This window comes from Pelecanus crispus, chromosome 1 (genome assembly GCF_030463565.1).
Source record: "Pelecanus crispus isolate bPelCri1 chromosome 1, bPelCri1.pri, whole genome shotgun sequence".
Taxonomy (NCBI): Eukaryota; Metazoa; Chordata; class Aves; order Pelecaniformes; family Pelecanidae; genus Pelecanus; species Pelecanus crispus.
The window spans coordinates 28,617,479-28,870,017 of record NC_134643.1 but is presented as its reverse complement, the minus strand read 5'-3'; the positions used below and the strand labels follow the sequence as shown (position 1 = coordinate 28,870,017).

General features: G+C 42.8%; 3 protein-coding genes across 6 annotated transcripts; 1 reads left to right on the top strand and 2 right to left on the bottom strand.

The window, feature by feature from the left end:
- Positions 1-13,573: 13,573 nt before the first annotated feature.
- ST7 (suppression of tumorigenicity 7) lies at positions 13,574-173,348 on the top strand. Of its 4 annotated transcripts, XM_075727864.1 has the most exons (15): positions 13,574-13,724; positions 98,052-98,134; positions 108,288-108,447; positions 113,049-113,103; positions 113,682-113,797; positions 114,967-115,042; positions 120,072-120,226; positions 123,503-123,600; positions 135,866-135,980; positions 146,364-146,436; positions 147,983-148,085; positions 158,919-159,069; positions 163,435-163,527; positions 166,593-166,732; positions 173,063-173,348. In XM_075727864.1, the coding sequence occupies exons 1-15, from the start codon at positions 13,574-13,576 to the stop codon at positions 173,156-173,158; spliced, it is 1,665 nt and encodes a 554-aa protein (XP_075583979.1). In that variant the 3' UTR covers positions 173,159-173,348. The 4 variants fall into 4 exon arrangements, with proteins under 4 accessions (XP_075583979.1, XP_075583980.1, XP_075583981.1 ...); XM_075727865.1 differs by lacking the exon at positions 163,435-163,527; XM_075727867.1 differs by lacking the exon at positions 108,288-108,447 and having other exon boundaries at positions 13,596-13,724.
- A 7,226-nt stretch (positions 173,349-180,574) lies between these two features.
- WNT2 (Wnt family member 2) lies at positions 180,575-198,966 on the bottom strand. The gene is made up of 5 exons (XM_075707385.1): positions 198,842-198,966; positions 196,776-196,999; positions 192,906-193,183; positions 189,735-189,999; positions 180,575-180,804 (listed from the first exon to the last, which is right to left on the bottom strand). Exons 1-5 carry the CDS (start codon positions 198,919-198,921, stop codon positions 180,575-180,577), a joined length of 1,077 nt encoding a protein of 358 aa, XP_075563500.1. The 5' UTR covers positions 198,922-198,966.
- Positions 198,967-207,949: 8,983 nt separating this feature from the next.
- On the bottom strand, positions 207,950-252,230 carry ASZ1 (ankyrin repeat, SAM and basic leucine zipper domain containing 1). The gene is made up of 13 exons (XM_075727559.1): positions 252,120-252,230; positions 250,418-250,514; positions 244,429-244,551; positions 241,158-241,269; positions 229,499-229,610; positions 229,100-229,234; positions 226,550-226,662; positions 221,927-222,002; positions 221,497-221,553; positions 215,719-215,831; positions 210,478-210,583; positions 209,942-210,055; positions 207,950-208,096 (listed from the first exon to the last, which is right to left on the bottom strand). Exons 1-13 carry the CDS (start codon positions 252,228-252,230, stop codon positions 207,950-207,952), a joined length of 1,416 nt encoding a protein of 471 aa, XP_075583674.1.
- Between the last annotated feature and the right edge of the window lie 309 nt (positions 252,231-252,539).

The following is a 252,539-nucleotide window of genomic DNA, read 5'->3' as shown; positions in this document are numbered from 1 at the left end:
ATATTTTTTCCTGTTGTGTTAATTTTTAGTCTGTGAGTGAATTTTACACCTTGAACATCAAATTTATTAAGTTATAGCTTCAATAAAGCAATTTATAAGTAAATCAACTATTCTGTTACTTTTTCGAAATCATAAGCTGTATCATATTTAGGGGTAATGACTCCCCAGATGAAGCTGACCTGAGTATCAGCTGAGACATGTGGCACATTCATATTTCTTGATTTCTCTCAAAATTTTGGATGTCACTTGCCCTCTTTTGTTTCTACCCCTAATCTTTTTAAATTGGAGAACTTTAGAGCTTGCTTTGTAGGCTTTAGGGTATTTTGTGTAGGTAAAGCACTTCTCAGAGAAATTTTGCTGTGGCAATTGTCTTAATGTGAATTACTATTTGTTTATATTCTATTTTTAAAATATAAAGACAAGCTTTGTATTGTGGAATGTTGATGTACTAGGCATTATGGCTTGTAACATGGACTTGTAAAATCCTTGCATTTATGAAGTGTGTTACATTTTATGCATCTCAGTGCTCCTTTGTATAAAGGAATTTTTAACTTATGCAAGTAAGCAATTGTTCTTTCTGAACATCTGCAACAGGAGTGACAATTCTACTTTCAGTTTCTTGTGAGTAGCCCCTTTTTTGTATGTCTGTCTGAATTCATACTGCAGGTAGAATGAAACTTCAAAATCATTGTAATTTTGGTTACATCCCTAATGCTTCTTGTGCTTTACATGCTGAAAGCAATTCTGCTGGCTGGTTCAGTTGGGAACACTGCAACACAGTTCATTAGGAAATGGTCATTCAGCCCAGGGTTAAAACTGTTGTATGAGACTGGACATCCCAATAGCTGTGTTCTCTTTGGGGGATGACTCTGGCCGCATCTACGGCAGTGATCTAATTTGTGCAGTTTGGGAGTAAATCATAGAATCATAGAATCGTTTAGGTTGGAAAAGACCTTTAAGATCATCCAGTCCAACCATTAACCTAACATTACCAAGTCCACACTGAATCAATTAAGAGTAGACTAGACTAAACTATGTCCCAAAGTGCCACATCTACCTGTTTTTTGAACACTTCCAGGGATGGGGACTCCACCACTTCTCTGGGCAGCCTGTTCCAATGCTTGACCACCCTTTCTGTAAAGAAATTTTTCCTAATATCTAATTTAAACCTCCCCTGGCACAGCTTGAGCCCATTTCCTCTTGTCCTATTGCTAACTACATGGGAGAAGAGACCAACACCCACCTCACTACAGCCTCCTTTCAGGGAGTTGCAGAGAGCGATAAGGTCTCCCCTCGGCCTCCTCTTCTCCAGGCTAAACAACCCCAGTTCCGTCAGCCGCTCCTCATAAGGCCTGTGCTCCAGACCCTTCACCAGCTTCGTTGCCCTTCTCTGGACACGCTCCAGCACCTCAATGTCCTTCTTGTACTGAGGGGCCCAAAACTGGACACAGTATTCCAGGTGCGGCCTCACCAGCGCCGAGTACAGGGGCACAATCACCTCCCTGCTCCTGCTGGCCACACTATTCCTGATACAAGCCAGGATGCTGTTGGCCTTCTTGGCCACCTGGGCACACTGCTGGCTCATGTTCAGCTGGCTGTCTACCAACACCCCCAGGTCCTTTTCGGCCGGGCAGCTTTCCAGCCACTCTCCCCCAAGCCTGTAGCGCTGCATGGGGTTGTTGTGACTGAAGTGCAGGACCTGGCACTTGGCCTTGTTGATCCTCATCCAGTTGGCCTCGGCCCATCAGTCCAGCCTGTCCAGGTCCCTCTGCAGGGCCATCCTACCCTCCAGCAGATCGACACTCTCTGCTTCTCTCACCCCACTTGCCACGTACTGGTTTGGCTGACAAAGCAGTTTTGGTGCTCTTGAGCTCACTTCCTTTTGGAGGAACCTGAACTGGGCTCTGGGGGTGCGCCAAATGCCCTCCAGCTTCTAATGGTGACATGAGCCCATAGCAGTGGTTTCCTTCAGGTAGCTTGAAACTACCTATGCGTTGAGGATGTCTGGAGGATCAGACTAAACCTGGCCTTCAAATTTCCAGACACTATATACTGTAGGTGTAGAGGTTGAACATCAACTGTTTGATTCTATGGATTCACTCCTATCGTACTGAACTATTTGCTGAGACAGACATAGCTTCTGTTGCATTCGTTTACTGGAAAGACTGAAACTGTTCTTCCTCTGATGCAACTGTAAACTAGGTTTAGATTAAACTTTGTTTACAAGCTTGAAGAAGTGTCAATTTTTGTGTGACTGTCAACTCTGAATTCTTTTTGTTGTTGTTGTTGAAAGGGAAAAATTTGCATCAGATTTAAACAAAGAAGTCATCTCCCACCCCACCCCCAGCTAAAGGAGAGGAACTGTGAATATGTACTTTATTATTTCTGTGAAAATGAATGCTTAATACGTGGTAGGTTTTTTATTAGCAATATTTTTCTCTGCTACTGTGATTTGCTTACCTGTAACAGGTATTGCTCAGCATGATATTATCCATGTGCTCATCACACGAGAGGATTAAGAGTGGTAATCATTGCCTTAAAGGATATATTCTGCCAACATGTTTAGACTTTTCTGTGCATCTTTTCCTTGCAAATCAATAAAGTCGTGCAGGGGCAAATCTGTTCTTTTTTTTTCTTAAGAGGACCATGTAGGGACTTATGCCTGAGTAGTTGTAGTTTGAAATAACTTCAGATCGCTTACAGGCTTGTAAATCTTACCTGGAAATAAAGCTCCCGAAACCAAAAATGGTTTTGAAAGGAGATGTTGGTTTATTCTGCGCAGGGTGCAAGGTGGAAGAATTCCACAAATCAAGCACACCAAGGTCGGATTCTGTTCCCTTATTTATACACTGAATATACAATTTCCACACCTTTCTAATACATAATCATTAACCTGTCTTCGTGTGCTCATCTTCACTGGTTAACAGTTTACTCTCATAGTCTTTAAAGCTATAGTGTCTTTTTAATTCACTGTGCTTGCTCAGGAGGAGTGGGGGGGTGTACTTGCTTCAGTCCTTAATCGGGTTGGTGGTCATGATCTCCCCCTGTCCAAATTACCTCTTACCCAGTTTCTCCTGTTTTGTGCATGCCCTTTTGTTTTACCGTCCCCTTATCTTTGAAGGTCAGCAACTAGCCGCTTAGCCATCCTCATCCTCCCTTCCTCCTTCAGTGTAGCAAAATATGCATTACTTCACTACTACTCAAGGACTGTATTTCATTAGTATAACGAGATCTACTGTTTAAAGGCAACATAAATGTGCCTGCTAAAGTAGTATTTGGTTGGTTGGTGTGGGGGGCCACCACCACATGCTAATAATGACTTGTGCTTAATATTTTTCAATGTCAAGTGTATACTGAGTACAGCTACTGTAGGCATCAATGAAAGAATTGAGAGTATTTCCTTTAAGAAGTTTCCCTGTGTGCATTTCAAAGTTTGAGTTACCCTTCAAGATTATTTCAGAAATTACTTAGGAATGATAACGTCGAAGGCTGAGCTACAGCTTTGGCACAACACTATGAATGCAAGACAAGCAGCGTTGTGAGGAGGGGTTCAGAAAAACATGCTCACAATCTTTTTCTTGGCAAGTAAAAACATCCTCAGAGGGATTGCCAGTTACGTTGCAACAGCCTGCTAAGGCAAAAGTTACCTCTCATGGTACATCTGGAACCTAGGCTACTTTCCTTAGACGTAGAGAAGAGCGTTTTGGTCCCATGAGGTAAAGAAGGGACTTGGTCTCCCTGGAGTAAATGTTGTTACAACTGCCTAAAAGAAAACCAGGCTATCTCCTATCTTACAAATAAAGCGTTTACGAACCTAACTGAAAAATCACAGCCACAGCTCTCGAGTGCAGGAAAAATACTTGCCTCATTCTCTTGGGCTGCAGTGGATTTAAAATGTTTTCCTTCCGCCTGCTTGAGCTGCCCTTCGGTACACAGTGCCCTGCGCAGCTGCAGCCCAGCTGCCCGCCGTCTGGGTCCGCGTCCTGCTCCCCAACCGGTGCCTCGCCAGTGGCAACGGCATGCTTCGAGTATTGCTGGGCCCAGCGCAGTCTGTCTTAACCCAGGCAAAACTCCTGAGGGTGCTGCTCCAAATGCCTCTGTGACCCTTCTGTGAATAACCTGCTATTTGTATAGTGACTGAGCACCTGTTTCTCTTGTCTGTTGGTCTAACTGTGCAGTAATAACTTCCACATAATTTGGAAATTAGGGAGGCTTGGAAAAGGAGTAAGCTAATTGCAAAATAAATCAAGATTAAAAAGATAGATTTTTTTTTTTTTAATACGTTTTCAGCTTTGCTGTGACATTTGAGGCTCATACCGGCACAAGTAACTGGAACAGAAATCTGAGCTTTCAAGAGCCGTTAGCAGTTTTAAACTAAATAGCAGGAAGAAAAATTTGCTTCCTTCTTTCATGTGATGCTGCATTGTTAAACCAGCTTTCAGATACTCTACAGCTGGTAAGCTTTGCAAGTCTTTCACTTCATTGTAAAAATAGGAACAAGAGGTAGCAAAACATGATTGGCCAAAAACCAGTTGTGGTTAAGGACTCCAAAATTCAGGTATTCAGTTGGAAGATTTCTGAATAATAATGGTGTTAGAAATCTTGAAATCCTTGAATGGAAAGTAAAAGCTCATCTTGTTTTTCATTCCACGGTGTGGCAGGATCAGCTGCATCTCAACTGTACGTGGCAGGACAGAGACTTGTCTGCTCTGAAAGAAGTTGCTAATGACAAGATTATCCTTCCTCTCCAAGTTCTTGTAGGGCTTTGGTATTACTAGTGTTAAGGTGGATATTAGGAAAAGTTAAATCTTCCTTGCTGGATCTAAACCTCTTTTTATCTTAGCTGTGGGCATTCAGAACGGCTTGTTCACATTTTGTTTGCAACACATTTTATGTATTTGAAGAGCATCTCCAGACTGGGTAGCCTGTCGGCTAAAGACTGAATTCTGCAACTCTAATTTCTACATTAAATCCGATACTTTAAGTCATTTCCCTACATCCTGCTTTTTGGTTTCTGTTCTTTTTGAGAAGCTTGTTTTTCTCTGCGTATTGTTCATTTTGGTCCTCGTGATATGGCAGGCTATCACGATATTAACGTAGTACTTGGATTTCTTTTTGCTAGAAACTGGCCTTGAAGGCTGTAATATTCTCTAGCATCATCTTCATCAGCAGTTAGAAGATTTCTGTTACAGGTTTAAAGCCCATGCTAAATTAACGAGGGAAAAAAACCCAATCAACCACTGCTAGGTGTGTGTGCCTGATGTTATCCTTCTCTACTGACGAAGTAGGCACTGGGAGCGTGCAAAAATGAGACCGTTCTGTAATGACGTGGACCAGCCAGCAAGTGGCTTCTGAGCTAAGAGCATCCTGGAATGAAGAAGGTGATGACTGCCAGTAATTTCTGACAGGGAAAGTCACTTCGCTTTGAGCTTACCAACACTAGCAGGTGTGAGAAGGAAGAGAATCTTCTCAGACCAGGTGGGCCTCCGTCGCATTACTCTTTTGCATTCTTCACAATCAGGCTGAAATATTAAAATGTTATATAAAAGCATATCTATAATGTAGAATTCACCTAGGTCAGAGTTTGGCTAAAGAGCACACAACCTATTATAACAATGTAGAATAATGTAGAAGAAGAGAGATGAACTATTCAGATTAATATTAATTAAATATTCAGATTATATTAAGAGGGGAAGGAAGGCCTACTGTGAAATTAATGAAATTTCTTCTTGAAACATGGTTCAGGTAACAAATGTGAGCATCCCGCTTCAAGGCAAGGCAGGAGGTTGGCACCCAACAATTAACACCGAGCTTTGTTTTAGGATGTTGGGTACCGCAGGTGTCTGTTCCAGCAGCAAGCTTCAGTCTGTCTTTCCTGGACCCATCGCCTGCCCACGCAGGGCCTGAGACAGGCTGCAGGGTCTGTCAGCTCCTCCTAGCTGAACAAGAAATGTTTTCTAGACAAGGGCTGCCTTTCCCAGCCACCTCGGAAGTGAGAGACACTGCCCATGGGGTTATTCTGCTGCTTCATGAGCATTAACGGGTAGATGTGGCACTTCGGGACATGGTTTAGTCTAGTTTACCCTTGATTGGCTTAGAGTGGACTTGGTAGTGTAGGTTAATGGTTGGACTGGATGATCTTAAAGGTCTTTTCCAACCTAAACGATTCTATGATTCTATGATTTAGAGAGTGGATTAGCTTAAGTCTTAGGCCAGGCTTACTCTGAAATTTCACTTTTGCAGCCAGGCCACTTTTACGCAAGAAATGGCCATCGTGGTAACCTAAATAGAGTGAGGCAAATGTAATTGGGGATAGTGATTGCATCATTACTAAAAGGGGAGGCAGGATGGACTGAATGAAAGGATGCTGTGAGAAAGGAATTTGGATGTGAAAAGCGACTGCTGGGTGCAGAAGAGAGAATGCCGTGAGCCAGCAAGAATAGAGATCAAGCAAAACAGACTGAAGAGCGAAGGAGGGAAGGAGGTAGGGTATGATGAAGCTAAAATGCAAGACGGACAATTGTTCTGTAGCCCAAATTTAAAGACGAGCTCATGGAGATCTTCATCTATGGAGAGGGGAAGCAGATGGGGGCTCCATGCTCTGCAGAGAGATGTTTTCTCAGCAGTGATGTACTGGATGGATGTGAAGAGGCAAGACAAGCAGGCCGAGGAGGAAAGGATGGCATCAGGCAAGGCAAAAGGATATTTTGGTGCTTGATTTTGCAAAGGTTTGACGAGATTTGGCTCAGGAGCCAAGTCTAGCTGTGATACAAGGAAAGTGTTGTGCCATTTGGATGCTACCTGCTTCTGTGGCAGAGGCTGTGCTGCTTGCTCCATCCCCGCCTGCCTACAGAGCTGTTCTTACCCTCCGTTATAGCTGCCAGCCTCAAGCAGCAATGATTATCTGTACGTGACCCAGCGCTGTGACTGCTCAATTGCCTCCACCTGCATTTCTGGAAATTAAGTAAAATGTAACTGTCAGCGGATTTCTGTGTTTCTACCAATACATAGCTGGTGAAGATGCTGTGTTGAGAAATGATAGGGGAAAAATAAACTATGCTCTGCTAATTGAGATTTCAGAGGAGAGGAGTTGAGACCTTTTTCTCTCTTAAAAAGGTTTGCTTATTAAATATAGTATCAGCACTCAGCAAATTAAAGACCACTCTCAACATCTTTTTTCTTAAGAAAAAAAAAGACAATATACTGAACAGTGAAAAAATTCCATGTCCTGTCCTCCTCCTGTACCCACAAATGCATCTCCTTAATAAAAAAAAAAAAAAAAAAAAAAGAAAAAGGCAGCTTTACTGTTTGGTTGCAGGCCAAGGCATGGATGTGTGGAGCTGAGCTCTTGTCCTTTTCCTCAACCTAAATGGGGGAGGGAGAAACCAGGGCTGGTTCCCTCCGGGCTTTTTGCCATCTGTCTCTGCCTCCCCGTTTCTCCCACAGCCTTGCTTGCCTCCCGTGACGTACAGAACGTGTGGATGCAGCTGCCAGACTCTGACTTGCTGACAGCTCTTTTTTGACCAGGGGCCAACCTCGCAGCTCGCATGATCCTTTACGAATCCTAAGCACGTACTATCTTGTACGAGTACTGACACATCTTGGTCCACCACCTGATTTTTATAAAGGATCGTCATAAAATGCCTCAATGAATGTGTGTGTCCACCTACTTCATAAAAATATGTAAGTGCTACTGGGGGATATTTCCATGGATTAAAAAAAAAAATTTCAATGTTTCAATGTGCTTTAGTAAATGGGGGGGGGGGGGGGGATGGGGCACCCTGCTCTGCACGGACACCTAAGTGTGCTGATCGTCAGGGTGGAATTCCCATCTCATTTTTAGGGAGAAAAGTCAGTTGTTAGGCAAAAAAGGAAAAGAAGAAAACAGGTTTAGGGGTGGGGGCTTGGGGGGGTTTGGGTTTTTTTTCTAGTTAAGGTTTATTTTGAACACTACCTGAAAATACTGAAACAGTGCTCTGAGTTGCACCAACTATTTGGTAACACCTTTCTTTGCGTTGACACCTGATTTTTAACTGAGCCAGTTCTAACTCAGTTTTTGTGACTTGCCTTGCAATTAAGGCAGCTTGTTGGTTGATTTTCTTGTCAGTAAAGATCTTAAAATGACTTTGAGGCGGTCTTTCCTCCTTCCCCTACAACTGCGCAGACACATTCTACATCACCCTGTTTTCTGGCGGAGTCCCCGTGGCCATGGACAACCCCGTGGGTTTAGGGGGGGTTTGCCTTCTCAGCGTTTCCTCCATCTTCCTTCAGTTTAAGCAGCTCTGTGGGAATTCGAAGATTCAGCTCCCTCAAACTCAGCTCCCCTGTTTTCTGAACCAATAAAACAGGAGGAGCTTCATCCCCATGTTCCCACCTTCATACTGCTTTGGCAGTAATAAGGAAGACCATTTTATTAAGCTTTTTGACAAGTGGTGCTCGAAGCATGTGAATGCTTATTTGACTTTTCCTCATTAGTAATGGTGGCACTGCCTCCCTTTAAGCTGAAGAATATTCCTGTAATACTGTAATAGCTCACTTTTAAGATGGGGAACAGAAACTTCAGCCTGGGCACACTGTTCAGAAGTCTGTAGTTGCATACTTTTGAAATATCTTTTTTAATGAAAATACATTGATGAAATTGTAAATTAAGCATGAATTTTTATTTCAGTCTTTCTTAGCATATTTTCAGTTCTCCGGACTGTGACTACGGACCGTGTGCTTTAGCTGAAAACAGATTTTTCGTATGTGTTTCAGTCATTTTATTCAGACTTTGGTATGGAAATGTCTGGAAAGTGCTGGGTATGGAATCCCATGAACTCTCCTCCAGTGCTTTCACTCACATTGGCATGCTGTTTCCCACCATCCCTGATTTCAGTTTACACTGCCATCTCCAGTTCATCCCTGATATTGCTTAATATGCATCTGATACATTTAATAGGTGCACTAGATGCATATGTATTTATGTGTATATAGATACACATGTAGATATATGCGTGCATGCATATATATATATGTTGTTGTTTAATATGTATCTAGATTATAAAGGTGTTGGGCACAACACTGCTTAGCTGGATTCAGCTGCTAAACAGGCATGAGCTGTAGGTCGGGGGGCTGTCTGGCTCCTTTGAACCAAGCTGACAACGTTTCCCAGTGATCACAGATGTCTGGAGCCAACGTGGGTCTTGTTCATGCCCTTTCTGAACGTCCTCGACAAACGTGCCTGGCCATCTCTCAGCTGCCAAGAAACCTGATGCAATCTTATTTTATAGCCGGGCTCCAAGGAGATTGTACATCGTGGGCCTAGAAAAAGTTATTGATCTCTGAAACGTTCAGACAGAAGATATTTTAAGGTTTATTAAAAAAAAAACCAAAGAAAAAAACCCCAAACAAATCATTAAAACCCCTACTACTTTGGATCTTGACCCATAAAAATATTGGGTGGGCAGAATTTTCAAACTAGACTTTTGCTGCATAGTGGTCCCATCTATTCTGTCTTACTTGCCAGGACCCAAGTTCAAGAGCGTTTCTTTTTTCTGGAAAAAACCAATAACTTCACTGTACCTCATGTTTAGTAACTGTCATTGCTTCTACTTCCTGATTTCATTTCGCAAAGTCATCAACAGTCGTATGAGAAAGTAGGAACCCTGAACTCGGTTTATGGCAAACAATTAGTAGTGTTTGCACTTATAGGTATCATTTTGAGGTAGGAACTGGGGTACTTGAGGGGTTGTGTGAGAAAACACTTAAACGAGTGGGGTAGTTGAGTGGAAAATCTTAGCAGAAGGGTAAAAGACTCTTTTCAAAATTATTTTTGTCCAGTGATCACTTCAGCTGTATTCTGTTATGTCTTGACTTAGCAAATGAGTGCCTGGAGTCAGATGACAGTTAATAAAATCATGTCTCTTCATAGTACTGAATAGTTTGCTGCTTTGGCTTGTGAAATGCATGTTTTATGGCTTTGTATTAACAATTGGCACTCCTTTCAAACAGAATTGAAAGAGGAGAGAAAATTTGTGTTAAACAGAGCCTGAACCATGAACTTGTCTTGACTGTCAGCTTAGGTGCTTCTTTAATAGGGACAACAGAAATGTCATTTGTCATATGAGTGCCCCAAGCTAGTCATGAGTCAAGATACCCAAATGGGTAATTGCTCTTCACCTCATGCAAATATTATATTTGGGTTTGGACACATGCTTTTTCTTTCTTTTTTTTATTTTTAAATAATTATTGTTATTATTGCTATTATTATTAACTTTCATGTGTAGCACCCAATGGGAAATCCACTGGAGCGTGCCACTGGGAGCCTGAAGAGCTGGACTCTGTTGACAGCTTAGTTTTTAAATACTTTATGCTCCCTGGAAAACCATTGGAGATCCAGGAGTGAAATGCATAAAATTACTGCAAAATATGAATAACTGCTGTAATTCCAGGGGAAGAAGATACAGTGGTGCTTAAAGGAAGAAAGGCATAAAATTAATAACTGTGCTTTAAATGGGCACAGTTCACAGTGTTTTGATCTAGTAATACAGGCGATATAAAGAAAGCATAGCTGAAGAAACCAACCCAGTCCACTCCAGTCTTGCAATAAAAGACAGCTTAACAGAATGACAAGGAAAAGTAGTTTAAAAAAATAAATTTTAAAAAAGCCCCATAAACCACCTCTGTCTTTCCTACATAAAAGGAATGGATCATAATTAGTTTTATAATATAAACAATAATAGTCTGAAAATTAAAACATATAGAGGAAAATTTATAAAAGTGAAAAAATTGCCTAGTGTTTTGGGGTTTTTACTACTACATAATAGAATGTGAGATGAATATTTTGATTTATAAATAACTGCATGATGCAATAACATTGACTTTTTTTCAGATGTGACTTAAGTGTTAAGTATTTCTTGCCTTCATAGCTGGAAGGGGAAGCTGAAATATTTGAAATGTGGTTTTCTTTGGTATGTAATTAAACTATAAACGGCTTTTCCGTAGTTAAAGGCCATCCATATATTCTAACTTTAAAAGTTTTGTGATGTATTAGCAGGAAAAACTTCTGTCATTCTTGCACCAATATTCCGATATAGGGACCACGGTCCCTTAACCAGCAGATCCTGCCATTTTTGAATGCACAAGCCACAGCCAGTTTCAAGTTTCCCCTTCCAGCTTCAAGTCCCATAGCACAGTCTGGAAGAAAAAATTTGTGAATCTTGGTGATTTGCCACTATATGAGAAGGTATCCATTCGTACAACTACAGATTTATTTTGGTTTAATGTCTGTAGATACTGTAAACATTCTGGAAAAGCTACTATGTTTTATTCCATGATGACTTTTTCATTGGCAGACTAGAAAATCCCAGGACAGAGTGGCTATTATGAGTTGGAAAAAATCTCCAGGACTTTTTCTTCTTTTCGTACTGCTTAAGAAATACTTACTACCTGTTTCTTAAGATGCTGGAAAGTATTATCCCACTCTGAACAGATTGTGGAAACACAGGAGAGAGAGGCAAACAAACTGCAATATAGAGTGCATGTCTGCTTAGATGTTTGTAACTCGTGTAACATCAAAAAAAGTAGGGATCAGTTGTGTTAACTGGCCTCTGAATTTTTGTCACATTCTGTTTAATATCTTTATCGATGATCTGGACAAGGGGATCAAGTGCACCCTCAGTAAGTTTGCAGATGACACCAAGCTGGGCGGGAGTGTCGATCTGCTGGGGGGTAGAAGGGGTCTACAGAGGGACCTGGACAGGCTGGACCGATGGGCCGAGGCCAACTGGATGAGGATCAACAAGGCCAAGTGCCGGGTCCTGCACTTCGGGCACAACAACCCCATGCAACGCTACAGGCTTGGGGAAGAGTGGCTGGAAAGCTGCCCGGCCAAAAAGGACCTGGGGGTGTTGGTAGACAGCTGGCTGAACATGAGCCAGCAGTGTGCCCAGGTGGCCAAGAAGGCCAACAGCATCCTGGCTTGTATCAGGAATAGTGTGGCCAGCAGGAGCAGGGAGGTGATTGTCCCCCTGTACTCAGCACTAGTGAGGCCGCACCTGGAATACTGTGTCCAGTTTTGGGCCCCTCAATACAAGAAAGACATTGAGGTGCTGGAGCGTGTTCAGAGAAGGGCAACGAAGCTGGTGAAGGGTCTGGAGCACAGGCCTTATGAGGAGCGGCTGAGGGAACTGGGGTTGTTTAGCCTGGAGAAGAGGAGGCTGAGGGGAGACCTTATCGCTCTCTACAACTCCCTGAAAGGAGGCTGTAGTGAGGTGGGGGTTGGTCTCTTCTCCCATGTAGTTAGTGATAGGATGAGAGGAAATGGGCTCAAGCTGCGCCAGGGGAGGTTTAGGTTGCAAATTAGGAGAAATTTCTTTACGGAAAGGGTGGTCAAGCATTGGAATGGGCTGTCCAGAGAGGTGGTGGAGTCACCATCCCTGGAGGTATTTAAAAGATGTGTAGATGTGGTGCTTAGGGACATGCTGGTGGACTTGGCAGCCTTAGGTTTACGGTTGGATTCGATGTGTGGATTTGCTATCAAAGGTCTTTTCCAACCTAAATGATTCTATGATTCTGCTGACAAATCTTGTTTCATGAAGAAATACCTCATTGAGAGAGTCACGGAAGAAGAAAAATGCATTTCACAAAAGTGCAATTTTGTGACTTGATGATTATGGGTTGTCTACACTATTTTAATCAGACACATTTATTTCTTGTGCTGTATAGTGTCTTCCAAGTTCTACAGTTCAGGACTCTACCGGGCACTGGACACACAAATACACACAAGCAAAACTGTAGTTTTACGCCTCTGATATTCTCCTAGCAAGACGCTTAGGCAAGTCAGCTGCAACAAAAATAAGCCTACATGAGCCCTTTTTAGGCTTAAAGTCCTGTTGCATGGTGAAAATACCGCCTGAAATTCTTGTTCAAAAGGTTAAAGAGGTGAAAAAAGTTGCAGGGTTTTTTTTTTTCCCCCTTTTTTCTCCCCTCCCCCCCCGCCCCCCCCCCCCCCTCTCCCCTGCAGCTTCTCGCTGTTTCCCCGCATTTCATCATGCAGCTGCAGCCAGCGCCGGGAGCCGCCACTGCAGCACGTCCCGTGTGTCCCCCCCCCCCCCCGCCGTGTGTCCGTCCCCCCCCAAACTCGGGTTTGGGGACAGCCGGACGCGGTTTTTGGGCTCCCCTCTGCCTTTCCCCGCCCCTCCGGGGCAAGGGCGAGTTGCAAGGGAGGTAGCTTTGCCTAAAAACCCACCCGCGCAGCGGCGAAGGGGGAGCTCGGAGGAGTCCATTTTAGCGGGCCAGCCCTCGCCCCGCTCGCCCCGCGGGTGGGTGCGTGGGGAGAAGCGGCAGCACCCGGGGAAAAGGCGGGGGGGGAAGGGGGGGGACCCGGAGAGGCCGGGCGGCGCCCGGCGGGGGTGGGGGGGGAGCCAAATCTGGGAGGCGTGAATCATCCCACAAATACACGCTGAGAGCTTGTGGCAGCAGAGAGCAGGGTTTGGGTTGGGTGGTGTGTGTGTGTGGTGGTTTGGTGGGTTGTTTTTGTTCCCCCCCCCCCCCTTTTTTTTTTTTTTTTCTTTTTTTCCCCTCCTCCAAAAACATGGCTGAAGCCGGGACGGGTTTTTTAGAGCAGCTGAAGTCTTGCATCGTCTGGTCTTGGACTTATCTCTGGACGCTGTGGTTCTTCATCATGCTTTTCCTGGTCTACATCTTAAGGGTGCCCCTGAAGATCAACGACAATTTAACCACAGGTAGGGGTGCGATCATCCCCCCGCTGCTCCCCCCACCCCCCCGGGGCTGCTCCCCGTCCCAGGACGGGGAGCAGCCCCGGGGGGGTGGGGGGAGCCCCTCCATGCCCCCCTCGAATGCCAGGGCGGCCATGCAGCACGTCCGAAGCAGCCGAGGGTCCCCTGGACCTTCCCCCCCAGCCCCATTCCTTGCTGCTAGGGGTGGGTTTTTATCAGGCAGTTTTTATCTTCTGCTTCTTGACTTGGTCCAGCTGACCCAAGGGGAGGGTTTGTAGGTTTTCCTCCTGGACCTGGGGAGCTTTTGAAGGAGTTGGAAGCTGCGGAGATCCCAGAGGGTGCTTTGTGGTGCGCAGGGAGAGCTGCTGGTGGGTCATCCCCTCTCTCCCGCCTCGCTTTTTTGGCTGGAGCAGAGGGATGCTGCCAAACACCCCGCTTGGTCCCTGTGCCAGCGGTCCTGCTTCTGCCCGCCCGGGTGTAAGGGCCGTAGTAGCGCTGGAGGAGCTTCTCCATCTCCTCCTCCCTGCTGTGAGTAGAGGTAAAGAAGTCCAGATGACTTCCAGGAGTCCATGGCAAACTGTGGCCGTGCCCTAGCTGAAGTTCGGGAGGTGTACTTCACATGGATTTTCACTAAAGGAGGCGACATACCGATTTTTTTTTGACTTAGAAGGCTCTTCGAGAGAAAAAAAAAATCCCATATTTGATTTTCAAGTAGTGGCTTAAGCTATTCATACCGGTCTTAAATAGCAGCACTGCTGTTCCCCCCCCCCCCCAATGTCATGCTTTTTCTGTACTTTTGAGAATAACTCCCGAATTTCAGGGGCTCGAGCAAAAATGCGCAGCTCGTTCGATTCACAAGCCTAAGTCAGGATCGACCAAAAGTAATTTACATCTCATATGCACCTGGTCTCAATTCATTTCCATAACAGGCTTATCTTCGGTGTCGACCAAGCAAATATGAAAATACAGACCCATCTTTAGCTGCAGGGCAGTTCATTCTTTTCGGGAGCTTTCTTAGGAGCAGGTGGCATATGCGTGTATGAGGGATTCCAAAGGAAAATGAAATTTTTGGAAAATTCTTGGTTTCTTTGAAGGATAAAAAAGGACTTATGATGGGGAATATGCTTGGATTCAGGCAGTATGTGGAGTGGAATTAATATCTTTTCCTGTATGGTTTATATTATACTGAAGCACTTTTTAACAGGATTAAAACTTTTATTATGTTTCTGATAAAAATTAGATATCAGCTTACTCTTCTGGGTGATAATAAATAATACGCGTGCAGGTTTGCTGGAAGATTATCACTGTTGCGATGGACTTTGCTTTGACTGTTAAGACTCGCTAAGGCAGTATGCCACTACTACGCTGAATCCGCAGTAACTTATGTAGTGTTAGCCAGTCTGAACCGGGCAGTAATGTCTTTATCTTGAAATTGCTTATTTTTCCTTCCTATCTGCCGTGATCTTTTAATTTTTTTCCCCACGCACCGAGGAAGGCTATTTGTTTTGGGGGCAGACGAGGTGTAACCCATGCAACATCGCTGCTCATGGGAAACCGAATGTTATCTGAGCGCTCTTCAGGGTCTTTCTGGCCTGTTCTCATTTGATAAGCCTTTGGCAAATCCAGCGTCAAAGAAGACTTAAAAAAAAACCCAAAAGATTGGCATACTGCAGTTTTCACTTTAAGCGTAGACAGTAAACACAATTAAAACCCGCTTTTAAATACAGTTTTGGTCAAACTTTCTCAATATGTCTTTGAACAAGTACCTGCTTCTTTTGACATTGCTGCACACTGCTTAGAACAGGATGTAATTCTTGTTGCTTGATTCTTAATGATTTATGTAATACGTAAGTCCCAGGTAAACATTGCAGGCCACGGTTGTCAAGCAACAATGTCAGAATGCTGAGTTACGATCACTTCCACTATTGAAAAAAAAATTGCAGGCGTCCACCTGAGACCTAATAAAACCCCTCTGATTTTTTTCCTGAGTTTGAACGAACTAATTCTTGATGCACTTCCTCATTTGAAATGTTACTCCAGCCGTCTTCAGCTGAGTCATTTTGATTTTTGTTGAAATGTCCCAAAATGCACGTGAAGTGGCAGTATGAAATCTGCAAATCGGAGAGGTTTTCACACCTGTGTGTTTTAAAGCATTGAAGAGGTTAAAAAGGCTGAAGAAATTACCAGCATGTCCCAAAGTGCATGGGGAAAATGAGTTACCAGGGACGAACACGAAGCACGATACGGCCTTTATACATCGCCCGCTCCTAAATGGGGTTTATTAAAAAATCAGCACTGGCAATAACATGAGGTTGGTTTGGTTTGGTTTGGTTTGGTTTGGTTTTCAAAGCTTTTGTGAACGGATTAAAAACAATCTGATTTATTGTGGGTTTCTTTTTTCCCCCACTTGATCACAATGGGATACTGTCAGTGGGTAAAAGTTGCTCATAAAGTACCACGGCAACTGGCCCCAGATGTGATACTAATCAAATGGATCTCAGTGACATGAAAATAAAAGTATAAACGTTGCTACTAAAACTTCTGCATGATGTAAAGAAATAATGAGGTGATTAAAACCAGTGACTGGGCATTTTCCCAGAACAAGCCGGATCTGTTGGTGAGTTGAGGTCGAACGAACTGGTTTTCAGTACCACCCGACGCAGGCTTAGACAGCCGGTAAGAGAAATGCAGCTCTGCAGGTACGATTTGCACCTCACGAAATAGTGATTTTAAAAGGTTTTAGCTACTTGGATCAAACATCTTAACCCGAGTCCACAGTGGGCTGCTGTGATACGAGACACTAGTGTGGCATGTAAGGGAGAGTGCCTGCCAGAGGCACTGGAGCTTCGTACTGTTGTGTGATTTTGTTTTTCCATGCCTGATGTCAATATTTTTAAAAGGAAGTTGAAAAGCTGGAGAAGATAGTGGAAAAATTATTTAAAGGCTGGAGAGAAGCATCAGAGTAAGAGATTTTGCTTGGGAGGTGACTAGATTACAGTAAAGAGGGGTTGTCATGGGGGACAAATAAAGGGCAGAGATTTTGCTTGGGAGGTGACTGGAGTACGGTAAAGAGGGATTGTCATGGGGGAGAAATAAAGGGCCTTTTAATCACAAAAAGAGTAATAAGAATTGATGACTGGAAGCAGAGGGCAAACTCAATGCAGTCATAATCAAGCATTAATTTTTAACGAACCGTGGATCAGCTGCTAAAGGAACCTTTGGGTTGCCCATGTCTGAAAGTCTTCAAATCAGATGGCGAAATACGAGTCACTGGCGTTCATACAGCCTGAAATCGGTTTTCAGCGAGGGCTTGGGCAGCGGGCTGTGCAACGGCGGCCGTCAGAGTAATTAGGGGTGGTTTCACCAAATAGTCCAGCGGTCACTTCTAGCTGTAAGTTTTATTAAGATGAAGCGTGGAGCCTTTTTTTGCCTCTTTTGATGTCGTACAGATGTGCACGCCCCGAGCATTTGGTAGCTCTGCTAGTGCAAGTCAGTCATTCTGTGTGTTTCTTTGGGCTTCCAGGCTTGAAAGTCCTCGCAGTTTGGGGCAAGCGTAATTTCAGTGTCCTCAGCGGAGTAGATTGCTGTGATATAATCAAAGGGAAATCTGGTCTGTCATATAAAAATACTCATGGTAAACCTTATTGTGGTGTTTCATGGTTTTTTGCATTTTATTGAAGCTTGATGTACAAATCAAATCATAAAATCCTTTATGAATACAAGTGTTTAAACTGTTACAACTGTACCATATACCGTAGACAGGAAGCAAGAGAGGAGATTTAATATGCCAGGCTAAAATATTAAATACAGAATAAGTAGTTGAGGAAGCGAATGTTATCATCTTATTCCGAAATAATTAAAATAGACATGGTTATTTTATACAGCATGCTGTATTTTCCTCCCATGTTGGCATTTGCAGGATTTCTGAATGCCACATTAATCTGAACTAAGACACACCTCTTCCAAAAATGTGCGGCCCTGCTTGTTTTTCCTGACATAACGGTTTGGCTTTCTAGTCATATCCTAAGAAGGAGAAAGTCCCAGAAGTTAAAGAGTTTCTGACCATTTTATTTATCCTTTTGAAGCGCAACAGGAAGATGGATTTAATAACCGGAGCATTAAGCGCAACTGGCTTGTGACGAGGCGGACAGGAGAAAACCTTTGGGTTGCTGAGGGTAGAGGAATCAGAAAACTCGATTTCCTGAAAGTGTGAATAATAAATATACGGGTGTGAGCGCTGGGTTGAATCTAGCTCTGTCAGCGTCTGCAGAGATACTGTGGGCTTTCAGCGGGGCATCGCGCTTCAGCTGCGCCGGGCAGGGCCCCGTACTGTTCCCAGCTGGAGGTCTGGAGAAGGGAGGGCTGGAAGCCCACCGCGTGAAGGACATGTAACGCTGTCCTGCCGGCCGCCGAGGGTCGGCGGGCCCGGGACAACCGCGGCGGGAGGACGCAGGCCGCGTCGCCTCGCCGAGGAGCTGGCGGCTCTGACAAAGCTGTGTTCTGGGGAACGGGGCGGTTTTCTTCATGATGATTTTTTTTTTTTTTATGCCTGTTCAGACGTTCCTGCTGAAATAATTGCCTAGAATTGTAATTAACGTGGGATTTGTGACCATGTAGTAGGCCTCTCTTAGGGGCCAGAGCCTGCAGCACGGGGCGCGGGAGAGGGGAGGAAGGAGGCCGGTGCGCGGCAGCGCCGGCAGGCCCGGCCAGCGCCGGGTTACGCAGGCACAGCCGGGGTCTGTGCGTGCGCGGGCAGGAGGGTGGGCAGACGTGCTCCAGGTGTCCTCTCTGTTCCCCCTAAGGTTAGGAGAACACCGCTTTCTCTTCATCCAAGGGTCTTTCTGAAGACACAAAGCAGAGAGAATTTTAGGCAGCCAGATGCTACGGTGATCAAGGACGTGGACCTGTTGGAGCGGGTCTGTAGGAGGGCCACCAAAATGATCCGAGGGCTGGAGCACCTCTCCTACGAGGCCAGGCTGAGAGAGTTGGGGTTGTTCAGCCTGGAGAAGAGAAGGCTGCAGGGAGACCTTATTGCGGCCTTTCAGTACTTGAAGGGGGCCTACAGGAAGGATGGGGAGAATCTTGTTAGCAAGGCCTGTTGTGACAGGACAAGGAATAATGGCTTTAAACTAAAGAAGAATAGATTTAGACTGGATATAAGGAAGAAATTTTTTACAATGAGTGTGGTGAAGCACTGGAATGGGTTGCCCAGAGAGGTGGTGGAGGCCCCATCCCTGGCAACATTCCAGGTCAGGTTGGACGGGGCTCTGAGCAACCTGATCTGGTTAAAGCTGTCCCTGCTCACTGCAGGGGGGTTGGGATAGATGACCTCTAAAGGTCCCTTCCAACCCAAAGCATTCTGTGCTTCTGTGATTCTATATCTGGTCCACCTCCAGTGCATTCACTGATGAGTGCATTGCACAGGCTTCGAGAGGAAATGGGCTTAAGCTGCGCCAGGGGAGGTTTAGGTTGGAAATTAGGAAAAATTTCTTTACGGAAAGGTTGGTCAAGAATTGGAACAGGCTGCCCAGAGAGGTGGTGGAGTCCCCATCCTTGGAAGTGTTCAAAAAACGGGTAGATGTGGCACTTCGGGACATGGTTTAGTCTAGCCTACCCTTGATTGGCTTAGAGTAGACTTGGTAGTGTAGGTTAATGGTTGGACTGGATGATCTTAAAGGTCTTTTCCAACCTAAACGATTCTATGATTCTATGATTCTAAATAAAGCCAAGACCACTCCTGTCTCCTTGAACCCTCATTTTACAAAAACTATCCAGTATTTAACCAAGCAATAAAGCTGGGTATGATTCTGTAAGCAGAAATACTGCAGGAAATCAAGAGATGGAGCACCCCGCTCAGCTTTAGGCTATGCTGTCTTAGGGTGGTGGTTGCTGTCAGTGAAGCTCATCTCATCTTTCTGATCTTCCCTTTCCGGGCTTCCCAACCTTGCAGATCCATGCTTGGTACCGGTGCAGCGTGCTCCAATAGGTTGCAATGTGAGAAATAAGTAACTTTTCATTCCCATGGTCTCAAATTCAAGCAGCAGCAGAAAACATTTGCCTGTTAGTAAAATTTAGCTACTGGTCACTTTTTTTCCTGCTGGTGATATTTGGCCACCCGGATTTGCATGTGCACAGGCCTACGGTGCTAAACCACCCTTAGGGCAGAAGGTTTTTTGTTAGCCAGGGACCTGCCCTCCCTGGGCCAGGGAGCATGGCCGTGGGCGCTGGTGCTGGGGCTGCCGGTGCCTGTGCGGTGTGCTTGGTCACGGTAGCCACCGTGCGTGTTCATGGTGTGTTTGCTGTGATAGCATCTTGACAGCACAGTCAGGAGGTATAGTTACCCCTCATAAATTTAAGGCCGGGAAGGTAATCATGAGGGTTGGCAAACATTAACCTGACGAAGGCCAGGGAATTTCAAATGGATTGAAAACAAGTGAGCAGCTGCTTTTGAGAAGAACCAAAGGACAGTTATTTTATATTCGCGGGCTTGCTGGTAGTTGCTTGGCCTTCTTTCAAAGTCATCTGCCACCGTTGTGATGGGTTTCCCTGGAAGCGTCTGCTGTGTGAACTACAGAAGCGAGTGTGGTGGTGTGACCACAGAAAATCTGGAGCAAAATTCCTATGCCACCAAAAGGAGATGGAGAAACTCATAACTCCCTGCAAGTGCAGTGTTGAGGGTTGGGGTTTTTTTCTGTATGAGCTAGGCTGTTGAAAGTAAAATTTTAAATACATGGCCACTTCTGGCAAGGTCAGCATTAATTCCACATATGGATTTCACAGAATAAACCATATCAGTTACATATAGGTAGTTTGCCCACTGACCCCAAATCACTTGTCTTTGGATTTTCACGTTTCTGAGGATGTAAATGAAGTCTTTCCTAAATGCTGATCTTATTTTTCTGCAGTCCTAATGGAATTAAACAGTGTTTTGTTTACTGTTAAACTCCATCTCCAGTTGTATCAGTTACAGCACTGTGAAGCATTCATAGTGGCTGCTGAGCCTCCAGGCAGGGTTTGGATGTTAGAGGTTTCTTTGGTCCGCCTTTTTGCGTTTTGCCAAAAATTAGTTGTTAGCTGGATATAGGCTAATATTTAAGAGGCTATTATAAAACAGATTTTAACCGTTTTAAGCACGTGTATTTTCAGCATGGTACGCTTGGAAACTCTCCCTCTAATTTTTATGGAAAAGAATACAATGTGCATGAAAGTAGTGTGTTATTTTTGTCAAAAGTCTTTAGAGATGAAACTTGGGATTCCTGTGGGGGGAAAAGCCCTAACAAAACTTGTTAGATCAGTTCCTGATGGATGCAGCGTACCATGATACTTGTTTTCGACAAATTTTGGTATTTCTTCACAAGTTTTGATTTTTTTGATGGAGCTTAATTTTTCAATCAGCATCACATGCAGGAAACTGAGTGCAGTTTGTAGCAAATGCAAGGTTTTCAGAAAATACTTCTTTAAGAAATTGACTTTCATACTACAAAAGCTCTAGAAGATTTGCAGCCAGTATTTCAGGGGAAATGTGTAAGCCAGAGCCTTCAAAATAATACTTGATAAAATCTTGAGTGAGCTTACTGTAACACTGGCTGATATGCAACCATGGAGTTGTACTGCCAGCTTCTAACTAAATTTAAATGTCCTCTGTGTGCTGATGGAAAATCTTCAGAAGTGTTCCTAAAACTACGTGTATGTAGTGGGATTTTCCCAAAGCGTCCGCTGAGTGCCCGGATAAAGTTAGCCTGAAAGAACGTAAGCCCTGTTGTTTTCACAGAGGTAGTAGCTCCTAATTGCCTGAGCAGCTGCGAAAATACTACGATTCTAAATTAAAGGAAAAATATAAAATAGATTTTTTTTGGTGGTTATTTTGTAAGCAAAGCAAATGTAAAAATCTAGATCGTAAATTTACATTTGTGAAAGACGCAAGGAATGCTAAGTGGTGTCAGTGCCTAAAGGACTGAAAAGATGGAGAAATACATAATTCTGTGCCAAAGCTCTACATTAAGTGAAAGACAGAAGGACGTGATGCCTGCCTTGAGAGCAACGCCTAACAGGAATTAGGAGGCTGATGCTGGATAAAACAGGGGGTTTGTGGGGAATGGTACGCCTATGTTTTAAAATGGATTCTGAAAACTGCAGCATCTCTGAGGGGAACGATGCAGAGTCTAGCAAAAACACATGGCTAGCATAAAGAAGCTCAAAGTGTTTATCTAATCACAGAGAAGCTGCAGAAGCAACTTGAATGGTAGCTAAGGAGGAGCAAGAGCTTTAATCTAGTTGACAAACGTACAGTAAGCTTCCTAGATATTTGGAGTTAAAATGCATGTGCTACACTTGGCAGAATTGGGGCCAAATCATCTGTGGTCCTGAAGAAGCAGCCTGGCTGTGAGACGTGCTGCTGGCAATGCTCTCACTTTAATAGAAACAAAGAACTGAGAGGTGGTTGCTTACACTGTAAACTATATGGTGGGAAGAAAATAGCAGGTACTGAAGTAACCTTTAATATAAGGGAGACAAATCTTACAAAAACGGATGGCTGCAAGCCGAATCCAGAGGAATTCACATGCAAAGTATGTTTTTAAAGGAGATTTTTGAAGATGTGTGTGTTTGGACCCAGCTGCCAGGGCAAGCAATGCTATAGCTTTGGCAGCTTTGGCTGTCGTGGTATTAAGACCGTCAGTGTGATGAGGATTGCCAAACTCAACAGAGTGGGAACGGGAGCGAAATCTAATGGCCTATGACAAACAGGAGAGCTGACTCGTAAAAATGCTATCATGTTGAGATTAAAAAACCCCAACAAGCAGCTGGAAGCGATTGCTGGTGGCGTGCAGGTATGTTGTGCAAGCACAGAGGCTCTGGAAGTCCCCAGATGTGCCAGGATGTTTGTGGATGTGCCAGACTGCCGTCCCCACGGAGTCCAGGGTTTCTGTGCGCAGCTCGGTCAGCTGGCAAGCTCTGTGCTTAAGGGAGAGTTATTTGTCTTGTTGGCAAGGGGTAAAGCAAATAAAACCACCTAAGTGGTGACTTACATTGGACGACCGAGCAGTTTCTTCTGGACTTAAATCTACAGAAATGAACATCACTGTCAGAAAATGGTGAAGATAGTGTCTTCTGTGCAGCGATCACAAGTCAGGATTCAGCTTTTTTATAACAAGGCTAGCTGTTTAAGAAGGTATTTTATACATCCAGATATCTGTTGGTATGTTGAATACGACTGAGAGTTATGTTAAACTGTATGGGGAGAACCAAGGCACAGGGAAGTGAGACCCCGATCCTGCGAATCTTTAATGGCGTGATTTGTTCTCCAAGCATAGGTCCAGGGGTTTACTGCAAAGTTAATTAATGGGCATGAATTCTTAACGACTGGGGCGTAAATGGTTTGCCATGGTACTGCAGGAAGCCTGTAGCAAAACTGGGGATAGAGCCCCCCGTTTCTTGAGTCCAAAGGCAGTTTTCCCTCTTGTAGTTTGATGGTCACATCTAAGTTTTACCTTTTTTACTGGGGCTACTTCAGGAACATATTTAGGTCATTTGTCAAAGATTTTAAGATAAAACCTAGCATGGTCCCGTGGCCAGACTGTGGGGTGCTTGTGGGGACGTGGCTCCTGCGTTGGCTGTTAAAGGGGGTGTCTGAAGGCCCCTTCCACCTGTTTTTAAATTAGCTCTTTGTGGCACGGGAGGCATCTATTGAAAGATTGTATTATAAACTCCTGCTTGTCCTCGTGTCTGTGAAGTGTCATGTGGACCGGTGATGCTGAGTAAATACTAATGAGTGAAAGTTGCTTTGTAAACTCCCAGCACAGGCTAATTGGATCTTTTTTTGTGTTTCTTAGTTGGGCATTGCAGAAGGGCAACCAATTTTAACACCAAGAACACTAAGCTTAAGCAACGATAATGCATTTAAAGACAAGAGTTAATGTCGTGCTTTCAGCAGACAGAACAAACAACTTGTTACTGTTAAGCCTGAGGAAAGGACCTAAATTCAAAGTCCAAATCAAAACTCGCCAGCTGCTGTGAGAAGACAAAGATTTATTATTGTGGAGTCTAAACTGGAGATTTATCACTGCGGTAGATTCAATGCTTAAGCGATTAAGTGCACTTAAATATACCAATTAGAAGGATAAAAGCTATAGGGCAAAAATGAAATGCAGTCATCATAAGAGTCTTCTTCTGCAGTGTGCCAACTACAACCATGAGATATAATTTCCAGCTCACTTTCTAGAAATAAACTTGGCTTATTAAATGTCAAGCCTGTTAGGTTGATATGTTAGGTCTTGTGCTCAGCGGCAGGACACTCAGAGATCAGATTTAAAGCATGAGAAATGTTACCGTCGTCGTCATTTTATTTTGTAAGGCTGCCATTTATTTCTCAAGAAGATGTGCTTGTAACCTGCGAGTGCCGTAGATGTTCATCTTCACGTACCTAAATGTTTTGACGGCGCTGCCTGTATGTTTTATGCTGGGGACTGAAAATTGTTTACAGCGTGGCTTGGTCTGGAGCAAGGTTATATGATCTACTAATGCACTTAATCTTCCATGTGAAATTTCTCTTGCTATTTTTAATTCTGAAGTGAACTTGATAGCAGCGTACCCAGCCTGGTATATTTTACACAAAGCTCAGCCTGGAGTCCCAGACTAGCCATTTCCTCAGTTTTTGGAGACAAGGTTAAACCAGACCCCGTTAGGAGAGGGCGTGCAGCTGGCCTGTCGTACCCTGCGCAGGGGACGAGGGGACGGAGGGTCCTTGGGTGCCACTCAAGCCGCTTCTCCAGCAGAAGCCGACCTTGCGCAGCAGCGGGATGCTGCAGCCGAGCTGAGGAGCCTTCCCTGCTGAGGGAAGGAGCTGAGGAGGTCTCGTGCAGTGCTGCACTGATGCAGAACTACTGCTTTTAGGAGCCAGAAGCATCTCCTCAATAGCGCTTGACTTCATGGATTTAGCTGCCCACTCAGAGTAGGCTCCTGTACCGTGCTGCGCCGGGTGGTATAGGAGTGCCTTCTGGTCCCTCTGTCCATCCGTTCAGCTCTTTGGGTTAGGACAAAGGAGGAGTGATACAAGCACAGGAGAATCTCCTATAGTAAATATTGTCCTACATCGTCCTAACTTGGATCTCCCTCCAGAAATCCTTGTCAAGAGTCTATGGTTTTAAAGTGCTGATCGCAGCTGTGTTGTCAGCAGCCCCAAAAGCTGGGTAGTCTTGGGGGGATGCACAAGCCATGAGGAGCTCTCATTAGCTCCAGGACTTCTGAAGATGCCCAGACTGCAGGATTTGCCTAGACCTGGCGAGTAAGGGTTTGGCCTGTGTTACAGTCGGGGATGTTTTGTCAGTGGCTCCGCAGGAGCCAGGGTTTCCACCCTTGATGTCCTAGCGTAGCTCCCCTGCCTCCTGTGAGGAGTAGGTAGGAGCTGTGCCGTGTGGGACGAGAGAGGCGGACGGGGCTCTCAGGGTCCCTGGCTCCAGTCCTCAGCCATATTTTACATTATCTTCCCATAAATCACTGCATTGAAAGATATTTCTGGAACTTGATAGCTCTGATGGTTAGAAACCTTGGTCTTACTCCATCCCAAATGTATTCATGGCTGGTTTGCACGCGTTTGTCCTCATGACAGCTCTCTTCTTTACCTTCAGAAACCGCACCACCGCCATGAGGACCGGTTCCCAATGCATTTGTATTGGGTTTTCCCTCCTCATCCTCCCCTTGTGAGGTTGGGTCAGTTAGACTGTCCTAGCCTGCTCTCCTAAAATGGCTGGATGTCCTTGATCATACTAGTAATACTCTACTCTTTAATTTTCTCATCCATTTCATAATGGGGTAACCAGCGTTGTACATCGTACGCCAAGGTAAGGCTTTGTTAACTGCCTTATGTAGCGTAGTAATCTTCCTTGCCTTCCACTGGAAATATTTTGCCGTGTAGGCATATGGTTAAAATTGCCTTTTTTTGTGGCGGTATCTCCTTGGTGGATCGTAGCAGTATGTGGCCATGTAGTAGGTGTGGACCCGTCACGCCAGCTGACCAGCTGCGAGCAGAAACCCTTGCTGGTCCCTTGCCCTTTGCACCATTAACTTTGATCCAGCTTCTCTGGCAGCTCATAGCAGCCTCCTTCTGCACCCTTCTGGTTTTGGTAATGAAAATACTCAGTAAGGTTCGGCTGACAGCTCCATGGGCTCTCCCCATGGCCCAGTGCTCCCAGGCAAGCTGCAGGTTTCTCAGTCTCTTCCAGTTCCTCCCTCCTCCCCATGTCTCCTGTTGTAACTAACTTCCTATGGCGCTGTCAAATACTTTAGTGAAATCTAGGCGGTTTAGAGCTACTCATTTTTCTTGGCTGGAAAACAAGCTATTTTTAATAAAGAGACACATCTGGTTGGTCTGGCATGATTTATTTATTTTGCGTTTTATCCAATTTTTCATTTACCTCCATTGCTTAATTTATTGTTATCTTTAAAATTCTGAAGTTTCACATAGTGCTGCTCTGTCAGTAGTGCAGCAGCTTGGGTCTGCATATTAAATATAGAAACATGAGGTATTCTGGCATAGTTTGGGGAGTTTAATCAGTTTATTAAAAGTGTCTTGATGCTGGGCTTGATTTTTCAAATGCCACTTCTTTCAGTAAGATGATTTATGTATATTCCCTTCATCTCACACTCAGCCATGTCTTGAACGTGTTAAGCTCTTTGAATTATGTGTCTGTTTCTCCTGTCACAATATCTCTTTCCTTGCACACACTTTTATTATTTTTTTACTCCACATTCAATGGTTTTGTTCCCATTCGAAAGTGAAGTAAGCATTCACTTTGTTTTGGGGACTACTGTATCCTATTTCTTACCTTGCTGTCTCATGATTTATTTTTTTTAAGTAATCTTACTGGGTTGCTGGGTTTATTTTGATATATATTATGTGTTTTTATACAACTCCTAAGGTATAACTCAGTCAGACTTTTAGTAGATACAAGTTTATTTCTATGCCTTTTGTCCTCACCAAAGCAGAGGGGAATCTTTGAACATTGCAGGTCTTGTGGGTGTTACCTGTACGGGGCTGGTGTTGCTTTATTTTAAAGCCTTGGCTGATAGATTGGTGTCTATGACGTAGAAATGGAATTTAACTTTCCATGATTATTTTGAGAAAGTCTGTGTTGCAGTTCTGGCCTCCTTGAAGCGGCTGGCAAAGCTCCTTCTGACCCTGATGAAATGACTGCATTGCCCCAAGAGTTTTTTGCTGTTAGGTCCTGGTAGAAGAGGGTATTTAGCATGGATGACTCCCAAACATCCCCCCAGCAATTTGAAATAAGTCTGCACATTCACTGCCTTCCTGTGTTTGGAACTTCATAGGTCTCAAGAAACTGAGAACTGATAGCAGTGCAGGTTAGACAGTATGAAATAAAGATATTTTGTGAGTATTAGGTGTTAAAAAAAGCTGACTCTCTAAACCTAAACTGTGAAGTTTCTCGGGTGCTTTTATGTTTAAAGCTTTAATCAGTTAATCTTCCCACACATTTTTTGAAGTTCTTGACGTTGCAAGATAAATTTTCAGTTGTACAAGGTATTGTAATCTTTCTGACAATATGACAAATTTTACATGACACAAGCCAAACCCAGTAATTATCAAATCACTCGGCTGAAAATTTTGGGTGCTTCAAGTACTATTCTGCTGTCTTCTGTAACTCAGGTAGATCTAAAATTCCCAATTTTTCTGCAGGGCACATTCAAGCTGGCAGTGACTGATTATGGAACAACATCCTTATTAGGCAACTGGTTTTATTTAGGTTTCTGAATAATTATCTATTGCTGTCCCCCTTGTGTTTGAGGGTCTAGGTCTATAAATACACAGCTCTACAAGTGCTCCGTCAGTTGGGATGCAGAGTCAGCGATGTGCAGGACCCGTGAGCATCATTTGCTACTTTCCTTAGGTGAGCTAGTAGTGCAGGCTTGGAGTAAATATCCTATAGGATCTTCACGACAAGTCTGTTCTTCCCTAGGTACGGTGGAGTTCCTCTTACTGGATGGCAGAAATGCGTGGGTCTGTCCACCCCTATACTCTCCACTTTACTGCAGGGCTGTTAGGGGCCATTTTGTCTGTTGGTGCCAATGAGACGGGCTGCCGGTCGGTTATTGTAAGATGGCTCCGTTGCTGTAAGCGCTGACCCAGCTTGCTTCATCGGGAGGGCAGCTGCCGCCCGGGGATCACCCAAGATGGTGGCATCTCAGATCGTCCTGAGTTGTGACCCCTTTGCATCTTTGCACTGGACCTTTAGAGCTACAGAGGAGTCTTTGGTTTAGCCCAGGGTGAACACTGGACACTTTCTTAGTTTCTTTTAAAAAAAAAAAAACCCACCCGAAAAGCAGGCACAGAGAGAATCCACAGAGAGCTTCTCTGGCCGTTGAGCTCCCTTACATACACAGCCCCCTGTAAACTGCAGTCGTCCTCTCTCCGACGTGCACGCACGTGACCCTTCTGCACAGCCACAAAAATCAATAATAAACAGTAAATGAATAACGAAAGGCCTGCCAACCAAAATCTCTCTTGTTTAATTTTGCATTTCTTCTCCTTTTCTAATCTAATGTGACAGAGAGGTGTTTAAGGGAGCAGGATGCCGGGAGCAGTGCAATTCTATGAAGCCTTTTCTGAGAAACGCCTTTGTTTTAGGAGCGAAGGGGCTGGTGGTGTCCGGGGGGGCCGACATCCCCTCGCAGGGCCTCGCACAACATTGCGGGGGGTCCTGGGCTCAGCCCTTCGAAAACTTTCTCCTTGCATAAGCACCAGAAACTCATCACGTTGACGGAGCAGGTAGTGATGTGTCTTGTGCAGGATGGGCTCTGCAGTTCTCTGGACGTATATTTATTTGTATACGGAAGCTGTACCGTATAGCTGTGCCCTCACCGGCTGTACCCCGTCCCGCCCCTTAAATAAGGGCTTTGTCCCCTTCCTTTCCCCGTCCCTCCTTAAATTTTTACTTGCCATTGGTCTTTAAGGTGAAAATAAATTGGTATTAAAAGTACCTTCTCTGTTTCAGTTTATAGCGTTAGTTTATTTGGGGTATGTATTTTAAATGCGCAGACTGGAATTATCTCTACAGGGCAATGTTTTCAGAAGCACCTGTGGTATTTCATCACCTAGATGCTTTAGTCAGCCGTTAGTTTACTTATTAACATGTACTTGTTTATATGCGCTTTATAATAAGTGTAGTAATAAACCAGAAAGTGCTTTGCTAACTATAAGAAAATCATTAAATATCTGATATACAATATAATATGTGCATCTATAATAGCACAATATCCTTTTACTGGTACGCTAGTGTAACTCTGTACTGGGCATCATAGCCGTTGATTTTGCAGGAAGTTACGCTGTCAGTTTGGAATAAAAGTTAATGAGAGATGTCAGAACACCGTAAAAATAATAATAAACCACAAATACATGCCAGTTCAAACAAATTTAGTTACGGTGTGTTTGGTCTCTGTGAATGCTGTAGTTCAGCAAGGGGAATGTTGGCTGACCTGGGTCCTCAACATTGTTCTTAAAATATGTGTCTCTGTGGTTGGGGGGTCGCAACACTGCATGGCAGTAGATGGGAATGGGAATGGTCTGAAGTTTGAATTCTGTTCTTAATTTATAGTGAACAAAATAAACTGTGTATTTATTTACAGAGATCGTTAACGATACCATTTGGCATCTTGCAGTGTAAGTTTGGTAGAAGGGATTCACTGAGTTTGTTTATGAAGGAGATAAAATTGTATTTTGGATTCAGCAGATGTTTATCATGCAGAAGACTAACTGGAAGCCAATGCACTTGCATTTGAGTCACTTCCATTTCCTAGTGGTTGCTATTCAGATGGGAACAGTGAGATTAGACTTTAATTCTACACCATTGGTTTGTAGGTATTTTTTTCCACTTGTCTTTGCTAATTCCCTTCTGGCCCTTTCCTTAGCGCTTGAGCTGGGCCCTGCAGCATGCCTTGCCTAGGCTGCCTTAAACGGATTTTGCGTTTGCTACGCAGTAATGTGGGCAGAAGTGGAAAAGTCCACGTTCAGTTTACGCACTAGAGGGCATCCTGTTAAAGACGCAGGAGGCCTCCAGGGACAAGGAGAGGTGGCTGCGACCTGTGGGAAGCGTAGTCTGAAAAATCCTTAGGTCCGATTGTGTGTCAGAGACCTAATGAAGGGTCGCCATCGGTTTCCGATAGCGGATGCATGCACACACAGACACAGCCCCATGCAGCAAACTTGTGAATGTGGTGGAGCCCCTTCACACACAAGCAGAGATCCATAACAGTTATTATATTGCATCAAATTATCCGCAGAGGGAAAGTATTAAGCTGAACACAGTCACGTGATAGGTAAGAAATACAGTTGTAAGGCCATCCTACAACTGGTGTAGCTGTAAGGCAGAGTCACGTCCCACCCTTGACCTTCAGAGGTCTGCCTGTGAGGTGGTCCTCTAGATTGCTTTTACAAGGTCGGATGAAAGATGAGGTCCTGCACTTCGGTAAATTGAAGCAACAATGGTGCCTGCAGTAAAGCCAGACTATCTTAAGTAGGACAAAAAGTGGAAAATGCAGGACTAAAAGACTGATTGTTGACTTAGGATGTCTCATATTTGTCTTCCTGAAGCAATTAGTGCAAAATAAGCTAGACTTTTCCCAGCTGCTTTATGTTCTTTCTCTGGACTGCCACTGATATTTTGTTTATGCACAATAGCATCATTTAAAAATATGAGTATGTAGGTGGTTGCAGCTGCTCAGAGAGTTAAAAAGACTATTCAACATCCGGTGCCTCTGGAATACCACACGTCTGCTTCACTGGGGTTTTATCCATGAGTTTATTCAGGGAGTTTCAACTAGACTGGGGCTCTGGTGACTTGTCTTTGTACAGCTGTGTATTAAATGCTAGCTCTCACCTTTATGTGATCTATCCAGATAAATGTAAGCGGCAAAAGATGAAAAATAGCATTGCAGGTATGGTTTAGAATAGGTTGCAAAGTGCCAAGCAGGTCTCTGTGTTTTGTAATGCCAGGTCCCCAACTGCTTTGTGGTTATTAAATTCATTTCTGTGTGTGGCTTGTTTTAAGTGAAGGACTACCTCAGCTAAGGAGACTTATATGAGGCATACTAGGTAGAAGCAATTTGAATACTTAAAATTTTTGTCTGTAAAGTATTTTTGGAAGAGCAGTCTCAGCTGTGATGTGTTTTTATGACAGATACTCATAAATGGAACAAAAGTAGTTTCTGGTGTCTATCAAGGCAGCAGCTTAACTGAGATTTTCAAGAGATTTCAAACAGAGGATACAAGAAAACAGATTTCTGTGGTGACCAGCAACTCACATTGAATGTCAAGGGCATAGGGATAGGTGTTCTGTTCCAGTGAGTCATCCCCTACATCTCTTCACATAATATATTATTTCAGCCTTGTCCTCTCTTGCATTTAACATGGTATAAAATAGCATGTTAACTGAAAGAGCAGTGACTTCTAAAGAATAGCTGCCTTGGTAGACAAGCCCTTGGCCCTTCCTTAGCTTACCACGTTTTCTAATGCCAAACAACAATGGCAAGGTCAGAAGAATTAAAAGAAGTTTTTATGTTAAGTTGCTTCTTTGGAAGTACTTTGAAAAGCTAAATTTGTCCAATTGTATTGTAACATCTGAAGCTGAGAACATACAAGTGAATGTGAAATACGAGTGGGGCTTACTGTATATTTTGCATGAAAAACAATTCTTCATATATAAAGCAAAGACCAAATAATGCCCGATGTGTGGATTTATTTGTCAAGTGTTACCCAATATCATTTTAGCGTCAAGTTCTCATTTGCTCTCCAGATCTGAAATGAATGATAACTTCCCCACTCCGTCTCCGCCTGTGTTTGAATTTAGTTTTCTCTTGTTTCAGCCATGTCCCCACGGCCCCTTCCCAAATTGTGCACCACGTGGAGGAACACGGACAATGATATGGAAAGGATTCAAGATCCATGTTTCACTTTCTTTTTACAATTTTAAACCCAAATTTAGGTGAAAAGCTTTTAACATCTAGTTCTGTGGGGAGAGTGAGAACATAAAGCTTCCTTTCCATACTTGCATCCTTTGTGAAACCCTTGAGGAGCCATCGCAGATAACGCTAGCATCTTTGCTAGCATACGTTTCAATTTCTTCTACTCATGCTTGGAACTACGTTGTCTGCTTTCCTGGGAAAGGTCCTTTGAAAATAAATAGTCAGGAAGGATGGGGTTTAATTGTCAGGAAAGTTCACTTCTAGTGATCAGACGTATGAGGTCAGTGTGTTGTAGGGGAGAGTGGGAAATGATGCTTAATAAGCTGGAGACTGGCGTCCAGAGATTGCTGAGAAGCAGTGCCTTCATTACCAAACCAGTGATTTTTCTCTGTTTCTCCCTCATGTGATATAATGAACACCTGTTTGCAGAACTGCTCTAAAATCTTAGTGGAGGCAAAATCTTGACATTTTTTCTCCAAAGGCAAATGAATCCCTGGCTGTTACATAGCCCTGACCTGGGAGTATCGAGAGTAAAGACCGACTGAATCATGGTTAGATTTCATTCAGCGTGAAAGCCAATGCACTTGAAGCTTCCTATGGGAAACACCTCATCGCTGTTGCCCACCTGACTTTTGCTGCAAACCAGATATACATCTGGACAGATGTGGCAAGACAAAGTGGTCTTGGTTAGCTCAAGCACTTTTTCGATAGGGTGGTTTTGCTTGGTTCTGGTTGTGGCCTCCGTCCCTCAGGCAGGGCTGGCGCGTGGGTTGGCTGCTGTGCTGTTACACCAGCAGACCGTTGGGGGTTACCCCAGGTAGGGACAGCGGTGATGACAGGCGTGCGCAGTGAAAAAGCACTTAATGCCTGACCTGCAGCCAGAAATACCTGTTGGACCACAGCCGTAGTCTTGCTTTTGCTTTTTCAGAGTGTCACGTAGCTGGAGAAGGCGTGACAGATTACGCTGCTAACTTGGCAAAACAGTCTCCTCTTCAAGCATAATATAATGGATGCTGAAAGCTTCTTCCAAGTTAGTCTGGAAATCATCAAACAGTTTCCTGTTATCTGTAAAGCAGGGGTTTTAATGTGTTCTTGATATTTTTGAGCAGTGTTGGGGTTTTTGTGGGTGCTAGTAGGCTGTGCTCCAGAAACTGTGCAGAACATTGAAACCTCTGTGGTTTCAGAGCATTTCTAGTGTTGACTTAGGGGAGGTGGGAGGTTGGTTATTTTTTGGGGAGGTGTATTTTTTTTCCCTGAGAATAGGTAATACCAGATGCAGCTGACAATGTAAAGTAACTCTTCATGAGCAGGTGCCAATCGTAATCTGCCTCTCCTTCTTCATCTGTAATTTACTTTCACATGCACGTTTGCCACTTGGCTTTCCTTTTGTTACTCTTCTGGATAGTGTTATTGTAATTCCAACTTTTGAGTTTTGCTAGTTCATGACTTCAGCATCTTTTTGTAGTGACCGTTGCAAGTAAATTACGTGTTTAGTGAAAACCTGTTTTCTTGTACAGTTCTCAATTTGTCCCTTATTTTATTGAATGGCTGCTTTTTTGCAACTCTGCTTCTTTATTCTACATGAACTTACAGTACCCCTTCTCCTTTAACTCTTATGTGACCTAAATGATACTGAAACAATACTGATTTTTTTAATCTTACAATTTTTATTGCCACTGCTACATGTCCCTCTACGTTTGTTTTTTGGATAGAGTGGTAGTATTCATAAAGTATAGGAGATCTACAATATATAAAAGAGATTATATATTTCATATTCTTTGCCATTTCTAACATTGTGTTGGTTGGCTAGTTTGGAATTTTTTTTTGTTTTGGGTTTTTTTTTCTGGCTGTGGCTGCAGCTGTTCATGGAGGGAGGGGATTCTGTTGAGCCATGTACAGCAGCGCTCAGATTTTCTGCTCAGTCTGTTGCTCTGTATGAGGAAAGAAGAAAATGTAGTCGTTGTGTTTTAAATTTAGTAACTTCTAGTAATTTTGATGATTACTAAGATCACTTTTCCGATTATAAATAAACCACATTGTTTAAAAATATTTTTTACTAGACTGAATTCTGTCCCAAAATTGGAACAGGCTGAGGAGAGTTTGGGAAAGAAATTATGGTCAAGTTTTTGCATTCTTAACTGTAAATGGAAACAGAAGGGCATTGACTGACCAGAAGCTTTAATTTTGTAGCTCTTGTAGTTAATGGAAAACATTACTTACTAAAAATGCTGTCAGATTTAGTTTGTCATGCTTCGGAGGTTCCTCTGGAGCTCTGTAGGTGGTTGAAGCCTCCTGTCTGATGCTCCTTGGGCAGCCTGGGGATTGCTGAAAGCTGGATGTGAATACGTGTTAGGTGTCCTCTGGTGCGAGAGAAAGAGGTAACCCAGCGTCTTTGTCACTGGGAGAGTAAGGCCAAGCTGGCAGACACTTGAGAATAACCATGGGTTGTTGCAAAGCCAATTACAAGTCATTGAAAGCAAAGTCTGAGGAATTCAATGTCTTTCTTGTCCAAATTGCTAGGAAAAGGCTGTAAAGTTTGACGAAGGAGCAAGGTGGTTAGCTGAGCTGAAGGAGAGCTTGCCAGGAAAAAAACTCAAATCTGGTCACTGCTTCTGTAGCTGTCCTGAATCCACTTACTTCCATGGACTGAATTTGCTGTACAGTTTATTTACACTACTTGAGAATCGTCCTTCTTTTTACATAATTTTGCCAAGATTTATGAATTGAGGAGAGAGAGAGTATGTGGCAGACAGGAAGGCTATTGAGGTGAAGTTACTGATGTAGCTGAACATGAGCAGACTGGTGGTTTGATGCTCTGGGCCATATCTGCCCTGGAAGAGACTCACTGTTTGCTCTCCTCTGTGCACCATGTGGCATCTCTCTGTCTGTGCACGCTACATGGGTCTTACACCTGGGAGATGGAAATGAATCTTCTTCCAGTGACTGGTCATTAAAGACAATGTATGTGTTGGGGTGTCACTTCTGAGCTCTCATCCGAGGGCCAGAACACCTCTCCTGTGAAGACAGGCTGAGAGGGTTGGGGTTGTTTAGCCTGGAGAAGACACCAGGGAGACCTTTCATTATATAAAGGGGGCCTATAAGAAAGACAGAGAGACAGTTTTTACCAAGGCCTGTAGTGACAGGACAAGGGGCAGTGGTTTTACATTGAAAGAGAGTAGGTTTAGATTGGGCATAAGGAAAAAATTGTTTACAATGAGGGTGGTGAGACCCTGGAACAGGTTGCCTGAGAAGTTGTGAATGTCCCATCATGGGAAGTGTTCAAGGCCAGGTTGGGTGTGGCTTTGAGCAACCTGATCTAGTGAAAGATGTCTCTGCCCATGGCAGGGAGGTTGGACTAGATGATCTTTAAAGGTCCCTTCCAACCCAAACCATTTCATGGTTCTATGATCCTGAAATCATCCTCTTTGAAAAATGTTTACAACACGATGCCAAAGTGTTTTACAGTGTTGGGTAATTACAGATAATTGTGGATGTTAAAAGTTTGACATTGTAAAGTCATACACAGGAATGTTTCACCCATAAGGTCTTGACTGTATGTTGTGGTTTTGACTGTTTAATTTGTGTGACGTAGACATTTGATGAATTTTTCCATTACTAATTTTCTCTAAAGCCAAGATTAAAGACCGTTTATGCACTACTTGCTATTTCTTTTATGGACTTGGAAGAGTCCATAATCTTGGAAAAAAATTCCAAACAGTAGGTGTGTTGTTTGAAAAATCGCGCTCCTCTTATCTCAAATCAGTATGTAGGGCTCTCTTTTAGATTACCACATATTTGCGTTCTTTCTGCTGTTGGTTTGTTAACAGTTTTTCATCTTCAGCATTAACCAGAAACAGAAACTTAAGGAATCACTGTTACATTTTAACTAGTAAGTGAGAAGCTCAGGAGCTTTTAGGCATGTTTGTAAGCATGTGTGAAATACCCCTGTATAAAGTTATGAATTCCATTCTGGTGTGTGAAAACCATTGGTAGTTGTGTTCTGGTTCACAGCATTTCTGTCTCAGCACAGATGTGATACTTCATGGACAGTCAGGGCCAGAGGAGATTTTCTGGCACAGCAAGGTACAGTGTGAACTCAACAGCTTTTCCGTACAACTGCAGCAGTTTTCTGCCAGCAAGGCCCCTGACTTCAGAAGGTCTCCCTTTGCAATTAGGCAGAAACCAACCACACTGGTGAGCCAAGATGGATTTCTGCTCTGTGAACTGCATGGACAGCAAGAGAAAAGCCTTTGACGAAAGGAGATCCCATAGGAATAGAGGCCTTTTACCCTAACAGACAAAAATCAGAAGAGGCAAGAAGGTTTGTTGGGATCTGGGGTTTTGGGTAAACCCAGGGCTTTAGGATGGGATAAGCTCCAACTGGTAGGGTGTGTTTGATTTATATTGTTTTTCAAGGTAAGACATTTGTGACTAAAAATTTTGTTTTGTTTAGCCAGTTTCTTTGGATAGATTTTCCCATGTAAGTACAAGTAGGGCAGTGGGACATCCATACCCCTTCTCTGGGAGACATCCGCCTTAAATACCTGGGGGCTCCAGGAGGCTGTGTCTTGAGCCCTGGGTCTGTGACCACTGGAACCTGCCAGGAATGTGAGGTGAGAGCCTGTTTATTAGTGACGACAAATAAGTTTTCTGACGGAATCTAACTGCAGAAATAACCATGGAGGCGCAATTGCTTTTCTTATTTAATATCCTCTTAATACTGCCTTGGAAGGTAGATAACCTTGGGAGCTCCATGGCCATGGAGATGAATGTCCTCTCCTCCTCAGAGTACAGCAGGTACTCGAACAGGGTGTGGTCTGTGGATGTGTAAGGTCTAGACAAAGGCACAGATACTGTTTTCTGCAAATACTTTCTGTCAGGTGCAGCGTATTTGCTAAGAGAAATCCTGTTCTTTCCACTCAGCAAACCGTGGTGTCAGCGGGGTAGCAAATGCTGTAGCTTGGGAACATCAGACATGGTCCATGATTCTGCCCATGTTGCCTCTGTTAAGCCGATTTTAGAAAACGGTATATTTATAACTGTCTTCAACCTTTTAATGGAGTTGAGAGATACAGGTCATACCATTGTATGTTTTGATTACCACTTGTTTTTTTACACAACTTATTTAATTCCAGGGTGACATTATCCTGTTACATTTTTTTCTGAATGGTCTGACCTGCTCACAGTGGTGTCAGTAGCTGATTTCTCACTGGCTTCTATAGGTAAAAGTTCATGGCAACATGAATAAAAGTATGTTTTCGTGTTCGGTCATGAATTTGTGGTTTGTACCTAAGTTGCATGTGTTTTTGAATAATTTTGTATGAAAAATAGCAGCATAACTTTTATTATTTCACATACAGCCTATTCCTACTTTTTTAGTAGAAAGAACTTAAAAAAAAAACATGACAGTGAGCAAAGCCAAAGTAATAATTCAGTGGAAGGAAAGAAGAAATATAGCAATTTAATGGAAATTTATTTGCAATAGTATTTCCTATTTTTTCCTCTAGCTGCACACAGTAAGATACATTTAGTCAATACGGTATCTTATTACCTACAAGATCCTTAAGTGCAGTGGAGAGATTCATCTGCTTTTACATGATATGGCAGGAGCACTTTTTTACCAAAGTGTAATGCAGTAAGCAGGGAAGCAAGGAATAATTCCTGGTTGTGACCGAAATTGCCTGCCCAGACTCATGGGGTAACATGGCCTTGGCACTTACGAAAGCTTAATTTACAAAACTTTAAAATTTGAACCTGACACTTCAAACCTGACATCTACCCTTCCTCACTACAAAACACATGTACCTTTACTTACCAGTGCTATGGGGAAAAAGAAGGAGGAATGGACTAGTTTGTGCAGAGGCATTTAACCTCAATTTCTATACATGTATGACGTGCTTTTAAGAAGTAACAGGGAATTATAGTATAGGAGCCCTCCTGTTTCCTCATCTGGGATAGAAAACTTTCCTTAGGAGAACAGGCCAGTTGGGATCAATGAGAATTTTTTTGAGGAAGGCGATCTAGTTTTTGGCCTGTATTATCTCCTGTTAAATATTAAACTTTACTTATTTGAAGACTGAAAAGGCCTGTCATGCTCCTAACATGGACAATGTAATTTAAGTGTTTGTTTCAGCAGCTGACCAACTATGTGCCGCTGAAATACAGTGTACCTTTCAGACAGATCTCCAGTTGTTCATTAATGCTATTGCAAAGAGTCAGTCTTTATCCAAGTTTTTATTGCGGCAGTTTTTTATTATTGCTGAGATTTGAAATGAAGAGCTGTGGACACTTGCTAATAGAAAACTGTTGGGTTTTATTCTGTTGCTGTTCTGAATCATATTTCCTGTGAAGGGGTTGAAATATTATGGAAATGATGACTAAGAACATTTGTTTTAAAATATATTATGCTGCATTCTTAGCCATGGATTTAAAAATAAATTGTCTACTGAGAAAAAAATGTTGGGCATGTTCCAGTTTCACAGCAAAAAGGGAGGGGGGTGGGGTCAGATACTCTGTGCTTGGGCTGAAAAGGAAAAGTGCAGAGAGGTTGGGTAAAAGGCATTTCATGGAGAGCCAAAAGAGAAGTCCAGCTGCACGTCTTGCATAAGGGAAAAAAAAGACTTTCTCAGTATTTCTGTAAGTTGGTGCAACTCTCTACATATAATCAGAAAAGGAGAGTCAATAGATTAAGGTGGCAAGAACTCTATCACCAGATTAATTCTACTTTTCTTTTAACTTTTCTTTTTTAATGTTGCTCTTTTGAGTCTTAGTTATTTTGCATACTGGGGTTGTGATACAGAGAATGGAGTTAGTCTGAGGGTAGGAAGCCATGATTTGGTATGTTCCATGTCTAGTGTCACATAGGAAGAAACTCTTCTGCGAGTGTTGCAGAAGATTCTTTAGTACAAAATGCTTCTAGCTTTTGGACGTCATCCTTCAGCCTCTGGTTTTAATCCTAGACCTTCATAGTTTGTATGATTTAAACAGGTGTGAACACACAGACGTCACTGGCCTCTGCAGCATTCACTTGAACATCAATGATAAGAGACTTTGGTAACAAATGATATGGGTATGGATCAGTGGTACAGGTGAGCTACTGGACTGGTTAATGTCTCCAAAATGAAGTTGTTCTGAATTTCCTTCCACGTCGTCACGTATGTAAATCCTATTTTCAAAAGTGATGTGACTTTTAGGAAAGCCAATGGTACTTGAATAAAGGTGTTCCTAATTAACTTTTGAAAAAGACACTTGGGTTCTAAGAGTTTCAGTCACACAGCTGAACCAATATTTAAATATGTACACGTAGGTAAGGCGTGAAGTATTTCTCGAAACAATAAGAACAGGACAATAAATCATGAAAGGATGAATGACAGAAAAATAGATCTACCACATGCAGAGCACATGGTATAGTGATTTTGATAGCACTGGACATTGCTCCTTTCAGAGCCGTAATTTCTTTGTCTGCAATATGGGCTTTTCCCCCCACCCCCTAAGAAAAATCCAGTGGCAGTAGATAGGATGAAACTAAGATATGTATAAAGGGCCTACTGAAATGAAAAAAGCTTTGAGTGGTGTTTTGGACTTCTGCACACCCGAACAAAACACCAGGAAACGAAGCAAGAAGACATGAGGGACCTTTGGGCTGCGGATGGTGGTGGCTGCATCTCAGGACATGGGTGCCCTGCTTCACATCTCTGCCTAGCCTGGCCTCGGCTCAGCTGAATTGGTCAGAGCAGGGTCTTGTGGGGCAAGAAGCTTCGATCAAAGCCTGACTCACAGTGATCTGAGGTGAAAAAAAGTAGATTGAGTGCATCTGCTCATCAAATAGGGTCAAGTCTGGTCTGTCTTACCCCAGGCCAGTGCTCTGACCAGGGGGGCTCTGAGAGGTCCTCCTTGCTCCTCCTAGCCTGCAAGCCTGTCTGGTCTTCCCTGACAAACTGTCATTGAAATTCATGCGATTCCATGAGATATGTTGATACAGTTGAAAATGCTGCCAGCAGAAAATTCCCTCCTTGCTCTTCTAGGGAGACAGTGAATAGGAGGCTCCTGAGAGATATTTATTAGAATTAGTCTCATAAACCTGTCATAGCGTAATTTATGCTTTCCTCTCTGGGTAGGCTACAGCTTTCCTGCTGTAAGGATTGTGAGAAAGCATAGAGTGGTCCCGGACCGAAAGAAAAACACAGTGGCTGTGAAAGCCTGTTCTCATATGAATGCCGAGAAAGATTACTTGAAAAATGTGTAGGAAGAAAAATAACAGTGACCATTACAGATAAGAAGAAAAGTCTAACTCTTAAGAGGACATAAGCTTTGCTGCATGTTAGGGAAACTTAAAAAATTAAGAGCCCTGAAAAAAATCATTGGAAATATTAGGGATTTTTCTTCAACAGTGAAGTCCACAGTGTTGTCTCTGTCACCATCAGCATGTTCTCTTCCCACTGACAGATCTGTGAGATTGTACAGGTAGAGAAAGCACTTCAAGTTCTTCAGTGTTTCTGTTTCTTGTTTATTCTGTTTTTTCTTAATTTTTAAACTTTTTTTTTTCCTTTTGGTCATACACATCCACACGGTTCAGACACTTGCTTTTGTCTAATGCCTGGGGGTTTCTGGCCTTTTTCAGCTTTCCCATGAATTCGCAGGTAAGGTCAAGCTTGGTTGTTTAATCATCAGCCTTTCCAGGTTTATTAAGATCTAGTTTCTGTTCTTCACTTGAGTTCATGTCACTGTGCTTGGCCAGCATGTGTTGTGGTCAACATGTCAAATACCTGCCATGCTGTAGCGCAGCCAAAAGAGCATTGCTCCTCATCGCTTCAGCCGCTTCTCAGAGTTTGCTCATGGCTGAGGTTGGATGTTTTTTCTTCTGTCTGCTCGAATCCTGGGGACATTACAATGCAATATTGTTCCTGGCGCGGAGCGATGAATGCGATTCTTACTGTGGGAAAATTCCTCCGACAGCAGTGCTGGTTCAGAGGAGGTTTATTGTTGATGCTCTCTTCGGTCTCAGGATGTGGCTCTTGCAGCCGTGATTGCACAGAGAGGGATGGATGACGCTCCCTGCCGTGTTACTCTGTAAACTTTCTCCCGTCTCCTGCCATTCATTCATCTTCTCCTGTGCTCGCACCTCAGTCTCTCCTGACTGTCAGTCACTTCTCTGGGGCCTGTTTTGATTACTCTGGCTTTTCAGCAGAGCCTGGTCCCTGAAGCGTGGCTGCCCATTGCAGTCCCATGAGGATTTTAGATAAAATGGCGTTGCAAATGCAAGTGCATCCCTGTAGCAGCAAAAGCCTTGGCTGACCTATAAAATAACCCTGGTCTGTTGTGTGGATCGCTGCCATGCAGCACTCCAGCAATATTTAGCTTGGGTCCTTCACTGTTTGCTGGAAAGATCTCTGCATTGCACTGCTGTGGCCACACTGGACACAGTGTGAGATTGTACAGGTAGAGAAAGCACTTCAAGTTCTTCAGTGTTTCTGTTTCTTGTTTATTCTTTTTTTCTTCATTTTTTAACTTTTTTTTTTTTTTTTTTTCCCTTTTGGTCATACACATCCACATGGTTCAGACACTTGCTTTTGTCTAATGCCTGGGGGTTTCTGGCCTTTTTCAGCTTTCCCTGAGTGCTTTCATTAGCCTCTTATTTCTCAGACATTTTCTCAGCTTTTGCTGCCCTTTGAGTCCTGAAGGTGGCTTTTGATAAGAACAACTTACGGATAAGGTTTTTTTAGCTCCCTGCTGAAGCAAAATCAGGGATTTGGAAGAACTGGGGTAGTCAGGTCCGCTGCGGGGCAGTGGAGGTGGGCTCTGAGGCATGCGAGGAGGCTCACTGTGTGAGTGATTTTTGGGGGGATAGGGTGAGCGATGGTGGTTGGTGGGGAATCTCTGGACCCTGGCAGCGTGGGCGCTTGTCCCCCGTTCCTTGAGTGGTCACCAGTTCCTTTTCTCAGTCAGAGGAAGGCTGTGTCTGGACTAGAAATCAGTGAGGAACAGGAGCACAAGGAGGAAGACTTCTCTGCAAAGCTTCAGTCGTGTCTGTGTAAAGGGCACGTGCTTGCCACACAGGAGAGCTAATATTTATTACTGCAGAAATGCATCTGAGTACTGTGTAGAGAGCATGGATTTGCAATTTGGCAACCCAGCTCCTTCTGGCAGGGTCCTGAAGTTTTTAAATAGAAACTGTACTGAAGCTCCTGGGAAGCAATTACCCAGGATCAGGGCCTGGAGGTAGGGGAGGCACTAGGAGGGTCACTGCACTCTGCTGTCAGCGTTTTCCTATCAGTTGTGCAGGTCGTAGAAGGAACTCTTGAGAGTTGTGGCTGCTGCAGAAGCGATAAAATTACACCACAGCATTGCCAGAAGAAGCGTGTATTTCTTTGATTGGGAAAGAAAATTAAACAACCCAGTTTTCAATATTCACCCTGAGCTAAAATGATGCATCTTAAGAGGATGAAAAGTTTTGTTCATTGCCAACAGTATTATTTATCTATCAATTGGAAGGAAAAAATAAAGACTTGATTGAGAAGGTTATACTTTTCTTTGAGGTCAGTGATGCCTCAAATCAAGGAAATTCAGAAACTCTCAATTGTTTCATGGCAAAGGCAAGTAAGTAAATCACTTGTGTGATTATTTTCAAGAAACAATAAAAAGCATTGTAACTTTCAAAAAATATAAACCATTATTTGTTTCTGAACTACTGTCTAGCCTATGTACTGTGCAATATCCCAAAGTACGTTATGGACAGGTCCTTCATTTGGGATGATATGAAATCAAAGGCTCTAAAGAACTTTCTGTATCTGCAGAAACTTCAGAACTGCCTGACACAATCTGTTTCATTGGGCTTGATGACATGGAAATGTTTAGTCCTGTCTTCACGGCATGGTTTTTCTCTTAGGCTGCAAGTAAAAGAGCTACTTCTATACTATGAGGTCTGCGAAACAGTCCTGTTAATATTGCAATTTCGGTTTGGTTTTTTTTTTTTTTAAATGCTGAAAAGGGGAAAGCAAAGACACACTTTCTGTGGCTTATAACTAGTGTTTATTAATGTACTAAAATCTAGTATACACTCAAGTGTAGCTCAATCTAATCATTAGCATTATGGGGGACTTAATTTGGCAAAAGTCATGGATTGTTTGTCAAAGTTTTCACTATAAAATATTCCTCACAGGCATCTATGTTTATGCTTCAGTTGCTCTGCATTAGGAGAAGGCATGATGTTGTGGGTTTGGATCGAGGCTTCCTGCTCCTGAAAACTTGCTGACTTTCTTGTATGTCTTTTTACCTTAAATGCAGTGATAGACAGAATACTTTTCTTGCATGAATAGACTTGGGCAGATCACAGAAGTCTGAAAAATGAAATTCAAGTGTTAAGGCTGAGTTTCAGTTTGAGGTTAATTCCAAAGGCATGTGCAAAAAACGTGATTTTTTGATTGCAGAAAAAGAAAGGAAAAAACAGTTATAGGGGCATCTGCTTTAAGTGACCTTATTTAAACAAACTGTGCATGTCTCCATATTTTTATCAAAGGGACCTCTGGCTGAGATGGAAGGGTATTTTGATAGGGAGATTGCAAGGGATGGTGGAGTCTGGGCCAGGAGCTGCTGCAGCCTTTGAGGTGGACTGGATGCACAGATTGGATTCTCAGTGGGGCCCAGTGGCAGGACGAGAGGCAACGGGCACACACTGAAACACAGGAAATTTCGTCTGACCAAGAGAAAACACTTCTTTACTCTGTGGGTGGTCAGACACTGGAGCAGGTTGCCCAGAGAGGCCGTGGAGTCTCCGTCCTTGGGGACATTCAAAACCCAGGTGGACGTGACCATGAGCAGCCAGCTGCAGCTGGCTCTGCTTGAGCAGGGGGCTCAGACCAGATGGTCCTCAGAGGTCCCTTCCAACCTGTGCTTCTGTGCGGTGATTTAGGAGAGGCTTACAGCAGAGGCTATGGAGCAAGGAAGGTTTTTCCATGGGCTGAAGAGGAGGGACTCGGCTGTGGATTGGGAAGGGCTGGGTGCTCCCCAAGGGGAGGGACGAACACTGGTACAGCAGAGCTCTGGGTTAGGAAGTGCAGGGCAGGTGTGGAGTAGGTTTGGGAAGAGGAGGGATGGGACCTGAGCTTGGCTGTGGCCAGGTAGGTGGAACAAGTAGTCGCCTTGCTATAGCCATTTCATCTAACTTGAATAAAGATCTATGGATGTGACTGCCTTGCTCTGTTTCAGCCATCCTCTGAGAGTGATTTACCACTTTGTCGTGATTTTTTGCAAGGGATCTGTCCGCTCTATCCATCACCTGGTCCTGTAGGCTTTTATTTGATTTGTTCTTGCTTTGTGTTTACTGCTGGAGATGTAGTAGTCCTTGTCTGTTATAAACTAGTGAAGCACTCTGTTTTAAATAGGTGATATTAATAACAACAGAAAACAAGAGCAAATCAAAAGACAGATTTTAAAGAAAATAAATGCTTTAACTGCAGCTTGCTAACTAGGAAACTAGCCCTTCAGAAAGCTCCTGCCCTGGAGACATCTCCTGGCTCTGTAGTTTAGTGCATGTAGAGCTACTGCACTTTGCAGCAGAGCCGAACTCGGACTGTGGCTATTGCAAGTAAAATATTCCAGTTCCCTTTTGGCTTCCACAGTGAGTGTGAAGCGTGTGTCTGCTGCCTGCATTAGCGAAGGACGCGTAGGGCACATTTCAGCAAGTGGTTTTTTTAAATCCTTTATGTTATGCAAAAAAAAAAGTTATTGGCATTTCTTTAAGCAACTGTTATCTAACTAACTGCATTTAAATTGATGTTAATTCAAGCTAGTAAATGACAATGAAAAGTTGGTGAAGGGTTAGTTTGCTGATGAAACACAAATTTCATGTATGTGTTGCTTTCATTTGCATCTGTAATGCAGGGCTGAAGTTGAACCAAGTGAACTATTTTTTTTGTGGAATATATTCTGTAAAAATAATTGCTCTGGTAAGGACCAATTATTGCATATAATGAAAACAATGTTCCAGAAGAGTCTTAACTTTCTCTGCACAGACACAAGAAAGATATTTGCAATAAAAGACACGTTGAACACATGATTAAGACATAGTGGGACTTTCCACTGAGGTCTTTTATCTGAGACCTGACACTGCATGCCAGGGGTGAATGTATGTTTATAGTTGGACACTTGATATCACATACCCGTTATTAAAGTACTTAACCCTTTGCTTTTCCCTACCTGTAATTGTACCAATTTCAGTCAAACACACAATTAGCAACAAGAAAAGCAATGAAGCCTGAAAGTCGGTTTTTACCAGTTTATAAAGAGGTGCGAGGGTTGAGATGAGGGAAGGTGCCATACCAGACCGTGTTCATCCGGTGCAGACTTTCCAGTGATGTTTGGTTTGAGCTGGAGAAAGGCACAATAGTCTGTATCATTTTGGAATGCGTTTTCTTGAGAATTTTGATAAAGAAAGATGAAACTATTTGCACAAGATATATTTCTCATGCTGTTTGACTGAAGTTATTTAAAGGACCCATGAGCCTCTGCCCTCGGGGTGCCCACGGGGGTCCTGCAGCCTGGCCGCAGTGGTGCGGAGCCAGCCTTAATCAACCCTAGGCAGGAGGCGAGTCGCTCCTTGTGCTTGAGGTTGTGTTTTGGCCAACCACCAAACCATCTTCTTCGAAGGATAAGTGGTGTCAAACACTACTTGCCTGTAGTGTAAACAGGACCGGAGGCTAAAGTGGGTAAATAACATTGACTGTCAACAAATAAAGCTAAGCAGAGCCCGTAGCTAAGCACGAACCCATCTGAAGGCGGATGGGTTTCATGAAGCATCAACGAGGGATGCTCGGAGGCGATCTGCCTACCCTGCAGGCTGAGCAGAGCTGTACGCACATGCTCTCCTACAAGCTGAAGCTCTTCAGTCTGGTTTGACAACTGATTAGGTGGCGTTAAGTAAACAAATCAGGTACGTCAAAAGGGCCACAGACCCTTCGACTTGAAGAAAGGAATGTGTCCCCATGCTTAAATTTGTTAAGAGGGATGTCTCCGATGTTGGGGGAGACTTGCTCTTTGGCGAAGTGACGCCTGCTGATTTTATCTGCTTTGTGTATCTGCAAACGCAGTGCTCAGCATGACCTTCCTGCCTGGGCTGATGAAGTTGATAAACTCTGTGCCATCTAGTACTGGACACAAGCCCTTGAATCTTTCATGATATTGAAGCCAAAGAAGTGGCACAGTGCTTCCAAGTATTAACATGCTGTTAAATCACTGGTGTAATGGAGATTTATTCAGCTGCAGGGGGAAAAGGGTGTCTCTTTCAGCTAAACACCTGCTCTTTGGGTGAGTTGATCATGCTGAAGCCTGGGACCTGTTCAAGGGGAACTTGCGCCCATAGCAGAGGTCACAGGTCAGGGTAGGTTTGGAGTGCGGGGATCTACTTTTCCTTCCTTGAAGTATGGGGCCCCTGACCCCAGCATAGCCCTCTCCTTTTCCTGTGCTTCCCCTAAAACTCCCAGACACACAGGAGGCACTTCTACGCATATGTAGGTGTCTGCATCTGAGCTGCTCAAGCCTGACTCTGTGAACTCTCTGTAGTCAGCGGAGAGAAATGGGCACTGCTGGGGTTGGCAACTGCTGAACCGACAACAATATTCAGAAGATCAGTGCTCTCTAATCATGCTGACGAGGGCTTTCCTGGGATGGGTGCTGTGGAGGTTGGGAGCTGCAGCCTCCACGTCTCCATCCTCTCCTTGGACTGCTGGAATACAGCAGCTCTGTGGGTACCACCACCCACCTCCCCATGGGAGAGGCCAGGAAGGGGGGTACAAGCACCCTGGTCCTGGGCAGTGTGGTCTGCTCGGAGGGAGGCCCACAACCAGCATCAAGTTTCTGAGAAACCTGAACAGTGTTAATGTCTGATCATTTAATTGCCACTAAGTTGCCATGCCACTTATTATCGTGCCGATCTGGAATCATGGTTCTACCATGGTGTTCATACATTGACCATCACTGGGCAGAAGGCGTAAGCCATAGTTACTGAGGTTTCTTTGTGTTTTGGCAGCATGGTGGTTTGCTGTGAGAGGAACCGTGTGAACCAGTAAGTGCCATGAGCTCCTAGTAAAGGTCTGCTATACGTCCTAAGTTGAGTTCCTACATGGAGTTGAACACGGGAGTCTCTGCAGTTTTGCTTTGTGACTCGTGCCTGGTGGGAAGGATGTTGGCGCAGTTGAATCTGCTGTGAGGAGGGCAGATGCCACCACCCTTTCCAATCTTATTTTCTTCTACCTGCATAGGTAAGCCTTCTGTTATCATGACTAAATGCCTGAAGTTTTCTCTGGTGCTTTGTTTAGGAGAACATTTCCAAGGTGTCTGTCAAGTTTAAGAGCCTGCTTCTCCTAAAATGCAGCAGGACTATGCTTAAGTGCTTTGGTGGAGCTTCCTCTTCACCATACATTTGTTCCTCAGGCTGCCCCTTATCCAGATAAGCCTTCTTTTAATTTGGAGAATGTTGCATTTCCAGAAGAGGTTTTACTCTTCTGCTGTTGAGTGTTCAGCAAATGAGGCTGTTGTGTCTAGGCTTGCTGCCTGAAGCCTGCAGCCTGAGCCTCCTCGATGGATGTCGGCGCCTGCAGCAACCTAACACCGATCAAGCTGCAGGTTCAGGAGGGCCTCTTGCTTGGATTGTTTTCTCAACTCTTAGAAGGTCTTCTTTCTCAAGAAAAGATATTATAATCAAGTTATCCAAACATTTACTAAATTTTGTGGTGAATTTTTTTTGTTCTCAGAGAGAAATTTTACATCTCTAGTCTGCTGGGCTGGCACCGTATGGAAGCTGGCTGGAATCCATAGAAAGAGGGGCTGGGACACCACCGAAACGCTGCGTCTTGGGAAAACTTACACCCTTAAATGACTACAGTTTTGTCCAGTGGAACTAGTGAAACAGTTTCAAGTGGACTTGGTTTCCCTACTGACCCACAACTGTATTATATTTACAGCTATAGTGGCAGCTCATCCATTGTTACGCACATGAGTATCCACATAGGAAAATAAAAATAAAACTTTCGTTTGATGTTTTTCCCATGGTTATATTATGGATTCTTTTATGGCTCCTAGGGAGCGTGCTCAACACGGCACTCACTCATCCAGCAGGGACCATCCTAAGTTATCTGTTCCCTGTCTAATTCCTTGCTGTCACACGGGATAACTTTGTTTCTCCTATCCCTTCGCTAAGTTGGGTTGAAACGGCTGACTGGTTCCTGAGTTACTAAGCAGGGGCACAGGGAGCATGTTCATGGGAACAGCTAAATTTCTTGGATACCTTCTTACACTTTTGTGGGTATTCCCTTGTAGGCTTAAAAGTCCTTCTTAATTTTTCCCGTATGTGCGATGAAATAATTGCTATTTATAATGTCAGATTTAGCATTCTTACTATGTTTTCAGACTGAGAAGTAATTTAAATTTGATCTTCCTCTCTCAACAATCAAACTTACTCCTAACCATGAAGTTTTGGCATTAGATCAGACATTATTAATGTGGATCATAATGCAATGTTGGCAATGTTTAGTACTGTTCTAAATCTCTCTGACTTATTTTTTATGCATATAAATCGGATATTTGTGTTTTTTCTGGGGCACACATGTTCCCTCTGATGCCAATTTGCACGCAGTTTATTATGAGTCGGCCTTAATCCCAATCTGTGGTCCCTCGGAGTTGCATAAAAAAGGATAATAGCTTGTTTATAATCTGTCTTTTAATTTGTTACTCACCTCTGTTCACTCTGACATTTGAGGCTTTCATGGGTACCAGGTGCAGTCCTGTGGCGTAGATCCTTGGAAATGACCCTGACATTAGGATACAAAAAAGCCAAAGCAAAATACTTCAGGTATTTCCCTCAGTGTAGAAAAGACACACTTTTTTCCTTCTTCTCATATTTTGTTCTTTTAAAAAAGCATTTAAATAGGTGGTTATTTAAATGTATTTAATTAAACCACAGTGCTGACTGGTTGCTTCCTTTGTTTTTAAGTCCTCCTTAGATCATATCAAAAGGTAGTGTGTTCTGCTGGTATATTTTTCAGATACAGTAGTGGCCCCGTTTCATCAGACAATTGCATGCATTTGGGACAGAAACTGCTCTCAGAATTTAACGAAGCCATTACACACGCTCTGTTGAGCCATGGGGCTTGATGTTATTGAAAAACTAACACATTTAATTTGTATTCGATATGTCATTTGCACACAGTGAGTAGATTGTCACACTGTGTTGGTAATGGTCTTAGATATTTGTGGATAAACAGTTTTATCTTTAAAATGAGACCAACCAAACTGAAAATCAAACCAACAAAAGTGAAATAAAGAGGTGAATCATCATCCTGATCTTTTGACAGTACTATACAGAAGGTCAGCTATACTCTGCCACTTATAAAATAATATTGCCTTATTTTCCAGTCTTAAGCTGAATATTGGAAGGGAAGTGGTTGTTGAAAGTGGCAGATTTATTCTGTATCGTCTGTTGTGGGGAATGGGAATATCTTTCTGTTCTGGTGCTCCCTGTTACTTAGACCCCAGGTGTTCGAGTAGAGTCCAGGGGCTACTACCAGAGAAGTAGACGCTGTATAGCTTAGTATCTCAAAGGTCTGTCACCTGCAGAAGTTTCTGGTTCCTATGAGAAGACAGGAGCCCAAGATTTGGGGTTTGTTCAAGATCATGAGGCTAACAAGGAGCAAACACCCAGCCCTCTGAAGAGAGCTAGACACCTGCCTGGGATCCGCAATCCCTGCCTTACCATAGAATTAAGTCCTTAAGCTTGGCTAATCCTTTCTTATTTTCATTCTTGTACACAATATTCTTTACATATAGCTTTCTGTGTGTAATACTCTACCGTTTCATAACTGGAGCTTCATGTCCATTAGATGTGTCCCAGAAAGCTGGCCTGGGAGAGGCAGAACATATAGAACTTCCTCTGCTGTAAGTGGCAGAGTATAGCTCCTCAGAGCTGCCTCTCGATGCCCGTAGTGAATGGCTTGCAGTAATTATCTACAGAGCAGTGCTGAAGCTAAGATCTTTGTTAAAATTGAGGTTGAAAGACATTGCAGTAATGTAATGATTGGCTATTATGGTTCATTGTATCTCTTTTTTAAAAAAGCAATCTGTCTTTTGAACTTCATCTCTCAGATAAGGACCAACACAGGCATAAAAAGATTTTTTGGTGGCAAAATTAAGTACTTGTTCTTCAGGCTTTCTTGTCATTTGTGTATGTGTGTGCATGTGTCGGTTTACTCAAAAACCTTCGTTGTTCTAGGCATTAATTGGCTAAAAATGCTGCAGAAAAAGAATTTTTTACATGAAGTGGGTTGCATAAATGCAATGTGGACTACACAGGAATATTTGAAAAATCAGTGCAAGAGCAAATAATAATAAAAGGAAAAAAAAAACCATCCCTGCAGTCAGTAAATCAGTCTGTTCTAAAATCCTTCTTTGTATGTTGAACACAACAAAGACCTTGACTTTTTTCTGCTGGCAGGCTCCTTTCTTTCTGTGCCAATGCAGTAAGGGAATGGCAAGTTGCAAAGAGGGAATGCGGGTGGAAAACCTCGAACAAAAGGTGATAAGAGCAGGCTATGAGGGAGGTAGGAGCCTGTTTGGAAAAATACCCTGCAGATGGGTAAACATTCACACCTCTGTGTCCGGGACTCGGTTGTGGCATCAGCACAAGCTGTTTGGTTTGGTTGTTTGGGGGTTTGTTTGTACCTGGATGACATGATCCCGGGAGATGAGAAGCTGAAGTTGTACCGTCATGGTAGGTTCTCCCTGGTGTAATTGTGATGTCAACTTTTTTCACCAGAAACATTTGTTAAAGTTAATTAAGGGTCAGTGAAGTTGAGCACAACAAGGCCAGAGAAAGTGTAAAGCCAAGGAGCTGTAGCTCAGCGATATGTGCTGCTATTTGGCTTCATTTTTCTCTAGAGCCTGAACAAACACCTTTTTCTTGGTGTGGTGTCGATCAGTAATTGGTGTGGCAGCTGTTGGCAGAGCCGACAAAAACTGCAGAAGCTGGAGGTTGCCACAGCGTAGGTGGCTGGGGGTCTCGCTGGGCTTTTAAGAGGGAGCTAATGTTCCTAGAGGCAAAATAAATTCCTTTGGGGGGTTTGCTGAATAGCGTGGATTAACTACACAGTCGCTCAGAGATTTCCAGTAGCACCTTAAATGCATTAAAATTTTTAATGCCTTAAAAAACTTTTCAGTGCCCTTAGGGAACTTGAAAAGTGAAGTTTAACTGACTTAATAAAAATCCTTACCCATCTTTGAGGACAGTGAAGATTATCCTCTACTTTCCCTGTAGAGGGGACCTTTTCCCTTTTCGAGGGGGAGAGAGGTGAGACCTCCCCTGCTGAGGGGAGCTGCTCGGGGCAGTAGGACAGGAGAATCTCACAGACGGGATGGATTCGTTTCCCATTCCCAGAGTTTCTCCTGTGGGAAAGGAGGTTAAGCTCAAAATGAAATGTTTCTCTAGTGACAAGAGAGAATAAAGATTTCTAGTTTAGTGGATCAGCATAAGGCACGTGTACTAATCTACTTCTGTTGGTAACTCACAATTTCCTGCTTGTGCTGTTTTTCTTCAGAGAAATTACTCAAAAGCAGAAATTTACATCTGTATAAAAATTTAACGTTTCATTATCCAGCTTCTTCATTAAAATGCAAACTCTGCTTTAGGTTTTAGACTCATGCCCTTACAAAACAAAGTAAAATACATGTATTATTTTTCTGCGGTAATAAATTGAAGAATAAAGAATATCCGCTCAAGATTGGCAATGGCTGAGGAGCACATCCCTTTCTCTGGAAAATATGAATGTATAGCAGAGAGCTTTGAATAGCAAATATATTTGCTGCTTTAAGTATTTCATGCTGGCTTGTGGAGAAATGTATGGAAGTTACACTGTAAATCAATCTAATGCTTTAACAAGGTCTTGAGCCCATTGTAAGCAAATCACAGCAATTGCAGGAGATTTCATTTGATGTTCTCTGTACGCTAATTTACATTATCTTCACCGCTGTGTAAGAGAGAGAAGCTTTCTCACAGGAAGAGATTAAATTTGTTGACCCTTCTTTGCAGAATAAACCAACAGCAAAACTCAGGGTAGGAACCAGAAATTCGTAATTCTGCTAGCCAGCTGCCCTAACTATAAGGTTATGGTCTTAGAAGAGCAGTAGATGAGAAACAGATTTTAATACTTTCTCTAGGTCATTTTACGAAGTGTTTTAGGTAGACTTGAAAGAATTTCAGAGAAAGTCTTTCAGTGGCCTGTCAAGAGTCACCTTCCCCATAACGCAAAGCACTGACCTGGCAAGCCTAATGCTAATGAAATAGATTATTATGAAATCCTTGCACAGATAGTGCATGGGTTGTTTAGGCTTTTCGACTGCGTGCGTGCGTCAATGTGATGAGAACTTGGCAGAGGGCCTGGGCTCTGTGACACCTTCAAGGATGTCATTGGAAAGCCCTGAGGTTTTGCATCTTCCTTGGAAACAATGCTGTGGGAAGTTAGACCTGCTCATCAGAGCAAAACTTACTCTTCAGCCATTGCACGTGAACATTAGGGGTTTTGTTCCAGAGGTTTGTGTTTAAAGGTGCTGGGAGACTTACTGGTACATAGTAGACACGTTTGCTTTGTGAACGAGCTCACCTCAGTTGCTGGAAGGCCAAGCGAGAACACTGGCTTTGCTCCCCACACTGCAGCTTCTTGTCAAGCTGTTATGACTGAAGGCGGTGTTATCAGCTCTAAATAGTCAAAATAACTAGTTCAGTTCCAGGAACAGCAAAACTAAGGTCCTTGTCAGAGGGTTTGTGCCACTGTTGGTATAGCATTGTGGTCAAAACCAATTTGGATGTGTCTTCCTGGTGCTGAGCAGCCATGCACATGACTGCAAATATTCATTACGATTGAACAGCCAGGGCATTAATTCAGGTGCGAAAGTACAGACTTGAGGACGTCTGCTTAGTCATTGCCTAAGGGTTGATTTGAGTCGCCATGCGCCCGTGTCCTGCCTGCCAATGGAGAGAATAAAAGTTGCCTGTTAGCGTGTTGTGAGATGTCTCACCCCAGGGTATGGCCTCTCCTGTGGCTTTCTTCCAGAGATGAAATACAGTTAAATGCTCCCAAACGCCTGCTGGTCCTAAGTATTCTCGTGGTGCGTGCAGAACACAAAGAGCCTGTTCAGCGTGTGGGGTGGAAGGCAGGGAAACAGCTGAAGAGCGTTTTGTGCCAACAGAGGTTCCCAGGAGAGGAGCGCGGTGTGCCTTGCAGGTGCCCCCCTCCCTCTGCGCCGCGACGGGGAGGACAAGGAGCTCGGGCTCCGTACAGCCTCTTGATCTTTCTCCTTCCTCGCCCTACCTGTGGGCCAGGGTTGTTGAGGGTCCACACGGACGTTGGCGGGCACACACGTGGGATGAGCTTGGGACTGCGTTCCCGCTCCCCAGGAGCGGAGGGGTTGGCGTGGCGGTGGATGGTCGTGGCTCCGACCCGTGCGTTGCTTTCCAGTCTGCTCTTAGGGCAGCGGTGGCCCCAGCCAACACCTGCTTGGCTCCCTAATGATTTAAGCACATTGAGATGTGCTTAAATCATTAAGTGGCAGGTCCTGCCAGCCTTCAGCATTACTTGCTTTCCCAGCCTGCTGCTCGCGGTGGCATTGCGTATTCTGCAAACAGCACAAACCCCCTTAGCACACGGAGCAGCAGGAGCGTTTGGGAACGGTTAACCCACAAAAACTCAGAAATGGGGGTGGGGGGTGGGGTGGCGTTTTTCTTTAAGCGCTTCACTTGATGGACTTGCATCTACCTCCTTTCTCCTCATCCACCAGCAGTGCCTTTCAGTCTTTGCCATCTTTGGAGCTGCATACACTCGTTCAGTGAGACTTCCCAAAAACGTTCTCGGTTTTGCCCCCTCCGGACAGCCATGCCTATGGATGGCCCCCAGTGTCTGGTAGCTTCCCACCATCAGCTTACTGCTTGGCTGCTCTCACCAGCACAAGCCAGGCAAATTCCTTTTGTCTGTGGGAGGATCGGCAGGAGCCAGCTTAGGGCTTTGTTTCTACGTTTGAACATTTTTAAATTACTGAGCGTCAGAAAAAAATACGCTCAGTGCACTCAGAAATGCACTTGCAGAGGCTGAGAAACACTCAATCTAGATGGTTTAGAAGAATAAAGAAGAAATAAGGAAAATATTTCTTTGGTTGCTAGGATGCCTTTTTATCACTCAGTGTGGTTTGGGGTTGTTCTTTTTGTTTAAATGTGTGACTGACTGACTATGGTTAGAGCATTGCTACAGTATATTCTGACAATAGATTTAAGTAAATGAGACAGTTGGCTGGCACTTTGATGTGAAAATTAGGTTCAAAGTGTAGATTGGCCCAGGATTTTAATTTTTCTTTGAAGGAAAAATAATGAAGAGAGTTAGTGACAGAAATTCATGGTTATTCTTTACTGAAAATGCCGTAAGTGGCATTTACTTGGGCATTTGTCCCCGAAATTTGTTCTGCGTGATGTGTTTGCACAGAAACACTTTGCATCTGGTGCAGCTGAGAAAAGGAGCGTGAATACAGCACGGATATTTTCCTGCTAGCCTTACAGCCCCGGGTGGGGATTTTATCATCACGGAGGGAAATATATGTCTGGTTCTTTGTCTTCTGCTTTTTGTGACAAAGGAATTCCCATTTGAATTGCTCTGCTCCGATCAAGCCCCCTCCGAGCCTCTGGGTTAGCAGCAGTCGGTCTTTGCAGTGTCCTGACGTCATCCAGTGTATGCATAAGCCCTGCTATTGTCTTACGGCGAGCAGGGAGCGGGGATTGCAGTATCTGGTGGCTGCTACCTATTTATGCTTGCCGGTGTCGCGGAAGGGACGCTGGCCTGCCCTTATCTCTTGGATTTAAAGCACAAGCTCCTGCTTCTCGCTTCCTGAAGAAGGACCTTTGGTGCAGTTGCAAGGAAAAGCCGTCTGCGGTGTGGAGCAGAGGAGGAGAGGAGAGAGGAGAGGAGAATCTGGCAGCTTGGATAGCCTGGACTGCATTGTCTGGCTTCATGACCCCTGCTGTGTAGCACTCATCCCTACGCTCATACACTCCCTCTGTCTTCCACTCTTTTTTCTTCTTGCCTTTTTAAAACAGCAGCATCTGGGGCCAGCCATGTTTGGCACTGAATCTTCATGTAAGTAAACGCATCCCACTTACATCCTTTTTCTGTTGAGAATAACAGCGCTTGTTTTATCCTCGCTGTCCCCACCGTGCTTGCATTCCCTTTGCTGTAGGTCGTTGGCTAAAAGCTGCGGTCCTCGCCTGTTTTCAAAGGGCCGAAAGATGCCGGAGGGGAAGCATCTGCCTCCTAACTGTGGGTGCATCCTCGGTGCCGGCAGCAAGGCAGCGTAGGGCTGTCAGCGCTGCTGAATTCAGGCCACTGAAAGATGGGGAGAAAAAGGCAGTTTTGCTTGAATGTCTTAATTGATAAGATCGCATCGGGCAATGATCGGGAGTTGCAAACGCTCTAATGAACGCGCTACTCGGATGATATGTTTGGGGACTGGGAATGCTGCCGCATTAGATAGGCGAGAGCTGAGGGAGAGTGATTTAATCAGCAGGAAAAGACTATCTCTCATTTGCTTCATTTTTGTTTCTGGGAGAAAGGAGGCTTGCGTGGGATCCCTCCTGTAACTGGAGAATCCCAAATTAAATTACGCGGAATGCTACATATGAGGTACAAAATGCAAAATAACAGGATCGTTTATTTGTTTCTTCCTAATCTCTGCGCTGGAAAATCTTAACTGAGGCAGTCTGCTGTATAATAGCAGTGCAGACGCATGTCATTGAAAGCAAGCCAGTTTTGCTTCAACGGGAACAACAATTACCTACCTGGCAAATCTGGCCGCGGAGGAAGGCTGGGGGTTTATTTATAAATAATGTTGCTGGTGACGGTGCGGCTGTGTGGAGACCAGTCTGATCCAGTGATTATCAGGTGACTGAAAAATGGAAACCAGTCGGTTTACGCTGTATTTTGTGCACAAGTAGTATTGCATGTTGAAAACGTGTCTGATTTGAATATGAAGCGGTGGCTTTTTTAGAGCGTTATAACGTGCAGCGTGGGGTAATGTCTCCGTGCTGTTAGGCTGGGACCCGTTCTGCGGCTCGGCAGTTCCTGAGAAGTAACAGCATCGGGATATCTCCTGATCACGTCCTCCTGGCTGTCAAATCCCCATGCTCCCAAAGGGTTAATCGGTCCTGTTGCCTGGCTCTGCCAGCTCCCCACCTCCTCTGCCACAACACCTGGTCAAGGTCAGGCGGCACAAAAACCAAAATTTACCTTTAGATTTCTTTTGTTTGGGGACTCATTTTTCATGCATGGTTGTAAACACGTTTGCAGCTCTGGGTCAGTGGAGCGTGAGCAGAGGCGCCGAATGCTGTAGCTGCATCTGTTTGTACCCTGCCAGATCTGTAAGCCCCAGCCTGTGTGCCCGTGGGGTCTGCCTCTGCAAAATGCGTATTAATGTGCTCTGAGAGAAAATCAGCGGCGTACCTGCCCTCTTGCAGAAAGCGTGTACTGCATACTTGGGAAGTCGGATTATTCAGCCTTGTTCGTTTTCGTGGTCCTCTCTTGTTTTAGGAGGTGCATTAATAAACGGCTTGCTTGTCACATCAGGCTTTTGGCTAAAGTCACTGGGCTGTACCACCAGTTGTGGCTGCTTTTGTTTCCATGGGTCCCACAATTCAGAAAAGGGCGATGGGATCTTCCGTAACGGCCGCTACCTGTTTCCCAGAGGGGTCTCGTGGCGTTACGCGCCTTTAAAAAAGGGGTTAAACGCGACATGGCTAGTTGCCATCGCTCCGAGCAGAGGCTGCGGCCAGTCCCTGCCTGCACCCCCGGGCCAGACGAAGACGAAGGCAGCGTGATGGCCTCGCCTTTCTTCAGACCCCCTCCCCTGCGCCTCTGCTCGGGCCTGGACCTCGTACCCAAGGGGCCAGCTGGGACGCTGGAGATCCTCTTCGGGCTGGTCCTGTTGCCTACGGCTGCCGGGAGCTGGCACACGGGAGGGGAGCGGGGTTCCAGGCGATGCCCCCCCCCCCGCACGCCTGCCTGCGCAGGGCAGCCCTCGCGTAAGCAGCCCTGCCCGCGCCGCTGCCGGAGGAACGGCGGGTTCGCTTTCAAAGGAAGAAAGTTGTATCAAAATTAATTTAATCAAAATGCAGTCGCGGCTAGGGGTTCTTGGTCGTGCCTCTCCTCCTGTCTTCTTTGTATTTTTTTAGTCTAGTCTACCCTTGATTGGCTTAGAGTAGACTTGGTAGTGTAGGTTAATGGTTGGACTGGATGATCTGAAAGGTCTTTTCCAACCTAAACGATTCTATGATTCTATGATTCTGTTTCCAAGCTGTCAAATGACAACAGTGCGACTAATTGTTAATATTTCTGTCTGGCTAGAATATAAATAAAATAAAATAATAAGACTCAGCATCATCTGGTCCTTGAAAACATGACAGAAGCCATTGCTGCTGTTGTCCATAAAGCATGAACTCAGCAGATTACATTTTTTTTAATCCTGCTCTTTATACTTAGTATTTAAGCTTTTCTTTCCCTTCTCTCTGATAAAAAAAACCCAGAAAAATGGTCAGAAGCAAATCCTGGTTTAGAACCTTTATTCTGTCACGTGGTGTCAAAATATTTATATGTCAAATCAACTCTCATGCAGCAATCCTGGTTTTTCTTTTTGCTAACAGCAGTCAGAAGGGCAATAAAAGATAGTCCGAGGGCCGTTGTAGAAACAGAGGCATCTGCTTATCGCCTCCTGGATGCAGAGAAAGACAAACAGCAGGCGACGCCGGCCCGTGAAGGGGATAAGGCAGCAGGCGATGCACAGACAGCTGCTGACGCTCCGGCGCGGGACGAGCGAGGAAAGCATAGGCAAAGCAAAAACTCCGTGAAGTGTCCGTGTGAAGGCTTGCACGCTGTGGAAGGGTGGTTGCCGTACGGTCATGCTCGGTATTTTCCATCAGTCATGTGTCCTCTTTATAATCCCCACGGGAAACATATGCGCCGGAGACCCTTCATCTTTGGTGCTTGTGTGCTGATCCACTTGCAGCCGCGCCGCTGGGCTGCATGCATGGGGTGGGCAGCTCTCCGTCCCACGCCGCCTCTCCGGCTGACCTGACAGATTTATCTGCTCGCCGTTAATTGTTTCACACTCTGTAGGGGTTAGATAAAACGTGGTTTGAGAAAGCATTGCACTGAGGGTGAAGTCTTTTGGAAAGTGAAATGATGCTGCAGCGCTGCACCGAAGCGGGGAAGCGGTGGGGCTCTGAGCAAGTGACGAGCTGGTCCCCGTGAGAAGGACACCCTCCGCTCAGGGAGAAGAGGTGACCCCACACCTAGGGGAAATCGCCAGCAAACATCCCTTGTCTAACTTGTAATACTGGCAGTTGCAGGCCTACAGGAGAGACAGCACAGGCACAAATTCAAGCGAAATGTGAGAGCAACCACAGTTAGAACCATAGAATCATAGAATCGTTTAGGTTGGAAAAGACCTCTAAGATCATCCAGTCCAACCATTAACCTACACTACCAAGTCCACACTAAACCAATCAAGGGTAGACTAGACTAAACCATGTCCCAAAGTGCCACATCTACCCGTTTTTTGAACACTTCCAGGGATGGGGACTCCACCACCTCTCTGGGCAGCCTGTTCCAATTCTTGACCACCCTTTCCGTAAAGAAATTTTTCCTAATTTCCAGTCTAAACCTCCCCTGGCGCAGCTTGAGCCCATTTCCTCTCGTCCTATCACTACCTACTTGGGAGAAGAGACCAACACCCACCTCACTACAACCTCCTTTCAGGGAGTTGTAGAGAGCGATAAGGTCTCCCCTCAGCCTCCTCTTCTCCAGGCTAAACAACCCCAGTTCCCTCAGCCGCTCCTCATAAGGCCTGTGCTCCAGACCCTTCACCAGCTTTGTTGCCCTTCTCTGAACACGCTCCAGCACCTCAATGTCTTTCTTGTATTGAGGGGCCCAAAACTGGACACAGTATTCCAGGTGCCAAGCACAGGGGCACAATCACCTCCCTGCTCCTGCTGGCCACACTATTCCTGATACAAGCCAGGATGCTGTTGGCCTTCTTGGCCACCTGGGCACACTGCTGGCTCATGTTCAGCTGGCTGTCGACCAGCACCCCCAGGTCCTTTTCGGCCAGGCAGTCGGTGGGGCTCACCAATGCTGGGGGAGGTCGGGGTGACACAGCTCCACCAAATCTGTCTGTGTAATGGGAAGAAATGGAGCAGGGTGTGGTTCAGAGCCTGCAAAGTGAGCAAAGAGGCACTCAGACAGACAGACATTTCATGCGTGTCTGAGAAAGTGCACCATGTGTGCTTCAGATAGCCCAGACAGAGTAACTCAGTAGGAAGCTGTGAGGAGGGAGTCACACACACACGTACACTGCTCGCTCCAACAGTGTTGAAAGGACCCAGATGCGTGCTGCAAAAATCTGAGGGGATGTTCTCAGTACGGCTGCATTTGTTCATGCCAGGGGATTTTAACCTAGCAGCAACGCTAAACTGCGAGGGTTATATGGGAGGTTGTGTGGAAGGTGCTCTTCCAGCCTGGGCTGTTCAGGGAGGTGCTCGTGGTGGTCCCTGTCTGGCAGATCAGCAGCTGGGCTCTGGAAAGCAGAGAGACTCTGCACCAAAGGAGAGCTGACCAAAGGGCAGGAGGAATGCAAAACCAAAGTGGAGCTTTCCTCTGTCACGAGGCCAGTGCTGGAAGGCTGGACCCCACGGAGAGGCTGGGGAATGTCGTGGAGAAGGGGAGACCTTGGCCACTTAAGTGTGCCAGGGAAAGCTGCTGTGCTTGTCCCAGGCTCACTGTACTGTCTTCTGCTCTGTCCATTCAGAAAGTGCTTTTGGTCCTGGGCATTTTTTTTCCCCAACTCTCTTCCAGGCAGAATGAAATAAATGGGAAAGGTTGCACCAAGATAATTGATTTTACGGCATCAGGAAAGTAGTCTTATAAACCCCTGCAAAACAGCAGCAGCCAACAGTGGAGAAATGAGAGATCTTAGCATCAGATATTACAAGCAAGGACAATCCGATTGGCATGGGTGCTGCCGTCCTGGGCTGGTGTGCCTGCCTCCTCCTTTGCCCAGTGAGGGGGTTCTCACCCCAACGTGTGGGAGAGCCAGCCAAAACCTGGCCACTTCTGCGCAGGTAGTCCCAGGCTGGTTCATGGGGTGATGAAATGAGCAGCGGCACACGGGAGGGTGGGGCACGGCTGTTGGAACTCTGGTGGGATGGCAGCCTTGGTGAGAGTGGGCTCCGCTGAACCAGCAGATGACCAAAAACCTCCTTTTTTTGAGCATAAATAGCCCACTGGCATCCTGGATTGCCAAGACCAGTAACAACAGTAAGCACAGGTACCTGGCGTCAGCTGACGGCCACGACGTCACAATGATGTTACGCTGGTTTCTCAGGCAACTGTATGTCAAAGACAGGTTACAGGAACCTACCGGAAGCTGTAACTTTAAACCAATATCTTTGGCTGCTGAGGTTCCCGCTGTTGCCCATAGAGTCAGGACTGTTGAACAAATTGCAGAAGCAGGTCAAAGAGAGCCTTGGCTACAGCAGCATCAAATGCCAGAGTAAACCTGCATTATGAAAGGGATTGAGATTGCAGGAGCTGTAATAAGCTTGACAAATTCAGCAGTGAAACTTCAAGACATTTGGAGGGAAAATGTAGTCTCACCTCCTACTTTACAGTAGATTTTGAGGATTTAATGAGTGCTATTACTGTTATTTTTTTAAATAAATGGTTTTTTTTAAAAATAAAAACATGAGATAAGAGAGGGTTCTGCAGGTTCTGTAAACTCTTTTGGCTGTATTACTTTGGCTGATGCTTGAGGTGATGTCTCCAAGGGCTTGGCTGTATGCCTGCTCAGGAGGACGGGGTTGAAGCTCAGCCCTCCTCCTCAGTCAGCACAAGGGCAGTTTGAATTCCCGGTGTTGAGCTGTTAACAAGCAGGCAGCTGTTGGGAAAGTTTAAGTGCACCTTGCCCTTTTCTTCCTCCCCAAGGAAAAAGTGAACGGAGACATCTCGCAGGAGAGATTTGACTCACACATTTGACAAGTCTTAGATGATTTGGCTCTTGCAGCCCTGGATCGCCTTTCCTGTCTCATTGGTTTAGAGGTTGCAAGGATCTGATGTAAAGTTACTGCCACAGTGCTGGTCTCCAGTGTAGCTGTGTCCGCACACGAGCTTCTGCAACAGGGAAGAAATCTCAAGGTGCATGCAATGAATAGGGTAATCTTTTCTTTGCAGGTTATCAAATTGGTTGGTCCTTGCCATAGCTAAAAGAATGAGCTGTATAATTAGTGGAGGGGTCTGTGATTGGTCAAAGGTGACAAAGGATCTTTCAGATTTAAGACAAAAATCATAGAATAATTTAGGTTGAAGGGACCAATCCCTCCCTCAAAGCAAGACCGATCTGCAAGTTACAGCCAGTGAAAGATACCATCTCAGTCCATCTGCATGTTTGCAAAACGGTATGAGATCAAAACAAGCTTCAGCTTTGACCGGTTTAATTTACAGGACCAGAAATAGGGATAAATCTTTATGCCCAAGGACGACTGAAAGATTATTAGAGTCCCTTTGGGCCGTGTGACCCAGATAGGAAGTGCAGTACATGCAGCGAGGACTGTGTCGTTACTATTTGAGCTGGTGTAGAAGCAGTAGAGTTTCATGTAATTTGGGGGTAATTAATGGGTATGCCCAGAAAAAAACCTTTATTTGCAGAAAAATGCAAGTCGTCGTTTTTTGTCTTAGCTAGAATACCCTGCTTGATCCCTGAAGCACCAGGAAAATGTGTGTAAAGTGCTACAAAAAGAGCATGTGGGATTCAGGGAGCTAGAGTATTCCAGGTTTCAAGATTAATGGATATCTTGGTTGTTTGGTGAAAATACTGATGTCACATCACTGTTTAGACCCTTTTATATAGAGGTCACTATCTATAATGAGAGATTACAGAATCTTAGAAATGCCATTATGTTCCCTATTGTAAAGGATAGGATGCAGAGGCTCTATGTTAGGGAAATAAGTGGTACAACTACCGAGAAAAACACTTGCTACCCAGAATCCAGTATAGCTCAGTGGAAAATTGGCTGGCTTTGCTGTATTTGATCAAGATGAAGCTTATGCTTATGAGAGATCAACTTAAGATGCTCAGAAACCAGGAGTGCAAGTAAATCCATATTCTGCCTAGACCAAGAAATGTGCCAATTGCTTCCCAGCGTTAGATGGAAAGTATTTTAGGAGTTCTGGGGCTCACTATGGATTTCATTTGGAGATGGCATCTTTAGGTATATCAAGTGTTTTGATCAGTACATGGGAAGTAGAAGGGAAATTCGTGTGAGACTACAAGGCAGTGATACAAAATTAAAGTCTGATATGTTTGACCTCTTTTGAGAAATCCAGTGGCTGGGAAGATCTTTCCTTGGTGCAGTGAAACGAAGGATGCTGAGGTGACCCTCAAGGCATGCTAGGTAGTGTTTCAGCCTAAAGCAGGAGCCTAAAGTGAAAACGATACAAAGTTGGTGAGCTTTTCCGAGAAAGTGTGTAGCTATAGCGGGGACTTTTCACGTTTGTATAGCTCTTATGTAGATTTTGTAAAGGTTTGACTTAACAGGGAAGAAGGATGAGAGAGTGGTGGGAATGAGCTCTGGAAGAAGTTGCCTTGTGCTCAAAAGGCCTGTAGCCTAAGGAGCCATGAGGAGGTTTTGAAGACGCCAATGGAAGGATTATCCATGTCCCTTGGTCTCTCATGTTTAACGTGCCTCTCATTAGTCCAGCGATTTTGCTATCTACATGACGATATGATTTCATACATGTCATCACTCCAGCAGATACCTTTTAGTGCTAGGAATGAGTCTTGGAAAGCTGTTGTGAATTTGGATTTCCTGCTGTACTCGCCTGAGTGTGGAAGCACCCATCTTCTTGTGCATGAACAAGTTTTAAGAGGATATGGTCTTGACGTTGATGAGTTGTGGTGGTGCAAGTGCAGCAAAAGGAAAATGTACTCAATTACATATTTTAAAAGTTCCTGGATGGGAGTAGAAAAAGGAAATTCAGTATTTTTCACTTTATGAGTTTGCTGCATTTTTTGAAAGTAGTAAGGGATCGTATGATGAGGACACCACTAGAAAGCAAATTCTGAGGGGAAGGTCATATATTACAGCTCCATTACAGCTCCAAAAATGGCAGCTGACTCCACTTCTAAGATCTCTGCTACAAGAAAAGGAAAAACTGCTGTAAGAAGGTAGCATCCCAAGCAGAACCTGAACTGCATAAATCACTGGCTTACCGATACTTATGAGTCACACTGACTCTGGACTGACTGAGCACAAGGAAGATACTGCTGGTCACAAATATTAAAAAAAAAAGAAAGCATCGTAATTAGCAATACTGAAAGATGCTAAAAAGGTATATTTAACATTCAGGAAAAGAGCTGAATGTGGAAAATATTAGCACCACTAACCTTCTTTCCTGTCAGCTGCATTCATTACTGGCATTAGTAAGGTATCTAAGACTGTCGCAGTGGTAGTAAATTGTGCCACCGTATTTGCATAGAATTAATAACCAGTCACTCAACCCATGCATGTGCTGATAAAATACTCTCAAGCTTTGGTTTACATTATCAAAGAGAATACGCTAGATCAGAAATGTGAAATTGGCTGGTAAAGAAACGTGTGGAGTTGTGTATGAAGATCCCATGCTGTGCTTTGTCATCCACAAAGACATGAGCCCAAACAATCCAACTAAAAAGCCCTGGAAATTTTGGAGGCAGTGAGTGGAGGCAAAGGTCTGTTAGAGGGTTAACTAAGCTGGGGGAAGTGTTCTTGTAACTTAGCAATGTATATCAATCAGCCTGGTTGTCCTCTGTGTCCTCTGCTGCTTGCGTGGTCCATGGTGGTAACTCCAGATAAGCTGTTATTACTGTGTACAGAGCTCGTATCAGGCTGCCTGTGCAGGTGGATGGAGAAAAGCTCCGAATGGTGGAAAAGAGCAGCTAGATAAAAAGCAGCAAGATCTGAGCTCTAAGCATTGCACTCACGAGTAGAAGTTCCTCCAAGAAACCACCCAAGTGCGAGAGGCGTAATGCAGGTTGTACGGGAGGAAAGGGTGTCCTTTGCCACAGGGCAGAAGAGAAGCTCTGTGGCAGTGCAAGTGGGAGCAGATTCCTTTATGACCGCTGACCGCTACTGATGTCCTTCTGAGGCTTCAGCTGGAATGTTACAACATCACAAGGAGATGGCACTGGGATGAAGGAGATGGCACTGGGATGAAGGATTTCTCAAGTGTGTTAAATAAGACATAGTATATCCTCTTTAATATCATTTACACATGCTATAGCGGGATGATTGGGTGTTGCCCCAGCCCATAGGGATACAAGAGATACGATGACCAAGAGATTAAGTTGCCTACCCAGGATAAAGCGCTGGTGGTCCGTCACGGCAGAGTGGGGCCGCACAAAGAACTGGCATTCTTTACAGGGGACCTTTTCTAGAGTTATCTTCACAGGTATAACTATTTCCATGACTGGGGTTCTCGCTGTGCGAGGATACACCTCCATGCCACGGAAGATGGCATTGCTGCGGGCATTGCGCGTCACAGCCTGCAGTGACCCGTCTGGATGCGAAGAGACATCAGCTTGGTTGCTCTGGGGCATTGCATGTATGCTAATGACTTAGAGTCTCTGCGGGTCTTGGCTGCGTGTCAGAGAGGAATGAAGCTGTCGACTGAAAACCGGTGCCCTGTACTGCAGGAGTTCAGTGAGCTACGTGCCTGGCATTTAGTTAGGTTATGTCTTGTTTGTGTGTCTGTAGTGACATTCCAATAATTCTTCCATAAAATAAAGCATAGCTAAATACTTACACAAATTATGCAAAGAGACAAGAAGAAAAGGCTCATGTTTGGACTTGCCATCCTTAATATTATCCCCTTAAACACAGAGGCTTCCCTGGGGGAACAAAGCAATGTGGCTCTCTAATCGGGAACATCAGCGCAGCCACCGTCACTGTAGAGCGAGGCACCGCAGGCAGCAGCTGCTGCCTGCAGTCTGGCAGTAAATACGTGGTGTCTGCATTTTCAGTTATTCTCCTTTAGTTCACTCATTTGTATGTACTCCAAATCTGTTTTGGTTTACACTTGGAAGAAAGAGGTGTCTTTATGTCATTGAACAATCTAATTATGGACGAAGGAGTTAAAAGAACCTCCCAGTTTTTATTTATATATACATATATTTTTTACTTTTTTTTCTTACTTTGACAGCTGTTGTGAGTTAAAACTATAACTGCCTTGTTTTTACTAGGACTGTAAAACAGACTAGTTGACCAAAGTTAAAGCAGATTTTTCCTAGTGAAGGAAGAGCCTGAAGATGTCTCCCATATAGTGGCAATGCTGGTGTGAAGCCGTGGTCGTACTGCTGCTCTCCAGGAACTGGGAATTGAGTACCATGGCAGCTAGGAACTCTTGTTGTTCTCCTGTGTGGGGAGTCCAAAAGTTTCTATACATCTGGAAATCGAAGTACCCTCTCATCTCCAGAAGCATTACAGACATACTGACAGAAGAGGGTGGAGGTATATCACGGGCGGCATGGCCAGGTCTGCATTGCAGCTGACTCATGTACTGCCTTACGTATAGGTAAGGGAGGATTATGCTGCCAAGCTGGCTTCCAGTCACTGGAATTTAATCTCTGAAAATCAGCTGCTGGAGGTTATTGATTGCTTTGCTGTTTTGGTTTTTGGTGGTGGGTTTTTTTTTTTTTTTTTTTTTTTGTATAGGCTAAATTCTGGTTATTAGTCCTGTCTTTATTTCAGAAGTTCAGTCTAGAAATATCTTTCAAAGGGAAAGATGTGCAACTATTAACTCCTAAGCTTGAATCATAGTTGTTGGGCTGTGCTTCTGCTTTCTAGCATCCGAACTCACAGAACTGGTCAGATTAAATAATTGTGAAGAAGAAAATGAGGACAGCCAGTCAAATAATAGCAAAAGTTATCAGTGGCTATAGTCAGAATGAAATCGAATCAAAATAAACGTGTGATCAGCAATCTGAAACACTAAACTATAAAATAATTGGTGAATGAGATAATCATGATATGACAAGAAATATTTTAGAACATTTTAAAAAATCCCCTTGTTTTCCAACATTTCATTTGCTTTCATTCTTTGTAAGAAGAATGGAGCACTAGTTATGAGCAGAAGTAGAGGTAACTTCCTTTTCTCTTTATAAAGTTGCTTTTTCCAGGGGCTCACACATGAGCCCAAGGCAAAACATGGCCTTCATGGACTCAAGTTTTATCTGATTGCCTCTGTGCAAGTGATTTCACACCAGCTACTACAGGATGCTAATGTCCAAAAATAAGCCAACAGCAGTTGACTTACAGTAGGAGTCACTGGAATAGAGTTTGAGTATTGGCCATTTGCAGCTGGTCACCTTTTCTTTGGGAACAGGGTGTCAAGATGGTTTTGAGCAATGAAGGACTTGTCCTAAATAGGTGTTGAAAACCTTTGTGCTGGGTTCTTAAGAGCTTAGGCTGATTGATGAGGTCCGTCTTTTCTGTGATTGCTATTCTAAATAGCACATGATCTCTTACAAGGTTTGTCTGTATGTGTCCTTACTTAGGTTTAAATAAAAGTGTGATTTTTTTTTTTTTTAAACAAGGTTAATTAAGCTGGTACAAAAAACCCTGCACAGATTCTCAGTTAGGACTATATTGAGTTAACAAGGTTTAAGATTAATTGAAATAAACTTTCTTATCTGAATGTGAGAATGCCCAGGAACTATACTGAGTCAAAATGTGAGTGCAGACAGGTCAAAGTACTGTAATATTCATGTAAAAATGTCAACATGGTTTATTGTTTCTGTTTTTAATGTCTTTGATAACACTTTTTGTAGTTTTCAGAAACTCAAAATGAAATACCTGCTTGTTTGCTGTGCTCTCAGATTTCTTAACAAGCATGAATGACCTTTGATAAAGGGTTTGAAGTTCACATCTGTCAAAGATGAACTACAGTTTCTAAGTATAACAAATGAATAACTTTGTTTTCTTTGATCTTGCTGCCATGCAGTTGGCCCTTTGGTGATGTTTCTGCAAAGCTAATGCTATATATTTGGAGGACACCAAGAAAATGGATACTAGGGTAGTGTTAATTGCCCTACGCACAGATATGGCCATGCTTCCCCGAGGCGCTTGCTTGGGGGAAGGCCTAGAGACATTTCCATTGATCCACAGTGGTAGAGCATCAACAATTCTGAGAGCACAAGGTGAGAAGGGCCTTCTTAAATTTATGAGGGCATTATCTGTTCAGCACTTAAGCCATTGTCCAAGGTGGTATACAAGTTAGTCTTTACACCAAACAGCCTACTGTTTATGTTCTGTTCTTGATCTAAATACTAAACTTGAGCTGGTTTTAAAACTTTTGAGATTCTGACAAAACCAGGAATCGAGCACAAAATATATTTTGCAAGCTGTTGCAAAATACAGTATGGGCTAGATGGCTGATCTGTGGAGACTGAAATAAGCTGAAGAATAAGAACAGTTGGAAACCTGAGGGAGGAGGTCAGATCATCTTCATTCTCTAGCAACAAGAAAATTGAGGGGGTGTGATGAGCTAGAAGAGAGGAGCAAGTCTGCAACATGGAAGATCCTGGAATAGTAAATTCTCCAGTTGTGGGGGATTTGGAAAGTGTAAGAGCTAAAATCTCATATGCCAAATAGGCAGCCAGAGCATGTATGGGTAAGAGAGGGGGGAGGATGAGAGAAGCGGTAGGAGAGGCAGAACAGGTTTGATGGTGGAATGCTTAATCCTGCCCACCCTTCCTTCATGAAGACCTGCTGCCATTCCCATGAAGAAATCAAGAGACATCCTTAAGACGTAAAACGGGAATGGTGGAAAATGCTGGAAATGCTACTGAAGTGATTTTACTAAATGAGGCCATTTTAGAAATGAAAATCAAGACATCGGTCTCCCTTTACTGCAGTATCTAGATGAGAAGGTGGATAGTAGATCGTTTGCCATACTAAATGTTATCACACAGTCCTTGACTGCTGTGTGAACAAGAGTTTTATCATGTCACGGAGCCAGTCCCCCTGCTCCTGCATGGAGTGGGAAAATAGGGCATTGTCTCTAGGACTGGGGTGGCAAAGCCGCAACAACCAAGGTGATCCAGGATTGAGGGGGTTGACAGAAACCCTACTTCATTTCCAAATCTTTTCAGAGTTTGGAGCGGAGGCAGGCTCCTTTTTCCTTCCCTCACTTTCCGATGGCTGCTTTTGTGATTTTCTCCTGGTCTGTCAATCCCGACTGTACCCTGTTTTACTGAAAGCACCAATTAAGTAGCCTAGCATTTGCTCTTCCTCCCAGATGGTTCCCTCTTCAATACGGGAAGCAATCTGTGCTGTAACAAAACGGGCAGGAGCCCAAGCTGTAATCTTGTGCACAGATCGGTGCAGCCTGCCGTTTGAAACGGAATTAATGGTGGGATGTGAGTTAACGGTGTAGTTAGCAGGAAAGAGCAGAACCGGCGCTGGGTGGGAGCGGGGGAGTGGAGAAACTGCCTGGTGCTGCTTTGTTTGAGCCTGGCTTGCTCCTAATCCTGCTAGCCATTCAGCCTTGATGGTAGCAATAAGCCTGAGTACCAGCTGTGCCTTCCCATGGGCTGCCGTGTTATTTTCAGCTCCTGTGAAAATGAGGCATTTCCATTTAATTTGCATCTTTTTTCCCCTTCCCTTTCTCTAATGAACAAGTGAGTACAGCAAATGCATTTATGCCCTCTTTAGTGATGCCTCCCCCCCTTTCAGCTGCATCTACTGTAAGATCCCTTTCAATCCATTGCTTGCTTTAGATCTAGCATCTTGTAGTTCAGAGAAAATAACTGAAAGTCTCTGCTTATTGATGAGATCTCCTGCAGCTTCCAGCTGCTCCGCGGGCACTTCTGTTCAGAACTCGGATATCTGAGCGTAGGCCTGTTCACCCATTCAGTGTCACCAGCATGGCCCCACGGAGATTTTCCTGTTGGATAGTTTCCCTTTACTCTGAAAAATCTTGTATTTTCAGAATATGTATTGGGAACTTACTGGAAGAGCTACCTCAGTTTTCCTCCCTATTTTTCAGAACTCTAAAGGTGACAGTGGAGAAAATCACTGAACATGCCACTGTTCCGTGTGCTGTATGATTACTTCCAACAGTGTTTCAGGTTCTCCCTGGAAGCTCGGTCTTTACAGTCCTCAGCTATAACAAGGACGATGCTCTCCTTTCTGTTACAGCCCATACAGCATGCCAGGTAGGTTGCCTAAGCATAAAAAGGTGCACTCAATTAATTCAGTAAATCTAAAAAAAAGACATTTCTCAGTCTGGTAGACAGATCAGGTTTAGAGAGCTTGGTCTACAGAGAGGGCTTAGCTAGGTCTCTGGCATGAACAAGGCAAAGTGTCCAAAGTATAGGTAGCCAAAAGATGCATATGTATTTTCAATTAACAGATAGGCATTGAGTATTTTGAAGGTGGTTACAAATCTGTTCTAAAGCCAAAAGACTTACTCTTTTTTGATAGAATCCCTGAAACAGTAAGGAAAGTGAGATGAAAACAAGCCTGTCCTCCAGCAGAAGGAAAGCAAGCAGACATCTAGAGAGAATAGCTATTGTTATCTATGACACGGCCTTCAGTTATTTGGCTTGGAGCAGTCTCTCATATTTTTATCTTGAACCTGTCACGTTTTTATTTGTTGCTAGTGACTGACTCCCAGTACTGGCTGATCAGGCTCAGTGTGATGCACAGTGCATCTCAGACACCAGAGTTACTCATTTTGTCCACTATGAACACATCTGGCTGGTCTTCAGGCTCCAGCCCTTGCCATGGCTACCCTGTGCCTTGTGTATTTACAGTACATGACATCTTCTAGGAAATTGTTTGGTGGATTATTTTGTTAAGCACCTAATTTTGAGAGGAGACTTTTCACCAAGTCCTGTTAGGTTGTTAAATTTTCTGCTCAGTGGGACTTTCTTGTCTCTGAGTGGACAGACAAGGGTCGTCTTTAACAAGTAAGGAAGAGAATTTGGCTCTTCAGCTACAGCTTCGCTGCTGGAAGCACTTTCACCCCAGTAATCTCTGCACAATGCAATGTTTCTTCCAATTCCAGTCACTAATTCCATCTGCTTTGAGCAAGATTTAAAAGCTGTTCAGCAGCAAGTGCCTGTGGTGAGTGGAAGGTAGCTGCCATGCTTTCAGAGCAGCACTTGCTTGAAGCAATGGCAGAATTTTATGTTGTAGTTACTTATAGCCCTATTTTTGTGTTCTCTGGTTGTGTTTGTGGCAGTTACTGGGTGAAAGAATAAGAGCACATGTATGTTTATGTAATAAACAAGCTATACGTTACCTTTTCACATTACATCCTCCATATAACACACACAGTGCTTCAGGGAGAAGGCTAGCTGTCAGCTGTGGGTTTGGGGGTTTCTGTTGTCAGCTTTAGTGTTGGTGTAAATAAAGAGAGGAACTGAGTCAAGGCTATGAAATGTAGTAAATTTGGAACTGAAACCAGCACCTTTAAATGTAGTAATTTCCCAAGCAAAGACATCTTAGTCATATTCCAATCGAATTTTATAGCTGATCAGCCAGTGGATGTTTCCATTGCTGAATTCTACTTTGATTCTTCGTATCATTTCAGATTGAAGGAAGACAGTGGTTTTATGATTAATTCGATCCTATTATTTGAAGTAAAACAGCAATTCACAAAAAGAATCAGTTTCAAAATTGGCTGATTGTTTTAAATAATTACTTTTTAACAATTCTTTTTAATTCCTTACTATTTCAGCTGGGCATTAATGTGAAATCAGTCTAGGTTGAGGTACTGCTTGTACACTTCGATTACAGCTTTTCATCCCACCTTAAGTTTTATTCTATTACCATTAGGCAGAATCCTGGAAAACATCAATGTCAGAGAGCTGAGCTAGGGAAAAAGATGTATCTTCTGAATAAAGGTAGCCAGGTGCCTCCTGAAAAGCCACAAATGATATAACAAACGTCTATCAAAGCATTCAGGTAATGACATCTTCTCCTGTGGGCTAGTAGTGCTGAGGTTGACCAACTAGATTTATCCTTGAAATAACGTTGCGGGTGTCGATGGCCCAGGCTGGGGTCATTTTGCCCCACTTACCTATATGACCTCTAGGCTTGTTTTGTCACTGCATTGTCCTTCTCCAGCAACAGGATGCTCTGGGGTAGGGGCCCGACTATATGGAGTCTTGAAGCGTTATCCTTTAGCATCTTCTGTCATTTGCCCGAACCACATCTGTCTTCAGGCTTGAGCATTATGTTTCCGAGATGATTCTCTGGGGTGGGAGTCTTCAATAGCTGCTTGTATACAGAAGGAATACTACATCTTCAGGCTTTGTGAGTGATTTAAGATGTGCTCCCACATGTACACAGCGTATATATTTGTACTTTTATATAGGTGCTTTTTAATAGCAATACTAACCCATTTTTATTGGTGGGTGATGCAGCTGAAGAATGCAAGACATGAAGGGGTTGTTTGGGGCTCAGGTCAGTTGCCTAAATGAGGCATCCAGAGCCATAAGGAATAAGGAAAGCTTGGATGGATGACTTGGCATGCTTAGAGCATTTGACTTCATAATTGGGCAGACATTTTTTTCTCACAATCTGTATTGAGACATATAGTGCCCTGGCGTGGTCTTAGACAATACTGTATTATTGAAGGTGGTGTTTTTCAAATCATGCATAACAGATGTCCTTTTCTTTTGAGGTCACTTGAAAGATGTGTAGATGTAGCACTTAGGGACATGGTTTAGTGGGACTTGGCAGTGTTAGGTTTATGGTTGGACTTGATGATCTTAAAGATCTTTTCCAACCTGATTCTATGATTCTATGATTCTATGATTTCAGATGCCCTAGGATTTATTTCACCTGGCCTCCAGCTGTTGGAGCGTGGGGGTGTTCTCTCTGTGCCTTGTATCAGTGTATCAGCTACCCTGTGCATCTCAAACAGTTTTGGATGCATATGCTTAGACATCCGAATCAAGCTCTCTTTGTCATCAGGGGTTGTCATTTATGTAATCCTAGCGATCTGGCTGTGTTAAGTAATGTGGGAATCTCAGATTCCTGAGTAACTGCAGGGTTTTCCAGGTTTTTTTTTATTTTATTTTGTTTTGAGCAGTACAGAGTAAAAGTCACAATGATGGTGATAAACTCGGACTCTGGCAAGGCACGCGTGTCAACTGTTGCTGTGATTAACACCGGCTGCTCAGCAGCACAGGCGCGGGGGTCAGGGAACACGCTGTACCAAATTATCTGGCTTAGAAATGCCCTCCACTTGCCATTTGCGAGCAGAGACAGACAGAAGACAAACATTTCTTCCCCTAAATATGGGACTTGTTATAGCTTAGTTGCTTGGCAATCCACTTGGCTGTAAAATAAGCAGACTATTAAGCAATGCTACTGGTTTCCTTCCTTCTATGGTTTTGCGGGATATTCTGTGATCTTTGTACCGTTACAGCCTTCGCAACCATCTGCTTAACTGCAGTGGGAGATACGCACTGCTGCCACGGGTCTCTCTTTGGGGGAGAGAAAGTCACTGCGTTTTCAGGTGTCCCTCCTGTTGTTTTTTTCCATATGACACTGCATTTCTATTCCTAGCACTTCCCTTCTCCTTTTAAGCTTATTGGCAACATCTGTTGCTGCTATCTATAATTACACTCAGCACTAGGAGAAGGGGAGACACTGAGTGCAGCAACTGCCTGTGCTTTCCCCATAGGTATTCAAAGTCATGTATTAATATACTGACACTTCTAGACTCCTTCATCATTTATTTCCCCCCGATCCAAAACGTATTCTTCTCTCTCAACCCTGTATGGACTGAACCAGAACTCTGCCTCCTCCATTGGTGGGGAAAACCAGGGCCAGCTACTGTCAGGAAAACCCGTCAGTTTCCATATCGGATTATACTTATATAGCATATAAATATATAATTTAAAAAAATATTCAATTATATTTATATTTATTTATGTGGCTGTCCTGTGGTTGAAGTAGTGTCATCCACATGCAAAAACCCTGACAACTCCCTGAAAGATGCAGGTGTATTTTTGATCCCGAGTAGATGGCTGTACTTCCTGTGACCAAAATAATAGTGGTAATTAATAATAATTATTGATAGATATTGCTACTAATAATAGTTCTGAATAATACAAACAAATAAAAGATTCCAGATTGTGAGCAAGGTTTGCTTCAGGGCCATTGGAAGAAAGCTCTTTTGAAAATCTGGGTTTATATTTGTAGAAATTATTTCAGGTTCTGGTATACTTTATGTTGATATGCCCTTTTCCTACTGTTCAGTAGAGTAAGTGACCAGAGCGTAATAGTTTAACCGATAGCTATAAGGAAAAGGAGTAGAATAGAAAGGACAATTTCTATATGTAGCTAACTATAGGATAAAGAATGACAATCTCATTTGGTGCCAATTCACAGTACATTCTTGCGTATTTGACATTTAGACCTGAAAACTTGCTTTAATCTTATTCTTTTCATATCATGTCATTTGACTTTTCCTAGCCAGTGGGCCCTGAAATGTAATTACGCTTACCACAGGAAGTACTAAATGAAAGAGCGTTCAGATATGGGCATTAGTAGAACTGTGGTTAGCTAATGACTGCAGTACATTTGGTAAAGCAAGACGTGCAAATCTGAGTGGGGCAACATCTGGAATCTCTCTCGTAGTAGTGGGGAAAAAACCCCAATTCGTCATTCTTTGGTACTCAGCCTGCCGATGAGTACGCACAGAAATCCAGGCTGTCTGTCGGCTGATGTTGTGGTCCCGCGGGGTGTGGGAGCAGGCTGCTGCGGTTGCATTTCAGGACAGACAGCTGAGGAGCCTCGAAGGTATAGATCGGGGCAGGGGGTTCTGAACAGCAGAGCACCTTTGCAGGTTTTAAGCCAGGTCTGTGAAACCAGCAGCAACATAGACACTAGTTAACTCCATTAAATACAAAATCCATATAGTTCACACACACACACATATTGTGAAATATGTATTGCGTACATTAAATTTACATTAAAAATTAGCGTTCTTTCTACTTGCTTCAATGTATTGCTCTTTAATACCAGAAACAGATTTCCTCTCAGAAAAGGGGGAAACTATAGGCATGCTCACTGTCTACACCTATGAAATGCACAGAGGGAGTCCTACATTAAACAGAATTATAGATACCACTTTTCAAAGAAACCTGATTTTAATGAAATCTGTCAGATGCCAATCATACAAACATGCTTTGATGCCTTTAAAATGATAGATCATTATTTTTCCAGAGGGGAAAAGCATATACAGAACACAAATTTTAATTATGCCTGAGAACACTGGAATTTTTTAACATTTCAAATAAATATGGATGTGACATTTTATCTGAGTTCCTAAAAGAACTTTGGATTTTGGATACAGGCCTCATTAGATTGAGCTGCTGCTTACAGCATTCGGCATACAGCAGTATATTTAGCTCCAAAAAGCTGAAGATAGGAATTTAATATAAAGGTTGAGGGACAAACTGAGTCAGCAGGGGGTTTTGTCGCTGAATAAATGGAGCTAAGCTTTTCCTGTGAAGAGTGTGTCTATATTGTGCGGCGGAGAGAGCTTCAAGTGAGCTAGTGGAGTAATACCAAAGCAATATTGTTCTTCAACACTGTACCCCAGCTAATTAGTCTGTCAAGCTGTTTAATGGGGTTTTACTGCTGTCTTGGATGAAAATGAGAATCTTCACATGGCATCGTCCTGCGGCACCACACGGGGTTTCTGAAGCAGTCAGCGGTCGTTCAGGGCGCTCTGTAACACACCTTGCTGTAGCGGTTAGATGTTCTCTCCATCTTTTACAGTGTCACGTTTGTTCAGATGCATGCTAAATTTATGTTGAAGGATTTTTTTGTATGAACAAAACCCCCTGCTTTTCTTCTAAACCAGCTCTCAGTGATATTTTCTAAATCCCGTTTTATTGGGCGCTTTATCTAAGACCTTCCAAAGGATCCTACTGAAGATTACTGAAGATACTTCCTCAAATTAGAAGTTTTTAAAGCGTCTTAATTTAAAACTCTAAAATTATAAAGTATTTTCAAAAATCTTGATCTACGTTTGATTCTTACTGTCTGTCTGAGAAACATTTTATCATCAAAATGTGCTGATACTTTGCTTATTTAACTAGTTGGGTTTCTTCTAATTTGCGTAAGTTTAGATTGCCGCACAGTTACAAATGAAATAAGCGTTAGAAAATATTGGACAAACCTGCTTTTTATCGTTCCTTCCACGGAAAAAAATCTGCTTATATCAGTACATTGAGTGAGGAATCAGACCTCTCAAATTCTAACAGTTGGTCTTAATTTAACATTTCATATTTTTGGTTACTGTTATTGCTCATGCTTGTAGTTCACCCAAAATCAATATACTTCTCAGTAGTAGGCAGAGCCATTATTTGGGGACAGACTTTTTAGTAGGGCCTGTAGTGATAGGACAAGGGGTAATGGTTTTAAACTAAAAGAGGGTAGATGTAAACTGGATATAAGGAAGAAATTTTTTATGATGAGGGTGGTGGAACACTGGAACAGGTTGCCCAGAGAGGCTGTAGATGCCCCATCCCTTGAAGCATTCAAGGTCAGGTTGGACGGGGCTCTGAGCAACCTGATCTGGTTAAAGCTGTCCCTGCTCACTGCAGGGCGGTTGGGCTAGATGACCTTTAAATTCTATGATTCTGTGATTCTATGATTATTTTTAATTAAAAGAGGTATAACCTTCAAATATGTTCAGGTAGGGCCAAGAAAGTCTCCAGATTATTTCATCTGTATCTCTCAGACCCCCTCTACAAATGTGTGGAAAACCAGGCCATTCTTAATAGGAGGAAATTTCTGTAAAGGAAAATAGGCTTTACAAAACCAGAAGCTCTGATCAGCCTGGAGAAGCATTGTTGTATTTCTCAAGTGTCTCTTCTGAAGAAGGTGTGAGGGTGTTTGTTCTCTAGTCGCCCAGGCTGTTTTCCAGGAAGATGCAAGAAGACATGAAATTAAGTTCTGAAGGTGAAAAACAGTCTGGGGAAATAAAATAAATGTCTCCAATCTATTTGTAGTGCTAACATCCCGTATGGAGATTGGCAGGAAGATTCTGGCTTGCAGTAAGGGGAGGATTGGAGGAAAATACTGGGAGATAAACCTGTCAGATGTGGTTACAGTGCTACAGTTGCAGGTCTTGGTGAAATAGATTGGCTTTCTAAGCTTTTTTGCCAAGGCATCTTGATGTATTATTTTCCAGCAAGTGCTACATAAAGCAACAGCTAAATAAATAAACAAATGCATCTCAGGCTTTCTGTGTTATAAATAAAGGCATCTCTCTCCTGCATGCCCATTAAAGATCACATATCAGAGGACTGCTTTTCCTAGTTTCTTTGCTCAGATAAAAGATGTCTAAGTGATCTTAAAAGCTTGTCTGTAAACTTACACAGAAGACAGCTGTTTGAGTGTCTCCCAAGGACTTTTTCTGATGCCCTACCTAGAGTGGAGAGGGGCATTTCCATGGGAGCTTCATCCCAAAGCAAAGCTTCTGTGGGCTGCCCTGTGAGCCCTGGGACATCCCTGTGGGATGCTGGATTTGGACCTATACGGCTATCCAAATTGCACCGGGAAGTAGGAAATTCCCTCTTCAGCAGAACTGGGAAGGCTTGAAGCAATCGTAACACACACCTTTGGCTTTATATTCTGTATTGCTCTTAAAGGAAAGTGAATCAACAAGACTTCAGGTAGTATCAGGTATGAGGCTCCAGGATATGCAGTGAAGCAGATAGCTTTTTGTTAGTTGTTGTGAATCACTTGTGGATTCTTACTAGCATACAAATGCAGTAAGCAATATGTGATGCTTTCCTAATATGTTACAGAGACGGTACATGAATGACTGTACAGGATACCTGGCCTCATTTCTTCTTCCAGTCCTAGCTGTTGGCATTACCGTACTACTAACAGACCGAAACCTAAACACCACATTCTTTGACCCGTCTGGAAGAGGAGATCCAGTCCTACATTAGCATCTATTCTGATTCTTTGGCCACCCAGAAGTATACATCCTGATCCTCCCTGGTTTCGGGATCATCTCACATCCCAACTGTCCTTAGCCAGCAGCAAACGTCAGAGTTGAAGAGGATGAAGGCTCCATCCCCTGAGGGATGCTAAGCAGCCCTCCTTTCACTAAAGCATTATTGTAGACAGTCAATATCAAGAGAGCCTTGTCCCCAGTGGGTTGGACAATGTCAAGAAGGTACATGATGAAAATGGAAGGCAAAGTGAAAATGACCATCAAAGCTGTAAATAAAAAACTAAACCAACCCCAGAACACACCCAAACAAACAAGGAACCTGCGGCTGTCCCATTTTTGTCTTTGTCATTCCCTCCACTGGGGCATGCACGCGCTTACATTCACACATCAATTGTACAATAAAAATCTATATAAAAATTGCATAACAATTGTATAGGGAAAAAAAAGAATGCCCAAACGGGAGTAGAAGAATGGTCTTCTCCTGGTGGCATGAGAGGACTCTAAACAAGGAGCTGTCGTATTTCAGTAAGGTTCTTTGGAAAGGTCCCTGCAGTGACGGGCTTGATCCCTATCTGCAGTGTGACAGATATCCAGAAGAGGCAGCAACAGAGAGAACAGTAGTCAATCAAGCAAATTATTATTCTTTAACAACTATTTCATTAGTAAAAGATTCTTGTGAAGCAGAGTGTATTAACACCAAATGAAATGAACTGAGCAGATGTACAAAATAATGAAATCGGCTCAGAAACAGATGGGTTTTGTCTATCGGGTCTATCTTTCTGGGTGCTCTAAGATCATTATTGCCTGGAAGTAGGGCCCGGGTGATGCTTTCTTCTGTTGGATGTATATGACTGTTAATCATAACCAATGTGCAAGGGAAAAAGTATTGCCCAAGAACTCCGCCTTCTGCTGCAACCACTTAATTATGCCCCTGCATAGCTTACTGTTATAACAATGACAGCCTTCTGGAGACAAAATTAGCAAAATGGCTTTACCTGGATGAGATTTTTGCGAAGGTGTTAACCCTACCTGGGAAAGGGCAGAGGCATCAGATTGCTAGGGTGAAATCCTGGTCCAGCTAACATCAGTAGCAAAACTTCCCCTGGCTTCAAGGTGGGTAGATGGATGTCCCCTGTGATTCCCTTCTGAGATCAGCCACTGACTCAGTGTTTACAAGTGCTTCTCCGTATCTAAGTTTCCTCTTCTGACATGTGAATTTGATGCATACTCTGTTTAGCAATGCAGTTCGAGATCTACGATGGAAAGGACACTGAAGTGCTAAATAAATTTCTTAGAAGGGATAATCTCCTCAGACCAATTGCTACAGTTCAAAAAAAACAAATAAGCTTCCAGGCACACAAGCCTTTCTGAAGCAGAAGTTGTGTCACTTATTCTGGCTCCTTTTTCCTTTGAGTTACGGAGGCTTTTCTTTTGGACATCCAATTTTGGTATCTTCCATGGCTGTGGTAGCAGAGCTTTTATGGTTGCGATGGCCTGAAGACAGAAATGAGGTTGAGGTCTGGAAGAATTAGTAATCTCATGGAAGGATGGTAGAAAATACAGTAAGAGACCCGAACTTAATTGGAAAAAGCCATTTGGAAGGGATTACAGTCACATAACTAATTCTTTACTAAATGTCATTCAGTCCGTTCAGATACTGAGATCTGTTTACATTTTTCCTGGATTTGTCCATTTTACTTGGGCACAATAACATACCAGATATGGAAATATGATGGCAAATTGCAAAGGGTTATAAACGTGCTTAGTATGAGCAAAATGAGTAATTAGGCAAACACTGGGAGGTTTTGGTTGGCAAGAGCTGGTGAGTTCTATTCAGTTCTTTCTATACCTGCTTTTATTCCTATCTCGTGATGGACATGCACAATCCATGTACTACAGATGCAGGCAACGTACCCTGCATGCTGTTTTTTCATCAGTATTTCATGTTGTATTGTGAAGTGACCAAGAAACAACAGCAACAAGTGGAGTGCTCTGGCCATTCCCTGGAGTCCCAGATTTCCTTGCAAGGGACGTGGTTCTGCACATGTAACTTCATTAGTAAAGTCCCTTTTATTAGATATCCGGAAGTTATTCTCCTATTAGTTTTATGTTAGAAAGCACCATTATTATGCTACACTATAGCAGCTGCAATTAATCCCACTTTAGACTAAAGTGGCTTCAGACCAGAATAGAAACATAAAAACAGAACATCAGGATGAACGCAAGAAAAGAAGAACCAGAGTTGTGGGGTACACCTCTCAGTCCCTTTAGCTCTGATCATGTCAGTTTAAAAATTGGCATAGTATTACGCTATTTTTGCAGGATTAGGAACAGTCTTAATTTCTATTTGCTAGGTACTTTGAGCATTGAGACAAAAGATGCAAGTGCAAAAGCTGATGTTTATTAGCATTTTATAAAATCCTCATCAAAATGATGACTATACTCCTTTGCTTCAGGTTTTCACAATGTTGTAACTTACAAATTGAAACAATATCTATGTGAAAATGGGTAATAGAAATCTAGTTTATTGGAAGATTTTTTCTTTTATTATTGCGTGAAGCATCAAAACAGAGAAAGTGTCTGGCTGAAAGCATTCATCCAGAAGAGATTCCAGGCAAACAGACTGGGAAAAAAATAGCATCAGTAAGGTAGGTTATCTTCTTCATTTAACATCAGAAGTTCTCAACACAATCTTTTTCTGTTCACTGGGAAGAAAAAAAAAAAAGTGCCTGTTAAGGAATGATTTTAGGCTGACAATGTCCCTTTACCTTGAAAGAAGACAGTAAATGATTCCATTTTTGTGGTTCAGAAAAAGAGGGGGGAAATGCTCCCCAAGGACGTGAGCCTATAAACCACTGAGCAGCTGCACTCAATAACTTGCATGCATTACCGGGTGTAAAGCTGTCCTGAAGGTTTCGCTGCTGGAGCAAACAGCTTTAGAGCGGTTCTTGAGCTGAATCAAACCACCAAACTCTTATGAGACCCCTCAGCTTAAATAGTAGTGTGGGTAAGTGCTTGATGCTATGCACGAAGGCTTAGCGGCTGAGCTGCTGGTGCTGTTAACTGGAGATGAAAAGCTAAATCCCTGGGCCGGGAATCTGCTCCTTGGAGTCCATCTTAAGCATAGGTTAGTTGGGAAACTGCCTGGAGAGCCTGTGGCTCAGCACCACATGAAAGTGAGCAGTGGGGGAAGGGGAGGGAGAGCTGGAGGAGGAAGAAAAAAAATACAAGAAGTGAATTTTGTTTGTTCTGATATATATTGTAGGAGGTGCTCTTTTCTGGCATGAGAAGAGCGGGGTTATAATAAATTCTACTGTTTTACTCTTTGAATCGTGAGTCAGAAATGAAGTTACATGAGGCGCAGCACGTGTGGTTGGTGACATGACCCCTCGCCGTGCCGTTGTGTTTGCTGGGAGCAGCGAGCGCTGGTGCCTGCAGCTGTGGCGCAGAGCACCTCCGTCCCCGGCAGACCCCCCCGAACGAAAGGCGCTGTGCCCGGGGCACGGTGCTGCGCGGCGCGCGATAAGGGAGCAGAGGGAGACCTTGAGCCCTTCGGCACCGCGCTGGTTTTAACCTCTTTCTTAGCTCTTCTTTCTAATGGAAGAAGGAACGCCATGGCTCTCTGGTAGTGCACCGGAGGAGCCGAGTCTGGCAGGATGGGTGTCCTGGTTTCAGCTGGCATAGAGTTAATTTTCTTCCTAGTAGCAGGCACAGTGCTGTGTTTTGGATTTAGTAGGAGAAGAATGTTGATAACACGCTGATGTTTTCAGTTGTTGCTAAGTACTGCTTATGCTAGTCAAGGACTTTTCAGCTTCCCATGCTCTGCCAGGTGCACAAGAAACTGGGAGGGGGCACAGCCAGAAGAGTTGATCCAAACTGACCAAAGGGCTATTCCATACCATATGACGTCACGCTCAGTATAGAAACTGGGGGGGGTTGGCTGGGGAGCAGCGATCGCTGCTCGGGAGCTGTCTGGGTATCGGTCTGCAGGTGGTGAGCAATTGCATTGTGCATCACTTGCTTTGTATATTATTATTATTATAGTGTTACTATTATCATTACTATTTTACTTTATTTCAATTACTAAACTTATCTTATTGTTCTTATCTCAACCCAGGAGTGTTTCTCACTCTTACTCCTCCGATTCTCTCCCCCATCCCATCGGGGCAGGGGGAGTGAGCGAGCGGCTGCGTGGTGCTTAGTTGCTGGCTGGGGCTAAACCACGACAATGGGGTAGGAAATGGCAGTAGCCGTAGGAATTTAACACGCATTTGGAAAATCAAGGAAGAGCAGGCAAAAATAAGGCACGTGCTTTTTAAAACGTATGGAGAGAAGTGAAGGTAAACAGGAGGTAAACTCGGATTTCTGCGTCGGCGGGGTTTGGGAGCCAGGGCACCGTAACCCATCGCCACGAGGCCGGGCATCCCCATGTCCCTCCTCCTGCCGGCTGTGCCGCCTGGGCAGCATCGCTCCTGCCAAGGGACCTTGTGCAGGGAGAGCCTGCCTTGCCCCTCGCCTGGGCTGGCAGACGGTGCATGGCAACTTCTTCAGTTCCTGATTCCAGCTTCTTGGGGCTGCCCTTCAAAGTGGGGTTTGGTCATACAGAGGCAGTGCTGCCCCGAAGTGAAAGGGGCCTCGACCCCACCAGGCGGTACAGAAATCAATCGTGGACTTTATTCTTGCTTTTCATTCTTCCTTTAAATAAAATGTGGCTGTATTTCCTGATCATTCCCCCTTCTCCTTCAAATCTGTTTGTTCATCAACCACGTTCTTGGAATTGCTTGTAGCTGAACTACAGAAAAATCTGATTTTAGGAAAAGCTTTGCAAAATGATTTACTGAGAAAAAAAAAAAAAATTGGTCTGTGTCAGTGCGGACTTTGACTAGAGCTTTTGCCCATCAGCATTTGTTATGCATTTGGCCCATCGTTGTTTACCATATGATTAGATTGTATAAGGAAAAGTGGCAACTTCTGCTGAGCTCTTCAGAAATGGGTGCTGTTGTCTATTCCTGGCAGGAAAGACATAAACAGAAGTTTTGCACTCTGGTTCCTTCTCCTTTCTGAGGCCATTCCTAATGCATGCAGATGGGATAGGATAGGAGGGTAGATCTACTCTGCTTTTTTCAAATGACATTGAAATTAAACTGAGCTAGATGACAGCCAGAATGAATAATTTACAAGTCAAAGAGGAAGGAGCTGCAATGGAGGCAAGCAAGGGGATGCACATCACAGAAATGAAGGCAAGAAGAGGCTTTAAAACTACTGCAGCGTGAAAGAAAGTAAAAATGGCCTTGTGAGCTGGAAGCTGGTGTGCTAGGGAAATGAATTTAGAAACTGCAGGTGTGCCCTAAAGAGATGGAGGCACAAATAATTCAGTCCCTCGGAGCCATGCGACCACCTCGGCTAATCTGCTGTATGGAGAGCACTTCGGTTTCCACTGATGCTGGCCTCGAGCGAAAAATCTTAATGAGCCCATCTGCTAGCAGAGCCTCTGTGCCAGCTCTGTGGAGTGCTCCTGGTGATAAACATTTCAAAGAGAGGGCGTATAACTGTGGTGAAAAAGTTTCTGTCTGCTCAGAGCAAACCAGAGAAAGAAATAGTGGTCTACACAGAAAGAAAATGCTATGGTTAATGACTGTCAACAAAGAATCCCAGGCTTGTTTAATTTTATTTCTTGATTTTTTTTTTCTTTTTTTCTGCTTATTCGATCTTATCAGTCAGGATTTGGCAGAAATTGCTTGGTTTCATATGAAATAAGTGTGAAACTGGAGGATAAAAATTCTGTTTCCCCTTCGCAGCCCAGCTGAAGGCAAGCTTGGCTCTGCATGTCTGGGAGGTTCTCCAGCCCCTGAGAACATCCTGGGCCACTTCAGTGAAGAGGCCTCTCCTTAACCACTCCTCAGGGGCTTGTTTTCAAACATCCTGGCAGCACGCTGGAACTCAGAAGGGTGTGCTTTAATTATTCATTTGAATTTCTGTGCTACGTGTTTACTTGTAATTTTGCCTCAGTGATGCTCATCTAGCATTGCTGCCTCTGTAGTATTTGCCTGCATTTCCCAGGACTTCAGTATGGGAAAAACATCTGTAGCGTTTTGTGGGACTTCGGTTCTCTTGACATATATCGATGCAGCCAGCATTTTCTCGCAGCATTGACAGCAGTGGGACTGGCAGATGGGGCAAAGAGAGCTTTGTTTTTCTAAACAATGTCCTCTTGCCTTCCTTTTTTGCTTTGCCTCACAGGAGCAATCAAGGATAGGATTAAAAATGTTTCCTTGTTTTTGAAAACCAGGAAGGGCAACATACTTAAAATCGCAGCAAAAAAACACTACAAGTTGCCTGCCTTGCGGATTTCTGGCTCTGGTTTGAGACTAACTAATCTCTGAAGGATTTACCTATCTGGCAGTATTAAATTAACTTGGGAAAACTCCTACAGAAAAAAAGAGCTTTAGGGAAAAGGTAATGACTCTGGCATTTAGTTAATTACCCAAATTGCGAGTGTACTTCATGAGCAATGAACCTGGAGTAGTTTCCTCAGGAGTCTGACTCCTCAGCGAAAGGAAACCACCACTTTGGAGAAGTCTAAAAACCTATTATAACATTTCCAAATCAAGAGGTAGGTTTTTCCCACAAAGCCATGTTCATAACTCCCAGGTAAAAGAAGACTGGATTTATTTATTTAATCTAAAAATTAAATGTCTTCAGAGCAAAGGACTTGTTAATGGGAAAAAAAATTCTGGGTTTTGAAAAACAGTTACAAATTTTTTTAGTGTTACGCTTCACTGAGAAAATTGTGAATGCTTTGGGAAAGGGTTAATGCAATATTTCTTTATTGATGCATTCAAGCAGAAATAAACAATTCTTGCCCCACTGCATGTCAGCCAAATACATTTTTAAATACAGCTACAAAATGGTAACATCTCTTAATACCTATTGAAGCTTGCAGACCTATTGGCATCTCCTGCCTTTGGCTTCTGCTGCCAGTATCAACTCTGGGCTTGGCTTTGCTGGCAAGCTGTAGCACGTGTTCGGGCGTCGCGCAGTTTCCTTCAGGCAGCAATGCCTTAACAAGCTCAGATGGTTTTCCTTAATGCCCCTGACTGACGATGTTTCCTATTTTCAAAGTTTGGGATCTTTCTGCTCAGTGGCAGCTCTTCACCATGTGAAATATTAATTGCATAATATGAAAAAGAGCTCTTCAAGGGACCCGTGCCTTAATAGTGCTAATGTTGCTGGAGCTCTGAGGAACCTCCCTTGGGGAGCTATTTTTCTTTTTAAAAAGTAATAAAGAAAATAGGGAGATGGTAGCCAAATACAGGGAGACCCAAACCCAACACAGTAGGCTATATGTAGTCTTCACATTTTCTGGTGTAGGGAGTTTTTAAGGCTGTGAAGCTGTGTTACTTTTTTATTCTAATTCCCTTTACATACCCTCTCATGCTCTACTTCATCTTCCAACCCCTTTATATAATGAGAGCAGGCAAGTCTGCTTCTTGTACCACCGTAGCTTAGACTACCGTGCTGTCCTGGGACAGGCTGGACTGACATCAGGTCTGCTGGAAAGCACTGAATGAAATACCTTTCTTTGGATAGAATCAACTATTTTCTGTAATGCCTTTTTTGGTTGGGAGGATGATGGTACCAGAAACAGCCCTTTGAGAAGGCTGGAACAATTCACTTTGCCCATGTCTTAGGTGCTACATGTAAGTGAAGAAACCAACAGGGGGGCTATAAACGAGTGCAAAGATCTCTGCTGCTTCTGCACACAAAATGTTACTTAGGTCTCTTCCCAAAGCCCAGGCAGGGAACTGAAGCCCCCAAACACCGCATTGAAAGACTCGCAGGCAAGCCAGCCATGAAGCTGGGAGCAGAAGCCAAACTCTATTTCAAATTCTGTGTTGCTCCGGTGTTAAGTATCCCTAAGTGCATCTCTCTAATGGGCACTTCTAGCCAGAAAGTCAGCTCCCCTTCTCTCGGTGGTATTTCGTGCTTTGAGTAATGAGCAATAAGGGTTTTGCTGGTCATTTAAATACCACAATTCCAAGCACTTAAACACACTTAGCAGGTTCCGAATCTCTCTTTCTGAGCCAAGTGGCATTTTGAAAAGCATTAAGTTAAGTAGTCCCCCACAATAATTTTGCGTTCCCTCTTTGAGCTTTCTGCACCAGAGTGCGCTTTGAATGTATCACTGTATTGATTTTGGTATTCTGCCATTCTCAAAGTTTTCTTCTGGATTTTTCTGCTGAAGCAGTTGCTCATTCAGATGCGTGTGTTCAGAGGGGAATCAGCTCCCTGTGCCGCATGCTTGGAGATCACTTTCCTATTGCTCTTCCTCAAGGGCCAGACGGGAAGCTAGTTCCTAGCCACATGTGTAGGGAAACCTGGGAGTGGATGTGAGGTCCCCTGGTTGTTGAATCTTTTTGCTGGTGTCATGTCCCGCCACCCCCCCCAAAAAAAAAAAAAAAATCCAGTTACTTCTGCTACTGCATTAAGAGGAAACATGGCAAGTTTTAGCTTCAAAGACAATTTTTCCAGGGTGGTGTGAGTAGGTCAACTTAAAGGACAGCAGAAAAAATTCCCAGTGCCGTGATTATCATAATTAACCACCAGTATCTGAGGATTAGCACAGCCATGGTTACTAGTCCTAGATATACTAATGTGAACAGAAGGAGAAGAAGCAGATGTGAGAAAACCACAGCATTCTGATGGGCTGTTTTTGCAGCACAGGCTTCTCCGGTCACCAGGTGCAGTGGTGAAGTAGCTTTCAGTCAAGTTCAGAAATGAGTACAGGCGACGGTCACTGGGTTTGCTCAGTGCTCAGGTCTTACCAACCCTTGGAGAATGGAAGGCCGAGCTCTGAGGTTAGTCTCACCTCGGTGACTGGCTGCCTGCCTGACCAAACTTTCAAAACCAGTTTCTAATTGCAGATGTTTGATTTGAGCTATCTTGGCCTGATTTTGAGGAACTTGGAGTTCCTGTAGCTCAAGTCATAGTCAAGGGGGGAACTTGCAAAGAAGATCTTCAGCCATTACCTGCCTGTTTTGAGACCCTGATCTGCATGATGCAGTGGAAGGAAAGGGCAGCGCTGCTGACCGGCCATGCTTCTGGCATGCCCTCCCGTTAGCTCAGTGTCTTTCTCACAGGGCAGTGTGCAACAAAGTGCAAAAACCGAGACATAGCCTGTTAATCGCAAAGAGAAATACTTTTTTTTTTTTTTTTAAGCTGCTTTCTGCATCATGGTATCTGCAGTCCAGCTATAATTTGATACGGTGTGACATGCAGAATATTTCCCTAGAGTTATTTACTAAAATGTGGGGGTGCACTCTTCAGCTCCATGATGTCCACCTGGAGACTTCAGACAGGTAAATGGGCATTTACTTTCACAGGTTCCAGCCTGGACCTAAATGTGGGAGCTTCCAAACACAGCTTTGAATTTTCAAGTTAGAGCCAATACAGTATCTGACTGGGTCAACAACCGGGGGGAGAACAGAGGTTAGAGTAAGTCCTGCGCAGGTGTTATTTCTCATGCAAGCTTCCCGTCTGTCAGGTGTGCTACATTTGGCTAATTTAGTCTTGCATTTTTCACTTCTCTTTCCTGTATGGCTTTAGAGGAAAAGAGATCTGACAGTAGCTGGTGGGTAACACAGAGGGCAGGGGTTCGTGTATTTGTGCGGTGTTTCCGAACAGCCTGAGTGCTGCGGCAGGTCGAGTGATGGTTCTGCGTGGTGCTAACGCAGTGTCCTGGTTTCGGCTGGCATAGAGTTAATTTTCTTCCTAGTAGCAGGCACAGTGCTGTGTTTTGGATTTAGGATGAGAAGAATGTTGATAACACGCTGATGTTTTAGTTGTTGCTAAGTACTGCTTATGCTAGTCAAGGACTTTTCAGCTTCCCGTGCTCTGCCAGGTGCACAAGAAACTGGGAGGGGGCACAGCCAGAAGAGTTGATCCCAACTGCCCAAAGGGCTATTCCATACCATATGACATCATGCTCAGTATAGAAACTGGGGGGGGGTTGGCCGGGGAGCAGCGATCGCTGCTCAGGAACTGTCTGGGTATCGGTCGGTGGGTGGTGAGCAATTGCATTGTGCATCACTTGCTTTGTATATCATTATTATTATTATCATTATTATAGTGTTACTATTATCATTACTATTTTACTTTATTTCAATTATTAAACTGTTCTTACCTCAACCCAGGAATGTTTCTCACTCTTACTCCTCCGATTCTCTCCCCCATCCCATCGGGGTGGGGGAGTGAGCGAGCGGCTGCGTGGTGCTTAGTTGCTGGCTGGGGCTAAACCACAACACGCAGCCCCACTGAGTTCTGCCTGCAAGTCCTGCCCCACTCCTTCTGTGGTCCCTTCCTACCTTCATGAGGAGACCTGCCTCTGAAAAGATTCAGTAATTTTAAACAGAAGAAAGGAAAATTAAAGAAGATACTATTGGACAGAATGCTATTTCACAGTTGTTTTCAGCGAGGTCAGCCATGGCTCATGTTTGGAATTAAAACCGTCAAATAGTAAGAAAAATAGTGGGTGGCTTGTGCTGCCTTTTCTCTGGGGATTTCATCAAAGGCTAAATCAAGTAACATCATTATTGTTGATGTTAATGAGGTAGTCTAAGTGGCATTTTATTTGTCTTCTCATGAAACAAAACAAGCTTCAAAACTATGGACAGTCTAGTTTTGTCTAGCGGACACATGAGACCTTTGGAGGAAATCACACTGGAGAGAGACTCACTGCCTGTAGGGACAGGAGGACCACCCTGGCCACAAGACGATTGTGTTTTAAAAGTCTAACTTCGTGCTATACTTCCGTAAGGCCGTGTGAGAGGGGTGCTCCCTCAGCCTCCGTTGCACCATTTGCCATGCATTTGGTTGGAAATTCTTTCTCTGGAGCTCACTATTGAAAATCTTTATTATGCAAAATTCTCCCCCAAAGTTTGTCTCCTCATCAGTCAGGTCCTGAATGCAGATTGCAGTTCTGTCTACAGAGTTACCGCAGAGCCTTTTCCATTTTAATAAGTTTTGGGTGTCCCGAGAGACTGGTAGACAATGGAAATTATACAGCACTTGTCAAACCTGCTGCTATGCTTTCTTTGAAATACCCCAAAATGGAGGCAAAGAGGTAAAAGTTTTCTACTTAACTTGCGTTCTTTTCCATTTGGTACAATTACTGTGTGAGTCACTCAGCTTTAAGAATGTGTTGAAGGGGAAAGTTGATTATTAGGTACATAAGAATAATGAATCCCACTCAATGGAAAATTAATTTTTCCCTTCTTTTTATGCCACATTACCCAGACCATCAATTACTGGAAGAAAAATCCCTGCCACATGTAGAAATTTGTCATAGGTAGAAATTTCTCATAGGAGAAGAATGGCATGAACACCCTATTGATTTTGTAAGTAGGAAGCATAGATGAGTTTTCAATGACAGGATAATGATATTAGCTATTGTAGATCTCCAGGGAGTTTTCATGAGGTTGCTGGCTCTAATTTTGAAAATGTTTTCCAGTCACCTCTATTCCAAGAAGCACCTTGCAATTTCTTGTATGTGAAGAGATCAGTATCTTAGAGACTCTCAAAATAGATGTGCCATATAGAGTGAGGCTATCAAGGTTAGAACAGAAATGTCTGGAATAGAATGTTTCTCCAAAATTTAAAAAAAATTGTATCTGAAAAATAGTCAAAATTGTAGTCAAGATGCAAATTTCAGCCATATTTTCGGAACTTTCTGAGACAGTTTTTTTGGATGCACAAAACAGGATGATCCTCGTCTTTGTATGCCTATGAATGCAGCACACAAGCAAGGATGGCAGATGTAGCACTGCTCATATCTGTAGGTTTAGCGCTCGTATCAAATCCTGCCTGGAACAAATGGAGGCACAAAAGGAGGCTGCAGGGCAGCCGAGGGTGCTTTGTCCGTGTGCCTCTTTTTGTCTTGGCATGGGAACAGCTCCTCCGAGAGAGGTTCCCGGATAATGGCAACCCATGGGATATTTTCTCTTTTGTGGAACGCCAGGAGTTGGTGGTGAAAACTCTTTGCATGATTTGTCTCTCTAGAGTAGATTAGCCTTTGTTATCTGTGGCATTGGAATTAATCACTGTGGCAAACTTTTAGTTTAGGGTATTCTTTAGACAGCTAATGAACCAAAATCAAAAAGATTTAATGGAGCTGTTACCTCCCTGAGTGTTGCATGAAAGAAGAGCGCAAAACCTACCCTGTTCCATTGAGAGAACTGCGCTGATCTGGCACTTGGAACAAAAGCCATTAATTAAATGACTCCAGATAATGAGGTTTAGTAATTGGCTTTTGTTTTAATACAGCTTTGAAAGGCTAAACCACATAAATCTGTGTAATGCCTCAGAATAAGCGACAGTTAAGGCAACAGGTAGGTTTGACTTCACAAACAGTGCCTGTCCAAACTGGGTAAAGCCATATCGGTTCAGTTACATGAATGATGAGTTGATGTTAAGAATAATTTTAAAATATGGATTTGTTTGAACTCTTTGAGGTGCAGAGTGGAAAATAAGGTTGTTTTGTTGCAGTGTTTAGGTACATTTTTGCAATGAAATACATTACTATTGATTTTCAGTAGAGCCCAATTGCTGTGTGCCTTAAATTGAAGACTTAAAAGTCTTAAAATCATCTACCCGATAAACTGCAACAGCTGTACTCTGAAGAGCTCAGTATACTCCTGCTTTTTCTTACAAGAAAGAAGGTAGAAGATGTCTATACACAGTGATACTCCTCTGGTCAGATGAGAGACCATCAGGGAATGCACCCTCATTTGACTGTAGCATCACATCAGAATTTCCCCTGCTTTTGTGTTGGGGAGATTGCTGGTACACACACATGCTGATATATGTGTCATTATAAAAGGAAACCACAAGCTAACTGTGAAGGTGCCTTCTCCACTATCTGGACCGGTTCTGCCTACAAAGCCACCTTGTAGGATTGCACAGTGAAGGAAATCCCCCATCACAAATCTGAGAGCGCTCCCTCATGCAGTGCAACACTGAAGTAAAAATGAAGGCAGGGACTCATATGTTTCTTGAAGCTTTGAAATCTGCAGGGGAGACGTGTATAATGACAGCATTTCAAATGAATCTGCAAGCAACCTCATTTTAGAAGAATTGAGGTTGAAAGTGTTGCAAGAGAATTTGACTAAGAACCATGCAGCAACCCAGTTTTACACATCCACATCTCTAAAAAGCCAAATATTAATATCTATGCTCAATATGTCATTGCTCATGCTTCGTGCCTCATTCTTATTTGGCCCAGTTCCTCCTTTCCACTTGTACATTATTAATACCAGGAGTCTGCTTTTAGCGTTAGTGCACTGTGATGGTCATAAAGAAATGCACAGTAGTTGAATCCCTACCAGCTAAGGGCTGTAAAGTCCCAGGAAATTGTTTCTCCCTCGTTTTCTTTTTCTTTAAATGGAAATGTTGAGGGGTTTTTTGGGGGAGGGTTTTTTTGGGGGGTTTTGGGTTTTTTTAGACAGGGTTTTTGCTGCCAATATATTAGCAAATCTTGGTGTTCATGCAGCATGCTCTGCAGTTAACAGGAGCTGTGTAATTTCATGTCACCACTGCATTGTGAAAGCAAGAGGAAATGTCCCTGTCCCTTGGCAGGGGCAACTATATGGCAGCAAATTTGCATTATAATAGCTGCTTTCATGGGGGAAGGTTGATCTTTTTTTCTCCATACCTTTATTCTCCCCAAATCCACAAGGTAGGGAGTTCATGATCTCAGACAAACGGAATAGCAAAGTACTGTGCTTGAGTCTAGCTATCCTAAGTTGGTTTTAGTATTTAAATTCACAAGAGAGAATGTTTCTCTTGGCGTGGGTATAGTGCATCCTGTGCCCGTATGTGCAGCCTGTCTGTTGCTGGGGGAAAATGTAGCAGCGGACCTTAGCAGGTCATTCTGGGAAAATATAGTTGGGAATAGGAATCTTCAGTAGCATCTTGTGTTAAGTGCCTTAGTTTGTGAGACAAGGCTTTGGGGTGTATTTGATACCAAGGAATAACTTGTTGACAGTATCTCTTCCTGAGTGACCAAAGCTGTTAGCGTTGGCAGTCTTATTTCTCCCAGTGAATAGATACTTCTGAATTGCAAACCATCCTTTGCTAAAGTAAGAATAACCCATGCATGTGTCATTTCTTGTGTGTATATTTTGGTTTTGCTGTTCTTGTCTCTATCGTTTTCTTTCTACGCATGTTGATTTTTATTGCCATTCCATTTTTTAATTTTCTTTTAACTCATCTCTGTATTATACTTGTCTATCTCTAGTCTGGTTTTCTTTTCCCTTCCCCAAGTCACAGTAGTGTCTAAGTGGTTTTTTGTCTTCCAGATCTGGTTTCCTTCATTCACCTGTATGTCCTTCTGCCCGCAGTTCTGTGATGGCTCCTGTCTCTTACCAGTTACGTTTCACTGTATATTATTCTCAGTGGGGATGAGCAATCTTAGTGTCTAACAGGCTGAATGGTTAACGCACTCTGAAGGACACAGTATATTCATGTAAGTCCCAAAAGCTTCAGAACCAGCACAGACTAATTCCTGCTAGGACTGAGCCAGAGTTTTGACTGATCTGATAACTTTTGGACATTATAACATGAATATAGATCTGGTGTTGAAAAGCAGGCCAGCACTGATTGTTGTGTCACTTTGGGTTTCAGATACTTAATGCGTTAAAATGGGAATTATTAAATTGAATTTGTTAGTAATCCTCAGGCAGAGTTGTTTGGGAAAAGATGGACTGAATTTGCGAAGATTTGTTTCAGTTTTGTGTGCCGGACATAATTTGCTTAGTGGGCCACTGGGTCACAAAGTGGAGAGAATGTTATTGCCGTCATCTGCCACCTTCAAAATTCTTTATTTTTCAGTTATAAGTAAATGAACTTGAATGTTTTTGACCTGGAACTGGTACTGTATTACTGCCGTCCACTCTTTCTTCTCTTTGGACTGTGCTTTTCTCCTGTGATACCCAACTTCTCTCCAAAATAGACCATCCCTGCTCACTCTCCCTTTTTATTGTGGTAAAGGTATTCTGTTGAAAGGGAAAACCCACATTTAAGATGTGGAAACATGGAAGAGAGAGTGTGGTGGTCTTCAGTCCAGAAAGTTTTATTTCAGTAATTAGCAATATCTGTAAGGGCAGAACTTCTATTAGGCGCAACTATGTAGTTAATCAGAGTTCATTATTTATCTGAAGTCATAGGTGGCTTTTGGCACATCACCATTTTCTCTGAGCTGGGCTCTGATCCAGCATTCGCTGAGAGCAACAGACGACTTCCCTGGCCATTAGCTTAGGCTCCAGACGTCTGAATGTGACTCTCATTCAGCCTCATGCCTTTAGGACAAGAGTAGGTGGTTGGACAAAGTGAGTGGGCATCTGGATTTCCTTGTGCACAGCACAGAGACACCGGCTGTTTCTGCCAGGAATGGCCACATGTTAGTTTCTGAGTGACAATTTTTGTCAAGTTTTGAAAATGGATCTACAGAAAGGCCTTACAGAAGGAAGTTCCATAGCACTTGCAGCAAGTGAAAATGAAACTCACTCTGCAGCATTCTTAAACTTTTGAATGCTTACTTCTCCTGTGGTACTTTCTTCAAGAAGTCTGAAGAAGTTAAAAACCAATCTTGGTAGCTTCCCAGGGAAAACCCTGGTAAATGGCAAAAGGTGTTTTTTTCTGAGACAATACCCCATGCTAGCTTTAAATCTGGTGGGGTTTGTATTTATATTGAGCTGGAGGCCATCATAGTATATAGAGCAAAATTCAGCCTGTTTTCCCAACAGTGTATTGTTAACATTCTTATGAGAAATGGGTTGAGGGTTCAAAAGGATTATGTATAAATAGTGCAGTTAAAGTCAAGAGTATGCAGTGCTCCATACTCAGAGAGGGGAATGTTACACGTTTACTAAAAGAAAGCTGTTGAACTTTATTTTGCCCTCTTTGTTAGAGTTCTTCACTGCTGCAACATCTTTGAATTGGGGGCTGCATTAATCCATGCTGAGGCCCCTGTGCAATAAGCCAGTCACTGCCCCATCCTCTGTACCATGTTTGAACACCAGCTTGAATGGATGGTTGCAGTGAAAAGAAGCGGAATTGCTGTGTCAGAGGTCCTCAACGATAGGTTTCTTAGCTTGTCGCCTGTCTAAAGGATTTGGGCTCTTGGCACTGGTGTTACAAGAATTCGCATTGGTCTGCATACCAAGCAAATATTACGGAGGGTGAAGACAGAAAGTGCAGCAAAATTTCTTAGTGGCACAAGTATTATAGCCGTGATGACTTAAGGACCAGTAATGCACAAGAAGGGCTCTGTGACTGTAAGTTTTTCTGTGGTTTTTGGCTATTCATTCTCAACAAAGTTACTACTGTACCCAAAAACCTTGTCTCACTTAGGAGCACAGAGATACTGGCACAAAAAGAGCTGTGCTTTCATGTGTATTTCAATATGTTTGGATTGTTTATGTTTGATCTTTATTTCTGGGTCTGTAATGCATGTTTTTATTTATACTAAGTTATTGGTATATATTTAAGTTTATCTGTACCTTAAGATAACATTCTGTAGGGGGAATTATTTTTCCTCTTAGAAGTGCCATAAATGATGCAGTAAAATCTTTGCTTAATCCGTTTGTGTATATGATTTATGTAGCATTGCTACTAAATTTTTATTTGCCCCTTACTGTGCAAGCTACATAGCCTCACATTCAGAAGTAGGTAATGGGGCTGTAATTTTAGTAGATCCACACGTGGGAATAGTAGGTAGTTTGCAATGCTCCCTCCCCTAATGATCTTCTAAGTAATTAACTGATAGAGCAGCACGATAATATTTTGAGCAGTTTAACCCCAGTATTTCCCTCCTACTGTGGTTCCTCACATGCTTGAAATCTGAATACCTCAAGTCCTTGAAGAAATTTGTAAAGCAACATAGTGCTTTACCACCTTGAGTGATACATTTTACATGATTTGAGGATTTTGTCACTTGAAAAATACCTGGATTTTTCTCTCTTGTTTATTCCCATGTTCAGAATGAATCACAAGTATTGGCAATGAATAACATATATAACAGGAATGAAACGGCATCAGTTTTCAAGAACATTCCAATCGCCTTTTTTGATAGCCTCAACGGGGAATATTAGATATGACTTGTATGCTTTTTTAGCTTGTCTGCCATGAATTGAATTGGATGTAAATTCATCTCTGTGAGCATGCACAGTTAACAATGAAATAAGAGTCCTTCCCTAGATATTGTACAATAGGATGGAATGATTTACCAGTGTAAGGTAGGCACCTTTGGAAATATGAATAGTACCTTGTTCTGGATGACTTAAGCATGATTACAATGAAAGCAATAAAGAGAAGGGAAGAAAGAGGGGGGTGGGTATTTGTAAGGCCAGGAGCCTCTCATAAGCAGACATGCTTGGCTTGTTTAGACAGCATTTATAGGTCATGCTGGTTTTCTTTAAAAGAAAACAGGCTGTACTGTATTCCATCATCTCTACTAACAGACATAAAATAAATCATTCATCATCAAAAGCCTGTGGGAATAATTGGGATTTAACAGTAATTCAAATGAGTAGGCACTGTAGGAACATCAGGCAAGTTTCTTTCTCTAGATACGCATTAGATGCCCTTTCTAAGTCCTACCAAGTTACAGATGATGATACTCCAAGCTGAACAACTGCACCATCTTTCCTTTGTGGACAGCAATAATTAGGCATACACTGGCATGTTAGGAATTCAGAAGAAAGGACATACAGTACCGCCTTTCACTGGTGATTCTACTTGGCTTCTTTATTCCGCAGTCATCTTCTGCTGGTATCTTCAACTCTCATTTCTCAGAAATCTCTCTCTGCTCCTCAATCCTGCTATTTCATCAAAGTGAAATAGAGAAGAAAAATACTCCTACCCAAATTTAGGCAGATAGACATTTAGCATTATCTAATGGCTCTAGTTTACTGCAACACCCTGAAGGAAACCTGCATACACTACAGGATGTAGACATTGGATATGATAGTGATTTCTCCAGTGACAGAATGCTGACTGTAAAAAAATACTCCTTTTTGGATAATGATACGTATCAGATAACCCAAAAGTGGGCTGATTTTTACTTTGGCAATTAATATTATGAGAACTGGACCTTGATGTAGTTTCCACGGAAACAAGGACTGAATTCTTTTTGACTTCAGAATAAAAATAATCTGACTACAGATCCTCCAGTGCTTAGTTTTACTGTTTTGGAGATATGTTTCTTACTAGAAAATGTTTGCTTTTGTTAGTAATATTTATGGAGACAAAGGGACTGGGAGGGTAGTTAGTAATTGGCAGAATTGACAGTTTTCATAGTGGAACAGAAGATTCTTGCATTTAATGAGTGGGAGGACGAATAGCAAAAGGATTAGGGGGATACAGTCCAGATAAGCAGCTCTGGTAGTTGAGTGCAACTGTAGCTAATCTACTGAGCTATTCCAGTTAGCTGGGAGTCTGGCCCATACAATCTAAAGGCATCCAGCGTCGTACCTGTGTTCACCTTGCCAGTTCCCATGACTAAGTGAAGAATTGTAGCAGCCTGTAGTAGAGAGCATAAAGGAGCGCCAGTATACACGCAAGCAAAGAAGAAAGCAGTAACACTGGTGCACATGGCAGATAGATAAAATCCTATCTCCGTACAGATCTGAGGGTTTGTCTATAAATCAGCATACATTGCTTGTAAAAGAGTGGTGACAGAGAAAAGCTAACAGCATTTCTTAAGAGCCTCATTCATTCTACTCCATTGATGAGCTCCATGGAGCTAATTTGTTGAGAGGGCTCTTCCAAATGGGGATGCATTTCCCAAAGCGAGTTTTATTGATGGCAGTTAGCAATGATAAGTGAGTATCTCATCACTGCTTAAGAAACTTTGTTCTCTTTGCAGCATTTCTGTTTCACTAACAGGCAATAGGAATTTAAAACAAAGAGATTATATCCTTATTCAATGGATATCCTCATATGGAATCTTCTAAAACACAGGAGACCTAGGTGGCTTCACAACTTTAGAAATCAAATTTCCTCCACGGTAATGGGAAAATTTTTCCAGTTTAGTAGGAAAAATTCCAGCATTCCATGAGCTGTGAAGCTATGGTGGAGGAACAGAAGAGAAACCACGTCTGTAAAGTCTCCTGCTGCTTGGCTTTTCATGTTATTGTTGGCACTGCAGCAACACTGTGCTACATGGGGGACAGGGACATCTATATCCCATCATAGCATATTCTCTCTCAGGAATATCCTGACCTAAGCAGAGGAAGGAATTTTACTGGCAGTCTGAAATTTTCCCAGTGACACAGTTTGATTATGTCTCTGGTTTACGTTTGCATTCCAGAACGAGGAATGTTTCTTCAAAAGGACTCATGGGTGGTTTGTAGAAGCCAAAACTATTTCAGTCTTTTCATTCCTTTTCCTTCTTAGCAGGTACTGGGGCTGGAGAAAGTAGGGACTACTATTTCAAAGTCAGTTGGTATTAGACATTAAAAAAAAGAAAGAAAGAATGGGAACAGGAAAAAAAAAAGAAGAAAGATGTGGGAAAATCCCAACCATTCAGTCAGAGCTGGTATAAATCAGTGTAGCTGTGTTGCACACAGTAAAACTGAGGATGTTATGCTGATTTACACTAGCTGAGAACCTGGCATCCAACTCATTTGTGAAAGAAAGTGTACGAGGGAATTAAAAACCACCAAACTAGTTCTTTATTATATCAGCTTGGTGCTTAATGCCACTCCAGTGGAGCAGAAAATGGCACTTCCATTTTAACAGTTTATGGCTTTTTCAAGAAAAAAAAATACAAAATATGCAGCCAAAACCCAAACAAAGCAGCTGAATTGCAGGGTTTCAGTCTCTTTGAGTGATGCATTTCTGGAAAACAATTTTCTGTTTTACTGGTCATGGAAAATTAATCATATGTTTGATGATTTGTATCCTGCTGTTGTTGTCTTCTCTTCATTTTTTGGCTCCATATTATTTAATTTCAGTAAGTGTCATTTCTAAAGGGAACAGAATGAACTGAGGGCCTCCTACCTGTGTATCCAGGTCTTTTATCAGTGTTTTTTAATGACTGTTTGGTAGTCTGCTACAAGCCTTTTAAATTTACCTGCTAACTATTGTCAGTTCCCTCTTCAGTCATGGATGCATGTATATATAAAAATATATATGCCTGTATATACATATATGTATATATGTATGATAAATATGTTGGCACTGGTTAAGGATGAGACCAGTAGGGTTTTTTACAGAAGATATTCTAAGCCTCCATGTAGTTTAATAGAGAATGTTTTCATTTATGGAAGATGGAGAAGTTGAGAGTTTTCTTTAAACATCTAGAATTTAGTGGAAGAGCTCCAGTTCTCTCTAGTAGCTTCTGTAGAGTGATCCAAAACCCATAAAAAGATTATTTTATTCTCTTAAGGCCATAAGAATTTTTCTGTGGGGAGCTGAGCATGACTACCTAGTGATTCTTTCAGCAGCTTCCAAAATGTGGTATGACTAGAAGAGCCCTTTGAAATTCTAGAAGCCCATACAGATGGAATTGCCATTCCTTGCGGCTTGTCTGGCTTTGCTTCTGCCCTAGACTCCAGATGATCTGGTCAGCTATCATGATTTTCACACCTAATTATCAGAAAGCCAGTTAGGTCTTTTCCTAATCTGTTTTATGCATTTATTCACTGTTGTCCTACTGAGTGGTTCACCAACTTTAATGCAGTGGAATGGGTTAGGGAAATACTATCATCTCCTACTTTGTAAGTGAAGAACCAAGGTAATGCGAAATAAGAGACTTTTAAAAATTTGTCCAGATATTTTCACCAAGATCATACAGGACGTTGAGACAATGTTGAATGCAGGACATTGAGATTGACCCCTAAGATTTGTAACTGCAATGGAGTAGCAAAGGCAGATAACAAAATGTCTTCCATATATCATGGGGAATCCTGAACTTGGTGTCAGTGGAGCACTGACTGGAATAGGAAAGACCCAAACACGCGTGCCACTGTTTTCCAATGCCTTGTGATTGACTCTGTTGTGAAAACAAAATTCTGCTTGTGGCAGTCTAATGCTCTGCTTTATCACATTAGGCAGATGGAACAGGATGTTCTTTAAACTGTCTTTTATATGAGGATTAAGGTTATAACTTATCTGAAGTTGGAAAGCAGTTGGGAGGAGGAGGGGACACGTGGAGAACATATCCTGCTCTTGTACTCATGGTTTCCTCTCTTTTCTTTTTCAGTGAGTATGTTTTTGAACACATTAACCCCCAAGTTCTATGTTGCCCTGACAGGCACTTCCTCATTAATCTCGGGACTTATTTTGGTAAGTACTAGATATATTAATATCACTTTACAAATTGATTTTGTTATCCAGAATGGGATTTCAGGCCTTATCCAGATTAATAGGTGTCTTTTTTTTTCCCCTTAAACTTACATTTCTCCAGTACATAAAATTTGTATTTCTTTATTTGTACTTCTTTTTCTGTGGGAACAAAAAAAAAAAAAAAGAGAGAAAATGTTTCAGTGCTCTGTGTCTTTGAAGAAAAATAGTCTTGAAGGACAATGTGCCCCACTAACAACCCTATAGTAATTCATAACAAGTGTTTGCACATTGTTTCCATCAACAAGTACTACAGAAATAAAAAGGATGGTAAAAAGAAGAAGAGGAGAGGTACCAACTATCTCAGGTTAGCATGGTCCTTTCAGAAAGTTACAGCAGGACTTATTAGAGAAACAGCAAACAGAATATTAGCAATGAAGCCAGTGCTGGTGCCAAGATTCCAAGGGATAATTATTTCAGATCTTCACTTTTAAAATTTTTCTCAATACATATCTGCCTATTCATTTATAGGTCTGAAGAGTATTTTTAAAGCATTTAAAAATCCCTCCTCCCATATGTAATCCCTGAGGGCTTCGTTGTGCAAATTGATGCTGTGTAGTGAATCACAATATCATCACAGTGCAGGAGTCCAAAGCAGAGCATTTGCTCTGGATTTTATTCAATGTCTTCATAGAAACAAATGGAGGTAAAAAATCTAAGGATCTACATGGTGTACTTAGAGTATTAAGCTTCTACTGGGCTGTTCTGTTTCCTCACTGCTGAGAATTGGCTTTTTACTTACACAAATTAATAGAACAGAACAGAACAGAACAGAACAGAACAGAATAGAATAGAATAGAATAGAATAGAATAGAATAGAATAGAATAGAATAGAATAGAATAGAATAGAATAGAATAGAATAGAATAGAATATTTCAGTTGGAAGGGACCTACAATGATCATCTAGTCCAACTGCCTGACCAATTCAGGGCTGACCAAGTTAAAGTATGTTATTACGGGCACTGTCCAAATGCCTCTTAAACACTGACAGGCTTGGGGCATCGACCACCTCTCTAGGAAGCCTGTTCCAGTGATTGACCACCCTGTCGGTAAAGAAATGCCACCAAAATGATCCAAGGGCTGGAACACCTCTCCTACGAGGCCAGGCTGAGAGAGTTGGGGTTGTTCAGCCTGGAGAAGAGAAGGCTGTGAGGAGACCTTATTGCGGCCTTTCAGTACTTGACGGGGGCCTACAGGAAGGATGGGGAGAATCTTTTTAGCAAGGCCTGTTGTGACAGGACAAGGAATAATGGATTTAAACTAAAGAAGAATAGATTTAGACTAGACATAAGAAAGAAATTTTTTACCATGAGGGTGGTCAAGCACTGGCACAGGTTGCCCAGAGAGGTGGTGGAGGCCCCATCCCTGGCAACATTCAAGGTGAGGTTGGACGGGGCTCTGAGCAACCTGATCTGGTTAAAGCTGTCCCTGCTCACTGCAGGGAGGTTGGGCTAGATGACCGCTAAAGGTCCCTTCCAACCCAAAGCATTCTATGATTCTAACATCCAGTCTAAACCTCCCCTGGTGCATCTTTGAACCATTCCCACATGTCCTATCACTGGATACCAGGCAGAAGAGCTCAGCACCTCCCGCTCCAGTTCCCCTCCTCAGGGGAAGGTTGTCTTTGTTTTAGTCGTGTTTGTTCAATGAAGGTTCTTTGTCTACGCTAAGAAGGTTCTTTGTCTAAAACCAAGTTGTACGCTTTTAGAATCTGCTGGATACAAGCTGCAGACCCTCCTTCACCGTACCAAACTAGGCATGAAATTGGGAGACCAATGAGGCCAATTTGAGTGTAGTTACCATAGTGGTAAGTGGAAAGAGACAGACATGGCTAGGGGCTGGTTCAGATTACCTCGGATCTACTGACCTCAGAGAAACCTGGAAGCAGCTAGGATCCTAACTAAACTGTTTTCAGTTTGGTGTGGGAAGTCCGCACCACATTGCTTGTAGCTGATGTAGACAAAGAAATGGTATCCTTGACTCCTGAATGCCTGTGAGACTCTCATCACTTAGATGATTTCAGGTATAAAGCATCAGGTGCACTGCTGCTGTGCCTTGCTCCGGGGTTTCCTTGTAGCAGAAGTCAATTACTTAATGTCTGCACCTTGGGCATTCATCATCCTTGTACGGATTGAGCCCCAAAGCACAGGACAGAGCTCCAGAGACATCAGCGGATCTTTCAGAATATGAACAGGAGCCAGACCCGTAAGACTTGGATTCAGTTCAGCACAACTCACTCAAATGCATGGGAGGAAAATACTGAATGTTACATTTAGTACTGTCACTCAGAAAGAAGAAACCTTCAAAAGGCCAGGCCTCACCGCCAAGATGAGAAGGAATGAGAGAAATAACATGGATTACACAGGCAGAATTCCATATTTGTTGTTGGAGAGTGAAGACAGCAGGAGGTGGTGGCAAGAAAAAGACAGTTTGTGCCCTACGGAAATACTGTACAGAATCAAACAGGAACAAAAACCCTAAAGAGAGACTAAATTATCTGTAACTAAATTCTTTGTATAGCATGATTGCAAATGTAGGTACATTTTGTACTGTAATCATGAAGGCAACTTCTGAGGCATGAGCTCAGTAGGAGACTTGTGAGCAAGAAATTTCTAAGTGCTGTACTTTCATGGAAAGTACAAGAAGGAAGTGGCAAAGAGTATTCAAGACTGTGATATGAAGAAGGGGGAAAAGGGCGCTGGTAGAAGCCTTCCAAGAAGAGATTAGACTGAGTGAGCCTTAACCGAAGAAATTCACTAAATGCTGTTTGACAAAGTCCATTATGAACAAGTTGAAGGAACAGTGAGGTGATGGAGGTTTAGACACAGACTGAGAGATTGTAGGGACCGGTGTCTGTGCTGAGAGGAACATGTGGTCTGTGAATTGGATGATGGAAAAGGAACTCAGCAGACATGGTCACAGAAAGAAGGAACTGCAAGTTGAACAGACCATGCATCAGGAAAGACAGCTGAGTAAGTTCTAGTGAGGTAGTGCTAGCCAGTCACTAGCCCAATTATGCTTCAGATTAATTGTTTCTTAATAATCTTGATGTTTACTAATGGCCCTGTAACATGCTGAATTGCCTGCATTACCACCCACTTACCTGTCACACTACACAGCATCTGCAGTTCTAAAGCATTCTTAATCCTGCTAATGGTATTAAGTTAAACTCTTCTATAAAATAAACATACTCTTGCCAAATCTACATTGCTGGGGTATTTTTTCAGACTAGCTGTACTAATATTCCTTGGAATTTTCCACCATATGGTCTGGCAGATTTCTTTCCATTATCAGTTGGCTGAAATTCCTAACCAGAAGGAGAAATCACAGCACTGCAGGTTATGAAATGATGGAAAATTCCATCATTTCAGAAGTGTGGTAACCGATGGGAAAGTGAATGCTTTTCCTATTTCATGTTTGGGTCATGAAACAATGACTCTGCCGAGTTCAGCTTTGGGCAATTGCGTGCTACGTGACTCCTCTGCAAGACACTACTCTCCTGTCTTATTTTGTCTCTTACTTTGTTTTCATTCTTTAGGTAAAATTCTGGCCTTGCTGTAGGCAGTGTGACTTAAATGAAGCAAGGATTTCAGACCTTTTTCTTTCCTGGATAGCTCAGAACTGTACAGAAAAGACTTTTCCATCTCAAGCATTCTCCTTAATAATTACTTGACTACAGCACATCATTTAAAATGAACAATTTATATTAATTTCATCCCTGCACTATTTTAGGCATCAAAAATAGGAACCACATTAAGTCCCAAGCTGCATTAGCAATATTGTATTGGAAACTTGGTTCCACCACAGTTACTTTTAATCCAGTAAAAAACACAGTTCTGTCTCAGAGAATACAAGGAGCTGTATTGTGTTCAGTGTCTGAGAGGTGAAGGTTTTCCACAGGTAGGGTAATAAAACTGTCATGAAACACAACTGACATCCAGTAAGTGCTGTGAACTGGAACTATGTAAATGCCACAGAGATTTCTAAATAAGGCCACATATTTAACATGCAGTTATCACCAGAGTGAAAGTTGTTTAGCAAATGCGGGTGGCATTTGCACTGCAAACTGATGGAGTCTCAGTTCTAACAAAGCAAGGGCAGAAGTGAACCCCAGTCTTGAATCTCCACCAAGAATGCCTTGTTATTCTACTTCAGAGCTTGGGACAATAATAAGAGTTTTCTGCTACACAATGAGAAGCATTCTGCAGTGAACAAATACCAGGTCTTTCAGAGATGAGTATTAGAAAGCCAGTCTACAAGAGGTAGAGCATGAGTGCTGAGTCTACACACTGGCTAGCGTGGAGCAGGTGGGCTGTCTGCTACCACCCGAGTATGTGTATTAGTATGTGAGAGTCCCAGCCTTTTGTAGCCAATGGTGCTAGTACAGGAAGTCTGAGAGAGGACCTGAATAACACAGAAGGAACCTGTCTTATTTTCTGTAGATACTAATTGTTCTTCTGGTTGTTTCGTTACCTTTACGTAGTCTGCTGCAGAGGGGCAGAAAGGTGACTGAGTTCTGGGCGTTGCCACAGACTCCAGGAAAGTCTGACAATTGTGCAGGGACAATCTTTGGCGGCTGAAAAGCGATATGTGGTAATTGTTCAAAGTTTCTGCTCTGCCCAGCGGAGGCTGACAGGTCAGGGAGGGCAGAATCCTTGTAGGGAGCTCCTAAGAAACTGGAAACACTTGCCAAGGAGCAGATGAGAGAGGAAGGGTCTGCAGGAAGGCAGGCTATAACCCAGTCCGTGGACAAGAGAAAGGTACCATAAGTAGCTGGGGCCTCCCCAGTGTTGAAAGAAGTACTATACCTAGTCCAGGCAATATATTATTTTCTTTCCCATTTCTGTATTTCCAGAGATAGATGAAGTGTAAGTAAATAGCTATTTATTTTGAATAAGCTGCTTGTTAGCACTGCATATATCTTGTCATGCCGACTCCTTGGGTAAGACAAGTGGGGGTTCGGTAACCAGGAGCAGAGTCTGAGAGGATGCTAAATGGGGGTATTTTAACCAGAAGGAATGGGGCTGCACATAGCCTTCAAGACTGACACAGTGAGAGCATGGTCAGAGGTGTACTGTTTTCTGGAACCAAGCTGGGCAGGACTGGAGGATCTGTTTGAGTCACTGGCTACCCCTAACAGCTAAACAAAACAGACTAGGGGGCTTGCTTTGTCCAAAGGCAAGTGGCATCCTGCCGAAGTCACATCCTGCCAAAACAGGATGATCTCTTCCATACTGTCTACTGGAAACAGCCCCTGGGCTGTGATATCCCCAGAACATGTCCAGCCACTGCCTGGGAGGGTTGGCACAAGCCAGGCAGTGTGCTGGCAAACAAAGAGCATGGATGACTGAGCCAGCCAAATCTCTGCTGTGGTCCCCTTTTATTTATCAAATGGGCTTAACCATTGAATCCAGTTCTGCTATCGTTACCCTGTTCCTCAAGAGAGTAAGTTTAATTTAAATCCATTAGATTGGTTTTTACCATCCTTCATATTAGAAGAGTCCTCCAAATCTTACTCCTCTGAGACCTGGAAGCCTCATTACCAGGCTGAATGAGAACTCCGAGCTGTGGAAGTTGCCGGCAGACAAAATCCTTTACTGCTTCTGTTGAAGACTTGGTACACATACACTAGGAGCGGACTACAGAGAGTGTGCGCTGTGAGAGGATGCCTGTCTCGGCTATGATAAACAGGAAAGCATAATTCAAATCACTGATAGACATCACTACTTGGTCCAGTGAGAACGACCATCAAAACCATCCCTTGTGAATTGATGCATTTATCATGGAATATCTGTTCTGAAAAACCAGGCGGGAAGATCGGATATCCAAGTGATGCAGAACAGATTTGTTGCTACACAGAGAAATAAAATGATCTGGGACTGTCTGTATGTGAGCGCAGAGATAAGAAAGAGGATGACTGTGATGTTTCCATTGCACAGGGGAAGAGAACTACCTGTACAGAGAAGCAAAAGCAAAAATAGTCCAAAGCAAGTATCTGAAATGCATTAAGAAGACTTACAAGTGATCAACCAGCTCTACTTAACCCAAATATATTTGTCACCTACAAGTTGTTTTTTCATAGCCATGCATTTCTAGAAACCATCAATAAGGGTTTTCCAAAATCAAAATACTCTTACATTAAGCGTTACGCATACCAGATTAAAAAATAAAAATTCTAGATTTGGATTTCGAAGCACACAAAGCTGGAGATGTTCAGAACAGGGTTTTAACTTGGCCTTTGTGAACACAATGGTTTCAAAGATCCCTTGAGGGTTTGGAGAGGTTTGACCTTGTTCCAATTTGAAAGCACAGGCACCAACTAGCAAGAGCCCAGAGAAATTTGCTACTGCTGTGAAGGGGACAAGGTCTGTGAGGACCAGCTCCCCTCCCCACTGTATGTATATGACAGAAATGAGGTGGCCTTTTGTTTCAGAAGTGGTGCAGAAATGATCTTTTGCCTTAATTTCCTCTCTGATCCAGATCTCTTTCAGTGGGTAATTAATCCTTACAGTCAGCTATTATTCTCCCAGGTGATCTCTCATCTGCTGAACTGTCAAAAGCTTGCTGACTTCACATTGCTTTCAAAGCAGCAGGAGCAGTTAGAAATCAAACCTGATTTATAGAAATCAGATTTCAAACCAGCTGACACTGTCTGAGGAAGGTGCAAAAATTGTGCAAAGAGAATTTGTTGTTTTGACTTCAGTACCAGATTACAGATTACCTTCTCATACACCCTGAACAAAGCACTCCAAGCAAGGGCTTATGATGATGATTTATGGCTTTCTTTTCTAAGAGACCATATGCACTGAGATCTGGCTGATGTTTCCTGGCACTGGATTCACTCAGCATTGCAAATATTTTTCAAAGCTGCCTTAACCAATTTATGAGCTTTTAATGCCATTTTTAAAAGTAATTAATGTATTTGTAAGTCTAGGGAGGCAGACTTACAGTAAGTTCCTGTCACTCAGCTGAACTGTAGTAGTGACCATCTATATATTCATTCTTTCTGCTTGCACCCTCAGTTTCACTGAAATTCAGTGTGACAGTTTTCCAGCTGGTATACATTTGTGCAGGGCAAGTGGGCTTAAGCATGCTCTTGTGCTGCTCACTCTCCCTCTCTGGGTTTTACTGACTTTTTATCTAAAAGCTGATTATGATTGAAATAACAAGCAGGAATTTATTAGCACATTTTGAAAAATCTATTTTTTTCTTCTCTTAAAGAAGGTACAAAGCTTGTTAGATACAGTCTATAACTGCCAAGAGTTTTGAGTGGCCTGTCTGGCAGCTGTACTTCAGTCCCTGATTTATGTTACAGTGATACTCTTACCGAGTTGTCCCTTGCCTCCATACAAGACTATAATCTTTGATTCCTAACAACTACTCCCTCCGAGGCTTTGGGCAGGTAGGACTGTGGCTTGTGTGCCTGGATTTGTTCAAGCTTCAAAGTTTCCAAAGATAAAATAGAAACAGATGCTCACAGCAGATCTGTGACTGTATCTTATGGCACAGCATTTCTCTCATGGTCGGCCACATGCTGCCTGCTTAGGTTATGATGCTCTCTTAGATCCTAAGATTTAAATTCTAAACCCTTTAGAAAGTGCTGTGTGCCTAAGAGCCTGAGAACAGCTAAAACCAAAGCTGGCTCACCTGTACTGCCTGTCTGCCATCTCCAGCATTTGGAGGCAGTGGTCCATGCCAGGGCCAGCGTGTCAGTGCAGAGCAAGAGTTCAGTGATAACTTCCTCAGCATTCCGTCCCTGGCTCCCAGGATTCCCACCTGGGCACTGCTGCAAGCGCCTGCCAATGGAACAAGTACAGTGACAAACGCACTGTGGAGCCTATGTAAGGAGGAACGGTCCGGGCTGTGTGCTGTGAACGTAGAGTTCACGAAGACCTGTGTTTATGTTCTGGTTTCTCTGTGACCATCTGTTTATCTTCCCAAGTGCTTGTGACCATTACGTGTTCACATAGCCCTTCTGCCTTCTCCTCATCAGACTGCTTCGTTCTTCCTTGTTGATGTCTCCTAGAAGAGCCATTAGATTGTTTTGCCACAGACTTTTGTGTGAACTTGTCTCAAGTGGTCACCAGCTACGTTCCCACTTCATTTCAGTGTGGCTAGGGTCAGCTTCTTCCATATGACTGCTCTAGATGCTTTAACAACACAGCTGAATTTAGGGGAAGCCCCAGTGCAGAATGCATTGGAGTATCCTTTGGAAAGGAACATTTTCTCACTGTGCCAGAAGGTTTATCTTCTGGTTTTCCCCTATGGGATGGTTTAAAGGGGGGGAAAAAAAAAGTATGTCTTGTCTACAGACAATCCCATGGAGACAGAAGTCAGTTCAATTATATAAAGAGCTCAAGAGAACTTAAAAATGAAAAAGTACTGTGGGAGGGAGAGTGCGGAGCCCAGCCTGAACCTCTTTGCAGCAGGTAGACTCCTAAGAGGCCTTCCAGAGCCTGCTGGCTCCTGGCCGGCCCATCAGAACCTGCTCAACAGCTCGCTGATGCTGTCAAAAATGTGAACACAATCCCTTCACGTGTTGCTGATTGGGCCTAGCTGTAGTAAAAGTTAATAAATAACCTGGTTTTTTTCCCCTAGAGATTCAGAAGAGCTTTCAGCACTGGCATAAAACACAGAGACACCAAGTAATACAGAAAGGGCAAAGATCGTTCATTCACAATTTCTGGTGCAATCAACATTACAAAGTACTGCCAAATTTTTCAGAACCCCTTTGATTTGCTTTTGTTTCAGGTGGTATATAGATGTTGGGGTGATTCCAGTGCAACTGCACCATACACTCATTTTACATACTCATTATAAGCATGTGTGCCTTTACAAATTTTACAGTCAAAACCTTTTCCCTACTTACATGAAAGTCTTTTCCAGGTTTATGTGGTTTCCTGAAATATGTGTATTCTTACCCAAGAATGTAATTTCTCAGTGAAAGTACCACGAATATATATTTATGTATATAATTTCAATTATAAGGGGTTCTTTTAGGCTGTGGAGTGATTTTCCAAGTACCGCTCTGTAAATAATCATTTTTTCTCATTTGCTAGCTGAACCAAAAGCCTGAAAATAAAATTAATTCGGAATCAGCCCAAGCCAGCCAAGCAAAACAAAACGCAGTTCAGTTGGGGAAAAAAATCCTAAAAGGGATAGGATTCAGCTTCCTGGAGTTTGTTTGGTTATTTTTAACATTTTTTTAAATTAAACTCAGTAAATTCTTTTCGAAACGTTACTGGGAAAACAAGGAAACCTGCTTTTCCTCACTTTCCCTTGACTGCAGAGGGAGCTGGGGAAAGACGAGGTGAGCGTACACTGACTGCAGCATCCCTGTTACGTGGCTGAAGTCAGATGGGATGGAGCTGAGCTCCTGTTTTGGGGCTTTTTTTGCAGAAGTCAATTTAAAGGAATGCTCCTAACAATTTTAAAAGCCTTTAAAAGGAGTAATTTGATGTAAGGTTCTTTGGATTAAAAAAAAAAACAAACCACAAAACAAAAAAAACCAAAAAACACCCAACCCCAAAACCCCGAACAATTCAAGATTGAGATTTTTCACCTCCTGTAAACCAGGTTTTTAAAGCGATTGGCCGGACTCAGCACGAATTTGTGTCAAATTTAAGCTCTCGACTGTCAAATTTAAGCTCTCGACAGGCCGCGGGGGGGGGGGAGCGGGCCGGCCGCTGGGTCGAGCGGGCCCCGCTGCTGCTCGGGGCGGGAGGGCGCGGGCAGGCGCCTCCCTCGGGGTGCGAGGGGCGGGCGGCGCGGGCCGGGGGGGCCCGCAGCGGGCCTGCCCGCGCCTCGCCCCGGGGGCGGTGCCGAGGGCCGGGGGCGCGGTGCCGAGGGCCGGGGGCGGTGCTGAGGGCCGGGGGCGCGGTGCTGAGGGCCGGGGGCGCGGTGCCGAGGGCCGGGGGCGGTGCTGAGGGCCGGGGGCGCGGTGCCGAGGGCCGGGGGGGTGCTGAGGGCCGGGGGCGGTGCGCTGAGGGCCGGGGGCGGTGCCGAGGGCCGGGGGGCAGCCGTTACCGGCGGCGCGGGGCCCTTGACGTGCGGCTGACGCCAGGCTGACGCGGCGCGCTCTCCCTGTGCGTTGCAGATCTTCGAGTGGTGGTACTTCCGCAAGTACGGCACCTCCTTCATCGAGCAGGTCTCGGTGAGCCACCTGCGCCCCCTGCTGGGCGGGGTGGACAACAGCGCGCCCAGCGCCGCCAGCGCCGCCAACGGGGACGCGGACTCCGGCCGCCAGAGCGTCTCAGGTGAGGGGCGGCGGGCGGCGCTCACCCCTCCGCCGGCGGGGGCTGCCGCCTCTCCCTCGGCTTCCGAGGCGGTGTAAAGCGGCAGCTTTGCCTCCTCGGGTTCCCCGGTCGCTCAGCGCGGGGGAAAGCCGCCTTCCCGTGCCCGAGGAGGGACGTGGCGGGCGGTCGGTGAGCCCTGGGGCCGGCTGCGGGGCGAGGCTGCCGGGGGGGGGCCGAGCCGCAGCTGCCTGGCATGGCCGCCGAGGGCAGCCAGCCCTCCCGCCCAGAAACACCCCGCATTCACCGCACCCGGGGCTGCCACCTCCGCTTTCGCCCGGGCCCGTGGTGGCGGCGGAAGCTGGGCAGCCCGCCCTAGGCCCGCGGTGCAAATATCAGCCCCTGCGGAGCCGCCAGGCCAGATGAGGCTTCCTTTAAACTTGTTTTGCTGTCAAATAAAAGGCAGAGCTTCATTAATTGCTCTGGCTAGTTCTACCTTTCCAAATTCATGCGGTGCCCATTGCTCGGGCTGCGTTGCCAAGGCATCTATTTCTCCCTTGTTCTGGTAGCCCTGCTAAATTGCACGTGCTCTTTCTCCAAGGTGTATTTTTATTTAAATTCTTTCGAGTAATAACAACATTGTTTAAAAAAAAAAATTCAGAAAAAGATGTCGGGAATACCCATCTGCTTTTGCATCGCTTCGTTTTTTAGGTAATGTAAGTAGCACGTAAACAACATTTGGATTTCACTTCAGTGAGTGGAAGCACAGTGGCTTTTAATAGCTTAAGGGCTTGTTCTGTTCCTGACTCTGCTACCGATTTAATTTGTGACTTTGGGCAAGTCATAACACGGTCGGGTTTTAAAAAGAGGCCTCCAGTTTAGGGGGCCTGATTTCAGGCATTTAGGGCTCGATTTTTGTGAGCTTCCAGGCATTCACGGCTCCCGTGAGTTTCAGCGCAAGGAGTGGGTGCTGCAAATCTGGCTGAAGGTGCCTGACCCTAAGTCATTCAAGCCTTTAAGGTTGACCTTGACATTCTGGGGTCTCTTTTCTAATGCATATGATTATTCTGAATGGACATATGATTGAGGAGGTGTTTTGAGAGTCTTACGTGAGCGGTATAAAAGCATGGGTTGTAATTGTTGTTATGCATTTATATATTACTGCGATGAATCCCCATTTATTTCCTCTGGTGAAAAAGATAGTGTTAAATCAGAAGAAATCAGGGTGATGGAGGGCAGGATGTCAGTTTTGAGCTGAGGCAGCTTGAGTCCTGTTACAGCTCTGCTGCAGGAGGACTGTCCCTGCAGGTCACTTGGTTTAGTCACAGGGTTTGGGATTCTGCTGAGGCACTTTGAGTTGGGTGCCTGGTTGCCCAGGGACGGTTCCTCTGAGAGACAGGCCAGTCTGCCTTCTTTGTGGACTGAAGAGGAGTCCCAGGGGAACTTGTCTCCCTGCTTGGGTGGCTCAGCTCCTTGGGGGCGATGAATTGAAAACTTAGCCCGTGAGTGATGAAGATGCCAAAATACTATTGCTTCTGGCTTGAGTTGGAGATACTCACTGTTAAAGTCAGGGCAGGAGCATCTCGGCTTGTGTTCCTCATCTGTAAAATGAAGGTTACCAGTTTCAGCCCTAGTTTGGCATACAGGCCATAATCTTAATATTGGAAATTAATTTAGCTTTCATTAGGGATGTGGCCCTAGAATCTAGTAAGGTTTAATTAAATTTAGTTCCTCTACAGGCTTTTAAAATATATCAGAATTAACAAGTGAAGAAAAGTGAATGAAAAAAAAACAAATTCAGTTACGGATAAAACATTGTTTAGCAGCTAAGGTGCCTCTGTCTGTACCTGGCAAATTTTATTTCTGCTGTTCAGTGTTTATGAAGACAAGCAAACAAAAATTAGCTTTGAAGTCACAAGTTAAATAAAACAGGTGGCCTCAAAAAACCTTGCTCTGTGCTGAGTATTTCTACTTAGGGAAGCCTCCATATCGCATGGCAAATTCAGCTGTTGTCATTCCCATCTGAGGAGAGGCTGAGAATAGCAGCACTGCGGGGTCCAGGATATTAGATTTGGGTGAACTGGCAGAAAGCATGAGATGGCTTGGAAACACCTGGGTGCACTCAGCAGTGTGCTCAGTCACACTTCAGCAGCTCTGAAATAACTCCTATTGTTTTAAAGCAGAAGGCACAGTATTTTGACTAAGGAGGTTCACCCAAGCATCTTGACTTTTCTGATATAAAAAAGTAGTCGAGGAGTGAGTTTGCTTTCAGAGCGTTGGCACTCGAGTCTATGAGTTGGGACTCTCACAGTGTCTCTGGATAGCGTGTCTGTATGGATAGACTGCTACTCGTGCCTTCAGAAAAGTATCGGTGCTCAAAACTTGATCAATGAACAAGGAACTGAAAGATTAATCTTCCATAAATCCTAATTGCTTATATAAAATAAGGACATAGTTATATTAGTAGTTTGTAATGTAACAGAAAAGGCAAACTTTTCAGTTTACCATGCATCAACACTGGGATATTTCTTTCACTATCCAGCAAGGTGGAGATGGCTTTTTAACTTGGCTCGCCATGTTTTCCTATGTAGATGTTTGACTATGGTAGAATATTGCCATAGATATCTTTGTCTTCAGAAAGGTCGAAAGAATGGTTGTTGTACTGAGACCACGGTATCAGCAGATAACAAGACAAAAGCAACAAAGAGCGTATCATGTTTAACTAGCCAGACAGATGCCAAACTACCCCCAGGACAGGAGGTGGTAATAAAATCCCTTCTTCACCTCCCCTTTTTGTTCCCCAGTTCCCCCTTTCCCTGCTACAGTGTTGGAGTACTGCATACTTTGGATAAAGTATAACCACTTAAATTTAAATAAGATGAGCAGAAAGAATGGTGTCACTGTGATCAAATAGTTGTTGCCTAATCTTGTTGGTTGCAAATAGAGTAAGCCAAGGCATTGAATTGTACCTATGGAACTGAGAAAGCTGATGTTTATTTAATATTTACTATCGTTTTAAAGGCATATTATGTAAAAACTGTCAGATTGAAACTTGTCAAACAGCCGTACCCTCTGGCTGCACAACAGAATGGCTGAATGTCGATCGAGCACTTCTGCTGAGTAAACTAGTGGAGCTTTCTAATATTAGCTACCTGCTGAAGTGGTTAGTTGAAAGATGCAGATGTATAATCAATGCTCTCTTCCCAAACATCTTCCCTTTCCCGTGTCTCTGTTTCATGCACGTGTTAGGTGATGCAGGCACCAAGCTGAGGGCCCACCTCCTATGCTCCTTGACTAGTTTTTGTGTAGCTGTGGGTGTCATCATGTTACTGCAAATAACTTATGTAAAATGCTTTTTCTCTCCATGCCACTTAAGCCTCATACTCAGAAGTGGGAGCTAGGTCCATGGGAAAACAGAAGGGCTTGACTTGCCATTCTGTATTTCTGTCTCTTTCTTTAATGGAACAGGCGTGAAGAGAACAGGCGCATACTTACCAGTGTTGTATAAAGTAGGGTAGATAACCTGCTGACTCGATATCCCACCAGAAAACTGTTGCTGTGATCTCTTTAGAAACGATGTCACAGAATTTCATAGGGGAAAATGTGCTGGTTGACTTTTGGTGGTGGAAAGCAGCTGGTAAAATGCTGCAGGGCCAACACTACTGATGAGTTTTTGCAGAGCACCATGCAGCGGTCATCCAGTAGCAGATTTGTGGTGCCTCTTAGTGAGTCTTTATTGCAAATACTAGGTTTGACTCTGGTCTCACCTTCACTGGAGTGAATTGTCTTTGTTGAAATGAAGAGAACAAATCTGATGTTAAATTAAAGGAAGAAAAGCCAGAATCAAGACCTCACCTTTCCAAAAGCTATAGAAATTGATTTCTGTGATTTTTTTTTTTTTTTTTGAGTTCTGTTCAAAACTACATTGTTGTGGATTGTCTTATGTCTTCCTACCTGTAGTGTGAAGAATTTGCATTTTTTGTGCCCCCCGAGAGAAATGTATGAAATGATAAGTGTTCCCAAACCTTTGCAATGCAATGAATTTTTCTCTGCCAATCAATTTCAGCATCCTTTGTCAACCCCGGGATGCTTATAACTTAAGTAAGGTCAGCAGATGTTGCTATGGATTTTTTTTTTTACTTGATGAGCTAAGGAGGAATTAAACTTGGCAACTGTAGCTGAGATTCTCAGTGATTTACAGTATTAACTAGACAGTAAAGCTTTTCTGTAGAAATAGCAAGTCCATAGGGACTTGAGTTAATTGCTATTTTTCAATGCAATAACCCAGTGTGATCCCTCTTCAATTCTGCATTATGGTAAATGTGAGTCCTGGCACTAATCAGTATTCTCTTTTCATCTGGCATTTGGAGCCCTGTTAGTGAGTATTTGTCTGGAATAATAACATTTGTTGACACTAATTTATAATGAAATTATTACTTTAAAAGGGCAAAACAGTCTGGTTACCTGCATCTCTATGTTCTTGATTTCTTTTTTCCATTTGCACCTATAAAACCTAAAAGTTATTTGATAAGGCTCATTAGAAGGTAACTGATGTTTCTGATTAAATCTCAGGTACCAATGTAATTTGGGAGGGATTCATTGTTGTGTGTTTCTGTTTCTGACAGAATGCAAAGTCTGGCGAAATCCTTTAAATCTGTTCAGAGGAGCTGAATATAATCGGTAAGTGCTACGGTGTTACAGTTTCAGGCATAGTGCAGGGTTAAGGACCTTAATTGTACTTTTTCCATTAATCTAACTCAGAGATGGAAAAACAAAAACAACTGTGGACACATGTGCTCATGCCAGGTTTTTCTGTCATTTGTAAAATCTTTCTGAATGAAAAAGAATTTAAATTCATGCTCATGCACTTGTTATTTCTGCAAATTTTGTTGATCTTATTAAAAAAAAAAAAATGGAAAACCTAAGTGCGGTGTACCTGGTACTGCTAATACAGTAATTCTGTTCAAATCAGTTATAGCAAACAACCTAATGAATTATATCTAGGTTTCATGTAGTCTTAATGTTTGAATATGTGTGTTACCACTTCCAGTGTGTACTTTCCAACATCCTCGTTAGCTTAGGTTCAACTACTGTCACTGCATCCCCGTACAGTGAAATGCAATGTATGTTGGTTAGGAGATTGGCTGGGTGAACTTAGCAGGCTATGCCCATCTCTAACATCTAGGATTGTCTTCTAGATTCATTTTGCCGAATGTGACCTCATTAACCAAAATGTGTCTTTGTTGGCCTGTTTGCAGGTATACGTGGGTAACAGGGAGAGAACCTTTGACTTACTACGATATGAATCTTTCAGCACAGGACCATCAGACATTCTTTACATGTGACACGGATCATTTACGACCTGCAGACGCTAGTAAGAGACCTTGTGAACAACCGTTTTTGCTGATAGGTTAATGATTGTTTTAAACTGATGCAGGAAGAATGCAGTCAGACATCAGTTCTCTTGGGTAGGTAAGGAAAGGCAAAAGTTTGATCATTCCTGGAAAGCTGTTGCTGTTGGATTCATAGCATACAAGATATGAACAAATATCTATATAGGTATAAACTATCTAATTTGTGTCACTATTTTTGTTCTACTTTCTTGCTGAAGTAATTCAAGGTACCATTTGCAAGTGTAAAGACTTGTTTTTTCCTCCTGTTTCTTGCAGTGGCTTCGAACATGTATAGCTTAATTTGCCTCCAGCTGCAGTGTAGTATGTTGTGTTACATTATTCAGGTCCCATTTAGTCTATGCTGACAGAAGGGAGAGAGCTTATGTAAAACTCAAGTCCTGTGTTTCATTCCCTGATGTAGTCAGAAGCTCTGTAAAAAAAATGGAAACAACACATTTAGAACTGAATTTGATGTAAGCAGCTTTAGTTGCATTAAGCCTTTACTATTAAGTCCACGTGCAGACTTTGGTTCTGCTGAAAATGTACGACAATGATTTTGGTCATCAGAATTTGCCTCTGAAGACACAGATCTTCTTTGTCTCTTGGGAAAGGAGAGATACCGACAGTTGGGCGCTCCATTCTGAGGGCATAATTACAAATGAGAACATACCGTGCTTTTTTGACACATGATAAACATGAATCCTATTTTCTGAACTCAGTGGGCTAATTATGAGGTGGTCTGATTAGTCTGGATGTTGTTTCCATTTAACATTCACCTAAAGCAACAGCACAGTAAGGAACTAGAATAAGAATCCCAGCTATCCTAGTATTCTTTTGTGCCCTGTGGAATCTACTTCCCCAAGAAGAGAAAGCTGCTTATCACCTCTGTATGTGACAGTGTAGATGGCGCGATACCTCAGCCAGATTTTCCCCTGGAAAAAAGTTTAATTAAATGAAAGAATAAACCTGAGTATTTGGGACAAAAGCTCATGTTGATGATGTATCTTTTGCATGATCACTGAGCTCTTTGAAATGCTCTGGAGTGAGTCAGGCTGAGATCAATAAATTCTGTGGTTATAAATGCAGAAGGTTCTCCTTGTTAATGCTGTAATGACTGATATGCCCCTGTTCTGCTTTTTTTATTGAATAGTAATGCAAAAAGCCTGGCGAGAGAGAAACCCCCAAGCCCGAATTTCTGCAGCACATGAAGCTTTGGAATTGAATGAGTGAGTGACAACAACATTAACATTTATTTCCTGTCATTTAAAAATCCATTTGATGATAGCTTAAGGCAAGGAGTTTGCTACAGTAATTTTTAACCGTGATTACAGGCCTGTCACAGGAAGGCCTACAGTGGGAGGGAAGAAGCACAGCTGCATGTTGTGCTAGCCACCCAGAAGATCCTTAGGGCAGTGATGACAATGGGAGTCTTCCAACTGATGTCAGTGAGCTTTGCATCAGCATAGCGAAGTGTTAATTAAGTTGCCTCCTGATGAGCATATGAAATATGCATTTATGGGATGGAGAGTTCTCTTTTGGATTTCTCAGTCATCCTGAACAGAGGCAAGAAAGAAGGGACTCATAAACACCTTCTGAAATATTCATTTCATAGTGTGAGAGAATATGATGTAATTTTCTGGGACTTTCGGTCTTTGAGTCCGTTATTTATTTTCTGAATGAGAAGTGTAGTATTCTGAAATCCCACAATAAACTCAATGCTGTGATACTTTACTGGCCTGGCAAACTGTATAAATGTTGCCAAAGTGCATGAAGTGGAGAGAGTCCCTTAGGTTGCTGTCAGAGATTACTGCATTCTAGAATTCCATAAACTGGTGCCTTGTGGATTGTCCTTCACGTGTTTCATCAGAAGGAGAAAAAGAATTGTTTGCTTCTGGACAGCAGTTTAACTGAGGGATCATGTAGCATAAAAGGCTTTTGCAGAAGCGAGCTATAAGCCTCTCCTGTGCTACTTGCTTATCACAGAAAGGCTGAGGTTGGCAGGGACCTCTGGAGGTCATCTGGTTCAACTCCTCTACTCAAGCAGGCCCACCTACAGCACATTGCACAGGACCATGTCCAGATGGCTTTTGAATATCTCCAGGGAGGCAGACTCCACAACTTCCCTGGACAACCTGTGCCAGTGTTTGGTCACCCTCACAGCAAAAAAGTGTTTCCTGATGTTCAGATGGAGCCTCCTGTGTTTCAGTTTGTGCCCATTGCCTCTGGTTCTGTCACTGGGCACCACTAGAAAGAGCCTGGTTCTGTCCTCTTTGCACCCTCCCTTCATGAAGGTATTAATAAACATTGATGAGATCCCCCCCGAGCCTTCTCTTCTCCAGGCTGAACAGTCCCATCTCTCTCAACCTTTCCTCATACATGAGACGCTCCAGTCCCTTAGTCATCTTCATGGCCCTTTGCTGGACCCTCTCCAGTATGTCTGTGGCCCTCTTGTACTGGAGAGCTCAGAAGTGGACACAGCACTCCAGGTGTGATCTCACCAGTGCTGAGTAGAGGGGAAGGATGACCTCCCTCGACCTGCTGGCAACACTCCTCCTAATGCAGCTCAGGATACTGTTAGCCTTCTTTGTGGCAAGGGCACATTGCTGGCTCATGTTGAACTTGATGTCCACCAGGACCCCAAAGTCCTTTTCTGCCAAGCTGCTTTCCAGCTGGGTGGCCCACATCAAGTTCTGGTGCTTGGAATCTTGTTTTCACCTGGATGTGTTGTTTCCTGTTCCTCAGCTGATGACTCTCTGTGAAATGCAACTAGAGGCAGCTGCAGCCCAATTCTGTATAAAGAAGAATCTTATCAGCAATGTGCTTTGTATCAGAAAGAAGGTAACAGGCTATATCCCCCCTAACTTCAGCTGCTGAAAACGTGGCCATTGAGTTTAAAGTAGTCACCTGAGCTCCATCTATAGTAATGAGAGAGGCACCTCCGTTCAGCAGTTTACCCTATTCTTAGAGAGATGATTCATAGAATCATAGAATGCTTTGGGTTGGAAGGGACCTTTAGAGGTCATCTATCCCAACCCCCCTGCAGTGAGCAGGGACAGCTTTAACCAGATCAGGTTGCTCAGAGCCCCGTCCAACCTCACCTTGAATGTTGCCAGGGATGGGGCCTCCACCACCTCTCTGGGCAACCTGGTCCAGTGCTTCACCACCCTCATGGTAAAAAATTTCTTTCTTATGTCTAGTCTAAATCTATTCTTCTTGAGTTTAAATCCATTACTCCTTGTCCTGTCACAACAGGCCTTGCTAACAAGATTCTCCCCATCCTTCCTGTAGGCCCTCTTTAAGTACTGAAAGGCCGCAATAAGGTCTCCTCACAGCCTTCTCTTCTCCAGGCTGAACAACCCAACTCTCTCAGCCTGGCCTCGTAGGAGAGGTGTTCCAGTCCTCGGATCATTTTTGTGGCCCTCCTCTTGACCCTCTCCAACAGGTCCATGTCCTTCTTGTGCTGAGGGCCCCAGAGCTGGACGCAGTGCTCCAGGTGAGGTCTCACCAGAGCAGAGCAGAGGGGCAGAATCACCTCCCTCGACCTGCTGGCCACGCTGCTTTTGATGCAGCCCAGGATACGGTTGGCCTTCTGGGCTGCAAGAGCACATTGTTGGCTCATGTCCAGCTTTTCATCCACCAGTACCCCCAAGTCCTTCTCCGCAGGGCTGCTCTCAATCTCTTCATCCCCCAGCCTGTATTGATATTGGGGGTTGCCCCGTCCCAGGTGCAGGACCTTGCACTTGGCCTTGTTGAACCTCATGAGGTTCACACAGGCCCACCTCTCCAGCTTGTCCAGGTCCCTCTGGATGACATCTCATCCTCCTGGTGTGTCAACGGCACCACTCAGCTTGGTGTCATCTGCAAACTTGCTGAGGGTGCACTCGATCCCACTCTCTATGTCATTGATGAAGATGTTAAATAGCACTGGTCCCAGTATGGACCCCTGAGGGACCCCACTTGTCACCGGTCTCCATGTGGACATCGAGCCATTGACCACGACCCTCTGGATGCAACCATCCAGCCAATTCCTTATCCACCGAACAGTCCACCCATCAAACCCATCTCTCTCCAATTTAGAGAGAAGGATGTTGTGGGGGACTGTGTCAAACGCTTTACAGAAGTCCAAGTAGATGACATCCATTGCTTTTCCCTTGTCCACTGATGCAGTCACTCCTTCATAGAAAGCCACTAAGTTGGTCAGGCAGGACTTGCCCTTGGTGAAGCCATGCCGGCTGTCTCGAATCACCTCCCTGTCCTCCATGTGCTTGAGCATAGCTTCTAGGAGGATCAGTTCCATGATCTTCCCAGGCACAGAGGTGAGGCTGACAGGTTGATAGTTCCCAGGGTCCTTCTTTCTTCCCTTTTTAAAAATGGGCACAACATTTCCCTTTTTCCAGTCAGCAGGGACTTCACCTGACTGCCAGGACTTTTCAAATATCATGGAGAGCGGCTTGGCAACTACATCAGCCAATTCCCTCAGGACTCTGGGATGCATCTCATCAGGTCCCATAGACTTGTATACATTGAGGTTCTTCAGGTGGTCTCAAACCTGATCTTCCCTTACAGTGGGAGGGCCTTTACCCCTCTGGTCCCCATCTTTTGGTCCATAGATTTGGGAGGGGTGAGGAGAGAGGTTGCCGGTGAACACTGAGGCAAAGAAGTTGTTGAGTACCTCAGCCTTCTCCTCGTCCGTTGATACAAGTTCACCTTTCTTGTTCATCAAGGGGGGTACGCTTTCTTTAACCTTCCTTTTCTGGTTGATATACCTGTAGAAGCCCTTCTTGTTATTCTTTACGTCCCTTGCCAAATTCACCTCCATCCTCGCCTTGGCCTTCCTGACCCCCTCCCTACACAACCGGGCTGTTTCCCTGTATTCCCCCCAGGACACCTGTCCCTGCTTCCACTGCCTGTGCAGTTCCCTCTTACTCTTTAGTTTGACCAGCAGGTCTCGACTCAGCCATGCTGGTCTCTTCCCTCCCTTGCCTGATTTTTTACACTTGGGGACTGATAGCTCTTGTGCTCTATGGAAGGTGTCCTTAAAGATCTGCCAGCTCTGTTCCATTCCTCTGTCCCTGAGGACCGTTTCCCAGGGGGTCCTTCTGACTAACTCCTTGAAGAGCTGGAAATTTGCTTTTCTAAAATTTAGGGTCCTGACTGTACTCCTTGCTTTTCCCATATCCCTCAGGAGCGTGAACTCCACCAATGCGTGATCATTGCAGCCCAAGCTGCCTCCAGTCTTGACATCACCGATGAGCTCAGTTGCATTGGTGACCATCAGATCCAGTATCGCGTCCCCTCGGGTAGGGGTGTCTATTACCTGGCTTAGGAAGTTGTCGTCTATGCATTCCAGGAATCTCCTGGATTGCCTACAGCTCGCCGTGTTGCTTTTCCAGCAAATGTCGGGGTGGTTGAAGTCCCCCAGCAGGACAAGAGTCTGCAAGCGTGAAGCCTCCTGGAGCTGGAGGAAGAAGGCTTCGTCAGCAGGCTCCCCTTGATCAGGCAGCCTGTAGTAGACACCAACCACAAGGTTCCCTTTGTTGCCTCTGTCTCTGACTCTTACCCATAAGCTTTCGACCTGCTCGTGGCTATTCTTCAGGGACAGCTCTTCACGCTGTATTGATTTCTTTACGTAGAGGACAACGTCTCCGCCCCTCCTTCCTCGCCTGTCCCTTCTTGTGAAGATGCTCCTTGATGGAGGCAGAGGGGCACAGATAGTTAAGAGATCTAAATTAGACAGCTAAAAGCTGGATGAGGTGACTCCCACCATGCTTTTCACCTTTCATTGTATTCCTAAAGCTGCTTTCCTGTTTTGGGGGTATTTTGGGTTTGGGGTTTTTTTTGGTTTTTAATCTGTACAATTACATTCATCACCTGTTCTTGCCATATTGCAAAGTGTTATAGGTCTGTTGATTCTTTTCATACCATTACAGTAATGGAGACATTTTCTGTTAAAACAATAGAGCATAAAACTAGTCTTGGTTTCCAGAAGGAGTTTTAGTGATGTAGGCCATGATTGCTTAGTGAGATGGTGCTTTACTTTCTGGGGCAGTTATCAGTACGTTTACTCAAGTGGCTGAGTGATACAGTACCTACAAATGAGAGTCATCATCTGGTTGCCAGAATAGTTCATCAGAAAGGTGTATGGACAAAACTCCATTGCGTCTGTATTTGGTACATCCTTGCCAGTCTGCATGTGTTTGCATAGCTTTTACTTCATGCAACTTTCTCATGGTTTTTCCTCTGATATTTTTGCAGGTGTGCTACTGCCTATATTCTCTTGGCCGAAGAGGAAGCGACAACAATTGTAGAAGCAGAAAAGCTGTTCAAGCAAGCTCTGAAAGCTGGAGAGGGCTGTTACAGGCGCAGTCAGCAGTTACAGCACCATGGTGCGCAGTATGAAGCCCAACACAGTAAGTTTCTTTGGAGAGAGAAGTTCCAGGGAGTTCTTTGTTTTTTGGGGTTTTTTTCCCCTCTCAGAACTGTGTACTCAGTATTTAACATTGGCTGGGATATGGCCCTAGAGCCAGATTATTCTGTTTCAGTGTTTTTGCTTGATTCTGTTGCTGAGCTAGCGATGCTCAGATTACAGATGCGCCTTTTCTTTGTCGTGGCAGAAAATATGTACTTAACAGAAGAGAAAAGGTAGCAGAGCCAAAAGAGATCTGATATTCAGAAAATGCTGGATGCTGTTTTAGGAAGTTGCACTGAAGTGCCTTTAGCCGTTTTGAAAACTTGGGCTAATGTTGTGAAAAGGCAGTAAAGAATGATAGAAACAGGAGTGAAGTGATGCTTTGCCAGCTTTTTTCCCTGCAGCTGTCAGGATAAATATGTACATGGTTCTGTGTAAAAGTTAATGAGACCCATTAACCAGTGTGACATTTGAAAAGTTAGTTGCATACATTAAGAAAGGTCACAGAAACATAAAAATTAACAACTGGAATAATACAGTGCTCTAATTGAAAGTCTAGACTTTTTTTTTTTTTAAATTTTGAATAAGCAGATATTGGTTAATAAATATCAGCGCTTGGCTGCTGCGTTGGTATTTATTAGATGCTTCTTAAACCTAAGAAAATACATGAGGGTTCACTGCCAGTCAATGAACAAAAAGATAAATAAAGCAAATAGTCTAGGTTATTTCTAGTCTACAATGGATACCTCAGGCAAAAATAGTACCGATGAATTACGTAAGTACAAGCACTAACATACTTTGGGCATCTTCAGGTTTCTCAGGACCTGAATTCACAGCCTCTGGCTATCTCACATAATTTGAAGATTGCTGATACAAATTGTACATAGTGAAATTGTCTGTGATCTCTGGTTTCAAAAGTGTACACAAGTCTATACCTGAAAAGCTGAGCTTTTGTAAAGCTTGGGGGTAGTATTTTAAACATTTGTTGGTTATAAAATGATATTTAGGATGATTTGCTTGTTTTTGGGGAAAATAAGAATACAGAGCTGCTAAGCCCTTGAAGCAGTTTTCAGGCTCTAGCAGGCTTACAGTTGTCTGTGAAACCTTAATTTGTGCGCTCAATCATAGAATCTGTCCTGAGCTCAGAAAATGACAGCGATTCTGTGAAAAATATACAATAAGAGTGATTTAACACTGTCACAATGCTTATGTCCAAGATAACCTGGTTAAGTTTATGCAGGAAAATGTAAGTATGGGTTTTTTTGTACACTGTGTGTGCTGGATGGCTACGGTCATCATCAAATTTTGACACCCTGAACCTTCAGTATTACAGCAGAGGAAGCAACCAGTTGAATCCCAAAATTAAGTGAATTGCCACAGAGCAGGAGGGGCTGAAAAGCAGCTGCCAGCTCTGACTGTGGCTTCAGGAGGGGCTAGATCATTGTATTTCTCTGTAGCGCCCAGCCTCCCCTTGATAATGTCAGTGTGTACCCACAGAAGTTAGAGAAGTTGCAGCCTCAGACAGTGCCTTGGACACAGGGGCTTCAAGCAGGGTTCTTTTGATTATATGCTGGACTTCCGTGTGGTTTACAAAGGTGAAGAGCTTAGATCTCTTTAGAGAGGAAGGACCATGGACAGATGTGTTGTAGTTACTCCATGGTTCTGAGATGTCTGTCATTCCATTTCTGGTCCTTGAAGTTGACTTTGGGATGAAAAATGGGCATTTCATCTTTTACAGGTGAAAAACGTTATATAATTTCTTGAACAACAGCATATTGCTCTATATTTCTGTTTATTCATGTGTTCCATCTCCTTCATACAGTATTTTATGTTAGACTGTGAATTTTAAGAGTAAATAATGACTTTGAGTACCCAACTTAACCTCTTTCAAAAGGTGCTGGTTTATAGAAGGCACGGGTAATCTTCTTTTTAAGGTGGCTCATGTTAGTCACCCCAAATCATTAGTCACCTCAGCAAATCTTGGCCTGAAAGGTTATCTTGATTTCATAGTAAGTAAATGCCTTTTGACCATTGCTTCTGAAAAGAAGCTTGGCCTGAAGTGTATACTTCTTAGTTACACTACATAAACATGTTGAAACAGATGTAACTAATAAATTGTTTATTAAATATATAAGAATCAATACAGATATAAGGAATTACATAATACAAAATGCAGCTAAAGAAATTCCTTCCCTCCCTTATTTAGTTTTTTCTTCTAAAGTCAGACCTTTCAACCTGCTGCTTAATCTATCTGAAAATTGTAATCGCAGCTTTAAAACAATTTGTAGGCACCTGGAATGTTTTCAGTGCACATCTTGTTCTTATTATGAAAGACTTGAAAATGTTAGGAACAGACTAAAATCTTTACAGACTGCATACTATACACAAAGATAATTTGTAGCAGGTGTCTTGTATTTTCACGATATGGTAATTTTATAGATGATTAGCTGTCTGCTCATTTCCTGTTGATCCAGAAGCATGTTAAGAGTTCATGTTGGAATTATAGGGAAGAGAATGAGAAATGAAATGAGTAAGAATTCTCCAAGAGAATGATTATTACAGCTGTTTAGTTTCTGTCATCTTTGCTGTTAGGGCATATTCCAGCACATGGGACTGTCATATCTGAAACATGTTAATTTGCCATCCATAATTAGCAGTGTGAGGAATTTGAAGATGATAACTGGGTAACAAGTAAAGGCTCTCTGTAAACTGGAAGTTCAGGGTAGACTTCTTCCAATCATTAAGGAAAAAGACTGCTAGAGGGTGAGGATTTCTTCTGCTACATCTCCTATTAACAAGCATGTACATCATAACTTACAAAAAAGGCAGGATATAACATGCATTTTCATGGATGCTCTTGTCTTAACCATGTATGTGAATTGGTAAATAATTTAATGCTGTGTGTGTGATCAGAGTTTTGTGCCAATGTTAACTTCATAGGGGTTCTCCTTGCCTCACTTGATTACTTGATGGTCTACACCCTATAGTGTTCTCTGTACCTCCAGATCTGCATATATTTCATAGGTGTAAGGCCAACCCATGGGTCCTTACTTATACCACTGTATATCTGGAGTAATTCCACTGATTTCAGTGATGTTATACCACATCTAAATCATCAGTATTTGGTAATTTGTTATTAAAATTATTGTGAAAGCATTGATGATAGTGAACAACAAAAAATGGCAAGAAAACTATGTTTCCTTTTGTGTTGGAATATTAAATGAATGTTTGTTTTATCTTTTTGATCTTAATGCTGTTTCTTTTTCCTCTTATACAGGAAGGGACACCAATGTGTTAGTTTATATTAAGAGGAGGCTGGCAATGTGTGCAAGAAAGCTGGGAAGGACCAGGGAAGCAGTGAAAATGATGAGAGATGTGAGTTTGGATTTGTTTCGCATGTGATACTTAGACAATAGTAGCACAGAAATGATACGCATTTGCTTACAAGTTAGCATTTGTTCCTGCTGCATGCAGCGCTGCTGATAGTCATTTTGTATGTGTAATGTACATAAAGATTAAGTTAAGAGATCATTTACAAGGTTGTGAAAGCAACACTGTGAAGTCATAAAATACTAGATGGACGGTTGCCCATACAGACTGAATTTCCCATCCTGGTACATGTGCAATGGAGTGCAGTCTTTAATTATTTGATCATGAAGTTACATAACATTTTTTCTGAAGCATGTAATGAATGCCACTAACTTAATAAACAGGTCTTAAGTATTCTGTTTCCTCCTTGCAAAGCTGCAGTTTGGTTCTGTGCATTGTTTACATCACACTATTCAGACCTGAGGACAGTGTTATTTATTCATGTAAAACCTATTACTGAAAAGTCAAAACCAAGTAATCTGTAATCAACCGATTTTCCTCTGAGATGGGGGATGATTATATCCCTGTTTTGTAGGCAGGGGACCTACCAATGGTAGTCATAAGTCAGTAAGCTACAAAGCTACAAATCTGAAACACCAAACAGTAGCTATTTTGGGGATGGCAGGAGGGGCAGCTATCCACATAAGGCACTGTATATGTTTCAAGTATGTAAAATGCTATCAAGAGATAGCTGTGAATGCCCAGCATTTCTTCAAGTGACATCCCCTGGATGCAGATTAGGAATACAATTCTTTGGGAAGGTGACTTGCCTCACCCGAGGTAGCCAGTCTGTGACAGAAGGAGGAATGGAGCCCTAGAGCTTTGCGCAGATGATGGTAAAACTGCTTACCACTTTCCTCTGTCCTCCTTTCCTACACTTCGTTTTCCAGCTCCCACAGAAGTGAGGTAGAGATGAATCTGGCAAGATCTAGAGTTCTGCAAGTTAAGCTGAAGGACCTAAATTTTAAATGCACAAAATGGAGTCCCAGACCAGAATGAAGCACCTATAAAGTGTGCTTTAGGCAGCTCAGATGAATGGTCCCAAAACCTGCCTAGTGAAAAGGAAAATTCTTGCTGCAAGTCAGCGGGAATTTTAACGTAAAAAGGCAAGTGACTTTCTCTGGAGCTTAGGCACTTGCATCAACAGCAGTAGGGCAAGTATATCTTGCAATCCAGCACCCAGCATCTTGTCCTGGAACTGGGGCACTCATGAATGTTTGTTGAAAACATTGAGCAGAGTTCATCGTAATAATGCAGGTCCTTGTCCTAAATAATCTACCAGATGGCAAGTGGTGAGTAACTTTATTTCCTGTCTCTAGCTGGGTTTTTTCAGGCATACAACTCACTCCCCGGAATCACTAGGCTCCCAGACAGAGGTGTTGAAAAAGAACTTGTCAAAACCCCAGCCATTGTACAGCTAGGAGTGTGTGAGGGAGGAACGAGAATGAAAGACCTGGTTTTGCAGTCTTGTGGTCAGCTGGGAGAACGTTGATTTCAAAAACGTTGTTTTCAGTCCAGTCAGATCCACTGCTTCTTCATGAATTTTGTTACACAGGCATTCTGGGACAAATACTGAAATGTTTGGGGACAAACATTGAAATTCTAAGTTCTGGCATTAATATACAAGAAAGATAAAATTTTGAATTTCACGTTCAGATGTCACACATCATAGTAGGTTCCAGAAGTTGCCATAATCATGGCTGCTGAATGTGTTCTGTGATTTGTAGATAGGGCTGTGTGGAACAGGTAGTCTGTGAAGCCGCCTTGTGCTGATGTCAATATGTGTGGTTAATTGTGTATGCAGAACACTGGATTCCAGGACTTGGGTGGTCTGTCTAGTCCTAGGTTTCTTATGCAAAGCGAGACCCAGAAAGCTTTGATTATAATGAATGGCTTATTCTGTCACTAGAGAGAAAATAGTGTGTTGTTCAAGTTAAGTACAGTGTGGATCTCGAAAGGGCAACAATGACAGGGAGACCCAAAGTCATCGTTTGTTAGACACTTGAAGAACAGAAAACACTCTCCTCAATAGGAACGTTTTGCTAAAAAGAAAGGACTGGATGCAAGACAAAGGAGGTATAAGGGTAGAATTTCATCTTCTAGAGCTTCAACTCAGATCAATCTGTTCTGTATTTTTCCACATACAGACACTGAACCAAATCCTCAGAACTGAATTTAGATGCCTCTAGAGCTCTTCATTCTGAGCAAGCAGAGGTGAGAATTAGCAGGTCCCTAGATGAAATATAAAAGCAGCAGTATCTGTAGGTCATAACTCCAGTACACTGGGAGCAAGAGTAGGGTCGAGTCAGTTTTGCAGATGCTTTTCTTAGACTGACTTGGAGCTGCTTATTTCTGACGAATGCATATCCTCCATTTCTTCATAGACGACATAAATAATATACTTATGAAGAAGTTTGAAGAACATGAATGTGTCATTGAAGGTTTCTATGTGATATATGAGGGAGGAGATGAATTTATTCACCCTAAAAAGAATATGAAGAATATGTTGGCTGGGGACTGCTGAATCTAGCATCAGGGGACAGAGGGTGGAGGCCCTGTTTGTGTTTGAAAGATTGAAAACAGATTTCTCAAGACATGGAACATGATGGAAATGAAGTGTTAAGAGGTTCATGACACCATCTGGGAAATATGATTGGGATGTAGTGAGTCTTTGCCACTTTGAAAAAAATAAAGTATTTGAGAGTGTTTAATTCATTGCATATATGAAGCCATCTTGAGGACATTACTGATGGTTTAGATAGTCTTACTTGAATTTTATGTAAGAAAAGACTGAGATCCTGCTTAAAACACCTTAATGGAAAGAAAATGAGTTGTTGGTGACTTAAGATTTTGATTTTATGGCTATATACACTGCTGATAAGAAAATCATATTCTTTAATTTTATATTAAAGATATTTCAAACTAGTTTTTTAAAAACTTTGAAAATGGGGGGTTCAATTTAAAAAAATGGGTAGGAATTTCTGTTGCTTCTGTGATTGATTGTGAGATAGTATTTTGTTGCTGGCTTTGCTGCTTGGATGTCATTCATTTAGCTGAGTTGAATTAATGAGAATTACGAACCTGTAATTTTCATGGAAGCAAGTAATTGAATCATACATAGGTGTTCCTTTTGCTTGTGTTTCTGATGATAATTATTTACTATATTTTGCTATAGAAACCAGCAGCTGTCACTATTTGTATATATTGAGTTAACTTATGATCTCATTTTGATTAGTGTATTGTTGGAATAACTCCAGTCTAGTCAACAGAGTTATTCCAGTTTTATTCCTGTTTATACAGAGCATGATATGGTCTGTGAGGGAACTAGATCTCTTTTACTGTCCCTGAGGAGACAGTCTACAGTGCTGGTTGTTTTATTTGTTTTGCTGATTACGTTGGGAGGATTTAAACTAGTGTGCTCTAAATGGCGTTGGAAAATTTTGTATGTGCAGAGGTGAAAGGCCTTAATGGTGGCTGTGGGGAATCTTCAGTATCCCTTCATGTTGAATCTTTGTTGTGGACAATGTTACAAGCCAAGTAGCTGCATGCTGGTGAGCAAGGGTGGCCTTTTGTACCACTTCCTCTCTGTCTGCTCTTCGCTGATTCCCTCTGTCCTGGTTTCGGCTGGGATAGAGTTAATTTTCTTCCTAGTAGCTGCCATAGTGCTGTATTTTGGATTTAGTATGGAAATAATGTTGATAACACAGTGATGTTTTAGCTGTTGCTAAACAGTGCTTACACTAAGTCAAGGACTTTTCAGCTTCCCATGCTCTGCCAGGTGCACAAGAAGCTGGGAGCGGGCACAGCCAGGACAGCTGACCCGAACTGACCAAAGGGCTATTCTATACCATATGATGTCATGCTCAGTATAGAAACTGGGGGAGTTGGCCGGGGGGCAGCGATTGTTGCTTGGGGACTGAGTGGGCATTGGCCAGCGGATGGTGAGCAATTGCATTGTGCATCACTTGCTTTGTATATTCTTTTATTACTATAATTATTATTAGTAACATTAATATTTTATTTTATTTCAATTATTAAACTGTTCTTATCTCAACCCATGAGTTTTTCTTCACTTTTACTCTTCCAGTTCTCTCCCCCATTCCACCGGGGGTAGAGTGAGTGAGTGGCTGTGTGGTGCTCAGTTGCCGGCTGTCGTTAAACCACAACACCCTCACTATTACAATGGAAGAAAACAGAAGTGTGCTGGGTTTGTGTTTCGTGTTTTTCATTGATTAAAACCAGAGAGGATGTGGAGGGTATGCAAAGGCGCTTCTCTCTTTGCGGGCGACTGGGTCAGTGACTGCGCTACTGAATTCATGAGCAGACTGACACAGTATTTCCCTTGACTGGATCACTGGAGTATCCAGGTGAAAATGTACTGTGCAAGAAAGTGAATTGTCAAATTAATTCAGGCTTCTTGGGATTGTTCTGGAGAATGTTTGGACTGTGCAACAAGCTGTCATTGAAGGGTGATGCATGTTTAGGAAAGAGAAGGGTGGCAGGCAGAAGGCATGCTAGCAGACAAAGTGAACGGAAGCTCTTAGTTGCTTCCTCTTTCAGAGAGAAGATGAAAGAAACTTATTCTAGAGCTTGTTTATCTCCTACCCCATGTCCCTCCAGTCCCCTGAAGACTGCTTTGTACTCTTTAACAAGTATATGTTTCTGAGACACAGTGGAGTTGCAACTTGACCCATGCTTTGCAGCTTTTTTAAAAAACAAGTGAAGTTTAGGGAGAGAAGAGACTCTATGCCTTTCCTCAGCTCTGGAGAAGGATAGGAACCAAAAGAGTTTTTAAGGGCCAGAAAAGTACACTTTATTTCTGGGATCCGTCATATCTGCTGAAAAATTACTCCAAATCACAGTAAAGGACTTAGAAGTCTACTTCTATGTACATAGCTCCAAAAACCTTGCTGAGGATATTTCAGTTGGATGTGTTTATGTGTTCATCTGTGTGCCCACCTGCAGTCTCTAAATGGGTGTTTTATGCCCCAGGAGGCACTAAGGAACTATCAGTACCTAAGCAGCTTGTATTGTTAGAGTTCTGCATTCTTATCAATGGGCTGCATGATAATGCCCTGAGCATTTAAAGTGGTTTAGAAGGTTATGTCACTTGAAGGCTTCAAAAGGGTACTAAACCATACTAAAACAATTTTAATGATATGGGTAGGTTGGGTTTTTTATCTTTTTATGACCAGCAGTATTAGTGATTTTTGCTGATACGATGGTTCTGGGTTCTGCAAATCTAGCATACTTTCTTGGCAACCTCTTCTGCTGGGCTTTGAATTAGGTTTTCTGTTCAATATTCTCTTGAATTCTGTACTCTTGTATGCATTGCAGATTTGCTCTCAGGTAATGGAAATACATAGCCGGGACAGTGTTGTACACCTTGAATTATCAAGCTGTGTGAAAGAAAGAGAGTACTAATTGCTAGTAAAGATGTTATGATCCCTAGCAACTTAGCAACACAACTTCTGCAGCTCCTTGCATCAGCAGCTACTGTCTGTCTCTCCCAAATACTTGTGTGCTTGAGGCAAGGATTAATGAGTCAGATTCTTTGGCTTGTGTTACACAGGTCAGGTTAAGCAGGCTGCTCTGCCTTGCTCTAGCTTTATTAACATCTGTAGCAGTTATTTAAAGTACCATTTATTAAAATTTGAAGGAAAAGTACTTCTTAGTTAAATGAGACCAAAAGTTATCCCATATTATTAGAGTGCTATACTTGTGAATGGTGACCTTTGCCAGTCTCCACCACAGAGTAGTATCTTCAGTTAATTCTTGTTCTGGCACACAAGCACTGCAATGATAGCAAGTGATAAATGCTGATTTTAACATTTCCATATGTCTGTATATTCAAATGTGGTTTGTTTTGTCACAGATTCACATGTTACTGGTAAGTGGGAGGGGCAGGTTGGAACATCCCTCATTTGAATGGGGTCTTAAACAAAATGGAGACTCCTGTGATTCCCCTGAAGGTGTTTATCCCTTCCCCTTACCTGCACGTGACTCGGACCCCTCACTTTTTGTCATGGCTGTGATCCTGTGCAAAATCCTGAAAACCCAGTAATTTGATGACTACTCCCTAAACCCAGTAATAATGTTTCTCATATAAATTAGGGGTTTCCAGTGTTGTGATTCTATTAACATAGAATGTAGTGTTAGAATATAGTCACATAGTCTTGGTAGGAGCCCTGGTAACTTGGACTCCTTTTTGTCTGCCCTCTTGCATCACTCCATGTTCAGAGGCTTTGTATTGTCCTTTAATTACGCTCTTCCATCTCTCTGGAATCTCCTACCCCATTTTTGAGCTACTAGATCATTTCCTCACTTTAATTTCATTTAAAAATCTACTTCTAAAAGTACAGCAAAGTTTCTGCAAAGAGTGCTTTGGGGTAATGCAAATAAAGGAATGTTTTTGAAGAGGGTTATGAGTAATGACTTTATTTTCATGCTTTATAAAGTTACTAATCTTTGATGTAACAAACATTATAATTTATCACTGTTACTACTTTTATGTGATGTGATTGTTTAGTAGTAAACATACATCTGGAACAACTTGCACTCTTCTGGTTTCATGCCACATCTGCCTTTAAAATTCTCTTTATTCCTGAAATACGTGCGTTTTTACAACACAGTCCAAATAACAGCATTTTCATAATTATATTCCTTAAAGAACTCAAGTCATACTCTGAAAGCTTTAATCCTCCAATTAAGAGAGACCATAAAGGCTGCATGTTCTATCATATTTCCTTAGAGTTGGCATATTCGTAAGATATTTTTCGCTTTATTGATTCACTGTTAATCTACATTGAAGAGAAGTCATATTATCTGTGAATATGATGGAGCGCTACGACTAAACTCTCATTTGCCAAATTAAAAATGGAATGTCAGCAAATTTTATACCTGTGCCATCCCACAGTTAGTGTAAACTGGATCTGGGTCTCTTTTCTGACGCTCGGAAGTTCAACTATTAGATGACATGTCAAATTCCCTGAATTCCACACATGGATGAAAATATGTGGATCCTACTGCTAATTGTTTCCAAGCTCCAAAAGAACAGGATCTGGCAGATTTGGTTTCTTAGTTTCTATCCTCTCTGAGCTGTAAAAGAGTAACTGTGGAGCTGCTTCCAAACAAAACAGTGATTATTTGCCAAATGGCATGTAGCACATAGGGAAATGCATTAAATGACAGAATCCTACTTTTGCTGTAATTAAGTAGAACTTTAATTCAGGTACATCCAGTGTATTTCAGATCATTTCCCAACTCCGAGAGCTGTGAGAGTGTCTGTTTATGTCACATGAATCCCACTCACAATGAGAGCATGCTGGAATGAGTTGCACTTTTAGGACCAGGAGTTAGCCTAATTTTTAAGCATCTGACTCTGTTAACAGAGCCTTTTTGTGTGCTAGCCTTAGTCTGCTGACAGTGTTTCTTCCCTTCCGTCCCTGTGAGGTGAGCTGGCCAGGAGAAAAACTTAAGCATTAGTGTATCTTACTAGACATCAGAGAGTCAATGTGGAGTGACGTGTTGCAAATGCCTCGAGCCCACGGTAAGCTTCAGTCAGAGCTTAGACATCTGAAAGCTCAGCTGTAGACAATGAAGCCCACAGAAATGGAGGTTTCTGGTTTTCTACTCAGAAATGGCTTGGAGTTTTGCCTTTTCTACCTTGTTCAGTTAACAGTTCTTACAGATTACCAGTCATATACAAGAAAGCAGCTTATGCAAAGCGCTTTTGAAAATAACAGTTATCCATACTGTGTGCTTGATTTTTCAATGGTGGTGGGCAGTTGTACCTGGAAGATGGCAGCCTCAGTCATTCCTCTTTTAGGAGACAGATTTTACCATTTCAGATACCCACTGCAGGAACAGATACACTAGGAATTTAGGTTGTAACAGTTTCACAGTTTGCATTGAATTTCTCGTTTGCTTGTTGCTGTTGTTTCTTCATTTTAAGCTGAATTCAGCTTTCGTATTTATGAATGCATTCAGTTGAATACATTGATCTAAAAATGTTTTTGTTTGTTGAGAATATATGAGTATAAGCAGCAATGAATGGTTGCATGCACTGCCTGTAAAATATGTGACCATGCATACAGCCATAATGCAAATGGAGAATAAACGTGTCAGCACCGGGTTATATATAAGATCATCCATTTATCCACCTCTGTATTCCCTTGAGTCCCATGGTCTAGTTGTAGGCATAAACTGTAGCTTAAAGCTGTTTTCCACACAAATAATGTATCATAGCTAATTGATGCATGACGTTAATGTCATCACAGGGAGAATAATGGATGCAAAAGTTAAAGCTATGTTCCTTGAAAATGTTTCAAAAATTAGATCTAAATGAGAAAATGCTGATGACTGAAATATTCTCAGGGAAGGGAGTCCTCTTCATTAAACTGTTCTGGGAGATAAAACTTGTTCCTCATCCAATAAATCAGATGTGGATTTCCTTGTGTCATAAAGCATGTTTTGTGATCATCACGTTTTCATATCCATCACAAAATCAGTGAACCGACACCCTGCAATATGGATTGGGGTGAGTCTGGAAATATGGCCCTCCCAGGACTAGTGATAAGATATCTGATTGTGTTAGACTTATTTCCAGAATTTTTCTGCCAACTTATACTTCCAAAATATTATTTATCTAAAAAATTAAAAATTTTTCATTATGTGCAAAAGCTACCACTTGTGGATATTTGCAGTATGCCTAATGAACCTTTCAATAAAAAGCAATTCCACTTTCTACACCTGCGTGTCTATTTCGCCTCAAATGTGCGGAGCAATTAGAACAGAATAGAGGCTAACCCAGCCCCGGGTCTGAATTTCATCACTAGAACGTATTTTGACCAATACAAGTTCAAAGTAAAATCCTTGTGAACATAGATTTGGTATAATATGTTCAATAGCTGTTTAGCATCCTTATATTGTAGGAGAATACATTCATAGCCACATGGTGTCTGTTTTCATATGCTATGAAAACAAGCTTCACTCAGTGGAGCACGGCTTTTTCATACCAGCTGAGTAACCAATTAAGAGGAATTCTACAATGAAACTTTTAGTCCTGACTAGTGTTTGTGTAAAGAGCTGTAGCGGATTTGGTGAGAAATCTTGAGCGCTGAATTTGATGACTGTCTTTTGCGCTCTTAAGGTGTGGAGAAAGATAACGGAGCCTTTGTCTTTTATTTAAGTGCAGTGCTTGCAACTCAAATGAAAGCATTTGTCAAGTCACAGTAAAGACGTAAAGAGAATTAAAATTGATAAGCCAAAGAATCTGGCAAATGTTAGTCTGTAACTTCACAGAAGATAAATCTTTGGGTGCAAAAGGAGGTCTGTGCCTCTTAAACTAGAGTCCAGATTAGAGCTCGATGCTGTACGGGTCTGGGGAACTCGAGGGTGCATTCTTCATCTCGTGTTGAGGGATAACGTGCCCATCTTTAAACCTCTGTGCGGAGTATGAGCCAGCCTCCCTCTCCATCTGCTGGGGAGGGGAGCAGGCTCCCGGTCCGCTTGCTGTTGCTGCTCAGCATGACGCAGTATTTGGCCTGCCCTGACCATCCAGCAGGCCTATGTTGCAACCTTTGTGGCATTTTTTTTTTTCTTCCCTAGTGTTTGCTTTCACTATGAGGTCTAAAAGATGACCTGTCATCTAAGTGGCTTTATTTTCTGGGAAGTTCCTCAAAACCCAAATTTTTACTGTGACTGAAAATTATTTGCAGTAAAAACTATATACATGCTGAGGTGACAGAGAAATGAGTTCATGTCCTCTCTTCTTTTTCTTTTCTTTTTTTAATAGCAAATGTACTGTCGTTTGTGCACAGTCAATGTTCGAATAGCTGAGTGGCTAATTAGAGGTGTTTTATTTTTGTAGCTACAACTACCAACTGAGTTCATTGTAACTGGGTTGGACTTCTTAATGTTCAACCTTTCCCAGATGAAACCTTTATTAGCACTTGTCATTTTGGAGGCCTGGCAGTCCAGACAGTGACCTTTATTCTGCTGCTGTCTTAGGCAGAGTTTATCATTCTGTGACAGAACCTAATTAAAAATAGAAAAAAATAATCGGAGAGTGATGTCAGTGGGAAACGGAGAACCAGAGTAAAAGCGTTTACTGGCCACAGTACATCTATAACTAGCTGCAGCTCTTCCCTTTTCTTCACTGATGGAGGGAATGTTACTCTGCCAGCCATTATTCATTCTCAATGAGCAGGGATAATCTTTCTTAATCCCTTGGAGGGGTTTCTTTGCAATATGTTCATTCTGAACTTTAAATGACTATTTACGTAGGGCCAGATTCTGTCATGCTTTTTCCTGCCAAATAGTAGCTTCCTCTATTAAAAATGCAATAGTGAGTAAGGACAAGAAGGAAGAGAAGTAGTCTCTATGCTGGATCCTTAACTGATGAATCCAACTATGTGAATTTTCACCTGCAGTTATTTTTCTTCATGAGCTGTGACTAAAACTTCTTATTTTATTGTCAAATCCTTCCACTTACCTAGATGAACACCAAGGCTTGTGGTCTGTTTTTTGGAAAACTGGAGAAGGAGAAAAGCCTGCAAACTATGCAGTTTTGTTTGTGTTCTTTTTCACAGGTTCAGCTTCTACCATTGAAACAAGGAGCTTTATGGCAGTCCCCATGCCACTAGCATCAAAAACTCAGTGAGCTCTTTCAGCTGTTGTCTCAGTGATCACGATTCTCAGCAGAAATTTATGTAATCAGTTAAAGAAAACAGTGCTGTCCTTGCCTTTGGTATTTTAATAACCCTCAAACTGCAGCAAAGTCAGTACTATCCAGATAGCCAAATTTAGACAGACTTGTCCGTTAAGGTCAGAATAGTTCTTACATTAGCCAGACCATTAACACAAGGAAGAAATTCTCTGTGTGTTGTATCTCTCTTTACCTGTTAAGGTCTCTTCCTTAACAGAGTGAAGAAGCTCTGGTGCATTACCTGTTTCTCATTTTCTAAAGTTCTTGGTCAATCTCCACCCCTCTTGTTTCAATCCTGGCTTATTTTTGTTTATGTTACCTGTCTGTGAGTTTAAGATTTCCTGGTTCTCATCAGTTTCTCTATTCGTGTCTTCAAAGGTAGGTTTATTAAGTGACAGAGTTTTCAGGTCCAGCTTACTATTTTCAAATGGAGCAAGGCTGACCTTGAGTCATTTTCTTTACTTGGCTCGTTATAGTATTTCTGTTCTCATAAACCATCTCAGAGAGATTGTAAATGATAGTGTTCCCCTGCGAGTTCCTGAAGAACACCAGTAATATCAGCTATCTAAGTTCTACACTGTGTAGGACCTTTTTTGTGCCGAATGTACGTCATGTAGGCAGTTAAGGTACAACAGCCATAAAGAGGATACAAGGAAGCAAGGATCTTTTAACACTTCAGTTCTTTAGAGAATCACTCTGACAATAAAAAATATTTAATCAATTCTGCAGTAAAAAACATGGGTGCTTCTAATAAGTGTGGCTTCAAAAAGTAGATGCAATAGAATATCAGCTTCAGTCATTTGAATCTATGCAGACACTGAAACTGAGGATGTCTAAGAACAAATGCCTGGTATCTCTCAAAGGGTCAGCTCATAAAGTAAAGGCACTTACATGTAAAAAGAATTAGGTTATTTTAACTACACATTTCATTCACTTTGTCATACAAGATGGATTCTTTAGTTATAGTGTTAGATTTGTATCAGCTTTACCTTTCCTATTGTTGCTGCCTTTTCTTTCTTTCTTTTTTCTTTTTTTTTTTTTTTATATTGGCCACAATTGCAATTGTGTTCTAAAGTATTCACGATTATAAATCCTAATATCACGTAATTGATAATAGTTGCATATGTAAGCTTCTCTCATTGGATTTTATTCTGATTTTTTTTCAATGTATTTTCTGTTTTTTCTACTAATATATCACAGAGGTGCTGGACTACTTACTACTGATATACAGGAGCTACATTGTTGAAGATTCTTTTCCAGTACAATAAGATAACTCTTTTTCACTTTGAAGAAGCCTGTTAATTGAAGGAGAGTTACTTATTCAGGCAGCTGAGTTCTTAGATTTGACTAATTACATCCTATGTAAAGCATGTCTTGTCAAGAAGCCTGACCCAGTGTCCATTAAGAGCTCAGAAATTTCTGAGATAATAGGGAACTGGGAAAGAGCCAAGAACAAGGGAAACTGAGGGGTTTTAACTTGATGGTGGTTATTTCAATGTATTCTGAACAAGAAACCCTTTTCTGTGTTAATAATCTAACCCTTTCGTATGTTATTGATTTTAGTTGATGAAGGAGTTTCCTCTGCTCAGCATGTTCAACATCCATGAAAACCTGCTAGAGGCTTTGTTGGAACTGCAAGCATATGCAGATGTCCAGGCAGTCTTAGCAAAGTATGATGGTAAGCTCATATATATTTATATTTTCTCTATATGGTACACACAGAAGCAATGTTTCTAAGTCAGACTCTTAAAATTTAGGAAACACTGTAATTAAGGTGATTGGCATGAGCTTCATAGATCCCCTTACACAGTCCTTAATCCAAAGATTAAAAATTGTGCTTTTTTTTCCTGACAATCCGTGCTTCATTCATTGTACAGGGTAATGGAACTCACTTACTAGCAGCTCTTCAGTGCTTTTTGCTTTTTGTTGATGCTTAAAGAACGACTATTTAGGTTCTGCAGACTTTTTATTGTGTGCTATTCAAACCTTGTCTGAAGAAAGGATTATCAGTTCCCTTGTGGACTTTCTATGAATGTTGACTTAGTAGCATACAAGTGCTTTACAAACATTAATTGATTTAACTTCACAGCAGTCTAGTGAGTAGCCCACTTCATGTCTTATGGGGAAAACTTGTAAAGCTCAGAAGACTAGGTGAACGTTTCATGTTAATTTTCAGTATTTTTCAGTAAGCACTGGTTTATGCAGCATCACATCACTTTTTGTGTTCAAATCACTGCTGCTGCTGACTTCAGCTCTAGCCCTTTGAACTTGAATTCAGACATCAGGGTCTCAAACAGAGAAAGGACAGAGTAAGAAGTGCCAACTGGCATACTTTGCTTAGTTTAAGTTAAATGGGTTTTCCTCGTGTTGTGTAGAAACTTTGTGACAGAAACAGGAATGCAGTCCAGTTCTCTTGAGCAGCATTCATCAACCTTCACAGTGCCACTCTCCATCTTCTCCCTGCAGTCCCTGGCTTACTCGCTATCCACATTCCAAGTTCTGCAACAAGTGAATCAGGAATCCTACAGCTATGAGTTTCCTCTTGTGTTACTACACAGTCCTCAGTCAACCTCAGAAGAATCTCATTCTATGCACTGGAGTATGGCAAGGGAGTTTAAGAAAGGAATATTAGGTAATCATGCAACTAAAAATGAAATCATAACACACATGAATCAAATAGCTGAATTAAGTGAAACTCTTAACTCTTTTTCTAGGTTGATCTTGCAACCTTTAAAATGTTCTTAATTACTAGCTCTTACAGCCTTTCTGGTGTTCTTTGAACAGAGATTTTAAGGCTTGTAACTTCTGAAGTTTTTGAAAAGGTAGAGGGACATCATTTGAGGTACTGTTGTATAAGTGACTACCAGTATGGGCTCTGGAGCCTATATCCACAGTGCTTTGGCCACTCTTTCTCTTCGATTCTTTGAGGGAATTAGCACCTTTTCCAGCCTGCCCTTAGTTGATCCTCTGTCCCATTTGTCTACTGCATTGTCTTCTACTTCTCTTTTGCATGGTCAGTTTCAGCTTTCTGTTGCTCCCAGTTCCTACTAGAGGCTCCTTGTTCAGTCAGTACTGTTCGTTCCCAACGCCATTCTTCTGCCTCTCCTAACTACCTATCCCAGTCTTCTCTTCAGGGCAGTGGTGGTCATGATACATCTCCTCACCCATTTTATCATAGAATCATAGAATGCTTTGGGTTGGAAGGGACCTTTAGAGGCCATCTAGCACAACCCCCCTGCCATGAGCAGGGACAGTTTTAACTAGATCAGGTTGCTCAGAGCCCCATCCAACCTGACCTTGAATGTTTCTAGGGATGGGGCCAAAAATATGTAAAAATACTTGCTGAGGGTGCACTTGATCCCACTGTCTGTGTCATTGATGAAGATGTTAAATAGCACCGGTCCCAGTATGGACCCCTGAGGGACTCCACTTGTCACCGGTCTCCATGTGGACATCAAGCCACATTTTCCAACTCCTGTCTTACCAGACATCTTTTCCATCTAACCTTTTCTCTGTGGCTTCTGCCTCCTCTTCATTTGCTGTTCTCTGCTGCATTGCCTGGATGCCAAAAAGCAGAACAGTAGAAGTGCATGCAGACAGAGGCTTGTCACTGTCAGCCCTAGTACTTGGCCCCATATCGTCACATGGAACAGTGGCAAAAGGATGATGTGTAAGTTTATTGGAGTAGAGATGTGTGTACTTGATGAGCAAAGAATCTTTGGAGGGTATAATCGAAAAAATTGAAGAAGCTTCCACTGAATATGTGCTAACTGCTTTCTTCTAACATCTTGTAACTTAGGAAATTAAGGTAAATATTCATGAGGCTAGCAATAGGCCATTGGCTTGATACTAACACGATCATCCTGCCAAATTTCAGTCACTTGCAGTAGACTGTGGCAGAGCTGAGGTTATTTAACGAAAGATAAATAAGTAGTTGATTACAGGCAACATTAGTGATAGCCACTGCTACCAGTCCAGCCTGGAATGTTTTCAACTCTTGCTGGAGTCAAATCATTCTAAGCAGAGATCAAAATGTCACCCCAGCCCTTGAGTACTGCCATCCAGTAGCAGTAAAGACCCTGGGAGAGATCTTGGTTGTGCTTAGTCTGGTTGAAGAAATCTGCAGTTAAAGTGGTAACATCAGAGTCTTTCTTGTAGCTCCTTGCATTTCAGTAATTCCTGTGACACAGGTCATGACACAACACGTGTTGTGTGTGACACACAACACATCCCCATGGACTTTACTTTCACATCTTAAGCAGCAAGTAAACAGAAATGCCCATTTTGGTGTCCCAGGCACCGCAGGATGTTGGCACCTTCTAGTCTTTAATGTAGTTGTGAGATAGTAGCCCTGGGAGATAGCAGAACTGTGACAGAACAGGGAATTAAGCCATGCCCTCCCAAATCTCAGACTAAACTCCTGTGCCAGCTCTACTTTTGCATACTAAAGCACCGATCCCTAGTTTTAAACAATATCTGGTGGCACTTTGTGTCATGGAAGTTGATAAAACTTGAAGGTGTGTTTTGTTTTCTCGAAAGCATCTGACAGAGTCAAAACTGAGGTCATAAATGTAACAAATGAGGCTTTTCAAAATAAAACTTGTCTTACTTTGCCTGTTTGAACCCATGCAGTTTCAACTCATGCTTTGCCATATATAAACAAAGGTGTGTGTATAGACTAGGTACGCACAAGGACTCAGCAAACACAGGCTTAACCAGTATAACCCTTACAGTTCATGAGTCTCGGAAGGCCCATCTCAGGGAGTCTCAGCTCGTTTTAGAACTCATCAGCTTCATGTGTTGTAAGATTTATTGGAATATAAAACAATGAACTCATTTATACTTTCCTATCTGCAGTTTCTGTTGGTCCCACTCCACTGTCTTTTTTTGACTAAGACCAAACCTGATTTATTGTATTTTGATAACATATGAACAAATTATTTCCTTGAGCAGTCTGCCCCCACCCTGGGCTAAAAAGTTGGATCACATTATGCAAAACCTCAGCCTGTGCAAGCAGACACACTGCTTTACCAAAAGCCATGTGTTAAATTGTGTTTATATTATGTACCTGGCAACAGAGCTGATGTCCATACTCATTATTCATGGAAAAAGGGCCTCATTAGAGGGAAGGCATGCACTGTTGCTGAGCTACATCATTATGGTTTCAGAGTTCAGTGCCTGTCAATAGAGTGCAGATGACCTAAATACTGTTGAATTCTGAAAGGATTTTTGGCTTTGATTTAACACATATCCATGTTATTTACAGCAGAAATAGTTATGGCTGCTAAAGAGACTGTTCTTGATGGAATAAGCTTCTGGTATTCATAGCAGATAAAGTTTCTTTGTTCCTCTTTCCTTGCATTTTAAACAGATTGTCTTCCAGTGGAGTAGGTCTGCTTGTTGTGATGCTTGGAGCAAATGATATAGTAACTTCCCTGGGCATCCAGTTGCTTTGATTGTTATTATCTGGTAACCTGGACATTGTGTGAAAACTCAGACCTTTCTGGCAGTTGAAAGTCAGATGTAAAAAGAATGGATGCCTGTGTATTTAGTCATAGTGATGCAGTGGTTCCTCCCTAAACCTGTCCTTGCTTTCCTTTTTTTTTTAATTACAATGTATTCCAGTGAGACTATAAGCCTTCTGGTTTGCAGGAGAAACACCTTATACAGATTCCCCTTTCACTTACCCCCTTGCAACAAAGGAGAAAGATCACGTCACCAAGTAGACAGAGTCCCAGATCCAGAGTTCATTTGAGAAGATAATTTAAACCAAAAGATACATAGGAATAAAATGGGTTTTAAATACAAAAGGTCGCATTCTGCTCTAGGCTATGACACTTTTTTATTTGGTAACAGCTTACTTGGAAGAATTTAACACTTCAAATTAGTGTCAAATCAAAATGTAGGCCTTTGAAGAAACACTTTAGAAACAGAGTCTTCTTTGTCTTGGAATACTTTCAGCTTAGTGAAATCCAGACAGTTAATGTAGAGAAATTAGTCCTCTGAAATGTAGCCTTTTCAGGGCTACTCTTCTTTCTCCAGTCCCCCTCTGTCCAATTTCTTCTTGTCCTTACAGACTTATGAAATGGGTAAATTCTATTTACATTGAACTTGAAGGTATTGCTTTTGTAGAGTGTTGCAGATTGATGAAACAATTGCATGGAGTCTTCAGTTATATTAGCTGTGGTCTCCAGGGTTTTTGTGTATATGTGTGTATTTGAGATCACAGCTCCACTCCATCAGTTTCATTACTTGCCATAATTATGTTTCGTATTTTTGGGAAGATGTTCTACCTGGCGTGGAGCTAACTGGGTAGATATTCTAAGTGCAAGAAAGGGTTTTCATCTGAGTTAAAGATGTAGCAAGTGGCAGTATGGAAGCCACCATTACCTCATGCACACTATTTTATAATTCTTTTGTTTCTTTCAAAGAGAAACCTTAAGAGAAAGTTCCTTTTAGTTAAGGTCATACCAAAGCCTAGTCTACCTTCTCTGAGAGATGCAAATCAAAAAAGACCTCCAGTTTGTGTAACAGCAGTATCAAGAGAATAGTTTGTCTTTTTTCCCCATGACATCTTTTCCAGCGCCCAAAAACTAGTTTCTTTCCTCCATGTCAAAATCACTTGTCACTTCAGCTAGGTCTCTGCATCAGTTCTGTGTCGGTTCATACCATCTGGTCTCTTTTTTTGCTATGTGATTCTGTGGTTTTTTTTGTTTCTCCTGCTTGTGCAAAAGCACAAAAAGTCTAATTATACTAATCTTGCTCTTTCTCATCTCCCACAGGAGAAATTATTTCTTCCCCTCTATATACGTTTAGGATTGACCTTGGTCAAATCAAAGGGGCCGACACCTGCCTGGTCACTGAGATACTCATCTCAGCAAGAGTTGCATATGAAGTGTTGACAACCAGCCGTGACCCTCAAAATCTTTCCATAACTGAACGGTTTAAGTTCTAGTTGTGGTCATGGCAAAATAAACACTTTTTGTTTGTGCTGAAATGTTTTTCCCATCCTATCAGGGGACCAAAATCCAGGCCTTAACATACACAGTGGCTGTGTGTTTGTGTTTGATTGGGGTGTTTCCCACCACTGAGGAAGAAAGTACAGAGAATCGGAACTGCCTTGTTTTGCAAGCTCAAAGTAAGCGTTAGATCATTGTGTTCATAGTTTTGCTCCCTCCAGAATGTTTTCTACCACGGTTTGTGGAAAAATGCAATGACTGTTCTCATGGGAGATAATACTACAGGATATTAGATCTTTTTGACAAAGTGTTTTTCCCCTGATGTTCAGTTCATACTTTCCTTTATTGAATTCCATCCCATTACTCTTGCTTTTAACCATTTGTATCAGCTTAATTCACTTTCTTCCTTAATGTTTGTGTCTTCATAGATGACTACATCTCTCTTCTGTCATCACTGATCCAGCCTGCACATATTTATTTGCTAGAGTACTTTCAATCTTTCCCATAAGCAATTTTTCTTACCACCTGTGCAAGAGCTGACAATCTAGCCTGCAGGTGCAGAGAACTGGGAGAGTTCTGTGCTGACAGGGCAAGTGTTGGCCTATCACTTAAACACTAAAGTCTACAGACAGGCTGAGGGAGAGAAAATGAGAGCTGGGGTTCACCCCAAGCCATAGCACAATATATGTCCTGTCTTCCACGATTTTTTGTTTTATCTCTTCACGTAACTTCTTCCAGTTTGTTGATACACTTTTAGTTACATATTTGGAAGTATGTGAATGATTCCAGCAGCTTAATGTAGACTCTCTCCAGTCCTATATGAAGAAGAACTAGCAGTTTGACTGGAAGGATCTTACTGTGCAAATTATGGCCCCAGATTGACAGCTTATTTCAGCAAATATTTAAGTCCTATTAGTGTTGATAAGGCTATTCAGCTATCTGAAATTAAGCCCATAGGAATCTGTATTGTTGATTTGGGAATAACATACACTTTGGGGTCAAAATAGGGAATAATTTCTGATTAGTGACTTAGATTTTACATTTATTAATGACTGAAGCAATTGCAGCATGCCTGTCTCTTCACGTTTAGGGCCTTCTGATGACTTGGATAAGGGATGTTGCACCAGTCCGTATCCAGATTCATCATTTTTTGGTTTAGTTGCTATTTTATACAAACAATAGATCCCATGACGTATTTAGATCATATATGGCATATGCTGGATATTGAATCAGAGAAGCAGTGATATTATGGTTGCAAGTTTCTGTCCATAGCATCTTTCCATTAGTTCACTATCACAAGCAACTGCTTATGAAGCAAATGACCAGTAAGAATTCACTTTCCCAACCCTCCCCATAGCTGATTGGGGCTAATCGAAAGAAAATGGTCACAAATTAAGTCTAGACTATTTTGTATTCTGTTTAAAGATACAAGCAATAAGGAAGAAGGAGAGCCTTTTTTAGATTGAAACGTTGGTTATTATTAGGCAAAAATGTCCTGATTGTTTTGACAACAGAATAGCAGTCACATCTTTCAGCACATTGTGGGAGCTCCACAAGTAATCACAGGAGGGTGGGAAACGGTATACGTGAAGATATTTTGCCAGATGACTCAAAGAGCTGTACGTAGTGATTTATGAAAAACCTCACGTTGGTTCCTGACAGAGGATGTATCTCCTAGGGCTAGTTTATACTTGATTCCCTTGCTAAACTCAAGTTGTAACCAGACATAATTGTTTTATGCTTTTCTCTAAAATAAGAGGGTCCAATTTTGGAGATGAAGCCTAAACTATATGAGGATTTTGAAGTATTGTAGTGATCAGACCAGGATATAGCAGAACTAAATACTTACAGTCTAATATGGAGAAAACAAAAAGCAAAACTTTTGGAGGAAGCAGGCATGGACCTACTGAGGGCTATCTCCACAGCAACATAAAAATGAACAGTTACATGTATTTCTTCCATTGCCAAGGGACTGTAGATATTATCCTCAAATAATTGCCTCATGCTCATTAGGAGCATAGTACAGGAAGAGGCCTCCTGGGTGAGTCAGGTCCCCCGCTGTTGCATTCACTACATGATATTACCCCTTCCATGAGCTGAGCAACCTCAATCCTAGAATTAGCTGTTTTGTTTGCCCCACTATTCTACCTGGAAATCTGCCTCAAAAATTCACTTCTCAGAAACCTTTTAATCTCCAGCCTAAATTTAATTCTGAACTGTTTATTCTTGTGCCAACATTATCCTGTACCTAAGCAGCCCTTCTCCTTTCCTGGTGTTCCTTGTGAGTATGCGTAGGGACTAGTTGTATCTTCTCTCAGACTTTATTTCATTTGGATCGTTACAAAAACAATCCAGTCTTTCTGTTTGATTTTGTTGTTCTTGACCACAGGTGATGAGATTTGAACACAGCATTCCTTAAGAAATCCCATTTCTTCTGCAGGAATGACTCAGGTGGTGTACCTGAGCCTTACCTCACCTCGCCACATTTCCCTTCCTTACAGATGCCAGTAGTTCATTGTGGATCATCCTGCAATCCATATGCACAGATGTTTCCAACTCAGGAGCACTTACTACCTACTAGAAGATACTGTTTTGTGATACAGTGTTTTGTTCTAGTATATTTAACCCTGTATCAAGCTCAGTTCCTCCTGTATGGTATTTTAATCTCTTAGCCAAGAATTGTAATAATGCTTGCAACTTGGTCCCTGCAACTTCCACTGAAGATTCTCCATTCAAGTATCAATGATCTTATGCAGAAACTAGCCTTTATACAAGTGGTTAGAGGTTTTTTTGTGTGTTGAGTGGTCTCATTGTTTAACAACATGGATTGTGTATTGATGGCTGAATTGCCATTTTCTTGCTGTCATTCTGGCTTTTGCTGGCATACTTGCTTTCTTTGATGAAACTGAGCCAGCAGCTTTCATCGGCATACAACTGTTTTTCCTCTGCTACATCAGTTACATACTTCAGACCTCTTGATTCCTCCTAGTTTTTACGTCCTTTAAACAGATAGAAAAGTGTCATGGTGCTCTCATTCCATTATTCGAAGAAGTCTGGGCAAACGTTCTCTTCTTGGTCCTTTTTTTATATGTGGAGTTTGCCTTTTGCCTAGGAAGATGTATTTCCAGGGACTTCTAGGTAGACCCCTTCTTCTGTGTCATTCATGCAAAATTTTGTAAAGGTCAGATCCTGAACCAATGTTACTAGATTTGAACTGATGCAGGAGAAAATATTTCCCGTGAGGTAATGGTGGCTTGATGGCCCAGAGAAACACTGACAGGTAAGGGGAAAATAAGGTATTCTACTGACCAATTGAAAATCTTATAAATGACAGCACAATGTTGGTTTTCTTTTTTTTTTTTCCCTTTTTCTTTTCCGTTCCCCTACCTTTCACTCCATTTATGATTTGATGAATAAGGTTTATAGTGAAAGACAGGCCAGTACATTCTGAAAAAGGTCATTTCTGTTTACTGGAAATAACTTTTAAATCCTAATGTTAAGGAAAACCTGGTATAAGCAGGGTTATTGAAAATGCTTATAAATGTTTTCTCCTGCCATCATTGAAGATGGGCTCACGTCTGTGTCTGTAGCTAGCTTCTATTAGTGGAGTAATTAAAGTATCTCTCACCCAGACTGCTTTGCATGCTGTTGATTTTAATTACTTTAGTCACTACAGTTACATACTCCAGTGAAATTATAGTTGGAATATATTATAGGGGAGCCTCTAATAAGATCTTTACATATCGTACTTGAAGTGCAAGTGCATAAAAAGACAGTCGAGAGGATTTAACATGTAGCATTTTCAAAGTGCCTCAGTCATTCTGGCAATGTTTTCTGTCTAACAGAACATCATTCTGCTTGGGTGCTTGGTTGTTAGTAAGTGAAGGATGGTGACTGCTGAGATATGACTTGCTTCTCCTCCTTAACTCCTTTTTGGAGCCCTGTCTTGCAAGGCACGGGGGTTCAGTAAATCATCAGTTTCTTTTAACCCTAAAGTTAGCAAGCTCTATGGTAATTTCATCTTTCTAATCAACTTTAATGACAAACTAAGGGATAATTTCTTAGAACAATAGTCAGATTAGCTGCTCTTCACTTTTACAGTGGGCCTACTCCAGTGCCTTGTGTTTACTACTCTGTGTATTTGCAATTTACTATAAGAAGCTATAATATTGCAGTGTGCAGAATTGTTTGCAGAATCCAGCCTTTAGTGGAGCTTGTTCCCTCCCCTCCCCCCTGCCTTCATTTACCTGTAATCTTTAACTTTTTAGTGCTGGAATGTTTCAGTCACTATATAATACATGTCTGCTGAGTAGCTTACTAGTGTGGAAGTCAATTCTTTGTAACAGTGGGAACAAATCTATAATTCAAGCAACAGTTAAGCAGCATTTCTCTCTACCTTTTGGATGCTTTGTGCCAATCTACTGGTAAAGAACATATAAATTAAGTTGAACTAATGAGTTGTCAGGTTTCTGGCTCCTGTGTTTGTCTCTGGAACAGCATAAAATGGCGAGATACAGTCTGGTGAATATTTTGGTCCAAGATTTCCTTAAGAGACAAAACACCTTATTTTACTGTTGATCTTTAACTACAATAAATCTAATGGTTTTTCGCTTGCAAGTCAAATCCATTATTACTTAAATAGCTCTCTTAACTTGTATAGCTGCCACATATTCATATTAGGCAACTGCTTCTGAGTGAAAACAAGAGGAGTGAATAAGATAGCCCTCAGCTATTACTTAGATGTTTTGTGAACTATGGAACAATTCATGTATTCCAGGTTACCTATACATTTATGTATGAAGTAATGAATTCTTTCATTATGTCTCTGTCATGTCACTCTTTGAATTAGTTCTCTAATGAACCCAGCTGCTGCTTAAATAGCAGTTCCAGTGGTCATTAACACAGGTTTTAAAGCCTGTATATTGGGTGGAAATTTAAAAATCCATGTGACGTGGGAGTACAAATCCCAAGATCAGAAAGTATTCTGAATTCACATAATAATTTTGCATATGCCATGCATACTCTGAAGTATTAATCAAACACTTTTCTTTCTGCAGACTTTTAAATTCCCAGATGTTTACTTTTTTCTTTCTTTTCAACAGATATAAGCTTACCAAAATCAGCAACAATATGTTACACAGCTGCATTGCTCAAAGCCAGAGCTGTCTCTGACAAGTAAGTGCATACGAACCACTGTCCAGCAAAATTCCTGATTTAACTCAAGATTTCTCTTAGCTGAGCCCACACCCTAACAATCTGCTGGGTTAGCAGGAGAATTTAGTCCTGCAGTAAATTCATAAAATTACTTTATATATAAAGAAAAATTTGCAGTGATCAAACATTGCATTTCGAATATTACAGAAGAAGAAAAGAAGAGAAATAGCATAATTTCAATTCTTGCTTCAGTTTTATGTATACTGTCTGGGTGAGCTTTGGCTTCCTAGATAGTATAATGAAGATGCAACTGAAGGGTGTTGTGTGGCTGAACCTCTTCAACTTTGTATAAACCTGACCACAAAAAGGTAATAAATAAATGTGGGTGCACTGGTAGCAATGTCATTTTACAAGTGCTGTCAGAAGACTGCTCATCTACTTAAATAGCGGCAGGTGGATTTAGCATTACTATGTCAGGGATTCTGAGAGGTAGATGACGTTCATATTTTTAGAGACACAAATATCTGCTCATTCCTGTTATGGTTTTCTCTTGGGTCTCAACCTTCCAAGGTGCTGAGCACATCTACTTGATGCCTGTGGACTTGAGAGCACTGGCCCACTCTGAAAGGGTGCTCAGCTCCTTGTGAGATGGAGCTCAAAAATCCCAATTCTGCTCTCAGATGCCTTCACACAAATCCCAGGCAGAGTTGTGTCTGTGCACCTGAGGGTCGAATGCCTCCCTAAAGTTGGAAAGCAAGTAGAGTGGAAAGCCATTTTCTTGACTGACATCCTGACAGTTTTTGCTTTTAAAGTGTATGTACACATCAAGATCTAAGTAATTTTCTTTCATTCTTTTTATCCTGTAGATCGCCAGTACCTACTGCAACATCTTTCCTCCCTACACAGCGACTCCAGCTTGGGAGGGCAGGGCTAAGGTTGTCACAGCTTTCCCTGTGGTGTCTGCCTGCCAAGTACAGCTCTGGAGTTAGCCGTGGGGTGTGAGGTGAGAAAGAGATTGCATGGTCTGGTTTTTCATTCACTGGGGCAGATGATTTGCCCACAGTTTGGGCATGCTACCCTCAATGGTGCTGTGGCCAGTAGACCACCCGCTACTGCTGCTGCATCGTGCTTCCATCCCAACCTGACCCAGGGGCATTGGGTTGGGAACCTCCCTAAAACCTCCCCAAAGCTGTTTTTAATAGAAACACTCCAACAATAATTTGGCATTGGTTTTTTTTTTTTTTTTTTGCTTTGCTTTTTTCTGCAACTTCAGCTTTGAATATGCCCCTTAGTAAGGTACCTAGAGCAAATTTAGATTAGTGACAGGGAAAGGACTGTTTGAACTGACTTTCTGCCATGATTAGATGCAAACATGCTTTCCACTTCTGCTGGGATTTTCATTGGCCTTGATGTAATAGATCACTCAAAGTTTCCACTTGCTATGGAAGTTTGGAGAGCATAGGAAATTGACTCAGTTTGGTTACATGGGCCCATGTTCTAGATTCCTTTTCTGGCTTTTTCTTACTAGCATTTCTGACCTGATGTGTTTGTTTCTTTGCTTTTGTAGATTTTCTCCAGAGGCTGCCTCAAGGCGAGGGCTGAGTACTGCAGAGATGAATGCAGTAGAAGCTATTCACAGAGCAGTAGAATTTAATCCACATGTGCCAAAAGTGAGTACGGAGAAAGCATTGTGGTTCTCGTTTGGTATTTCACATTCAGTGTCTTCTACTCTGGACCATACAACTTGAAATTTTAGCTGAAGTGAGTCCTCTATGGGAGCAACAATTACACAGTGGATTGTGGCAGTCGACACCACCAAATGCTGTGGTGCAGGACAGAATCATACATAAGGACAGATTATTATTTACAAAATAGCCATTGAAGATCTTCTAGTTCAAAGTAGCATGGTTTATTTGTTTTGATGATTACATGTAAGAATATGTTTTTGGCATGCTATACAAAGGAACCTATGTTTGGAGTTCATGGTGTGCTTCATCTAAGTTGCATTAGTAATTCCTTATGCAGCACCCTGTCATTAAGTTCTGAGAATGCAAAGCTCAGAGATGAAGAAATGCTGAGAACTACAAAGTGAGAAAAGGGATTTATGTTCTAATTCCCTAATCCCCTCTCTAGATATGTATCTCAGCAGTAAGAATCTTCCCCTGGGGCTACTAAAGGCTAATGTATTTTATTATTTCATCACCTGATAACTCAGTATTGCAGTCTGTCAGTTCATTGTAAAGGCAAACTAGAGGCAGATGCTTTTTGGCCCTTAGAGATCTGCCTCTGAACCTCACCCCACAAACCTTTGGACCAGTATTGCCCTTAGAAAGTAAGCAGACTCCACTGGAGCGCAGAAGACTGGTGTGTGTGTTAATGGAGGGAACCTATTCATTAGGTACAGATGAACACCAAGTCTGGTCAAGATACACCCAAAACATCTCCCATATGTACACAGGAATTGCAGAAAGTTCATTCTCATGCATTGCAGGAGTTAAATATTTTCTCTGTGAGCTGTATCTGTTATGCCAACCACTAAATAGCATGGTTTAGCTATCTGAAAGTTAGGCTATTTGTTTAATAAAATCATCTAGACTTCCTCTACAGGCAGTGGAAAGAAGGAACTATCTTAGACATCTCTAGACAAATTTTCCCTCCGAGGTGCCTGTTTCTACATTGACTATGAAAGGAGCAACTATTTTCCAGTAAAAGCCTGATTTTTAGACAAGAAGATTTAGGTGAGATGAGTCGCTTTGTATTATTAGCTGATCTTCTATTTTTGTGCCAAGCTATAAAATGAAAATATTAAATGAACTTTGGTTCCAGGACTGCTTCTCTGGAACTCTGTTTACTTTCTTCCATCCCAATGGTTCTTGCAACAACACAGCCATTGATATTTCTCTTCTCCCTGGTTGCCTGTTTAACTCTATTCCAGTCCTGTTCTGGGTGAACCTTTCTGAATGTTTTACTGAAGCCCGGTTAGAGTATTCTGTCCTTGCTGTCCAAAAAATTAGCTGTCTTGCCAAGCAAAGATAACAGTTTAGCCTGTCATGAGCAATCCTTGGGAGCCTGTTCCATTTTCCTCACTTACCTCCATGCTTTTGATAATTGTTTCCATCAAAATCTTTTTTAACAGTTTGCATACTAATGATTCCATATTGACACATATTGTTTCCCTCCTCTTTAAATGAACGGCATTGCATTTACTTCTCTCATCACTGGATCACTTGATTCTGAGTGGGGATCTTTTTGGTTTAAGTCAGTTATGCTAGTCTGGCCATTTCTGGGACTGGTTCATTCACTGTTCAGGGACAGAGATCAGTGACTGCAGGGGCCTCCACTTCTATATGTGCTCCTGATGTCCATCCTGCTATTGTCTCCACGCTCTGCACTGCCATGAAACTGAGGCTGTCTTCATTTACTACCTTTTTGCTTGTTCTTTTTCTGTTCATACTTAAAAGCTTGCTCTTCTTTGGTTTGACTTCTTTTGCAAAATCTGCCTTACTGTCAGTTGTGGCAGTTGCTCCATAACCTCTGCACTTCCAGACCTCCAGGATCCTGCTTTTCTTGTAGATCAGTACTTTCATTCATCGCATGTGACCTCCATATCACTAGCCAGCTTCTGTTTAGGTGGCTCTTCAATACAAGGCTGGATCTCCTTTCTGACAAGTATCCCCACATGTGAAATGCAGACTGTGTGTTATTTTCAGTACTTTTGATTTAAAGAAATTCCAGTCCTCCTCCTCACTTCAGTTCCTGAGCTTTTCAGTCAGTTCACATTGTTAATTGATTCTCTCAGTTTTGCGAAGTCTGTAGTTTTGAAAACCTTTGTGAAACATACACATTATCAGGATAACAAGGTAGTAACGGGAGCAGACTCTGGGGTTTTTTTAGTTCATATTTTAACATTAAAACAGTGTAGCCTAATACAGATTAATACTCAGCACTGCTGATTTCACACTCATTCTTTCTGCTGTTAGCTAAAGTATATTAAGGTGGCAAAAATGTATTTTTGGTTATAATTTTATGCACAGTATGGGTATTACACCTCAATTTCCACTCAGTTATGATTGAAGTCCTATCCATTTTGTTCTTGGTGAAAGGGAGGTAAGTTTTAGCAAGCAGCATCACAAGAAATGTAACAGTGCCACAAAACTAATATGTCTTCAGAGCTTCTTTAGGATTTTAAACACTAATGAGTCTCTTGTTCAGACTGAGGAATAAATAAATTACAAAGGTGACAAATTATTTAAAGCATTTGCAAAGTTCCCAGCAGAAGCCTTGAAAGCAGGGAACTGCACTATTAAAGAGAAAAAAAATGGTTTATGGTTTGTTTCAAAAGGAGATTTTACCATTTTCAGTGCCAATCATTAAAATTTAGAATTATCACATTAAAGGATTATTGCTGGATATGCATTTTCAAAATATTTAACTGGAAATAGCAGATTTTTGCTAATGAGATTCTGAGATAAAGGGAATGCAAGGAACACACTCTGAACATGCTGAGAGATGCTGCTGAGCTGGATTTAGCAAGAAAGGGAGACTTGGTCTCCCATTGTGACCTAGTGCTGGTTTGTGTAAAACAACCATGGGATTCTTACAATGCTGCTGACTTTTCCCTGGGAGATTATGGCCAGATTGCAGTCCAGTGTTCCATAGTGAGTTGCAGAGGTCAGATGTGCTTCTTACACTTTCTTCTGAATGTAATCTAAAGATGTAGGAACCCTTTAAGAAGAAGCAGTTTAAAAGTCCCAGATTTCCATCTTTACATAGAGGTGAGAAACCCTGCAAAAACACCTACCTTCCACATAGAAACCAGTGTGTATGCATGGTTCTGGGAGTCTTCTCAGTATGCATGTCATGAAGATGTTGGCACCCACTTTCATTGATTCTAGATGACAACGCATCACCTTGGTTTTTATTTTCTGTCTGCACAAAAATGCCTTTTACAGAGACCTAATATGGCTTGACAGTCTTTCTTCAAGCAGCCACCCTTCCAGAAAATAACCTTCTTTTGACACAGATCTCTTCTTCCATTTTTGAGTACATTTCAATGACAGTTTAATTCCCAGAGATCAGTCCATTAAATCTCAGCCATAGCTGATATATTCTCATTGGTTTTGGATTATGCTGGAGTCAAGATGTGACACATGGAAGTACCAGAACTTGGTTTAAGTGAACAAAGGCAATACAGAGCTCAGTGCAGCCTGCCAGATCTCTCCAGGAAGCGGGGCAGCTGACCTGGCTGTGTGGTTTCTGGAAGCTGAGCTGTGCAGGGTAGGGCCAGCTCAGGTGTGTCAAATATGATCTCCTTCTTGACTGCGGTGAAAATGGAACCACTGTCAAACTGATCAAGATTTCTCATTCTGAAGATATCTTACCTGTAAAAAGGTTTCTGTGCTTGAAAGTGGCTAAATTTTTTAAGCTGTACCAGAAAAATATCTGATAAAAGATACTACCTCTATCTACGGTTTGTCTTGTTTATGTTACTGAAACAACTCAGCTCCAGCAAATTGCAGCTTTATACTTTGGCAGAGATTGCCTATGTAAAAAGAAAGCACTTCACCAGGCAGAGTGTTTTCACGGTTCTTTTTAGTAGAAGAAAAATGTAACCAGTAGCAGATTGAAGTCAGCAGTACAGCAGGAAAGAGAACAAAGCAAAGAGCTGTGAATTTCACTATGAGAAGAATCACAACAAATTGTATCACTTGTTTGTGAAGATGTGTCTGAATTTTTTTTCAACCATCTTTGTCTCAAATGAGATTCTATGGACTAGTGTCCTTTTATTTTAGAGTAGTGCCATGGTGTTTGGTCCCAAGGAAATGTGCTGACCCTGTCTGACAATGTGCTGCTCAAAAATTTAAGAGTTAAACAAAAAGGTTTTTATTGCCACTGAAGCAGTTGGGCTATCACTAGTTCCAGAGGGGTTTGTATAGAAAAAAAGAGTAGTACATCCTATGTCATGGAGAGTACATAATTTCTGGAGTGGGTGGGGAAAAAAGTGTATGTGTATACACACACACACACACGACTTCATCAGTATTATTTATATGTTGTGTTTGGAGCTTCCCCACTTATATGTAATGCAACTATCCCAAGCTAATGCTGATAAAGTACCACAGCTGTTTCTGGGGCATTCCTCAATTGTGGAACACCCTTTCTGAACTGATTTGCAAGGCTCCCTCCCTGCATTCAAACTCCTCCTGAAAAGCCACCTCTCTTTTCTGAGACACAAGCTATTGAGTAAAGCAAAGGGAAAAGAAAACAGGTGATGGTCGATATATCTAATTGTTAAAAGTAAGTCAAAGGTGTGCTCTGCACACAGTTGTATGGGTTTGCTATGTAAGCCAGGAGCTGAGTTGATTTAAAGAGAGTACCTGCTTGTCACGAATGAAGGTTTGTGAATCCTGCTGATTATGTTGATTCACTATGAATGAGTGACTTTACACAGTTTGATTTAGTAAAAGTTAGAGTTTACTTATAGCGAATTGCAGAATTTGGTTATAGTATTTTTAATAGCACTCAATCACCAATGATTAATAAAGTGATAGACAAAATTAATCAAAACAGTGACTTAGTTACAGATTCGAAGATGGCAAGGTTCACTCTATTACTACACAAAAGCACACATAAAAGAGAATAAATCACAAAAAGTTAAGCTGATTCATAAAAGCATTGCGTATATATGGAATAAAAGTAAAAGGGGGAGAGAGAGCAAAAAGGGGGGGGGGTGAAAGGGAACCCTCCCGTTGAGTCACAAGGTTCGGACTAGACCCCCTTGCTTTCTAAACTCCTTCTCAGAGAGGAGTCTAGGTGTGGCTAGGTCTAGTCCTAGTCTCAGACTTGGTCAACGGTTTATATGAATAAGAGTAATGTATATATATATAAAGGAAATATAAGAGTAATGTATATATATAAAGGAAATTTGGATTATACGAGAGAGAAAGAGAAATTGTATGTAGGGAATGCGGGAACCCTGCCGTTGAGTCATGAGGTTCGGAATGGACCCCCTTGCTTTCTAGACTCCTTCTCAGAGAGGAGCCTAGGTGCGGCTAGGCCCACTCCTAGTCTCAGACTTGGTCAACGGTTTATAAGAGTAATGCTGTAAGGATAGTACAGCAATATCAAACTCCTTTAAAATTGAATCATACATCTACAAACTACTTAAATTGATTTATGCATGCAACTTACAACTGTAAATGCAAATGTGAAAATAGTATACCTGTTAAAAATTCCCCTCGAGTTTAGTGAAATACTCACGTCTAATGCCTTGGCATTTCTCAACGGGCGAGAGCAGAGTCTCGAGGAGTGAAGAATATCAGCAGCCCAGGCTCCGTTGTCGATCTCCAGCAATGGAGTTCTGGTGGCAGCAGACTTTGGGAATCTGCTAGTTTTCGCTGACTCTGAGAGACATTTCGATCAGAGGGAGATGCTGGTGCGGCCCGTGGCGGTCCAGGAGAGCTCAAAGGGCCTCACTTAGGACTGCCGTTTTATAGGATTGTGAGATGATTGACTTTAATCACCAGTAAATTTCCATCCGAGCCACAATTCGGGTCGGCTTGTTGCTGGAATTCCAGCAGCGATGATACCACCCTGTTTCAAGGCTGTCCGGGGTAGCTGTTTGTTCTTGTTCCCCTTGTTAGCCATAATATGAATCTTGATAAGAACAGAGACGCTCTCTGCTCCAGCCATGTAGGAGTTTCTGGTACAATTAAGGAGCGCTTAACTGACCAACTCTCTACGCAAAAGCTGCAGCCTGTGAATTCCTGAGATTGTAAAGCAGACGAAGTAGAGGGGAAAAAAACAGGACAGAAAAAAAAACAGGGGCAGGGGGAAGATGTACCACCACACTGCTGAAGTTTGTTGTGTTTGAATTGGACAACTTAAATTTTGATATTGCTTTAAGAAATGCCAATTTTGTGTATAAACAGTTTCTTAAAAGGATGTAAAAAAACATTGACTTAAACACTTTTAAAGAGTTATCTGTTCTTCATTTCATCCCTTCTCATTTATTTCTTATTTATTTTAATTTATGTTTAATAAGAACTGTGTCTGTCTGTATGCTTGTGTGGTTTCTAGTAAGTTGTAGTTGCTAATAGAAACAAATAATGCAAACAAATTCATATACCAGATGGGAAATGAATGTCTTCCGCACACCCCATGATATTACAGAGAAACTATTCCAGTCATGTTTAAGAGAGTTTTTTAACTGTTCAGTGAGACGGTGATTTGTTTTTGTATCTCCAGCAGAAAGGCCAAACTTCTTAACTACCATCAATCCAATGAGAACTTTTAAGATAACCTAAAAGTGGGTTCTCTGGGCATGTAGAAACCAGTATTTTGGAACTGTTTTAAGCTTGTGCTCTTCATCCCACTGGGAGGAGGAGAGTTCCTGTTCAAACAATATTAAATTCTCATATTCTGGCCTGGAGGGATGCTGTCACAGGTGTAGGAGTGACTGTTACCTATTTGTGGCCTGAGCTGTAATTTCAGAGGGAAATTGCACTATTGAGGAAAAGAGGGAAACCTGCCTGAGATAGGTTGATTTATTTTATAAAAGAGCACTGAAGTAGCTCATTAATGTGGAATGTTAAAGCACTCCTAGCAGAGGGGAATTAGTAGCCAGAGTGCTGTCAATATTATGAAATAAATAATGTATATTCAATCAATTCAAGTAAGAGAAGTATAAACTCCACCATGTTGCACTTCACGTGTACAAGGTCCATTGTCATCCTCCAAATACTCATTAAAAGGCATATTCCTATATGTGTACAGAATGGCTATAGCTGAGCAATATCTATTACAATATCATGTAACCGGCCCAGAAGCCCTCTGTGGAAGCACATGAAAAATACTTGTAACTCCTGTTGTAACTCCTAAAATACAGGGTTTTGACAGGAAAAAGTTTGTGGTGACATAAAAGAGAGACCAGAAAAACTGAAAACTTGACCAAAAAAATCCAAGCCGAAACAATGCAGTGGGGAAGGGCTGTGTCCGTATTAGTCCTGTAACAACAAGGACTGTGCTGTGGACTGAGGCCTTTGGAACTCTTGAGATATAGTCAGATTCCTACCCTGAAGTCTTTGGTGGCTGAAGAGAAGATGGTACCTGTCTAGTGTAGTATCGTTGATGAAGTGCAATAGCAGCTTCTTGGAAACTACAATCTGATGTCTTTGGCTGATTTTTTCCAAGAGCTGGAGATACTTACTGCATGCAGAAGTCCATCAGGACTGTGATTCACAGTCACATGTTAGATGGGCAGCATGAGGACTGCAGCTTATTGGATAGTTCTTGAAAAAAGATTTTTTTAATTTAATTTCATTTCACTGGAATTTGTATGCTTGTCCCATCCAAAATGTTTCAGGGGGGCTGTGTTGATTTCATGAACAATCTGCTGGAAACCCAGCAGATTGCTGGGACTCAGTCCTGCCTGTCAAGTATCTGGGTGCCAGTAGCCTGCAGTTACCATAAAAGGGGGCTGCCCTTGCCTGTGCTATCTCCAAGTAGACCCTGAGCCCTGTCAGCCAAACCTCCAGGAACCTGAATGACCTCCAGGCTCTTGAACTCTCCTTGAAAATGCAGCAGTGCACAAATGGATAGGATATTCTAGGACATCAAGACCATCCTAATTTTCATGGACAGTCATATCTCTCCTTCCATAATAATCAAGCCCTACCTACAGCTACGTGCCTTTTTGGTACCTGTTACTGCTATTTAGAGAAGTTAAACAGATGGGGGCCTTCAAGTGCCCTCTCGCAAAGCAGACTTGCCGTTTCTTTGATTAGCTCTATTCTGTACTTGTAGAATTTGATCTTTACGTTTCTGAAAGTGCCTGATGAGAACTGTACAGAGTGTTCCAGACGAAGTCTCTCTGGGGCTGTGTACAATTAGCATTCCTGCTGGAAATGCCTCCAGAATAAATTCATTGACAGCTTGTATGCCCAAAAGGTGTGGCTGACCTTTGTGCGTAAAACAGAAACTATTATGAGGCCCAAATGAGACTTGAGCCATCCATCAACTTTATGCGTGGGTCTTCTTGAATATCATCAAACCAGATTATGGACTTTTTTTTGGGAAAGTAGCTGTGATAGAGTAATGAGGGAGGAGTTTCATTCACATTTTTGATCTGAGGAACTTTTAAAAATAGTTTTTTCTTTCTGAAACTGAGAAAAATGCAGACTGAGAAGTCAACACAACTGAATGAGGACTAAGAATGATTTCCAAGTGTCAAGACATATCCTTCCATCTGGCATTTCCACCTGATTTGTTTTTAATCGCTGGTAACAAGCAATACATAAGAATCAAAATAACATGTTTTCATCTCAGGACTCCTTGAAATAAGACATTCCTTCCTGGTTATTCTCTTCCTACAAATAGCAACATGGCTTTGGGGTTGGTTTTTTTTTCCCTTTGATGGAAATATTTAAATATTGAGAGCTTACTTTCTCATTTACTTTTGCAAAAAATACAGAAATAAGAGCTATGTTCTAAATCAATGAAACAGATGGAAACCTGCAGCTCTTGCAGCTGTATTCCATTCTGCTCAACAGGTATAACGTGTGTTTTTAAAAGGGTGGCACATTCATTAGGGCAGTGAATAAGAACGTTTGCTGTATCTCTGTAAGCCTGGCAGCTCCCTCCCTCTTGTCAGCTCTTTATTCTGTTCTCTCTGTCACTCTTAGTCCCCTGTCCTGCCTACTAAATTGCAGCTTCCTCTATTAATCCACCTGCTCTCCAGCTCTCTCAATTTTTTCTGAAAGGCTTTAGAGAAGATCCAAGTATCGCACGTATTACTCCCACTGCTAATTCAGTTTCTCCTCAATACCGTTACCTGCATCAGAAACGTGTGATTTCTCTTTCCTCTTTGAAGTATTTGTCTATTTCCCAGGGTTGACGGTTCTCTGCTTTGATCACAGTCTCTTCAAATCCTTTACCTGTTTGCTAGTTCTTTCCAGGCTCCTTCAGCCGAAGGGGTATCTGGCTCTAGGATGCCCTCCATGACATCATGCTATTTGCGCTCCTTTCCCTCTGGCCTTCCCTCTTCCTTTCCCCAAGGCTGATTTTCAATTCTCATGTATTTCTTTTGTCCTCTTTCCGTCTTCTTTCTGCACCAGCTCACATACTGAGGGGGTGCTCAAGCATGCCCTGCAGTCTCCCATTCACAAAAGTCATCTGTGGAAAGTTACCACCCAGGCCTTGGTTTCACCTCTGGCGCCAAGTTGCCTTCTCCTGGGTCCCTGCACGGGGCTTCTGTCAGTCCCTAAGTCCTGCAGTCCTCCTCCTTCCAGACCAAAGCAGAGACCAGCGCGTAGGCACAGAGGCCTCAGTGAAGCGGAGGGGCTGCGCGCTCACTCTCTTTTTGCCAATGAATAACCGTAACTTTCCTTTCCGAACCTTGTGTTGGGGCCTGACAGTCTGCTGCCTGGCTCTCCTGCTGCCTCTTGTGTTAACGTGAACAGTCTGGCGAGGAGAACATTTGCTCTTGGGCATCCTGGAAGCATTTGCTCTTGGGCATCCCATAGTTTCCTTATGCTACTGAAGAGCAGTTGGTGCACAGCTGGGAAATGTTCCACTTCTCGGAGGAGCAGCCTGTGATTTCTGTCTGTCATTCCTTCCCTGTAAAGCGTGGTGACAAGGGATGTATCTTTCCCCTCCACTGACTGGAATGTAGTAACATCAGTCATGAGATAATGTCTGCTGAACTGGTAGTGGTCTAGTTCATGGGCTGGGGAAGGAGGAAAGATCACCTGCTTGAATAATGTCCAGGACCTCTGTCTTCTCCTGTGGCATGAACCCTCCGTGTGTTTCATCCGCTTCTGTTATGGGGGGATCCAGTAATGGGGAGAATTGCTTGAGGGTTTAGTCAGCGGTGCTTTTCATTTTCATGCCATTTTCAGTAAGCATTTCAAGTAGCAAGCTTAAACATCCAATACTTTTTTTTGTGGAAATCAGGTATTTGTTACATTTTGTAATTTTTTTTACTTTGTAACGTCTTGGTAGCTACTTAGGTGGCTGCCAGCCTTGTGTATTCATAGGCGTAGGTAACAGTTGATGGCAATGCAGTAAAGCAACCTGTGTGCAAACTATGAATACTGCATGTTTCCTTATAGAAAGACTATGTGCATCAAGCTGCTTAATGTCGTCTTCATTTTATTATAAACACTTTTAATTAAAAAGCTCTTGTAATTGGATTCTCTTTTCTGCTTTGAGCCCTTTTTTCCGTCTCCTTTGATAAGAGAGACATCTCATTTTGAAAGTCTCTATAGTCCCCCTACTACAGCTGAAGAGCAGAACATTAACCATCTGTCAGCATAGCTTAGTCTTTGGGAATAATTCAATAATTATCTTCAAGTGCAGTTGGGGATGTTACACATTTGATGAAACACTTAAGAGGGAAAGTACTTTAGGGAAACAGACCTTTCAGTGTGCATTGTGGACTTGCAGGCAGCTTTTTGTGTTTTCTATTGCCTCTGAAATAATTGTGCTCTGCTTTTTTATTGCAGTATCTACTAGAAATGAAAAGTTTAATTCTGCCCCCTGAACATATTCTGAAGAGAGGGGACAGTGAAGCAATAGCATATGCTTTCTTTCATCTTCAACACTGGAAAAGAGTAGAGGGGGCATTGAATCTCTTACACTGTACATGGGAAGGCAGTAAGTAATTCTCTTTCTTACAAAGGAGCTAATAAAACATTTTTATTGAATGTCATGAGAAAATAATAGCTTTTTGTGAAGTATGGTATGTGGGAATTCTGGAGGTCAGTTATATCCTCACCAGCATTGAAATATTTGAAATTCAAACTGAAAATACAAGCTTCATTTAATGAGGAAAAAGGGTTTTGAAGCCTTGGATTGTGTTTTCTGTGTGACAATGAACAAAATTTTCCATCTTCTTTGTGACATATTTCCCTACTCATGGATAATGGAATTAATATTTTACCTTCCTCATTCCAGAGTTGTAGAAATTTGTTTGTCATTATTTGAATGTTTTGATATTGGGAAATTATTAAAGTGCTTTATAAGCAGAAAAACCCCAACAACAACAGCATAAAATACTGTTTTGTTTTATACTATTCATTAATATTTAATTGACAAATTGGAGTGAGTCCAGTGGAAGACCACTAGGATATATAGGGGGCTGGAACATGCAAAGTAGGAAAAGATGCTGAGCGAGCTGGTTTTATTCAACCTGGAAAAGATTTCTGGTAGGTGAAGGAGGGATCCAGTTGCTGTCTTCCTCCACCCAATGGAGAGATAATATGGAAAACAGAGTCAAAGTCTTCTCAGAAGGGCACAGTGGAAAGACAAGAGGCAATAGACACAAGCTGCAGCCAAAGCAACTTCATTTAGACATAAGGAAAATATTTTCAGAATGAGAGTGATGATGCACTAGAACACGTTGCTGGTAGGTTGTGGGATCTCCATCCCCGGAGATACTCAGAGCTCAACGGGACACGGCCCTGAGCAACCAGACCTAACTTTGAAAATGGCCCTGCTTTGAGTAGGAGGTTGGAGTCGTATACTAACCTGCTAACCTAAATTATCTTATCCTGTCTGTGAGATGTGCTCTTTTCAGGTTCCAGAGAATTAAAAAGTGCCATTTAGAATCAGGCTCTATGGGCTTTTTTAATGCAGGTTTTTCTGTCTGTAATCTGGTTCCCCTTTTCTGCTCTGCTTGCTTCTGTTCTCTTTTAGCCTCTCCATATATTAGTATACCATTTTTTTCCTTCCTTCATTTGCTGTTCTCATTTAGGTTTGTTATAAAAGATACAGTTTGTCACCATGATAATTCCTACAGAAATGCATGTAATGCCTCCATTGTACAGGGGACTTACTATCTCAGTCACCATATTAAATGGCCTGAACTTGCCTAATTTGCAATGTAGGCTCCCTGAGAAAGCAATGGCTTTACTTCTAGGTGTATAGAACACCTTGCTCACTAATCATACAATTGCCACCTGGGGTTTCCTCTGCTGCATTATTCTCTGTCCTACCTGCTTGCTCTTTTCCTGTCATTTCTCCCAGTCTATTATTCTCTCCCTCAAAGCTTCCTTCCCAGTGGCTTATTTTCAGTGGTTTGCTTTTACGTAGTGTTTCTTCTCTTCTAGATGCTTGGAGAAGTCCTTTAGCCCAAGGCTCAGTGTCCCATCATTATGGAGCAGTATTTTGCAGGAAATTCTGAATAGATCTTCTTTTGCTTTGTCAGGCTGGGGAGTCCCTAAGGGGCTGTTTCCAAGGACCATCTTTTGGCCCAAGAGGCTGGCTGCCCTGCAGTCCTCCTGCCGCGTAGGGAATCTAGTCATCTGTGTCTGAAAGCAGTGCAGGGCATTCCCATCCAACTGCATTAACTGATTTCCTCTCATTATTACCTCCACAGCAATCTGAGTATGTACTTTACAGGCTACTACTACACAAATATCAGCTAATAAAGATGTAAATGGTTATTGTTGCATAACCTCTAAAGAAAAATCCACAATTCATTTTGCTCAGTGATTTCAGAGAGATGAAAAGTGCACCGATCCCCAATAATTTTGTCCAGATTTTGCTCACGCTTAAAGACTCACATGGGTTTTAATGGTTTCACCAGTATCTAGTCCAATAATGATAACTTTTGGTGTATGTCTTAGTCTGGGTAATATTCTTTACGGATGTAGTGAACTATTTATGTCACTCATGTCCATTACTTGCAAAAGGTTTCCTTGGCATCTCTGCACAATTATAAGTTAAAACCAGTAGAAACATGACAAAGAAATTAAATTTAATTAGATACTAGTTCTAACCAACAGTCTACATACAGTACATGGTCAGTTGCCCTTGCTTTCTTTCTAGGCGTTTATGTACTTGAAATGTTTTTAAAGTGTACTGTTCTGTCAGTGTGCTTAAATAACCACAAGTCTCACTTTAGTATCTTGTATCTAGGAATTTAATGCCCACATATATACAATATTCAATTCTGACCTTGTATGAACTGGGCAGAATTAAGTACATTAAGTCAGTCACTTGGGGAGTACATTTTGAATGCTTCTGAGGAGAACAAGGTCACTCCTAATTAAGACAGCTTCTAACAAAATTTCTGCAGAAATCTCTTCATGATATTTTAAACTCTGAAATTCTCACAGCGTGTTTTTCCCAAATTGCATTCCAGAATTGAGAAAAGTGAGGTTATAAAAATAATGTTCATCATCAAACTGGAATGTTGGTTGTTTCCTGCTCTGTCTTCATTCAATCAGTCAAAGTACAGTTTTATTCATAGTACAAACAAAAAAGCCCAAGTGACACCACATGAAATGTTGCTTTGGGTTTGGTCCAGGCGCTCTGTACAGAAGGTCTGTAGTTTCAAGTGTAACCAAATTTCAGAAGAGTCTGAGGTGCTTGTTCGTACTGTCAGTTTCTAAACTTGTGTCATGTTTCCTGTTGTTCACATGAAGAAGAAAAAATTAAGGGTTCTCAAATACTACTGTAGCTTTTATGATGAGCACACGGTTGAATGGCAAACTGCCTCTGTGCTACCTGAATTGATTAACGTAAAATAGGATCGGATAATACTGTAAGACTAAGGCAGAGGACTACCTACGTAAACACAAACTGATACAGATGAACCAGAGTACTTTCTTCCATGGCTGATAACATTGCTGAATAAACTGTTTTGCTGTAAATATTCCATATTTGTAACTATTCCATATTTGGTCTCATGCCAAAGATGACTGTTTAAATTCAGCAAAATCTATTCAGACATTTTTCACTTGTATTTGTACTTGGAGGGTTTTAGTATTGGAAGAGCATTACACATCAGGTTGGTTTACAGTTTTGAGGATTTCTGCCTTCTTTACTATTGCTTTAAACATAGTAATCATGAACAAATATGCTCATACACTTGTACAAAAAATACAGCTAGCATGATTGCAAATGCGGTGTGCACAACTGAAAATATTGTGGTATTGTGTATTTTAAACCAGTTTCTCTGTTGCCTTGTGAGCAAGAGATAAGAGAGTGTTATGATGTGATGGTGGGCTGTACCTAACATCTAAAATGTACAGTGCTTCTAGGACATCTGTTCAGGAGAATATTGCTTCAGTGACTGATGTTCATAGGAGTAGTGAGAATAACATGTTGATGACATTTTAACAGTGAGAATAATATATAGGATAATGGAAAAGGATGCCTTGATTGCAAGGCTATAATTCAGTCCAGTATTCTGATGTTTCCATAAACCACACTCAGATGGCCTATGACATCATCACTGTCCAGATTTAGTAATCTATTTCCCTCCCTCTCTGTTATTATTTTCAATTTTTAAAATGCATAAGATTAAGTATTATTTAATCCATGACTTGAAGGTTTATATTGGAAACCTGACTTGATCTGCTACGTTTAAAAAGAATGCATGTGAGGAACCTAGTTTTAATAATTCAGTATTAATCTTTGATTGCCAAATACAAAATGAAAACATGACTGTGTTGGAAAACTGGTTCTCTGGGCTTGAGTCATCAATGTTACCTGGTTTGCTCGAGTGTGATGGGAAAAAGTAGCGTACTTTTCTCCATGCAAAACTTCTATTATGCTTGAGATTGCGAGTATTGGCCTGAATTCACAAGCTTGGCTGGTCATTTTTGTAGGCTATACCTGTTACATCGGATACACTTTTTTTCCCCTGAAATTTTAAAATTCTGCAGCCTAAAAGCCTAAGACAAAATGTGTACATTTGGCTATGGAATTGTAAGTACAATGGGCTCTGATCACGCAAACATTTATGTATGTACTTGTAGTGTGGTCTCACTTGATGCTCATGGAGCTTCTCCCAAGAGTAAAAATAAACATAAGTGTTTGCAGGATTAAAAGTTAGAGTGTAGATTTATATTTTGGCACTTCATTAAATGATGTATATGTGGTTTGCAACCAAATATAAATGTTATGTTTTGTCTATGTTTGTTTTTCAAAATTGTCAATATAGCTAAGTATGTCCAGTGACTGCCACACTCACAGTAACTTGTGCATGGTGGTGTGTTGTTTTCTTTTCAGCTTTCAGAATGATCCCCTATCCACTGGAAAAAGGACATCTTTTCTACCCTTACCCTATTTGTACAGAAACTGCAGATAGAGAACTACTACCATGTACGTTCAACTTTTCTTTTCTTATCATTGAGATCAAAGAATCGTTTACCTGAGTCTTGCAGCACTGCTCTCCATTGATAATGCCTTTTAAATTGAATACACTGGATTAGAATAATCGGGTTGACAGTGAGTCTCTGGAGCTCCCTTGATGGTTAAGAGGCAGCTCCCAGCCATAGTTCATAACGATTAGCTGTCTTTATTGTCGTTGACAGTGTAGGGACAGGGAGAGAGATTACTGAAGAGATACGAATCAGTTAGATCTTGCTATTCTCTCTTGCCAAAATACTGGAAAGTATGTCTGATCTTTCATCTAGGGTAACATCCCATCAAACCAAAAGCACAGTGGCACAGCCTTGTTAGTCTTTTGTAGACACAGCAACTACTTAAATTCCAAGGCAAGATCAAACCTGCTTGAGGACAGCTGGATCATTAACACAGCTGTTATTCTGACAGGTTATGCTGACATTTTCTGAAAAGCTGTCTTAAATAGCAAGAAAGGGTTTTCTTCGTGTAATAGGTGTATGTGCTATTATGAAGAAATTGATGTGAAATTACCTCAGTCAATTATTATATATGTTTATGGCATGTGTTAGCAAAGTGCCAGCAGTGTTCCCAGTGCTCTGCAAGATACAGATATAAAGACAGATCCAGCCCTTAGGAAGCAACACAGTCCAAGCTAATGGGACTTCTTGCAGGGCATGCAGTGAAGCACAAGAATGCAAAAGAAGAGCAGAAGCAGCCAATCTTGCAAACAGTTATGCTTCATTCCCACATGTTTTGTCACTGAAGTCAGTGGGACTTTGTGTGAGCACAAGTGGAACACACAGAAGTGGGGAGGGGTTTGCAGGGTCCGGGCAGAGGAGGCAAATACAGGTTCATCCAAGGAAGGAGAGTCTTCTCTCACCTTCTTTATCCTGAAGAAGGAATAAAGAGAAATCTGTTCTGGAAAAAGTAAAACGTAACCTGCTTCTGCTGTGAAGGCTGGTTTTGAAGGCATTTGCACTCTTTGTAGTCTTTCATTCAGAACCTCTCTGGTTTGGACTGAAAAATGTGTTGCCACTTTTTATAAGCCTATGTGAGTAAACATTAGGTGAGAATAATACAGCGAAAATCCACTCATTGCGAGTCTCTCCACAGTACATTCTCACTGATGTTACACAGAAATCCTTGGCAACTGACAATATCTCCCCACCCCATTATAATCACCCTAATTATAACAACACCTCTTGGAGCGCTCTGCTTGCTTTACTCAGAGGGATGCTGAGCTGGGGAGGGTGGAGTGTCAGGAGATTAAGGAACGACAAAGTCACGCAGAATAGCTCAGCGTTCTCTTTTTAGATGCAAAACTAATCATTCTTGTCAAATGTTAGAAGTGAGGGGCTCTTTAACAGCATATGCAGACAGTCGTGTTCTGCTCTGGCAGTTATGGGAAATGCCTTTCGCTGCAAAATCTCTTGGGTTTGAGTAGGGAAGGGTTTAACATACCGTGACAGACACAGGTCAGTTAAAGGGGTTTTGCATACCTGTCCACACCCTTTAATTACATGTGTTTTAAAGGAGAGTCAGCTGGAATTATATCAGAACACTAACATCTGATAGACTATCCGAATTAAAAATATCAATCACAAAACTTTTGCTATGACTGGATGCAGACCAGAACAACAAGTTTGAGCCTGTGTCAAAAGCAAGTGCAAAAAACTGAGCACAAGAATTCTTAGACTTACAAAGTCCATGATCCGGTATTTCCCAATCTCTAAATTTAATTTAAATCAAAGGGAAGTTGCAAATTATCTGTGGTTTTCTTTTTAAACTGAATGAATTAGCAGACCCAAAAATCATACATATTTTTAGTTTATAATATTTTAATTTTAACTCTTATGAATTCCTGCTGTTGGTTTTGGAAACCGCTCCACTCTGCATGAATGCAGTTAAGGATATTGTCCTGTCATGTTGCTGGATTGCCCTGTGCATATGTTGTCTGCAAGTACGATGAGATGAGAGCTGGTCACTGAAGCAAAGAAAGTAGGCAAAATGGAAGAGTAATGTTTTGTGTGTATAAATAGTCATAGGATTTGAGTATATGGGAAGCCTTGAGGTTGGTCCTGTATGAGAAAAAATGTTTCAAAGTTTGCATTTATCGTGACCATATGGACTGAATGAGTGAAGCAGACAGGTAAGAGTTCACCAGACCTTTTGCCAACCCAGCCAAATTTTCACCTTGAATCTGAGCCACCATAAAAGTTTAAGGGATATATTCTTCCACTAAAATGCTCGTTATCTCTGACCCTTTTAGCCTTCTCAGTGCTGCTTTCTCCAAAGCCCCATGAGTGATTTTTCATACCAGAGTCAAAATTTCTGTATCTCTTTTAGTGTATACTAACAAACACCTTAAAAATTCACTATTAATTTAAATTTCAGGTTTTAACACTTTAAAAAGTTGTTGTATTGTTATAAGTATACAGAGAATTCTGAAAATCTCAATTTAAAGTATGTGTTTATATGTCATACTTTTAGGATAATATTTCTTGGTTCTGCAGCTTAAACCCTCAGAATTCACTGTTACAAAGGCTGTACTTTTACAGCCTGCTTAAACCAATCTACAACCACGCTTCTGCAAGGTTGGTCTCACTGCTGCTCCCGGGTGCATGTTCCTGCACTCTCTTGTGTACCAGCATTAGCAAACATGCAGCCATGTGGCTAGTCAATGACCTGTTTAAAAAAAAAAAAAAGGATGTTTTATTTGTAGGTTAGTTTTCTGGGGTTAGTTGTTGCCCAGCTGTGTTATAGTTAGCTCTGACACAAGGCAGGCAAAAGTAGCGTGTACGTAGGACCAGAGTAAGCCAGAAATATGATCTTCAGACGAGAATTACTTGGCAGTGAGGGGACTGACACAACAATAATGTTGACCTTAGCTGTTTCAGACCTTCTGTGTGTTCCTTCTTTCAAAAAGCATCTTTGGGTATCTCTGGCTGTTTAAACCACATAAGAGTGTTGGTTTGGCTTTGGGCGGTTTTGGGTTTGTTTTACAAATAATGCATTCCCCTTCCCATCTTTTTTTCCTGCAGCATTTCATGAAGTTTCAGTTTACCCCAAGAAAGAGCTTCCCTTCTTCATCCTCTTCACTGCTGGACTATGTTCTTTCACAGCCATGCTAGCCCTCCTGACACATCAGTTCCCAGAGCTTATGGGGGTCTTCGCAAAAGCTGTGAGTATTCTCTGCTGCTGCTCTCTTCTGGAAAATAAAGACACAGATGCAGGAAGAGCTGAGCTAAATATTGCGGGGTATTAAATATCTGCATATTCAGTAGTATAGATAAAACATCAAGAGATGTCTGAGCAGGGGGACATTTGAACAACTGTTAAGGGAGCTAATCAGGAAAACACACTACTGGCTGTCTTCTCTGGTTTATATGGCTCTTTTGTTAGGCTAGATCTCTTGTGATTTTGCCAAAAAAGGCTTGGTGGAAGAAAGGAGTATCTGGGTTTTCATATATAATCTGATAAAATAAAGTAATAAGGGTTTGCAGAACCCCTGTATTTTGTGTAGAGCCATAATGACTGTCCATGCTTTCCAGTGCAATAGAAACTATTAGTATGAGCAGAAATAGAGTGTACTGTTAACCAGGGCAAATTTCTGCATCCCTTCCCCAAACTGCCATGAAGGAAGTAGTCTCAGTATTTCCCTCATAACTTTTCTTAACTACATCCAGGGAAGTCTCTGCTGATTCTGCTTTTTTAATCCACCAAGGATTAATAAATTTTGGAGGATGAGGGGGGAAGGGCCATGAATTATGCTAAAACACGCTTTTGTCTTTGCACAGCCAAGAACATTACTGCGCCAGTGTGCTAGGATATGAAAAACCCACTTACAGAAAAGTTCTAGGATAATAAAAAAAGCTGTCTCTGTCTCCAAGAAATACTGAATATCCTCTGTTGGAATATATTTTCTCAAATATATTTGTATCTCTTGTAGGTCTTGTGTTTCCAAAATAGCCTCCTGGCCTTGTTTTTAACATCTTTGGTGCTTTTGATCTGGGAGGCATAGGGGGCGGGGTGGAGGAGGCAAGGCTGAAAGGCTTTGGCAAATTCCAGATTGTAAGTACTTTCTCAAACTCCTTTGCAAATGGTGAAAGACTCCCTTTGCATTTGACCCAGGTCTTCTACCACCCAGGCTTGTGAGTGATAGAGGTCTGGTACAGCAGCAGTTCTTGCATCAGGAATTTTCTTTCATTAGCTCTAGAAGACAGAAAATAAGATTAGCTGTAGCCAGAGATACCACTTCTATCAGCAAAAAGTGCTGAAACATAACTGAAACATTTTTGCTTTCTCTTGTTTCTTGAGTGTATACCTGGGCATTTGGTGGACAGTAAGCGTGTAACTCAGGATATGCTCTTAAACTTCTTTGTAGAGCTTATTTTGTGGTTTTTTCCTTAAGTTGTTGAAATGCATGACCCTTGTTCAGGGCCTTTTTCAATGTAATCTGAAGTTTTCTGATACTGTCATAGTTAATGACCCCAAATCTGCCCCTGTTAGCCTTGTTCCTGTGCTTGTCAGCCTTGTATCCTGAACAAAGAACATATCTCAAGCTGGCAGCATAATGAGATCTTGTGCTTAGTGCTCTTGCTACAGGCAGTGAGCTACTGGAATTGGAGAAAATTGGTAGCATGTTTGCGTGGGCTTAACTCACCTGGCTTTGGTTCCTGAGTGCAGTCAAACAGATATCAAAAGTTACACTGGTGGTGTGTTAGTAGTTGTTTCTCCATGGTTGGGAGCTTGCAGGTTCCAAAGCCGTTTGGGGAGTAGAGTCAGATTAGAAGGACCTATATCCCTGATGTGTAAGCGCAAGCTGCCATTGGTGTTAATAGAATAGAAACCCCAACACTCTGTATGTGGTTATTAAATTCTGCATATTGGAGCAGGTAAAGCTCCTAGTTAGTAAAATAAGCACAGACAAACAGAATTGAAATGTGGGCTGCGTTAACATGCATAAACTTGGCAAGATTCGTCAAGATCTCTGAACCTGTATGGATGAAGTTAGTATGTCAGTTAACATGTATTGTGATTTGTTTTAGCTATATCTTAATCTTCATAAACCACCACATGCAGCAGCTGCATTTTTGTTGTACTTGGGAAAGGCAGAATTTAAGCCTGTGACATTAATTTAGTAGCTCATAGAAAGATTTTGATTCAGAAAGCTCATTTTGTTGTCTCCTCTGGGAAAAGTAGCTGAGCTGTATGAGATTGAAGAAAATCATGGAAGACATCTCTTTGAAATGCAGCTGTATCAGAACAGAACACAAGAGGTTGGCCAGCCCTGGCTCTTCCCTTTCAGTTTTACGGAAGATTGTTTCATAAATAACTAATTTCATAAATAGCTAAAAGATGAGTGTGCCGACTGTTGCTGTGGTTATGTACATTGAATTACCTATTCCTGTATGGTTGGTACTCATTGTGATGTGGTATATTACATTGTGAAACTGTGCACATATGCTTTAATTTTAATAAGTCAGAATTATTCCTTCTCTTATGCCTGCCAATCCCAAAAGCATCGCACAGATGTAGTATCGCCGTCGTGGCCCAGGCTTATGTTACTGCAAATTGATATTTACCATATTTCACAAAAACTGAATGGGTTAGCATAGTTTGGCATGATTGGGTGTTGGGAACTGGCTTTCACCTGTCCTCCAGGTAGCATCTTCTCGCACCTTTTCCACAGCCCATTAATGCAGACACTGAGTTCTTCAAGGCAGAAAAAGCCCTTGAATCCTGAGGACCTCTTCCACGTGTGAGACTGCCAAAGGTGGCCTGTGCCACTGTGACAGTCCCTTAGGGCAGACCGCATTCCCCCACTGGATGCAGAAGTCAAAGGTGTTTTAAAACTACTTCCCTCTTCTGGGAGTTTCAGTGTAGGATGGAATTCACCAAACTCCATCAGTGCACCCATGCTTTAGAGCCAGAACCTGCTCTGAATGCCGCCTGCCAGTTCAGCACCAAGTTTAGATTGCATGGCTTGGATAAAATTGTCAGCACAGTGTTGGTAGTATTGAATTTCTTTCATTGTCATGAAGAAATATAACAATATCTGGCAAATCGTTAAAATATGTAAGTGCAGGTCCTTTCATAACATGGTAGGAATAAGAATGTATCTTAAATAAAATTGAGAGTTGTATTAACAAGGGGTCGCTATATAATTTGAGTCAACAGTTGTGTCTAAAAGTGTAGTGCCTAGTTAAATTTTTAAAATGAGTGAAACTTCAGAAAGACTAATTTTTCTCTGATTTGCTTCCTTTGTTTGCCTGAGATCACTGACATATCTGTTTCAGTATTTCCTGTATGATGGATGAGACAAGTTCAGCAAGCAGGTTTGCCCAGGGAGATATTTCATCTGCTTGGACCTCTACAGACGTTGAGGCAGGGAACATGTAGATCCGATCACGGGGACTGAGCAATAAATTGTCAGTTTGTCCATGCAAACACCAACCACACAGTGGAAAAGCTTGAAAAGATACTTTCGCATATCTGTTTTAATCAAATGGTGTTATTCAGAAGGTGCTCCCAGAAAGCTGCTTTCTGCCAGCTCTGAAATCGCCAGGTTGACTGTTTTCTTCTAAAATACAAAATAATAATGGCAAACTTTTTACAGGTCTCCCATCAGCAGTTCTGCCACCCTGAATTCGTACTCTACTTCTGGTGCTGTTTTTTCTGTTCTGTGTGGAAAAAAAACCCCAGTGTCAAAAGGAGAGGCAAAAAAATTTAAAAAACCAAACCAAACAAACAAAAAAAACCCCAAACATATATATCATGCAGACTAAGCCCTCCTGGGTGCTACCATGTGGCAAACAAGCCGGATAGGCATCTGCCAGTGGTGTCTGAAGACAGGAGCACCAGGAGCTTTCCAAGGGCCAGATAACCCCAGCACAGATGTTGTTTACATGGGCTTGTGCAAGAGAGTAGGTGGCATCCTGAACCTCTTGCTGTCAGCAAAGGTTTTGCTTGACTTCGGTGAAGCCAGGCTTTGGTATCCATGAATATAAGTGTATTTTGTAGACCAACTAATTTTCCAGGTGGAGGAAAACTTGGGTTGTTTTAAGCTACAGATACTTTGCTGAGTTTGTTATAGGATATAATGGACTACTTCAGCAACAAAATTCCTATGGATTGCAATAAAACTTACTGTCAGGCAAATTATTCTTATTTTATTGATTTAACAAGTATGTAATTTGCACTGGTTACAAAGCTGAGGTTTATCCAAGTAGATGTGATGGTGCAAGCTTACCACATAGATCAAGTGCTACTCAAAGAGCAGAAAATATCCTCTAGTGAGCCTTTTGCATTTGGCAAAATTCAAGGGACATATTTATTTAAACGGTTCACATCTTAACCAGAGGGAATGCTTCTACTTGGCCTAAGCCACTTGAAATAGTAATAGCAAACTCTAAGATTAGGTCAGTCAGTGTTACATTAATTCAGCTGTGATTCACATTATACAGCTTGACCTTTAGCACTACGACTGAAATACTCTGTTCAGCTTTAGTTAGAAGTTTTTTCTTTGACCTGTGCTTATGACAAAATCTCATTACCAGTGACGGTGTTACCTGGTTTTCCCGTGATGCACAAGTTGTCCATGATGTAGTGTCTGTATTGTATGCAAGCATGTCCAAGAGAAAAGAGAAAAGAGAATTTGAATGCTTACTGTCACCTTTAAAATGTGTAAGCATCATAAACATCATACATTTTTACAGTTAAACTCTGCACAGAGCCCATTTTGGTAAACAGTGAAACTGTTTGCCGATATTTTCTTGCTCGATATCATGAAAAGGCTATAATTTCTGGCTGTTGGATATTGAAATTTTGAAACGTTTTAAATGCACTTGCCATATATAGCTGTGTTGCAGCAGCACATAGACCTGTAACAATTTTTGAAACTGCATTTTTCATACTTAACTTTAGATACTTCGGAGCCTAAGTTACGAGACCAAGGACATATCTGTATTAAGTAATAAAATATCATTTGTTCTGTGGCTCCAAAGGCAAGTGACAGATCACAGTTCACGTCTGTACCTCCAACCTCTCCTCCCTTCAAAGGCAGGATGGCCCTGTCCTCGCTGGCTGCTGGGAATGGTCCCTGCCCTGTGCTATCCCCAAACTCTGCCTGGGCTTTGTTGAGGAGAGAGTAGCTGGCACCGGCCAGAGCTGTGTCAGGAGCTGTGCTAGCAGTTCAGGAGCATGCCTGGGGCAGGCCAGCACCCCGCACTGCGCCGCAGTCCCCCCTGCTTTACAGGAGAAGGCAAAGCCTGAGCACCCTGGCTCCCTCTGCAGCTGGGGCTGGAGAGGGAAGAGACAGTTTCAAAGGGCAGTTCTGGTCCTGGGATGGGTAGAATTACTACTCTCCAGAAGTGCTTGGTTCTCTTAAGTGACTACAGCAGGACCAAACCCCCACGTCTGCATCCTTTAAGTGCCTAAAGATATGTGGGACAAATTCAGAACACGAAAAGGGATGTAAGTGTGTTTATTTATAAAGTCTGATGCTCTCTTTTGTCAGGAGAGAGAGTTCTTTGGGGCCAAAAGAGAACACTTCCAGCAACAGATTTACTTTAGTACTGACCTACCAAGCAGACTTAATATACACATCAGTGCAGTGTTTTGTGCTGACTGCAGAGCAGTAACTGAAACACAAATGTCTTGCAGCTCTTTGCCAATCAGTTCCAAACAGAACTGTTTATTTTTAACAAAGTCGCATCAGCCGAAATGGTTAGAAGCCACAGGGTTCACAGCCTCGAGGTGGCTGACTTTGTGTGATATTGTACTCTGTATGTAATGTGTATGGTTGAATTGCAATTAATGTGAAGCATGGTTTAATATGTGTTTCCCAAAATTTTGGGAGTGCTTTGAGTACCTGAGTGCTGAGATAGTAGCTGGCAGTGTTTTTTTCCTGTGATCAAATGCTCTCTATTCGCTTGATTTTTGTCACATATGCCTGTCCTAACATTAATATATTGAAACCTCTTTCAACATTGCTGACTGTGTTCTGTAATAGAGGGAGGATGTTAAGATAAATTCCAGTGAGTGATGCCTCAGTGTATATGGCAGATCTGTAGATAACCCAGAACCATTTTAAACCTGAATCTAAAGACAAGGTTTTTGTCTCTCAGAGGTGGTCTGGCAGATTCTGCCATTGTGAATCTTTCTTTCACTTCTCTTTCACTTCAGTACGTTTTGGTTTGAGCTTTTAGTGGCTTCAGTGTGAGCCTGAATCTAGGATGTGAGATGTGTGAAAACTTTTGTAGTTCATCACTTTGATCTTCAGAAAAATGGGGCTCTTGCTTTTTTTTTTACAGCAAAATCCAGAACTCTGTATATATGCAAGGCTCAGAATTTGGCAGAAAGTCTTTATACGTGAATTATAGAACTTTTATCGTGCTGAAGGATTTTACAGAGGAACACAGCAAGAGTTTCTTGTCTTATTGGACAGCTTTCTCTTGAGGTGTATTGTCTCCTGGATTTTCATCTGAATGTGTATCTGATTTCTTTGCAGTTTCTCAGCACCCTCTTTGCCCCTTTAAATTTTGTGATGGAAAAAGTAGAAAGTATCCTGCCCTCCAGTCTGTGGCACCAGCTGACGAGGATCTGAGGGAGCACGCCCGCTGACTGACTGCCGTGACATCTTCTGTGCCAACTTTTTGTTGACCACAAGAAAGCATGATAAAAAAGGGAAGCAGTTCTAAGACTTAAAAAACTCTTCATGGATTGTCTGTTCTCATCTAAAAACTGTTTTGTTGTACAAAATACATTGATGTTAGGTTCTATTATATTTTGCCTTCAGAAAAGAAAAACTTAAAAATAAACTTTTGTGTATTGCAGCATTGCTGTCTTTTGGCTGCTTCTTCAAAGCTCAGATTGTGCTTTGTGTTCTTAAACATGTGTGGTGGATCTGCTTCACTACAGCTAGGGCTTGGCTTTCCGTTCAGTTAATGAAAAAAACACTAATAACTTTACAATTAAGCAATGGTATCACTGCCTTTTCTTACGGAGTTCAGTTAGGGTGAAGCCCTCACCGCTACAGACAGTCTAGCCGAGGCTTCTAAACAGTTAAAGCTCTTGCTTAAAGCAGCTTTAGGCGCTCCAGGCAGTTTGGATGACACACTGGGCTTCTGCTTCCCAACCCTGCGCAGAGGTCAGTTTTATCCTCATTTGAATTTTCAGAAAGTCCACATACTTGACAGATTTTTCTTCACACCACTGTTATTTCAAGTACCTTCAGAAGCTCCATGCTTTATTCTCTCTCTACAGAACAAAGTGTGAGTAAAGGCAGAGAATTGAAGACAAATTTACCTGTAGTGAGTGATCATTGCATTCACGCTCTTAGGTATTTCTTGCTAGTTTTTACTGCATTTCTGGTATTTTTCAAGTATGAAAAAGCAGGTACTTTTTCCTGTACAGATTAAACATCAGCGTTATAAATTGTTGCTTGAGACCAGAAGCTCATTAGCAAAACTGGTGCTAGTTCATGCACAATTAACAGAGAGGGTGGTGTTTCCTCATTAGTGCTTACCTCAGGAAATCTTGTCCTTGTGCTGTGAGAGGTTTAGACAAAGTATTCATTTATAACTTAGCCACTGTAGATGGAAACTTCCCACAGACACCTCTGCTAATGCATGAGGCCAGCTCTAAGATCAAGAATTTGATCTGGAAGTTGAAGCAAGTAGTCCTGACTGTCAAGAACTGAAAGTGCATCCTTACAAATGCCTCATGAGGGTTTGGGGTTTTTTTTTTCAGCTCCTCTCCCAGATAAGGAAGCATAAACCCAATGCAGCTGATGAAAAATGCCACTTTGCCAGTTCAACTTTGCCGTTCTTCTAAAAACGCTGAGCAGCTTGAGGGACTCTGATCACTAGCAGATAAGTTTGTTTATCAATGAGTGAGCAAAGACAAAACTCCCATTATTGGAGTTGGTGTAAAAAGAAGGTGTTTCTTAACAGCAGGAGATGCATTACGTTGTTTTTTGGCCTCTTGATCACAGATATGCTAGTCTATGTAGAAGAAAGATTTTTGTCCAAGTGGGCAGTGGTACTGCATTAAAGCAAACACTGCTGTGCTGTGAGGAAAAAAGACAGCCCCACACCAGGAGAAATCAAGTCTAAGAATGAAACCTGAGGGAGGTCATAGAAGATCAGAGCGCCCCATGGCTAAATGTCAAAACTGGTGAGGTATGTGGCTGCTGGGGATTTCCATACAGGTTTTTCATCTCTGGTCGTCATTCTTGCAAAACAGTTCACTGTAATGTTCAAATTAGTGTGGCTTACATTTAATGTGGGACGTGGCATAAGATTAGAGGTAGTGGATGGCTAGTGGACAGCGTGTGGAAGTGTGAAATGGGCCAATATTTGTGTTCTTGGCTTTGCATCTGCATTGCTAGATCAGCCACAGAGAACCCCTTTACAGCAGGTGCTCCTGGGTATCTCTAGCTGTAAAACTAGGGATAACCATATGGATTTGTTTGCCTCACAACAGTGCTGTCAGAATTATTTAAGGTTGGTGAAAATCGGAAGGATCAGGCACAGTCAGCTCTTGTTGTCCTGTGCTGCTTTGTGTTGCTTGTTGCCAGCCACATCAAAAACCTTTCGAAGTTCACCTGTATATACCCTACATTTCAAAAGAACAAATTGCTGTGATTAACAGTCCTAGTATGTAGATGTGATTGCATGTCAGTGTATATCTAGCTATATACAAACGTCCATGTTTGTCAGCAACTAAGGTAGTAGTTTGGCCACCTGTTAGAAGAAGAATAACATGAATTATGATCTATGTGGGAATTACTATCTGTAATAATCTGATAAAAAGGAATGCTTAACTCCTAGAAGAATCAGATCCTTCCCTTGAACGGTGGAGAACTTTTAAGAACTCAAAAATACCTCTCTGCAATTCTATTTCTACTATTTCTAGTATCCATCTGCCTTATACGCAGTAATGAGCCATGGATTTTATCTAGAAAATATCTCTTTAGCTTTAATTATAATTCTGGGCATCTGGGAGAGTAGGCAAGTCAGACAAAAGGATTTTCTTTTTCATCGGGCCGAGTTTGTTGCCTTAGGCTTTTCTGCCTCTGACATGTTTCCTGTGAAGTCGGCATGGCTTAGATCAAAAGGCAAACAGAGCCCGTGATTATAGTGATGGAGAGCCTCTGGCTTAGTGCGGAGATGAGACTTCTGGAAATCTGGTTCAGATAATAACTCATCCGAATCTTCACTTTGCAGATTTATGGAGGGAGGGCTTTTAAGTTCCAAACGTTCACAGTTCCCGGCTTTTTCTTTAAAGACAACCTAAGACAATTTGGATGCACGCGCTCTCTTTCCACCGTAACCTGCGTAGAACAAAAAAGGAGGGAAGCGCAGGAGCGTCAGGAAAGTCAAGCCAGCCACCTCCTGGCCCGCCCGGCGGGCAGATTTACAGCTGTGCCAAGGCGAGAGCCACACTCGGAGAGGTGAGTGCTGCACCTAGGGGAAGGCTCCTGTTTTCTCTGGTTGTGAATCGGTTGCTGTGATTTGGTGTGAACGCTCAATCCGCAGACTCTGATTTTTCAGCCGGGTAGCATAGAAGTCCTTACCCCAGTAAAAAGGAGGAAAAAAAAAAAAAAATCAGGAGCATGCCTGTGTTGCAGAAGCCTACAGAAGGTAAACATCCAAAGGAAGCTGCACCCCTGGCACACCCCGCACGCCCGGTGTGGCTGTCACCGCACGGAGGGCTTGAAAACCTCAGTGGTTTTGGTTAAGGCACAGGGGCGAGGTAGCTTCTGGCAGGGCCTCTGCCCCCTTCCCACTGCTGAGGGGGCAGGGAGGCACCCCTGGAGCAACGGAGGAGGAGCAGCCGATACATCGATTCATATACGTTTGCTTCTTTCACACAGGAGAAGATCTTACATTATGAAGTCACATCCATTTAATCAGGCAAATGAGCTGTTACACAAAAAAAAAGAACCCCATGTTTGTGATTTCAGCCCATGAACTGCTGCCGCCTTTCAGATAATAATTCCAAGTTCATTTGTGTCGTTTGAAGTGGCAGGAGAAACCCCCGGCCCTTCTATGTGACCACAAAACTGCCTCTGCCCTCGGAGGTGGCCCTCACCTGCACGTGAAGGCTGTAGCCCTTCCGAAGAGCGTGGGGCAAAACCCACAGAGGTGAGCAAGCATCAGTACGCTTTGTGCTGCCGCACTGGATGAAAAGCTATTTTTTTTCCTGGTGAAAGCACCCTCCCCAGCCCAAAAGCTGTGTGACCTTCACTAATTATGGTTGGACTGGATGATCTTAAAGGTCTTTTCCAACCTAAACGATTCTATGATTCTATGATCCCCAGTAAAACGTTCATTTTCCCCTTTGCTGCCATACCTGCATGAGGCTGCCTGCCTGCCTGCCGAATGCAGGTATGATTTGGGCATCCAGGCTGGATTGCCCTTCCGCAGCTGTGCAGCACGGTACCAGAAATGCGGTATTTTATTTCTAATTCACATCTGCAAAGACAGTTACACAGGGGTGGGAGGGAAGGGTGAGATGCTCAAGCTGGGTTTAGATAGTTTTGCAGGAAAAAAAAAAAAGCAGCAACACAATTGAGCTGCAATACCCATATGCCCTAACATACACCACCGTTCCTGAAAGTCATCCCCCATCTTCCACGATGGGGTGGTAAAAGAAAAGTATACTTTTTTCACGAGATTTCTCCTAAAACAGCTCAACACACTTTTTAGGGTTAAGTGTGTTGAAAATAGTGGGGAGGGAGCAAGCCCGAAAAGCTTGGCAGGCTAACAGCATTTCAGAGTGCTGCTAGATCCTGATTTCATGCAGCAAAAGCAAAGGGAACTCCCTCAAGAAAATTGGACTGCATATTTGGAGGAAAAAAAAAAAAAAATTCCTACAACCTTTTGCCTCAGCTAACATTATTCTGACACTCAAGTGTCTACCTAGGGACAGCTGTTTCCTCTTCATGACTAAATACATGAATAAATTTATTCCATAGAATAAAATATATGATTATTTCATTTGCCTTGCCTGATATCTGTTTCTTCTTTCCCCTCCCCCTTTTTCTTCTTTATTTGATTAGCTGAAGGTCGAGGAGGTGCCCTTCCTAGCAATATTTACACCTCTGAGTGTCTTTTCCTACTAAGAAATAGCAAAAGCTCCCAGGAGTCCTTTCTTCATGGAAGAGGCAGCAGAAATGCTTACAGCCGTAAGAAGCCTACCGTGAGCTCTTTTCTTTAAAAAAAAAAATTCAGAAATGCAGCAAAAAATTTAATCAAATAATTGGCCAGCTCAGCTGTTACACATTTGTTGTACTGCAAGATATTCTGGTTTTCCGCTGGTGAAGCGGATTTGGTGGGGGATTGCATTGCAGCTTATTATTATGGTACTCGTGTGGAATATAAAATTCAGCCCTCTGTGCACCTTTGGTGGGCCCACTGCTAAATGGGGAGGGGGAATCTGGTGACAAAGGACACCAAAAGGGCCAAGGTACTCAATGCCACCATCTTACTGGTCTTACTGGTAAGACCAGCCTTCAGGAACCACAGGCCCCTGCGAGCAGGGGAAAGCCTGGAGCAAGAAGACGTACCTTGGTGGAGGAGGAGGAGGACCAGGTTGGGGAATGAAGGTTCCAACTTTAATACAATGACCCCAAAACACTTCACCTAGGACTGCAGAATTCAGGTGGGTTTGTTTTCTGCTGTATTGACCAAATGATGGAGTTCAGAAGCGATCTGATTTCATTACCTTTTACTCAACTTCCTGGAACAAGTGCCCTTGGAAAAATGAGGCTTCCTTTTTTTCCAGAACATTGAAATATTTTCTGTATTATTACATGGTGGATCTGTAGACTACCGAAGGGGTTCCTGAATCTTTCAAAACACCTGGTACAAAAAAAAAAATTAAAAAGTTTTTTACTGCTTTTAAGTTCTTTAAGGCTTAAAATGTGGTATTGCTCAGGCTGTGAACTACATGCAGATTTAATTTCACAATGAAATCCTAATTATAAAAAAAAAAAAAAAATCCTCCTTGGGCTTACCTGTACATACAATTAGGTGTGACATTTTCCTTATCCGGCCCAGAGCCAGAATTGCCAGCAGTAACGAGGCCAACAGTATAACCACTGAACTGGATGTGCGTGCACCTATACATGCTGCATGTGCATGTGTGCGTAACGCACACACCCCGTACACCAACACGCTGACAGGGCTATTCCCACCAGCAGTTGGTTTATACCCAGAAGCGTGATTATTCTTACATGTAGCTGTGATCATTATATTAATGCCGTGTAGAGTAACTGAAACATTATCTTATTGTCCAAATAAATACCTTTCTGGCTCCTCCTAATCTTTTAATGCCAGCTGTGCCTTCTGGAGATGACTTGCCCATTTTAATGATACAAACTTTCTCCAAAGCATTTCAGGTGTAAATGACTCAAGATGATTCAAGACCATTGAATGCAAAAAAAAAAAAAAACAACATTCTTTTAAAATATGCTTTTTTTAAAAAAAACCATAACCAGAGTACTCAATTTATTGCCACGGCATGCTCCTGGTAGATTACTTTTTCACGCACTGTTTGTACCCACTAAGGTTCCTCCGGTCTTTTCATATGGAAATTCTACCTGCACCTACAAAATGTTCTATCACCAGTTCAACCTCCTTTTCCTACATCATTTTTTCATTACCTTGCCTGTGTCTGCACTTCATGGGTGCTTTTCCGGAGCCTTATTAGACTTAGGGGCACAGGCCCCATCTTTCGTCTTGGCTCATTTGCTGGTCTCTGCTCCGAGGAGAGACGGCCAGTCCCTCTCTGACCCAGCTCCTCTCCAGTGAGGCTTCGATTTCTGGGCCCCGTGAGCCTGCGCATCTTTCCAGCGCTTTGTTGTTTTGTGCTGATCCCAGCCCAGCATATGGACCCGTAACTACCTCCATCAGAGGCCAATGCACCCTTAATCACAGGCATAACTTTTTGCATAAAATATTTAGTGAAAAAAATCTCATTTGGAAGTCCCCATCTGAACGGAAAGTATCATTCTGAACACATTTAATAGATTTATTAAATTTAAAAGAACATAGAAGTTGATAGATTCTTTAGAAACCCGATCACTACTGAGACAAGGTATTTCATTCTCCATCAGCTTTCTGCAAACGTGTTTCTGCTTATTCAGTAAGTGAAAAATAGGAAACCTTATCCTCAGGTAGTTGAGTGTCCTATACTCAGCTCTCACTAGGCTGAGAAACAAATCTCTTCTCTTTGATCCTTCAGATCACAAAAAAACTCAGCAGTTAATATTAATGACCTTTTAAAAGCTTTTAAGACAAGTTTTCACAAATATATAACTAAGACATTTGCTTTGACTCTTTAATAGTTTATGAAAATGTGGTTGAATACATCTCCTCCGGTTCCCTTTGCTTTTTGCCGTTGGCCAATTTCTGCCCCACGGGAAGCTGCAGTGTGCTAACGGTGGTGGGGGTGGCCACCTCACTGCAAACTCCAGTCCACCGGGGATGGACAAACACCCCTCCGGTAAAGCCTTTCACCCAGCCTTGCCCCAAATTTCCTCTCACGGAGGAATCACCAACCGGTGCTCAAACTCCCGAGCGCTTCAGTATCCAGGGCACGACTGTGGCCAGCACAGGATCCTTTGGCAGATGCTTGAGCAAGCTCAGCCCATGCAGGCGGTTGTGGTGGTCTTGTACAAAATGCTCCCTTTTTTTATCGTGCTGTGTTCCTGATGGCAGGAATGAATTGCCACAAGGAGTCCGGAGGACAGTTGTGTGTTGGTTGGAAGAGTCCCGGCAGAAGTACGTCCTTCCAGAGCTGCATCAGTTTATGCACGGACAGCTCTGCAGCAACACTGTCATGCAGAAATGGGAATTAAATGCTGCAGAGTTTGTATTAATTATTCAGCAGCTTCTGTGCAATGAAAGACAACGGCAAAACTGGCATAAAAGTAGAGACGACCTCGGACGCATTCCCTGCAGGGATCAGGAAGGGCAAAGGCTGTGGTCCTCAAGCGTCAGTAGCCTGTGCATCATGTCCGGGAGATCCAGCCAGTGCTCTTTGGTGCTTTGCAGGTGTGAATATCGACCACTTCTAGGCAGTCCTGGCAGCGCACGGCACAACACCAGTGGAATTTGCACTCGCATTTTGTCATTCGGCTGACGCGGGAGGTGTCGTAGCCTCTCCCGCAGCACATCACTTCACAGCTGTCCATGCCGCGGGAGGTTTGGTTACAAACCCGACCAGCTGTCCCGAGGGACCCTACAAAGGAAATGCAGGAAAGATCAGGAGGTGGATTTTAAGGAAGGACAGAAAGCATATAAAAATAGTTATAGGAACCATAATTTGCAATGTATGTGATCCTTCAACATCACATCACCTGGGAATCAAGCCAGAGAAATGCCTATAATAAGGTAAAATTGCTCTCAAATTCTCAAATTTATCCTGGAAATCAGCTTTGGAGATGAGAAGAAGTAAAATGGACCAAATACTTCAAGGCTCTACCTGATTCTGTTAGTATCATCGTGCTTTGCTTCATCTTTCCATAGCACCTCTTTCCGCCCCAGTGAGCAGATACCCTCCCCGAGGCAGCCGTGCAGCCCCCTCCTGCCCCCCGCGTCCAGTCCCCCGGGGCTGTGTGAAATGGGGTGCCCAGGAGGAGCATCCCTGTGGTGCTCAGGAGCTCATGGGCTCTGCAGGGGAGCTCTGGGTGGGCAGGGGAGAGCTGGGAAAGAGGAGACCGCTAAATTTGGTGGCTGCAAGGGGCATGCTGGGCAGAGTAACCATGCTGTCTTTGCAGAAGTGAGCACAGAAGCACCCCAACCACTTGGCATTGCCAGGGTCCCCCCACGGCCCCCGTGTCCACCAGCTCAGGTGGCAGCTGAAAGGTGGCTGCTCTGCGCACCTCTCGTCTCTGCAGGGTAAGCACCAAGGGTTCTTCTCCTCTTTCTTGATAGAGATTAGGAGAAACTAAATTACAGCCTGCTGTGGACAGAAGGAGGGGTAGGGGAACGTACCCTACCTCTTCATGTTCTTACAACCTCTCTGGAGCGGCTGAAATGCCTCTGCCCATCTCCGTGTGGCACCAAATGGCTCTTTAAGGCATGTCTTAGCCTGAACAGCTACTGTACCACATGGGAGCTGCTGCTCATCCCATACAAACTTATCTTAGGGTTCACTTTCGGATCTATATGTACCACAGCTGTTGCCAGGTTATTATTATCCATCTGAAGACTTCACGAATACTCATTGCTTCACCTAATTTCTTATGTATTGCTATTATAAATCAATTTCAGGTATATCCATGAGATGAACATTGTTGTGACATTTTCCCTAGACCTGATTATAGCTCCGTTCTTCTGTTCTTGGCCAAAATGGGATTCCCTCAATATTGACTGCAGTCATTAAATTTACTGGAAACATTTTACAAAGTGTATTCACAGGTATACATCAAACATGAACAATTTACCTTCTTAAAGAAAAAAAAAATACACGCAGACATTAATTCAAATTTGCATGAGCTAGGATAGCAAATCAAGCTTAATTAATAAAACTTAAGCTGTAATTAATCTGTACTTATTAAAAATCTAAGCTGCGTACATTCTAATTTTCTTTCTTTTCCCCCCTATGGTGTATTTATGTTTGTATATACCACCGCTGCTGTTTTGAAGCACTTCACAACATACAAGTATTCATCGTTCCTCCATCCTTTACTGTCCCCAGCATGAGGGAGACTTCATGCCTTTTGAGGCCTGGGCCCAGACACTGAGGCAACGAGTGGTCTCAGGCACTTGAGTAAAGTCATCTTCTCAGACTGTGGTTTTCTGTGGGACCAATATGTGGTTTAGCCTCTTAGCCATGGTGGGGGATGTTTTGCCTTTTCTGCATCTAAGAGGACAGGCTTCAACTGCTGCTCCAGAGGAGTGTTTCAGTCCCTTGAAGGCATCTCAGCCTTCTCTCCCACAGCCTATATTCCTGTATTTATTTAATTATTTAAATATTCATTGGGTAGAAATATACACGTGGAAAGTTTCAATATCGAATCACTGGTCCGGGTCTGCTGCAGGCAGAGCAGAAGAAGGGTGTTGCATGGCCACCTACACCCTGGGCTCAGCGGGTGCCCATGGCTGCCCCAGGAGCTGCTCGCCAGCTGCTGCCGACGGCGGAGACACCGGCCACGGCTCGGGAGTCCTGAGCCACGAAGGTGCTGTGGCACCGGCCAAGTGGAGACCCGCTGAGCCACCTGAAAGGGAAAAGGCAGAGGGAGGGGAAGACACGCTGAACAGAGCCAGGGATGGGCTCCTGCACCTGCAGCCTGGCACATCCCAGATCTCCTCAGGGTCCAACCCTGCTCATGCTGCTGCCCATGGACCAGTGCTCTGTGTAGCATCCTTGGGGATGCAGCTGAATGGCACTTTAAAGTGAGTCTCTGCTATTTGAGGAGCACCTCAAGTTGGTGTAAGAACCAGTGACATCGGGCATGCTCTGCACCAGGGAACCTGCAGTAATTCCCGGTCTCCTGTCCCCACGGCCAGTGGCAGCACCTGAATCCTGGTGCAGAGGGTCCCAGGGAGGAGGAGAAGTACCACCAGCAATGACCCACACGGGCGCACACCACCCCTAGCAAGCCCTCTGCCACGCAACTCTCCCTGCAAGGACAGCTGCACTGGGGCAACCTGCACAATGGGCAAAACTGTGATGCCAAAAGGCCTTTCCCTGATCCTTTTTCCAGGAATGGCTCCACCCTGGGGGAGAGAGACTTCCAGTGGCCCCCGCTGCCCCCAGTCTAGGCAGGGCTGAGGAGTGGGGCGGATGCAGAGCTACATGATCCACCCGTGGTCCTGTAGGAAGCCTGTGGCAGAAAACAAACCAAACCCTGCTTCCCAGCTACCACGTTCTCCTCCATCCGTGACACTGTGCAAACAGCTGGGGCATCTGAACGTAAGTTCTGGTGCTTGTGTCAGCCCACAGCAATATCCATTGCATCCCAGACTGCAAAATACAACTGAATAACCACTTTTATAGGCGCTCGTCCTGCCCTCTCTGCTCAGACAAAAAAACGGTACAAAGGCCAAGCTCGCGACTCGTATGATTACTATTCTGCGTTGGGAATTTGGTGTGAATTCCTGCTTACGTCCCTGCACGGGCTCCCCCTCACCTCCCTTGCTCTGCGTGCTGCTTTACCCCGCTGATGAAGCCCAGCCCCAAAGTCCTGGAGAGCCTGGGCTGTGTAACGCAGCACGTCTAGGATGATAATCTCCGACAACCGTGATTTGGGTTAGATTTCAAACCACTTGGTGCTTTGCTCTCTGCATGTGGTTTGTGCGAAATGAGCTGGACGCTCAATAGCCTTCGCTGTGCCACCATTGCATGGTGTCATTCCTCCAGCGAAGGCAAAGCATAGCCGCTCCCCACCTCAGCACCCTCCTGACCGGGAGCGGAGCGGGGCCATGCCGCCTGGCTGCTGGGGTGGAAGGAAGACCCCACGTCCCCCGCCGTGTGAGGCCAGGCACGGGGCATCACGCTGGGCTGTGATGAGGTGCAGGAGCTGCCCCGGGAAGGTCTGACCGCATTCCTCAGCTGAGGCACAAGTTAGTTTCCAACTCCAAAGTTCTCATTTCCAGATGTTTGGGGAAACTGCACAGCAGCGAAGGAGAACCTGAGCAGAATATGCCTGCTGGCTTCAATGGGAGTTTTGCCACTGACTTCAAAACCAAAATTATTTCACCTCCTAACAGGTAGTCAGAAGCCAGTATCACCTGATACTACCCACAATACAACATCAACATTTACTATGTCACTAGGAGAGGAAACTAAATTATCCACAGAACATGACGAAAGAGAAAACAGGCTCACGTAAAGGCTTAGTTTCTGAGCAAAACCAACATTTTTGAAAAGTTCAAACAGCATCTTCAGCATCTCTGCGGCTTCTCTCATGAGAAAGAAAACGAGCAATAACTGACAGCGAGCAGCCAGGCAAGTTACTGCGCTCCTTGGGGGCATTCACATAGCCAGGTGATGGAGACAACAGAAGACACTAAACAAAATGCGGCAGAGTTTTCTGAGCTTTGCCTGCTACCTTGTAATGCACCTCCTCATCACTTAAGAGGCAGGAGTATGTTCTAACTTGTAGAAGGTTTTCGTGCAACCTCTTTGTTTTTATTTCAAGTGTTGGAATTGCCATGCCGACACACTACATTGTACCTGCCAAAACATCCACAGCTTTTAATACTGCCAACTTTACGGCCCATACATCAAACTCTTTCTTCTTGGTTTGTGCAGTTGTTTTCTTAAGCAAACATATGGTAAGTTGAAAAATATTTTTTCTCCATTCCTAAAGCACTAAAGTGTATTTATTCCTTTATAACATGAGAGTTTCCCTTCTATTTCTATTGATTAAAAATCTGGCTTCAAGCGATAAAGTTCATTGCTTGACTTTCATCTAAAAAAAAAAAAGGCAGTGAAACCCCCAACAACAATAAACTAGTTTCCACATGAGTGTTTGGGAAAAAAAAAAAAAAAGAAAAATATTCACAGAAAAGTAGCTCAGAAGCTACTTTTCAAACCAAGAAACATTCACATTTCACATACAACACCTCGGTACAGCAGGGCTGGAGAGGACAAGCAGCGTGCACCGGACTCAGCCTTGGCCAGAGGGGCTGGGATTTCCCAGGCCAGCAACAAAGAGACAGCAACGTGCTGATAAAAACAGCTTATCCAGATCAGTTTAGAGCAAATGTTCCTCGCTCTAATTTCTGTAGCCACTGAGAGCTGTCATAACCTCTCAGCAACCAGAGGCTCTTGGGGCGATTGTGCTGCTCCCTTGCCGGATGGTGCTTGGAGGAGAGCTGCCCTGATGGAAGTCATCGCAAGCTCCACTGTCAGCTTGCACGGGGCTGGGACTGCACCCAACATGTTTGCAATCTGTAAATTGGGAGACACAGGCCAAGAAGTCACACAGGGACTGCCTGCGTGCAGCTAACCTCAGTGAGAAGTTTTTGACATAGATCAGGATTGGTTTCCCTCCATGGGTTACATACCTCAAGTAGTAACGCATCTTGCCCAACACCAATACTTTGCAGGCTACGTTTTAATTTCACATTTTTCTTTCACTCTGGACTTGGCCTCATTCATCTCAAAAATGCAGGAAATGGCTTACGTGGGGCAGCAGAGAAATGAACACGAAAATAATCCTGTGTAGGACCCAAAGCAGGTCATCCTGGACATGTTGTTTGTCACCCAACACGCAGCTCCCAGGAGCTGCCCATAGCACTGCACATGCACTTCCACAGTGCTTTCCACCAGGAGACCAGGTGTGGAGGGTCCTCAGACACAGCCACAGCACCTGTCTGCCTGTTGGGTACACAGGAGATGGCCACCGTAATCCAGGTCTACAACCCACACCCTACATGCAGGCAGAGGCAGAGATGCTGGCTTTGACAGCACCCAAAATGGGACCATGTGAGTGTTGGGAGAAACCTACGGATGACTTGAAGCACATGGCGCATGGGTTTGCAGCAGGTCCTGAGGGACAGCTGCAGCAGCTCAAGACCATCTACACGTAGACACGACCTGCCTCTGCTCCACCACTATCTCCACATGGCCAAAGCCTCATTGCTACCAGAACAGTTGCGAACAGTCAACACGCGCTCACCAACACCATCCTGCCGCTTGCCCGCCACCTCCACCTTGGTGTCCACGCTTGAGGACACAACCTCCTCGCTCATATGCACCACCTCAACATGCATAGCTGAGCTCTGCTTGCTCTACACACTTTGGTGGGGGTTTCCCTGCAGGAAGAGGCTTCACTCAAACAGTGCCTATGTTTTTTCGTTGCTCTGTACAAATGAATTTTTAATAAACCCGTTCTAAAATGTTTTCTTTTGCAGGTAGACATTACACTGCTTTAACAGTCTCTATGAACACCAGACTGCAACGAAAGCTTGTCCAGCAAGCTGGTGATGCCCACACTACGGCTGCTTGAGTGTTTATTCCTAAAGCAGTCTCTGCTTGTCCACCGGCACGTTCAAAATACGGTAAATTTGCAACAGCTTTCAATCAACCTAGCCTGCATGGATGGTCAAATAGCAATCTTTTAAAACTTAAAATGCTTCTAACAGAAAATTATAAGCAGACAAGCAAGAGGTTTTTTAGAGCATTTCGGAGAAGTTATGCATTCAGGGTAAGAGAGTACATGCTACAGCAGGACTGCCACTTGTGTAGCCATCACTTTAGTTCCCTTCACAGCTTTATCATTTCTAATAGGTCTCGCCCTGTGTAGGCTTGGGTATGCTTGTATTGGTTTTGGGAGCTGGAAATTTATGATAATATAAAGACCACTCAAAGTGTGGCAAAATTTGTAAGTTCATGACAAGATTTTCAAAAGTCCTCTGGGATGTCTGTTTCTATCAAACTATGAGTACAAAATTGTGAGTAAAAATTATTTCGGCATCCATGTGAGCAGAGTTAAGTGAATTCTGAACACTTCTGAAAATCTTCCTTTGGTCCTTTTCTAAAAGTCGTGAAATCTTAATGCTAGACCAGAGGTGGTTGGGTTATTACGTTCTCTTGCTATTGAGTTGTTATTAGTGTTTTCCACGTATTATCTCACTCCCAAAAGCAATGACTCCTCTTTTCCTTCTAGGAAAAAATAATAACACCACATTTTTCACATGATTCATGTATGTACGTCCAGCTACCTCCCCCAGACAAGCTGCCAGACCCAGTGGGGTGTATTCAGTCCCAGCACCCTGCAGGGCCCGCCACCAGAGAGAAGAGCCACCTCTAAAATCCCCAATAGCAGAAGACGAGATGCATAGTTTTTTGGATAGGCCACTGATGATACAACCCCTGAGCACCTTTAATTTACTGGTTCATATGTGTTGGTACGCCCGAGCCATGGAGGACACTGGCTTGGTCATTTTACAGTTTGTGAAGACGTCTCCTGGTGAAGTCGTGACGCTTCATAAGGTTTGCTCTGGGAATCCTTCATTCAGTCCCAATACTATCCAATCTGCAGATATACTTTTTTTTTTTTCTTGAAGCACTAAATTGCTCGAATTCCCCAGTGAATGAAAGGCAGAACTGTATTCAAGGACATACTAAAGCACTGTGGTATTACATTTAGCTGACGCTGAGATGCTCCCCACCTGTTTCCAAACTCAGACTTCCATAATCTCATTTCATTTCCAGTCACTTAACAGGGCTGACACTCTGGAGCGCTCAACAGGGCAAACCAAAGGTAATAAAGAAAAAATGCTGCTCAGCTGCTGAAATTACCTCTCTCAAAGCCAGATCAGTTTTTGTTCATCTGATTCTTTCTTTGCTCCATGCGGGCAGCAGGGCATCCTGCATCCCATTAAAGGTTTACTGCAGCTTGCCAAAACTGTGCTCTTCCAAACAGCCACATTCTCTGAATTCTGGGCAGCAAAGAAACACTGCCTCATCTGCAGCCTTATCTTAAGCTGAGCCAAAGCACATGCCAGACTCTGCCATCTCTGGGCAGGCTTGACAGCGTCAGGCAAGTGCACATAATACACTGCGGTAAAAAATGCCCACTCTTCTCCACGATAACAAGACTGGCCGATGAGATTAGGCTTAGTACAAAGAGATTATTAAATGGCCTTTTGACATAGGAGTGGGTCGTGTATGGGCTCTCCTTTCTGGGGGAAAGCACAGGTTCTACAATGAACAAGGCAACTTCAAGAAACAGAGTTTTGAATCAATCCTAGTCTGCAAAGTTAGTCTCTGCACAATGCCACAATATGCCCATTTATTCACTTGGATTAAAGTATTAGACTTTACAGTATCGGTCACTATTCAAGGAACAGTATGTGCTTGTGCAGGGAATGAGCGTCACCTGCAAAAGCCATAAATAACATTTAAAATTACCTTGACTACTCAACTAACCAAAAACACTGTACAACATAAGCGTACTGGATGAAATTCTGTGTTCACTGAAGTCAATAGTACATGACCAGGATTTCACATATTGTTCTTATTTAAGTACAGTTGTTTTGCAACGCTTATTCCAAGTCAACTTGGATTGTAAATATGCAGCGGTGCCAAAAAAGAGTTGAGCTGCTATCCAGATACTTACAGATATGTCATACCGGGTGCAATCTGGTACGTTATACAACCTATTAATTAGTTCCACAACATCTTTTGTACATTACTCAGCCTGGCTCTCTTTTCCAAATTTCTGGGTTTCTAGCTGCTAGTTTTTAATTGCCACATCAGGAAATACTATACACGGGTCAAGAACCGTTAGCAGGATTCCGGGTGCTTGGCAATGCCTCGAATCCTGTAACGCTGTTAAGTGTGTCTCTACTGAAATTCCTGGCAGTGGAAAAATTCAGTGTTAATAGCAGCCCTGAAACTTTACCTCTTTCCGCTGGGGCTGGCACAACTCTTCAGAAAATGTGATGGTTATCATGGATGGAGCCAGCACTGTCTTGTAAGGAGGGATGAACAGCTGTGTCACTCGAAGCAGTGTGCTGTGCCCCACCAACTTCTACGCTTTCATCCACCTGCACGCCCGTCCTCCAGCTGCCTTGCACCACGTTACCGACAGCTGCATTGACCGGTGCAAGCGTGGTTTGCACCAAGCTGCTGTACCTCCGACATTACTGATGGGGAAAGGTGTGTCTACAACTAGGAGGTTCATGGTCCGCAGTGAGCTGCAGGGAACATGCAGATAAAGGAGGTCTGCAGCAGTGGCATAACAATATGGAAGAGAAGCAATGCGACAGGAGGTGGTATCATAGGGACATCACGGGACTTGGGGCTGCTCTAGTTACATCTGGCAGCTCTGGAGTGAGCTGTGTGATACAAGCGTGTATGTGGCTGTGTATGGTATGGACCCACCTCCAGAGCATGACTCAAACTTGTCCTAAAACCAGTTTTTGCCTTGCAACGTCTCCAGGGCTCCATAGCATCTGGAAGAAACTGCTGAATTATATTAGAACAGCTGGCTGCCATACATCTATGGGCATCAAGGAGCTATCGTTCCTGTACAGAGCTGTCCTTCCAAAACATCTTCCTGCCTGTTTCCGGCTGGTTACATGCATGGATTTTTTTTTTTTAAATATATAGATATATACACACACGCACACAATAATAATGATAATTTTTGACCTTCAAAGTACAAATGTCTTAAATAAAACCATTCACGTGTAACAATAGAGGCTTACCTACATCCCTGTCCCTGATACAGTAGTCTGGAGAGCTTTCAAAGTATACCAGGTCATTCTTAGTTGGCTTCTTAAATCTCTTATTAGCCACAGTGAAACCCGTGCCATCTTGATTCATGACCACCTGAATCGCTCCATTGTATTTCTTCCACAGATAATCTCCTGTTTTCCTAAAGTCTGCCATGGCCAGCCAACAGGTCCTTAGAGTGCACGATCCACTCACACCGTGACATTTGCACTCCTGTTTCAAAAACCGCTTCACGGCCTGTTTAGAAACGCAGTAAAATATACACAGGTAAAACAAACGGTAATTTATGCTTCTCAGCCCTTTTCCATTCACCCTGTAATGCCAGGCTCGCAGTGGGGCTCCAAATCACGGTCTGTAGTGACACCCTCTGGTAGCATCAAGTCATCCCCACATGGTTGGTTGCTGGACTCAACCGTACGCACAATCCTCCGGCTGGTGGGCCTACCTTCCCTGCTCCTGCCAGTCATCCCGAGGATCGGGATGGTCCATAAGGCCAGGACACAGATTGGACAGGAGGAAACGATCTGGGAAATGGACAGAATTGCTCAGAGCCTTGGTAGGCGAAGGTACCCCCTTTCCCCGTCGTTCCAGCTGAAGCATCGCCATGCTGACCCTCTCTAGCTTGCCTTCATGAAGTTGCCCTTTGCCCTGAATAGTGTTTCAAATATTGCCCAGAAATTCCTAGGCATTTCATATTTAAATGATTTTACAGAGACTGTGCAAAGCATCGTACCTGGGCTAGGCATCCGATCTATGCAAAATTTTAAAGTATGGTATTTTTAAAACGCTTATAAGCCTTTTAACAAACATTTTAGAGTAAGACCTTCATTAGCTTGCACTGGAGAGATCACCTTCATCATTAATTTAATGTCTGGATAGCATTAAAGCCATTTCAGCTTCATCTCAGACATTTAAGCTATCTGTATGATGTTGGAGAACAACAGATGGGTTCATATACAATAAATAATTCATTCCTAATTCTGAAGATATGGATATTTGATCTATAAATATTGTGCCTTAAGGGTTCATGAAATATGAACGTTTTAGAGTTTGTACAAGAGGAACAGCATCATGGGAGGAAGGTGAGAGAGGAAAGCTCCATGATTAGAAGTGAGACTGATGCACAGTGGGGCAGCATTTTTCAATCAAGCGCTCAGCAATAAAGCCAGAATGTGTTATAAAACCAAAGTACTTTCAATTTTCTTTCCAACTTGTAAACGTTACAACTACTTCAAAGAAGTCACTGACATTCCCACAGCCCCACTTCATTGCCAAAGGTACTATCACGAAACTGGGATTTAAGTGGATGCTTGGTTTTAATTATCTGAGTAGGAATCAGTTTGACTACTTGTACATTTAAAACAATTTGCTGGAATAGTGGAAGAAGCACACAGGAATGCAGGACTGCTTTTTTGTCAGTGATGTTCCTATACTGATACACAGCATATTATTTTGTGTGACTCATATGGGAATATTACAAATATTTATTCTGTGTATTTCTGAATTAGTAAAATCTGAATAGTCTAGTTTTAAAAGAAACCTATCAACACCCCTTTTGCAGGTGAGAAAAAGCAAAGAGCACAGCCGGTCTTACCCAGATCCAAATGCCAGACTTGTGGGTGGGCTGAGGTACTGAGATCCCTGCAAAGCTAAACCTACACCATTGCACTGTGGATACAAAACAGCATCCCTTTCTACAAAGCAGGTCTAGAGCATATATGAATGTGTTGATTATTTTTAATCAAATATATTTATTAAAGTCTCTCGAGCTTTTTCTAAAAAACCCTACCTGCTTACCAATACTCTCTTGTTATTTGGTATATGTATTTCTTTAAACTTACTAAGACAATTATTTCAGAAAGTACTTCCCAGCATGGAGCTAATTCACCCCTATAAAGTCTTTGCTTGTGTCTCTTTTGGAGAGTAACATCGATATAGTCATAGTATTGCATATGCATATCACTGATCTGAATAGCCTCATCTGTCTATATTACATATGAATTACACCTGCTGGTAATAAACAGGTGGAGGAAAGATGTTGAAGGAGAAATATTTATCAGAAAAATCATCTACTTGCAGTACAATTCATCTAAATCAGATCTTTTCTTCTAATAAGGGCTAGTTAATACAGAGCAATTGTACAGTCTATAAAGGGAACTTTTTAATACAAAAAGATCAGAATATGAACAATTGGCTTTCTACTGACTATATGTTAAGAAAAACCAAAGACAAGAAACAAGAAGTCTCTACGAATCATTTTAGAAGTGCTTGTTCTAGCACTATAAAATATTTTTCTGTGTTATTTCAGATGTTGTGGATGCAGCAAATTTTGAATATGTTTTGAATAACGAAACAGTTTGTTCCAGTTTCATGCACTGTTCTTACTATTTCTGGCTACCACCACAAAATGTTAGTGCATGTATTCCTCAGTCCTTGCACCAGCAGTGGGCAATAGGCCTGGCAACTACTCCTTCTACTCACCTACAATAAAAAAGTAAAGACTCTTCTTGTTGAAATTCAGGAATGGTATTTTCATACAATGTTTAGAGAAGGGTTTTGTTTAGAGCAGGTCATACCCCAAGGCCAATGCCTTGTGAAGGGACATGTATTTTAGATTTATTTTCTCGAAAAGTGAAGTAATTGTGTTTTATCTCTGCTCATTTTGTGTTTAGGTTTACAGTATACATACAGGAATGGATGGGATGTTTTTTTTCTCCAATGCTATTTTGAATTTGCTCTTTAATAGCCAAGCCCGTTCTTCACTGTGGTCTTCAGCTTCCCTTAGGAATTTCTATTCTATATTCGCCAAAAGTAAACCTCTTCCATATATAAGGATTAGGCTCAAAACAAAACCTCCATCCAAACTGATCCTGCAACGAGTTGGGCTCAGGCTGAACTTCCCACACCAGGAGCCACTGAGCTGACTCCGACGGGAGCACTGCTAAGCAGTTGCGCTCCACCTGTTTGGAGACCTCTGCCACACTGAACCTCCAAGGGAGACAGAAACGGCACCTCAGGCTCCCGCTCAGCCCATACTGCTTCCAAACTCCTGAGACCAGTCAGCAAGGGCCAACCATCACCTGCCCCAGAGCCGGGAGAGCTCACCGAGGGCATCTCCAGGCATCTGCTGGATGGGCACCCACCTTCCTTCCAGCTCTGTTGTTGTGAAGGTTCATCAGCGCTCTTGCATCTTTTCCTTTCCGTTCTTTGGCGTCGACGAAGGCTCTGGCAAATTTAATGCCGTAGTCGATGTTATCGCTGCAGCCACCCCAGTCAAAATGGCCCTTGCTGTCCTTGGCAGAGCCTTTCTTCTTGGGATCGCAGGAGCAGGATTTCAGCTCCCCTTGGCTACATGCCCTGGTGATGGCAAAAACAACTCCAGCGGAGGAGATGGCATGTACAAAAGCAGATTCCCGACTACCTGAAACAAAAAAAGTCGCTTTAAAAATCGTGGGGGCAGTTAGTTTGAGTGGCTATCCTAACTCCAGCCATTTATCCTGGACTTTTTTGCTGAGCAAAAGATAAAACTGGGCTGAAATCACACATTCCCTGGAGCCAGAATTAGTCATGGCTTAAACTTGGACCCCTCCCTGGTAAAAGCTCATCAATATAGTGTTAGAGTTGGAAAACATTAAACGTGTGCTTCTGATATTGATTAATATACTTCCACGGATCAGTTGTTTTGTACAGATACGTGAATAGGACAGCTGGTATTTCTATCGTGTTTCATCGATTCAGGAAAATATATGAAGTGCTATCTCAGAGATAGGTTTACAAAATTATTAAATAGGGACACTGGAACAACATGTACATTGCAAAATACTCCAAATAGCTCCAGAAACTAGCTTTTCCTCTTCTGAAGCACTCGGAATAAACCTTCCTGCTTAAAAGGTGGTAGGGAGAAACCTTGGGTGTTATTTTCTGAAAATAAGTTAAATTTAGGTTTTCTGCCTAGAACCAAGCCCGCTAGGCGTAATCTACACAAACAAGCTCCGTTGGATCGATGGCACTGCTTGTGTCATGCTTGAGGCAGGATTTGGCCTGGCAGCTGTGACTTCCACACGCCAGCTGTGCAGGCAGCTTTCCCTTCTCTTAACGAAGACACTTTATCATACCAAACATTATCTGCATTTCTAGACTATGCCTACTCTTAAGCTATCAGGTATGTATTTCAATGTGGTAATTGCTTAAGTTTATTTTAAGAGGTAGTAATTTACAATACAGACCTATCATATATTGGCACAACTCTATTCATGATAATGGGATCTTTAAATATTGTGAAAGTTTTTAGCACGGAAAGAGTGAGAAGTAGATTTTTGTGCAGTATCTGAGGATACTAGCAGTGAGAGACCCATTCAGAAGACTTGTAAGCTTTAAGTAATGTTAGCACACTGAAGTGGGACCCTAAAGAGGGAATGTTATCTGTGACTTTATTGTAGGGACAGCATTACACCATATAACTTACTATTTAGTGTTTTTATTCCAGTAGCATCTAGATGTTTCAAATAGAAATGGGCCCTAGACTTCCGTGTGCTGCACAAACCTTTGGCAAATGGCACCTAAAAGCTTGCAAAAGGACTGGGCAAGCCCTGCCTTCCCTACGCTGCCTTCCAAAACCAGGCAGGAGATACTGTGGCTTGTTACAAATCACGCTCTTTCTGAAGACTGATTTCTGAGAAAACGTATTCAGAAACAGGAAAACTTTTAAAAGCGTTAATTAAAAAGAAACACTTGATGTTGTCGGAAGACAAGTGTTTCATTTGAGTTTATTAAACTAATCAAACCCATTTCGTTTCAAATTAGAGGAATATCAAGCTACATTTCCCATCGCAATCACCGCCTGATCAGGCTCAGCGCAGAGCTCAGAAGCCTGATGCCTTAATTCTCTCCCATGAGCCAACAGTGAAAACTTCACTTTTGGAAAAAACTGCATTTTTACTTTTTTTTTTTTTTTTTATGAAATAGCCTCATCAGCATTAGGCCATGTTCTGCCAGACGTGTTTTCCTGAATGTCAGACAAACCTCATCGAAACCTTCAGCTGATGGGTGACGTTACTGGTTACTCACAAATAACTGCTAAGGGAACACGGAGCTGGTTACGGGAACCAAGCGCTTAGCAGCGGCGGAGCCTGGCACCGAATGATGCTCCGCGGATGAAATCCCACTGCTCGGGTCAGCACGCCCAGGGTCTCCTCTCCTCCTCCCCATCCCCACTGCCGGGGCAAGGGCGCCGGGGTATTTTCCTCCTCCTCTCCCTGTGGGTGCCACGCTGCTCGCAGCCCGGAGATGCTGTCTCCAACCGTGCCGGGGGCGTCCCAGGGACGCAAGTGTCAGGGCAGGGCTGGATCCGGCAGCTGTGTGCCACAGCTGTGCGCCCAGGTGTGGCGTTTGGCAAAGAGAGCTGCAGTTTAGAAGAACCTCAGCACGTTTGTCACTTGGATAGGGACATCCGGGCACGGTAACAGATCTCGGCCCTTTCTTTGCGTCAAAAGGACCACGTAAGCTCCCTGAAGACTCGCTAGATGCCTTAGTCCAACATTGAGGTGGCAACAACACCCTGCTTAACCATCCTCCCTCAGGGTGGGAAGCGCGTTGTGGTCCTCAGCTGCTCGGGGTCTGCACAAGCTGGGCTCACCCCAATCGGATGCGTCCCCACTTACCTCTCCCCCGGAGCCTGGTCTGAGGGACCGGCGGTCGCAGCCCCCGCAGAGGGCTGTGGGGCTGGAGGGCAGCGCTGCCCGGCACGGGCGCGGGCCCCACGCCTCGCCCCACGCCTCACCCCACGCCTCGCCCCACGCCTCGTCGGCAGCACAGCCCTGGCGGGACCGCACCCCGCCACTGCGCTTCCCCGGCGAAATGCTCCAGCGGGAACCGGCCTGCGGAAGGGGTTGTCGGCTGCCATCCTAATGCAACTGGGATGCTGTTTGGACACGGGCGGTCCCTTTCAGCCCCCCCAGAGTACTGGTCTCCCTAGGCAGGGTGGGCTGTGCTGGAAAGCCCTCTGCCCAGCTGCTGCATTCTGGCACCTGGATTTCTCTGTAGCCCTTAATTTGGGGGTCCAGGACGCAATGAAAAAAACCTGAGAAGTTGGGAACTGCAGGGCCAGCCCCTAATACACCAACCCCCGCCTTTCCGAACCTCGCCCGCGTCCTTCTGCCCGGACACAGGTTTTTAGGCAAAGCAGCGCTTCTCGGTATCGTACGTGCTGTTCCGCTGACTGCGAGACTCCAGGGTAATTTTGTGTTTCCCCTCCCCTTCCTCCCGAAACATAAAAGGAAGCTTTGCCGCTGCTTGGAACAAGGGTTGCAGGAGGGTGGCTGTTGCTCGCCCGGCAGTACCAGCCCCAGCGCTGACCGCCCCAAAATCCCCCCCAACCCTTCCGCCGAGCCTCTAAACCCCTTTTACCCTTAGGGTGCTGCGCGCCCCGCCCGAGCTGGCGGGAAAGCGGCTGCCACACCCTGCCACGCCCTCTCACGCCCTCCCACACCCCGCCATGCCCTGCCACGCCCTCTCACACCCTCTCATGCCCTCCCACACCCTGCCACACCCCACCACGCCCCGCCACGCCCTGCCACGCCCTGTTACACCCCACCACGCCCTCCCACGCCCCACCACGCCCTCCCACGCCCTCTCACGCCCCTCCTCGCCCTCTCACGCCCTGCCACGCCCTCCCACGCCCCACCACGCCCTGCCACGCCCTCTCACGCCCTGCCACGCCCTCCCACGCCCCACCACGCCCTGCCACGCCCTCTCACGCCCCACCATGCCCTCCCATGCCCTCCCACGCCCCACCACGCCCTCCCACGCCCCGCCATGCCCCACCACGCCCTCCCACGCCCTCTCACGCCCCTCCCACGCCCCACCACGCCCTGCCACGCCCTCCCACGCCCCACCACGCCCTGCCACGCCCTCTCACGCCCCTCCTCGCCCTCTCACGCCCTCCCACGCCCTCCCACGCCCCGCGGGACTCCCTGCCCCGCCCGGCCCGGCCTGGCCCGGCCCCCCGGACTCACTGCGCAGCAGGACGCGGCCGAGCAGGCGCTGCCCCCGCTCCAGGGCGTTGCAGTCCCAGCGGTGCCGGCGGAACTGGTGCTGGCACTCGGCCGTCCAGGCGGCCACGCCGCGGCCGATGGAGAGCATGGCCTCGGGGTGCCGGCGGCACAGCTGCCGCTGCCGGCTCACCAGGCCCGGCACGTTGTCGCACATCACCCGCGACGAGCCCACGGCCCCCATGTACCTGCGGGAGGGAAGGGGAGGGGCAGCGCCGGGGGCCCGCTGCGACCCCCGGGCACCGGCTTCGGGGGAAGCGGGGGGGGGGGGGCGCTGCGCGCCCCTTCCTCCGGCGGACCCGGGGGTGCAGAGCTGCCTCTGCCTTTTTTGGGGGAAAATCCTTTAAAATTAGCCCCCGCTGCTGTGGTTTTTAATAACGTGAAGCGTTTAGGGGAACCCCAGACCCCGCTGTTACAGCTCCGTGCAGTACTTTAAAAAAAAAAAAAAAAAAAAAGAAAAAAACCTTGACAAAATTTAAATTACATCATCATCTGTATCCAGATGGTCTCTATTAGTCCTGAAATATTTCGAAAGGTACCTTTTATAAAACCCAAACTACTATAGGTGTCTTTTGAAGGGATCAAATAGAAGAAAACGTCCTTTTCTTGTACTTTCATTATTTTGTACGATCATAAAACCGTTAAAGCCGTGATTTAAAAAAAAAAAAAAATTAAAGTGGCAGTTAAAAGACACCATGACAAAAAGCCACCGCAATAAATAACGTTTATAGGGCTACGGACACAGATAGTCGTTTTATTGAAATACGCGCAGTCTGATAAATCAGGCTGTGATCCCGCGCCAGCCAGCGTCAAGGCTAAATGCGTTCCCCGGGTTTGTAAGAAGCGGTTTAGCTCCGCTCCTGCGCCGAGGCTTCTCGGTGCGGGCTCGGCTGGGGTCCCCCCTTCGAGGGGCAGGTTTGTGTTTCCATCCTAACCCGCTCCGCGGCCCCCCCGCTTTGCAGCTCGCTCGGACGCCCCCCGCCACGAGCTCGACCACCCCTCGAAGCGGGGTCCTGCGCTGCCCGCGGGGCTTTCGGCCCCTTCGCACTTGCCGTTTGCACTTGAGCGAGGAGAAGCTTTGAAGGAGGGAGGGGACGGGGAGGGCGAGGAAGAGGGGGGAAAAAATAATAATAATTTAAAAAAAAAAAATTTTTATCCCTGCCGTAGCCAATTCCCAGAGCCGCCGGGGCGCGGAGGGCTGGCTGCCAGCAGCAGCGCTTCCCCGCGCACCTCGGGCGTGTTCCCCGCTCCCCGGCCCCCTCCCACTCCCTCCGGCGGCCCCGCAGCGCCGGGGCAGCGGCCAGGGCTGGCAGCGCCGGCCGGGGGTGCCCCGCTGCCCCCGCCGCCCCCGCCGGGGGTCCCCGCTGCCCCCTCTGGGGGTGCCCCGCTGCCCCCGCTGCCCGGCCGGGGGTGCTCCGCTGTCCCCGCTGCCCGGCCGGGGGTCCCCGCTGCCCCCTCTGGGGGTGCCCTCCTGCCCCCGCTGCCCGGCCGGGGGTCCCCCCTGCCCCCGCTGCCCGGCCGGGGGCCCCCGCTGCCCCCGCCGGGGGTGCCCCGCTGCCCCCGCTGCCCGGCCGGGGGTGCTCCGCTGTCCCCGCTGCCCGGCCGGGGGTCCCCGCTGCCCCCTCTGGGGGTGCCCTCCTGCCCCCGCTGCCCGGCCGGGGGTCCCCCCTGCCCCCGCTGCCCGGCCGGGGGTCCCCGCTGCCCCCGCCGGGGGTGCCCCGCTGCCCCCGCCGGGCCGTGCCCCCCGCGCCCCCAGCCCCGCTCAGCCCCCGCAGCTGCTCTGGGCTTACGCGGAGGAGGAGGAGGCCGGGGAGCAGGGACGGGGTGTGGAGGGAGATGCCGAGCCCGTCTAATCCCGCTCGCTTTAAGGCCGGGCTTTCTGGACCGGAGCAGCTGGCAGCGGCGAGCTCCGCTTGTACGAGCCTGCGAGGGAGAGGCTGCCCCCCCCCCCCCCCCCCCTCCAATCTACAATTAATCCGACCCCACCTTCCCCAAGAGCAAATAAAAATTCCTGGAATTGCACAACTTACCACCATGAGGAGGTGACCGGTGGGGTCGCCCAGACCAAGACCAGGGGAAGAGACCACCAGATCCCAGAGAGAAAGTTCATGTTAGAAACGCTTCGGTCCACATCAGGTCAGTCGCGGGGGGCAGAAGAAATCCCATGGAGCAACAGCGACGGCCAGGAGCAAACGCGCCCCGAGGGCTTCTTCCTTCGGCGGGTCAAGCGCCCCCGCATCCCCACGCACGGCCGCGGGGTTTATTGATCCCCTCCCGGGACACGGGGGACGCCGATCGCTGCTGCATCGCTGCGCATTCCTCTCGATTCGCCCCGCACCGGATCCTTCAGGACAAGGAGCTCAGCCCCGCTCCCATCCTTCATCTTTGCCCTGATCCAGCTCTTCCCTGCAGTCACAGCAAAACTGAGGGGCCGGTGTGGGCTGCTCACAGACTGGGTGGGTTCTGCTTTGGGTTGGTGTGGTGTGGTGGTGTGTGGTGGATTTTTTTTTTTTTTTTTTTTTCCTCTGAAACTCTGATGGATGAAATGATGTCAAGAGACACTGGGGGAAGAGGAGGAGGTAACACCTCTGATTAGGCAAGGAATCCCGAGGAGCCCGGCGCTTTCCAATAACCCCTCCGAGCAGACAGCTCAAGCGCGCCAGCGGATGCTACGCGATCGATCGGCTGCCGAGCCCCCAGCGGCGACCACCCCGGCGCTTCAAGACCGGCAGCGCTTGGCAGCCCGCAGGCTTTGACACGCCGCCGCCCCGCCGGCCCAGCCGCCAGCACCGAGCGCAGGCGGGAGGAGAAGCGGCAGGCGAGGGCAGCCCCGGCTCAGGGCAGCCCCGGCCCAGGGCAGCGCCGGTGAGGGCAGCGCCGGCCCAGGGCAGCCCCGGCTCAGGGCAGCGCTGGCCCAGGGCAGCCCCGGCTCAGGGCAGCCCCGGCCCAGGGCAGCGCCGGCCCAGGGCAGCCCCGGCTCAGGGCAGCCCCGGCTCAGGGCAGCGCCGGTGAGGGCAGCGCCGGCTCAGGGCAGCGCCGGCTCAGGGCAGCGCCGGCTCAGGGCAGCCCCGGCTCAGGGCAGCGCCGGCCCAGGGCAGCGCCGGCTCAGGGCAGCGCCGGCTCAGGGCAGCGCCGGCTCAGGGCAGCGCCGGTGAGGGCAGCGCCGGCTCAGGGCAGCCCCGGCTCAGGGCAGCGCCGGCCCAGGGCAGCGCCGGCTCAGGGCAGCCCCGGCTCAGGGCAGCCCCGGCTCAGGGCAGCGCCGGCCCAGGGCAGCGCCGGCTCAGGGCAGCGCCGGCCCAGGGCAGCCCCGGCTCAGGGCAGCGCCGGCTCAGGGCAGCCCCGGCTCAGGGCAGCGCCGGCCCAGGGCAGCGCCAGCTCAGGGCAGCGCCGGCTCAGGGCAGCCCCGGCTCAGGGCAGCGCCGGCCCAGGGCAGCCCCGGCTCAGGGCAGCGCCGGTGAGGGCAGCGCCGGCCCAGGGCAGCGCCTCGCCCCCGGGCACCGCAGACGCCACCCCCTGCGCGGCCCCTCCGCGGGCACCGGCGCCGCCCCGCCCCGCCGCGGCCGCCCGGCTCCGCGCCCAGCGCGGCGCTTACGGCCCGGGGCGGGGGCATCGGCTGCCGCCGCACCGCCTCCCCGTGCCGAGCGCCGGCCCCTGCCCGGGGAGGCGGCCGGGAGCGGCGGGCCGGGCCGGGGAGCGGGGCGATGCCGCCGGGGCGGCGGAAGGCGCCGGGGGCGGCTGTGGCGCCCGTCCCGCCGCCCCCCGCCCGCGGGAGCGGCTCCTTCCCGATCGCGCAATGAGAACTTCTCCACCTCCAGACCCCAAGAAGTCCACCGAAGAACCTTTCTGCTCTTCCACTCGCTATCCACCCTTCCCACTGCTGTTAACGCCAGCTTCTTTAACCATCACAAAAGCCTAACCAAAGCATACCAGTAGAACGGTTCCGGTAAGTTAATTTTATCAGCCACACGCAGTCAGGCTAGTGCCACCGAAGACAGCAGCCGTCCTTGAACTCCAGGACGCACGGAAAGCTGTCTTGTCCTTTCACATCGGCAGCATTCCAGCGCGGGCCCGCACACCGAGCGCGCAGAGGCGTTGGCGCTGCTCACGCAGAAACCAGAGCTTCCAGGTGAAGCGGTCCGTGGTCGCCAAATAAGCAAATTCAAGACCAAGGAATTTAGCAGCTTTTCACTCAGTGCCATCTACATAGGGCAAATCCAGCATAACAGATATTCCCGACAATGAACCACCATTAACAAGATGGAGACGCCCCAGTTCAAAGTCAGCCCTCGTTGCCTGTAACAAAGACAAACTCTGAAGGTTGCTAAATAACTTAGGGACCGCAGAGTTCTTGTTCCTAAAAGACGCCCTCAGCCGTCAACCCCAGGTGAAAATCCTGGAAAAGCGAGCTGGGAAGCACGCTTTGAGATCCGTTCTTCAGGCAGCAAATTACAGCGTGACTGCATGTAGAGGATCAGCCTCCCAGGCCGTCGCTCAGTACAACTTCTTGAGATCGCAGACATACAACCAGATGTAAGCGTGTAGTGCGTCAGAAAGAAAATGCAAAGGGTAGAGTTCTATCAACTTTTGTGGTGGTAACATTCACCCACTTCTCAATTTAACTTTAAACCCCACTTCCGCCAACCCCAAATACCCCCACAGAAACCAACCAGCCTCCCCCCCCCCCCCCCCCCCATCAGAAAAGCTTTTGGCTGCCAAGACTTTTGAGTTAAGGGCTGAAGCTTGGAGCACGTTACGGCTCCTCCAGCAGTATTGGTTGCCCAGAAGCAACTACGGTTCCAGTTACTAACTCCAGCAGGTCTTAAAAGTAACAGATGAGCATTCAACATCTATTTGATAAAGTAGCACCAGTGTGAAAAAACACACTCTCATTTTCAGCTGCTGGCCAACTTCAGTTTCAGAGATACACCTTGGATCCATTGGCAGGGGAGACAACCACCAGGGAGAGGACAGCAGATTCCAGCAGCATTTTAGACCGCCCCGAGCAGAGGCTACAGTCCTCCCTGCTACCAGCCTTCTCAGGTGTGCAGTAAAAAGGTGACCCGTTTGGTTTTTCCGGGACACCCTTCTGTATGAACAGGAGCTCCTTTACCTGTGGCAACAGCACCAGCGGCTCACGAACACTGTCCCCTTCCCCTCCAGAAGGGTCATTTACCACATCTGCAATTCCAGCTTTACTGCTGGTCCAGATCCTTTCTCCGAGCACTACACTCTGCATGCCTTAGGTGAATTCACCTTGGTTACGTTAGTCCCCACTCTCTCTCGTTACACAGACTGACAGGACGGGCGAGGTTGGAAGGGGCTCCAGGGGAGCTCTTCCAGTCCAAGCCCCTGCTCAGAGCATGGTCAGCCAGCAGGTTGCTCAGGGATGTCTCCACTTTTGAGTACCTCCAAGGACAGAAACACTACAACCTCTCTGCGCAACCTGCTCCAGTGTCTGACCCGGGATGCATTTTTTTTTCCCCCCTTATGTTTAAATGGAATTTCCTGCATTTCAGTTTGTGCCCGTGGCCTCTTGGCCTGCCCCTGGGCACCACTGAGATCCTGGCTCCATCTTCGCTCCCCCGCCAGGTATTTACACACATGGATAAGATGCCCCAGAGCCCTCTCTTCTCCAGGCTGAACAATCCCAGCTCTCTCAGCCTCTCCACATAGCTCACATGCTCCAAGCCCTTCTGCATCTTCATGGCTCTTCGCTGGACTCACTCCAGTACATCCACATCCCTCTCGTACTGGGGAGCCCAGGACCGGACCCAGCATTCCCACTGCCGTCTCCCCAGTGCTGAGGAGAGGAGCAGGATCACAGCCTCGGCCTGCAGCGCTGTTCCCGATGCAGCCCTGGAGAGGCTGCCGGCCCTCCGTGCCGCAAGAGCGGACGGGACTTGCAAAGCTGCGTGTGCCTTCACCGAGCGTATGCACAGAGCTTCTCATCCAGCCAAGAAATGATGCCACGTGCAATGCGGATGACAGCGGAGTAGCCAGGCACACTGAAAGCCCAACTCTTTGCATACGTTACCTTATGAAATTGTAGCTGACGTTTTTCAATACAATAGTGACAATAGTGTAGTTAAACCTGTATTTCTACATTCAAATAAAGACTGTTTTCAGAAAAGCTGAAGGCGTGGAAGGCTCATCTGAGAAGAATAATTAGTAAGAAAAAAATCCCACCAAACCCTTAAGTAGAAGGCATCTTCCCATATATATCACAGTCAGCAGCACAACTTAAAAGAACTGAAAATCCTGCCCAGAGGGATCCCTCTAAGTCCCACTTCCAGGGACTATGGCTCTATATTACATGAAACTATGCCATTTGAATCAGGATAAAAACTAAAATTAACTTAACAGCTATCAGAGCTGTTAAGGATACACATCACATTATTCATTTAATGCCAGTAATACTCCATTTCATACCTCAACCGCTTATCATTTCTGGTCTGTAAAACACATAGCCCCATTACTTGGAAATTCCTATTTCTAGAATAGGGAAATATAATTTCCAAATATACATTTCCCTCATGCCTCCAGAACAAAGGAGTGACAGTAAAAGCCTTTAAAAGCAGAAACCTGCAGTTACGATACCTGCTAGACCTTCAACGCTTGCTATCTGTGCAGGAAGGCCACCTCCCGCACGAATACCAGAACAGCCCGCGAGGAAGCGGACAACTAACATAGATGAGCTATGGATCACTCAGTTGCCCTTCCATGACACAGGGTAAGATGGATTTATTCAATTTATTCCAAAAGAGACTTGTTTAGCAAGGCTAAAGCCTCAAAATCTTCCACCATATAAGGCCCAAAGCAACATTTGTAGTACTTCACTAGTAACACAGAAACTTTATTTGGGAAAGACGACCTGTGACTGCTGGAACAGAGAAGGCAAATGCAGGCAAACACCTACTTGCACATACGAGCAAGTTACAGCTTTGGGGAGCACCTCAAGGGCTTCAAAGATGGCAAGAGGAACAAGAATAATCTGCTGTCATGGTTTAGCCCCAGCCAGCAACTAAGCACCGCGCAGCTGCTCGCTCACTCCCCCTACCCCGATGGGATGGGGGAGAGAATTGGAGGCGTAAGAGTGAGAAACACTCCTGGGTTGAGATAAGAACAGTTTAATAATTGAAATAAAGTAAAAATAATAACAACAATATACAAAGCAAGTGATGCACAATGCAATTGCTCACCACCCACCGACCGATACCCAGACAGCTCCCGAGCAGCGATCGCTGCTCCCCGGCCAACCCCCCCAGTTTCTATACTGAGCATGACGTCATATGGTATGGAATAGCCCTTTGGTCAGTGTGGGTCAACTCTTCTGGCTGTGCCCCCTCCCAGTTTCTCGTGCACCTGGCAGAGCACGGGAAGCTGAAAAGTCCTTGACTAGCATAAGCAGTACTTAGCAACAACTAGAAACATCAGTGTGTTATCAACATTTTCCTACTAAATCCAAAACACAGCACTGTGCCTGCTACTAGGAAGAAAATTAACTCTATCCCAGCCAAAACCAGGACATCTGCACAGCAACAAGGCAGTTGCATGAAGAACAAACCCCAAACACAGCACTCCTTTAAGTCAATGGAGAATGTAATAAAAAAAGCTCTTTCTCATTTTAAGAATGCACATACCCGACATCACTGTCTACTGTTTGCAACTGGTCCCCAACAGGAGTAATTGGGCAGTGCCTTATGACAGACCAGGTACCCCACAAGTCAAATTTAAAGAGCAGGGCAAATCCCAAAGCACAGGAAGAGAGACACAATGCACACCACCTGCACTTTATCTTGGGCAGGACAAATTAGAAATAAAAATCCTTTAGGTTCTTTCAGATCTCCACGGGATCACCCAAGGCCCTAATTTTACATAACAGTCTGAAGATTCAGAAAAGGCCATTGCATGAATATTCATCCGTATCAAGAGAAGTTAGGTATCCAATGGTATTGCAAGTAGGAACCTCACTGTATCTTTAAGTGACTATGTATCTGCGGGATTTGGCCCCAGGTCCAAGCCACTCAATCCTCCCGGGTCTGGATTTGCACTACTGTAAGAGGAGAACAATACCTCACAGGGCTGTGCAGCTTACCTGCTTAATGCATGCAAAGCTCTTTAGCGTTCTCCGCCAATCCCCTCATAGAGGTGCAAATCGTTGTATTCTTACTGTTCTGGGATAATGGCTTTAATTTGATGACTTACAGAAGGAGGCCTCTCAGCAGGGACATTTTCATCTGAAGGCTCCCTTACCGGGTGCTGGCGGGGGTGAGAATTTTGACAGCATAGCTCGGGGGACAGATGTTGAAGGAATCTCCTTCTTTGCTTCCTGCCCTATCACAACCAGACTGTGATACCTTCTCAAACACAGAATTTGAAAGAGGCACTGGAACAACATGAAAGTGAATAAAGGACCTTGAAATTCATTGTTTAAGCCCAAGTTTGTAATCTGAAGAGGAAAACAGACATTTTCATGATATGGTAGGTTAAAATAATCTTCGTCTATTTGGCTCTTAACATATCATCCTACTCACGCAACACAGTTCATGACCAATCAATTAATGGGACAGCTCACAACGGTTATTCAAAGACCCTTGCTTCTCCTGGGTGGTGTACGCCACCGTGAACACGGTTCTTCGACACTGCACCATGCTAAGGATGCTGCTGGCAGAAAGCCTGTTTAACCCAAATGCTGTTCGCATGCATGTTTGCAATCGTCATTATAAGCACCTGAAATAAGTGACCCATCAGATAACAGGACCAGCTTCTTCCAAACGCATTTTGGAGGTCAGCTCCAAGTATTCAGACTTTTGACTCATTTCTGCAAAGAACATTTTATTGTAACTCTCAAACTAGAAAACATTTATCAGCAAGCATCATGCATTATTTTTTCCCCCTCACAGGTATTTTACACTGACGGCATCATTCACATTGTTATACCTGTAATTTAGTTAAATACCAATAAAACTATTTTCTGGAGCAGATTTCCTATTCAACTGCAAGACCTTCAAGGCTAGCTTAAAGGGCCTCCATACAAGTGGATCTTTTCTTCAAATTTGTGGAAAGAGATAATTTAAATTTTTAGTTACTGTCTCAAATGACAAGATCTATTAGTGGTAGGACATGCATCTCTTGAAATGGAAGCTACTTTCAGTGTCCTTTGAAGTGGCTTCATTAATGCAAATTCTCACTGAAGTGGAGAAGTAAGGAATAGCGAGGCTAAGTAACAGAACCTTTTCAAGGGCAGTATCACAGAAATCTTACTAGTGGTTGAAATAATTCCACTTAAGTTAAAGTACATGTTGGAAACATAGCGTGAACAAAATGCCTGCCTACCTTCCCACTCCCCCCAGAAAAGGGGAAAAAAAAAAAAAAGAAAAAAGGGAAAAAAACCCCTCACCCAACAGAAAACCCCAAAAGATCTTATGTGTCAAAGTTCTAGTAATACTTGTGAGTCATCCCATCACTGGGAACTGCATTTGAACTGTATTTTGAGCTAATTAGAGAAGGAATGCTGTGCATATAGAAGGTCCCATGTGTATGACAAGCAGTTAAAACTGCAGTCTACAGATTTTTGTGTTTCCACGGATTTTTCCATTTCCGTGGATTCTTCCTTTTGTGATATGTGTCTTGTTAGTTCAGGATTAATTATAAAGTGATATCAAGAAACAGAGAACTATTTTAAAAATATTTCCTTTCCTATACTTTGCTGGTTCAAGTCAGTATGCTGATAGTATGTGCACTTCTCCACTTCCGCTGGTAGATGGTGGCGGTGGGGAACATAGCTTATCCCCTCTGACCCAAAGTTGGGAACAGAATGGAAAAGCAAAACCAACCCAACTTATGTTGCATTTGCCTCTGGCCTCATCACTCTGTAGGATGTTTCTTGTATTGAAAGAGAAACCTGGGAGGAAAGGAGGTAAAACAATTGCAGTAAAAAGGAAACATACTAACACCCAATGTAGTTTTCTAAAACAAAAAGCAGAGAACAACTGTGACAGCAACTGGAGTAGCACTCAGGTTTTTATCTTCTCATCACTAGACTCTGGAGCGAACATCAAAGATTAAGACTCCACACAACATCTCTGTAAACAGAGGAGAGCTAAAGCACTACACGCCATTGACGCTTACATTTTTCTAGACTGCTTCTGTTTCATTTTGACAGAAGAACGTCCCTTCAGAAACATTCAGCATTTTTACAGATGTTTACTGAAGTCTGCCAAAACATAACTGTGATCGGAATTACTTATACCAATTCCCTTTTTTCCAACATAGCTGGTTCGGTAACCAGATGAAAAACAGATATTAATGTTTCACTGCAGAATTACAAACACCTTTTTAAATGGAGAAAATATTCAGAAAAAATTAGTCTAAACATGAAGCTGCTGTAGTGAAAGACCAGACCAAGAAAAAATATGCTGCTATGCCTTCTAAGTTGCTTGTATTATAGCAAAGGACTGCTATAATCCTTTTAATAGATGTGATGAAACTCTTAATAGCGGTAAGTATCCCTGAGGAAAGAGATTTCAGGCATAATTTGAGTATCATAGTGGGAAATGACTTTTCAGGCAATGTGTAACAAGATGTCCACAGTCCTGTGAGCGTGACAAAGAAAGAAAAGTACACCTCACCGGGAAGTTTTTCATATGATAGATTCGTATGAAAAACTGCAAGAGAAAAGACCTTTATCAACATAAAATTGCATGAGATGTTTAAAATATTTTAAACCCTCCCAACTCCCAAACCACATCTGTATCATGATTTTAAATACAAACATGTGATATAATCAGAATTATTTGCTTATGTTCACCTCTGAACAACAGCTAAAGGTAAAAACGAAACTAGTAATTCGTAAGCAGTAACTACAGCTTTGTAACAAAAAAGCAGCTTTGACAAGATTTTAGACCTACAGTCTATACAAAAAATAATTTTGCAAAGAAAACCTTAAGATACATTTAAGTAGCAGTTTTAATTTCTAATAACTTTATTTCTAGATCAAAGCATTTACTGGATGGAAATACTACAGATATGAGGAGAAACTACACAAATTTGCACAACATCAGCGCAGCTGCATATACTGAACAGAAGCATAAATGTGACCAAGTTTTCCAAAATTATTCATGGCACTAAACTTAAAGTCAGGTTTTCTTTATCACTAACTTAGTTATAAAGAAGAAAAAACTAAATCCAAGCAATGTTACCGCTCCCATTTTTACTAATCTTTTTTCCAAGATGGGTGCTTCTTCTGGAAGTTTCACTCGGCTGGGGTCATTCTTCTGATCATGCTGAGGCAGATGTTAAGTTAATGTAGAAAGTGCAACAAAGGAAAAAAAGTTAGTGTGAAAGCTTCTTAAGTATGTGATAAAGTACCCAGTTCTAAGAATGTGCATGCATCGAGGATTGATATAATTTCTTTCTCACTGTTTGTCTGTGCCCTACACCAATTGAAGTAAACGTGTGCAAACCTTTGTCTTATCTGGTACTCAATCATTCTGTAATATATATTAGAAAGACAAACTGTTTGTTTACAGACTTAATTCCTCAGGAGTAAAACACACTTGCTAATAGATGCTACAAAAGTCTAATAACAAAACATTTAAACTCCAATGGTCAAATATTTTAACCAGAACTTTTGCCATTTAATTACTAAAACAACTGTTCATTAAAACAGCAAGTTAAATAGGTAACAGATTAGACTTCCTTGAAATTAAAGGGAGAGTGGAAAGTACCTTACAAGTCCCTGCATAAGCACATGTTGAAGCCCAGTGGAGCCTTGTCATGAAGTGCAGCAGGGTTAGGTCCCCATTCTCTACCTTAGTTTATAATGCTTGGAAGGCCATCTCATTCACCGTGCTTTCAAAAATTATATGCTACAGACATAACATGTACTGCTGGCAAAATCTTCTAACGACTAAGCTTAGCAAACGGTACTGAAGATTATAAGGGAATTTATACAAACTTCTTATCTAAGAGGTTAACTGTTTCACTTAAATTAGCACTTTTCATAATAAATGTTTCGGTGCTCTACTCATTCAAGAGTGCCCCACCATAAATTAAGTAGCACAAAAATGTTTTGTATTAAAGTCTTCATCAGTGAAATTCATAAACAGTACAGTATTTTAATAGAGCAGGAATTACATTTTTGAAGTAATTATAAGGCTAATGTTTAACACCTCTGTTTAACACTGGGCACAGAGCCACCATGCTTCATCTTGACAGCTATAAAACCTTAAGTACAGATGACAGCAAAGTCAAGTGGCACCTAACTCAGATCCCCCCCTAGCCCTTACAACCGGCCTGCACATACAGGAGACAAATATATACATACAATTGATTTCTGCATATGCAAAAAAAGGAACACAAATAGATAAATAGGTCTTTGCCACAACCTCAACCGACCTCTTAAATATATTTGGTGTTAAGTGATTTATTGGGGGAAGGCTGTTATATTACATTAAATTTACTTAAACTACAGGAAATTGCATTAGTAGCATTATACTCAAGGTCTGAGTTCCACATGGCTTCGTTCAGCAACAGATTCCTTTCTGACACTGATGCTCCATTTACTCTATCCCAGCAGCCATTCCTTTTACTAGCCTATTACTTAAAATGACCCCATCTGACAAGAGTGTGTCGTTGTGTTGGTTTGAGAATGACTGATGTGGTGCTAACATCTAGCCTCGACCTCTCCCACCCTCTTCTTTTGTCACTCTGCAGAGTTATCTGGGATGCCTCCCATTCAATCCATAAAACTTTAGTATCTTCCTTGTGAGTCAACAATTCCAAACAAAAGATTCCTTAATTAAGAAGTAAGAGTGTAAGTATCCAGAGTGGCATTTATGCCACAGTGGTTGTCCAAGAGCACAGGGAAACATTCCACTTAATTCTTTCCTCTGGTAGAAAGAAAAAGATTGACTGTGCCTGTCCATGCTGCTGTGGAATATTATAGACTATTTCTCATTCTGTCCACGGAAAGGTAGAAGGGGGAGAGGTAGATGCAACGTCCAAACTACAGCTAAAGAGCCTGTGCCAGACCAAGGTATGAAACGTTTCACTGATGGATGTCACATCTGAGGTTGCATGCAGAAACTTCTACACAGTATTTAATAGCCTCACTCGCACACACTCACCTTCTCCACCAGGTCCTTCAGTTTGGTAACTTCTTCTCCCAGCTTTTCCGCACTGCAAACCAAGTCTTTGCAGACTTCAATAAAACTTTCAGTTGGTGCCCACTGCAGTACTATCTGTTAATATTTACAGTTATTTGCCAGAATTACTGTAGATGATAATTTAATATTCTTTAGCTAATGTATCATAAAAGATAGTGTCAGAAAAAGTTTATGCTGGGTTTTCATTGTACAATTTATGCACAGCATGATCTACTACTCTCTATCAGCCTTTGTGGGAACCTTCTGTCACCTTAACTCCCCTATCAGCAGAAACATGAAGAAACAGATCCATCTCCTTTAATTAAGTGGCTTAACTCTCTGAAATAAGTTATTAAAAAAACCTGTCCTTTAGAGAAAGAACATTGGACAGCTCTACATAACTATACAATAATCAAGATGGTTGATGAGTATTCATATTTTTCATTTTACAAGGTAGAATAATATTCTAGAATAGAATAACATACTCTAAATCAATCTTTCTTTCTTTGGTTGAATACCTTGTGAGAATTTTTGAGGAAATGCTGATTCACGGTTTGCAGAGGAACGGTCAGTTTACTACACTCTTTATTCAGCTTCTGAAGAAACTTGAGGAATTCATCGCCACTACAAAAATAAAATGATATTTCGTTATTTGTTAAAGGCTGTAACTTTTTGAAAGCTAAACATTATCTATGCATTTCCAACACTGGCTAGTGAGTGAATCAGACATGCAGTTTCATTGCATAAAAAAAAAAAAAATCCAGTGTCATTTTAACACAGGGCAGTTAAACACTACCTTTAACTTAATCTTAGCAAGGTTTTCCCACCCCTATCCCCCCTTCTTTTGGAAGGACAACAAATCATTAAGTTATCTGGAATATTCAGCTAGTAAGACACACTGAAAGCTGAAAAAGTGTCACCCAAAAGCTTTTTGGAAACATTCTATTAACCTCCACTTTTGTTTCTAACTCTCATCAACCCTGCATTATCAATGAAATTATTTCATTACCTGCTGCATAAGTAATTTTGTCACACTATGCATAATAAACACAACACTGTTTTCCTGTGCATATGTGCATACAGATCACAGTCTTGCAACACCAAAACCAGAGAATTTATAGTCAACTTTATGCTGACGTATCAATATTCTTGACCTGTAGCTTACATTTTTGAGGAAAATGGTGGTGGTGGTGGTAAATCTGGTTTGTACTTTGGAGCTAGGACTGAAATAACTAGGTTAGAGTCATTTAGTCTCCAGCACAGCAGAAGAAAGAATAATCTAGTAATACTGACCTGGCCCCTGGACCTGGAAATATATTCCTCAAAGCCTAAAATACCTGATGTTATCCACTTTGAAGAAAATTTATACTTAGTGGTGAAATACAAGCAGGAAGACAACTCTGAAAATTAGTTTGATCAGTATTGCCAAAGACTGGAGAAAAGAATAGAAAAATTTAACAGATTCATTTCAGTGCTAAGTTTCTAGAGCTTCCACATGACACTGACTCAATTTATTTCACTGTAAGCCTCAGACAGTACTAGTTTAAGTCATGGTGCTGACCAGAAAGTTGTTGCCATTGACCCGGCAGAGGAAAGGGGGGCAAGGAAGAAGATCATCCATATGTTTTTACAGAGTGAGCTCTCAAACCCTGAAACTCCTGAGAAGTGCCTGTATCTCCAGCAGAAAAGTTCCCACTAGCTGTAAGCCATTCAGATGGATAACAAGCAGGGCCAAAACAAGAGACGATTTTAAGTTCCTATCGCAGGACTTCCCATTATATTTACGGGAGGATCTGAATAAATCAATTCAGACCCCAATGTTCCTCTTTTCCCTAGGGTAATCTGTTACTAAACCTAAATGCAACATACTCCCACCAACTTACTTGCTGCTGCTTCTGATGGCAAAAAGGAATACACGAAATTTGCCAAAGAACTAAACTAAGCTACATCCCAGTGTGGTGCAAGTATCTACACAGAGACTGAATTTAGCCCATAGAGTGTTCTCCTTCAACTCTGGCACAAGATCATTAGTGAGCAAAGTTTCCACCACTGCTCAGGACATCTGTGATTTGCAACACTGCTGAACTGTTAAGACTTTAACACTCAAACCAGAAATATATAGAAGCATCAGTAGTGATGCTGGAGGTTAAAAACCAAGACTGTTCAGGGTTTTTATGAAGACTGGGAAGTAAGAAAGCCTATTAGCTTGTTTTTATAAAATAAACTATTATTTATTTCAGAACAATATAACTGAACTGAATATTTAGAGTAAAAACACAAACACTAAACAAAATAATATCTGGAGATAGTCTGAAAGTTTCTCCTACGTTACTACAGCAAAGCCATACCCGTGAAAATTTCCTTCTACTTAGAAAGATAACTTTTCAGCTGGCTAGGATCAGTTATGGCACCTTCTGTGTTTTGTCACAAAGGAAATTATTTTTAGGCATTCTGGAAGGATTCTCAGCAAAAATAAAGTACGTCATGGGCATGAAAAGGGGAGGGGAAAAAAAAGGAAAAGAAAAACATTTATACTTCTCATACTTCTTTATTATACCAGTAATAGTTCTTAAAAAATGTTTTCATAGAATTTTCGATCTGTTGCAATGACATGTTCTTATATTTGTACATGGAAATAACATTTTCAAAAAATAATCACTTTTAAAAAGAATTAATGGCTGTCAAAACACCAGTGGCTAAACAGTGCTAGACACTCTGTGAGTTTATAATCAATCAGTTCAACATTTTCTACTATGTTAGTTTTTCTATGACTTAATGACTGATTTTCCTTCTCACAGAATGACTTTGAACAAGTGGGAAGTAAAATCTTTATATAATAGCATGTAAACATAGCCTATGATTTTAGTCTCAAGGTCAGATTCCTAGAATACCTGTCAAGCCATTTTCTAGAAAACGATGCAGTGCTTGCCATAACTGAAACGCTGTCATATTTTGTGTACCTCAATCTTTAATCAATCAATTATTTTCTGGTTTTGAGAACTATGTATGATATAAACCCATACTGTACCAGGAATTCCATGTGTCACTGGTGTGTGAGAGCATACCAGACATCATGTGGGATTTTTTTATTGTATTTGACCACACATGCAGTGCAAACTGTTAACTTTTTGTATTTCTCCACTTATTCCCTCTGTTCAAATTTTTAAGCTGTTCTGCTTGAATGTATACTAAACACCACTACAGACCAATCTGAAAAAAGTATACATTTCTAGCACAAAAATGCATGAAGCTTAAACTGGGTAAATTCCTCTTAAACTGCAGCTAATTATCCCTTGCTTAAGAGTCAACATCCTTTTCTAAAGGTGCCTAACTTGGACAGCTAGACACCCAGATGCCTGGTCTACTACCTCAGCTCAGCAGCAAAGTCTTTATTTTAATAGGAACAGCTGAGGTGCTGGCAGAGTATTTATGGTGTATCCATATCATACTGGTTTGTACCCTCTTGCATGCTGGAACTTTAGTTCTTCAGTCTTACAGCATGTGGACTAGTTACACCTGGATTCTCTTCTGAAGTAGACAGGTACTTGTTTTGATGGAGAAATCTCCTCACAGACTAGAAGCAGCAGCAAAGTCCTCTATTAGGACATGAACACCCTGCTCTGCCAGCCCACCTCAGTCTTTCGAGAGGCTCCCCAAATACCTTGCATGTCCTCCCACAACCCACAGCTCAAACGTGGCATCATCACGCTGCAAAAATGTACCTCAAGCAGGCCTGCAAAACCTCGTTAGTGTAAAACCAGTAATGGATACAGATACGGGCACAGTGCCAGCACCAGGAGCAATCAGTATATGTAAGAATGACTAGACGGGAGCGGAGTACGTACTAGGCAGACTCATGTAACTAAGCCACAAAAGACAATGCTATGGCAGGACCACATCACAACATGACTGCTAGTGCAGTGTCAGTGCGATTCAGCTGCCTCCAAAGGATGGTGACGTGTACAGAATGAACTTGAACCCAAGCACATTCTTTGGTCCTACGAACAACATAACTAACGAAGAGTCTACCCTTAGAATACCCAAATAACGCACACAGCTCTCCTCAGTATTTTGGAGGGGGAAGAAATACCTAACAGAGTAGCAGCGCAGCTGCTGTGTATCTCCCAACAGGGAGATACACACACACAAGAAGAACTGAACCCTTACTTTTGTAGATGGTAGGAAGTTATTTAATGAGTAGATTGGATGCAAGGAGGAGTTGTTTCCCCAGTACTACTCTAGCCAGGCCACTGCAAATAAGGCAACCCAACACTATGCAAATGGTGGTGGGACTGGGAAGAGAGAAACAAGCACACAGAACCTTCCTAGTGATGCAGCTACGGCACGAGGCAGGAGCAGTATCTCCAAACCAGTCTTCTCTAAGTCAAACGAACACAGTTCAACTGACTAAACAGTCAGCCTCTGAAAGGCAAGCCACAGTTTTCTGCCTAAGTCCATTTCTAAAACATTTACAAATGAAAATATCAAACTAATCCTATTTTCAGGAGCAATTCTTCTACATTTCTGCGAAGTAAAAAGAGGAAAGACACGAGCACAGAATCTAAATTCAAGTAGAGGTCTCTCTTCTGGAAAAAATGGTATTTACAAAACAAAATAGAGGATAAGAGATTTAAGAAATCTTAAGACACCTTTGCACTTATTAAAGCCTTCATTCTTCTTTTTGTGCTGGATGTAGAGAATGCTCAGGGGACTGATGAAGTTTAACAAGGTTGCTGAGGGATGTTCCTCTCAGCTCAGGCCTGGCTTTCATGGGACTGCACAAGGCTATACTAGAAGTATGAGAGGTATTGCAGAGCTGATGCTTAAGGCTGTAAGAAAGAACCTATAATATGAAAAATATCAAGTTGGAATGGATGTTTGAATGAGTAACGCCTTCTTAATAAAGTTTCCTTACAAACCTTTTTCTACCGATACATATAATCTATGATAAGGAAAATATCTTATGAAGTTCTTCATTTGTAATATAAAAAAAACCAAAGTCTTTTAGAAGCCAGTTAAAACTGCTTCCAGTGGAAGAGAAAAACAAGGAAAAAATCCTGACTCTATACAGAAGTCACATTTATGATTTAAGATAGACATGTACAAGTAATTAATTTATCAGGTGAAAATTAAAGCCCTTTCCAGAAATTATATGCGCCTCTCTCTCCCACACATCTTTTTATTGCATCTTACAATCAGACAAATTTGACTGCAAGACTAACAGAGCCTGCCTTGTCTACAGACACAATGGAGAATTACAGAGACCACACCATGGGGGGTTTGTAAGGGTCCATGAGGCTCTTGAAGCATGGGGAAGCAAGGAGGGCAAGACCCCATTTCCACAGAGAAATAAAAAAATCTGCTCACTGAAGCCTATCAGAGAAATTAAAGAATGAGTTAATACTGGAGCCCAAGAAACCCGTTTCAGAGTTTCTGATATGAACACAAGGTAGTGAAAACCCTGCACGGTGAGGCCATGAAACCCTGAGGTACAAAGAAAGAACTCATCACTCAGAAAGATGGCCAAAGTAATGGTGTATAATGGCAATATAATCCATAAACAGATTCCTACAACAGGAACCTATGCTTCCAACTTTCTTTGTACAAAATGCACCTACTACCAGCCCTTATAATGCTCTCATGAATGTTATGCATGGGATAACGTGTGTGAAAATTTTACCTTTGAGCTACAGAAAACAATGCAGTCACCTTAAATAGTTCATATTTCACTTCTATTTCCTTAGATATACAGTTAATACCTCAATTCCAGCTTCATCACTTCAGGGAGGTCTCCAATCCTTATTTCTTCCACTTGCAGCTCATTAATAGCACCTAGGAGTTTTTGTTGATCTCCAGGATTTGTAATGCCAATCTAAATTTAAAGAGTAATTCCAAATATGACTGACTTTAATACTTACTAGCCATAACAGTACAGTGCTGTTTATTGTGCAAGTTTCTAATTATTGAATCAAAAGAAGTTGCTTTTAAGTTATTGCAACCAACTACAATGTATGTAACTGCCAAAAGAAAAAAATAAAACCACAGAAATTATTCAATGATGCAAAACAAAATTGCAAAAGCTGAGGAAGAGCCAAACTAAAATTGCACAGGATACTCAGAAAATCCATTTAAGGTTTATTAAAAAATTAGTAGCAGTTTTTGTAAGGACCCCTGTGCTGTTAGGATGTTATGCTCACCTATTTCAGAATCATCTCAGTCATCTCTTACAGCAAAATAACCCATGATGATGATGATGATGATGATACAGCACTAACTCAGAAAGAAAGAATGGAAACTACCAAATCAGCATCAAATTGACAATTTTACAGAAAAAGGACAGATTTTAAGAAGGGCTTTTACAAGCTTTTGGGTGTGTATTTTTTTCCAGTTAGCGAAACCGGTCTCATAAGATATGATACCTCTTTCTAAAACCTTATTTTCTTACAGAATTTCATTTCAAAAATAAGTTACTTCTACAAAGAAATCTAGTTGGTTCACACTACCCCCAAAACCTCAAATGATCAGAAACTAGTAGAGTGAGAGAATATGATCTGTTAAAAAGACATTCAGCTGGATGTTTCTACCATGGAATAGCCTGTAAAAGCAGCCTTTTTATATATCTGAAGGACAGCATGCTTACACACTCAGACTAGATTTCTCGCCTCAAATTAAGACCAAGCCTAAATACTACTTGACATCAGCTTATACAGTCCCTAAGCTCAATTCAGTTCATCTTCTATACTCTTGACTAATGCTGCAAACAACAACAGAAAAGTTCAGAAGTGTTCAAGGCTTTTTGTGTTTTTTAGCTGAAGAAAAGCACAATTTTCTTTGGAAGATATGCACTATGTACCTGAGGTTCCCCAAGTGATGCCTGGGACAGAAAATATTGTCAGCTGTGTTATCCATCAACAATCTCAGATTAAAATTTAACTCATATTTAAAACCTAGGCTGAGAGTTTTCTTGCAGAACACTGAAATAAAGAAAAAAAAAGTCTACTTGTTAAAAGGGAAGTGCTTCTGTGGCACATTCAGTACTTTTCCTTGCTCATCTGACAGGCTGCTGTGTAACACAGGACTTCTGATGTTTGCAGCCCTAAGGATGCTTCTCCACACAAGTGAAAAAACCTCGTAATGTCAGCTCCAAGTATGACTTTGTTCCTAACTCTCCAGCTGAGTACCTGGACTCAGGACTGGACCACTCTGGAATCTGAGACTGCAAGAATCCCAGAGTCTCCAAACCTAGAACATACATGGCTCTCACTGATGTTCTGAGGAGTCTGAAGTTCCCTGCTGCAGCCTCAGAAATCTGTACGATGTTAGCGTTTGCAGTCTCCTAACCTTCTGTAATTATTGAAGAATTTTGAATGAACAGCTGACAATACACATCAGATCAAAATGCCAGGCAGTCTCTCTTCCTCACATGGTGCCAAGCAGCAATTCTGCAGAAGTGAAGGTGCCCAAGAGAAATGCTTGCTTTGTGTGAGACTATCGTTTCTGATGCCCAGTGTTCATCATGGTTCCAGAAAACAGTCCTCCAGGTTCTCCACCAGGTGTTCAGAAATGACAGGTAACATGTAACTATGGGCTTACAAGTGTGTCTTCAAACATTTCAAAACCACGTTATAAGTCTAGAGACAAGTAAATTCTTCAGTAATGTAAAATCCCAACAAGACTAATTGGGAGTTTAACTACAGGTATCAAGAACTTTTGAGTTTCCAATAGGTTGCCATGGGTACCTGAACAAATTGTACTCAAGTCTCTTAGGTAAATATCACTAGCAGCCTTAAGAGAGAAAGATCTGGCTTTCCTAGAAATAATTTGCTTTACTTATGTTGAGCTGTAAGTTTGCCTAATTTATTAGTTCTCAGGTTTGCCTTGCGGAGCCCTATCTGGTATGAACTAATGTTTTCTTAACGCTTACAAAGCATTACAGCAGTCATTTCATGCCACAAAAGTAAGCTGATTTATACAAGAGAAGCAAGTTTACTTTTAATTATAATTAACAAATCAACTGAGCTCTTCCAAGGACAGAATGGCAGTTATTCTTGAATATTAAAATTATCTTGCTTAAAGCAGGAACTATTGTGGAGATTGGGATTGCTTTTGACTCCATATTCTTATTCCTGGAACAAGCAAATCAGGATACAGCTTTCTGACCAGTGTAGCAGGAAGACACTGTATTTTGTTTCCCTGTAAATAAAACATAACTTCATCCTTCCGCAAACTGATCAGTGACTGAGCACCACCACATCTTGAAGATATGGTTCAGGAAATAAGGAATATGATAGAAGTCATCATAGACAAAGCCTTCCACCACCATAGTAATTCTGAATTCAGAGGTACTAGGTGCAGAACTTAAGAAAAAGAAAGTAGATAGACCAGTTCAAACTACTTCCCAAAGCAGACATATTTTGCCTTTCTAGACCTTCTCTGCTGAACATGAAGGTTACCCAGAACTTGACTACTCATGCAATGATGAATGCATAGAACAAGCACAGTGCAAGAAGACCTTCTTCCTTATGGATAAGCAAGCTTTTAAGTTGGTGTTGGTTCAATTACACTCTGCAGTCCAAATAATGCAGATATTATTGTGAAGTGGCCATATGTTTAAGAATGCACAAGTGTTGTACAAGAACTTGCTTATATCTGTAAACCAGACAACCCACAGTCTAGATTTTGATTTTAGGCACATCAACTCTAACAACATCTATTTTATTCTTTACTTAAATAAGTAAAACCCAACCCCTGAAAATACACCCCCTACACTCATGCTCCAGCATCAACATGACTTTTTTCTGTCATCCTTTACATCGAATCAAAAGAAGAGGTGAATAACAGATCGCCTCAACACATGGAAGGTGACATACTTCTCAGATAAAACCAGTGGGGTTATGCATGAATGCTTACATCCTTGCCATCTTGCTCAAGTGGCCACTATTTTTAATAACCTGACAATTTTCTGCCAAATATTAAGTGGTTTTTTTGCAGGGAGCGGGGGCCAAGGAAGGAGAGTCCTGGAACTGTGATATGGAAGCACACAGACCAGATTAATTCTCTAATGATGAAGTTAAACTCCTGGGTTGTATTTTGAATTTTGGTAGTTCATTATGCATTCTCACATCCAGAACAGGATGCCAATTTCTCTTCTTCTAAACTAATAAACGTGTGAGAAAGGAAACATCTTAGTCCTGAATACATCAGGAAGTAAAATTACTTCTGTCACTGTCTTGTGAGACAAATGCTTAAAGAAACCAGACAAAAAAAGATCTGAGTGCTATGAGCAGCACAGAATCAGACAAAAACCTCCAAATGTTGAATAGACACGTCCCAGTATATTGAACAGACTTGTCTCAGTATGGAACAGTTTATAAGCTTAAGGAATGCAAGGATTTCAGCTTGAAAGAGTCATTGTTTAGGCTCTGTTGTAGAATACAGATAAAGATATTTACAGAGAAAATATCTTTCTGATATTGTTTGATGGAGGAAAGTGTATCATGTTAGTGACAGGATTTCTCCCCAGTTCTCTGGATACAAAGCAGCTTGGTTCAGAGGCATCCATCAGAAGTCATCATTAATCTTTGTAGTAATAAGATCCAGGCTCTTTAAGAGAGCTGGCTGTTAGTTGAAGATCTGCCATCACGCTAAAAACTTTCAACTCTGGAGTTACGAGGAAACAGATTAGATTTGGTCTATCAGCAGTGTGGGGAGAAACGGTTAGTAGAGCTCTAAAACTAGACTGCATCAAGAATTTAGGATAACTTACAAAGCGCTAATAAGACAGGAGTGTTATGTCATTTTTTTAAATTCTCAATTGAAGACTCACCGATTAATTTATGTCCATGCACAAAGCACAACTTATTTTCCAGGACCTGTTTCCTGCCGTTGCAGAGCTAAGAGGCAAAACAATTCTGTTCCTACAGATATTATCTTCCTGCGCAAGAGCAGCTGATCCATGTATTTACTTCAGTTTGTCCAAAAAAGCCCTCTTTATAATAGGGAGCCCCAAACATGTTAGAACACTGAACCAGAAGTTACCAGTTTGTGTGAAATTATACCTCCTTGGTGAAGGAACCATAAGGCTTAGCCATTCACTAAAGCCCAAAATTCTTTCCCCCTCCCTCAATGTCCCCTGGACAAAACCAATGAACGATTACAGCATCAAAACAGGCAACCAATATGAACATATACTCAGTCACATTTGCAGTTTAATGCAATCACGAGCAAGACAGCAGCTCACACAGTGATGAGAAGAAAGCTACAAAAATCTCCTTCAAGACCAAAATTCCTGTCAACTGGGGCTTTAGGATTCATATAAAGACCACACCAGGATGCTGTTCAATGGGCACGATCCTGAGGCTTCAGAAAAGCAGTACATCAGAACACCGTGAGATGCGTTGTAATATTTAGGTCTAAGTGAACTCTTAAAAATCTCTTCATCGACAAAGCTCCCTATATGTGCACCCTCTGAGAATACAGAATTACTTCTGGGCTTTGTCAAAACACTGAAACCCTACTCAGTTACAAGACAAAACTTCACGCAAAACACCCTTGTGACACCAACTCTGAAGGAATATTAACATCTGTATGCAAACATTGGTTCCAGCTGCTAGAACACATGCCTCCTTGGTACAAGAATAGGGGGAAAAAAGCTGACACTGAGGACATGGCTAGCATCAGTGGCAGGGAGCAGGCTTGAAGCAGCTATTTTAACGAGGAGTCTTTGGTATCCCAGACCAGGTACAGAGTGCTCAGAAGAATCCTGAGGCCTGAAGTACTTATGTTGTTCCAAGGAGACTTCTATAATTGGATTTTATTATGGCATCCTCCTGTAAGCACAGGAAGTCTTTCATTTCCCACAGGAATAATTCCAGCGAAGACTAAGGAAAAGCAACCACCCTATCTCAACTGGAAACTAAAACCCTGCAATAATGCATCACTTACTCGTGGATAACAGCAAAACACCAACCCTCCTAGCTGCAGTAAACTGTAAGAAACCAAATCGTCTCTCCTTCTCTTTTTTTCTTTCTTCATATCTCACACAAACCTGTGTGGGATATGAGATTCCACAATGTAAGTGAGCTCTCATTTTTCCAACAGAAATTACCACCTCACAAAGGAGGCCCACATTTAAAGTAGTTGTTTAGGATTATCTACTGCTAATCCCAGCACTGATTTCCTTTCAGGAAAAACATACTTAAATACTAAAGTGGTAAGAACTAGAATTTAAAACAGAACTATTTCCTGCTCACCCCAACTCCCACATCATTGCAGCAAAGAAATACTGGGGACTTCCACTTCATAGTCAGTTCTAGGCAGAGAATTCAACTCACAGATTTCAAGGCTGATCTGTGGGATTACATACTTTAGAAAAGGCATATTCACATTAAAAATCAAGTAGTTGCAAAAGATTCTGAAAACAGATCTTAAAAAAAGAAAAAGTAGCCTTACAAGGTTAGACATTTATAAAGAGAAGACATTAAAAATATTTAATAAACAGGAGAGAACTAAATTAAGTTCTAAAATAGTAAACTGACCTGTATTAATTCATCTTTTTGCATGATCAGAAGTTGTCTTAAAGCTATATCTCTTTCCTGTATAAAACAAAGGGTTTTCTGCCATCAAAAAGAATTTCGGAAGAAAACACTGTTTTCACTTAATTTTTTTCACTTATGTGTTACTTCAGTTTTCAGAAACAAAACAGCTACACAACACCATTATCAAAGTAATGAGAGTTCTCTAGTTTAGAAACATCACACGTTGTCATTAATGAACATAATCAAAATTAAGCAATCCAATCCAGTCCACTTAACGCTTCATAAACTTCTGTTTAATAAATATATTTGGATTAATTTAATAAATTTATTTGAATTAATATACTATTAGTGACAGAACTTTTTTTGATGCTGTAGATGTGTTTTGCTTTCACGGATTACTTTACAGACAGCAGATACACCACAAACTTACCTTCAATAATCCTATTATGTGTTCTAGACCAAGACCATGTAAAAACACTTCCATATCATCAAAAGTTGAATATGAACTGTAAATAAAATTAATGAGATTCAAGATCAAAACAGTGGAAATTAGGAAAAAAAAAAAAAAAAAGATGACGACATCCAGAAAAAAATATTATAGAAAAACACCTGAGACAAAGCACTGGGGAGCAACGTAAAGTTGTACACACCTACTGATGACAGTAGTATTTCAGAGGCATCATGGGGTACAATTTAATCTATCAAAATCTTATAAATGGCTTTTCTGTCTAATGAGTTGAATTGAGCCTAAAGGGAATGATTTAATAAATAAATCTCATTTTAAGTAGCAAAATGTTCCAACTGAACCTTAAAGTTGGGTCGCAAAAGCCTGAAAAATTTGGAAGTGGGGTTAAGGAACATAACAGTATTCTTATCAGTTAACATTCATATAAATTGGATTCAGCCCACAACCGTTACCCTTCTGTTTCCATTTAAACAAAAAACGGTTATCAAGAAAACAGGAATGTCTATAACTAAAGATAGTGGAAATTAGTCCAGGAAGAAATTTGTTGTCAGAAGACTACTCTTCAGAAGGTAGACTGAGGAAGTAGTATAACCCACTGTAGGTTCAGAGTTTAACATTTATAAGTGAACGTAAAATATCAATTTCAATTCCCCGCCCTACCAAAAGATATAAAAATATAAAGGGGAAAAAAGATATCAAAACAGCTTTCAACAATCAGATGAACAACTATAATGAGCAGGATTAAACCAAAAAGCAAATCGTATGAAATGCAGAAAGGACTAATGCAATTGCTACAGCGAATCCTTTGCCAAAACCCTGAGTTAAGAGATAACTTTTCTCCATCTTATTGTAGGACCTGAAATGAAGGTTTGTCCCCCCGCCCCCTTTTCACATCAAAGACTTAAAGAGCTCCTATTAAAATTTGTTAAAAACAAACAAACAAACCACAAAACAGCAAGTAGACACCACTACCCCTGGCAAAAATCCCCAAACAAACCTCTCTGAAAATTGTTCTGAATACATAAGACAATATTTCAGGTTTGCACATTGAGAATCTTGCATTCCAGGATTTCTGGTATTTAAGTATACTTATCCCTTTACAAGGATGGACACCCTAAATCTTATATGGAGTAGTTTATGCAACTTCCACACTGTAACAAGTCAATAATTCTGCAAGCACGCCTTCTGTCAGCAGGCAAAATATAAAAAAAGTTTAAAAGAATTTTAATAGAGTTTAAAGCCATCATCCCTATGATGAAGTTGTATAGAATTGTGTTATCCTCTGCCCGATTCCTCCCCACCGCTCAACACACAGACAGCAACAACCAGTCTTTGAAGTAAGCAATTCACATCCTAACATTGTACATACAGCCAATGCCCATCAACTGGCAAGAGGAGACAGTGTGTGAATGACCTCCAGTGATGAAATCTTTTTACTTAGGCATTCAAAGTGCTCACTTTGCAAAGGTTCTGGGAGTCCTTGGGTAACTCAAGACTTCTGGTTCTGCTAAAGGTGAAAGGAAAGGACATTTTTTCCCAGGATCAAAGAAATGGCTATTCAGGATCCAGACAATAACTTGACAGCCCCTGAACCAGAAAAGGACCTAATCCAGGAGCTGAAGAAAGCAAATTCCCAACAGGTACGTGCATTTCCTTGTATAGCCCAGGGCTCTGGAGCCAGGACAACTGTGTAATTAGGATGGCAGATAGCAATGACTCAAGCGACACTCACTACCTAAGGATGACAAAAGGATGACAACAGCAAGGATGACAAATTATACTCACTGACCCTGCATGGTGGGACACAACTGATACCCAGTACCAGATGATGCATTAGGAGTAACTAAGAGAACAGGGACTTGAGAAGACAACTGGCATTGTCTGTGATGAAAATCATGCAGGCAAATGGCAGGAAGGAGACATCCAGCCCAAGGAACTATGATGGAGTAAACACAGGTATCAGTGTACCTCTTGGCTATCACTAGACGAAAAAACACAACTCACTAGGGGGTGGGTATACACGTGTGTGGAAACGGATAAGCTATATTTGTAACAACAGGTGTTTAACAGCCGGACTTCTGGTATACTCCAGGGGACTGCTTCCTGAAACCAAGAGTTCTACCAATTACCAGAAATCCTCAAAGTTATGGAACGTCAGAACTAGCTATTGTTAATATAAAAATCCTTGAGCTTGACAGAAATGCCTGTTCATACAAACAAATCAGTTGCTCATCTGATGCAGAGAAAACCAGTAGATTTTAGAAAAAGACTGCTGAAATGCTGTGAAATCCTGGAAGCCCAAGAAGTGCTTAATACAGAATTACATTTGCATAGCTAGACATCTGCCTGCCACAAAGTATTTTAAGCGGGCTTCAGGATTTCAGTGTCTTATTTTAAAACCTTATCAAGATTACCCAAACACTGGTAGAACGCCTTCTAGCCACTGTCGGGTTTCAACAGCACTAAATCCATTTGGATAACTGCTGTATAGTGCTAGTTTATTTCCTTATACCAGAAATAGCCTGGGAAACTTCCTAAATAACCTAAAGCTATTAAAAAAAAGAGAGAGATCTGTTCTAACACTGAGGTCATTAAGTACAGACTCTATCTAGGAGTACAAATCTTTGTGCAGAGTACAAGACGACCAATCTATTTAAAAGAATGTCACCTCCACAGCAAGTATACAGGGACTCAAAACATGATCCTCAGGGAGCAAACAGATCCCATGGGAGACCTAGTTCATAGATGGGGAGATACGCCCAGAACAATGCCTTCAGGAATCTATGAGTAGTAAGATGCAAGAACAAAGAGGACAGCATAGATAATTGATTTTATTGTGCACAGCCCTCTGCTCCAAGAAGTACCTCTAAGACAACTGTGGTTGACGCATCAGAGAATAAAAATCTGACATATACATTCACCTAGCAACAGAACCTGGTGAGGCTTTGTCCAAACTGAGGTACTCTGTCCGAGACTGTGACTACTGTAATTGTATGAGGTTTAACAAGGCCAAGTGCCGGGTCCTGCACTTCAGTCGCAACAACCCCATGCAACGCTACAGGCTTGGGGAAGAGTGGCTGGAAAGCTGCCTGGCTAAAAAGGACCTGGGGGTGTTGGTAGACAGCCGGCTGAACATGAGCCAGCAGTGTGCCCAGGTGGCCAAGAAGGCCAACAGCATCCTGGCTAGTATCAGGAATAGTGTGGCCAGCAGGAGCAGGGAGGTGATTGTCCCCCTGTACTCGGCGCTGGGGAGGCCCCACCTGGAATACTGTGTCCAGTTTTGGGCCCCTCAATACAAGAAGGACATTGAGGTGCTGGAGCATGTTCAGAGAAGGGCAACAAGGCTGGTGAAGGGTCTGGAGCACAGGCCTTATGAGGAGCGGCTGAGGACACTGGGGTTGTTTAGCCTGGAGAAGAGGAGGCTGAGGGGAGACCTTATCGCTCTCTACAACTACCTGAGAGGAGGTTGTAGTGAGGTGGGTGTTGGTCTCTTCTCCCAAGTAGTTAGCGATAGGATGAGAGGAAATGGGCTCAAGCTGCGCCAGGGGAGGTTTAGGTTGGATATTAGGAAAAATTTCTTTACGGAAAGGGTGGTCAAGCATTGGAACGGGCTGCCCAGAGAGGTGGTGGAGTCACCATCCCTGGAAGTGTTCAAAAAACGGGTAGATGTGGCACTGTGGGACATGGTTTAGTCTAGTCTACCCTTGATTGGTTTAGTGTGGACTTGGTAGTGTAGGTCAATGGTTGGACCGGATGATCTTAAAGGTCTTTTCCAACCTAAACGATTCTATGATTCTATGATTCTACCTCAGTGTGAACTGCTACCTAGTGAACTGCCACCTGCCTAATGATACAAAGCTAGGGCATTTCAAATTCAGCATGACCTAGCTGAGCAAGGACACAAAGAATCAATCTGACCAACCAGAACAGACTATGGGCACTGCAAGAGGTTTTCTCAATACCATGCAGCTCAAGCAGGCAAGTGGATGGTTTGTTGAGGACTTCTTGGCCAACATGTTCTGGGACAAAACTGTATCAGAGGTCTTCCAAGTTACTGAAGCAGGGGCTGATTTCAGTCATAGGACACCTGCAAGCTACAGGGTCAGGGGCATGCTATGCAAAAAGTTCTAGAGCTTAACTGGTGTTCATACTTAATTTTGACTCTCATATACGCAGAAAAAAAGAAAAGGGCATAGCTCTTCCTGGTGGCATGAAGCTGAAAACAGGCATTCAGTGAAAGCATCAAAAATTTAACATCAAATGAAGATAACCACACAACAAGGAGTATCCAATAGGGGAGCATACAAATTGAGAGCTGAAATGAACTGAAGTGACACTGGACGTTGGCTCTACTATACTTTACACCCAGTGAGAGGGAGGAAAGATCTAGAACACACTCTTTCCTTATAACGCAAAGGAACATTGCAATCTTGAAAAATTAATAGTACATTAATATACTTACTCTGGACTCTTGGTAGCGCTCCAAACAACATACAATATATATCAGTACAACTTAATCATTGATACGAACAAATACAATCTCTTAGGAATGTTTATAAGCTAAAAATACACTATGCCTGTATTTACCCAACTCTCTGATCAGGGACAGCTGTCAGAAATTTGTAGATAGCCTCTTGCTTAATCGTTTCATGGTATCTTCCTTGCGGGTGATTTGCAGCCAAAGAAAGTAAACTATAAATCTGGAAGAGCCAAAAGGAATTAATTATTATTCAAACTCAAAATGCATAAAGAAATACACAGGAGTAAGACTACAAAGAGTTCTATCATAAATTACTACTTACAGGGAACATGAAACGTCTGCCAAGTCTTCTTCTCTAAATCATATAACTACAACGAGGAGTTAAGACTAAGCCCACAGTTTATCAAGAGTATTTCTGAATTAACCAAATTCCAGCACAATGATAAACGGATGCAGAGCAAAACAGTATATATAACGTAGTGTAAAAAAGTTATCACCTGTCACTACAGAAGCAGCAATACACCAACATACTCATTTTTGTGGTTTGTAGACAAGAGTTCTACATACTCAAGGGAATAAGTTGTCTAAAGAGCATGAGGCATATGACTACTTTAATGTCTCCATTTCCAGTGCATATATGGACCCAACATTTAGCAGTTTACAATGGACAATCCAAGTTAACTACATCTGACAGACAGGGATTCTTTCAGCTGATTAAAGAAGCAGGCCTTCTGCCAGACATCACTATGCATCAGTGATGGATTCCAGAAACTCAGTTGCCCCGTGAGTTTTGAGATAGTTACTAGAAAAACCAGCAAAACAAGTAGAACCTCAATAAACCTAAAGGAATGGTGAAACCACTTTCCTGAAACTCAGGTGACTAGCTAGTTTTATATACATATACGCATGTCTGGTGGGTTGACCCTGGCTGGCAAATAAGCCCCTCCTACTCAGCTGCTTGCTCACTCTCCCCCAGGAAGATGGGGGACAATCAGAAGGGTAGAAGTGAGAAAAGAATTCATGGGTTGAGATACATACAGTTCAATAAATGAAGAGAAAAAATCCCCAAAAACCTACGTGATGCAAAGGCAATCACTCACCACCTCCTACCAACAGACCAATGCCCAGCCAAGCAATGGATACTTCAGAAAAACTCCTCCAACAATTTTCTTGCTGAGCATGACATTATAGAATCGTAGAATGCTTTGGGTTGGAAGGGACCATTAGAGATCATCTAGCCTATGGAGTATCCCTTGGGTCAGCTGTCCTGGCTGTGCCCCCTCCCAAACTCTTGCTCACCTCCAGCCTACTTGCTGGGGGTGGGAGGAAGAGTGAGAAACACAGAAGACCTCGATGCTGCACAAGCACTGCTCAGCAATAGCTAAAATACTGGTGTGTTATCAACACTGTTTTGGTCACAAACCTAAAACACAGCACCATACAGGCTGTTAGGAAGAAACATAACTGCATCCCAGCCAAACCCACTACAATACGTACGAAAAATGTCTCCCCTCCCAGATATAGTTTCTGCAGACACAGTCTACATGACAACCCAAGGGGCTGTCAACAGCCTGAAGAGCAGACCCCCAAGCTGGAAAGAAGCTCATGACCATTAAATATCTCAATATCATCTGCAAGACTTTGCAGTAACTGTGTGAAAGTTAGCGCTTCACAGGTCAAGAGGCAAGACCCACCTCTCAAGCGTGAGGAGCCTGTATTCCCTCCATGTCAGACAAAGTCGTGTTATAAGATTATATGGCCGCTGAACAAGTCATTTATCAAAGGCAGAAAGCATTTGTAGCCCCTTTCAGTAACCTGAGCTAACAGATCACTGAGCCTCAGACGCTGATCTTGCTAGCCTACACTGACAGCTTTGTGCATAGTTATCATTTTTGCTCTGGCCTGGCCCTGGAGTCTGGCAGGAAAGACAGAAAGACAAGCTGTAAAGTGAATTACAATTCACATACACTTCTGAAGAGCCACTGCAAAAAGCCACACAATTAGTAAGAGCAACTCAAAGCAAAATACACAGAAAACTGGTCTGACTGATCCACCATGCATGATCTGGTAACAGCAGTAAACAGATTTATTTTAGGAGAATATATGTTGACCTCAGCAGCTCTCTCTTTACATGAATAATTAGTGGCTGCTCTTCCAATGATCTGATGACCAATTTGCGTTATTTTATACCTTATTCCCTCCTGAGAATGGATTTTGAAGATGGCCAGTACCAACTCTCCCCCTTTTTAGCTTCAGCCCTTTCACTTCCAAATTCAATCAGAAACTATACACTGAAAATTAGTTTGATATCCACATTCTCTCACACACTCTGGCAGACAGGGAAAACCCAACACATTATTTTTCTACTTCTCATTACCAACATTACTAACATGAATAATCCCTTGCTCTCTATTCTAAATCTGGTCAAGGATTCCGGGGAAAAAAAAAAGTTCCCAAGACATTATAGCATTTAAAGCCCTGTGAAAAGTTGGGATATAACATAAAATAAGTCTATATAGATGTAATAGCACAAGTATTCAACTAGCTGTTATAATTTAGTTATTAAAGTAACGCTTCTACAGAAAATGATACAATTAATGAAGTTTTTTGAGGCAAAACACAGAATTTACATTTCAAAGAGAAATGAAATTAAATACCTCTGAATGTTTATTGATTTTTGCTAGTTCTGCTGCTGTTTTCTCATCCTTAGTCTGTAGATTTTTGTCAGCTCCCAGCTCAAGCAACTTAAAAATTACACTTTTATGTCCATGCTGTGCTGCCCACATTAATGCCTGCAAAGAACAACTTCCTTTTACCAAGTTTACATATGGAGCAAAAAAGAACAGAGGTTCAATCAATAATGCAACCTTCGTAAGTTCTTACATGGCAGAATCTGGAGACAAAGACAAGTAATGCAAAACTGACAAACTGGTGTTAAAGCAGAAGAATATGCCAATGAGTATTTCTGAGGAAGTTCTACTTAGAAACAAGTTTGGGGGTTCTTGCTTTTTAAATTTTTTATCATTAATTACAACACGCAGAAGTAAATCACTTACTGAATAACCATTTTCATCTTGGGCGTTTATGTGTGATCCATGAGCGGCAAGAAGAGCAACAACCTGAGGATAGCCTTTTCTAGCTGCATACATCAGTGGAGTCATTTGTCTCCTGAAAGAAAAGGGGACAGGTGAAAAAAGTTATTTCAAGGTATCAAAATCCAGCTGCATTATCAAGTAGAGCACCTCAATTCTGTAAAGATTCTCTGTTCTATCGAAGAACTAAGCAGAGGATGAAAGCCCCAAGACACTACATTCACACTTCAGCACAAGGGTCAACTTAACAGAACGTACACATTCAGCAACTCATTTATGTCCAGTTAGCAATTTTTAAATATTTTAAGAGTTCGCATTTATTTCCTGATTGAAATGAAGTCAAGAAGTCAATTGTTGTTCTTTGCAAGAAGGAAACTTAGAGGAAACTAAACAAGCCTCTTCTAGGAGTTTAGAATATAGACTTACAATATTTCTAGGAGAAAAAGTTAAAAAAACGTATCAATCTTTTATGACCTCCAAATTCAACTAGCGCATTAAAACACAAATAACCTTAACATGTCCCAGCTATGAAACACAGCAGCTTGTTGACTAAACCATTTCTGTTTTGGTTCTGAACTATACAAAACCAGTTTTTAAAGACCATCCCTCCTGCTGCTACCACAGACCCAGCCGCAGGCCTTTCATTTAGCACACGGACCACCTTAATGAGATTGGAAGGGGCATAACTGCAGATCACAGTTTTCACCCTATTAAAAGCAGACAATGTCAGCAAAACAGCTATTTTTTCCCTCAATTAAAAAAAAATAAAGTGGCAAAGACTTCAATTTTTTACTTCAAAAATTATTTTTAAAAGACACGGCTTAAGTGACAAATTCTACATACAGTTTAATTTAAATCCAAAGTTCTGAAAAGAAATATGCAGCTTTGTGAAGCCAAGTTGTAAATCACAACTGAGTATTTAAGAGAACGAGTATTACGAACAACAACTATGTACATACTTGCAAAACCCTCTCTGTAAAAACAATGTAAGCAAAAGAGTCACAGGTCACACAACCCTCGCCAGTGTGCACAGGTGCAGTGCAATAGCACAGGGTGCACACGTATTATCAACATTCAGCCCCACCCCCCGCCAAGTATGCCTGAGAGGAGTCTTCAGAGAATTACATAAAAATACTATACTGACAATCTTAACTTTTCAAGTACTAAAACTAAATGCACATCAAAATATTTCTCCTTTATCCCATTTTTGTTTTCTGTTCCTAGAAGCGTATGTGTTGACGCTTTCTCGCCTATATATATATTATTTCTTACAATTGCTGAAGACGTACTACAGACACCACCTTTCCCATTATTCCGTTTCTTTTTATATCCCAAAGCCATGATGACAACAGTCTAGTGATCTTATGCTTCTATTGAGATACTTACAAGATGAAGCCATTGTGAATTGCTCCAAATCTTTTGAAAGAAAAAAAATATTGCTCAAAAGGTTCTGTTAGAAAAGTATCTTTCCAGATGCCTGACACTTATTTTTTCGTGGAATAAGATTGCAGACTTAAAAAAAAATGCAGTATTGGAGGACAAAGATGTGGAGTTTCTGGTTGCTATGAAGTAATTAGATTTAAGCTAAAATATTTTACTAGTGATGTTCTATTAAAATTTACTGTATTTTAAGATGCAGTATTTTTTCCTGAAAAACTATCATGTATTGCTTTTAATGTACAGCTCTGTGTCAAAAATCTGCTGTCAAAAGATTATTCTATCTTATTAGGATACACTTGAGGGGAGGATCGCTCTTTCCAATATTGTGTTTCTTAATAAGTTCAATACCAACCATTAGAGGGACCCTGAAAAGCATACGTAAACAAAAGCAGCTGTCTTAAAACACAGACTTTCTGCCTCATTCCAGAGTATTGCTAGAACTAAGGCTTTGCTCATCTTTCCTTGTTATTGCTCATTCACAAAAGGATAATATTTTGTCTTCTGCAGACACAGTTAAAAGTAAACTGAAAAAAAATCTAGTCATATTACAAATTTGAGAGAGCTTTATGATAGGGGGAAAAAAGTCAATTACTCGGAGATAAGCAAAATGAAAGGTAACCAGGCCTTCAAAAACGTACAGTCAATAGGAGAAAGGAACTTGGTAATGAAATGAAAAGACTTGCATCAGTCTATAACTAGCTCAATTTAATCCATCAACACTACAAAAGCAGAAGTTCTGACTGAATACAGAGAGACATTTTTACCAGGGGGCACAGTCAATCAGTGGAAATGGTTGCTCAGAGAAGTTTTGTAGTCTCCATCTTTAGCGGGTTTCAAGACCAGATGGCAACCTAGCCCAGTGTCATAGCAGAGGTGGCTTTAAGGAAGAAGTTGGACTAGAGACCTCCTGAGGTCCCTTCTGACCTGAATTGCCCTGTGATCCTATGACAATTACTATAAAAATAGAGAAAATAACTCTACAATCTGCCCCTTAACAACTGATGACATAGCGAGATATAGATATCTATATATAGACACATACAGATACCTACAGATACCTATATTTTAAAGAATGAACAGAAGTTGATTACAACCTAATAATTTGTAGCAACAGAAATCAAACTTGCTTGCCCCGTGTGGACACTCACTCCCACACTTATTTCTATTCAGTGGCAGGTAGCCTTTGACAGACTTTCCATGCTATCACCTTTGAAGTATTTTCATCTGACTGGAAAACCAGTCCATTCAAAGCCTGTTTTAATTTTTATTTCTTCTGCTCTCAACTTTTTTTTTTTTAGGTTTTTGTAGTTTTGGGGTATTTTTGGGGGGAGGGGAACTTGCACACTGCTACCACCTCACAATTACCTTCTGCTTTTTCAAAGGAAAAGTACTGAACAAGAGTCCAGAGGCCACAGAACAGCCTTTTCTCCAAAGAACATCATGTAGTGGTTACAGCTGCACAGTACTGCAGACGTGGTATCTGAAATCAAGGCAACAACTCAATGACATTAAAGCCACTGAAAAAGTTTCTCCATTTTTAAGGAAAACCCAATACACATGACATTTAAAAGGTCCACCAACATGAATATGCAACTAGTACTTCAAGCACTCCATTTAACGTTTGAGTTTTAATTTCAAAGGCTACAAGCTGTTTCACTGTAGAAACATATATCTAGTGCTGCATAAATTTGCAATTGCATTTACGCACCACTATATATGAGGGGGTACCGTTTAATGTCTTGGACACATGCTGCATAGGCACCACCTCAGAAAGCAAGGTCCATTTACATGTGCGTCCACAAGAGGGAGACCAGAGCATTAGGGAAACGAAATCTTGTTTTCCTAACCCTGCAAAGAACCCCCGCAAATACAACAGCAAGCTGTAAAATGCCAAATCCAGTTTCTTGCTAAAGTTGAAGTTAAATGTATTGGTACATCATACCACGATCTAAAAATGTACAGAGAAAGCGCAGTGATAACCATCCAGGTAAAAGATCTGAAGAATCTTTTCATCATTTTGAGGAACCGTGCATTTGCATTTCAGCAATCTGGCTTGCAGATGACCTTCTTGTCCAAACACCTGTGAAGTCCTTTTGTATGGCACAATTTGCCACATGACATTTGCCCAAATTGAACATGATACTCAAGTGATAGTCTACAAATAAATAAAAATCTTAAAAGGTATATAAGCATTTTATACGCAGCACATAAATAAAAAGCAAGGAATTCTTCACTGGTCTGATGCAAATGAAAGGGGTTTTTTGTTTGTCTGTTTCTATCTTTAGGTCTCCCTGCTTTTATGTTAAGGCTGGAGAAAAAGACAAAACCAAAAGTTTTTTCAGTTTTCAGGGCCATCCAAAACTTTGTATGGGACATCTAACAAAGATACAAGAGGTTCTTATAGGCACACTGCATCTTCATCCTGTCAAAAAAATGGGGCAAAACATAATCACAAGAGAGTAAGCTGAGTGCAACAGCCCTAAAAGCTACCACTTGGAGACTCCTACCCTGGATAACCATGCACCACAATAAAACCAGGCGATACAGTGACAGCTAGCTATCTCACTGAAAAATGTCCTGAGTACCTGTCTGCTACCACTAAGCTGAGTCTCTGGTGCATAATTCACCACACTTGACAAACACACATTCTTATGTTTGGGATCGTGCTCTCAGGCAAGACAAAGTTCACCTTCTTGGAAAATTTCAGAAGAGAGAGGAGAGGAATAGAAGACGTCTTTCCACGTAGACACAGGTTTCCTTCCATTGGGGAGGGATCTATAGAAAATTCAGTATTTCAGATTAGTGATCTTGAGAAGTATAAGCAGTATGTAAAGTCTCATAACTAGATATATGTTTATTAACTAGACCAGTGTATCATAGAATCATAGAATGCTTTGGGTTGGAAGGGACCTTTAGAGGTCATCTAGCCCAACCCCCCTGCCGTGAGCAGGGACAGCTTTAACCAGATCAGGTTGCTCAGAGCCCCGTCCAACCTCACCTTGAATGTTGCCAGGGATGGGGCCTCCACCACCTCTCTGGGCAACCTGTGCCAGTGCCTCACCACTCGCATTGTAAAAAATTTCTTTCTTATGTCTAGTCTAAATCTATTCTTCTTGAGTTTAAATCCATTATTCTTTGTTCTGTCACAACAGGCCTTGCTAACAAGATTCTCCCCATCCTTCCTGTAGGCCCCCTTTAAGTACTGGAAGGTCGCAATAAGGTCTCCTCGCAGCCTTCTCTTCTCCAGGCTGAACAACCCCAACTCTCTCAGCCTGGCCTCATAGGAGAGGTGCTCCAGCCCTCGGATCATTTTGGTGGCCCTCCTCTGGACCCGCGCTCCAACAGATCCATGTCCTTCTTGTGCTGAGGGCCCCAGAGCTGGATGCAGTACTCCAGGTGAGGTCTCACCAGAGCAGAGTAGAGGGGCAGAATCACCTCCCTCAACCTGCTGGCCACGCTGCTTTTGATGCAGCCCAGGATACGGTTGGCCTTCTGGGCTGCAAGAGCACATTGCCGGCTCATGTCCAGCTTTTCACCCACCAGTACCCCCAAGTCCTTCTCCGCAGGGCTGCTCTCAATCTCTTCATCCCCCAGCCTGTATTAATATCTGGGGGTGCCCCATCCCAGGTGCAGGACCTTGCACTTGGCCTTGTTGAACCTCATGAGGTTCACACAGGCCCACCTCTCCAGCTTGTCCAGGCCCCTTTGGATGGCAACTTGTCCTTCTGGCGTGTCAACTGCACCACTCAGCTTGGTGTCATCTGCAAACTTGCTGAGGGTGCACTCGATCCCACTCTCTATGTCATTGATGAAGATGTTAAACAGCACCGGTCCCAGTATGGACCCCTGAGGGACACCACTTGTCACCAGTCTCCATGTGGACATCAAGCCATTGACCACGACCCTCTGGATGCGACCATCCAGCCAATTCCTTATCCACCAAACAGTCCACCCATCAAACCCATCTCTCTCCAATTTAGAGAGAAGGATGTTGTGGGGGACTGTGTCGAACGCTTTACAGAAGTCCAAGTAGATGACATCCATTGCTTTTCCCTTGTCCGCTGATGCAGTCACTCCTTCATAGAAAGCCACTAGGCTGGTCAGGAAGGACTTGCCCTTGGTGAAGCCATGCTGGCTGTCTCAAATCACCTCCCTGTCCTCCATGTGCTTGAGCACAGCTTCTAGGAGGATCTGTTCCATGATCTTCGCAGGCACAGAGGTGAGGCTGACAGGTCAGTAGTATCACTAACATGAGAAAAAAATACAGCAGGTAGAAAACAATTTAACCTTATGAGTTTAGTCTCAATCTTTTCTTATTGAGGTCCCAAAGCAAGGAAATGATGCTACAAGACACTGATATTTTAGTCTATTGATCTGCAAACCGAACACTGCATCAGACAACCAGGAAGCATCTTCAGAAGGTTTTGGAGCCTGTTTCACGAGTCTAGTGCTGTACATTAAGCGTGGAACTGAGAAATGAAGCAGTAACAGCGTGTCCACAGCAACAGAAGGGAAGCTCTTTGCCCCTTTTCTGGCTTATTTGGGTTTTAAGTGATGAGATGGGAAACCCTACACAAGTAGTATTGGAAGAACATACTTTAGTGTACTGTAAGCTGCAAGATACTTTTTCCAGACACTGTCTCCTGGAGCAAGGTAGCAGAGTGCCCTACCTTCTTGAAGCAGAACTTGTTAGAATGGAACATACAGCTCTAGGAAGCAGGTTGGGCTGGAAAAGGTGACAGCTTAGTTTCAGGTTCCCTAGTTTTAGGCTTCATTTCAGATTGCCAGTTCTTGTACCTTTCTGCTTCTGAACGCTGTTTACATGATTGTTTTAAAATTAAAAAAAAGGCATCTGTTTAAATTCTACAGCACACAGAGGTGGCGAGGTAGACAGTTACAATTATCTTTGTGACTCGAAAAATACAAAGGATGTGATTAGAAAAGGGATTAGCATAAAAATTACCAATGGGGATGGCAGAACTCTATGCTATGACATTCCTAATTATCCTGCCCTGTCCTCCTCCATCCTCACTCCATGTCATTTTTTACAAGCAACCTGGTTTAGCCAAAGACATGCACACTTTGACATAAAATAGAAAAACAAATGAGTTATCCACACAATCAGAAACTTCTCAAACTGTTTTCAACATTACTTTCAAAGTGGGGGTAAAGTCTCCAGTCAAGAAATTACATGTGAAATCTATTCCACCTTTCTAATGCAAGGGCAATTCTGTCATGTAAAAAACCCAAACCAATTGTATGCAAATAATCCATGACCAGGGTAAGTTAGCGGCAACGTGTGCTCGTTTTGGCTGAGATAGAGTTGATTTTCTTCATAGTAGTTAGTATGAGGCTATGTTTTGGATTTGTGCTGAAAACAGTGCTGATAACACAGGATGTTTTCGTTATCGCTGAGCAGTGCTTACACAGAGTCAAGGCCTTTTCTGCTTCTCACTCCACCCCACCAGCGAGCAGGCTGGGGGTACACAAGAAGTTGGGAACAGACAGAGCTGGGACAGCTGACCCCAGCTGACCAAAGGGATATGCCATACCATATGACGTCATGCTCAGCATATAAAGCTGGGCAAAGAAGAAGGAAAGGGGGAACGTTTGGAGTGATGTTGTTTGTCTCCCCAAGTAACTGTTATGCATGATGGAGCCCTGCTTTCCTGGAGATGTGTGAACACCTGCCTGCCGATGGGAAGTAGCGAATGAATTCCTTGCTTTGCTTTGCTTGTGTGCATGGCTTTTGCTTTACTATTAAACTGTCTTTATCTCAACCCAGGAGTTTTCTTACTTTTACCCTTCCGATTCTCTCTCCAGTTGCACCTGGGGGAGTGAGCAAGCGGCTGTGTAGTGTTTAGCTGCTGGCTGGGGTTAAACCATGACGCAATGATAAGAAGTTTAGTACACTTGTGATAGAATGTTGCTGATATAATGCTAATGGATTTCAGTGCAGGTTTTATTTCTGTTTTACACAAAGGCTGCTCAGGTAACATTCCAAGATACCACAGTACATTGTCAGAATGCCCCTCTTAAAAATAGCATCTAATGTTGCTAGTGTCCCCAAGTATTTTATACCTCTGCCCAGAAACTGTGATCAACAGATGTAAGCCTGTTGGTACTACCGTACAGTCAATACTAGCTGGGAAAAGTACAATCATCTATTTCCGTGTCTAGACTCCTTCCCCCTACCAAAAGATCTGATGAACAAGCCTCAACACTTATATTCAAAAGCCACTCCTCCAAACTCACAGAACTCACACATTTACGATGCTTTTGACTTCTCCCTAACGCGGACAAGAGCAGGGAAAAGATATATGGATGTAGCCCAAATGAACACAGTACTTTGGTAAATGTAATTTTGCATCTGATTTTTTACATTTAGTCCTGCTGTCCTGATGTTTCATCAACATAATAAAATAAGTCTTTCTGTCCTGAGTTCATAGTGCTAGAATAAAAAACTCTCTGAAAGGCAGGAAGTATAACATAGTGTAACATCACAAGGTATTTTTTGCTCTGAAGTGGATCAAAGATGTTGATTCAATCAGTATTAAATTTCCTGATTTTCTTGCCCCAGCCATAAAATGCACTGTAGTGCATTAACTTTTCCCAGGCTATTTACCTTTACTGAAATGTACTGTTTGTCATTTGGCATGGTTAACTATCATACAATGATAATATCAAGGTCTTTGAAATTATCATGTGGCAGTGCAGACTTACTATCTTATCAGTAGCAATAAATATCTTGCTAAAATTGAGGTGTTACACAATTGCTTTATCCTGACTATGCAACCTGAAAAATTTCCTCCTTCCATTATCATCTTCTCAAGAGGGCAAAACAGATCAAAACTTTCAGCATGAAACCACTTTTGATACTCCTCAAAACTGCCCTGAATGTAAGCATAAGTGAGCATATGTAGGCAGCTTAATACCAGACCTGAGCAGTGATTATATTTTCATGTATATGCATTCATGTACATGACAGTATGCTTCAATCTCAACTTTAAATCTGTAAAAAAGACAGACAAAGGTCTAGTTCTTATAATACTACTCATCCTAAGAAAAAAAAAAAAACAAACACGAAGACTTTCTGAAGACTTTTCTTTAAACGTACACAAAATTCATAACCATGTTAAAACAGAAGCACTGAAAACTTGGTCATTGGCCACATTCAACTGTGCTAGAAATTAAGAGTGAGGTAAAAAAAAGCCACACAAACAAAATCAAACCTCCACATATCCCATACAGAACAAGAGACAAAGAGCTAATGTCAAAATAAAGGAGGTTTCAGTCATTCACCTATTTGTACCTTCTTCTAACAAAGAGCTACTGGCATGAAACATCAACTCAAAACACTCTCCTTACTAGTAAAGCCATTAGGTTTCTTTTACTCTACGTAAACAAGAACTTGGAGGATGTCATCACTAAAATCCCTATTTACTAAACAACCTATGACATGTAATCCTAGCAGCAGTAATTTAGTTATCAGTTGGTCATGCCTTTTCTTTCTGCCTATAATGAAATCACAGCTTAACATTAATAAAACCAGTATACCTTTAAGAAAGCACTGCAGGTTAGAAGAGGTTTTAAAAAAACAGACTGCTTAAATATTTCCAGGCCTTACAAAAGGATAAGATATATAATTTACATTTTGGAGCAAGAGGGAGGTGAATGATACAAGACAACCAGAACAATTTCTCAATGTAGCATTCACTTAAATGAAGCACTCGGGCTACAGTAGCTCTACAAAGACTATACAGAGCAGGTCTTACAATGCCTTCTTGTTTCACCTAGCCATTCCCTTACTTCTTGCTTGTCTTTCAGAACTCTTCAGTTAGCACTTATGCTTTGACATGCTATATTCTCATTAACAAAACTGTTTTTACAGCCATCAGTATTCAGTTCCCAATTTTGATTTAGCAAAAATATCGGCAGTTACTCTATCTCCTCAGTACTCTACCCTATTGCAAAGAAACCATCTACCTACCCACTCCTAAACCCATCTTCTTTCTTAGACTGCATTTCAAAATCAGTTTATGTCTCACTAGTCCTTCCCTACTCCACGCACACTGCATGACTTAGACAAAAAAATTTGCATGTTTCTGTGTATCACCTCCAGATGACATGAAATAAAAAAAGCTTACTGGTTGTCCTGACAGCCCAACAGAGCAAGGATAAATACCAAACACTACCTACATCAAAGTTAAATATTCTGCTTTGCATTCACACACATTCCAGTTGCAGGCGGACAAAAGAGCTTTCTAAAATCATTCCGGTTCTCAAGTGCTGAGACAGCCAAATAATGTGAAGCTTAGTTCTTAACACCTGTGGTAAGCTGATCACACAGGAAGTACTCTCACAATAATCTCAACCCAGTGACAGTTCTGATGTCCTCCCACAAAACATCCTGCTTGCTCTAATGAAATGGGTGAAGAGGGACTGCAGTGACATATAGAGGGTCTGTTTTGATCCCTGATCTTCACAGAACCTGGTTTGATGTGTTTCATCCCCTGTTTCAGAACACAGTGGAAGAAGCCCATGAGAAGCAACAGCTGCTGCCCGAGCAGTTGTAATGACGGAGTGATAAGCACCGATGTCAAATACTGGAAAGGAAAAAAGGAAGCACGAAGATTTTTGAAAAATCCAGACCTTGTCATCTAACTTCTACTTTTGTTTGGTACAAATATGACATTTTTGATTGTCACTTAATTTATCTTTTCATTTGAGAAAGATTACTGTTGCAAAAGTGAAAAAAACCACAACTGGACACTGTATCTGACGTATGCAAGCATAACTCATACGTTAGCACAAGGTCTTAGGAAACAAAGAGATAGCAAATAAATATTTGTATATAAAGACCAACTATGCATAACTTACTCTAAGTTTATAAATAAAGATTTGCCCTTAAAATTCCCATCTCTTGTGTCAGAATCCAAACTTCCCCCCCGCCCCCCCGCCAAAGTTTAGCCAAAGGCCTTTCCAAACGTAAACCTGCAGCTTTGCACTCTGGCTTACATTTTCAAACACCCAGGACAAAATTTAATAATGTAAAGACTTCCTCCATTTTTTAAAGCAGGATGTTTACCCTAACACCCAGCTATCTGATGGCAACAATATGTAATTATTGCAGTCTGTAGCTTTCTCTTATGAACAATTTTTAGCGTCTCTGATAAGAATAAATGAATGGCATTTAAATTTGGTACCAGACATCAGTGGCACATCAGCACAACGATGTTTCCTTCTTGTCTATCAGTACTATGCTCACAGTGAGGTTCAGGGCCCCGAGTAATTGAATTCTATTAATGGGAAACAACAGGCCTCCAATTCTGTTCTTTTTAGAGGGCTACACAGTCCACATATCTCAGTTAATGTGGTGAAAGAGCTGTGGTATTAAAAAAAAAAAAAAAAAGAATTTCAGTTAGTTGAAAAACAAGCAGTTTCAATTTGACCCAGACAATATTTTTTTCCAGCAGAGGGAGGACAGTTTATCCTGGGTCAGCCCAGAATTTCTTCCTTTTTGATGCAAAAAGAAACATTGCATCAGACTATGCAACTACAGACATCTCACAATGCACTGCTTCAGACTGCTGAGTCACAAAGTAGTAATTAAAGAAACAAGCTGTTACTTGTTTTTAAAAGGAGATTAAATCTCCTTTTAATCTGGATTATTCCAGATTGCACTGGAATAAATGTATTTTATTTACAGAGAAGTTTTCTTTTTCCATAGGAGGCTGTCTGTGAAAGGAATACAGCTAGATACCCACAAAAAAGCTCAAAAGGAGGACATGAATTTAAATAAAGAATTAATTGATTTAACTTATATCCTTATACAGAAGAGGCAATATGATTTGGGAGAAGCAGAAGACATGTTTCTTGCCCTTATACTGCAGTCTACCAAAGTATTAATATTAGCTTTTGTCTTAAATTTGTATCTTGTTTGGCTGAGGAACATAGTTAAATTTGATAAAACTGATTATAGTCTTATTTACTCAGATGGATCACTGCACTAGGAGAAATAAATATCTGGACACTAATCTTTCCTTATACAGACAGCAGAGAAGTTACAAAAAGCTAATGAAGCACACATCATCTTAACCAACAACAGCTATGTCTATGAAGATGTCTCTGTATATTAATATTCAATTTTATGCTGTAATCACAGACATGGGGTTTTTGGTACCTGCAAGTAAGGTTAGGGTCAGCATTCCTTGATAGAAGCAGTTCTACCGTCTTCAAGATGTTTTCCTCTGAAGCATGCGCAGTACATGCTGCCATCAGCACAGTGTACTTATCTGTTTTGAAACTTGCAGTTAGAGAATTACATACGTAAATGTAAATACCATGCTAATCCAGAAGTTCCTTTAAAAGCCTTTACATTTGCTAGAGTTGTTAATTGGGTTCCGATACTCCAAGATATTTAGAAAAGGGTAAGAAACTTGTTTTCCTCCCAGTGAAAGTCACTAGAATTATCAGGTAAGGTAAAGGCATCTGAGAAGGGAAGATACTCGGAAAGATCAGAATGAATGGCAGTAGTAAAGCATCTATTCCTACTCAAGTTTAGGATACTTCTTAGGTACCCCCAAAAAATAGTAGGAGCTTAACTATAGATGCTTGTTTCTCAAATCTTGTTCCACGCCAGTAGATTCACTTCCTGTTCCTCCCCACCTCTCCCCAAAATACAGTCAAGGGAAGAAATAGCTTACAGGAAGTTAACTGCAGTGGATAAAAAACGCACATGAAATGTATTGCAAACACAGAACAACATGAGTTTTAGGAAGAACAGAGGCCCATACAAAGGACAGTTGAAGTAACAAGGCTTTATCATAGGGCTTAAGGAGAAGCAAGTAAGTTTACTAAACTAGACTTACTGTGGTGCAGTAGTGGCGGGAGGACAATTAAAAGTATGTTTTCAGATGTGGATTTAAAGAACATCTACACAGTCCATAAAGATTCATCAGGAGGAACCAGTGTATTTGCTCCAGCTCTGAAGCCAGCTGGGTGTTACATGCCACCTTTGCTCACAAATCAGAATTGTACACCTCTGCTGTTTGCCCACAGAACACGGGAGATCTTTCCCATGGTTCCCCTAGAGAGATGTGGGAAGCTTCACACCTCAAGGACCTTAGTGAGTTAGTTGGCCCTACAGTCAATTAGAAGACTGTCATTTGAATAACTGCCCATTTTGCTCGTTGCACAACTTGTTCACAAGTTCAAACACGCCTTTAACAATTTGTTTTAACAAGGATAATTTTAGTTGTACCTACTTCAGACCATACTATGAAGCGTTACAATGTATTTTCTAACTTTTTTGTAGAAATTTTGAGACTATGTATATATTAACACCTTTATTCTTCAACTGAAGACAGATTTTATATTTAAACATGAGAAGTTTGTTATGTACTTTACCCCACTCTGCTCTACTTACTTTATTTCTCATCACTTCTTGTCCCCCACCCCTCCAACCAAGGACCTTAGTTTTGCATCTAAATTAATCTGTTTTTTTAATATACTATCTTTTAATTTTCAGCTACCTCATGTAGACAATCTAACACACATAAATCAGTATGTTAAATCAAAAATTAAGTTTCAGAGAGTCACTTAAACTCCTGAACAGTAAGCAATTAACATTTCAGTAAATTACTTGATACACTACAGACTTTTACTTGAAATGTTTAACCTGGTTATCAATTACAACATGAATGGAAAGATGGCAGGACTTTGAACAAAGGTAGTGATAAGCACCATTAATCTGGGAATGAAAGTTAGGAGGAACCTGTAGTTATATTTGTATTCAGTAATTCAGGTAACGATAATGAGTAGGAAATTAATTTGTTAGCCTACCTATAGCTCATACATGTGAGCAAGAGAAGAAGGGGAAGAAACACCTTAGAATTCTCAGGTTTCTCTTTTGCAGAGAAAAACTGGTACGAGACCGAAAAAAAAGACTAGTTTATGTTCAGCCTAGCTGAAAAACCCGGAAGAGCCAGTGAATTTACTCCTCAAAGATGCTCCATTCTGATCCCACCACAGTTAATGCTACATTAGTTCCTTGTGCTTCACGACTACTGAAAAAGGGTAAAATTAAGTAACCACTTACAAAGAATGACAGTGATTAACACTATAGCTATTATTAGGATTATAAGCATTATAGGATAATTAGTACAGGATCACTTACGTGATTGCCTGCTGATGTAAAAAAAGCAGCAGGACTGGTGACATTTAGTACCACTTTGGGATGGCACAGCTTTACTGAAAACACATGGCGTGACCTGAAGCAGAGACTTGAAGACTGTTCCTGGCCGGACAGTACCCTGCTACACATATGCCCTAGCTACTGTTTCCCTACACAGACTAACAGGGAAACAAGCCGAGAAACCCGATCCTAGCAAGGTGCCACTTAGGGCAAACACAGTCGGTCACACACTGGAAAAATGCCATGCATGTTGGTTAACTGGTCAGCCGAAACTGCTGCCCATAGCAGTTTCTGCCCCATTTATAGCTCTCTACAGCCATAAACAACGAACAGGTATAAGTTGTAGGCAGCCACATGGAAGTTCTCTGAAGTTGGCAACAAGGACAATAATTCGAAGGCACGATTGCTTTTGGTGCAGGCAATCTACTCTAATCTTGTATTCTGATCAGCTGCTAAAAAGTTCAAGAAAATTTTCAGAGCCAGATTTGTACCGTCTGCATTTCAGTCTACTACTATTACAAATATTGGCAAGTTACCGGAAAATAAGATCACCGATTTTATGTACTTGGCAGTATCGTGTATCACAACAGCTTCTTCTGTATTGCAATGTCTTTTCTTGAACTTGGATAAACCTTCCAACACAATGAAAGAGAAGGAAAATAACCACAGTGTAAGTAGGAAAAAGTTGTTATTACGCCATAAAAATTGGCACAGGAACTGATATTACCTAGAAGCTCCACTGAACTCTTGCAGAAAAAGGTGATCTAGGAACATACTGAAGAATAGTTTTCACTTAATAGAAAAACTGTGCTTTAGTTTTAGAGAAGTCCATATTCGTTTCCCACAAACTGGAGAGCTATTCCCGTTGTTCGGGATTCTAGCTGGTTTCTGCACGTACATAATTCATAACAGGATCAAATAAAGGAAGTTTTAACTCTACAACTTTATCCTAGAATTTTTGAACAATTATTTCCAAACACCCTTTATAAAAAAGTACTTGGGGATTGGGAGGTTGAGGGGAAAGACAGAACAGGAGAGAAAGAGCAAGAAAACCCATCAGCTGAATCCAGATCAGTTCCAAGAACATAATTTTTACTTTAAAACTACTACTTTCACTTCAAAACTGTGAAAGCTAGACTAGGTCCCACTTCCATTGTGAACTTTGATGGTTTTTCCCTATATATGTAAAAAGAGAATAAGGATAGGACAATATCTGGTTCTGAGCATTACTGGCCCCTATCTTTCAGTCACATCTTACCTATTTCAAAACATGCATTAGCACCTCTGTCCAGAAGAAGACGCACTACTGCAAAATCAGCCACACTGGCAGCACACATCAGGGGAGTCCATCCAAACTGAAAGCCAGATTCTATGCTTATACCTGTCAAAATTTAAGATACTAAAATCATAAAACCGCACCACAATAAACATGCATTTTATAAACCTTACTCTTTATGTGTATCATTATAAAGGTTACACACTATTTGCGTTTATCCTAGGGAAAGAAGTCTCATACCATTTTCATTTTTTTAATACACCTTTATCTAGGATACCAGAAAACAACTTTTAGAACTGACACCATAGCAGCTCAGTTCTCAATCCAAGAAGTTAAGCACCACAGAAAGACTACATTTTAAAAAAAGGTAAGTAATAAATTTAGCTGTAAAAATAATTTCAGAGAAGTGCACGGAATCTCTGTTTTCTCCACTTACCTGCAATAGCTTTCCTCAATCAAAATGAAAAATTTTGATTCTTGCCAAGCCAAGTGGACTGCTGTGGAAGCAACTTGCTTGTCAGACTACTGAGATCATATTGACTAGGGTTTTCCTGCTTCACAGCCCCTTTTATTCCCTGTCTTGCAAGACAGTTAACTAGCAGATACCAGTTTTGCGTTTAGTACTAACAAAATATTATCTCAGTAGAAAGAAGAAATAGAAGGTTAGGCAAGATTCAGTCACAATCACCAGATTTGTTTGTTACTCTTTATAAGAGCCACATATTCCTTTGTGGCTAGAAGTAAGCTTGCCAGACATTCCTCCCAAATTCACCAAGAACCAAGTACCAGAGTGAGATCCTCATCTGACAACTTTCAAATAACAATTTGTATACATTTTTGCAATAAGAGTAATCATCTTTCCTTCAATCCTTCCTCAAATACTACTTCCTCTATAACAGTTTCCATCAGCTGGTTCCATATTAGTCCAACAGTGATTATGGATAATCAAAAATACTTCTTTACAAGAGACAGCTCTGAAAAAAACCAAAAGTCCTAAGAAATTTGTGACAGTTGAGCTACATGCATACCTTTTCATGTAAAATATGTATTTACTTTCCCTGCCTTGGTAATTTGTCAAAGATGTGCTCAGTGTAGTAACATAAAGTCATTAAAGCTGAGGTCACTGCTCTGGGATTGATTCTTTAACTGTTTCAGATCACTAGAGTTGTAGAAGTGATCGGTAAAGAGGTAATATCCAATGAAAACCAGGTGTTGAAGCACTCACTCTAACACCTCTAACACCTGCAAACCACAGAATTTATGGTCAAATCTTCTTAGTAATGCATACATACTAGCTGCAATCCTTCATGTCACAACACACCAGTTTGTCTGCAGTATACAAAATATTTCATTGAAGCCCACAGTCAAGTTCTACAAGGGGAGCCAGCAAGCATCCCTTAGCAGTCATACCTGAACTTCCTTGTAGACAAGTCTCTTCAAGAATTTAGAAAGTCTGATATCCAACAGCCCACTGAAGTAACACTAGGAAAGGAATAACAGAAAGCTGGCACTCTGTCAGCCTTAAGAAGTCCCTTTTCCTCTTAAGAAAAGCAGTCCGTGCAACTAGAGCTCCAACCTAGAGCTTTTTATTTTAATACCTGTCTGAATAATAGACAAAAGATCTACTTGATAGGCATTTAGAGACCCTTGGGAAGGTATTTTCCTCACTGCTTTCTTTACACGTATAGCAGACAGTATGTGCCACGATGCTAGTGCTTTTTCTAAGTCCTAGACGTAGAATGGTCTTTTTGGCAATTGTCCTGGTTTCAGCTGGGATAGAGTTAATTTTCTTCCTAGTAGCAGGCACAGTGCTGTGTTTTGGATTTAGTAGGACAAGAATGTTGATAACACGCTGATGTTTTTAGTTGTTGCTAAGTACTGCTTATGCTAGTCAAGGACTTTGCAGCTTCCCATGCTCTGCCAGGTGCACAAGAAACTGGGAGGGGGCACAGCCAGAAGAGTTGATCCAAACTGACCAAAGGGCTATTCCATACCATATGACGTCATGCTCAGTATATAAACTGGGGGGGGTTGGCCGGGGAGCAGCGACCGCTGCTCGGGAACTGTCTGGGTATCGGTCGTCGGGTGGTGAGCAATTGCATTGTGCATCACTTGCTTTGTATATTATTATTATTATATTGTTATTATTATCATTACTATTTTACTTTATTTCAATTATTAAACTGTTCTTATCTCAACTCAGGAGTGTTTCTCACTCTTACTCCTCCAATTCTCTCCCCCATCCCATCGGGGTAGGGGGAGTGAGCGAGTGGCTGCGTGGTGCTGAGTTGCTGGCTGGGGCTAAACCACGACAGCAATGAAATGTCAAAGCTCTGTTACAGCCTGTTTGTCCTGCATGATCTCCTGCCATCTATGTAGTGACTGCCTTGAAGTACCACACAGTGCAAAAGTCACAATGCAAACCAGCTAGTCTCAGAGGAAGACAAAGCAAGGACAACTGTCATGTTGCTTCATGGCTGCATGCTTATAGAAGTTGACTGAACCAGAAATGTCTCCCCTTGGTTACTACTCAGACTCTCTCATTACACGAGCTGTTCTTCTGTAAGCAGCGTTAGTTTAGCATTTAAAATGGCCCTTAAGAAGCCTTATAAGGCAACAGCGAAGCCCAGAAGAAAATTTTTAGTGAAAAATCAGGCCAGATCCAACAGCCAGAGAGAGGCGAGGCTGCCACAGCTCCACACCCCCAGGTCCAACCAGTATCAATGCAGGGCGTGTATTCCCAGCAGGCACACACACCCCCCACCAGCCACACCAATCAACACAAGCAGATAGAGCATTCATGTGAACACAGACAGCGCCAACGGTCTCATCCTGCTCCCCTCTGGGATAGATGTATCTCCTCCAGCTGCTGGCATCATGGACACACGGGCCTCTGACCCCTGGTCCCACTCCTGTGGCTGGCACATCCTTTCACTCGCTCCAGTCTCTACCGTCACTGGCACCCAGGCACAAGGGCCCTATGACAGCCCTGGGAGTCCCTTCCTCTCAGTCCATAATTTTGATTCCTGCCCACTCTTGGGCATCTCTGCTCCTCTGGGCTTGTGGAGATGGGCCTGTGATGGGCTGATGGCTTCCATGACAGGCCTGGGAGGAGCTGGGCCACAGTATTATTCAGGCTCCCCCACCTGCCGTTGCCCCTCTGAGTTCCTTTGTGGGCATGAACAGAGGAGCTTTCCAGCCACATAACCTCACAAATTATGCCTAGGAGGCAGAGCAGATACAACATTCTTTCTTACAATCTGAGTTAACTACAGCTATCCTCCTCTTTAATCAGGAATGGTGAGAAATACGTTCTGGCCCTAGATGTGCTCTACAGCAGAAACTATATGAAGCATGTGAATACTGGTGAAGCAAAGGAACAGCAAAGGAAGAATGATGTTCTTCCTGTGTTTAGTACAGTTTCTCCGGTACCTCTTTCAGATATTTTGTTGACTGTGGCTAATAACAGTTATAGTAGAAAGGCTGTTCTTATACAGAAAAATGTAACCTCAAATTCAAAAAGGTTAACAAGGTAATGCCTGAAGAACTACGATCAATCTCCACACAGAGCTTTTTATGCTAAATAATTCCATGTTTGACACCAAAAATAATGAGGTCTTGAAAGGCTTTCACTTAATTTAAGAACAGCTGCTAATATTAGAATCCATTCACATTCAGACCCAATTTATCTGAGGGAAAAATTCTAAAACGCTTGATTCTAGAAGACTTCTCTCTAATAGAAGTATTGATTTCTTTTAAGTCTGTCAGCACTTTGTGTTGTGGTTCCACAGTACCTTAAAGCTGAGTTAAATCAGAGCTCTGATGTCTCCCACTGCTGGGCCAGCTATGGTTCTCATCTGACTCAGGGTTCAGTCTTAAACTGGCTGAAAAATTATTCACACACACACCCTCTCACACCCTCCCATAGTTTACTACTACTTTAATTCCCTGAGCTGGCTCACAAAAGATCAGATGAGCTCCAGCACTCATGCAAAGCTAGGAGTGGAACAGACTGCTGAATGAAAATAGGAAAGAGGATTTGACTGTAGCTGTATCTTTGATCAGCCTAAACTGTCATTAACTTTCAATTTCATTTGAGGAAAACAAACATATGAATTACATGGTGTTAAGTATTTTACTCCCAAAGCAAACCAAAACGCCCGTGTCATCTTTGAACCTGCTACTTGCTTGCATTACTTTTTGTGATGTGCACTTCAGAAACTTGTTCTTAGTATGTTGCCATTTACAGGAGGAGTAAGAGAGGACATTGTGCTTGTCCATCTCCTAAAGGTGCTCTGTGAAACTGCCTCAACACCAAAGATTCTTAAAGCAATGGCTAAGCAAGCCAGAAAGCAAGCCAGAAGACAACATGTTCGCGCTCTACCTGAAAGAAGGGTCACAACTGTTGCTAGGAAATCCACTTCCAACACAAACCTTGAGTTTGGTTGAGGCTGGTAGTGAGCCTCCTACAAGCTCTACTGAACATACACTAAAGGCAACTTTGGAGACAAAGATTTAATCTGAGTGAGCACCGATCCTCTGAAGGACAATGTTACCTTTCTTCAGAAACACCTCCCTGTTAGAGAGGCATAGTGTTCTACTGCTCTGCAGCACAATACTGGATGGGTCAAAATTTGTTGTTCATCGTATTTTCAGGAAATTATAGATTCTCTTGTGATACTGCCTGGTGCATTTCAGAGGACAGGACACTAGACTACAGGAATCTTTGGCTTGACCTTGTGCTCTTACAGACACCCATCATCATCTTCCAACAGCACAGAACTGCTGATTATGTGGCAGGCATCGACATGGAGAGTGAACTACTGCTGTTTGAAAGACAAGCAATTAAAAATGGATGGCTGTTAGAAAACAATTAAGCAATCTGATGCACAGACATCACTAAAAACTCTACCTATAAATAAGAACGTATTTTCTTAAATCAAGACAGAAGATGTATTTCACTCAGTATTACACATATGTGTTTCAGCCTGTGCAATAGTTTTTACTTAATTTAAAAAAAACCATTCCCCACTGTGGTGAGAAACAGTCTTCTAAAAAAGCAAGTAATGTCATTGTTTTAAAACTCAGAAAAACCCATTGCTAACTAGGAAACTACTTTCTTCCAGCCATAAGACAGATTTTCCTCAGAGAACAAGCTCTTGGGTACTATATTCTGCTTGCTTGCTGAAGCAGAACTTCCTGACAATTATCACTAGGCAGGTCAACTCAGCTATGCAGTTTTTGATTGCCCTGGATGCTTCAATAAGTGATCCAATCCTCCTAACACTGAATAACAGAAACACATTACAGAGAAATACTGAGTAACAGAACAGGGAGAAAGGCTTTTAGTGTTCAGACAAACTACTTTTTAGTGACAAATGCCACATAAACCCTATTAGACCTTTCAGAATCACAAAATCTTTGTCCAGCTGATGTTGCCAGGGCAGCGGTATTACACAGGGCACATACCAGAAACTTAACAGTGCTGTGAGCGAAGAAAAAAAACGGAATTTTCAAACTGGGGGAGCATTAAAACAAAGAAGCCAGCCTCCCTTCTCTGCCGCCCCCCCCAGCAACCTTCCACACCAAAGTAAGACCACCCACTGAATTCTCACTCTCAATTTAAACCCCCTCAAATTCAGTATTTGTAATTGATATTTTCAGGTTAAAGATGCATCTGAAAACAAAGAAACACCTTATTTCATAGTTCACACATTACAGTTTTCTCAATTTTTAGGGCTCCTGCCTGACAAAATAAATATAAATTAGAAGGAATTTGCTGGAATACAGCATGCTGAGTCACTGAAAAAGTAATTTCATCTTTAAAATTAGAGTTTATATCCTGTATTGGCAACATTCACATATTCCTACATGCACCCGACACATTATTTTGAAACAAGAAACTTCGAAGCTTTAGAAATCTTGCCAAGTTCAATTAAAAATATTCAACTTCATAACTGACTTTCCTCACCTGAGTTTAAGAGTTCTTCGATTAATGACACATCACCACGAAACAGAGCCTTCTTTAACACTTCATTCTTGTCTGCCTGCAACATTTGATCCAACTCCTAGATAAGCAAAGAAACCAAAACCTAGTAACTGTTTTAAGGTGAAAACTACAGCTTGATATCAGCACTAATGATCTCTGTAAGGACAAAGGGGGGGGGGGGGGGGGGGTGACAGCAAGGTAAGACTTTCCTTCTTCCACCTCTGTAGACCTGCTTAGGCTCACCTGTAAAACCTAAGTTTTAAAATTAACTTTTCAGAAAGAAGATATTTATATTTTTGGAGAGTGGAACCTTTCTCAACAGACCTGCTAACCTTGAGTGCTGCTCTCAGTTTTTCTTAATGGTATTTGGTTTCAGGTAAGACTCCTTTCCACCTTTTGGTGCTAGAAAAACGTTGCAACACGTTTCTTTACCTTTTTTGTACATTTCACATGTTGCAAAGCATGACATTAAAAAATATATCTAATATGATCAGACAGAAAAGTTATAGTTTGGGGCAACATAGCTCAATGACTAGCTGTCTGGCTTAATCCAGCATGAATCCACTGCTGGAAAGGGTTATCATTCCTCTTTCCTCCTAACTCTTTTGGTAGCAGAGATATTTGGGTTGCTGCATCATAAATGATTTGGCTGAAAAATGCCCTGACCAAAAGACTAGTTTATGCATCAGAGAGTTGCCTGATTCATGTTCCTTTCAGAAGCATCACAGATTTGTTCTATACTAAAGGTGCAGATGCAGCTGAAGATTGCTGCTGGCAATATCTAGATTATACAAAACACTTACATACACCAGTAAGTTGAGGACTACTCATTAGTCCTTTGCAGACAGCAGTGGGTATGGAAAGAAGAGAAGTCATATTTCATGATAATTTTTGAAGTCATCACATGAGAACTCAGAATTACACAGTTTTCTCCAGTACACTGTAGTCTATCTTTGAACAACTTCTGTAAAGATTTGAATAGGTGCTTAGTGTCTAGAAAACCAAAAGTGAGAAACAGCCAATATAATAATTTAGCCCTATTTTTGTTCTACTCGGCCAACAACTTCCAAATAACGCATCTCTTTGGATGGGAACCTCAATTTAAAGGCCAGGGCCACTGAAAACCTGACTATAACCTTTAGTAAGAGCACTGCAAGTATCCAGTTACTTCCATTTTCCAATTCCAGCCATGAGACAAAGGGCTAAAAAGCCTTGCAGAATCTCCCTCTGCCTCACACTACCAGATGCATCACACTTACCAGATACAATAAAATCACACGAGTCTTCATGTTAGCAACAAACAGACTCAGAAAATTAAGATATAAACTAGCTTTATAGGCCTATCCTCGCTTTCAAGTTTATTCGCACGTTGAAATAGTGACTAGGGTCTGTTGTTAAAGGGGAGAAAAGCGTTTAAAAGACGCCTTCAAGATTTCACGCAGCAAGACAAACCGCCCCAAATTTAGGTTTTATATACCCCTGGATTAAGGGTACACCACCACGACCCTGCTAGGAAATACCCTCAGAGGAGGCGCCAGCCGCAGCCCCTCCCGAGGCCGCCCTCCTCAGTGAGGCCCGCCGAGCCCCTCACTGCGGCTTCAGCCCGACGCCGCCCCGCACCCTGAGACCGCCCGGCCGCAGGCCCCAGCTGGAGGCCGCCGGCGGCGGAGAGGCTCAGCCCCACCTGCGGCTCCCGCCGCACGACGCCGATATCCCAGCCGTCGTCGTCGCTGTCGCTGTCGCCGTCCTCGTCGCCCCCGGCCGCGACGCGGGATCCCCAGGGCAGGGCGGCCATGGCGACCCGCTCCGCCCGCGCGCGCGGGGCCGGCAGGTCACGTGGGGGGGGGGGGGGGCTGTAACGGCCCGGCCGCGTGCTGGCTGCGTCGCGCCCCGCCGAGGGGCGGCGGTGGGGCCCTCACGGCGCCTCGGGGCCCCTCACGGTGCGGCGGGCGGGCGGGCGGCCCCCCCCTCCGGAGCAGCCGCGCTTTGTGAGGGGAAGGCGGTAGCCCCCTCCGGGCTGCTGATGGCGTTACAGCGGCAGGGGAAGGAAACCAATGGCAATGAGGGTTATAAGTACGTGGGAATGTAACGTGGCTTACTAGTG

Bases quoted from the DNA above. Each gene is read 5' to 3' on its own strand.
- WNT2 (XM_075707385.1), bottom strand. From the start codon at position 198,921: ATGAACTTTCTCTCTGGGATCTGGTGGTCTCTTCCCCTGGTCTTGGTC. The intron at 197,000-198,841 runs GTAAGTTGTGCA...TCCCTCCCGCAG, and splicing joins CCGGTCACCTCCTCATGGTG to GTACATGGGGGCCGTGGGCT. The intron at 193,184-196,775 runs GTGAGTCCGGGG...TTTTTGTTTCAG, and splicing joins CGGCCGCGTCCTGCTGCGCA to GTAGTCGGGAATCTGCTTTT.
- ST7 (XM_075727864.1), top strand. From the start codon at position 13,574: ATGGCTGAAGCCGGGACGGGTTTTTTAGAGCAGCTGAAGTCTTGCATC. The intron at 113,104-113,681 runs GTAAGTGCTACG...GCCTGTTTGCAG, and splicing joins AGAGGAGCTGAATATAATCG to GTATACGTGGGTAACAGGGA. The intron at 146,437-147,982 runs GTAAGTGCATAC...TTGCTTTTGTAG, and splicing joins GCCAGAGCTGTCTCTGACAA to ATTTTCTCCAGAGGCTGCCT.
- ASZ1 (XM_075727559.1), bottom strand. From the start codon at position 252,230: ATGGCCGCCCTGCCCTGGGGATCCCGCGTCGCGGCCGGGGGCGACGAG. The intron at 222,003-226,549 runs GTAAATACAGGC...TTTTATTTACAG, and splicing joins GTCCCTGATCAGAGAGTTGG to TTCATATTCAACTTTTGATG. The intron at 208,097-209,941 runs GTGAGTGTGTGC...CATCTGCCTCAG, and splicing joins TGAAGGACCTGGTGGAGAAG to CATGATCAGAAGAATGACCC.